Source organism: Jaculus jaculus, chromosome 8, assembly GCF_020740685.1.
Source record: "Jaculus jaculus isolate mJacJac1 chromosome 8, mJacJac1.mat.Y.cur, whole genome shotgun sequence".
Taxonomy (NCBI): Eukaryota; Metazoa; Chordata; class Mammalia; order Rodentia; family Dipodidae; genus Jaculus; species Jaculus jaculus.
Genome location: NC_059109.1, coordinates 111300824 through 111586413, shown reverse-complemented (window position 1 = coordinate 111586413; position 285590 = coordinate 111300824). Strand labels below are relative to the sequence as shown.

Here is a 285590-nt window from a genome sequence, read left to right as displayed (position 1 = left end):
CTGAGACTACATAGCGAATTCCAGGTCAGCCTGGGTTAGATCAAGACCATACCTCGAAAAAACAAAAACAATAACAACAAAAAACCATGTCTTTCACAAACACTGTACCACTGAGCTCCACCCCCAGCCATAGTCCGGGCATCTCAGGTCTCATCATGGAGTTCCAGAACAGAGCACCCTCTGATTGTTTCCAACACATAGGCCAACAGAGCCTAATTTGGGGAGAGAATCATTCAAATGTGAACAGTTGTCTCTAGGTGATAGATTATAGGACTCAGACCAGAGCATGCAGGCACAGGACAAGTGACCCTGCATGTCCCTCTCCAGGCCTAGCAGGAAGCTGCCCATCTGCCCAGAGGAAGCACTGGAAATGAACGGTCAGGGCCTCTACTCATTGATCAGGAGAGACGACAAAGGCAGCTACCCTTGTGGAGAAGCCTGTCCCATCCCCTCCAGGCCTAGTTCCTCTTGCTGCTCTTTCAGGACAGCTGCTCTGTACATAGCTGCCTCCTGGCCTGGGTCTCTGTCCCCCACTACCTCCTGTTTCCTCTCTTTGGTCCTATGCAGCCTCTCTTCCAGGATAGCCTCCTAGGGGTGGGACCTCAGCCATCCTTGGAGTTCGTTTTCTCTTTTTGTTCAAGGTAGGGTCTGGCTCTAGCCCAGGTTGACCTGGAACTCACTATGTTATCTCAGGCTGGCCTCCAACTCACAGTAATTCTCCTGCCTCTGCCTCCTGAGTGCTGGGATTAAAGGCACACACATACACACACACAGGCACACACGCGGTGTTGAGGTCCATTGAACAAATTAAGAGAGAAGACGTGTGAAACAAAGATCATGAAGCTTCAACTTTTGCTGGGAAATGCAGGCTTCATTCATTCATTCAATCAAAACTTGTTCTGCACCTACTACACCAGAAGCCAGAGACTCTGCAACATGCAGATGGGACAGTGAAGAGATAAATAGGGTGGTGAGGGAGTTGGCACAGAGTCATTTGAGATAGGTGACCAGAGAAGGTCCCTTGGAGAAAGTGACATGGAACAAAGATTCATAGGAGGCTACTGTTTATTCATTCATTCATTCATGCCTGCAGCTAATCAGCCAATGTCAACACATATGTCCCTTAGACCTGTGCTGGGGCCTGGCCCTGACAGAGTGTGTGTGTGTGTGGGGGGGGGGGATTCCGGTGCAACATGCCTCACCCTGAGTGGTCCCCAGGCTTCTGTCTCCTTGCAGTGGGACAAACACACCCCGCCCTCCCAGGAAGAGTCAATAGAAGCTAGGGAGACTGATCATCTTGGTTGGTGGGAAACCAGAGGGTTTTAGGATGTAGAACTTTCAGTGCCACATTGAGACAGTCCATGGCAGTCAGGCAGGGTGAGGGGCCCCTGCAGAGGCTGCTCGTGGTGCCTTAGGGGAGAGGAACAGTCATTTCTCTGAGGACGGGGAAGGGAAGGCTGTGTGCTCTCACCAAAGGAGCCCGAGAGCCCGAGGGCAGAGGCATGCTCCACCACACCTGGCTCTATTTTTATTTATTCGAGAAACAGAGACAGAGAGAATGGGCGCACCAGGGCCTCCAGCTGCTGCAAATGAACTCCAGATGCATGCGCCACCTTGTGCATCTGGCTTATATGGGTCCTGGGGAATGAAACCTGGGTCCTTTGACTTTGCAGGCAAGTGCCTTAACCAGTAAGCCGTCCTTCTAGCCCTGTGTTTTTTAAAATATTTATTTAGTTAGTTGAGGAGGAGAGGAGAGAGAGAGAAAGACAGAGGGCTGGAGCAATTGCTTAGTGGTTAAGGTGTTTGCCTATGAAGCCCATGGTGCAGGCCAGTGCTGTCTCGTGGGGCTCTAGTGCAGGCGATGGGCATGTGAGCGGTTGCAGAGCTGGGTCTCCAGGCCGGGAGTGAGGAGACAAGACTTTTGTAAAAGGAGGCTCAGAGCCCTGCATGGTGGCACACACCTTAAACCCCAGCATTTGGGAAGCCCAGGTCGGAAGATCGCTTGTGAGTTTGAGACCAGCCTGGGACTACAGAGTGAAGTTCAGGTCAGCCTGGGCTACAGTGAGATCCTACTTAGGAAAAAAAAAAAACAAAAAAACCCACAAAAGAACAAATAAAGAAAAAGAAAGAGAGAGGCGGTGCTGGGGTCTGAGGAGTGCCGTGCAGTGAGGGAAGGAGGCTGAGCTGGGAAGGCAGAGGCAGGAAGCGCCAGTGAGTACTGCAGACCGTGATGCTGGAGGAGAGGAACTCCCGTTTGCCTCTTTGGGTTCAGATCCTACCTGCCGCTTATGAGCTATGGGAGTCTGAGGCCAGTGACTTAGTTATCTGTGCCTCAGGAGCTAAGTGGTGAATGAATGCTTTTCAGACATGCACAAGGCGTTTGATGCCATCCCTGGTACCAAAAATCAAAACCAAACACAAACCAGGTAACTTTTGCTTTAGGTTTTTTTTTTTTTGTTTGTTTGTTTTTTTATGTTTGAGAGAGAGAGAGAGAGAATTGGCATGCCAGGGCCTCAGCCATTGCAATCGAACTCCAAATGCTTTCACCAGCTAGTGGGCATGTGCAACCTTGCACTTGCCTCACCTTTGTACATCTGGCTTACATGGGATCTGGAGAGTCAAACATGGATCGTTAGGCTTTGCAGGCAAGCACCTTAACCGCTAAACCATCTCTCCAGCCCCTTAGTAACTTCTGGTAATTCACCCACTCATTCATTCATTCATTCACTCACACACTCATTTCCCGTGCCTCAACATTTATTGAACATCTGCTAGTGGGACCAGGAGAGTTTAAGAGAGCCACATAACAAACAGACCCTGTCACTGAGGTAGAACCCAAGATTTCTATTACTAGTCCCTTCTCCCCCCCCCCCCGCCGGTTTTTCAAGGTAGGGTCTCACTCTAGCCCAGGCTGACCTGGAATTCACTATGTAGTCTCAGGGTGGCCTTGAACTCATGGCAGTCCTCCTACTTTTGCCTCCCAAGTGCTGGGATTACAGGCACTAGTCACTTAAACTTTTTCTTTTTATTAGAGAGAGTGAGCAAAGGAGAGAGAGAATTGGGGCACCAGGGCTTCTAGCCACTGCAATCGAACACCAGACTCATGTAACACCTCTGTGCACGTGTGACCTTGTACATATGTGTCACCTTGTGCATCTGGCTTATGTGGGTTCTAGAGAGTTGAACCTGGGTGCTTAGGTTTCTCAGGCAAGCACTTTAACTGCTAAACCATCTATCCAGCCCCCCCTTTTTCTTGAGGTAGGGTCTTGCTCTAGCCCAGACTGACCTGGAATTCGTTATGTAGTCTCTGGATGGCTTTGAACTCACAGTGATTCTTCTACCTCTGCCTCCCAAGTTCTGGAATTAAAGGCATGTGCCATCACCCCGGCTCTTTTCTTTCCTTTTTTATTTTTTTAAAAAATAGTTTATTGGGAGGGGATGTGATGGAGAATGGAATTTCAAAGGGGAAAGTGGGGGGGTATTACCATGGAATATTTTTCATAATCATGAAAAATGTTAATAAAATTGAGAAAATAAATAAATGATTTATTTTTCTTTATTTACTTGAGAGAGAGAGAAAGCATGCCAGGGCCTCTAGCCACTGCTAATGAACTTCAGATGCATACACCCCCTTGTGTTCCTGGCTTACGTGGGTACTGGAGTGTCGAACTTGGGTCCTTTGGTTTTGCAGGCAAGAATCTTAACCACTGAGCCATTTTTCCAGCCCAGATTTTTTTTTTTTTTTTGAGGTAGGGTCTCACTCTAGCCCAGGCTGACCTGGAATTCACTATGGAGTCTCAGGGTGGCCTCGAACTCACGGCATTCCTCCTACCTCTGCCTCCTGAGTGCTGGGATTAAAGGCATGTGCCACCACGTCCGGCTCCAGCCCAATTTAATTTTTTTTTTTTTTTTTTTTTTTACTTATTTATTTGTGATGAGAGAGAGAAAGAGTGAGTATGGGCATGCCAGGACCTCTTGCCACTGCAAATGAACTCCAGACACATAAACTACTTTGTGAAACTAGTTTTACATGGATACTGGGTAATTAAACTGGGTTAGCAGACTTTGCAAGCAATGCCTTTAATCCCTGCATCCTCTCCCCAGCCCCACCAATTCTACTTTTTTTATTTTTTTAAATTTTTATTAACATTTTCCATGATTATAAAATATATCCCATGGTAATTCCCTCCCTCCCCACCCCCACACTTTCCCATTCAATTCTACTTTTGATGCCCTTCTTGTCACTGATGCAACTATTGTCATTGTCCTCAGACAAGAATGTCACCATCAAGGGAATTTCTGTTTCTATCCTGGGCTTGTGCTGACCAACCACGAGGCTTTGGAGAATGTCCTTCTCCACCTCCCACTCCTGAAGCTGGTTTTTTTGTTTGTTTGTTTTTAATTTTTTTTTTTAATTTAAGACAGACAGAGAGAGAAAGAATTGGCACGTGAAGGCCTCAGCCATTGAAATCGAACTCCAGACGCTTTTGCCACCAAGTGGGCATATGCAACCTTGCGCCTGCCTCACCTTTGTGCATCTGGCTTAAGGTGGACCTGGAGAGTTGAACATGGGTCCTTAGGTTTCACAGGCAAGCGCCCTAACCTCTAAGCCATCTCTCCAGCTCTGAGGCTATTTTCTTTAGGTGGGCCAACTTATTCTGGTTTGCCTGGGACAGAGGATTGGTTCCTCTATCTGCTTTATCTGTCACCTGGGTACCGTCTGCCTGCCAGGGCTGTTGGCATACGGGAAAAGCTATGGAACAGAATTCTGAGCTTGGTCACATGAATATTCATTTAATTCTGTTTTCTGGACACTGTGTCTCACTATAGTCCAGGCTGGCCTCATTCTCAAGCTCCTTTCCCTGAGCCCCTCAAGTGCTGGGTTACAGGCCTGAGCCACCATGCCCAGATGGTTATATGAATATTAAAGTCTCTTGTATGCCACAGAAGTCCAGGCAAAAGGACCCATACAGCTCCCATACACTGCAATGGAGGAAGAGAGGAACATACTTTTAGTGAGAAAAGCAAGGCCCAGAGTATGGTGGGACATGCGCATGTGTGTGTGCGCGCACATAAACACACATACACACACATTCACGGGCACACACAGATTATCTGGGAAGGTACTGGGAGGCTGGGGAGAAAGCTCTGGAAGCCCTACTTCTTGCCATCTGCCTCTTGCACGGTTGCCATTATGTTAACCATTTATCTTCAGTGTCTGATAGAACAACCTTTCAAACTTCTGTATGTCAGAAACAAAGAATAATAACAACAGACCCACCTGTACAAAATCACAAGGCCCATTACCATGTAAGACAAGCAGCCGGAAGCCATCAGGAGAGGACCTCTCCTCTCTTGCCCATGACCTTGCTGACCTCTGGGAGATCAGGGGGCACAGAGGTGTCCTCTGGGACAGTGTGGTGAGCTGCGGGGCAAGCCCAGGCTGGAAGGACAGCTGCAGGCTCCACACAGCACCCCACTTCAAGGCCTAGGGATGCCAGAGGCCACAGGCTCACTTTGCTGCTTGTAAGTCCAAGGTCACCCTCTGGCCACCATAGCCTGTTCTGCCTGGAGTGGTAGAGGCGGTCCCTTACAGGGTAACGGAATCAGTTTTCTTAAATCTGCAGTCTGCTGCTGCCACCACGGCAGCTGATTCTCTCTGGCTCTGGGAGAAAGGGCCACAGCTGAGTCAGGAAGAGGCTCCTGGGAAGCCCTAGACACCCAAGACAGCCAACACCTACAGACATGCGTCTCATCCTGCAAGCTGCCAGGCACGTGGCCAGGCCCTATGCGGGGAATATTATTATTGTAAAAATATCAAGCGTTAATAAAAGGTAGCTAACAGGGCTGGAGAGATGGCTTAGCGGTTAAACGCTTGCCTGTGAAGCCTAAGGACCCTGGTTTGAGGCTCCATTCCCCAGGACCCACGTCAGCCAGATGCACAAGGGGGTTCACGCATCTGGAGTTTGTTTGCAGTGGCTGGAGGCCCTGGTGCGCTCTCTCTCTCTCTCTCTCTCTCTCTCTCTCTGTCACTCTCAAATAAATAAAATAAACAAAGTAATTAAAAAAATAAAAGGTAGCACTTCCTGAGCTCTGCTCTCTTCAAACCGTTGTTATTAATTGATGGGAAAAGAAATGTTTTCCTGTGGTTGGGCATACAGTGAACTGGACCTGTGCTTGGACCATCTACTTCCAGGCCTGGGTCTCTGTATTTAGGTGAAAGTGCATGTTGAAGTCTACTTCCCACAGAAATGAAAATATTTGATGCTCTCTCTCTCTCTCTTTTTTTCTTCAAGGCAGGGTCTCATTCCAGCCCAGGCTGACCTAGAGCTCAAGGTTGGTCAGAAACTTACAGTGATCCTCCTACCTCTTTCTCCCAAGTACTGGCATTAAAGGCATGCACTACCACACTTGCCTACTCTTTTATTATTTAAATTTTTTTTTTAAATTTATTTATTTGAGAGCGACAGACACAGAGAGAAAGACAGATAGAGGGAGAGAATGAGAATGGGCGCGCCAGGGCTTCCAGCCTCTGCAAACGAACTCCAGACGCGTGCGCCCCCTTGTGCATCTGGCTAACGTGGGACCTGGGGAACCGAGCCTCGAACCGGGGTCCTTAGGCTTCACAGGCAAGCACTTAACCACTAAGCCATCTCTCCAGCCCTACTTATTTTTTTAAAAAATTTATTGACAGACAGAGAGAAACAGGCAGATAGAGAATTGGCACTCCGGGGCCTCCAACTGCTGCAGGAAGAACGACAGATGCATACACCACCTTGTGCATTTGGCTTATGTGGGTCCTGAGGAATTGAACTTGGGTCCTTTGGCTTTGCAGGCAAATGCCTGAACTGCTGAGCCATCTCCCCAGCCCCTTTAAATACCTGAACTGCTGAGCCATCTCCCCAGCCCCTTTAAAAATATTTTAAGGGGCTGGGGAGATGGCTCAGCAGTTCAGGCATTTGCCTGCAAAGCCAAAGGATCCTGTTTCGATTTTCCGGGACCTACATAAGCCAGATGCACAGGGGGCATGTGTGTCTGGAGTTTGTTTGCAGTGGTTGGAGGTCCTGGAATGCTCATTCTCTCTCTCCCTCTTTCCCTTAAATAAATAAATTAAATTAAAAATAAAAAATATTTTATTTATTTGCAAGCAGAGATAGAAAAGGGCATCTAGTCACTGCAAACAAACTCCAGGTGCATGTGGCACTTTGTGCATCTGGCTTTATGTGGGTACTGGGGATTAAACTCTGGTCATTAGGCTTTGCAGGCAAGTATTTTGACTGCTGAGTCATGGTTGCTTTTTGTTTGTTTGTTTTTTGAGGTAGGGCCTCACTCTAGTCCAGGCTGACCTGGAACTCACTATGTAGTCTCAGGGTGGCCTCAAACTCACGGTGATACACCTACTTCTGCCTCCCAAGTGCTGGGATTAAGGGCGTGTGCCACCACGCCCGGCTTTTCTGTGTGTTTTTTTTTAAATTAATTAATTTATTTCCAAACAGAGAGAGATAGAGAGGAGGCAGATAGAGAGTGAATGGGCACACCAGGGTCTTTGGCCACTGCCCACAAACTCTAGACGCATGTGTCCTTGTGCATCTGGCTTACGTGGGTCCTGGGGAATCAAACCTGGGTTCTTTGGCTTTGCAGGCAAACGCCGTAACCACTAAGCCATCTCTCCAGCCCTGGTTTTTTTTTTTTTTTTTTTTTTTTTTTTTGTTGTTGTTCAAGGTAGAGTTTTGCTCTAGCCCAGGCTGACCTGGAACCTGGAATCCACTATATGTCTCAGGGTGACCTCAAACTCATAACGTTCCTCCTACCTACTCTGGAGTGCTGGGCTTAAAGTTATGTGGCTGCTTTTTTAAAATATAATTTTACTTATTTTTATGTAGAGAGAGAGAGAGAGAGCGCATGGGTTGCCAAGGACTCTTGACACTGCAAATAAATTCCAGATGCATGCACAACTTTGTGCATCTGGCTTCATGGGGGTACTTGGGAATTGAACCTGGACCAGCAGGCTTTGCAAGCAAGTGCCTTTAACCACTGAGCAATCTTTCCAGCTCACATTCTGTGTTCTATGTTCTGTAAAATGCCATTGGAGACATCATGGACATTTTTGCATTCAATATGTTTAGAGCCAGGGCTGGGGAGATGGCTGGCTCAGAGGTTAAAGGCACTTGCTTATGAAGTTTGCTGACCTGAGTTCAATTCCCCACCCACCCATATAAAGTTGGACACAAGTACTGGTGTAAACAACTGACATTGGTATGAAGGGCAAGTGATCCTGGCACACATTTGTAGATACACACAAATAAATAAATAATTAAAAATACATATAGAGTCAGTACTTTTTAGTAGTTTATTAGTGCTCCTCCTCATTTCTTTTGAGGAGGGACCCTATGTTGCTTTGTCTGGTCTCAAATTCCTGGGTTCAAGTCACATTTCTTTTTAAATTTTATTTATTTATTTGAGAGCAACAGACACAGAGAGAAAGACAGATAGAGGAAGAGAGAGAGAATGGGCGCACCAGGGCTTCCAGCCTCTGCAAACAAACTCCAGACGCGTGCGCCCCCTTGTGCATCTTGGCTAACGTGGGACCTGGGGAACCGAGCCTTGAACCAGGGTCCTTAAGCTTCACAGGCAAGCGCTTAACCGCTAAGCCATCTCTCCAGCCCACATTTCTTTTTTTTTTATTTGTTTGTTTGTTTTTGGAGGGAGGGTCTCACTCTAGTCCAGGCTGACCTGGAATTCACTATGGAGTCTCAGGATGGCCTCGAACACACGGAGATGATCCTACCTCTGCCTCCCGAGTGTTGGGATTAAAGGCCACCACACCCGGCTTCAAGTCACATTTCTGCCTTGGCCTCCTGAGTAGCTGGGACTATACGTGCTTACCACCGCACAACCTGTGCACAATGCCACGATTTGAGCTGACCCCTTCTTTCTTTGCTCAGCTCTCTCACTTGATTTGTTTTCCCTGCAGTGGGTGGAGATGGAACCCGGGGCCTCCCATATGCTAACCAAGTGCGCAAGCAGTGAGCTGCATCCCCGCCCGGCCCGGTCCTCTGTTGGTGAACATTTAACCCATCTCCAGTGTTTAAATTCTGCAAGCAGCCTGGTGGCCTCATGGGATGTTCAAGCTATTCTCTGGGAAAGATGTTCCCTAAACCCCTGGCCTACTGAGGCAGACAGGTTCTGAAGGCAAGCTGCCCTCTGACAAATCGGACTTAAGCAGTCCTTATCTCCAATCCCAGTCACTCTGTTGGAATAACTGTCACATCTCCCCAAGTCCCACGTAAGCCAGATGCACATGGTGATGCACGCATCTGGAGTTCGTTTACAGTGGCTAGAGGCCCTGGCACGGTTTACAGTGGCTAGAGGCCCTGGCACACCCATTCTCACTCACTCTCTCTCTCTCTCTCTGTCCTTGTTTCTGTCTTAAATAAATAAATAAATAAGAAAAAAATATTTATTTATTTGAAAGACAGAGACAGCTGGGCCTCTAGCCTCTGCAAACGAACCCAGACACATGTGCCACCTTGTGCATCTGGCTTTATGTGGGTACTGGGGAATCAAATATAGGTCCTTTGGCTTTGCCAGCAAGCACCTTAACTGCTAAGCCATCTTTCCAGTCCTTGGGTTGGCTTTTATTTATTTAGTTTTCTCTTTAGATAGAGAGAATGGACACACCAGGACCTCCAGCCACTGCAAATGAACTGCAGATGCATGTGCCACCTTGTGTCTCTGGCTTATGTGGGTCCTGGGGAATTGGACCTGGGTTCTTTAGCTTTGAAGGCAAGTGCCTTAACCACTAAGCTATCTCTCCAGCCCTAGGTTGACTTTCTCTCTCTCTCTTTCTTTCTTTTCTTTTTTTTTTTTAATTAAGTTTTTCAAGGTAGGGTCTCGCTTTAGCCCAGACTGACCTGGAATATACTATGTAGTCTCAGGGTAGCTTTGAACTCAGGGCAATTCTCCTACCTCTGTTTCCCAAGTGCTGGGATTAAAGGCATGCACTGCCTATGCCCAGCTCCTGGGATGACTTTTAAACCTGAGTTCCCAGCCATCTTGGCCTGCCCTGCTGTTGAGATGTAAGCTTTTTCCTGGGGTGAGTTCATGGGAAGGGGGAGGAACCTTCCTACCTCTATACAGTCTACCTTAATGTCCTCAGTCTTGAAGTCCCTTCACCAAGAATGGGGTTGGGAATAGCTTGCTCCTCTGGGAGTCCTTCCCAGTGCCCTAGGTGCCTGACTTCCTGTCCCAAGGACAGTGGATCAAGGAAGGGGAGAACTTGGGAGGTAGAAAGCAGAAGACACCCAAGTTGGGGGGGGGGATCTATTAAGCTGGTCCGTTCTTCGCAGAGCACCCTGCACACGCGTGGGGGCAGAAGTCATAATCACTCACTTGCAGGCAAGTGGCATGGGCTCACAGGACTGGGTTGAGATCAAGCTCAGCTGTGAGCCACCCCTGCCTGGCAGTCACGCCGCAGTGGGTCTGGTCTCCTGGCATCCAGCAATGACCTTGCAATAAGGTAGACCAGGCTTGGCTCCCACCAACCTTCACAGGATTCAGACCCTAATGGCTCCAGCCCCAGGCCCCGTGGTCATAAGAGCTTGGATGTGTGCTCAGAGTGCCCTCTCGGCCCTGAAAAGTCTCCATAAAGGAAGGCTGGACAAGTGGGGGTGGGTGGGCACCGTCTGCCCCAGAGGGTGGCATTCCAGGTGGCAGGAGCAGCCTGAATAAAAGCTGCGTTGGCGGTGACTCTGGCCTGTGGGAGGGAGCCAAGCCTGTCTAGGTCACTGTGTGATGGCAGAGCTGGATGCCAGGGCGCCAGGCTCATGCTGCGATGCCAATGTCATGTGAGAGTGGCTCTCAGCTGAGCTCCATCCTTGTTTTCCTCTGGGGTCCGCGACAGTGCTAACACTCATCCAGCTGTCACCCCTGGACCCGCAACATCCAGGATATGGACATCACGCTGTCCACCCAGACAACAAGGAAGTCGTTAGACAAGTCCCATAGGGGCAGAGCTCAAAACACCTGTAGCCAGCCCTGAATCTGGGTTTGCCCTCAGGAAGAGCAGGAAAGTGGAAGGGAAGCAGAGGAAGAGACAGAGGCAGGGGTGAGATGGACAGATGTGCAGATGGAAGGATGGGGAGGGAGGGATAGACGGATGGACCAATGATTGGGGACAACGAAGCATAAGGGTCTCTGAGTATGGAGCAGGAAGGACCGGTCAATGCAGGGAGCATGTTTAAAAAAATTTTTAAATATTTAATTAATTTATTTGAGAGCGAGAGGAAGAGAGAGAGAAAGAGAGAGAATGTGAGCGTCAGGGCTCCAAAACCACTGCAAACAAACTCCAGATGCATGGGCCACCTTGTGCATCTGGCTCACGTGGGTCCTGAGGAATTGAACCTGTGTTCTCAGGCTCCACATGCAAGTTCCTTAACTATTAAGCCATCTCTCCAGCCCAGGGAGCTTTGAGGCACTTGACCTAAGCCGAGCCAGGCACCCCAGCATGCCCCAGGCTGCTGGGCACAAGATAGGGCTGGCAGAGGCTGCAGAAACTATGCTGAGGAGAATGGGAAGGCTTTCGATGGACTTTAAAAGACAACGTAGGCCAGGCATGGTGGAGCACGCCTTTAATCCCGGCACCCAGGAGGCAGAGGTAGGAGGATCACCGTGAACAGTTCAAAGCCAGCCTGAGACTATATAGTGAATTCCAGGTCAGCCTGGGCTAGAGCAAGACTCTGCCTGAAAACAACAACAAAAAAAAAAAAAAAAAAAAAAAATTAAAAAAAACCTAAGCTGGACAGAGCATAAGGACCTGGAGCATCAGGCTGGGGAGGGGAAAGAGAGTCTACTAGGCAGGGTCTGTGGAGTGCTTGGGGACATTTATGTCTGGTTAGAGGTAGAGAGTGGGCACAGGAGGTCAGAAGTCAGCAATCATCTGTGCTTTCCACCTCTGTCACTTATAACCTTGGGTAGATGACCGCTTGGTGTCTGGACTTGTTTCTTTTTTTTTTTTTAATTTTTATTTATTTATTTGAGAGTGACAGACAGAGAGAGAAAGAGGCAGAGAGAGGAGAGTGGGCACACCAGGGCTTCTAGCCACTGCAAACGAACTCCAGACGCACGCGCCCCCTTGTGCACCTGGCTAACGTGGGTCCTGGGGAGTCGAGCCTTGAACTGGGGTCCTTAGGCTTCACAGGCAAGTGCTCAACCGCTAAGCCATCTCTCCAGCCCTGGACTTGTTTGTCAATCTCTACAATGAAGGTGACAGTAGAGCCTCCCTCGCAGTCACTCTGTGGATGGAACAAGCACAGCCCAGGTCAGACTCTGCAAGCAGGGGGCCCTGGGTTCCAGCCCCAGCACCGTGGCGCTGTGGCACCGTGGGGTGAGGGGCGTCTTGGCGAGAGCATCTGGAGGCCTCAGGATGTGACAGACACTCTTCATCATTGTCTTCTCGAGGTAGGGTCTCACTGACCTGGAATTCACTGTGTAGTCTCAAGATGGCTCAAACTCACAGCGATCCTCCCACCTCTGCCTCCCGAGTGCTGGGATCAAAAGCGTGCGCCACCACGCCCTGCATGACAGGCACTCTTTGGAGGGCTCCCTGCCTCTTTTTTAGCTACGGTGGCCTGCACACACTGTCGCTGCCACTTGCACAGTCTCGAGCCCTGCGGATGGCTGGTGCTAGCTATGGCACATGCCGCTTCATTGCCCCCAGTCCAGGAGGCCGTCACCGGGGTGGTCTGTGGGTCCCTGAAGCTTGCTGAGCTGGCTCACATCTCTGTTGCACTGGTACCCAGTTCTTCCTCACCCATCTAAGAGACCCTGCTGGCTGCATGACCAGCTGACCCTACAGAGACTGGGGTCAGTAGAACTCGCCCACTTAGTCTGGGCTGTCTCAGATGTGGGAAACAGAAGGAGGTTTGGGACTGGGACTGACCAGAGCCTCAATTTCCCATTTGTAAGATAGAGGGTGTTGCAGTCCGGCTTGCATTGGTGGTAGAAATCACTTAACCAAGAGCAGCTTCTGGGAAAAGGAGATTTATTTTGGCTTACAGGCTCTAGGGGGAAGCTCCACGATGGCAGAGGGTGGACATCACTTCCTGGTCAACATAAGGTGGACAACAGCAACAGGAGAGTGTGCCAAACACTGGCATGGGGAATCTGGCTATAACACCCATAAGCCCGCCCCCAACAATACACTCCCTCCAGGAGGTGTTAATTCCCAAATCTCTATGACCTGGGAACCTAGCATTCAGAACACCTAGGTTTATGGAGGACACCTGAGTCAAACCACCACGGGGGTTTGTAGTACAACTGAACTTATTCCCAAGGACCCGTCTGCTTCAAACTCCTATCCTTGCCTCCTGGCTGAGCTTCCCAGACATGAGTGATGGGTGCTTCGTGCTGAACTCTCTTCCTCTTTCCCACCCGGAAGTGGCACATCAATTCTCCAAGCCTCGGCGTGCCCACCTGTAAAGTGGCAGCTCCCTCCTTCTGCCTAGTGCTGAAGCTGAGGGAGGGTGGAGTTTTCCCTACTGGGAAGATTTAGTGCTGCAATGTTTGCGAGGCCCAAAGGCGATGAGGGGCTGAAGGGTGTAGAGGCTTGGCGGGTCTCCACTGAGCAGACGGCCTCCCAGGGCCCCAACACATGCCGCCCACCAGGCTGGGCTTCCCCTTTCATTTAGCGTGCTGCTCCCCACGCAGGGGGCCTGGTAAGCGCTTAGGTGAACATGGTGGGGGGTGGTCTTACCCTCACATTCAATCAATCTTTCCTCTTTTTTGTTATTTTTAAAAATATATATTTTATTTATTATTATTATGCTTATTTTGGTTTTTCGAGGCAGGGACTCACTCTCGCTCAGGCTGACCTGGAATTTCCTCTGTAGTCTCAAATTGGCCTTGAACACACAGGCGATCATCCCACCTCTGCTTCCTGAGTGCTGGGATCAAAGGTGTGCACCACCATGCCCGGCCTTTAATATTTTATTTATTAATTAATTTATTTGAGAGAGAAAGGGGGAGAGAGAGAGAGAGAGAGAGAGAGAGAGAGAATGGGCTCACCAGGGCCTCCAGCCACTGCAAATGAACTCCAGACGCATGCACCATTTTGTGCATCTGGCTTACTTGGCTCCTGGAGAATCGAACTGGGATCCTTCGGCTTTGCAGGCAAATGCCTTAACCGCTAAGCCATCTCTCCAGCCTTCTATTTCATATCCCCCCCCCCCACTTTCTCTTAGATCCTCTGCTCTTAAGGATCCCACTCTTCCACGTTCCCTACCACCTCTGGACCTGCTGTACATCTGCTCCGTCTCGGGGCACTCCTGGACACCAGGATCCAGGCAGACCTCTTCTTCCAAGTGTTTGCCAAGGTCAGCCTGTGCCAGGGGGAGAGGTCTTCCACTGTGAGAGTGGAATGAGAGTGACCAGGCCACTGCCCCGCAGCCCACAAGAAACTGTCCGAGGGCCTCTGCATTTAGGTCACCCCTGCCTTGACCCTGATGTGTTTGTTTCTTTACCTCCATTGAACCTTCCTCAGGTCCCCTTTTATTTTCTTGCTGCCCCCAGGCTGGGCGAGGGGACCTCTCCTCCGTGTTCCCTCGGAGAGAGCTAGCTCAAGTCATACGTTTGTGTACACAAAGGGACTGTGAACCCTGAAAGTTGAAGCGCCCCCGATTCACAGGGTTGCACGGAAGCCTCGCTGGGTGCCTGGGGCTGCCTTTGCTGGACGCTCCTCCCACGGCCACCCAGGGCAGTTAGGAAGGAGTCTGTGTGACTTCAAGCACAGCCAGGGTGAGCTATATTTAGACACAGGGGCTGGGACAAGCTTCTGGGGCAGAGGAGGTGGCAGAGCCTGCAGCGAGGGGCCCCAGGGGACCTCCTGGTTCCCGGGGACAATCCCTGTGCGAGCAGCCAGAGCCATTCATTCCAGTCTCACAGGCTACCCCTCACCGTGGGACAGGCCGGGACAGCTTCATGCATGCCTGAAGGCTCTCAGACCGGCTTCCTGAACTGCTAGCAACGTGAAGCCTGGCCTGGTTGATCAGCTCCGAGCATGGGGGCCAGGCTGGGGCCAGGGGCGATCGTGGGGGCTCATGCCGTCTGCTCCCACTGCTCTCCTGGCTTCCTTCCCTCTCCTCCTCGGTGGGCGCCCAGCCAGGCCAGCCGGGTGCGGCCAGCGGGTGGTCAAGGAGAGGCTGGCCTGGCCCTGGCAGCCCGCTACCCAGCTCTGGGGCGGGCAGGAGGCAGGATGGATGTTCGCAGTAATTACCCAGCTGCAGCCTCCCCAGAGCTGCCGCCATAGCAACGGGGCTGGCGCCCCAGCCGCGGCCAAGGGCCAGGGTGGGGGGGATGTGGGCACTCTGGGCAGGTTGAGGAGGGGTGGCATGAGCCCCGGGAACAGCCTCCTTCTCTTTGTTGGCACCTTCACCCACCCACCCCCATCCCTAGGGGCGGCGGCGGAGGAGGCTTTGTCGGCACAGGGAGACTGGCACTGCCCAGGGGAGGCTCCCGAGACGCCCCATTCCCTCTGCCAGGGCCCAGGGGGCAGTGGGAGCAGGTGTCAGAGGGTAGAGAGGGGCACAGGGTTCCAGGGCTTATGGCACAACTGGGGCCATGCTGGTTCCCTTCTCCAGCTGCTTACCGCGGGCCCTGGGACACCTGGTCTTGCCACCCATAGCGTCATCTCTTTCCAGGGGTACCACACCCATGTGGGCGCTGGCACCCCCCCTTGGGAGGGGTGTTTATGGCTCACTCATTGAGATCTTCTCAAGACAGGCAGGCACCCAGCAGCCTTGGGTAGAACTGACTCGAGTGGGGGTTTGCCCATGGGGGAGATCTTGAGGGCTTCCCTCACTCTATAGTAGCAGGCCCCGTTTCCCTCCTGTTAACATGGGATCTGATGAAAGCACTGTTCGTGTTCATTTTTTAAAAAGAACATTTATTTATTTATTTAATAGGGGGGCAAAGAGTGGCAGATAGGCAGATAGACAGAGGGAGAGAGAGAATGGGCATGCCAGGTCCTTCGGCCACTGCAAACCAACTTCAGATTCATGTGTCACCTTGTGCATCTGGCTTACATGGATCCTGGGGAATTGAGCTTGGATCCTTTGGCTTTGCAGACAAACGTTTTAACAGCTAATCCATCTCTCCAGATGCCCCCTATTGTTTATTTTTATTTATTTATTTGAGAGCAACACAGAGAGAGAAAGAGGCAGAGAGAGAGAATGGGCACACCAAGGCTTTCAGCCACTGCAAACGAACTCCAGACGCGTGCGCCCCCTTGTGCATCTGGCTAACGTGGGTCCTGGGGAATTGAGCCTCGAACCGGGGTCCTTAGGCTTCATAGGCAAGCGCTTAACCGCTAAGCCATCTCTCCAGCCCCCCTCTTTTTTCAAGGTAAGTTCTCACCCTAGCCCAAGCTGACTTGGAATTTACTATGTAGTCTCAGACTGGCTTTGAACTCACAGAGATCCTCCTACCTCTGCCTCTCAAGTGTTGGGATTAAAGGCCTGCACTGCCGTACCTGGCTTTAGTGTTCATTTTAAAGACAGGAAAGCTGAGACTAGAGAAATGTGGGTGTGACTTATCTAAGGTCACACAGCTACAAAACATGGAGCCTCAGCCGGGCGTGCCTCCCAGCACTTGAGAGGCAGAGGTAGGAGGATCACTGTGAGTTCAAGGCTACCCTGAGACTGTTTGGGCTAGAGCAAGACCCTACCTTGAAAAACCAAAACCAAAACAAAATGAAACAACCCCCCTCCCCACACAAAACAACAATAACAACAAGCAAGACAAAACAAAAGAACAATATCGAGCCTTATAGCCCAGTTTGGTTTAGCTGTCCTTGCCCTGTAATTGTGGAGAAGCCCCTTCCTCTTCTGAAGCCTGCTTGTCCCTCCGAGTCACCTGGCCATGCTGCTCAATGGCTAGCTGAGAGCTCGGGCTCCGTAACCTCAGGCAGCCAAATCAATCTCTCTGATCTTTGGTTTTCTTCTCTGTAGCGGGGCATTTCCTGGTAAACTGTGCAGGGATTAAAGAAAGCAGTGTGGAAAGCAAGGCACCTGGCTCGTGGGAAGTGTGAGCCTGTTGTTATTGTTGGAATGTTGTCTACTTTTTAGGATTGTTGTTACAACAGGGGAGGCGGACCTCCATGCTCACCAAGGCTCCTTTGGCTTTGCTGCCCCCTAAGGCTTTTTGGGTAGGTGCCAGCTGGCTGGGTGCTGGGAAGCAGGAGTTCACAGCCCAGTGAGGAGGTGGCTGCTAATCGCCTAGTCCCAGGAGTCTGGGGTGTGAGCTGGTGAGATGAGAGAAGAAGGAGGTGAGAATGGGACTGAGATGGAGCCCTAGGGTGCAGGATAGGGGTGGGTAGCACAGGGAGGCCCCCCCAGGGGCTGGATTCCTGGGTCTTCATGGACCTGAGCTCTTGGGTGTGATTCTGGACTCTGTGGAAGGCAGCCATGGCTATATGTAGGCAGAGGGTCCTTGTATAAATTCCAAGTCAATGATTTTTTAAAGCACATTTTATTTATTTATTCTTTATTTGAGACACACCGACAGAGAGAGAGGTGGAGGGAAGAGAGAATGGGTGTACCAGGGCCTCTAGCCACTGCCAATGAACTCCAGAAGCATGTACCACCTTGCACAACCCATCCAGCTTTTACTGGAGAATCGGACCTGGGTCCTTTGGCTTTGCAGGCAAAGCTCCTTAAAGGCTAAGCCATCTCTCCAGCCTAGAGTCAATGATTTTTATGATCGGGAGCTGTATTCAGCACGGGTCTGATGCAGACAGCCCCCTCTGTCTTTCCCTCCTCCCTCTCTCTTGCCCCCTGCCCGCCACCTCAGCCCTCTCTGGCTAGCTTGGTTTAGTCATTCGTCAGCCAGTGGCCCGGGAGCCATGGTCATATGGTGGAGGATCAATAGGTAAATGGAAAAATTCCAGTTCAACAAGCTAGTCCATATGGAGGCGTGTTTCAAAGAAGGAAAGCAGACCCTTGGGCCAGCTGGGATATTGCCTGAGAGGGGTGTTGAAGGATCAATAGGAGTTTTCCAGGACACAACACCTGCCTGGGCTGAGAGACAGGCTGCAGCCCCATATGGTGTTTCACAGGGGAGGTGATGAATAAGGACAGAAAAAAAAAAATTTTTTTTTTGAGGTAGGTCTCACTCTAGCTCAGGCTGACCTGGAATTCACTATGTTGTCTCTGGGTGGCCTTGAACTCACAGCGATCCTCCCACCTCTGCGATCCTCCTACCTCTGCCTCCCGAGTGCTGGGATTAAAGGCATGCGCCACCATGCCCGGCAAGAGCAGCATTTATTAAGCTCTGATTGTATGCCTGGTCCAGTGCCATAGACATACACTTGTTAGAGTCACACTGCTTGCTTGTAGCAGAGGCCTTTTTTGTTTTGTTGTTGATTGTGTTTTAACAAAATATTTTATTTATTTATTTATTAGAGAGAGAGAGAGAAAGAATGGGCACTAGCTACTGCAAGCAAACTCCAGACACATGTGCCACCATATGCACCTGGTTTACATAGGTACTAGGGAATGGAACCTGGGTCCTTAGACTTCACTAAGCCATCTCTCCAGCCCAGTTGTTTTGAGATAGGGTCTTGCTATGTAGCTTTGGCTGGCCTGTAGCTCAGGATGGACTCAAACTCATGACTAGGCCAAGGTTGGCCTTGAATTTCTGATGCTCCTCTCCTGCCTCTGCCTCACCAGGATTGATTTCTTTATTCTTTCCTCTTTTATTCTTTTGAGGTAGGGTCTCGCTGTAGCCCAGGCTAACATGGAACTCACTATGTAGTCTCAGAGTGGCCTCCAACTCACAGTGATCCTCCTACCTCTGCCTCCCCAGTGCTGGGATTAAAGGTGTGCGCCACAATGCCCAGTCCAGCTTTTTTTTTTTTTTTCCCTGAGGTATGGTTTTATTCTTGCTCAGGCTGACCTGGAATTCACTATGTAGTCTTAAGGTGGCCTTGAACTCATGGTGATCTTCCTACCTCTGCTTCCCAAGTGCTAGGACTAAAGGTGTGTGCCACCATGCCTGGGATTTTTTTTTTTTTCTATTTTGAGGCATGATCTCAGTATGTAGTCCATGCTAGCTGTGAACATGTGATCCCCCTGCCTCAGCCTCCTTAGTGCTAAGATTGGATTATGGCATGTGCTACACCGCCCAGGATACTTTAATTTTTTTTTGTTGTTTGTTTAAAAAAATTTTATTTTTATTTATTTGACAGAGAAAGAGGGAGAGAGAATGAGAGAATGGGCACGCCAGGGTCTCCAGCTACTGCAAACGAACTGCAAACACGTGTGCCCTCTTGGGCATCTGGCTTACGTGGGTTTTGGGGATTCGAACCTGGGTCCTTTGGCTTTGCAGACAAACACCTTAACCGCTAAGCCATCTCTCCAGCCCAGGATACTTTACTTTTATGGATAAGCAATTGAGGCTTAGATGTTATCTAGCTTGCCCAAGGTTCACACAGCAACCACAGTGCCCATGTTCTCAATTACCCCAGCCTCTAGTTGGGGCTGAAGTTGGAGACGCAGACAGAGCTGGGCTGCAGAGGGCCAGTGTGTCAGGACCTAACTGTGCAAGCCACCAGCGAGCTGTGGCAGGTCTTGAATAGGCGGGGCGGGTGGGACGGCTGATGCCAGCTTGGCGGCAGGTAAACAGTGGTAGAAGGAGATGTTTGGAGGACTAGATGAAGGGCTGTGGGGGGGGGGGGGCGGTTGTGCACAGAAAGGCAAGTTGGTGGCTGTGGGAAGAGGGAAACTCCTGGGTGGAGATGTGAATCACAGCTGAAGTTCAAGTCCAGGGAGTTCTAGCAGGAAACTGATATGCTTTTCTCCTCTCCAGACGGTCATTTGTTTTTTCACTTATACAGTGATGATTTCACATTTTCTTTTTGTGACATTATAGGTATTTTCTTTCCATGACATTATAAGTATAGTAGATATTAAAAAATAATTTAAAAAAAAAGGCTGGAGAGATGGCTTAGCGGTTAAGGCACTTGCCTTTGAAGCCTGAGAACCCAATTTCGATTCCCTAGTACCTATGTAAGCCAGATGCACAAGGTGGCGCATGCATCTGGAGTTCATTTGCAGTGGCCGGAGGCCCTGGTGTGCTCTCTCTCTCTCTCTCTCTCTCTCTCTCTCTATATATATATATATATATATATATATATATATATACCTGCCTTTCTCTTAAATAAATAAAATATTTAAAATAAAATAAAAATGATTTAGAAAGAAATTAAAGAAAACATAAAGCAAAAGCAGGTGGGACATGGCCATCTTTAACCCAAATGATGCTACCTGAAGCCCCTATCTTAGGCTGGTGGTACCACAAATCGTGGGTCTCCCAAAGTCTCAGGGCTTCTAACAAGCCACAGGCAGAAGTTATCACTATGGGTGGTAAATACCCTTGAGTGTGCCTGTAGCAACGGGCATTTATGAGGGTCCGGGCAGGGGTCAAGCTGCCTTGGGTCCATTCCAGATGCTTCTGGGGCTGCAGAAATTGGAGAAGCTTCTAGAAGCCTGGCAGCAGCATTCCTCACCTCTCTCTGGGGTTGCCAGGGCTGGGGCAGTAGACTGAGGCCTCCAATGTGCCCGCTGCTCCAGAAATATTCAGCCTGCAGGACAGGCAGGTGGTGGCTTGAGCTGCAGGTGGCATGTGTCACCTGAGCTGGGGTCATGGCTGCTGCAGTCTGCTCTGCCTGGCAACCCGCCGCTAAGGAGCCATGGCTGGGCCTCCCTTGGCCCAGATTCTGGGACAAGGGTGCTGCTCCGTTAATTCCCACACAAGCCCTGTGCAGCTGCTTGGAGCCAGTGGGAGTTGGGTTTTTGTGGGAGGGGCAAATCTCGAATGCCTGGGCCCTGGGTGGAGAGCTTACCTCTGCTACCTGCACTCAGGTGCCCTTGGCTGAGTCCAGTTTCTCTAAGCATCAGTTACCTTACCTGCTGCCGTCTGGGCTGGGACAGAACAGATTGACCCTGCATGCTGAGGTGGGCGAGAGTAAATTTGTACAGGGGACGTAGGGGGGCGTGGTGGCTTTTAATCTCATCATGGGGGGGGGCAGGGAAGGGTGTGCAGAGGTAGGAGGATCACTGTGAGTTTGAGGCCACCCGGGACGACAGAGTAAATTCCAAGCCAGCCCAGGCTGGAGTGAGACCCTACTTTGGAAAAATAAATTAAAAAAATAAATAAGTGAGTTCTAAGCCAGGTGTGGTGGTGCACGCCTTTAATCCCCTCACTTGGGAGGCAGAGGTAGGAGGATCACCGTGAGCTCAAGGCCACCCTGAGACTACAGAGTGAATTCCAGGTCAGCTTGGGCTAAAGTGAAACGCTTTCTTGAAAAACCAAAAAAAAAGAAAAAAAAAGAAAAAAATGGAAGTTCCCTCCTCCTTCTCTTCCGTGGCAGTGAACTGAGACAGGAATAACCCAACCCAAACCAAGCCTATCTCAACTGAGCCCTGGAGGCCAGTGAACTGAACGGCTGCTTGAGAGATGTGCTGATGTGCGGTAAGCTTGGGGTCCAGATGGGCACCCAGAACACAGCCCCCTGGCCAGTCTCTGTGCACAGATGGCTGAGGCCCAGGAGGCCAGGGCCGGGACTGCAGGACCCGAGACAGCCTGGCTCCCTTGGCCTCCAGGCCCTGCTTCCTCCTGGGGCTCAGCTGCCCCCGGGAGTTTCCACCAAAGGCCGTGGGATTGCTGGTCTGGACGCCAAACCACAGCAGCCTGTGGAAGCCCTCTGCCCACCACGGCGTCCCGCTATGACGAGGCAGACAGCTGAGCCCCAAGCTGGCCAGGCTCGCGCTCCATGCCTGGGGACAGGCAGAGCCAGGTCATGAAAGCCAGACTTCTGTCTACAGGGCCGGACCACTCCAGCCTTCCCCATGGTCCTGTAGTTGCCCACCACCCACGTTTTCATCTCATCCACCTCTTGTCTCACTCCCCCTTTTTATCCTCCCCCCCTTTTTTTTTTGGTTTTTCGAGATAGGGTCTCACTCTAGCTCAGGCTGACCTGGAATTCACTATGGAGTCTCAGGGTGGCCTCGAACTCATGGCAGTCCTCCTACCTCTGCTTCCCAGGTGCTGGGATTAAAGGCGTGTGCCACCATGCCTGGCATCCTTTTTTTCTTTAAATTTTGAAAGTCTTGCTATGGGGCTGGAGAGATGATTTAGTGGTTAAGGCACTTGCCTATGAAGCCTAAGGACTCAGGTTCAACTCCCCAGGACCCATGTAAGCCAGATGCATATGTGTCTGGAGTTCATTTGCAGTGGCTAGAGGCCCTGGTGTCCCATTTATAGTCTCTCTCTCTAAAAGTAAAAAAAAAAAAAAAAAAAAAAAAAAAGCAAGGGCTGAAGGGATGGCTTAGCAGCTGTTAAGGCACTAGCCAACAAAGCTAAAGGACCCAGTTTCGATTCCCCAGAACCCATGTAAGCCAGATGCATATAAGGTGGCATGTGCTTCTGGAGTTTGTTTGCAGCAGCTGAAGGCTCTGGCCCACCCATTTTCTCCCTCTCTCTCTGCCTCTTTCTCTCTCAAATAAAAATGAAAATAAAATATACAAAAAAGATCAAAAGAAAAAAACCAAATTTATATATATATAAAAAAGCAAGTCTTGCTATGTAGTCCGGGCTAACCTAGATGTCCTGATGCCCCTGCCTCCACTTCCTGGGTGCTGGGAATGCAGGTGGCTTCTGCTTTTCCTTTTTGCAGTCACCTAAGCACTCTAAGCATGAGCCACCGCCTATCCCTGCACCTACTGTTCCCTGAGTCTGTGATTCCCTCCTCGGCGTTGACAGGCAGCTGCTCACTCTCCACTCACTTCCCTAGTGATTCCGCCCTCTGAGGAGTCCACAAGAAGTCCTCCTCTTTCCCCATCAATTCTCCTCCACCTTGCTCTTCCTTCCTTCTTTCCTTTCTTTCCTTTGCTTTTTTTTTGGGGGGGGTTGGTTTTTTGAGGTAGGGTCTCGCTCTAGCCCAGCTTGACCTGGAATTCACTCTGTAATCTCAGGGTGGCCTCGAACTCGCAGCAATCCTCATACCTCTCTCTCTCCCTCTGAGTGCTGTATTGAAGGCTGGCGCCACCACACCCGGCTCTGCTTCTTCCTTTCTTCCAGGCATTACCATTGACAAATCGGTTCTCGTTTGTGATCATCTACCTCCCAGCATCTCCGCTCTGAGAACAGGAGCTCGGTGAATGAGGGTGGTGATCTCTTTCACTCAAGGCTGGCACGCTTGTAGAATGGGGCATGGTGGTTCATTCCTTTAGTCCCAGCACTTGGGAGGGCTAAGATCCAAGGATTGGCATGCGTTTGAGGTCAGCCTGGGCTACAGAGTGAGTTTCAGGTCAGCCTAGGCTAGAGAAATCACTACCTCAAAAAATAAAACAAGGGCTGGAGAGATGGCTTAGCAGTTAAGCACTTGCCTGACCCCAGTTCGAGGCTTGATTCCCCAGGACCCACGTTAGCCAGATGCATAAGGGGGCGCACGCGTCTGGAGTTCATTTGCAGTGGCTGGAGGCCTTGGCGCCCCATTCTCTCCTTCTCTCTATCTGCCTCTCTCTCTCGCTGTCATTCTCCAATAAATAAACATTAAAAAAATATTAAAAAAACAAAATCAAAATCAAATAAATCACTCAACCATTTGTGAGCACCTACTCCTGAGGAGGAGGACGTGGGAAAGTGATCCTGGATGTAGCAGAACAGAGAGGGAGGCAGAGGAGACCCTGACAGGCCTGGCTTCTCATCCCAGTCCGCCTCCGTCGCCTAGCTGTGTGGGCTGGGACTTAGCGCTTGTCTTCCCTGGCCCCCACAGTCCTGGTGTAAAAAGCCCACGGGGCTGCCCGAGCCTCCTGCCTATTTCAGAACAGTCGCCTGGACACCTTAAATCCAGTATCCACCAGCAGCCAAAGGGACCTTTCTAGTTCATTTTTCCCCCTTTCTTTTTCCCTTACTGTCCCAAAAAGTATTCATTCTTTTGGAGTCAGACATGCTACCCTTGTGCCATGAGACCTGCTTGGATTCATCCTTTTGTATAGGTCACAAATTTACATGGCTCAAAATACAGAGAGAATGTCTCCATGTGTGAAAGCATGTGTGTAAGCCTGTGTGAGCCTGTGTGTGTTTATCTTTCAGGCCAGATATGATTTTTTTGCACATACAAACCAGTGTATGCTCCGTCTCCTCCTGTTTTGTTTTCTTTCTTTTTTTCTTTTCTTTTTGGTTTTTCGAGGTAGAGTCTCACTCTAACCCAGGCTGACCTAGAATTCACTATGGAGTCTCAGGGTGGCCTTGAACTCAAGGGGATCCTCCTACCTCTGCCTCCCGAGCGCTGAGATCAGAGGTGTGTGCCACCACGCCCGGCTATTTGTGTGCTTCAATTCTATTTATTTTAAAACATTTTAAACTTTTTTATAGACAGTTTCCATAATTATAGGCAATAATCATCATAATTTCCTCTCCTACCTCCATTTCCCTCCCTCAAACCCATCAAATCTCCTCCCCTTTCAATTAGTCTTCTTATTTTGTTTCAAACATTTTATTTATCTATTTTATTTATTTATTTGATACAGAGAGAGAAAAAGAGAGTGAGAATGGGCATGCCAGGGCCTCAATCCATTGCAGGCGAACTCCAGACACATGTACCACCATGTACTTCTGGCTTACGTGGGACCTGGAGAATCGAACCTAGGTCCTTAGGCTTTGCAGGCAAGCACCTTAATCACTAAGCCATCTCTCCAGCCCAGTCTCTCTTTCATTTTGATGTCATCATCTTTCCCTCCTATTATGCAGGTCTTGTGTAGGTAGTGTCAGGCACTGTGACATCATGAATACCAAGGCCATTTTATGTTTGGAAGATTGCATTGTAAGCAGTCCTGCAGTCCTATCTTTCCACCTTTTTTTTTTTTTTTTTTTTTTTTTGGTTTTTCGAGGTAGGGTCTCACTCTAGCCCAGGCTGACCTGGAATTCACCATGTAGTCTTAGGCTGGCTTTGAACTCACAGTGCTCCTCCTGCCTCTGCCTCCTGAGCGCTGGGATTAAAGGTGTGCACCATTACATTAGGCCTGCTCCTTCCTTTGGCTTTTACATTTTTTCTGCCACCTCTTCCACCATGGACCTTGAGCCTCAGAAGCTGTGATAGAGATGTCGCAGTGCTAAACACTCCATTGTCACTTCTTCTCAGCACTATGGTGACTTTTGAGTCATTCCAGTAACCTCCATCTGAAAAGAAAAGCTTCTCTAACCAAAAGTGAGAGTGGTATTAATATATGGGTATAAACCTTAAAAAAAGTATTCACAGGGCAATTTGGTGAGCATAATATATGCATTTAGCCAGACAACAGCAGATGTTACTCACCTAGGGCTCATGGTCTTCCCAGCCATAGGCTTCAGACTAGGTTTTTAGTGCCAGGCATGTATTCCTCCCTGTGGAGCAGGCCACCAGTCCAAGTAGAGAGTGGTTGGTTTCTCCCCTCACAGAGTGCCACTATTGCACCAGTTGGCACACTTGACTTGGCTGGCCAATCTTAAGGCTTGCAATGTCCACTGCTGTTTACCACCACTGATGACTTCTCTCTCCCATAGGGCTGCATGCAGTGTAGCTTTTTCCAGCTTTCTGACAGCTAGTCAATAGGGAAGAGGCTTCCAGCTCAGCTCCAGCTTGATTTCTCAGTGAACTTGCAGCCCAAGCATGTGGAGTCTTCAGCAATAGGGTCTTACTATCTAGTTACGGTAGGAAACTAAGAGACTTGGCAATTGCCTGTAATGTTTGGGGACATTATTTATTTAATTTTTTTAAACTTTAAAAATATACTTATTTTATTAATCTCTCCATCCCCCTGAAAGAGTCTTTTTAAAACACACATGCCTTTAATTCCAGCACTTGGGATGCAGAGGTAGGAGGATCACCATGAGTTCAAGGCCACACTGAGACTATATAGTGAATTCCAGGTCAGCCTGGGCTAGAGTGAGACTCTACCTTGAAACCCTGCCCCCTCCCCCCGCCCACACACACAGAGCATACATCCATCCACCTTTCTGCTTTGTGTTCCTTAGCACCTGCCATGTAGCAGGCCGTGTGGAGACACAGGACCAGAAGGCTCATTGTTTCAGCCAGCTGTCAGTGGGAATCCTGAGGTGCAGTTTCAGCAGGAGGTCTTAGAAATGATTGGAAGAAGCCTTAAGAGATCACTGGATCTATTCCATTGTTCCTGGGACACCGAGACCCAGAGGAGTTCAGAGCTGCATTTGAAGTCACAGGGCCAGGCAGCAGAAAAGATCGGGTCTGGAACCAGACAGACCTGTCTCCCACCTCAGGTTTGGAAACCCTATCTGGGTTCTGCAGATCACCAAGGAGGCTTTGCAGCCTGATAGGGAACAGCTTCTGGGCCCACAGGACCCTCCATGAAGACATCTTTTCCTACCCTTAGCCCTGGGCCCCACAGCTGCCAGAGGGGCTCGCTGGGTATATACTTCTATCATGGATGCCTAAAGGGTCCCTAGCATGCTGGTTCACACCGTCAAATATGTGGAGTTGGGCAGTGACCTAAGCCTGTGCCTTTAAGGGTCTCCCTGAGCAGCTGGCCATTTCTGAGGAACAGGAGCTGGGCAAACTTGGTGGCTGCCCTGGCTTTGGTGAAATAACTCCAACCTGTTAGGGCAGTCTGGGAGTGTCCTGCCATCCTGAGTGGGGCTCAGAGGGGAAGGGAAAGTACCCAGGGCCTACTACTGAGCAGCTTTCTAAACCCTGGGCTTGTGGCTTCTGAGCTGGGGTGGCTAGTGTCCAGTTTGTCAGGCCCTGAGGGGTACATACTGTGACCATCCATCAAGGCCAAAGCCATCCCGTGCCTGGGCCAGGCAGCCTTTCCTGCTGACCCAGCTCTGCAGGGTGCATTGGTCCCAGGCTCCAGAGCCTGCCCCTCATGGGACACAGTTGTGTGAACGTGGGCAGGCCACTAATCCGTGTTCCCATTTCCTCAAATGTTACATGAGGGTGGGGCTACTGCCCAGTCTGTCTCAGGCCAGCAGGAGGCACAGGGAGGTGCTGGCTAGCAGAGGGCCTTTGGATTCATGTTGACTGCTTCAGTCTGTGCACCAGAGGCCTCAGATGTCCCAGAGGCCCAGGGACAGGCCAATTTGGAGGCAGAGCCTCACTGATTCACTCCACACAGGGCCCGGCAGGAAGAACTCAGCCCCTCTGTGGATGAGCATGCAGGTAGTCAACTCCTTTCTGGGCAGAGCTGGGACTCAGAAGAGCCAGGTTCCTCTTGGCTTTTAAGGAGATCATCTTGAAGGGGAGGGAGACAGAAAAGAAGTCCAGAGTGACCCCACTTGGCGCTCCCAGGCTGGATTCCTTGTGTACAGGGGAAGATGAGAAGATCTCTCTGTCCCTGTGTCTCTGTCCCAGGCTTCCCTGCTCCCCACCCTAAAGCATCATGGAGGACTGCCTCTTCCTCACAGGGCCGGAAAGGGAAAAGATAGGCGAAAACTCTCTGGGCGGCTGTGATGATTGTTTCCTGAGGGAGGCAGGTGGGAGGAGAGGAGAGGGTTTGCCAGGAGGAGGGGGTAGTATTGTAGGGAAGAGCCAGGAGCCTTGGGGTGACCTTGGGGCTTCTCAGAGCATCTGGGGCTGCTGGCCTGGGTGTCTGAATAGAGATTTCAGGAGGCTCAGCTCCTGTCTGGGGGTGTGAACCTCCCTGGCATCAGTGCTCTCTGTCTGTCTCGAGCTGGGTCAGGCAAGGGATTGGACCCAAGCATGAATCACGTGATGGGCCACTGAGCCCAGCAGCCTCCAGCTAGGCACGGCTCATACTGCCAATCCCCAGTCACTTGGGGCACACCAGCTGCCCGAGGAGCCAGTTGGGTCACACTTCCTGTCCCAGGCCCTGTCCCACACAGACCTTCATCCTCCTCCTGCAGAGGAGGATGCTGAAGACCGAGGGTCCAGCACATCTGCTTGCTGGGATAGAGGCAGCCAGCATCTGCCGTCCTGAGCCTCACGAGACTGCTGGGGCCAGGGCTAGGCATCAGGGTTTCTCACCAGGGGGAGGATGCGCAGAAGCATGGGCCATTATCAGAGGCCTCCTCCCCCGTGCCAGCAGGCTCACTGCCTGCACTCTGGTGGTGCCCAAGGCCATCAGTGTCTTCCCTGCTCCTGGGCTTCCCCAGGGTCCTGTGGCCAGGCCTGCTCATTATGCAAAGGCCAAGGGGGGATGTGTGTGTGGGGGGTCCTAGCCAATTCTATTCATGGCCCAGGGGAACCAAGCCTGGAGGCAGGATTCCACAGGGAGCTAAGCAGGGCACAGAGCTGAGGCCTGTGGCTCTACGGGGCGGATGAGGGTCCGAGCTACTTCCGGGCACCAGTTCCCTTGCTCGGCAGCATTGCCATAATTATCCAGCCATCCCCTTCAAGTGTACAGCAACCATAGCAACAGACAGATGTTCTGTCCCAGCCACAGTCCACAGCAAGGCAGGAGCCAAGCACAAAACTTAACCCCTTCCAGCTCAGCTTGCAAGGGCAACACTGGACAGAGGGCCCAGAGGTCTAGAGGTGCAGAGGCCCCAGGCCAGCTTCTCAACCTTGCTGGGCTGTTAGGTGTCGCCAGGCGAGTCCCAGGGATCCGTTCATCTCTGACGCTCACGCTTCTCCTCTTGGCAGCTCCATCTTTTCCTACCCATAATTTTTCCTTCTCCCTAGAATGGAGCTAGTGCTTAAGGGTGGAGGTGGTCTCCAAAAGGTGAGTGTGGATGGAGGTCACTGAGCCCCGAGTGTAGGGTAGCGGAGGAGCACGGTCAGGTGAGCTTTGCTAGGTTCTGCCTGTCATTCTCCTGGCTCATGTGACCTTGAGCAAATGACACACCCTCTCCGAACCTCAATGGCTGCCTCTGTACAGGGAGACGGGCCCGACTCAAATTTCACAGATGTATATTGTTTATCTACTGTATGCCAGGCCCTGGGCTAGGCCCTGAGGAAACTCCAGGGAACATGATTGTGGGGCACTTACATCCCAAGGAGGTCAGGACTCTGATAACAGGCAGACCAGCAGCCATGGGATGACTCATTTTCGTTAAAGGCTCCGCGAGACCCAAAAGAGCCTTGTAATGGGGAACAAAGGCCCCAAGGACAGGCCTGCCTGGACAGGTGGACAGGGAAGGCCTCAGAAGAAGCTGTTGCCCAGGGCTGAGGACTGAGTCCCCTGGCAGAAAGAACCACAAAGGCAAAGGCCCCGGGGATGGAAGGGGTGAGCGAGGCTGGGAGGGAGGCCCATGTGGCCACAGGCAGTGGCCCCAAGGAAAGGGAAGGGAAGACAGTTGGGTCCCAGGTATGGCCTGGCCCCTAGGCTGCAGTGTATCCATGCCCTTGGGTGGTAATGTCCCGGCCACAACAGATCATACCTCCTCCCATGTCAACAGGTTCAAGGGGACAGTGGCTCTCTTCCTCCAGCCAGCCCCTGGTGCTTTTTCCTGGAAGCCACTAGGCCCCCCCTAACACAGCAGGGCCCTACCTAGCCCTATGGGGAGAGGAGCCCAGAGCCTACGGTCCCACATCCCAGCAATCCCAAATTTGGTCCCGCCTCTGCCACTTCCTTGTTTTGTGGCATTTAAGTACCCCCGTGCTTCAGTTTACCCTCCTGGAAAAAGGCTCAAAGTTCTGTCCTCCCTGCTATACCCTGGGCGGCTCAACTCCAGCCTGGCAGCATCCAGGCCCGAGCTCTCTAGTGCCTCCTACACCAGAACATTCCTCCCCAGCACGTGCGCCTGGTCCTTGCCATGTCCCCTCCTCGGGAGAGGCCTCTGGGACCACCCAGCTTAACACAGAGCACCTGCCTGCAGTGCTGGGGGGGGGGGGTGACAGGGGATGCTTCACATTGCATCCAGGAAGACTTCCTCTGCCTGGCATTGTCCTTGATGCTGGGGACAGCACAGACGTCCCTGTCTGCTGTTCCTGGAGGCCACATTCTAGTGGGGGAGACAGGGAAAGTAGGGAGGAGTCAGGAAAGGCTGGACAGAGCTCGCTGAGCAAGGGAACTGGCCCTCCGTGGTCACTACAGTGCGCCTGGGGAATGAGGGCCTGCGCCTCTCTTCATCGTTTGCATTCCATGAACCACTGGCCCAAGAGTCCCTGGCGCGGGTCTGCACCCCAATGGCAGCCTGTAACCAAGACGGGCACAAAGCACCTGTTGGAGAAACATGTCCCAGGGGCGGGGGTTTTGGAAGCCGGTGCAAAGAATAGAGTAGATGGCAGGGGGCTGAGCCAGGCAGGAGATAGGGCGAAACTGCAGGAAATGTCCCCAAGCTGGTGCGGGGGATACACTAAGGACCAGATGGGCCCTGCCGTCCTCTCCTCTACGGAATGACCTTGGCCCTTGACCCTCCACCACAAAGAGCTCAGGAGCTTGGAGAAACAGGGCTTGGCCAACAGGCTTCTTCTCTGGAGCTTGGGCAGGGGAGGGGGAGGGGGTGCACCAAGACATCCATATTAGCATGAGGCATTGAAGCCCACCATGGGGGAGGCGGACACAGAAGAACAGGAGGCCCAGATGAGCTCATGGGCCACGCTGGGCAGTGAGCCACACGCCCATCCAGCCCCACTTCACAAACCAGAAATCACAGCGCAGAGAGGCGGGTTCTCCTGCCTGCCAGGCAGAGAGGGTGGCCCCCCAGGTCAGCTGTGCCTGTCCTCAGTCACACGTAGGCTAGTTCTGGGTTTAGCCGGGAAGGCTGGATATTAGTCCATTCACAGAGCATGCTAATGGCACCTTAGGAGGTCAGTGTAGTGTGCTGCGGGTGATGTCAGGTAGCCAGGGCCTCAGGTCCCTTTCGGGGGGCCAGAAACCTGGAGAGGAGATACCTTTGGGAGCTGTGGAGCCTAGTCAGCCATGAGTGAGAGTCACCCCATCTGGGAGATGAGGCTGACCAGACTTGACCTCACAGGAGCTTCGGAAATAACCTGGAAGAATAGGCCCTTTCCAGTGAGTGTCCAGAGGCCACTTGAGGCTGCAGGAGGGATGTGCGTCAACTCTGGTAGGCAGGGGGCATGTGCCAGTACAGTTATGAGGCTGGCAGGCCGGGACATGAAATATGGGTTTCAAAGCTATGTGAGCCTTTGGGGAGCCTTCCAAAGAGCCTCAAGCCTGAGCTGGTTCCTTGGTTTCTCCTAGGGACCCCAGGAGTTCTTAAAGTAACTGATGGTGGGGAATCTCAGAAAGAAGAGCATCCTAGGAGAGACCCTTCCTTCTTGAAGCTTCAAGTTGTTCCCCACAAGAAGGCTCAGTCCTGCTTGTTCGTACAGGATGTGTCTGGGTGTCAAATGCGCTCTGAAGACAACCACCCCTCCCCGCCATCACCACCAGTACCCTTGAGGCAGATGGCATGAGTGAAGCCTGGCACAGGAAGTCAAGAGACCTGGGCACCCTCCCTGCTTGGTCCCAATTTGTTGTGTGACCTTAGGCAAGTGACCTAACCTCTTTGAGGTCTATCTGGACGCCTAGATGCCATTAGCCCTCCCCCCCGAAGACTGTTGGCACCATCCTTACTCTGAGCTTCATGAATTTATAAGTGAAAAGTCCCCAGGTATGTTGGAAAGTTTTCTGCTTCTGTGACCTGCTTCCCACCAGGGCAAGAGCTGAGGAAGGCAGGGCACATGCTGCTGCTGAGGTGGCCTCTCACCTGGGACCGAGAAGCCTTATATCTCATTTCTCAGTGTTTCCATTGTGCAGATGGGTAAACTGAGGCTCAGGGAAAACCTGCCTCCTACCCTCAGAGCCATCTTCTTGTTTCCTCCTCCCCCACCCCAGCAAGGACTGGGCACAGAGACCCGACCCTCGAAGACATCCGTCACCTTCCACCCGTACTTCCCCTTTTTAGCTCCAGTGTGGGGCACCTCGTGTTAGGCCCATAAGCTGGACCCTGAGTCTACCAGAAGGGGCCCTGGCTTCCTCTCACGGAAGATACGTGTGGACAGCAAACAAGGACTGTGGATCCTGGGCGGGAGCAGCTCAGCTTCTGTGTCAGCGCAGGGCTTCCCTGCTCCATGGGGCAGAGCAGCCCTGGTCAGGAAGGCCTGGCCTGCGACAGGGCCCCTGCCGGTTCCTAAGCCCCATCATCCCCAGACCCTAGAGGTGGGACCACCCACATGCCCCAGCCTCTCCCAGAGGCCCAGATCTTCCTCTGCTCAAGCCTTCACAGCACCCACTTTCACTTCCCAAAAAGCAGACCTATTTTGGATCTCGCTGACTTCCTTTGTCATCCCTGGCCGTTCAGGCACCAGAGGCTAGGCAACTGTAGAATGGACTTGGCCTTTCCCAACCTTGCCTTCTTGCACCACTTGGAGCCACAGAGCTGCACCTGCCACCTCCTTCTCCCGACTGGCACTGGTTCGCCAGGGAGGAGACTCCATGGGTGAACTCCAGCTGGGCTGGACAGAATGAGAGGCTTGGCTTAGGGTCCAGGTCCTGCCCTTTTGTGTATTGGCCTTGCGGCCTCATGCAATTGCCTTTCCCTGAACTCCCACTTCCCTTTGTGTGAGAGGAGACTCAGCAGTCCCCCTTCCAGCTGCTAGGAGAAGCCCCGGGATTCAGTGGAGCTGAACAGCAAAGTCACCAACCGCCTGCTTTGCAATAGAGTGGTTTGGGCCAGGGGAGGCTCAAAGCATCTTGTTCTCAGAAAGCTAAAATTCTGATGGGGTGTGTGAGTCGAGAATGACGGAATGTCAACCACATAGGTTTTTTGAAAGTGATGTAAATTTTTCCAGAAGAATGTATGTGTGAAGGGACAATGGCTCTCTGCCTTTTTATTTTCTTTTTCTTTTTATTGATTTTCAAGTGCTAGAGATTGAACTCAGAGCCCGGTACATGCCAGGCAAGTGCTCTAGGCTGAGCCAGCCACTGCCCCCCCGCCCCCGCCCAGGTTTGCCATTGAAACAGGGAGGACTCTTGAGAAGATGGCAGTGGCTGATTTGCAGGTGTGCTGGAGCTGGCCTTGCAGGCAGAGGGTACTGCGGGCACCCACCAGGCAAGTGTGAGGAGCAGGCCGCAGTGGGCAGAGGCTGGAAGACAAAGACCAGCCGGAGCAAGGAGACCAGAGCATGAGAGCCCCAAGGAGTGAGAGGGGACTTTAGTGGGAGAGAGGTGGGGGTCACAGGAGGCTCTGTGATACGGCATGGTATGGCCTGACACTGACTTTAGCCATCTTCTTCTGGCTGCTTTCTTTTTATTTAAAATTCTTCTTTTAAGATTTTTTTTTTGTTTGTTTATTTTTATTTATTTATTTGAGAGTGACAGACAGAGAGAGAGAGAGAGAGAAGGAGGGAGGGAATGGGCATACCAGGGCCTCCAGCCACTGCAAATGAACTCCAGACCTGTGTGCCCCCTTGTGCTTCTGGCTAACATGGGTCCTGGGGAATGGAGCCTCGAACCGGGGTCCTTAGGCTTCACAGGCGAGCGCTTAACCGCTAAGCCATCTCTCCAGCCCTTCTTTTAAGATTTAGTTTTATTTATTTATTAGAGACAGAGAGAGAGAGAGAAGAAGAGAGAATGAGAATGGGTGTGCCAGGACCTCTAACCACTGCAAAGGAACTCCAGAGGCTTGCACCACCATGAACATTTGGCTTACGTGGGACCAGAGAATCTAACCTGGCTCCTTTGGCTTCACAGGCGTGTGCCCCAACCATTAAGACAAACATCTCTCCAGGCCTAATGTTTGTTCTTTTCTTTTTTGAGGTAGGGTCTCGCTGTAACCCAGGCTGACCTGTAATTCACTATGTGGTCTCAGAATGGCCTCGAACTCTTAGCAATCCTTCTACCTCAGCCTCCCAAGTGCTGGGATTAAAGGTATGCATCACCAAAGAATATTTTATTTTTATTTATCCGAGAGAGAGAAAGAGAGAGAGAGAATGGGTGCACCAAGATCTCCAGCCACTGCAGATGAACTCCAGACGCATGCGCCACTTTGCGCATCTGGCTTACGTGGGTCCTGGGGAATGGAACCTGGGCTCTTTGGCTTTGCAGGCAAGTGCCTTAACCACTAAGCCATCTCCCCAGCCCCTTCTGGCTGCTTTGTAGACACACCGTGAGTATGAGGGTGTCTTGGGGGTGGTGGCTGAAGGCCTTGAGAGCTGGGAGGAGTGGAGAGGTCAAAGCCACTGTGCTGATAGTGACTTCAAAAGGAGTAAAACTGAGGTGGAGGGTCGAAGCCAAAGAGGTTTGTGAACGGCTCTGCTGTCAAGTACAGGGTCAAGCATGACTCGGAAGCTCTGGCTGAGTGACAGGTGGCCTCAGCTGTGCTTGCCAAGATGGCAAGGTGCTGGAAGGATGGGCTGAGGGTGGGATCTGGAGTTTAGGTTTGGACATATCCTATCCAGATGTCCAGCAGCCTGTGAGTGGCAACGCTGAGTTCAGCAGAGGACAAGCAGGTCTGGCGGTAAGGCGAGAGGACCAGGCTATGTACCTTCCCAGCTCGCTGCCAGGCCTCTGGACTCCTGTCTCATCCTCTTCGGCAAACAGTATGTGGTAGCACAAGCCTGAAGGGCCATTTTTCTTCCCTTTTCTCTTCTCTTTCCCTTCCTTCCTTCCTCTCTCCCCCTTCTCTTTCTTTCTTTCTCTCTCTCTCCCAACAGTCTTGCTATGCAGTCCTGGCTGGCCTTGAACTTACATCAATCCTGCCTGTGCATCCTGAGTGTTGAGATTACAGCCATGTGCCCCCCCATACCTGGCTTGCCAGAGGCATTTGTTAAATACCCAAGCAGAATGGTGTTGAGACCTTTCCAAACCAATGGCTTCAAACTGGTCTGGCTCAGAGTCCAAACTTCTTCCCTGGCCAGGCCCCTGCCTTCCTCACTCTGGCTTTGGGTTATGACTTGTGCCAACCACAGGGTCTCTTCACTTGCCATGCTGAGTTCTGGTCTGTTCCTCTTCCAATTGGTGTTCTCAGCCAGATCTTTCCCTTGGCTTGTTTTTCCATCTGTGAGAAAGGGGAGCGTATAGTTCCTTTGGTCCCTAAGGAAGGTTCTTAATGTTTCCAAGCTTCAATCCCTGTGATCTTAGATATCTTCTCTGCCTTTCTCTTGCCTTGGTGAAACCTGGGTCTAAGTGCCTCATGTCGACTTGTTTTCTGGGGTCTCTCTCTCTTTTAATATTTATTAAGTTATTTGAGAGAGAGAGAAAGAGGAAGATAGAATGAGTGCACCAGGGCCTCCAGCTGCTGCAGATGAACTCCAGGTGCATGCACCACCTTTTGTATCTGGCTTCACATGAGTCCTGGGGAATCAAACCTGGGTCCTTTGGCTTTGCAGGCAAATGCCTTAACTGCTAAGCCATCTCTCCAGCCCCCGGGGTCTCTTAAAGGCACTTCTTGAAGTAAGAGAAGGTTTCCTACAGTCCTGGGTGGTCTAGGGCAAGTTCCTCCCCTGCTCTGAGCCTCAGTCTGCTCACCTATGATGCCACTCTTAATGACTGGGCCGTCTAGAGTCAGCAGAGCTGGGTGAGCATCTGTCTGGAAGAGGCACACGGTGTGACGGCCAAGCAGAGCCAGCCGAGGTCCAGCCAGGAAGAGGGGCTCTGACTGCATTTTCCCTGGTCCTGGGCCACATCTGACTCCCCATTCCCGGAGCCAACATTTCTGCACTCCACAGCCCCTGGACCCTTCAGAGTCAAGTGACCGCAGGGGGCGCCCGGCGCATGCGTCGTGTTTCTGCCAGTCACCCGTGGGGTGCGGGCTTCCACGTTCATATGCAGGGACAATCGAAGCTCCTGCTCTGCAGAGTGGCGAGGACACCTTAGAGGACTCGCTAAACAGACGCTGCGGCCCAGGCTGGCCTTAAATTTGGGATCATCCTGCCTCAGCATCCCAAGTGCTGAGACTCCAATTACTCAGCATCTGGCCTGGGGCGGGGGGTCTGTGAGTCTTGAAGTGCCTCTCATACTTCTGTCCTGTGGACCCGAGAGTAACTGGGGATTGACAGCCCACATCCTTGGTGAGGAAGCAGGAACCCTCTGCTTCTGGTTTTGGATATGACAGCCTGCAGGCACCATGTGGCTGGTCTCCAGCCACTCCCTGCTCTTAAGAGTCATGTCTTGATCACTTATTGGATCAAATCTGGCCACACCCAGCAGGAGAGTTGCAGGCCTAGGGCTCCACCCTATCCCCTCCCCCCTTAAGGAGCATCCTCCAGCTGCGTGCCTCAGAGGGGTGAGGTCCTGGGGTCATAGGTGAGAATTCTTTCTCTCAGCCTCATAAAGGTCAAGAGGTCAAGTATGACAGACCTACATCCCTAGTGTCAATGCCAATCTCTTCTCCCCATGTCTCAGTTTCCACTATGGTCAACTAGACTGTCCACCCTGGGGCCCTACCATACTTCTGTGAACCTGTTGTGTGGCTTTCCTTCCATTAGCATACCCTCAAACAGAGCTGGCAGAGTGTTGTGAGGGGTGGGGGATATTGAGCCTGTATTGCAAACAGCCTGCCCATCATCAGGGGCTCCACACACTGAAGGGAGGCTGTCCCACCTCAGCTCACTACAGTGTGGGCCTAAGGTGGACCATCAGCAGCCATCTCTCTGTCAGAGGGCCAGGTCTGCGCCATGCTGGTCTGCACAAGTGCCTGAAGTGGCCTGGAGAGCCCCCAGAGACCCTGAGGTCATTCATCCACACAACTCATTAGCTGCCTGCTGAGCATCTGCTCTGTGCCAGGCACTGTGCTGGTCCTGGAGACACAGCAGAGACCAAGCCCTTGCCCTTAAACTTCACAGCAGGTCACTATAGAGCCACATGAATGTAAACGGCATGGTGTGCTACACGGGAAAGGTCCAGGGCTCCGCGGGGGTCCTGAGCTATGGTGTGGGGGGGTCTATGGACAATTGCCCAGGGTATAGTGGCTGAGCTAAGAGCTAAGAGCTAAGAACTAACTAGACGGACCTGTTATGGGAAGAGGGGAGGGCTTGTGAAAAGGCCCTGGGGCAGCAGGGAGTCGAGAAATGAAGAACAGAAGAAGGTCAGCATTTCTGAAACCTCCAGAGACAGCTGAGGAGGTGGACAGGTCAGTCCTCGCCGGGTCAGTGATGGATTTCGCAAAATCAAGATAAGGGGGGTACTTTGCAGACCCTCCAAATTCTCAGGGCATGGATGGAGAAATTGAGACTCAGTCAGGTTAGGGACATGGTCCGGGACAGACCAAGCCGGGAGCAGAGGCAGGGTTAGCCCTCAGGATTCCTGACTGCTGAGGGGAGGGGGGACCAACCAATGTGAGCCGAGGGGAGGTCCTGGGTCCCTGGGCCCAAGATCCAGACCTGGCTCTAAGAGTCCCTTTCACAAAGACAGGCAGGGGAACCTATTTGACAGCCACCCCCCCCCCAGCCCCACCTCCAGCCTCACCCACTGTCTCATTGGAAGCCTTTGTTGGAAGTAGAAAGATGTGCATCTAAGGTGAGAAGGGGAGGGGACCGCAGCTACAGCCCTTACGGCTCCCATTTGAGGGATTTTCCTGGGCCACACTCAGCCCGGGTTGTAGCCATCTGTCGAGGTGATCTTTCTTGCTGTCTAACTGAAGTCTGTCTTGCTGTCTGTCGAGCTTCAGCTTTCCTGGTTTGGTGGGGGGGGGGATGAGACACAGCCCTGTAATCCATCTCATTGCTGCTGCGGACTCTCCTTTGGGCCTGAGCGGGCAACTCAGAGACCTGTCCCAGGTCCTAGTCCCTGGCTGTGGGTGTGCTGAGACTGGATGGGGAGGGCCCGGGGTGGGTTGGGAGGTTCCTCTAAGGCAAGGTTCTAGGAAGCCTGTACAAAGAATTCCCCAGGGAAGATGTCCCTCTAGACCAGCCCAAGGACAAACGCTTCCCTGGGATGCAACTGCCCAGGGCTGAGTAGCAGTGAGAACCTGCAGAGCTTGAGGTCTTCGATCCTCTGTGGCCAGAGGCAGCCTGGCGTCTTCCCCACAATGCTCCGGTGCTGGGAGACCATGTAACAAAATCCAGATCAGAGAGTCTCTAAGAAATGTGGGCAGCCCATGGGAACAGAAGACAGGGTGTGCCTCTTCTCAAATCCTGAGAAGCCACTCAGCTCTGGGCTGCAACAAACTAGGGAGGGAAGCCTGGCCTAGAACTGGGACTGGGGGCCGGGGTTGGGGGGTGGGGAGGGGTTTGAGGATTTTTGTGTATGTGTGTGTGTGTGTGTGTGTGTGTGTGTATGTGTGTGTATTTTGGGGGAGTGCTAGGAACAGAACATAGGGCCTTGTTATATTCCTAGTTCTGAGTCTAGCTTTTTGTTTTGTTTTTCAGAGTAGGATCTCTCTCTCGCCCAAGCTGACCTGGAATTCACTATGTAGTCTCAGGGTGGCCTCAAACTCATGGCGATCCTCCTAGCTCTGCCTCCCGAGTGCTGGGATTAAAGGGGTGTGCTACCACCCCTGACTCTAGCATTTATTTATTTTTCTTTTTTTTTCTTTGTGTGTATATATGTGTTTGCATGTCTGTGGGGCACATCATGTGTGCATATGTGTGTGTGTGTGCATACATGCATGTAGAAGCCAGGGGACAACCCAGCAGTCATCCTCAGTAACATCACCCAACTTTGTTAGGGGCAGGGTCTTAAGAGAGTGCCCTGATTCTACCCCTCACCCCTGTCTCTCTCACATTAAAAAATGTACTTATTTTGGCCTGGAAGGATGGCTCAGCAGTTAAGGCACTTGCCTGCAAAGCCTAGTGGTCAGGGTTTGATTTCCCAGTATGCATGTAAAGTCAGATGCACAGAGTGGCGCATGCATCTTGAGTTTGTTTGCAGCCACTGGAGGCCCTGACATGCCCATTTTTGTCTGTCCCTCTTCTCTATGTCTCTCTCTGCTTGATAATAAATAAAAATATTGAAAAATAAAATTTATTTACTTATTTGTACACCCATGTGTGCACAACAGAACCTCCTGCACTGAAAACACCAGACATTTGTGCCACTCTTTTGTGAGTGGCTTACATGAGTGGCTTGGGAATTGAACCCCAGCCTGCAGACTTTGTAAGCAAGTGACTTTAACCACAGAGAAAGAGGGAGAGGAGGAGAGTAAGAGAGAGAGAGAGTGGGCATGTCAGGGCCTCCAGCCACTACAAACGAACTCCAGACATGTGTGCCTCCTTGTGCATCCTGGGGAATTGAACCTGGGTCCTCTTGGTTTTGCAGGCAAACACCTTAACCGCTAAGCCATCCCTCCAGCACCATCATAACTCTTTTTAAAAAACCGTTTTTATTGACAGCTTTCATAATTATAGACAATAAGCCATGATAATTCCCTCCCTACCTCTATTCACCTCCTCACAAATCCACCCTCCATCATACCCCCTCCCTCTCTCAGTTAGGCTCTTTTTATTTTGATGTCATCCTCTTTTCCCCCTGTTATGAAGCTCTCGTGTTGGTAGTGCCAGGCACCGCAAGGTTGTGAGTATCCAGGCTATTTTGTGTCTGGAAGATTGCATTATAAGCAGTCCTACCCTTCCTTTAGCTCTTACATTCTTTCCACCACCTCTTCTGCAATGGACCCTGAGCCTTGGAAGGTGTGATAGAGATGTTTCAGCGCTGAGCACTCCTCTGTCATTTCTTCTCAGAACTATGGTGATTTTTGAGCCATCCTAGTGATCACTGCCATCTGAAAAGAGAAGTTTCTCTAACCAAAAGTGAGAGTAGCATTAATATATGGGTATAAATATTAAGAAAAGTGCTTATAGGGCAGTTTGGTGAACATAATGTATGCGTTTAGCCTGAACAACAGCAGGCAGTACTCCCCTAGGGCTCATGACCTCTCCAGCCATAGGTTTTTGACTAGGTTTTCAGTACTAGGCATACATTCCCTCCCATGGAGTGGGTCCCAGTCCAATTAGAGAGTGGTTGTTTTCCCCCATAACAGACGTGCCTTTTTTTGTTTGTTTGTTTTTGGTTTTTCAAGGTAGGGTCTCCCTCTAGCCCAGGCTGAGCTGGAATTCACTATGGAGTCTCAGGGTGGCCTCAAACTCATGACAATCTTCCTACCTCTGCCTCCCAAGTGCTATGCTTTTTTTTTTTTTTTTTTTGAGACAGGGTCTCACTCTAGTCCCTGGAACTCATTCTGTGACCTTGAACTCATGGAGATCCTCTTACCTCAGCCTCCTGAATGCTAGATTGATAGGTGTATGCAGTCACTCTTGACTGACTTCTTTCTTTTTTTTTTTTCGAAGTAGGGTCTCACTCTAGCTCAGGCTAATGTGGAACTCACCATGTAGTCTCAGGGTGGCCTCGAACTCACAGTGATCCTTCTACCTCTGCCTCCCAAGTGCTGGGATTTAAAGGTGTACGCCACCATGCCTGGCTCTGACTTCTTCCTTTAGGGAGACCACAGCTCTCCCAAGAAGCTTGGGACCTGTATGCTCAGTATTTCAGGACAAGGTCGAGGTCACAGTGACGCTGATCTGCTGAGGGCCTACTGTGTGCTGGGCATTACACTTTTGTGCATACTTCTTGCCTTGGATTCTGCCAACAGGAAGCGTGGATTTGGTCAACTCCTTTGGGAAAAGGCCACGGAGCCTCAGAGAGGTTAAGGACAAGGTCACAGCTGTTGGGGGGGGGGTCCAGGTGACTGGCCCATGCCTAGCGTTCCTGAGGTAGGGAATGATGAAGGGCAAGCACTGGCTGAGGGGACAGGAAGCCGATCTCTCTGGGCCCTCCTGAAATGGAGAAGCTGGGTCAGATGATCTCAAGCTGGTGGCCAGCCCAGCTTTGGCTTTCTCTCCCTTTCCTTGGATTTGAAGTCCTCATTAAAAGCTCTGAGAAAGGCTGAGGAAATGGCTCAGCAGTTAAGGCATTTGCCTGCGAAGCCTAAGGACCGTGGTTCAATTCCCCGGGACCCACACAAGCCAGATGCTCAAAGGGGCACATGCATCTGGAGTTCATATGCAGTGGTTGGAGGCCCTGATGCACCCATTCTCTCTTTCTCTCTATCTTCCTCTCAAATAGATAAATTATATATATATATATTTAAAGCTCTGAGAAGGCCTGTAGTACTGAAAACCCAGTGTGCGGTTAACTGGGAGAGGCGACCAGCTAACATACCTGACAAGGCCTTTGAGACCGCGGCCTGGACTGAGTGTCCTGTCGGTTGGAAGGCTGTTTGGGAGGCCATCGATTCGCAAGGAACGCGCCTGTCTTTGAGCAGCCGAGCACAAGGCTAACCACACTTTGTGTCTCTTCCTAATGAGGGAGGCCAGCCGGGGGGAGCTTAGTGCTGGAAAGACAGATCCCTCATCCTGGCTTGGAGACCAGGGAAGTATGATAGTCAAACAGGGTCGTGAAGGATAGAGACAAAGGAGTTCTCCAGGAAGAGAACTGGTGGAGGAGGGTCATCCCAGGGCGAGGAACAGTATATATGAATCAAAGGGGAATGTCTGGAACCAGGCAGTGAAAGGCCTCGAATACCAAACCAATGAGCTTGGGCTTGGTTCTGGTATACTGTTGAGAAACAGAGGGAGCTGGAGTGGACAAGAACCCTAGAAGCCAGGAGGCCAGTGAGGAGCCTGGCACAGGTGCTTGGGCCAGTGCCAAGGAGGTAGGGCAGCACTGAACTTGTAGCCTTGGGGTCAGGTGGCAAGAAACCAAGCTCCAAGAGACAGAGGGGAATAAAGACGGCTTCAGGAGTAGCTGAACCCAGGACCCCACAGTGCTGGGGGGATTTGCTCAGGGGTAGGATGCTTTCAGGAGGTGTGGCTCACATCTGCCCTGCTTTAGCCACAACCCCTGAGAAGCTGCAGGAGAAGGAGGCGTTTCTCAAAGGGTTGTGGCACGTTGGGCCAGGAGGCAAAACAGCAGCATAGGTCACCAAACACGGCAGTGTGGGCGGAACACAGCCTTGCCCTGACCGGTCCTGCAGCGCTGACCAAAGGCATATGTGAGGACTGTTGTCAGTGGCCGGTCCCTGAAGGATCCAGGCCTGGGGGGCACAACCTGGGGAGATGGACTGGGTCCTGTGGCAGGAGGTACCTATGGGAGAACGGACGTACGCAGCAGAGAATAAGCCTACCAGACCCATGGCTAATGAAGGGCCGTGGATGGAGGTGAGGCTGGAGCTAGATCCGAACATCCTTGAAGGCCACACCCCAAGGCCACACTAGCTGTTCCCTTAGCATCTATGAACTGGGGGAAACAACAGCTCATTGCTCAACACTTCCTATGGCTCCTCATAGCCCACCCAGGGGCAATGCTGGGCGTATTACCACACTCCAAACACACTGCTGCTTTCCTGTCCTAAACACGTCGTAGCCAGGTGGCTACTCTCTCTCTCTCTCTCTCTTTTTTTCCCGTGGATGGTAGGGGTAGGCGACAGGAAGGCAGGAGACCATCAGCAGAATGGACACTTTCTTACTTTGAGCACCCAGAGCTCTTTTTTTCTTTTCTTATTTTTTTAAAAAATTATTTATTTGAGAGAGAGAGAGAGAGAAAAAAAAAAAAAAAGAGGCAGATAGAGAGTGGGCACACCAGGGCCTCTAGCCACTGCAAACAAGACTCCAGATGCTTGCCCTACCTTGTATATCTGGTGATAAGTGGGTACTGGGGAGCTCCAGTCCTTAGGCTTTGCAGGAAAGTGCCTTGACTGTGGAATCAATTTCTCCAGCCCCTCTTTTCTTATTTTAAAAAATATTTTAGAGTCGGGTGTAGTGGTGCACACCTTTATTTCCAGCCATGAGTTCAAGGCCACCCTGGGAATACATAGTGAGTTCCAGATCAGCTGGGGCTAGAGGGAGACTCTACCTAGAAAAATTAAAAAAAAAATTTTTTTTTTTAAATTTAGCCAGGCATGGTGGTACATGCCTTTAATCCCAGCACTCAGGTGGCAGAGGTAGGAGGATCACTGTGAATTGGAGGCTATATTGTAAATTCCAGGTTAGCCTGGGCTAGAATGAGACCCCACCTCCCCCCCAAATTTATTTATTTGAAAGGAGAGAGAGAGGGAGTGGGGAGAGAGAGGAGAGAGAGGGAAAGGAATTGGGCATGCCAGAGCCTCTTGCTACTACAAAGTCCAGATGCCTGCACCTCTTTGTGCATCTGGTTTTATGTAGGCACTGGGGAATTGAGCCCAGTAGCCTTTACAAGCAAGCCCTTTAACTGTTGAGCAATCTTCCTAACCCTAACCCACCCCTTTTTTTTTTTGGTTTTTAGAGGTAAGGTCTTGTTCTAGCCCATGCTGATCTGCAATGCACTATGCGGTCTCAGGATGGCCTGAAATTCACAGTGATTCTCCTACCTTGATCTCCTGAGTGCTGGGATTAAAGGTGTGTACCACCACACCCAGTGCCCCCCCTTTTTTTCTTTTTGGTTTTTCAAGGTAGGGTATTGCTGTAGTCTAGGCTGACCTGGAACTCACTCTGTAGCCCAGGCTGGCCTTGAACTCATGTGATCCTTCTACTTCAGCCTCCCCAGTGCTGGGAGTAAAGGTGTGAGTTGCAATCCCTGGCTCTTTTCTTTTGTTCTTTCCCCTTCCCTTCTTCTTTTTCCTTTCCTTTTTTAGTTACTTTTTTTTTTTTTTTTTTTTTTTGAGGTAGGGTCTCACTCTAGCCCAGGCTGACCTGAAATTCACTACAAGTATCAGGGTGACCTTGAGGTCAAGGTAATCCTCCTACCTGCCTCCCAAGTGCTGGGATTAAAGGCATGTGCCACCATGCCCAGCTCATCTTTTTTTCTTTTTTGAGGTAGGGTCTCACTCTAGCCCAGGTTGACCTGGAATTCACTATGTAGTCTCAGGGTGGCCTCAAACTCACAGTGATCCTTCTATCTTGGCCTCCTAAGTGCTGGGATGAACAGCATGTGCCACCATGCATTAGAGAGAGAGAGAGAGAGAGAGAGAGAGAGAGGGAGAGAGGGAGCAGGATATGGGGGAGACTGCATCTGGCTCTAGGTACTAGGGAATCAAACTCGGGTAGTTAGGCTTTGCAGACAAGTGCCTTAACTTCTGAGCCACCTCTCCATCCCCTTCAAGCTCATTCTTTAGACCTGCTTTGTTTGGTACCCCTTGGCCAACCACCCCACCCAAGCTTAGGAGCCAGGCAGACCTGGGTTAGAACTCTCCCTCTACAGCTCATGAGCTGTGTGCCACTTGGCACAGCGTTTAGTCTCTCTGCCATGGTACTTCATGCACGGGGCTTCATACCAAGCTTGAGCAGGGCTGCAGGTACGAAGTCCTGAGCACACAACAGGCTCTAGGCAGGCCTCGGTGTTTAAATTACATACATCCCACCCAATGCAAGCTCAGGCAAGGCAGGGACCCACCTCCCCAGTGCCTGGCACACAGCAGGGGTCATGTAGAGGCTGACCGGGCAACTTTCCTACATTGAGTAGACCCGTGCTCCCCACTCTGCCCCTAGCTGGTGAGGCAGGGGAAGCCCCAGGGCTGTACCCTGTTCTGTTGAAGCTGGTTCAAGGCGCTGCTGGGTGTTGGCATCCAGCATCAATAAATTACTGGCGAGTTCAGGTGACGGGGACAGATCCAGTGTCAGCTTCCTTTGTGTCCTGCAGGAAGCCTCAGGTCCCCCTTTCTTAGCCTTCCTCACCAAGGGTTCCATCTGTTACTCTGGTGACATCTACTGCTTGTCAGGCCCCATCTGGGCACTGGGCTGCACATTGGGATGGCACCCCACTAAGATTCTGCCACAACAGGTACTCACTCCATTTTACAGATGAGGAAACTGAGGCTTGGTGAAGAGAAGTGACTTGCCACAGGGAAAATATTTTAATAGAGAGAAAAGACCCTTCCCCTCCACTGCAGCAGAAATCCCCCAGACTTCATAGTTATAAGAATCATACGAGGCACAATGTGTGTACACACAGTTAAAATTTCTTTTCTTGTTTGTTTATTTTTTATTTATTTATTTGAGAGCTACAGACAGACAAAGAAAGAGGCAGAGAGAGAGAGAGAATGGGCATGCCAGGGCTTCCAGCCACTGCAAAGGAACTCCAGATGCACGCGCCCCCTTGTGCATCTGGCTAACGTGGGTCCTGGGGAATCGAGCCTCGAACTGGGGTCCTTAGGCTGCACAGGCAAGCCCTTAACTGCTAAGCCATCTCTCCAGCCCCAGTTAAGATTTCTTAAAATTTTTTTGTTTATTTTAATTTATTTATTTGAGAGTAACAGACACAGAGAAAGAGGCCGATAGAGAGAGAGAGAGAAGGAGAGTGCCAGGGCCTCCAGCCACTGCAAACGAACTCCAGACGCATGCGCCCCCTTGTGCTTCTGGCTACTGGTCCTGGGGAATCGAGCCTTGAACCAGGGTCCTTAGGCTTCACAGGCAAGCACTTAACTGCTAAGCTATCTCTCCATTCCTTTCTAAATATTATTTATTTATTTACTTACTTATTTGAGAGAGAGAGAGAGAGAATGGGTGTGCCAGGGCCTCCAGCCACTGCAAATGAACTCCAGATGCCATGTGCCACCGTGTGCATCTGACTTACGTGGGTCCTAGGAAATCAAATCTGGGTCCTTTGGCTTTGCAGGTAAGTGCCTTAACCACTAAGCTATCTCTCCAACTCCACTCATTCATTCTTTTGGGGGTTGAAGTACTGTATAGCTCAGGCTGGCTTCCAACACGTGATCATTCTCCTACCTCGGCCTCCCAAGTGGTGAGATTACAGGTGTGTGCCCCCACATCAGCTCATCCATCCACCCATCCATCCATCCATCCATCCATCCATCCATCCATCCAACAGCAGCAACTTTGTAGTGAACTCATATGTGTTCTGAATATTGGAGGTATCATAGTGGTATGAGGTCCTTGACCTTTCTGAGCACACATCCCAGTGGGCAAGGCGCCCACAAGCAAGGAAACAGGTGTACAGGTGTCACAATGGAGAGTCACTGAATCTGGGAAGGTGAATGGAGCAGCTCCCTCTGAGAAGGTAAGCTTGGACAGAAATGCTGAGGACATAGTGGGCACAGCAGTAAGAGAGTAAACACTTCATATTTCAGTCTAACACTTCTCTCTCTCTCTCTCTTTTTTTTTTTAGACAAGCCCATTTATTCATTCACTCATTCACTCACTTGATAATTATTAAATAGCAGTGCTGGGCACTGATAGAACCCGGGAATGGGGCACCACACTTGCAATCATGTCAGAGACAACATGGGGAAAGGCCAGGGAGTCTGTGAATGGCCAGAGGACGTCCTGGAGACAACCAAGAAGTCAGGAAGCTCCCTTGCTGGGTGGGATGGACCTTCAGCAGCAGTAGCCAGGTGGCTGGGCAGCCTGCTGTGGGAGACGCTTGACGTGGGGGTGGCAGGCGGCCTTGAGGGCAGTGGCACCAGCTCTGGCACTGGTGACACCTCCCCAGGGCTCTGAATCTGTGGAGGGCAGGCCTTTGTGCCCACCTGAATCTTGGGGCAACCTCACCATTGTGCATGCCCATTCTCTCTTCTTCTCTCTTTCTGTCAAATATGTGTGTGTGTGTGTGTGTGTGTGTGTGTGTGTGTGTATAGTGGTTTTTTGAGATATGGGATTTTTTTGTTTTTGTTTTTTAATTTTTATTTATTTATTTGAGAGTGACAGATACAGAGAGAAAGACAGGTAGAGGGAGAGAGAGAGAATGGGCGTGCCAGGGCTTCCAGCCTCTGCAAACGAACTCCAGACGCGTGCGCCCCCTTGTGCATCTGGCTAACGTGGGACCTGGGGAACCGAGCCTCGAACCGGGGTCCTTAGGCTTCACAGGCAAGCGCTGAACCGCTAAGCCATCTCTCCAGCCCTGAGATATGGTTTTGCTCTAGTTCAGGCTGACCTGGAATTCACTATGTAGTCTTGAACTCACGGTGATCCTCCTATCTCTACCTCTGCCTCCCAAGTGCTGGGATCAAAGGCATGCGCCACACCACGCCTGGCCAAATACATAAAATATCTTTTTAAAGTATCATCAGTGTTCATCTTCCCCCTTCAATACTTTTGGCCCCTATGAAGAAGGCAGTTGTTAGGCACATGTTACATGCCAGATACTCTCAGATCTAGTGTCCCCGTGAATTCTGTGACATGCTGCCTGCTCTACAGAGGATGAAGTTGGGGTACTGATGAAGTGGATTGAGGCTCATTCACAGGGAAACAACCATGTGGAATAGAGGAGTACGGAGCATGCTATGCCAGCTCACAGCGGGGATTCAGTTCCACGTCTGACTGTGGACACAGACACTCTGAATCTCTGCCATCCCTGATTCAGCCCAGGAGCCACAAGCAGGTGTCTAGGCATGATGAGGCCTGGCATGGCGAAGAGGCGGTCTTGTTCAGTAGTTATTCAGGTGGGCTCAGGTGGGCAACTCACCACCTAGGCAACGGGGCACCAGTGCCCATTATCATGACCAGGCAGAACACATTGCTCTTAGGAAGCCATCAGCTGGAGGGAAGGCGTACAGGAGAAAAGTCAGGCGGAAGCCCGGCTACTGCAGGGCAATTCATCTTTGGGTAATGCCTTCTCTTCTCTGGGCCCCAGTGAGTAAAGCTGACCTGAAATTCCACCTGAAGTGGAGACTGGCCTTGAACTCATGGTTCTCCTGCCTCTGCCTCCTGTACTGCCACACCCTGTTCCCCAGTGGCCACTTCTTTAAAGTGGGCATGGCTGCATGGATCCAAAAGGAGCCCTCGGGAAGACGAAGAGGAAAAGACTGTGGCGTTTCAATGTATATAAAGTAACATGGAAATGTAAATTAGCTAAAAATATTTCATGTGACATGCAGAGAGGTTGGAACTTGGAAGACCCCTCAGGTTCTTCCATCATTTATTGGCACCTACTGTGTGCCAGCTGCTGTGCTAAGGGCCCAAAAATTCAAGGATGAGTCAGATATGGGCCCCGAGCGTCTGGGACCCCTGTCAGGGGGCGCTGGGGGAGGGAGCGAAGGGGAGCTCTCTCCCCCCGTGATATGGTAGCAGGTACCGGGCAGAACCAAGCAGAAACCCTCATGACCTTGAGCAGGTCAGGATAGCTCGCTAAGTCCCAGGCCTTCATCTTTAAAATGGGGATGTCATTTCTGCCTCTCAGAGCTGTCTGGGTCTGACACAGTAGTTCAATGTGCTCTGCATTGGGTATCCAGCAGTTCTTAAGCAGAAAATGATCTTGGGTCAACATCTGGGGATCAACTCTTGAGTGGTGACTTGTCTGTAAGAGTCACCTGGGAGCTGACCAGGGGACAGCAGAGAGAGAAGGGCGGCAACCTCTGATGCCCTGTTTAAAAAGGAGGGCAGCCTGGTGTGGTGGTGCACGCCTTTAATCTCAGCACTCAGGAGGCAGAGATAGGAGGATCACTATGAGTTCAAGGCCACCCTGAGAATACATAGTGAATTCCAGGTCAGTCTGGGCTAGAGTGAGACCCTACATCGAAAAACAAAAAAATGAAAAAAAAAAAAAAAAAAGGAGGGCAGAAATGCCGAGGAATTAGCCTGCGCGCCCTTATTTGTTTGTAATTTCATTGGGGGAGGGGAGCAGGGACAACAGCTCTATCCAAGGTCGGGTAGGGTCTGCTCAGGTGGGAGGGGGATGTGAGGTCACCTAAGTTTATACCGCCAGGGCTTCTAGGCCAAGGTGCACCCTGGACGACTGTTTCCCTGATTGGGTCTGTGGGTGTGTCAAGGTCTTCTGAGGCACAGTGGGAGTAACGTCACCGGACAGACTTCTTTGGGGCCTGGGATTGCCCCAGAGCAATGGGGCCCGCACAGGCAAGACCAGATAAACTCGGGGTGGGGGGGACGAATTCGGATGCGGCTGAAGGAGAAGAAGTTTGGGTCTGCCCCAGGCCCAAGGGCAGCCGCTTGGGGTTCCCCAGGGGCACACTACCGTCCTGGCACCCGACTGACAGGAGACAGAGGTCAGGCCAGTTATGGGAGGAAGGGAGCGAGCCTGTGCCCTACCACCGGGCTAAGCTAAATCTGGAAGCCAGGGACGCCGGTAGCTAGGCCAAGGTCTATGCCCTACTGCCCGCGGGACAGCAGGGCACGGGCAGAGCGGATAGAGCGTAGCCTTCTTTCGAGGCTCGGGCTGGCCAGATGGAAGGCGGTCCCTAGCTGGGCACCGCGCGCCTGCGGCTGCTGCCCTCCCGGGCGTTGCGGGTGCGGCGGCCCCTGCTCCCCTTGGGGCCGGGCCGGGCGGGGGTGGGCCCGGCGCGCGGGCGCTGGCGGGAGGGGGGCGGGCGGCGGCGCAGGCTGCGCCGCTCTAACAGGTGGGATCCCGCGGCGTGGTGGAGGCGGGCGCGGGAGGAGGAGGAGGAGGAAGAGCAGCGGCAGCGGGAGCCCGAGCAGGAGCAGGATGAGCCGCGCTAGCTGACAGCCACCGCTGCCGCCCGCCCGCGCCCAGGCTCGGTCTCGCTCCCCGCGCCCGGGGCCGCTCCCCGCCTCTCGCCTCCCCCGGCCGCCCGCGGGGCGGCCCGCCCCCTCTGCACCTCCGGGCCCGGAGCTGCCTCCATCGCTCCTGCATCCCGGCCGGGGGGGAGGAGGAGGCGGAGCAGGAGGCGAGCCGGAGCCGCCGCCGCCAACGCCGCCGCCGCCGCCCGAGCAGGACAGAGCGCGCCGCAGCCCCGCGCGTCCGGCCGCCGCCCGCGCCCATCCAGCAGCCGCTCCGGAGCCACACCGCGGGACAGCCCCGGCCGCGGTGCGCCCCGGCCCGGCTCGGCCCAGCACAGCCCAGTCCTAGTACCCGGGCGGCCCGGTGGCCGGCCCGCCCCCGAGGGCGCCGGGCGCGGCGGGAGGATGCCGAAGCCGACGCTGCTGCTGCGCGGGGGCTGGGAGCGCGAGCGCAGCCCCGGAGACTCCGAGCTGGGCCGCCAGTTCCGGGACTGGTGCTTGCGCACCTACGGCGACTCAGCCAAAACCAAGACGGTGACACGCAGCAAATACCAGCGGATAGCCGAGGTCCTGCAGGGCGGCGGCGGGACCGGCGCGGGCAGCGGCCCGGCGGCCGGCGAGAAAGGCAAGTTCCAGTTCTGGGTGCGCTCCAAGGGCTTCCGCCTGGGCAGCGGCCGGGAACCCAAGATGGGCCAAGTGGTGTATGTGCCGGTCAAGACGGGCTCGGTGAGTGCGCGCGCGGCGGCCGCGGGCCGGTCCCGCGGCGGGGTTCGGGGCGGGTGGGGATGGAGTGGGGTGTGAATGTGTGTCCGAACGGGTGTTCCTGGGGTTGTCCGTGTGTCTGGCCCACCCGAGGCGCACGCATCCCTGCTCATCAGCCCTCACTGGCTAGTCTGGGTAGCGCTTCGGGTTTGGGGTGTCCCAGCCCCCCTCTCTGCGCCTCTGCCCGGGCCGTGGCCGTGACGGGCGGGCTGTCCCGGGCTGTTCACCCCAGCGTGTTCTGTCCTCCCGTCCCCTCCCCCCGCCAGCAGGCGGCTGCTCTGGAGCCCCAGCCTCTCCCCCGCCGCCCCCCGCTCGCCCCGGGGCCGCCTGTCCCGGGCGCCTAGCGCTCCCGCCCCCGGGCCGGCTGGGCGGTGTGTGTGCTTGTGTGTGTGTATGTGTGTGTGTGTGTGTGTGTGTGTGTGTGGAGGGTGGTGCCCCGGGGGTGGGGAGACCGGGGCAGCCGCGGGACGGGGAGTCCTCTGGGCCTCCCAACGTCAGGGGATGGGGCCAGCCGGGGCACTGTCGCCCCGACCCCACCCGGCACTGGCCAGGGGAGGGGCGGCCCGAGCCGCAGCCTGGCGCAGGAGCAGCTTCGGAAGGGTGGGTGGGTGGGGCGACCCCCCCCTCCCCGCGGTCCACCATCTCCGGGACGGGGGCGGCCTGACCTATCCATCCCCTCCCCCGTCCCCCCGGTCCGGGCGGGGTGGCGTGGGGGAGGGGGCGGGGAACCGCAGCCACCCGGAGGGAGGAGACCGGCGGCCAGGGCGGGGGCGTCCCCTCCGGCCCGGGGCGCTCCGGAGAGGGCGTGCGGCGCGGGGCCCCGCGGCTCCCCCGCCGGGACCTCATTGTTCTGCAGAGGGTGGGGGGCTGGCGTGGGGGGGTCAGCCGCTCTCGGGGCGCTGCTGAGCTTTGAACTTTCCATCGCCCGGACCCTCCGTCAGTGCGTCCTACCCCCCCACCCCCCAGGCCCGGCCCGGCTCGGCTCGCCTCGCTCTCTTGCCCGTCCCTCCCGGCCTCGCCCGGCCCGAGCGCGAGAGCCCGGCCGCCCCGCGCCGGCCTCCCTCTTCCCTCGCTCCCCCGCTCTCCCCGCCGCGCTCCTCCCCCGTCCGGCCCGCCCCGCGCTCAGCCCTGTCCCCCCGGCCGGAGCGGGCTCTTCACACACAATTGATTCGGTCGTTACGAAAAGTGCACTTGTCCCCTCCCCCTCCCCCTCCGGCGGCCGCCCGGGCCGGGCCCGCGGGGTGATGGGGCGGCGGGGAGGGAGGCTGGCGGGAGCCGGGGAGCAGAGCTTGGAGGCGCCATCCGTCCCCCCCACCTCCACCTCCACCACCACCACCACCACCACCACTCCCGCGCCCAGGGGACGGGGCTGCAGGCCGCGGCGAGTGGGGAGCCGCGAGCGCGGAGGGCGGGCGGCCCATCTGCGAGGAGCGCAGATAACCGCGCCGCTGCCGCTGCGGCCGCCAGCAGCCCATCTGCGCCGTTGCCGCCTCCGGGCCGGCCGGACGGGGGAGCAGGGGACAGGGCCGAGGGGCGCGTCCGCGGGCTTCCCGGAGCGGGAGGTTGAGTCGAGTCCCCAGACGCGCGCGGCAGAGAGCACCCCTCCCTAGCCGAAATCGGCACTCGTCCCCAAACCCACGGAGTCTGGGTCATTGTCCCCCCCCCCGCCCCCGCCGCTTCCTCCAATGAGTCAAGGACCCTCCCTCTACCGAACCACTTGTCCATATGGGGTGTGTTGGCCATCACCTAGCTCAGCTCCCCCTCCCCACGTTGCCAATTTGGGGAAGCCCCTCGGCTCTCTCCTTCCTTTCCAGTCAGTGTTCATCACGGTGGCTCTTCCCAGGACAGCAACCCACCAGATGGTTGGCCAAAGTCTGTGACTACCATAGATCCATGCCCTTGGCCTTCAGGGGGCTTCCCAGGTCAGTCCTGGCCCCACCTTCCTACTGGTTATTTACCCCTGCATCTGAGAGTCTCATCCCACCTCCTCAGTTTGAAGCAGGAGCCCCAGTCCACCCACCCCTGGAAATGGGGGGGGGAGGAGATGCTGCTCCCACACCTGGCAGCTGGCTTAGTGGCTTTCTGTGTGTGTGTGTGGGGGGGGGGTCACCCTCTCCTAGGGAGTGGGCATCATGAGGCAGCCTGTCCATTTTCCCTTATCCACAAAACTGTCACGCAGAGCATCTCCCCCCCCCCACAGGCTACATGCAGAAACTGGGCATTGGTCCTAGGCTCAGGTCCTGCCAGGCCAGCTAGCCACTTCAGATGGTTTCTGAGGACTTGGACAGGCCTGCCTGCCTGTGGCAGCAGAGACCTCACAAGCCTCCACCTTGACTCTCAGACCAATAATAAACCCTCCCCAGGGGACCACCTGTCTGGGAGGCAGAGAAAAGGGACCCAGGTCTCCCCTCTCAGGCTGTCAGGAGCACAGCAAACACTACAGTGCCCTCCCGTGACAGCTTGCTCCTCCAGCTCCCCACCCTGCCTGCCTGGCCTGCTGGTCCCCAGAGAGCCTGTTAGTTACCTGCCACTTGCCTAGCCGACCGGAGCCAGCCACAGAGATGCCCAGAGCGCTGCCACCCCATCTCCAACTACCTTCCTGGGGCTCCGTTATCATTTTTTTCCCGATTTCCATTTTCCTTTTCACTGATCCAAAGGAGCAAACCCTGCTGGGAATTCTGGGGGCAGCCAGGGCCTCTTCCTGGGAGGGACTGAATGGGACCTTTTATTAAAGATGTAAAGGTCACCCATCCCGTCTTCACTGGCCTACACACACGTGCAGATTCACACACACACACACAATTAAAGTTGTCGTTGCTTCTAGTGTCCATGGGAGAGACCCTGTAGTTTTGTCTTGGGTGGGTTCTTATGAAGGTCATTGGGCCATAAACCTTTGTCCAAGGCATTTGTTTGGTGTTTCCAGGTTTTAGGGTGGACACTGGGTGACTGGGGATGGGTGGAAGTCTACACCTGCTCCTGGGACACCCAAGCTGGTGGGATGGGGGGGGGGAGGCTGAGAGGCCAGGCGAGAGAGAAGCATGCAGCCTGCAGAGGCTCTCTAGAGGGTGGGCAGGTGGGAGACATCAGGGGAGAGGGGCTTGCAGGAGTTGGGCCCAAGAGTGGCCATTGAGTGGCATCTTTCCCTCACTCTCTGGCTGCTCCCGCGCTGGGCCTCCTTTACTCCCCTTAGAACCCATATGCAGAGCTGTGGGGCGGGGGCTGGGGGGGGTGCTTTCCTAGTCCGGGCCTGCCGGCTGTGGGTCGATGGTCTGACACCACTTGTCCTGTCCCATCTGGCCCTGAGCTTTTCTGGGTGTGTGTGACAAAGGCTTAATCTGTCCGGACGGGCCAGGGCGGAGAGGAGGGCGCAGGGAATTACACTCTGCAGGGCCTCCTGCAGCTGGGGCCCACGTGGGGGTGGGGCTGGGCTGGGAGGGAGCCTGGCCGGTCTTCAGTGTGCAGGGTGTCACCGGAAGTCGAAGGTACAAGCAAAAGACTGAGGGAGGAGGGCGGAGTCCTTCATCAGTGCTCGTGGGGGACAAGATCTTTTTATGACAAGAGGCAGCCAGGGCTTCTGCCTGGGCAAAGCTTGGTTGATTAGGAGTTATTATTTCTTGTGTTTGGCCTGTTCTGGCCACTGTAGGATGCTAAGCAGGGGATGCGAACCCCTTGGAGCAAAGACCCTTTGATACCATTGCAGCCACAGGATGAGGCCACCCCTCTCTTTTTCCCCTTAGCTCTTAGAGTGCGACTGCCTTCAGGGCTGCAAGGGCTACAGGTTATGTTGGGGCGAGACCCTGGGCCAGTTGCCAGTTCCTAGGACTTGAGAGTCTCAGTGCTCTTTGGAGAAAGACGGTTTCGGGCCAGTGGAACCATCTTCCCAGTGAACACGTTAGCAGCTGAGCCATCTCTCCAGCCCCATAGTACCATTTTCCAGATGGGCAAGCCGAGGCCCTGAGGGAGGGGCAGTTCCACTGGTGGCCAGGGAAGGGAGCACAAGTTCTCTGTGCTCCACTGTGGCCTTGCAGGTGCCACAGAGCCCACCATGAGCGTCCCATTCCTCCAGGGGACCTTCTGTGATGGCCCACTTGCACTGTCAACACTAGGCCTCTGTGAGCTGGACCCCAGGTGTTCTGCTGGCCAAATTGACTAATGGTGGTCTTTTCCCAGTTTGCAGACGACGTTCATTTAGTGGAAAGCATTTTCACAGTACGGAGTCTTTCTCCCCAGAGCTTTTGTGTAAACCTTTGGCACCTGCGGCCACTGGCCTGGGCAGGAAAGGGCCTCTGACTGCACAGTGTAACAGGCTGTGACCTTCTGGTGGATTCTTCAGTACTTCTGGGTCCCCTCCAACTTGTAACCTCCGCTTCTGTAGCATCCATTTCTGAGTCCCATTGCTGTCAGATTGGTAAACTGAGGCTTGGGGAGCTTGAGAAATCCTCCTGGGTCACACCACTGATGGGGAAAAGCCCTGTGTCTGCATACCACTTTCTACACATTTCCTCCCCCCCCCCCCATGCTCCCTGAGGTAGGGTCTCACTCAGGTCTAGCCCAGGCTGACCTGGAATTCACTATGTAGTCTCAGGGTGGCCTCGTACTCCTGGCGATCCTCCTACCTCTGCCTCCCGAGTGCTGGGATTAAAGACGTGCACCACCATGCCCAGCTACATTTTACTGAAGTGTCTTGCAACCTGATCCAATTTGAATGCCTAAGTCTTTCATGATAAGCTTTCAGTCTCTTACGCTTTAGTCAGAATCAGTTTAGAAGAATCTCTGTGGTCAAGCTGTCTGGAATCACACACTGATGCCCGGGGCCATCTAAGATGTCTGGGGCTAGGATGGTCATGAGGTAGAGGGAGAGCCGGGTGGGAAAGTTTCTGTTTTCCTGGGTGCCAGGGGACTTTGAGGAGAAAGTTGACAGTGATGTCTGAATAAGTGGCAGAAGGAAGCCTTTTCACGAATTAAGCGTCCATAATGTGGGTGACATGGTTCTGGAGACTCAGGCCAGCATTTTTGAGCTGTCTGGATACTGAGTGTCCTGCTTTGCCTTCTTGGAGCCTCCCCTCAAGGTCATGGGTCACTCTTCTAGGTAGGGACAGCAGTCTTTCTCTAAGTCCTTGCCTGCTCTCTCCTTTGGTATCCCCTCCTTGAGGGCTCCCATGGGCTGTTTTCCTGTCCCTTCATGTCAAGAAGGTCTGAGGGTAATCTGGGACTCCGGAAATGTTACCAGGAGGACTGGGGACAGGGGCGCCTGTGGAGGAGCCATTCAGGGACAAAAGCACGCGTGGGCCTCTCCCGTTGAGTCTGTGCCGGTGATTCAGGACTGTGCACAGGTGTGAACTCCTGGGGCAGAACCTGCGTGGAGAGTACGCATGTACAAGTCAGCTATGCAGGCATGAGGGATGCGCTCCTGTCTACGTGCGGGCTGGGAATGCTGGTGTGAATGTGTGCCCGGGCACCGGCATGCGCCCAGGTGGTGCGTGTGGCCGTCAAGGTCTGTGCTGGCAGTGCGGGTGCTGGAAGACCCCAGCGTGACTCCGTGTGAGGCTGTGGCAGGAAGCCCTGTGTGTCTGCTGGTGTGCCGCACATGAAGGTGTCCTTCAAGTGGCCACCCTGGCCCCGGCGTCCCTCTTAGCTGGCTGAAGGCAAGTTTGAGAGAGGGACTGGGCAGAAAAGATGGGGATCTGTCCTCCCCCCCCCACACACGCACACCGGGGCCAAAGCTTATGATCTTTGCTGTGGTTACACAAAGCCCCAGGAGCAGGACCGTGAACTTCATGTAGCAGGTCGGGACCCACGGACAGGGATCGTAGCTCTGCCTGGGTGGCAGAGGGTAGCCTGCCTGACCTTTCTCAGCCTCAGTTTCCTCATCCTTGCAGATTGGAAGAGGCTTTGCTGTTATTGAGGATGGTGGCTAAGGAACATGCTCAAGGTCATGCTGCTGGCGTCAAAGTCAGGCCTGGCCCCTGAGCTCCAAAGCAGGTGAAAGGGCCAAAGGAAGCTGCTGGATGAGGGCCTGCACCCTGACACAGGGTGAGATGACGCTTGAGGGCTTTCCAGCCACAGGGCTGTGTGTTTAAATCCTTGCTCTGACTGTTCTCATGAGCCAGGTGTGATGTTCACTTTTTTTTTTTTAATTTCATTTATTTATTTGAGAGAGAGAGAGAGTGAGTGATGTAGATAGAGAATGAGTGTGCCAGGGCCTTCTGATGCTTCAGACTAACTCCAGGCGCATGTGCCACCTTGATCACCCGCCTTATGTGGGTCCTGGGGAATCAAACCTGTGGGCCCTTTGGCTTTACAGGCAAGTGCCCTAACCCGCTGAGCCACCTCTCCAGCCTGATGTCCATATCCTAATGCCTCAAGAGGCAAGTCTTTGGGAGCGTTAGCTGCTGTGTGATCTTGATAAGCCTCGGTTTTCTCATCCAGAAAATGGGGGCAGTGCTGGAAGCTACCTTAGACACTGGGTGGGACAGTGGAGATGAAGCATCTATGACCCACTCAGTTTCCTAGGGATGGTGTCTGAAAGTCACAGCACCACAGGGGACAGGGGAAGCCTGGGAAATGGGATTAAAAACCAAGTAGAGCCCCCTTTTCTCAAACCCTTCCTGATGTCAGGAAGGTTTCTGGACTATGTGGAGTATTTCCCAGGGCCTAATGAGCAACCCCTCCGCAGACTCTGGTAGGAACCCCGAGTTCTGTGCTCTGGGGGACAAAGAAGCTGATTCCTCCTGGCCAGGGCCCGAGCAGGTCCTCCCCCGAGTTGGCCAAGTGCAGGCCATGTCCTAGTGAATTCATTTAACCCTCCTTGGATTTAGCCAAGTAGATGAGAACCTGGGACCAGGGAGGCCAGAGGGCCTTCCCTTCCCAAGACACCCCCCCCCACCAGCTCCCCAGCAAGCGTCAGGGCTGTATCTGATTAGCTCAGTGCCCAGGGAGAGGCAGCAGGAGGGTGTTCTCAGCCTCCACCCGGCCCTGGCTCACTGAGCCCTTGCCTGAGGGCACTGCTGAAGGCTCCCTGGACTCTGAGCACCCCAGTCCACCTGCCCCGTTTGCTCCTCCCTCCGCCACCCTGCTCCGCTGCAGCTGCAGGCCAGGCCTGGGCTACCGCAGGGGGTGGGGAAGCTGCCTGGCTCTTATGGACAAGGTCACCAACCCCTCAGCCTTCAATTCTCCTGGCCACCGGGGCTCCTCCTCTGTTGCAGATAAGGAAACTGAGGTGGGGGGGATCTCGGGGGGTTACTCTAGGTCTCACTGTGTTGTCCATGCTGTGCTCGAAGCCATGCTCCTGCCTCAGCCTCCCGAATGGTGAGCGCCTCACTACAGCTGTGCCCTCCTGCTTCTAGGACGGAGGTGGGGTCTTGGAGGGCTCTGGGCAAATGACCTGATTTGCTTTTAGCCAGGCTTCCTCCTCTGACTGTGGGGACAAAGAAGGGATCCTGGGGCCAGCGAGGACTTGGGAACAGGTGGGAGGCTGCCACCACCTGTGCGGGCTGGGCTGGGGGCTCAGTGAAGGGAGGCAGTGAGGTAAGGGGTGAGGTGTGGTGGAGCTTGAGGTGTGTTTTGAAGGTAGAACTAGGATTTGAAAATGGCCTGGCTGAGGAGGGAGAAGAGCTGAGAGAAGCGGGGGGGGGGGGGGCGGGGAGAAACAAAACAAGACCCCCACCTCACTTAGAGCGAGAGTAGAGGCTGCAGAACCCCTTCCTGGTCCACCTGTCTGCCTTGCCTGCTGCCCTCACCACCCTCCATTCTTCTTCATGCATCTGATCTGCTATTCTGCAAGCCTGGTCCACCCCAGGGCCCTTGCACTGGCTCCCCCTCACTTTCTGAGTTCTCTGTAGGGCTCACGGATCCCCCCTCCCAGCAGGCTTTGCTCAACCATCACCTCCTCAGAGAGGCCTCCCTGAAGTCTCTTGGATGCTGTCCCCATCTCTCTGTCACTTTTCCTCTGTCCATCCTCATCAGCTCCTGACGCAGTAGGCATTTTGCTGCCTCGGGGTTTAGGATCTGTCTCCTACTAGGCTGTGAGCTCAGCCAGGGCCTCTGTTTTGTTCACTTTCCATCCCAAGGGTCCAGAACAGCCCTGCCCTTAAGGGACTCCCCGCAGGGAAGCAGGTACGGCAGGCAGACACCCTAAACAAGATTCTGAGAACCATGTCAATAGCCCCAGGCACAGACCTAGAGACCCAGCCTTTTGCTGGAGGGTGCCTGGGAAGTCGTCCTCAAGGAAATGACCTTAGATCTGAATCTTGAGGGCCAAAAGCATTTTTGTTGTTGTTGTTGCTGTTGTTGCTTTGTTGAGGCAGGGTCTCGCTCTAGCCCAGGCTGACTTGGAATTCATTATGTAGTCTGAGCGTGGCCTCGAACTCATGGTCATCCCCTCCTGCCTTGCTTTTGGCGCGCGCCACATTAGCAAGAGCAGAAACGAGGACATTCATCCTGGAGGGGGAATGCTGGGTGAGATTTTGTTGCTCGAAACCTGTGGGCAGGGCTTGACTGCCAATGGTCCTGTCTGCTGAGAAGGGCGGTGGGGTCCTCAGAGCTGAGCTCATGAAACTTTGCTGAGACCAGCCAGAGTGGAGGGGAAGCCAGTTGGAGGACAGCAGGGTTGTCTGTGGGAGTGCTTGAGTAGAAGGAATTAAGGTCAGGTTGATTTAGAAAGGAACCTTGGGGTTGGGACCACAGGGGCTGATGGGCTCCAGGGAAAGGGAAAAAGAGATTCAAGAAACTGCCGCCAACCAGGAATGGTGGCGCACGCCTTTAGTCCCAGCGCTTGAGAGACAGAGGTAGGAGGATCACTGTGAGTTCGAGGCCGTCCTGAGACTATATAGTGAATTCCAGGTCAGCCTGAGCTAGAGTGAGACCCTACCATGTAAAACCACCACCCCCACCCCGAAAAAAAATATGCTATGAGAGATTGAAGGCCTGGTAGCTCTCCTGTGGGACAAGGGGACAGCCGGTGGGACTGGGTGACAGATGGCAGTGGAGCAGGAAAGCAGGGAGTTTAGGGAGCTTGGAGGAATAGGGCCCTGGCGGGTCTGGGTGAGGCGCAAGGGTGGGGTACCATGAGCAGAATCTACAAGGTGTCTTCAGGGCCTGTGTTGGCTGTGTGAGCCCAGGAGGGAGGCCTGGTGACTCAGGCCTAGTGGCCCAGCTCAGAGAGCTGCCATGTGCGCAGGCCCCTTGGCCAGCCTGGAACCTTCCTGCGGAGCTGGGATAGTCACAGGCTTCTGGGAGGCCTCTGCTTGGGTGGATGACTCATCGTTTTTCTCAGCATCCCAGGGCTGAGCAAATGTTCAAGGAAACATAGGGCTTTCCCTCAGCGGGTCAGGTCTGTCTGGGTGCAGGGTGAACAAGAACACGGTGGCCATTGGGCCTTGTCTCGGGACGTCTTGTAGGGTGTTGCCAGGAGCCCTAGGTTTCCACAGCCCCACATGGTCCTCAGCCACCCTGAAATGCTGACATGACCCCATTCTGCAGGTTAGCAAGCTAAGGCACAGCCTTTGTGGAGCACCCAGCTAGGTACCCACTCTGAGCTTTCATTTCTTCATCTGAAAAGCGGATCCAGGTTGGAGAGATGCTTAGTGATTAAGATGTTTGCCCAAGAAGCTGAAGGACTCAGATTCAATTCCCCAGAACCCACATAAACCAGATGCATAAAGTGGCGCACACATCTGGAGTTCATTTGCAGTGGCTAGAGGCTCTGGTGTGCCCATTGTCTCTATCTGCTTCTCTCTCTCAAGATAAAAAATAAATAGGCCAGGCGCGGTGGCGCACGCCTTTAATCCCAGCACTCGGGAGGCAGAGGTAGGAGGATAGCCATGAGTTCGAGGCCACCCTGAGACTACATAGTGAATTACAGGTCAGCCTGGGCCAGAGTGAGACACTACCTTGAAAAGCCAATAATAAATAAGTAAATAAATAAATAAATAAATAATGGATCCAGTGGTTGTCCCTGTCCTCTGGGGTTGATGGGAAAACAAAAGGCAAGAATTGAGTGAAACATTTATGGGGTGGAGTTGACATTCTCATGGGGATGTGGAAGGTAGTCTATCCAGGCACTAGGCCTGTGGAGCCACAGGAAAGATCTGAGAGCCACAGGGCAGACCCGCCTTCAGAGCTCTGGCAGGGGCTGTGCGGTCCTGGGCAGATGGCTCACCTGCTCTGAGCACGACCCTCCTGTGCGGATAAGACCTGCCTCACATGAGGTAGCTTGGAAAATGGCATGAAGCCAAGCCCACCAGGCAGGCTGCTGCTCATCTCAGGAGCCTTAGAGGCAGGCAGCTGTCAGCCTCCTGTGAGGCCCTCGGTGGAGTGACAGGGAAAGCTGGATGAAGAGTGAGGATGGGGGTTCTGGGATCTCAGGCTCAGGCAGGCGGCTGGGGGGGGGGGCGCGGTGGGAGGGGCTGGAGGTCTCCTGAGCTCCGTGCTTGGGGCCTGTGAGGTTTAGGAGTTGTTTTGCTTTGATGCTGGGGATGGCACCCAGGACCCAGGGCCTTGTGTGGGGGGAGGGCGGGGCGGGGTGGTGAAGCTTAGGTTGACTCTGAGGCCCCCAGCAGGTGGGCGGCGCAGTGGAGAGTTGGGGGCAGAGGTCGGGGCTCTGAGCAAGGCCAGGCTCTGCCATTTTCTACTGTGCAATCTCTGGCATGTCCCCTTTCTGGCCCGCAGAAAATGGGATGATGGGGCTGGAGTTCAGTGGTACAGCCCTTGCTCAGTACATGCGGGGCCTTGAGCTCCATCCCAGCACCACGAAAGAAGTTTTAAAAATAAGATAAAATGGGAGGCTGGAGGGATGGCTTAGCGGTTAAGGCGTTTGCCTTGCAAAGCTGAAGGACCCAGGTTCGATTCCCCAGTACCCATGTTAGCCAGATGCACAAGGGGGCGCAAGCATCTGGAGTCCGTTTGCAGTGGGTGGAGGCCCTGGCGTGCCCATTCTCTCTCTCTCTCTGTCTTTCGCTCTCAAATAAATAAGTAAAAATAAAAACATTTTTTTTTAAAATAAGATAAAATGGGCTGGATTTTGTGCACCCCCTTGTAGACTCTGAGCTGTGTGTAGACACACATCCACAGGAGGGTGAAGGCGTGGTCCCGCCCTCTACAGCAGGCAGGTGCGGCGAGGATTCCGAGAGGATGGCTGTGTGTCGAGCTACCGAGTCACCAGAGCAGTACTGCCCTGTGACACTTTGAGCTGAGGTGACCTCAGCTTCCAAATGAGCTCTGCAACTAACTGAACCACCTCGAGAAAGTCAGTGGCTCCCTCGGAGCCAGCTTTCTGTTCTGTGGAATGGGGCCGGTGGTGGTGTTACCTGTGGTGTGTTACCTGGGGAGCTATGGGAGGTAAGGGAGACTCCAGGGAATCAGGACTGCCTACCTCGTGGCCCGTGGCAGCTGGAGCGTTGGCAGGAAGTCTGGGTAAGAGACACGGAGCAGAGGGTTGTGCGGCAGTGGGCCGAGGTGGGAGAGAGCGAAAGGGGAGCAGGTGCAGGGATGTGGTGGAGCGGGGTTTCTAGGAGGAGGGAGTGAGCCGTCCATGTCTAGGGTTAACAGGGCCCTGGTTTCTGAATTTGGATATGGAAGGCACTGAGCCCAAAGAAGGCTTGGGTCCTGCTGGTGCAATCGAAAGTTGGCTGTCAGGAGGGGAGAAAGGCATGGGCTTCCAGGAGCTCAGGTTGTACATTAAGAGAGGTGTGCTTCTTGGGGTACTGGGAGCCCTGGGTTCAAATCCTGGATCTCCAACCAGTTTTTTTTCTTCTTCGTTTTAAAAGTGAGGGCAAGGTTCTGTGGAGATGATTAGCGGTTAAAGACACTTGCTTACAGAGCCTGATGGCTTGGGTTCAATTCACAGGTACCACATAAAAATTAGATGCTGGGCTGGAGAGATGGCTCAGCAGTTAAGGTGCTTGCCTGCAAAGCCCAATGACCTGGGTTCAAATCCCCTGTATCCCCATAAAGCCAGATGCATAAAGTGGAGCATGTGTCTGGAGTTCGTTTGCAGTGGCTAGAGGCCCTGGCGTGCACATTCTCTCTTTCTCTTTTGCTCTTTCTGTCTCTCTCATAAGTAAAAAAAAAAGTGAGATACAATGCAGCGCATGCTTCTGGTGCTTGTAGCTGCAAGAGACCCTGATGCTCCCATGTATAACATAGATGCACACAAATAGACAAATTTGAGACAAGGTCTTACATAGTTCAGGCTGGCCTCAAACTCATTTTGTAGCTGAGGGTGAGCTGGAAGTCAAGATCCTCCTATCTCTACCTCTCCAGTGTTGAGATTACAGCCTGTTTATTTGGTGTTGCTGGGGATCAAAGAATCAAATCCAAGGCTTTGTGTATGCTAAGCAAGCACTCTGTCAACTGAGCATACAGACAGCTCCTTCAGGCCTTTATTTTCAATCTGTGAAATGGGGATAGTGATGTCAATAACCTCTTGAAGTCATGGGGATACTTGGGGTATACAAAATACACAGCTGGTGCCCACTGTAGAGTGACCGCAATGGCAGTGTGACACAGCCTACATTGCTGAGCACTTTGAAGGTGCCAGACCCCATGCCAAACCGTTTAGCTGAGCAAACCCACGTGACCGTCCAGACACACTTGCCTTTACCATCCTCTCCTTGCTGACGAGGAGTCGGTCTCAGAGAGGTCGAGAGGCTGCACGGCTGTGAGAGGCAGAGTAGAGCCTGGGGACCATGAAATGAAGAGTCCTCAGCTCCCTGCATCACCCATCCTTTTGATAGCTGAGTCTAGGGTCACCTGGGAGGTTACATGGGCTTGGATGGTGGCTGTTATCAGGATGGACAGGGTGATGCAAGACTGTACTGACTGCGGGCCATGCTGCCACCACACACACCGAGGGACAGGGGGATGGACCTGGTGCCAGATCTGCTGGGACAAGGCTCCAGCAGCTCTCAGCTGGTGGGACCTAAAGGAGATATGGTCCCTCACACAGGCTTGCTGCCTGCCCTCCCAAGAGGACACCATGGCCAGAGTGTGGTCTGGGTGGCACTAGAGCTTGGGGGTAGGGAGAGGGTACCATGGGGGCAGGGATGGAGTGGGTGGAGGCTCTTGGGATCTGGGGACTGGGGAGTTGATGGGATGGGGACAAAAGTACTCCGCAGAAGCTTAAAGAGGCAGTGCTCAGCACCGCAGTATCTCTATCACACCTTCCAAGGCTCAGGGTCCATTGCAGAAGAGGTGGCGGAAAGAATGCAAGAGCCAAAGGAAGGGTAGGACTCCTTACAGCGTGATCCCCCAGACACAAAATGGCCTGGATATCCATGACCTCACAGTGCCCGACACTACCTACACAAGACCATCATAATAGGAGGAAAAGATCATGACATCAAAATAAAAAGGAGACTGATTGAGAGGGGGAGGGGATATGATGGAGAATAGAGTTTCAAAGGGAAAAGTGAGGGGAGGGAGGGAATTACCATGGGATATTGTTTACAATCATGGAAGTTGTTAATTATACATATATATATATATGTAGGGAGAAAGAGAGAGAGAGAGAGAGAGAGAGAATACATAGCTTACCTAGCCTGGTGTGGTGGCGCACACCTTTGATCTCAGCACTTGGGAGGCAGAGGTAGGAGGCTTGCTGTGAGTTCGAGGCCACCCTGAGACTGCATAGTGAATTCCAGGTCAGCCTGAGCTAGAGTGAGGCCCCACCTTGAAAAACAAACAACAAAAAAAGACCACACATAGCTCGGGCTGGAGAGATGGCTTAGCAGTTAAGGCACTGGCCTGCGAAGCCCTTTAAGGACACAGGTTCAATTCTCCAGATCCCACGTTAGCCATATGCACATCATGGCACAAGCATCTGGAATTCATTTGCATTGGCTAGAGACCCGGGTGTGCCCATTCTCTCTCTCCCTCTGTATCTAATAAATAAATAAATGATAAGATAAATGATAAAAATGATTTAAAAAATTTAAAAAAAAACATAGTATACGTAGCTTAAGGCAATAGTAGTGTGGAGGTGTCACCCTCTCTTCCCCTGCCTCAGAGATCAAGTCCCTTGTGTGACCTGCTTGGGGCTCTGGAGTCAGGCTGTCAAGTTTGGGTCCCAAGTCCACCATACTTGCTTAACTTCTGAACCGTGGGAGTTACGGGTTACGTGGGGAGCTCTTGGGGCAACTGAGGGCCCCAAATAGAGCGTGTGGTTGAGGTCTAGTGTCAATTCATTGCTACTGCTACTGGTGTTATTGTATGGGCGTAATAGTGAGAGTTTAAACGTTTGCCCCACTCCCTTCAAAGGTCTTGAAGCTCAGTTTTCATGGTTTCTGTCTCCTGGGGAAAGAGGCAGAGGGGAGAGGTCAGCCTGAGGTCAGCCCGTGCAGAGGAGACTTCTGGTTCCTGGTGGGCCCTAGGACCTACCTAGTACTTCATCGAGGATTTGTGGTTGGGGACTTCCTCCCCTGCCACTGTGCTGGGTACTGAGGGTGGTAGTGGTGGGGAGTAAAAAAGAGAGGAAAACAGGGCGCATGACCTTCCTTGCCTCTCAGCTCAGCTCTGTCCTTTTTTTTCTTTTTGTAATTATTTATTTGAGCTGGGCATGGTGGTGCATGCCTTTAATCCCAGCACTCTGGAGGCAGAGGTAGGAGGATCGCTGTGAGTTTGAGGTCACCTTGAGACTCTGTAGTGAATTCCAGGTCAGCCTGGATCAGAGTGAGACCTTACCGTGAAAACCAAAATAAATAAATAAAATAAATATTTATTTGAGAGAAAGAGATGAGAGAGAGAGAGAGAATGGGCTCACCAGGGCCTTTAGCCACCTTGTGCATCTGGCTAACATGGGTACTGGGGGAATCAAACCTGGGTCCTTTGGCTTTGCAGGCAACTGCCTTAACCACTAAGCCATCTCTCCAGCCCAACTCTTTCCTTCTTGGCAAAGCTCCCCAGCTCAGAGCTTCAGGCTCCTACCAGGGAAGGTGGTTCCAGGCTCTTGTGAGGAGGTGATGGAGGGCTGAAGTTGCTCATCAGGGACTCCATCAGTAGGCCTCTGCCTTTGGGAAGATTTGCAGCCAAGCTGGGAATGATAGTGCCCTTGGTGATCCTAGCTTGGGAAGTATTCAGGTATAGCTTGTAACAGCAGGCGGGGGGAGGGGGTGCTAATGAACCAGTCTGGACCTCAGTCTCCTGCTCTGTAGAATGAACATGGCAGTAGACTCTGACATATATGTGGTGGGCTGTGGGCTGGAGCCTGGCCCGGCAGCCGCTGAAGTTATTTTAAGGAACGCAGACTAACATGGAAACCACCAGCAAGTGGCACGGGACTGCTGGGCATGTGGCCCCCACCCATAAGTCCAACACCCAGGAGGCAAGTAGGAGGACAGCTTGGGCTACGTAGCAAGACCCTATCTCAAAACAGACCAACCAATACAGGCACCAGGCAGACCAGTCCACTCGTTCACCACTGTCTACTAGGCTCTGCTCAGGCACTGCACCTGGGGAGTGGGCACAGGACTTGACCTCTCCCAGAGTGGGGAGGCTAGAGGCTATGGGCAGGCAGCCAGCCCCGTCTTCTTGGTGCCAGTCTTGCTGAATTCCACGGGTCATTTCTGCCAGCAGTTCCTAGTGCAAGGCGGCTACCCCACATCTAGCTGCTCTGAGATCCCTTTCCATAAAAAGTAGAATCTGCAGGGATAAGTTCAAGGCCCTTCTCAGCCCCCCACCCCAGCCTGGCAGAAAGGAAAAGTGCCCCTTTAGAGAACATTAGAACGGCAGAAATTATGGTGTTGAAGCACAGGGAAAGTTTTCCAGTTTGGCCTGGATTATAGAGTTTTCCACTAAAAAAAAAAAAAGAAAAAAAGAAAAACCCTCAACAAACAAGGCAAATGAATTCAAAACCCAGATAATAACAATATAAGGACCCATGTGCTTTTATGGTACACTCCTAAAATAAAAGTATTCTAAGTCTAAAAAGCTGGGCGTGATGGCGCACAGCTTTAATCCCAGCACTTGGGAGGCAGAGGTAGGAAGATTGCTGTGAGTTCGAGGCCACCCTGAGACTACATAGTAAATTCCAGGTGAGTCTGGGCTATAGTGAGACCCTACCTCACAAACCCCCCCCCCAAAAAAAGAAAAGTATTCTAAGTCTACACATGGGTCAATTTATAGGACAACATCTAGAAATAAAGAACTCTAGGTTAAAGTCAACCAATATAGGCAAAGTTCATTTTACAAATACTCATTTAGCAAATATGGTTAGAACCAGAGTTCTAGAGGTGATCCCAATGGACACAGTTCTCATTACCCATGGCAGTTTGAACAACAGTAGAATTCCATTTCAGAAAAAGTCTTGAACCAAGTAGTAGGTGGACAGGGTTGTGGGGGGGGGGCAGCCCCCGTTCTGTCTCCTCTCATAGCGGCAACAACAGCCATTTGCCCTCCTCTGACCTTCCCACCAGCACTTTAGCATAGGCCCCACAGGTGTGGCTTTTGCCCTGGCAGAGTTTAACAGGACCCATTGTCACAGACAGATAGATGCTGCGTGGCTTGTTGGTGGTGGCGATGGAGGTGATGGTGATGATGGGGAGGTGATGAAGATGATGGTGGTGATGAAGAAGGTACTGGACATATAGCAAGGGTGATGGAGGAGTTGCGGTGGTGGTCATCACGACGGGGATTATGGTGGTGGTGATGGAGTAGTGGTGATGGTGATGATGGTACCGGTCATCGCCACGGTGACGGAGGTGGTGGTCTGGATGGTGGCGATTACAGCGACGGTCGTGGTGATCAGGATGAGGTGGCTTATAGCAGTGCTGTGTCAGCTCACGTTTAGTGAGCGCCTCCAGGGCCAGGGTGTCCTACGAGCTTCCTGTGTGTTTGCACATTGGGCTCTTGCACCAACCCAGCAGGGCATGGAGACCTTACACACACTTGCCAAGTTTCCTGGGAGCCCCGAGTGGCACTTGGATGTGAGCAGGCTGGGTGCTCAGCAGCTGTGCCCAGCTGCTTGAAGCCAGTGGTGACCTCCCTCAGTAGCCTAGTGTAGGCCCAGGCCAGAGAAAATGGCCCGAGTATGATTTGCCTGAGCAGGCTGGAGTCCCCCCACCGCCGGCCCGACAGAGCCCCGACGTGTCTGCCCCCAGTGGCATCCCTGTGGGGGCCACTGGCCAGGAACTGCTGGCATTTCAGGGGGAGCTCCTGCTCCCAACACAGGAAGCAGAAAATAAGGTTCTGTCCTTCACCCACCTCTGAGATCCGAAGGGGTGCGGTCTGCAAAGGCCAGGGTCCTCAGAGGACACACTGCTGTACCCACCTTGCCATTTCCCTCATACAGGCCCCGTGGAGGGAGATGCTGCCCTACCCACTGTGACTTCATACCTGTCAGCAAGGGAGAGAGGAGGGACCCAGGCTCTCGCATCCTCTGTTCTTGCAAATCCAAGCCGATCCCCCATGCCAGTGAAGATGGGTGTCAGAACCTGGGCAGCTGGGGGCAGAAGGCCAGGACACAAAGGTGGCGCCCAGCCATTCCCACTCTGGGCTGGGCCTTGGCTGTGTTCACTTTTCCAGGCATTTTCTGAGCATCTCTTCTCTCCTTGCTGGATGCTGTGTTCTGGAAGCTCAAAGAAAACCTCTGTCCTGGGAAAGCTGACGCTGCAGTGGGGCTGACACTGCGCGGCAAACAAGGAAAGCACCCCATTTGTCAGGGGCTGGTAATGCTGCAGGGGGAGGGGGAGAGAAGGCCAAGGGAGGGAATTTTAACTAGGGCTTCGGGGAGGGAGGGCTTCTCTGAGAAGCGATGTCTGAGCAAGGCCCTGAAGGAGACACCGGAAGAAGGCATGCCGGTATCTGGTGGAAAAGCCTTCCAGGTAGGCGGGAGAGCAAGTGCAAAGGCCCTGAGCTAGGTGTGTGTCTGGTGGGTTTGGGGAACGGTGAGGTGGCCAGAGTCCCTAGCTCCTGCTACCCTTTGTATTTGGAAACCAAAAAGACAGCATTTTAACCTTTCCAGGCCTTAGACCTTTAGAATAAAATGATTTATGAGTCCTTATAGCTCTTTCCTGAGTGGAGCCTGGCCTATTTCTTCAACTTATAGAGAGGGTTTTATGACTCATGGTTACTGGCAAGAGAGAACATTGCCATCCTAACTCCTCCCTGGAGTAGTTGTGTCTTAGCAGGCCCTGGGTGTTCAAATCCTGGGTCTGCCACTTTTCAGTGAGATCTCAGGCAAATTGTCCTCTGAATCTCAGTGTCCTCAACTTCCAAAGGGGGACTGGGTGCCTGTAGATCAGAGCGGTGATGGATTGCACACAGGGGGTGCTCAGTAAATGTTTAAAACCAGAGCCTGACCTTCTGGTTCGACTCTGAATCGTGTTCCTGGCCATCAGAAGTTTGTCGCCTCATTTGAGCTGCAGAAGGAGATGGGGTCAAGAAATAGCAGTCCCAGCTCGCAGAGGGGTAAACTGAGGCCCAGAGAAGGGTCCAGAGTCAGAGTGAGGCAGAGCCAATGGAGGCCAAGACTTGGGTCTCCCTGGCTTCAGGAGTCCAGGGGCTTAGAGGGTGTGTGGGAACTGTCCAGTGCTAGCCTGCTGTCATAGGTGTGCAAGTTCCCTCAGCACACCAGGCCAGCTGCACGCACCCATCCACAGTAACAGTGCCTTTCAGATGGTCAGAAGGGCTGTGGCGAGGATGGTGGGAGCTGCCCAGAGCTTGGGGAGCTCAGGCTGCAGGTGGGTGGGGTCATGTGATTGACTACTTGGCCTGTTTGTCCATCTGGTGTCCGGCCTTACTGGGAAGGGAGAGATGCATGGCCACTGTGGAGGTCCATCCCTGCCTAACTCTTTTTTTTTTTTTATTTTTAAAAAATTTTTTTTTGGTTCATTTTTTATTTATTTATTTTGAGAGCGACAGACATAGAGAGAAAGACACACAGAGGGAAAGAGAGAGAATGGGCGCGCCAGGGCTTCCAGCCTCTGCAAACGAACTCCAGACGCGTGCGCCCCCTTGTGCATCTGGCTAACGTGGGACCTGGGGAATCGAGCCTCGAACCGGGGTCCTTAGGCTTCACAGGCAAGCGCTTAACCGCTAAGCCATCTCTCCAGCCCCCTGCCTAACTCTTGAGCCTCAGGAAGGCCCTGAGGGGGGACATCACAGCTGAGGAAGCTGCAGGTGCAGCGGAGCCAGAATCTGGAGTAGGTCTGTCTGACCCCAAGCCCCAGTTGCTGACAGGCAGGCCTTGTGTGCAGGGGACTCTCTTCTCCTGGGGGCCCACCTTCTGCATGAAGACCCAGCCCACCAGCTCATTGGTGGCTACAGCCCAGCCCTCAAATTATGGGGCTCCTGGTTCCCACCCCGCCCTGCATTAGCCTTCTCTGGGACACCAGACCTCTTTGCTCCTAGGAAGGAGGGGCCAGTGAGCCCATGTTGGTTCATACCTTGAAAGACCTACGCATGCTTCCCCAGTACACCACAACTCTGTTGTCTAGGCTCATTTCATACATGAAAACACTAAGGCACAAAGAGGGGAAAAACTGTATCCTGGAGCACACGAGACAGAAACAGAGCTGAGACCCCTAAGTCTATGCCTTTTTTTTCTTGAGACACTCTCACTGTATAACCTAGGCTGACTCGCCATCTTCCTGTCTCAGCCTCCTGAGTGCCAGGGTCACAAGCGTGAGCCACCATACCTGACCAACTCTGTGCTTTCTATATGTGTATATATGTATATGCATATATATATACATATACATATATATGTATATATGTGTGTGTATATATATATATGTATATATATATATATATATATATATATATATATATTTTTTGTTTTTGGAGGTAAGGGTCCACTCTAGTCCAGGCTGAACTGGAATTCACTATGTAGTCTCAGGGTGGCTTTGAACTCATGGCGATCCTCCTACATCTGCCTCCCAAGTGCTGGGATGAAAGGTGTGCTCCACCATGCCCAGCCTTGCTTTCTGTACTTTGCAGCCTCATTCCTTAGTTCCTGTAACTGCATCTGATTGTGGGGGTGTGGGGGGAGTGAGGTTTTTGGGCTGGGTACTCTGGGAGCACAGTTGGAACCTTGTGGATGTGGCATGAGCTAGGTGAATTTTATTTATTTATTTTTATTTTTTATTTTATTTATTTATTTTTTTCAAAGTAGAGTATCACTCTAGCTCAGGCTGACCTAGAATTCATTGTGTCGTCTCAGGGTGGCCTCAAACTCATGGCGATCCTCCTACCTCTGCCTCCCAGAGTGCTGGGATTAAAGGCGTGCGCCACCAAACCCAGTTTAGCTGAATTTCAATCTGGTGCATTCGCTTCCAGCCTAAGCTCTCCACTTCATCCCTCTGTGCCTCAGTTTCTCACCTGACAGCAACAGCCCCTTAGCTGCAGCCCAAGTCCTGGTGCTGACCTTCTGCTGCAGCGAGGTCCGTGAAGCAAGAGGAACAGAACTCCCAGAAAAAGATGGGGTACCGTGGGGAGTAAATACACGCGTAAGGCCTGACCTGCTCCTCAGAGAGGGCAGGACCCTCCCTGCTTCTCCAGAGCCTCTGGAACATGCTGGAGCGGCAGCAGTTCCTGTCAGAAGAGTGGGCGGTGTCATGCCAGGGTCTTCCCCATTGTTTGTTCCTGTTCCTGTCCTGGTAGCTTTTGCCCTTCTAGGGGTGTGGCCGGGTGACCCACACTGAATGGGAGCTGTGTGTGGATGCTGCTGGGGGTACGGGAGCCCGGGAGGGAGTCTGCTGTGGCTCATGGTGCATGGTAAGTCCTTGAGGAGAGGAAACCAACTCAGGGTGCACCTTGCGGCCAAGGGCCTTTCAAGGGCCTTTGTCCTCTTTGTCTCCTCTCCTGCCAATTAGCCATTACCTTTCCTGCTCCTAAGCTCCGCCTTTCCTGGGCGAATTGCTCCAAAGTAGCCTCTGAGGAAGCAGAAGCCACCTGGCTAATTAGTGGGTGGCCACCTGAGACCAGCTCGGCGGGCCTAGTGATCAGAATTGGGGCCACAAATGCCCAAGAGCTGGCATCAGCTCAGGAGAGACACGAGGTGATGTCCTGGGCTCCAGGACAGCATGGCTTTTCTCTTCCAGAGCCCAAGTCCTGGTGCTGACGCTTGTCAGCTGTGTGACCTTAGATAAGTCACTTTGCCTCTCTCGGCAGGTTTCCTTGTTCTTTCACTTGGGACGGTGTGTGCGGTTTGGAAGGTGACGCCTAACCAAATGGCACCCGCAGTCAGATAGTCTCCCCGCTGCTCTTACTGTCAACCACTGTCGTTGCCTTGGGCCTCTTCTGGCGCAGGCTAGGAAACACAAGAAATGCCAAGCCCGGTGACAGCCACTGAACCTGTCGTGCCAGGGTCTCCTTTTGCTCCTCCATGAGATGAAATAATTGAGAGCCATGGCCGCACGCTGTGAACACATGAACCTGACCTGTTTCCTCAGGGAGAGTGGGACCCTCCCTGCTTCTCCAATGCCTCCAGGACATGCTGGAGCAGCAGTGATTCCTGTCAGAAGAGTGGGTGGTGGAAGAGGGGGAATATTCAGGAAAAAGGCCTGGGAAGATGGGTCTTGACCTAGACCTAATGGGACAGATGGGGAACGCTTTGTCCTATGGGAAGGGGTTGGGGTGCAAATAACAACCCGTGTGCAGAGCCACGTGAGTCTGGGGCCCAGGATGGAGGGTACCGGTCTAAAGCTGTAGAGGATGTGGGTGGGCTAAGGCTAGGGGACAGGGACAGCCTGTTGCCTCAGAGGCCAGGCCAGGCTGGCTCTCCCGTTGGCCTGTGGCTGCAGGGAGCCGTCTCAAGTCTTGGAGGGTCACGAAACACAGTTGAGAGTCCCAGGTTGGCCTGGGGAAGGCTGGGTTGGAAAAGATTTTCTGGAAGCGTGACCCATCAGGACTACAGAGCTCAGTAAGGAGCTAAGCAGAAGGTGGGTGTTCCCAAAGGAAGGGAGCTCAGGGCGCCCTGCAGGGCAGGCAAGTGCTCCACCACCGAGCCTCATCCTCAGCTTCCAGACTGCGTTCTGTCTTGGCACTGGAGGACAGTCACAGGTTTGGGGCAGGTGGCGTTGGGGTATAATTTTCAGGGAGGGCAAATGATCCTGACAGGAAAGTAGAGATAGTCCAACCAGAAACCCGAGGGGCTGCCAGCCTCCCTTTCCCTAGTGTGTGACCTGTTCAAACCCATCCTGCAGACACCTCAGTTTCTGAGTGTGGCTAGTGTGTGGGTGTGGGCCTCCTGTCTACCGAACTGTTTTGGGGGGAAGGATAAAAACGATCCTTATGACACACTTGTGGTCATGGACCCTGTGACATTCACTGAGGAGGAAACTGAGGCACAAAGAAATGACCTGCCCAAGAGGCAGAGCTGGAATTTGAGTCCACGCTGTTCTGAGCCCAAGTTCTTTGCTGTTCTCCCTCCCATACTCCTTGTCCCCAAGCCTGGCTGGGGCGTGTCCCAGTCCCCAGGCTTTTCCCCAGGGCCCAGTTAATCCCCTCTCAGGGCCCACCAGCCCAAGAGCCAATTAGTGCCTGTGTGCTCCGGCTGCACCTGTCCCCTGCTTGGGGAGGCCCGGCCCAGTGCAGATCTTTGGGCCCCACCCTCGGCTCCAGAGGTGGCTGCATCCAGAATCTGGAGAAAGAACTAGCTCGGTTTAGGCCTGTTGGCTGGGAGGTAGGGGGCTGGGGGGGGGGGGAATAAAGCCAGAGAAAGCAATGTCCCAGCATCCTGGTTTTCCCTGGCCTGGCTGGACCGCCCACGGAGACCCAGCGCCCCGACTCTCTCTCGCTTTGCAGGCTTCCTTCCCTCCCCTCAGTCTCTCCCTGCGCATGCCTCCCTCTCCCACCTGGGACCATGCCCCCCCCCCCGCCCCCGGTCCCCAGTGACAGGGACTGCTGGTGGCATTGGCATTGGCTGCAGTTTCTCACCTGCGTGCAGGGTCTGGCTCCAGTGAGAAGAGAGGAGGAGGGAAAAAAAAAAAAAGGTCCTTGAGATGGTGACAAAGGTCTGAGTGTGGGCCGGGAGAGCAGTCTGTTTCCAGGCAACTGCTCTACCCTGGGCTCCCCGCAGCGGCGGGCACATCCGTCATGCTGCAGCTCTGCTCAGTGAGGGAGCTCGGGCTGCCCGCCGGCAGCCCAGGCACACGTCCCATGGCCCCCAAGCTCGGTCCTGCTGCAGGCGGGAGGCCCTCGGTCAGGGGTTGTGTAAAACGCAGTGTGTCGCGGGCCACTGCTGGCCAAACACCTACAGGGAGCCAGCCTCGGGCCTGAAGCACCCGGGGCAGAGCTCCCAGTGAATCCCCTCCCACCCGCCCGTGGAGTAGAACAGTGGCTTCGTCTTCAAGGCTTCAGGCCGCTGTACTGGCTGTTTGTCCTTAGCCATGCTTCCCTGCCTTGCTGGTCCTCAGTTTCCTCATCTGTGAAGTGGACATGATCGTTTTTTAGCTTAAAAGGATTGTGGTGGGGATTAGGCGACCTGTAGACAATGCCCCAGGCACAGTGCCCAGCACAGAGAAAGGGCTTCATAAATGAAAGTTGCTTCTTCTGTATTTAACTGCCTGTCAAGAGTTGGCGGGGCTGGGTGTTGTGGTGCACATCTGTAACCCCAGCATTTGGAAGGCTGATGCAGGAGGATCATGAGTTCAAGACCGTTTTAAGAAAGAAAGAAAGAAAAAGAGGAAGGAAGGGTGGAAGGGAGAGATGGGCGGGGGGGGCGGTAGAAGTGGACTGTGGAAAAGCTGGTGAAAACAGCGGGAAATGAGCCATTTATTGCAGTCAGATAGACCTGGGGGAGTCCCGTTTACCCTACCTTGAAGCAGAGGAACTTAAGCAAGTCACTCTGCCTCTGTGAGCCTCAGTTTCCCTATGGTTCAGGTGGGGAGCTAAGTCAGAGGTACCTTGTGCCCTGCCCTCCCGGTGTGTGTTGGAAGTTTTTCCGGAGCTGGTAGGATTAGTGACGGCACAGCTGGGTGGCCAGCCCCGCCCTGGCGGAGCTCAGGAACCAGAATGGTCTTTCTTTCCTCCGCAGATCTCAGCTGGTGCCTACTGGCTGGCCACCTGAGAGCTGCAGGGAGAGGTGTCCACCCTGCCAGGCTGCCCATAGCACCTTTCCCCTTCCCCCCTCCCTCCTCCCTCCCCCGCACACGCCTGTTTCCTGGTGGGACTTGCCCTTCCCCCCCTTGCCCCCTCCCAGTCCTCATTAACCTTCCCAATCATCCCGCCAGTTCCTGCTTCTGCTGTGTGGTTGCCCAGCCCTGGCCCTCACCCTTCCCTCCACCCGCTTTGTGGAAACAGCCCCTGCCAGTGCCCTGGAGAGAGAGGAGGAGGAGGAGGCTGCCCGAGGGCCAGGGGGACCGGGCATGCCGCCGGCCTTTGTCTAGGCTGGGCAGCCAAGGGAGGCTCTGTCCCCTGGGTGAGCCGTGCCGCTGGCCTGCTGGCAGCACAGGGAGGCCGTGTGGGCGGCTGGGCCTGGACAGGCCTGGGCTGGCAGTGGCCCCCTGGGACAGCCTGGTCCACTTGGGCAGGAGGGAAGGCAGAGTTTAGGAGAACAGCGGGGCTGGCTGTTTCCTTCCAGGGCCTGTTACAGACATGTCTAAGTACCTCTTACCTTCTAGGAGTGGGACAGTCTCAGAATTGGGCCATATAGTCTGGTTATGGGGCCTGACAACTGGCTGTATTTGTTGTTGTTGCTAATTATTGGGGTTTTTTTTTTGTGTTTTTTTTTTTGAGATAGTCTTGTAGCTTTGGCTGGCCTTGAACTCTCAATCCTCCTATCTTGGCCTCCTGAGGGCTGGGATGATAGGCCAATGCTACCAGGCCTGGCCTGTTGCTCTACTGTCTGATTCCTGTGACCGAGACATGTTGCCCTGCCTTTCTACCCATTTGCGGGCCTGCAAAACAAACCCAAGCATAGTTCCATCTCAGTGCTGTCAGAGTATGGAGGGGAAGAAACTTCCCAGTGCTGCTGCTGTCCGTCCTTGAAAAGTGGTTGAGTGCCTACTGTGTGTCAGATCTTTGCCCTGACAGAATCCTCCTGAAAAAAAACCCACCTACTGAGCCCCTACTGTGTGCCAGCATTTGAACTGTGCATTGAGGATACCAGAAGAAAGACTTGGAGCAGGGAACATTGGGGCAAGAAGGACACAGAAGGAAACGGGCATGGTGACACCTGCCTGTGACCCAGCACTCAGAGGGCAGAAGAGGACAGACACCATGAGTTCTAGGTCAGCCCAGGCTCAAGAGAGGCCCTGCCTCAAAAGAAAGGGAAGGGGGCAGAGAGATTGCTCAGTGGTTAAGGCACTTGCCTGCAATGCCTAATGACCTGGGTTCAGTTCCCTCGTACTCACATAAAGCCAGATGCACAAAGTGGTGCAGGCATCTGGAGTTTGTCTGCAGTGGCTTGAGGCCTTGGAACAACCATTCTCTCTCTCTCCTTGCAAATATTTTTAAAAAAAGGAAAAAAAAGAAGGGAAAGGAGAAAGGGAAGAGAAGGTAGCATGGGAGGTCCTGTGTGCTAGGCTCTTTGCTGAGCCCGGAATCCACAGGGGAGCAAAGTGACCCCTGCTCTTCTGTGGGGAAAGATATGGAATTCCAGGACTTAATTGTGGCCTATGGGGGAGGTGTAGTGGCGTGCTAACCTAGTTCAAGGGGCTTCTCGGAAGGAATTAACCTGCAATCTTGGCATTGTGGTCCCCACTCATTGAGTCCCCTCTGAAACGGCTCTTCGATGCTGTGGTTGGCCTTCCTTTCCATGGGTTTGGGGACGAGGCACTCGCTGCCCCCAGGAAGTTTCCATTTGCAATCAGCTGAGCTGCCTTGGCTCCACAGACCTGCCCAATTCCAGAGGCAGATTCTTCTGCATCCGCCTGCTGGCTCTCCCTCACGTCTCCAGCCCCTCTTCCAGCAGCCAGAGCAATCTTCTGAAACATAAATCAGACAGCACCAGTGCCTAAGCCTAAAACCCTTCAGTGGCTCTCTGGGGGCTCTTAGGACACAGACCAGACTCCATACCACAGCCTGTGAGGCCCAGCCAGGCCCAGTACTGCTGACCTCCAGTCTGGGTGGCAGAGGAAGGGGATGTGACTGGCTGGAGCTTCCACCTGCCCACGCGGCCTCTTAGGGGCATAAACGGAGCACAGATAGGCTCCACCTCTACCCAGGCTGTGGAGGGACGAGTGGTGCAGGCTGGCCAGCCTTCAGTATCGCTGAGCCTGGCTGCGTGGCCTTGGTTCTTCGTTCCCTTAGCTCTGTGCCTCGGTTTCTCCAGCAGCTAAACAAGAGGCGCCTAGGTAATGCCAAGAGCCACATGCAGAGTGCGGAGCCCCCTGGAGCTTTCACAGACCCTGCAGCGATGTCGCCTCCTATCCCATTCGACCCGCAGCCAGTGGGGGAAGGCTACCCTGGGGACTCTGGGAGCTCTCTTGACCCAGAGGCAAAGACTCTCTTCCTGGATCCACTCTTATCACCAGGCAGCCCCAAATAACAGAAGGCAGGGGCACAGCGGACCCCTACGTGACAGGTCACACAAACTTAGGAGGCTGGGAATTTTCATCCCTCCGCTTGGAATCTAGATTTCTTTTCCACTTTGTGCACCTGTATTATTCGCTCTACTACTCCTTCCCCCAGCCAATTCGTTCCCATTCAGAGGGCGCCACTGTGACCAGCCTGTGGGTTCACCCAGAGATTGCTGATGCCTGTGTAGGCAGATTGGGAGCTAGACCCGGGCAGTGAGCGTCCCCTGGCCACTGGGAAGGGCTCAGAGCCTGGAAGAGGTGGAGCCTCACCATCCCCTCGACCAACCAGCCAGAGCACCAGACAGCCCTGCTGCCCAACGGGACATTCAGAGGGTTTACTGCCCTGATCCATGGTCCCTGCAGGGGACCCAGGGGCCTGTTTCAGAAATATCTCTGTGTAAGTAGTAAGTAGGGACCAAGGACAGGTGGAGGAAGTTCTGGCTGGCTACCCTGGGTGTCTGTAGCACCATTACAGAGCAAGTGGTGGGGACAGTGGGTGCTGACACTCTGCACTGGGATCCAGGGCCACACTGAGGCTTCTAGGAGACCCAGCCATGGCGGGGATGGTGGCAGGAGGGCGGCTGTGCTTTATGGAGCTGACTCAGCGGGTAAGCTTTGCTTTGTGATGTGGCATGCTACGGCCTGGGCTTCATGAACCCTGTTTCATTTAGCGTCACCCTGTCTGCGCCAGGTAGATGCCATTAATTCCATGTTACAGCAGCCGGGAGTGTGTGTGGGGGGGAGGCCTGAGATCACATCATGGCTACACTTGAACTCAGGTCAACTGATTGCTGGGATTTGCACCCTGCTCCAAAGTGTGTGTCTCATGAGGACTGTAGACTCAGTTCCCGTGTGGTTTCTACACCAGATGCCGCAGGGGCCAGGCAAGTAACTGTGGGCAGGAGCTCTGCTCTCTGGGGTCTTCACCTCTGGTTCCATGGCTCACCTGCTGTATGGCCTTGGGTAGGTCACATGCTCTCTGTGCAGCTGGACTGCTGCTGGCCTGAGCTCAGCTCCTGCTAATCCTGCTTCAGTTCGGTATCAGAGCAATCGAGTGAGGTGAATGGGCAGGGAGAGCAGTAATTCCTCGTGGACTCAAGGACATGAGACCAGGCCCGAGCTGAGATTCACAGAGGCACCAGCCTCAGTTTGGCTGTGTGGCTTGGGCCACTCTCTTCCCCTCTCTGAACCTCCACTTCATGTCTCTAGGCTCCCCTGAGGTGAACATTTGTTGGAAACAGGTGCTGAAACTTTATGGCAGATCCTGTGTGAGGAGTAAGAGAGGAAAGGTGTCAACAAGTTTGGCAAACTGTAAAGTGGGGTTCCTCTGCAAATCCCTTGTGTTTTCAGAGCCACCTTTGGCTGAGCCCGGCAAATCATAAACCATGGCCTTGATTTTTATCTCTTTCTCTCTCTTTCTCTGTCTTGTTTTTTTTTGGGGGGGAAGGGGGGTGTTTTGAGGTAGGGTCTCACTTTAGCCCAGGCTGAACGGGAATTCACTATGTAGTCTCAGGGTGGCCTTGAACTCATGAATTCATGACGATCCTCCTACCTCTGCCTCCTGAGTGCTGGGATTAAAGGCATGAGCCACCACACCTGGCACTTTGCTTTTTCAAACTGTAACATTTCAGAGGTAGGAGAATCTCATTCTTTCAAAACCCAATTCCCAATTCATCAGGTACAGGGCCCAAAAAGGCTTCTTCTTGGCATTGGCACCCAGGGCCACAGGAATGTCTCAGGAATCCTTTCAGAGTTGTTTCATGCATGTATACATATGCATGGATATTTCTGGGATTTTATTTCTATTTTTACACAAAATATGTTGTATACTGTTTTGTAGGGTATGTTTTAAAAATATGAAGGCTTAGCCCAGTACAGTGGCTTATGCCTGTGATTCTAACACACAGGAGGCTGAGGTAGGAGGGTGGCTGTGAATTTGAGATCAGCTTGGGTTACATGAGTGAGTTTTAGGTCAGCCTGGGCTAGAGTGAGATCCTGACTCAAAAAACAAACAAACAAATAAACAACAACAACAAAAAAAACCCAATATATAAACTGGGCTTGCTGGCGCATGCCTTTAATCCCAGCACTCAGGAGGCAGAGGTAGGAAGATCGCCAAGAGTTTGAGGCCACCCTGCGATGACATAGTGAATTCCAGGTCAGCCTGTGCTAGAACGAGACCCTACCCTGAAAAACAAAACAAACAAAACAATATTTAGGGTTGGGAAGATGGCTCATGAATTAAAGGCAATTGCTTGCAAAGCCTACTGGCCTAGGTTCAATTCCCCAGATTCACAACATGGCACATGAATCTGGAGTTTGTTTGCAGGGGCAAGAGGACCTGGCACCCATTCTCTCTCTTCCATCTCAAATAAATAAATAACTAAGCCGGGCATGGTGGTGCACACCTATAATCCCAGCACTCGGGAGGCAGAGGTAGGTGGATCACTGTGAGTTCAAGGCCACCCTGAGACTAATTCCAGGTCAGCCTGAGCCAGAGTGAGACTCTTATCTTGAAAAACCAAAAATAAAATAAATAACTAAAATTTAAATAAATAAATAAATAAAATTGAGATATAGGTCCCATGCTATAAGTTGTATTTTAAATACAATTCAAAAAAAATTTTAATATATGCAGAGGGGTACAGCCATCACCACAATTTCAGCACTTCTCATTACTTCAGAAAAAGCCCCCATAACCTTAGGCACCCGCTCCCCAAGTGTGAGCCATCTGCAGATCTGCTTTGCTTTGCTGTAGACTTGCCTTGTTTGGGCATTTATCATGAATGGAATCGTCTGATGTGTGTCCTTGTGACAGACTTCTTTCAGGGGTGATTTCGGGGTTTGTTCATATCCAGCATGCATTGGCACTTCCTCCCTCCCTCCCTCCCTCCCTCCCTCCCTCCCTTCTTCCCTTCCTCCCTTCTTTCTCTTTCTCTCACTCTCTCTTTCTTTCTTTCTTTCTTTGAGGTAGGGTCTCACTCTAGTGCAGGCTGACCTGGAATTCACTATGTAGTCTCAGGCTGGCCTCGAACTCAGTGCTCCTCCCACCTCTGCCTCCCGAGTGCCGAAATCAAACACTTGTGCCTCCATGGTTTGTTTCTTCATCCCATTTTATTGCCAAATAATACTTCATCACATAAACATACCATATATTTATTTTATTAACAGTTGATGTGTATTGTCCTACATTTTGCCTATTAGGAGTAATGCTGCTATGCACAGCTGTGTGCAGGGTTTTTATTTATTTATTTACTTTTGGTTTTTCGAGGTAGGGTCTCACTCTAGCTCAGGCTGACCTGGAATTAATTCACTATGTAGTCTCAGGGTGGCCTCAAACTCATGGTGATTCTCCTACCTCTGTCTCCCAAGTGCTGGGATTAAAGGCATGCACCACCACGCCCAGCTTGCCTGCCTGCCTGCTTGCTTGCTTGCCTTCTTTTCTTTCCTTTTTGAGGCAGGGTTCCATTCTAGCCCAGGTTGACCTGAAACTCACTCTGTAACCCAGGCTGGCCTTAAACTCATAGTGATCTTCCTACCTCAGCCTCCTTAGTGCTGGGATTAAAGGTTTGCATCACCACACTTGGCTTGAAAAACTTAAAAAATATATTATTTATTTATTTATTTGAGAGAGAGAGAGAGAGAGAGAGAGAGAGAGAAAGCATGTATGAGCATGCCAGGGCCTCTTACTGCTGCAAACAAAATCCAGATATATGCACCATTTTGTTTATCTGTCTTTATGTGGATACTGAGGAATCAAACCCAGGCCAGGAGGCTTTACAAGCAAGTGCCTTTAAGTGCTGAGCCATCTCCACAGGCTCCAAGACTTTTTTCAATTTTTTTATTAACAACTTCTATGCTTATAAAAAATATCCCATGGTAATTCCCTTCCTCCCCCCACTTTCCCCTTTGAAACTTCATTCTCCATCATATCTCCTCCCCCTCTCAATCAGTCTCTCTTATTTTGATGTCATGATCTTTTCCTCCTCTTATGATGGTCTTGTGTAGGTAGTGTCAGGCACTGTGAGGTCATGGATGTCCAGGCCATTTTGTGTCTGGGGGGAGCATGTTGTAAGGAGTCCTACCCTTCCTTTGGCTCTTACATTCTTTCCGCCACCTGTTCTGCAATAGACCCTGAGCCTTGGAAGGTGTGATAGAGACATTGCAGTGCTGAGCACTCCGGTCTCTTCTTTCTAGCACCATGATACCTTCTGAGTCATCATGTCACTGCCATCTGAAAAGAGAAGATTCTCTACCAAAAATGAGAGTAGCATTAATATAAGGATATGAACATAAAGAGAAGTGCTTACTGGGCAGTTTGATAAGCATAGTACGCACTTTTAGCCAGACAGCAGCAGACGTTACACCCCTGGGGTTCATGACTACCCCTGTTTTAAGTTTTCAGTATCAGGGATGTATTTCCTCCCATGGAGTGGGCCTCCAGTCCAATTTGAGGGCAGTTGGTTTCCATCAGGACAGATATGCCACTATTGCCCCTGTTGGCTCATTTTGCCTTGCTAGCCAAATATAAGGCTTGCAGTGTCCCCTGTTGAGTATCCAAAAGACTTATTTTTAAAAAAATTATTTGAGCTGGATGGATGGCTTAGTGGTTAAGGTGCTTGCCTGCAAAGCCTAAGGACCCAGGTTCGATTCCCCAGTACCTACATAAGCCAGATGGTGGCACATGTGTCTTGAGTTTGTTTGCAGTGGCTGGAGGCCCTAGCACACCCACTCTCTCTCTCTGTCCTTCCCTCTCTTTCTTTCTCTCTTAATAAATAAATAAGCAAATTTTTATTTTTATTTATTCATTTGCAAGCAGAGAGAGAGAGAAAGACAGACAGAGAGAGAATGGGCATGCCAGGGCCTCTAGCCACTGCAAACGAACTCCAGATGCATGTGCCTCCTCTGGCTTGCATGGGTACTGGGGAATCAAACCTGGGTCCTTTGGTTTCACAGGCAAATGCCTTAACCGCTAGGCCATCTCTCCAGCCCAGTATTTATTTTTTATTGTGTGTATGTGTGCATGTGTGTGTTTGTATGTACACACATATGCTAGGATCTCTTGCCATTGCAAGCACATGCCAGACACATGTACCACTTTTGCATTCAGCTTTACATGGGTGCTGGGGAATCAAACCTGGGCTGACAAAAAGGTTTTGTAAGCAAGTGTCTTTAATTGCTGAGCTATCTCTTCAACAACCCATGTGTAAGTTTAAAATAATTTTAAAAATATTTTTATTTATTTATTTGAGAGAGGGAGCTAGAGACAGAGAGAGAGAGAGAGAAGCATCTAGAGAGAATGGGTGTGCTAGGGCCTCCAGCCACTGCAAATAAACTGCAGATGCATGCACCACCTTGTGCATCTGGCTTATGTGGGTCCCATGGAATCAAACCTGGGTTCTTTGGCTTTGCAGGCAACTGCCTAGCTGCTCAGCCATCCCTTCAGCCCCTAGAATAATTTACATTTTAAAAAATTTATTTGCATCTCTGTGTGAGTATGTGTGAATGGGTATGGCAGGGTCTCTTGCTGTTTCACCAGATGCACCACGTTTAAAAATACTTATTTATAGCCAGGTGTGGTGGCACATGCCTTTAATTCCAGCACTCAGGAGGCAGAGTTAGGAAGAGCGCCGTGAGTTTGAGGCCACCCTGAGATTACATAGTGAATTCCAGGTCAGCCTCGGCTAGAGTGAGACCCTACCTCAAAACAAAGAAACAAAACACTTATTTATTTGTAGAGAGAATATGAATGGGCATGCCAGGATCTCCAGCCACTGCAGTTGAACTCCAGATGCATCTGGCCTTACGTGGGTCCTGGGGAATCCAACTTGGGTCCTTTGGCTTTGCAGGCAAACACCTTAATCACTAAGCCATCTCTCCAGCCCCATTCTCTGTCTTTTTGATTAGAGACACTTGTGGACATGAAGTGGAATCTTACGGTGGTTTTGATGTGCATTTTCCCAAGAGCCAATCTTATTGACCATCTTCTCATGTGCTTATTGGCCATTTGTATAGCTGACTTGGAGAAATATCTGCTCATATCTTTTGATCCTTTTTTAAGTCATGTTGTCATTTTATTATTGAGTTTAAGAGTTCTTTATACATTCTAGATAGAAGTCCCCTCTCAAGACATTACACACACAAATGTTTTCTTTGAGTTTGTGAATTGCCTTTTTAAATTTTCTTTTCATTTATATTCACAAGCAGAGAGGTACAGAGAGGGAAGGAGTGAGAGAAACAGGGCCCCTTGCCACTGCAGATGAGCTCTAGACACATGCACCACCCTATACATCTGGCCTTACGTGGGTACTGGGGAATTGAACCTGGGCTGTCAGGCTTTGTCAAATAGGCACCTTTAACCACAGGGCCATCATCTCTCCAACCCTCTTTTAAAAAAATATCTATTTATTTATTTATTTGAGTGGGGGAGAGAGTGAGTATGGGTGTGTCAGGGCCTCCTGTCATTGCAAACAGACTCCAGATGCATGTGCCATTTTGTGCATCTGGCTTTAAATAGATACTGGGGAATCGAACCCAGGCAGTCAGGTTTTGTAAGCAAGTGCTTTTAACTGCTGAGCCATTTTTCCAGCCCCCTATTTTTTACCCAGTGTTGCAGGTTAAACCCAGGCAGGGCCTGAGCTACAACTATCCCCTCATCCCCAGCCCATTTTTTTAACCTGTTTTTGGAGACAAGAGCTCACTGACTTGCCTAAACTGGCTTTGAATTTATGATCTTCCTGCCTCAGTCTCCAGAGTGGCTGGGATTACAGGCCTATACCACCAGCCCTGGCTTGTTTTTATTTTCCTTTTCTTATCTCTTTCCTTTTTCTTCCTCCTTCCCCACTTCAGAATCTTGATGTGTAACCCAGGCTAGACTTGAACTCATGGATCCTCCTGCCTCACCCTCATGAGTCCTGGGTCTTTGTTTTTTTGACAGTGTTCACTGAAGCACAGTTAAAAAATCTTTTTAGCTGGGTGTGGTGGTGCATGCCTTTAATCCTAGTACTCGGGAGGCAGAGGTAGGAGGATCACTGAGTTCCAGGCCACCCTGAGACTATATAGTGAATTCCAGGTCAGCCTGAGCTAGAGTGAGACTCTGCCTCGAAAAACCAAAATAAAATTACATATATATATATATATATATATATATATATATATATATTTTTTTTTTTTTTTTTTTTTTTTCCTGTAAAGTTGTTTGTCTAGAAGCAGGGTCTCATTCTAGTGTAGGCTGACTTAGAACTCACTCTGTAGTCCCAGGCTGGCCTCACACTCATGGCGATCCTCCTACCTCTGCCTCCCAAGTGCCAAGATTAAAGGCATGCACCACCACCTCTTGCTGTTGCTTATACATTTAGTGTCATATCTAAGAAACAATTGTCTAATCCAAGGTCATTGAGATTTACTCCTGTTTTCTTCTGAGAGTTTTATGGGTTTAGCGCCTACATTCTTCAGGTTGTTTTTGTACTAAACAGTAAATGCATACACTGTCATTGTGTGTGTGACAGAGTATAAAGGAACTTTCTCATTTTCTCTTTTAAAAAATGTTTCATTTTTATTTATGAGACAGAGGGGGGAGGGAGAGAATGGGCACACCAGGGCCTCTAGCCACTGCAAACAAACTCCAGACACATGCGCCACTATGTGCATCTGGTTTACGTGGGTACTGGGGAATTGAATCTGGGTCCTTAAGCTTCGCAGACAAGCACCTTAGCCACTAAGCCATCTCTTCATCCCCTCGTTTTTTCTCTCTCTCTGTCTTTTGTTGTTTGTTTTTCAAGGTAGGGTCTCGCTCTAGTACAGGCTGACCTAGAATTCATTACGTAGCCTCAGGGTGGCTTTGAACTCACAGTGATTCTCCCACCTCTGCCTCCTAAATGCTGGGATTAAAGGCGTGCGCCACCACGCCCAGCTCATTCTCTTTTTTACAGCTGTGTAGTATTCAGTTTTGTAGGTGTACTACAATTCATTTACCCCGTTCTCAGCTGATGGATGTTCAGACTGTGTCCAGTATTTTGCCCTCACAGGACTTCAGTGAACATGTTTGAATGTAGATGTCCATTCCACACGCCAGTGAGTTTGCAGTGAGGAGTAGAATTGCTGGGTCCAAGGGCATTTGCTTTTGGACACGATACCATGCTGTCCTTTCGTCGTGGGAGACCCCTTGCCACACTCACCAACAGTATGTCACTCTCACCTTTGTGGCTGTGGGTTGAGTACTCAATGCAGACCTGCGCTGTGTCCCCACAATGACTCTGAAGGTCAGAATGCAAATGTGCACCTTATAGAGATCTGAGGTCATGTGCTTGGTCCAGATATTGAACCTGTTTGCTCTCCATCACCCCATTCATTCAGCACCCCCTGTCTTCTGAAGGCCTCACCCAGTTCTGAACAAACTCACAGAAGGCTGAAACGGGCAGCAAGTGTGCCAGATCTGCCTTCTGGGGGCTGCAAAGGCATGGTGGTCGCTCAGTTGAGCATCATTGCCTGCCTCCTGCTACTTCTGGGCCTCTGTCTTCTGGCTGCCTCTCCTAGGAAGGGGCAGTAGATCCACAGACAGATGGGGGTGTGGTTAGGTTTCAAGGTTGGGAGGTCTAGATTTTCACTTTGCTTTTTATTTTGGCTGCACTGGGGATTGGGGTATGGAAGTCCTGGAGTGTGGTAGGAGAGTGTCCTAGCACAGAGCTGCACGCTCAGCCTCGAAATGCAGCTTCAGGTCAGACAGGTCCGGGCTTAGTACCGACGCCTGTCTCTAGTCATATTGTCCTGGATGTGCCTGATCTCAGCTCACTCCATCCCCTTTGTCTTTGGGTGGCTCACTCATCCAGCCCTTCAGTTTCCTCAAGTGAGTGGGACCTACTAGTTTATCAAGAGCGTAGGATAAGCCATGTGTGGTGGCGCACGCCTTTAATCCCAGCACTTGGGAAGCAGAGGTAGGAGGATCGCTGTGAGTTCAAGGCCACCCTGAGAAACCTTAGTGAATTCCAGGTCAGCCTGGGCTAGAGTGAGACCCTACTTCAAAAAGAAAAAAGAGCGTAGGATACTGGGCTGGACAGATGTTTCGGTGGATAAACCACTTACAGTTCAAGTTGGAGGACTCAAGTTCCATCTCCAGACCCCATGCAAAACGCCAGAAGCTGGCCGGGTGTGGTGGTGCACACTTTTGATCCCAGCACTCAGGAGGCAGAGGTAGGAAGATTTCTGTGAGTTCAAGGCCACCCTGAGACTACATAATGAATTCCAGGTCAGCCTGAGATAGAGTGAGACCCTACCTTGAAAAACCAAAAAGAAAAAAAAAATCCAGAAGCTGTGGCAGGCTTCTTGTCTGGGGGAGGTGGAGACCAGAGAATTTCCCTGGAAATTCGTGCCAAGAGCAGAACAGCGGAAAGAGGGAATCCGAAAGCCGGGTGTGATGGCGCGTTCCTTTACTCCCAGCACTCGGGAGGCAGAGGTAGGAGGATCACCGTGAGTTCAAGGCCACCCTGAGACTATATAGTGAATCCCAGGTCAGCCTGGGCTAGAGTAAGACACTGCCTTAAAAAAAAAAAAAGAGAGAGAGAGAGAGAGAGAGAGAGAGAGAGAGAATCCAGAGTAAGAAACTCTCCCACAAGTGAGGTGGACAGGCAAAGACTGACCTGAAAGTTGTCTTCTGACCTCCACTCACACAAATAAATAATAATAATAATAAAGAGCGATGAGTGGATATCAGATGTCATTGTCCTTGTTGGCAAAGTGCTGTAGGAAATGAATGGGAGAAAATATGGTTGGGGTTGCAGGGAGAGGTCAGGGAAGGCTTCTCAGGAGAGAAAGGATTAAAGAAAGGGCATTTAGGTGGACCCTGGATTTCTCACAGCAGGTGATATCGTTCTTGAGTGTCCTGGCTCGGGACTGCCCTGAGCTCCTGAGAGACAGCCAGGGAGACAGAAACGTCAGGTTTGTGCTGAGCCTGCAGGGAGGAGCCACCAGAGCTCTGGGTGTGTAGGTGCCATCGGGTGCATGGTCAGGAGCTGTGTGGCTGACAGCTCAGAATCCGTGGAAAGGAAGGAGCTCTTCACACCTCCTTATTTCATCGTCCTTCTCCTCCTCCCGAGGTCAAAATCAATTGTTTTCCTCGATCCCGTTACTTTGGCGTGTGCAGTGTGTGTGTGTGTGTGTGTGTGTGTGTGTGTGTGTGTGTTCATGGGCGCGTGTGTCATGGTGCTCGTATGGGGGTCAGAGGACAACTTTTGGGTCCGTCTTGCCTGCGCGCCTCATTCATGGCAGGGTTTCTTGCTCTGGTTCTTGCACTGAATTCTCGCCCTGCTGTTCTTTGCTGCTCCTGGCTCTCAAGCTTCCAGGGAAATTCTCTTCTCTCCATCCTGCATGGTCAAGAAGCCTACCATAGCTTCCGGATTTAAAAAAAAAAAAAATTATTTATTTATTTGAGAGAGCAAGAGCGGGAAAGATGGGGGGGGGGGAGAATGGGTGCGCCAGGGACTTCAGCCACGCAAATGAACTCCAGATGCGTGTCCTGGGGAATCGAACCTGGGTCCTTTGCAGGCACACGCCTTAACCGCTAAGCCATCTCTCCAACCCCAGCTTCTGGATTTTTACATGAGGGTTGAGAATGGAACCCAGGTACTCCAGCTTGAGCGGCAAGTGCTTTATCTGTTGAGCCATCTCCCCGGTTTTTCCAGGTTGTTCCTCGCCTTTCACCTCATTTGAGGCAGGGTCACTTGTTTATTGTTCACTGTAGTGATCTCAAGGCTAATGGTCCTCAGACTTGCAGTAAATTCTCCTGTTTCCCCCTCCCTTCTTGGCATTGGTATGCTGGGATTATAGAAGGTCCATAGGTTTCTGGCTTCCACAGTGGGGTCTGGTGTTCTGAACTCAGTCAGGTATTCAGAATGTTTTAGCAGCACAGCCATCTCCCTAGTCACCACCTTATTTTTATTTTTGAAGATAAACTCTCATTGAATCCCAGGAACCCTCCTGACTATGCCTCCTCAGCGCTGATATTATAAACCTTGCCCAGTTCTTATGTGGATGCTTGGGATTTGAACTCAGGCATTTTACCAGCTGAAACCATCTCCCTAGCCTCAAACCTGCTGGGCGTGGTAACACATGCCTTTAATCCCAGCACGCGAGAGGCAGAGGTAGGAGGATCGCTGTGAACTCAAGGTCACCCTGAGACTACATAGTGAATTCCAGGTTAGCCTTGGTTAGAGCGAGACCCTACCTCGAAAAGACAAAAAGAATGGCGGTCCTCCCAGGTTTGATTTCCTAGTACCTACATAAGCCAGATGCACAAGGTGACTTGTGCGTCTGGAGTTTATTTGCAGTGGCTGGAGGCCCTGACATGTCCGTTCTCTCTCTCTCTCAAAACAAAACAAAAAAACAATGGTTGTCCTGGGGTCAGGCTGCCTGAGAAGTCCTCTAGCTCTGCCACTCATGAACTATGTGACCTTGGCCATTTTTGTCACTTAACTTCAGCTGCAGTTTCCTCAGTCTTAAGGAAGTTGTTGTTACCCCTGGGGTAGTAGTGAAGAGTGCAAAGCCCTCAGGCCAGTGCTAGGTCAGTACAGAGGAAGGAGGAGTGTGGAGTGCGCTCCCTCCCTTGCTCAGCGGGGTAAGCGAGGCCTTCTGAGAGACAGCGAATGTTCAGGTCCCTCTTGGGGATCAGGAGGGCCTGTCACTTGCTTTTTCAGCAGATGTTTCTGAACACTTGCTCATGCCAGACTCTGACAGGTACTGGGGGTTCCATCCCGGAGAGTTCCTGACCTGACCTAGGGTGATGAAAGTCAGACTCATTGTCTCAGATGCCCATAGTCTTTCTCTCTTTTTAAAAATTTTTTTTCGTTTATTTTTATTTATTTATTTGAGAGAGACAGACAGAGAGAAAGAGGCAGAGAGAGAGAGAGAGAGGGAGAGAGACAGAATGGGCGCGCCAGGGCCTCCAGCCACTGCAAACAAACTCCAGACGCGTGCGCCCCCTTGTGCATCTGACTAACGTGGGTCCTGGGGAATCGAGCCTCAAACCGGGGTCCTTAGGCTTCACAGGCAAGGGCTTAACTGCTAAGCTGTCTCTCCAGCCCAGTCTTTCTCTTTTTAAAAATTGTTTAAGAGAGAGAGCAAGAATATGAGTGTGCTAGGGCCTCCAGCCACTGCAAATGCACTCCAGATGCATGCACCACTTTGTGGACACTGAGGAATTGAACTTGGGACCTTAGGCTTTGCAGACATATGCCTTAACCACTGAACCATCTCTCCAGCCCCATAGTCTCTTTTGCTTCTCACCTGCATTCTGACCAAGTCTCATGCCTGCTAGGTAATTGCTTTACCACTGAGCCATGCCCTTAGCCTAGGAATTAGAATTAGAATATCATTTTATTTTCACATGGATGTGGGGGGGGGGGATAGGTATGATGTGCATGCATGTGTGTATGTGTGTTTGTATGTGCGTGGGTACAAGTATGCAGGCACATGAATGTGGGTTCAGAGGTTGACGGGGTGTCTTTAGTGATCTTCATCTTATTCTTATTTTATTTATTTGAGAGAGAGAGAAAGGAGGAGACAAAAAGAGAGACAGAGAATTGGGGGCCTCCAATTGCTACAAAGGAAATCCAGATGCATGTGTCACTTTGTGCATCTGGCTTATGTGGGTCCTGGGGAATAGAACCTGGGTCCTTTGGCTTTGCCTTAACTGTTAAGCCATCTCTCCAGTCTTTCACCTTATTCTTTGAGATAGAGTCTCTCACTGAACCTAGAACTCACTGATCAGTCAGTAAGCCCTAGGAGTCTGCTGTCTTCCCCTCCTCAGCACTGGGATTACAGGTGTGTGCTCACACTCCTTTATGTGAATGCTGGGAATGTGAACTGGGGTCCTCACGCTTGTATGGTGAGCACTTTACTCACTAAGCATCTCCATGATCCAGGAATTAGAATTTTAACATGGTATCTTGTCACTTATGTTCTTGCCAAGCTGCAAAATCTGTTTGTTTGCTTTTTCCAAGGTAGGGTCTCACTCAGTCCAGGCTGACCTGGAACTCACTCCATAGTCCAGGACTGTCCTCAGACTCTCAGCGATCCTACCTCTGCCTCCCGACTGCTGGGATTAAAGGCGTGTGCCACCACGCCCAGTTCCAAGCTGCGAAGTCTGGATTGAAGGATAACAAGAGTCAGATGACCCGCTCTGTTCCACCCTTCTCATAGACAAGGGCACAGACCCAGAGAAGAGCACAGGAGCTGGGCCCAGACGGTAGACACCTAGCACACACCTCTTCCCAGCCCCTTTCATACCCAGTGCCCCCAGCACCCAGGGCAGGTGTGCAGGAGTGGCGCAGGTGTTAGAATGCCCGGTGCTCAAAGGTGGAGTGGGCAGGATTTGCTAACAGATGGCATATGTGTTACACATAAGAAGAAATGGGGTGTCTGGCCTGAGCAAGGGGTGAGGCACTGGCTCTGAATGTAGGAAGTTGAATGGTAAGGGGTTTGGGTCCCTGCTCATGCACAGTGGAGGGAGGGTCAAGTGCTTGTCAAACTAATGGACGCCTTCCCTGTTCCCCCACTTGCCAGAGGGTCCTTAGACCTGTGCTGGCTTTCAGCGATGTCCAGTTGGCTCTCCGGAGGCAGAGGAGACTCCTGAGCTGGAAGTGTGAACCTGGTGTTACCCTTGTATGGCTAGGAAATGGACAAGACCCTAGTACTGATCCCTGGAGATGCCAATATCAAGAGTTTTCTTCTTCTATGAAATGTCCCAATTTTTTAAAAACATATATTGGTGAGGAGAGAGAGGGGGGAGGGAGATATTGAGAGAACATGGTCATTCTAAGGCTTCCTTCCACTGCAACTGCATGCTTCTATCACTTTGTGTGTCTGGCTTTATGCAGATGCTGGGGAATTGAATCTGGGCCATCAGACTTCGCAAGCAAGGGCCTTTCACCACTGATCCATCTTCCTAGCTCCCAACTTTGTAATATTAGCAATTAATTAAAAATTGTAGGGGCTGGGAGATGGCCCAAATAGGTAAAGTACTTGTGACTCAAGCATGAAGACCTGAGTTCAGATCCCTAGCAACCACATAAAAGCTAGGCACACCTGCACATGCCTGTAATCCCAGCAGATGCTGCAGATCCCTGAGTTCCAGGTCAGTGAAAGACCCTGTCTCAAAATATAAGGTGGAGAGTGACTGAGGAAGATACTTGGCATTGACCTCTGCCTCCACCTACACGCGCACTCATGCATGTGCACCTGCATACACACAAGGGCCCATATACATACGAACACACATATGTACACACACCACATGCATACAACACACAGAGAATTATTTTTATTATAGCAAACCCCTCCTGGTTCCTGCAGCATATCCATGGGCAACTATCTGGTCTGTGGCCTCCTGGCTAAGGCCTCAGTGGTGGGCGAGTTCAGCTGCCTGGATTTTCCCTGTGCCCTTAGGAGAGTGATTTTGCCTCCCAGAGCTCTGCTTCCTGTAAAATAGGGAGGACAGTAGTACCTCCTCCTGGTGCTGGAGTAGTTTCAGTGATGACAATTCAAATGGACTCATGATGGCTTTTGTTAGTGATCAATGAGGATGATGTCAGATGGAAAAGGAGTGCAGGTTTTGAGCCTGGAGTGGGATTTTGTCTCTGCCATTGGCAAGCTGCATGACCTTGGACTGGTTTTAGACCTTTCTGAGAAAGCAGTTGGTTGCTCTTGGAGTTGGGTGGGGTGCATCGTGAAAGCCTGCAGAAGCTTCTCGGTGTCCCCCACAAACCGCCCTCCCTCCCTGTCTCTTCCTCCAGCCTCGCCCATCTGCCACCTCCCACTCTCTGTCCTGTCACCAACATGATCTTTCAAAAGCCACAAATCTCAGCATGGTCTTTTCCTGCCTGGAAAAAGTTGCTGTTGGTGACCCATTGCCTTCAGGAAAAAGCCCAAGAGCCCTGGCCTCCATGGGCAGGACCAGCTGACCCTCACTTATCTTCTACTCTCTTCCTATCCACCCCTGCCTCTGCTCATGTCTCAATGGCTACATGTTCTTTGTTTTGGCACCTTCACCCTCTGCTATAGCCCATACCTGTCTTTCTTGTGCCCACCCAGAAGTCACCCAGTTACCCAGCACCTGCTATTGCTTAGATTTAATACTTTCCTTCTCCCAGTGATCCATTCACTCTCCCAAGGCCTCCCTGTTTTCTTTCTTATCTCTTTCCCTGTAGACCATTCTCCATAAGCAGCCATAGGGATTCTTAAAAATGTAATTGAGGGCTGGAGAGATGGCTCAACAGTTAAATCACTTGCCTGCAAAACCTAAGGACTCAGATTCCATTCCCCAGTACCCACTTAAAAAGCCAGATGCACAAGGTGCTGCATGTGTCTGAAGTTCGTTTGCAGGGGTGGAGGCGCTGGCGTGTCTATTCTCTATCTGCCTCTCTCTCTAATAAATGAATGGATAAACTAAATAATTTAAAATATCCCTTAGTGATAGCAGGACATGGTGGCACATACCTTTAATCCCAGCACTTGAGAGGCCGAGGTAAGAGGATTGCCATGAGTTCAAGGCCAGCCTGAGACTGCACAGGGATTCCAGGTCAGCCCGGGCTACAGTGAGACCCTACCTTGAAAAAAAACAAAATAAATAAATAATAAATAAAAATTCCTTGGCAGCTGCCTGTGCCACTTTGAGTAAAGCCACCACCCTATTCCATGCTTTCAGCCTCATTTGGCACAGCTTCCTTAGCAGCCCACCTTCTGCCACCTTCCCACCTGCAGGCCCTTGCGTGGCCGCTGGCTTTCCAGGGCAACTTGAACACCAGCACTTCCGCAGAACCTCGGGCCACCATTACCACTTTGACAGGAGAAACTGACTCCTCTAAGAGACCAGGCCGCAAGGGCTGCTGGTTAACTCTGTAGCCACCCTTTTGTTGGCAAAAAGGTCTCTGAAGCCTTCTTTCACGCAAGCTCGCGCTCTGCCCTGTTCTGACATCACCGGGGTCATACTTTCCCGTTGCACCTGCCGGCAGCAGAGAGCTCCAAGGTGGTTCCCATCAGCTTGACCCTCTGCTCTCTGTCCCCCGCACTCCTCAGTGCAGTGCTCAGTGGAATGCGGGTTGCCAAGGGAAGAGCTGCTGCTCCATGCTAAGCCAAGTGCTTGTATGCACCCTCACCTTTACCCTTACAACCCCGCGAGGTCAGTTCCCCTAAAATCTTCATTTTAAAGGGAAGCCTACGGAGGTTTAAAGAGGTTTAGTCACGTGCCCGAGGTCACCAGCCAGTCTGCCACCAGAGCTGGAGCCTTTAATGAATAACAGCGAGAACTATATATAGTACCTTTCACTGCCAGGTACTGGGCTCTGCCGTGCACAAGTGTTTCATCCTCACAATCACTTCTGCTTGCACCTTCGCTGCAGGGCTGGGGAAACTGAGGTACAAAGTGCTTAAGAAACTTGCAGATGCTTGGGAAAGCCAGTCCCTAGAGGCTTTGTCCTGTGCTCTCTAGTTTCTTGGTCATGCGCTCACACGCTACGTAGCAGGTAAGCTGGGGGACACAGTCACCCTGAAGTCCTGTGTCCCAAAGAGGCAGCCACCCCTCTTCTAGCCTCGGTGACCCCCCAGCACCCTGTTGTCCAGACGGCCCCAGGAAAGGAGCAGATCCATAAACATGAGGCTCCATGAGGGCCCAGGAGGGGCACCGGGCACTGTACAAGTCCTCAATATTATTGCTTTTTTGTCATTTAAATGGAGCCTGCCTCAAACAGGCCACCCAGTTCTAGCCACCAGCACTGGACAAAACCTCCTTTGAAAAGCCAATTACAATCACTCCATCTAAATTGTCATGGATTTGTATAGAAAAATTACATCTCCATTTAGTCCTGAAGCGACGGCCTGGGCATGGACAGAGGGGAGGCTGGCCCACTTACCCCCGCCTGCTCGGCTCGGTGCTGCTGCTGCACGGGTGCCGCAGGCGGAGAGAAAGCCCAAGCTGCCGGTCTTGGCCGGCCCCGGGAACAAAGGCCAGTTTGTGGGGGCCCAAAGAGAAGCTGGCCTCTGAGGGCGTCTCAGATTCCAGGCCTGGGACGGTGGACCCTGCACCGCCAGCTGGTCTCCCCTGCTGGCGGCACTGGCCAGACGAGCTCCTGACAGCCGGCTTTAGGCAGCCATCAGCCTCAGTACCATCCAGGGGACCTGGAGCTTGGCTCATGTCCATGCTGCCAGGCAATGAAGGTGGTTAGTCCAGAGATCCCTGGACAGGGATCCTGCAAGTTTACGTTCTTCATTCATTCACTCACTCACTTACCAACTGTCATTAAGGGTATAGAAATGAGTACCAGTCGGGCATGGTGGCGCACGCCTTTAATCCCAGCACTCAGGACGCAGAGGTAGGAGGGTCGCCATGAGTTCGAGGCCACCCTGAGACTACATAGTGAATTCCAGGTCAGCCTGGGCCAGAGTGAGACCCTACCTCAAAAAACCAAAATAAATAGATTAAATAAATAAATAAGCTGCAGTCTTAGAGGCTCCCATTTCAGGTGCTTTCCATAGTCATCCTGTCAATTCTGAAATAGTTGTTGCACATCTACTTTGGTGCCAGAGGGCAGAACTTGGCAGAAGCCAGGATGAAATGGCCCTTCTTGGTGGTCAGAGTCTAAGGGGATCTCTGACTTTGTGAGTGACCCATGTTCTGAGGGGAGGCACAGGAGCTGCCTGGACTTTGAGAAGTGGTGTGGGTAGACAGCTGTGTACAGCCCTGGGTGGTACTCCAAAACTAAGGGGGAAGGGCGTTTCAGGCCAAGCGAACAGTTGGGGGAGGGTAGCGAAGCAGGCTTGAGCAGCAGCATGAGACTGTTACCCTGTGGCCTCTACAGGCTACTTCTGTTACCCTCAGTTTCCTCATCTGTGAAGTATGGGCAAGGATTCAGGAAGAGACTGTGTGTGGGATGCTTGGCATCTCTGCAGACGAAGGGCTCTCACATGCATTAGACCTTACTACCCAACAGCCCTTGGACAGGGCTCTTATCACATCTCATAGAAGGGGGAATGGAGGGAACATGCCAGGCCCAACTATTTTTTTATTTTTTATTTTTGGTGTTTCAAAGTAGGGTTTCACTACCTGGAATTCACTCTGTGTTCTCTGGGTGGTCTTGAACTCATGGCAATCCTCCTACCTCTGCCTCCTGAGTGCTGGGATTAAAGGCAAGCGCTACCATGCCCAACTCAACTATTTTTTTTTTAGTATTTTTATTTATTTTTTTTAAATTTATTTATTTGAGAGCGACAAATACAGAGAGAAAGACAGACAGAGGGAGAGAGAGAGAATGGGCGCGCCAGGGCTTCCAGCCACTGCAAACGAACTCCAGACGCGTGCGCCCCCTTGTGCATCTGGCTAACATGGGACCTGGGGAACCGAGCCTTGAACCAGGGTTCTTAGGCTTCACAGGCAAGCGCTTAACCGCTAAGCCATCTCTCCAGCCCTCAACTATTTTTATTAGAAAATATCACGAGGTCTGGTACTGGTAGACCCCCCCCCAGGAGTGTGTGCTCAGTACACACTCATGCTTACGTCGTGCACACATGCACGGAACAGAAAGCTCTGTTACTGTGCACTCAACTGTATCTACGTGTGTAACTGTGTGCAAGACTACATGACTGGCCAGGCTGTGTGATTGTGAGGCCATGAGTCCATGTATGTAACTCCATGACGGCAGCTGAGTGTGAGTCATACACATTGTTTCCTAAGTCTTCACTTAAACACTAGTAGCTTCAGGGCTCCATTGGACTGACTGTGTGTGGTTCGGTCAGACTGTGTGCCACAGCCTAAACATGTCTGCCTGTGTCCAGAGGGACACCTGACACACTTCCTGGGTGGCTGGAGATACCAGAGGCTGTGGTGAGGCAGGACAGGCAGGTGCAGAGGTGAAGAGGCAGAGTCCCCTTCCTCCACCACCAGGTAGACTGGCAAGTGTAAACACACGGACACCATGGCCAGGCCGGGCCAGTCCAGTGGCTGCCCCACCACAGATCACTCTGTACAGAAAACAAGTCCTTCTGGTATCAGCTCAAGTTTGGCAGGAAGTGGCTTTTGGGTGGCAGGAAGCTGGATTCAGCTCATATCAGCCCCCTGCCTAGGGACAAGACAGCAGTTATCTAGGGTTCAACAGTTACTGAAAAGCAGGGCCCCAGCTCCTTGTACCGATAGTGCTGAGGGGCAGCCCCACCCCTCCTGGTCATTTGGGATGTGGATGGTGGAGGAAAGAGCTGCTACCTTCAAGTGCCCACTCTCCATTTCTCTGTACCCTATTTCAGCACGTGTGTGGAGACTGTAAGAGTCGGGCTGTCCAAGGTCACCAAGACAAGCAGGGAGAAAGGGAGGCTAGGGAGAGCGCAAGGAAGGCACAACTGCCTACAGACAAGAAAAACCAGGCCGAGGAGCAGAGAAGAGGAAAGAGGCAGACAGGACCAAGACAGTGGTCACAGCACTGCGGGGCAACGCGACTACCTTAGTTGGGAGAGTTGTGGCATGCTCACTGTGTACGCACGGCTGACCCTGAGGTCCGGAACCCATTTCTCAGATGCAGACCTCAATGGCTGAGCCAACCCAGGAATCTAAGACTGGTTGCAAAGCCCCAGCCAGTTCTTTCAGGTCGTGTCCCTGTGCCCAACTGCTAGGGAAGAGAAATGGCCCTTCTAAAATGAATGCCCGGCCCCACCAGCTGTATGCCTGGGTGCTGTGCTGAGGAGTTCACCCAGTTGTCTTGTGGGGAGCCAGAGTCAAACCTGAGTAGAGTAGCTGCTTTACCACGCGGCAGGGTGTGTCCAGCACTGGCAGAACAGGCAGAGAAGGCCAAGGCCCTTTCCTCCAGCTGAGACCCAGCCACTGGGATGGAGTCCCACAGCTGGCCAGAAACTGAGTCTCAGGGCCCAGCTTTGGATACCCTGTGCCCCCTGCCCCCTACCGGAGCCCCTGACAAAGGGGCGGTTGGTCCTGCTGTCATCCCCAAAACAGCACCAAGCTAAGATGCTGATTTGAAACCCAGTTTGCATGTCGTTTGCACATTACTCAGTGCATGTCAGAAGGTACGAACGAACATCTCCCTTTCCGGGAGAAGGCTGCCTGCTTCGGGGGGGGGGGGGGGCACTGCCCTCCTCCAGACAGCAAAAATGCCAGCCGGCTAGACGGTAGCTACGCCCTGGCCTCTGACAGCACCCGCCTGCTGCCACCTCCCCCATTCCCTCCTCGAGCCAAATTTAGGCTGCTCTGCTACTGAGAGATGGGGAGAGAGGAGGCAGGAAACGGTGAGGTTGAAGGCAACCGAGCAGAGGCCCTGTGGCAGGGTGGGGCTGCCCGAGGGGTACCCCCTGGCCCTAAGGCCCAGGACCCAGTTCCCCCCAACTGGACTGTAGCCCAGTTGGAGAACACTGGGTTCTCTGCTGCAGCCCAGGGTGCTGGCTGCCCTGTCCATGAGGGAGGAGAGAGAGAAGAGAGGGAGGGAGGGGGAGAGAGAGAAAGAGAGAGAGAGAGGTCATGGCTGGGGCAGTAGGGACAGGATCAGATAGCGTCCTTCTGCCCCAGACACCCGCCGCCACTAGCTCTGCTTCTCTACACTTCCTGCCCCTCCTTGGCACAAATCCCCCTCAATTGTGCTGTGGGGGGACTGTGGGCACAACCAGGACTGAGGGGACTGAACTCTGCTCCACAGTCTCCACCAGTCCACCACTCTGTGGGCCAGTTTCTTGTCTTGGTTTGTCCTGGTTTTCCTATTTCGAAAATGGAGAAGTTGACAGAGAGAAAATGATGTTGAAGTGGCTGTCTGCACTGAAAACAAGGGTTTCTGGGAAGCTGGACAAAAATTAGGGATGGGACAATTTAAGGCCTAAGAAGTATCTGAGGTTTGCCAGGTATGACTAAGAGTGGTGGCTTTTAATGATGCTGGGGACAGGACATAGGTGAGCTGAACAGTCACAGGGAGGAAAAGACTAGGCTGGATCGCAATCACGTCGAATCCGGAGGTTCCTTAGCAGAGATGGGCATGGACCCCGGGGTTGGGCAGGCTAGGTTGGGAGGCCAGCATGAGCCCCTTGCTTCTCTTCACTCATCTGTAATATGGGGGTAGTAAACTCCGTAGGACTGGTGGGAACGTGAAATGAGGCAGTGAATGCCTAGCACACAGTAGGTGCACCGCAACGCCAAGCCACCAGTGTGATTTGTCCCCCAGAGTGATAGATCGGCTCCAGGTGGTTGGTACCCGGCTACGGACGCGAAGGAGAGGCATTTGTAGCTCCCCTGGGGGTTAAACAGGCCCCCTCGGGATGCGGGTTCAAGTCTGTGTGACCCTGGGCAAATGGCCACACCCTGCTGAGCCTTAGGCCGGGAGCCCAGAGGCACCTACCGTGGAGGGTCTGTGAGGATTACACGAGATCAGGCTTGGCACAGAGCCTGGCACATAGCGGGCGCTCCCTAAAGGAGAGCTGGCAAGATCGAATGGTAACCGCCCCGCACAAAGGACAGGTGGGCAGCGTCGGGGTGGAAGGCTGAGCTGGGCAGAGCAGGGCAGGTGTGCCAGGAGAGCGGGGAGGCGGGGCGGGAGAGGGAGGGGGAGGCCTAGGAGGGCGCGCGCGCGCGCGCAGCAGGTGCGCATGGAGTGGGCGGGGCCGCGCGTGGGCGGGGTCTCCAGGTGAGCGCGGGCGCGCGCCGGGAAGATCAGAGCGGGAGACGAGGGGTGCGGCGGGTGGGAGGGGGCTGGCCGCGGCCCATTGCAGCAAAGCGTCCCTGTGTCTTTAACGGCCTCCTCCCCGCGTCCCCCCCCCCTTACACACACCCCCTTTGTGCGCGCCCCCCCCTAACGGGGCTGCAGCCGCGGAGCCGACCCCCCTGCACTGACAGCTGGTATCTAATTACTGTGTGAGAATGGAAAGTCAGCCTGTCCCAGCTCCGGGGAGAGGGGATTAACGTCTCCTGCAGAATACACTTCCTCTGGTGGGTTGCCATGGTTACTCTCATTACCTGCCTGCCCGCGAGGAGCCGCGCGAGCCGCTCCAGCAGGCCCTTCCGAACCCGGGCCGGCACGCGCACGCACGCACGCACGCACGCACGCGCGGGCCTCCCCGCCCCCGTCCCCCGCCTTGGCGCACGCGCGTGCGCCGTGGGAAGCGCGTGCAGCCTCGCCCCGCCCCCCGCCCCGCCCCGCCCCGCCCGAGCAGCTGTCAGAGGCGCGCGCGGCCCCGGCCAGCCCCAGCGCGCGCTGTCAACAGTCATTAGCGCGCGGGCCGGGCCCTCCCCCCCCTCCCCTCCCCTCCCCTCCCCTCCCCTCCCGCCCCGGCCCAAGGTGGGGTCCGCACCTGCCCCCCCGCCCCGTCCTGCTCGTTAGCGCACGCGGGCCGGAACCGCCCTCTTCCGCCAAAGCCCGCTTCCTGCGGCGCGGTCGGCTCCGGGAGTCCCGGTCCTGAGCCATGGCTCTCTTGGGAGCCGGCTCCGCCAGAGTCCCGGGGCGAGCGCCCCTCCGCCGCGGTGGTGGCGGACGGCGGTCATCTGTGGGTGTCTCGCGAGCGCGGGCATGTTTCCGTGCTCCACTCGGGTTCCCACAGCCCCTCTGTGAGGTGACGAAAGCCATTGTGCACACGGTGCCGCTTCACACACGAGGTATCTGGAGTCCAGGCAAGCGTTTCCCCCCCACCCCCCACCACCCCCAAACCCGACCCACACCACCAGCCCTTGTCTGAGATGAGCACCCAATTAGAACAGCCAGGCACCCTGTCCTGTCTGGCAAAGGACTGTCCATCCCTGTCCTTGTCACCAGGGTTGGCGTTTCCCCAGCCCCTGTGGCCCAGTGCACCGGTTTCTCTCTTCTCCTCCAATATTCTGTCCGCACACTCCGCCCCCCTCCCAGAGGTAGAATTGAAAGAAAGGAGAAAAGAAAGAGGGACCAAAAAAGAAAGAAAGGAAGGAAGGAAAGGAAAAGAAGAGCTGCTGGGAGCTACTCTTAGGCTATGGCATCTCTCACTGTTGTTTGGGGCCCGATCCCAGGCACCTTTCTGGGATGAGGTGGGGGAGCGTGGTGTGCATTTCGGTCCTCATCGTGATTTAAAAAGAAGATGGAGGTTCGGCGAAGCAGAAAGGAGGTCTTGGGATATGTGAGGCGGTTCCAGATGGCAGGTGCGACTCTGCGGTGGCCTTACTCCGCACTAACAGTTGGAGATTGAGCACAGGGGTGGAGAGCAGGCAGGAGCCCTCGCCGCCTTGTTTATGTATTTGTGTGTGTGTTTATTTATTTATTTGTGGTGTCTCTGCCCCACCCTGGGTCAGTGCAACTGGGGGGGGGCATAACAAGTTAGAACCTTATTTTGAGTCACAGCCAATAGAAATGAAAACACTGTCATTGTCCCATATGAGCAGTGCCCTCCTCAGTTATCTGGAAACCCTTACACATCATTCCCAGTTTATCTTTGGGGGCTGTGAAGAGGCTTCCAGGAGGAGGTTTGGGTGCCGTTCTTCATTCTGCTTTTCTTTTCCTTCTCTGTTTCATGTAACTTTAAATTTCCTCTCCACCTCTTTCGTATCCTCCGAGAGCTCTTTTGCAGGGGGCTGACTCCTCTTCCCCCACGGTCCTCCTTTAGCCCCACACAGGTTTGGAATAAGATTTTGCAGGATCCTCCTTCCCCTATACTTCCAAAATATGAAATCTGGCTAAGATTTTGGTCTCCCCCCCGCCCCCCAGGTAGGGTCTCACTCTGGCTCAGGCTGACCTGGAATTCACTATGTGCTCTCAGGGTGGCCTTGATCTCAAAGCGATCCTCCTACCTCTGCCTCCCAGAGAGCTGGGATTAAAGGCGTGCACCACCACACCCAGCTTTAGCTGAGATTATTAAAGCAGGGTTTAGGGAGCAGGTTGAAGGGTCCCATTTAGATTTTGGGAGGAGCTGGCCCAGAAGCCTGCTCAATGGCTTTTAGTGGCGCCTCAGCTCCGCTGCTGGCTGCCATGGATGGGACAGAGCACATCCTCACATTTGTGCAGCCAACCCCCCGAAAGTCCTGGACTCCCACGCAAGTGGAAGCCAGAGGTCTGTTGCTGGCTGACACCGACCTCCAGCAGCAATCTCGTTGATTTTCATGCCTCATAAGACTTGGACCTGTAATGCACCAAAAGGACATATTCTAAGGACTTTCTCCGTGGTCCCTTCCTCTCTCATAGGAGGAACCCACTTGAGAAATGGCCCCACTATTTAGCGACATCCTCTCAACCATGGCCTCCTTGTGGCTGCAGGCATACTCCCCTATTATAGTGATGGTATTGTACTAAACGGTGCCCTGCGGCCTGAAACGGTATTCCCACCTTGATAAGTACGTAACTTATTACCAGCAAGCGACTTCAAACTTCCAGTGCTCGTGACAGAACTGCCATCCATTAGCAATTGCACTGCACTTGCCATCAAGGGCAGGGGTCCGTTTAATTGGATTCTGTGGGGAGACAGGATTCCATCAGAGGAGCTCACCTCTCAAGGATGGCTCATGAGTTCACCCAGCAGGAACCTAGTGGCCTGCTAAGACAGGCTAGTCCCCCTCACTGGACCGTAGCTCTGGACATATTAGTCTCCTTGTGATGAGCATTCGAAGCATTTGAGGAAACTGAGGGAGCCAGAAAACGCTTGTCAATGGGTGACCTTCCTAATTAAGTTTGCCAGGCAGAAGTAAAAAATCCATGCTGGAGACTCCTGCCCTTCCTTTCATCTATAATCCACGTAAGTCTCTGGGTTGATGTCATGTATTTATGCTAATGTTGCCCAGTAAGACTGTCTGTTGTTCCCACAATTAGGAAAAGTAGCCTTCACTGAAGATGAAAATATTAATATATTAGGCCAGGAAGCACAGAGCTCGGCCATGTTTAATGAGCCAGTGTCAGTTCCTTACTGGTTACCTCCCTGCCTCAATCTAATCAGAGGTTCTCAACATCTCTTACATCAGAACCATCTTGGGGGGGGGTCTGTTAAGACCCCGAGAGCACCAGATTTGTTAGGCTAAAACCTGAAAATACACGTTTTAAACACCTTCCCATACACAACCAACACTGCTCGTCAAGGGCCCACACTTTCTAGGGCCAGTGTTCTAAATATTTTGAAATGTCAGCAACATGTAAGGTTGGCATTTGGTGATTTGCAACCCCACTTTTAGATTAGAACTCAAACAGGCCGGATTTAAGGGTGCTGGCAATGCTCAGCAAAGTTGGTTGCTCTATAAATCTTCAAAACTATTGCCATGTCTGGATTTGTTGGCCTGGTTTTGGTTGGCTGTTTTGGATGGTTCTAAAGGAAGAGCACGTTACCATGGCAATGTTCTCCACAGAGGAAGACCCCAGAGGCCTATCCTGCACAAGTGATGGGGTGTTTCTCATGGCTTTTCCCATAGAATGCTACAGAGCTATTCCTGCTTAGCATTACTGGGAAGCTGGGATAGTTAGGAGACTCCAAGGCCCTCCCCACTCCAATTGTATAAGTCAAACGAACTTCCTTTGTCAGTCCCAGAGCTCAGCTTGTTTAGAGCAATGGATTAGGTGAAGCTAGTTCAGGCACCAGGCAGAAGTGGGTTGGCAGGGACATCCTAAGGATATGAGGAGGACTAGACACACAACTCAGTGGCAGATCACTTGCCTAGCATATATAAGGTTTAATCTCTAGGACAGAGGGGAAGGACAAGGTTCTTAAGGCTATAGGGAGGGTGCCCTCTGCTCCCTTCATAAGCAGCTCTCTCCTCATAACCCCGTGTGCATTCTCAGCTAGGGAGAGCATGCCTCTCCTGCTGTATTTAGCAAAAAGATCATTACGGGCTGGAGAGATGGCTTAGCCGTTAAGGCGCTTGCCTGTGAAGCCTAAGGACCCAGGTTCAATTCCCTAGGACCCATGTAAGCCAGAGGCACAAGGTGGCACATACATCTGGAGTTAGTTTGCAATGGCTGGAGGCCCTGGTGTGTCCATTGTCTCTATCTTCCTCTTTCTCTCTAATAAATAAAAAAATAATAAAGATCATGACTTCTGTGGATGCAGGGCATGGAAGAGATGACCACGACACGTGACTGCTCTCAGGTCCCTTTTTTACCATCTTCCCAGATTCCTCACTGAAGAGCACACAAGCATCCTGGTTTTCTTCCCTTAGGATCTTGCAGGTGCAGTGTCTTCCACAGCATGTCTCTGCAAACTGTGTGGGATCTAGCTCATTACTACACATCCTCTTCTTTCCTGCATTCCACTCTGAGGATGGCAGGACCTAATCATTTTTTTTTCCCAAGGTAGTGTCTTGCACTAGCCCAGGCTGACCTGGAATTAGTCTCAGGCTGGCCTCAAACTCACAGCAGTCCTCCTACCTTAGCATCCTAAGACACAAGGTTTTTCTATTTCCCAGGCTGGCCTAGAACTCACTATGTAGCCCAGGTCAGCCTTAGCCTCAAACTCATGGTAATCCTTCTGTTTCACCCTCCCAAGTGCTGGAATTACAGGTGTATACCACCGTGTCTGGCTAAGCAATCCATTTTTAAAGAGGGAGCTACTGCTAACTACTACTTCCCTGAAGGTTTGCAGGAATTGTTTGTTTATGTACGGGGGGGGGGGGGAGGGAGGGAGGAAATGAGAATGAGAATGGATGCACCAGGGCCTTCAGCCACTGCAAACTCCAGATGCATGTGCCACCTTGTGCATCTGGCTTATGTGGGCACTGGGGAATCAAACCTGGGTCCTTAGGCTTTGCAGACAAGCGCCTTGACGGCTAATGCATCTCTCCAGCCCTACAGGGATGGTTTTATGGTCATGTTGGGTCAGGTGCAAAGCCACTGCTTACCCAACTGTGCCTAAGCGTGGAGTTGGGATTCTGGGACAGAGATGGGTCAAGGACTAGGAAGTATGTATCACTGTTTTATCTGGGTCCATCAAGTATATTTTGAGTTTAGGAAAGCTTATTCCACATTTGTGGACAGCCTTAGCATAATTATTTAAGAATTAAATAAGACTACACACCCCTTCTGACGGTGGGGATTACCTACTCCAGGGTCCTATTTCATAACTGCGTGGGTCAGAAGGGCAGGAAGTAAGAGCAGATTCCTAAAGACAACATGCCCAAATTCAACTAGGTGTACCCGAGGGAAGACTCCAACTTTTACCAAAGCTGTGCTGATGTGCCAGGTGCCTCACACATACTCTTACTTGATCTTTGGATCATCCACTTAGGTCTTTTTAGGTCTTGTTTTTCAGGTGAGAAAACCATTTTGAGACATGAAAAAGTCAAAGTGACCTACCTGCCTCAGGTCCCTGAGCTGATGAGAGGGTACTTTCTATCTCATCTCTCTAACATACGGTCTTTTCAATGGCATTGATTTCCTCGTTCCTTCCCACCGAGTTGTATCTTCCTTTTCCAGAAGGATCTGTGTTGCCTAAGCAGGGAGGTTGAGCTGCCTTTCAGCATCCAGTGTTCCTCTGGGTTCAGATACTCAAAATGTAGAATTTATCCCTTTAGACCTTCCAAGAAATTAACAGGCTTTTTTTTTTTTAATTAAAGTTTAGCCAGGTATGGCAGCTCACACCTTTAATCCCAGCACTTGAGAGGCAGAGGTCATGAGTTCAAGGCTACCCTGAGACTACAGAGTGAATTCCAGATCAGCCTGGGCTAGAGTGAGACCCTACCTCGAAAAACTAAAATCAATAAATCAATTAAAGTATAAATAAGACATACAGAAGAGGACACAGGTTGGGAGTGTTCTGTTTAGTGACTTTTTAAAATAAACTACACACACCTTTATAACCATGCCCAGATTGGGAAGTAGAAATCCAGTTGTAGTCATTGTTAAGATTCATTTGTTTTTGCCAGTGTGAAAGTCTACTTACAAGTGGATTATATGGAGGCCAGGCGTGGTGGCACACGCCTTTAATCCCAGCACTTGGGAGGCAGAGGTAGGAGGATCATCACAAGTTTGAGGCTACCCTGAGACTACATAGTGAATTCCAGGTCAGCCTGGCCTAGAGTGAAACCCTACCTCAAAAAAACAAATCAGCCAGTTGTGGTGGCGCACACCTTTAATCCCAGCACTCAGGAGGCAGAGGTAGGAGGGTTGCTGTGAGTTCAAGGTCACCCTGAGACGACATAGTGAATTCCAGGTCAGCCTGGACTAGTGTGAGACCCTATCTCGAAAAACAAAAACAAAAAAAAAAAAAAAAAAATCAAAAACAAGACAAAAAAAAGTGCAGATTACATTCGGCTGGAGAGAAGGTCTTTGTAAAACCTAAGGTCCCAAGTCCTATTCCCCAGTACCCACATAACCCAGATGCACAAGGGGGTGCATGCATCTGGAGATTGTGTATAGTGGCTAGAGCACCCCCGTCAAATAAATAAAATATATATTTTTTTAATTTTTTGTTTATTTTTATTTATTTTAGAGCAACAGACAGAGAGAGAAAGAGGCAGATATACATAGAGAGAGAATGGGCACACCAGGGTCTCCAGCCACTGCAAATGAACTCCAGATGCATGCACCCCCTTGTGCATGTGGCTAACGTGGTTCCTGGGGAATTGAGCTTCGAACTGGGGTCACAGGCAAGTGCTTAACCACCAAGCCATCTCACCAGCCCAAAAATATATTTTTTAAAGCGAGTTATATGGCTCTATGGTAAAAGTTGCTTGCTTGTAATGCCTGCTATCAATTCCCCAGCACCCATGGAAAGCCAGACACAAAGTCATGCCTGGGTCTTGTATTTATTTGCAGAGGCAAGAGAGTGGCTCAACTCCCTCCCCCACCTCATGAAATAAATAAAATTTCATAAAACGAAGTATATTATACTTGAGATGGGCATGGTGGTACATGCCTATAATCCCAGCTTGATCTGTGGCGACAGAAGAATCAGGAGTTTAAAGCCAGCCTTGGCAAGTTTGAGGCCAGCCTAGGCTACAAGAAACCGTGCTTCAAAAAAAAGTATATTATGGGCTGGAGGGATGGCTTAGTGATTAAGGCACTTGACTGTGATGCCTGGGGATCCAGGTTCGATTCCCCATTACCCACGTAAGCCAGATGCACAAAGCGGTGCGTGCATCTGGAGTTCGTTTGCAGTGGCTGAAGGCCCTGGTGCACCCATTCTTTCTATTTGCCTCTCTCTCCCCCCTCTCAAATGAATGGATAAATAAAAAAATTTAAAGTATAACCAGTAATAATATTCATAGTGTTTCAACTCTGTCATGGCATGTTTGAATATCCTTCAAATGCCTGATCAGCTAACAAACAAGCTGGCCATTGGTGGGCCCTTAAACATGGCTCAAGACCAGAGAGGGTTGGGATGCTCCTGAGAATGAGGTAAAAGTAACTCCCGAGAGAGTTTAAATCTGAAAAGCCACGGAATTTCACAGCTCATTCATAAGTGAAGCTCAGGGAAATTGAGAGGTTTGCTCATGGTCTCAAAGCAAGGATGCCAGGCCAGCAGCCAACTTTCTTGTATGCGTGTACACACACACACACACACACACACACACACACACACACACGAGAATATGCATGTGCTCACACAGAGGCCTGTTATCTGAGAATCCAGTCACCAGTGCAGTGGGTACTGACAAGCAAGAGGGCCTATACAGGGCTGGTCAGGCCCCAGCCCAGGGTCACCATGCAGGCATGATGCCCAGGAATTGTGGGGTTCGGTAGCCTGCACCACAGACACCCAACTGATCTCTGTCCTCAAGCAGGCCAGTGGAAAAGAGATGTTCCTGCTTACCTACCACTGCATGTCTAGAAAGACACGAGATAAAACCAGCGCATGCCTGCCACCAAGGACTCCCAAGTCTGAAGGTCTAAGCCATCTGTGGCAGTCCTCAGACGCCTTCCCCCAGGCAGGCCCTGACTCTGGCTCACGACCTCCTGGAGCTGTGTTGTGCGTCTGCATCCCACCTGGAGAAGTGTGGCCAACCACAAAGCACAGCCTCAGGAGCAGCATTCGCGGAGGCATCTCTGTGTGACAGGCTTGGTACAAAGTGCTGCAACCAAAGCTCATCTATTCCTCATGGACAAAGGGGTACTTTATCCCCATTTTGCATATGAAGGGCCTGAGACTTAGAGAACCAAGATAACTGCTGAGGGTCACACATTACCTAATGGGACTGACTACATCTGAACCACCCTGTTCTGCTTTAACTAACTCCTTGCTAAGCCGTGGTTTATCACGTGCCTACTATGTGCTCAGCATCTGTCTTAGTGTGAGTCAGCAAATGAATCCTGTACCTTCATAGAGGTGCTGTCTTTGGATGGGTTCCTCAGAAGAAGGATTCTTTTGGAGTTGTGTCTTTTGGTAGTTTTACAGAAAACCAAACAAAACAAACAAACAAAAGTGCCTCATTTTCCCAATCACCTTGCTTTCTGCTTAACTCTCGATCTCTGAAGACCCGTAGAGTCCCCTCAGTGTCCTGGTAGGGAGATGATGGCTGAGGGCCTGGTGTCCCTGGGTCCATGTGTACTTGAGCCCTGTGGACCAGAAACTGCATTCACGGAGCAATGACTTCACCCAGGCTCATGCCCTGGAGTTTCCCCTGCAGACTCCCTCCTCTTCCTCCTCCTCCTTCTCAGTGGGGAGGGCACAGCTGCAGCTGTTTGCTCCGAAAGACCCAGTCTCCATCCTGGCACACCTTGTCAGGCCAGCTGACAGCATTCATGCCAGCTTGATAAGAGGCTCAGGGGCCCATGACTGCCCCATTCGCAGCCCTGCCACCTCCACACGGCCCCACTGCTGTTTTTCTGCGTATCTCCCCACACAAAGAGCCCTGGTGCTGTGGCTGGCGCTCAGCTGCTTGAGTGGGGAGGGTGGGCAGTGGCGAAAAGCTTTTCAGAGAGGCTGGGTGGAGGCAGGAGCCACCCAGGTGATGGGAGCCAGTCTCCTGGGACCCTAGCCCAGGCCCATAGTGAAAGGTTACTGCTAATTGGCGAGCTCCTGATGGGGCTGCATCTATTTAGCACTCCCCCCTCCCCAGAGACTTCCAGGATGGTCTTGGCACAGCATGTGATTCGAGCGCTCCCTAAGAGTCTGGCACAATCTGTCTGGAATTGTGAACATGGAGCCTCTTGGTTTTCTAATTTGTACTTGCGTTGTCGTGGTTCTCTGCCTATTGTTGCTGGTGTATTTAGTGGCAGCAGCTACCCTGACTCTGGATACCCTTTCCCTGGACCCCCTGCAAGCTCCCTCCCCTCCCCAGCCCCCAGATGGGCCACTGGAGGCCTTGCTGGGCCAGGGAGCAGCACAGTCCCTGCCCCCGACCTGTGGCCTGGCCCCAGGGCCCAGCTCTCACCCGCCATCAGCCCTGACACTAACATAGCTTGTCCACCCTGTCACAGGGGGCAGATGGCCTGTCGGAGCCCGAGGGCATCTCTCTGAAGCGGGTTGCTGTGGTGGAAGATTTCTTTGACATCATCTACTCGATGCATGTGGAGAGCTCCGCAGAGCCAGGCAAAGCCCCCAAGCACGCTGGGCAGAAGAAAACCTACCGAGCGGTGAGATTTCTGTCTCTGCCTCCGCTGGCAGCCCCGGGCCTTGGCAGGAGGCCACGGGCTCCGCACATGTTGGGCGGGAGGCGGGGCGGGGAGCTGAGGCGTGATGAAGCGGCCTTTGGGGATCCAGGGGGGCACGGGGCAAGGGCATGGCAGCCAGAGATGGCTCACGGGGTGAGGGGCGGGCTCTGCGGTCACAGCACAAAGGAGAAGCAGGTTGAAGGGAGGGAGAGGGAGGGAAGGAGAAGGGCAGGGCTGGGAGGAAGCCCTCCTCTTCCCAGTTTCTGTTTCATTCGTCCCCCAACCCCTTACAGCCTGCTGGGGAGGGGGGGGGGATTGCAGATAATAGGAACAGCAAGAGCCAGTGCTTCCACAGCATGGCATGGACCGCATGCCAGCCTGTGCTAGCTGCTTCCTCTGTGTGAGCTTAGCCAGGTCCCCACAGCCCTGTGCAGTCAGCACTGTGAGTTCCCCAGGGGCTGTGGGGTCCGAGGACCTGCTGCTCTCTACCCTCTTACCCCCGACCTCCCAGAGGGTCACAGTTAGATTTGGGTTGGGGAGGCTGGGGGCAAATCAAGGCATACAAAAGCAGACAGGTCTCCCCAAGACCAGCAGTGATAGAAATGAACCCCGGGACCTGGAGAGCTTTGGATGGATGGAAGATTAGACATGGCAGTCTAGAGAGAGAAATGTCACACGTGGGGGAGGTGGAAGACAAGGGGACTGTGGGCAGAGCAGAGGCCCCAATCCCGCCCTGCAGGAAGGGCTTGCTGTGTGGGGTCTTCCCACCATCCCTCCCTCCCACCCCCTCCCATTCCCATCGGCTTTTCATCTGAGTTTGTCTCTGTGGCTCATGCCCAGCTCTGAGCCCACAAACCAGGTACTTTATTCTCAGCCAAGCCTCAGGGCACTGTGGTCCTATTTCCCCCGTTAAAGAAACAGACCTCAACTAAGGTGGATATGAACACTCCCACCCCCGCAAGCTCTGTGTATAGGCTGTAGCAGAGGTGACCTGTATAAGTATGATGTCACCATGAGGCCTGATTCAAAGCAATCTGGGTGTCCTTGTCCCCAGATGATGGCCTTTGCCCTGACTGGGTCTATCGGATGGGGACCCCATGCTGGGGGGCCTCAGAGAGGTCTGCCCACCCCACCTGCTGCTCAGCATGTGTGTGGTTGCAGAAGGGAGCAGCGAGTGTGAGGGTATTTCCACCCGAGGCAATAGAAGGGAGGGCTGCCAGGCTAGGAGCAGCAGGGGCCCCTTGGGATTGACAAGACCCAGCTTGCTGGCTGAGCATCGAGCCTACCATGGTGCTGGGCATTCAGCATGTGCCGGGCTCTAGACCCAGCACTTGCTGTGCCCACCTCACTGAGACGCGCCTGGGTGAAAGCTGTGGACATGAAGCAGGTGCTTCCTGTTTTAAGATGAGGAGATGAAGGCTCACAGAGCCACAGCCTGCCTGAGGTCACTCGGCTGGTGTAAGCCAGGCAGCTGACCCGCATCCATCCTGACGTTCCCCAAGCCTCCCGCGGCCAACTAGCAAGTTGCCAGGCAAATGGGCTCAGCTGGCTTGGCCTGGTGATTTCCCTGGTCTCTTGGGACCCAGCACCAAGCACCCACAGGCATTTCTCAGCAGGGTCTGCAGCCTCTGCAGTGAATAGGCCCAGGCTAAATTGGGCTGGTCCTGCCAGCCCTTAAATCCCTGGGCCAAGTGGACATCCATCCCTTTGCTCTGCACTTCCTGGCTTCTTGTCCATATGCCCGCCGTGTGCCCCACTTCCCGATACCCAGCCTGGAGCTGGCACATGACTGGCATGGAGCCAGCTGGGCTACACACAGAGCTGGAATTTCAGCAGCAGGGCCAAGGCTGAGCAGAACAGGCCAGGGCCCTCCTGCAGTGGGTGTGAGGCTGAGAGACCGGCACTCCCCCTTCCCTATGTGCCTCCTCCACTTTCCCCTCCTCTTCCCCATCTGTCACCCTTCTCATGCCACCCTTTTCCTTTTGGGGGGGGGTAGGAGTAGTGCCTGGATGCTTTTGTCCCCTCTTTTCATCTGCTTCCATATCCCTCCACCCAGCTCAGCACTGCTCAGCACACACAGCCCCCACTGTACCCTACCTGTAGAAAGAGCCCCCAAGAAAAGTCCATGTTGACGGCTGCAGAGGGGCACAGCCTAGAACCTTGGGGGTTTCATCAGGCCCTTCCATGAGCAGCTTCTGGATCTGTCCCACGTGTTCTGCCAACGCCGAACGCTGGGTCTGCCTCTCAGTCTGTAGAGCACTGGTGCTTTCTGGATTCGTGCACGCCTGGGCGTCTGTCAGGGGTTGAGGAAGCAGTAGGGAGGTGAGTAGCCTTGTCCAAGGCACCAAAGCAGGGCCATTCTTCACCCGTGGAAAGAACTTTCCTTCCACTGTCCTGCCATGGGTCAGAGACAGGGCAGGCAATGAGCTTTTAAAGCCCGAGGGTGCTTGAGCCAGAGGCAGATGGCCATTTACATCAGATAATGCAGGAAAAGTATTGTTTTAAACAAGAAATCCTACCTCTCATGCAGGATGACCCGAGGTTCCAAGGATCCCAGGGGTCTCCTCACAAGCCTGGGGCAGGTTTCCGGTGGCTCCACGAAGTTCCCTGGGCCGCCATAGCAAACTTGTCCTTTTCCAAAGGGGCTTTCTTGCTTTTCTGATCTCTGTCCATCTGGGTTGGAACCCTCTTTCCTCCTCCTCCTCCTTCTTTTTCTTCAGGGGTGCTGGAGGCCATATTAGCTCCCAGAGCCCAGATCTGGCTCTCCAGGCCACTTTGGAGTTTGGGCCAGATGTGGTCAGCAGCTGCTCCAGGCCTACCGCGTGCTAATCCACCACAGGGCAGAAGGAGGATCTTGTAAAGTGGTGTAAATCCCCCCCATTGGCCTCATCTGTCTTTGTCGGCCTCTGAGTTGGGGAGTGAAAACAGGGCCTTGCAAGTCAGCGACTCTGCAAATAGCTCCCACTCTCCCTGCCAGTGAAATCTCATTCTCTCTCTCTCTCTCTCTCTCTCTCTCTCTCTCTCTCTCTCTCTCTCTCTTTTTACCACTAAGAAAAACAGAAAAAGAAATTTACACGGGCCTCAGAGTCCAGGCAGCAGGCAGCCCTGGCACGGAGGAAGGCTGACTGGGGAACAGGGTCCTAGAGCCTCCCCACCTGAAATAGACTGCTCCATCTTTATCTGCTTTGTGCACTGGAGTCTATTTCTAGAACAGGGTCTGCAGCTCTGGAACCGTCATCCTGTCGATGAGAGCATCTTCTGAGGACTGCCCTTTTGGTTTCACTCCATTTTGTGGTCCTGTCGCCTAAGGCATCCGTGCACTCAAATAGAAATAGAGGCCCCATTTCTGGTCCTGGACCAGCCGAAGGGCGAGCAGAAGATGCTGTGGAAGGTCGGTGAGGGCATGTTCGCCTCCACACAGGTCTCTGCGAGAGCACAAAGCTCACACCACAGGGAGCTAGCAGCCAGGCTACAGGCATTCCAGCTGTGCGGCACAGGGCCCTCTCTCCACTCTCCACTTCGCCCCCTGACAGCTCCAAGAACTTCTCACCTCTTCCACCCTTCTGTAGGACTCAGAGCCATAAAATGCATGCCCTGAATGCCTCCACCCGCCCCCCACCTCCCCACTGGCACATCACCAGCCCTGGCCCACTGCTGGGGACCACACCAAGCCCCAGAGATCTTGTCGCCACCACCCCACCCTGGAGAAGAACTCCTTCCTATGCTCTCTGCAGGCCAGATGGCAAGAGAGAGACGCCCATCATCTGCCCAGCCCTCAGCAGAGCAGCCAAGCCAGGAGCCCTCCATGAACCCTTTCAAAAGTGTGTCTCTGCCCGGCGCAGGGGGTGAGCAAGCTTCGGGTCAGACTGTGCCGCCATGCCGCTCACCCTCCTCCTGAATGACTGCAGTCCTTCACCCTACATCAAGCCGGCTTCTATGAGGCTCGACCCAGGGAGTCATGTCCCAGGGAGTACGGGGTGTCATCTGTTGGCCATTCAGCCCCAGGCCTGGCTTTGCCTGGCACACACTCTTCCCTCGTGCCCTCAGGCAGCCGTCATCATCCGCCCAGCCCACCTTCAGACTAGGCATGTTCTGAGAGCTCTAGGCCGAGTCTGCCTCCCCCCCCAGAGAAGATCCCACCCGTCAGTCTTCACATCCCAGGTGGGCCAGCCATGCCCACTCCTGTGGCTTTTTCTTCATAACTCCAGCCAGGGGTGCTGGGACTCGCCCTTGTCCCTGACCTCTAGAGCCATGTGGTCAGGATTAGGAAGGGAGATAACTCTTCAAGGAGACTGCCTGCTAGAGAGAGCATCACATCAGCTGAGATGTTACAACCTTGTCACCAGGATTAACTCACATTTGCAGCCCGAGTGGCCCGAAACTCTGCCAGGAGGGTAGTGGGAAGCAGGCTGAACTAGGACCTCACATAAAGTGGATCCTCAAGGCTGGCTGCAGCCTAGAGTGTCCCAGCCATCTATGTTCTCCTTCCCCTAGCCATCAGAGGTACAGCAGGGTATCCACGCATCCCATTGTCCCCATAGGAGCAGACCACATGTTGTCCACCTGTCAGAAAGGGCCCCTGCCGACCAGAGTGGCCTGCTGCCCTCGGCTGGCTTTCCCAGCTGGGCTGCAGCGAGGACAGGAATGCTTGGGCGATGCTGCCCCTTAGTGGAGAGGAGTGGGAGGACCCAGTCTCTAGGTAGCACAAGAGAAAACTGGTTACCAGGCCACCATGGCTGAAAGATGCTGGGATCAAAGGAACCCTTTGGCCCCTGCAGACAGCCAAATCAGGACCAGGGAGTTTCCCAAAACCCAGAGCAAGGAGGAAGGGATGGACTTCTGGCCCCTAGCCACCTCCTCACTCCTCCTCTCGTGTTCTTTCCACTCTACTGCTGTCTTCCCTCCCTCACAGCCTGTCTCCTCCCTAGCTGTGAGGTGGCATGACCTGGAGCACTGCTTCTCAGGAGCTGTGCCTTCAGGTGAGTCAGCTCGCCTCTCTGGGCTTTAGTCACAAGGAACATGAAGGGCTCCAAGAGACTGTACAGGATGGAAAATCAGGTGCCCCCATGATAGCCTTCCACAGTTTTCTTTGTAAAGATCCTTGACCTGTTATTGGCACTGGAAACTGCTTATAGAAGCCTGAGCTCTGTTCCTGTATCTCGAGCCTCTGAATTTATAAGTGGGCCTCGGTTTATCCATCTATAAGAGGGGAAGCTGTTCACCTGCCCTAGAGCAATGTTTGTGAGCTCACGTTCTGGTGACAAGTGATAACATGTTCTGAGAATGTTAACTTCTTAGAGGTGAAAAACTAGATCATGCTCAAATGCTTCATTTGCTCAGGTTTTAATCACCTTTATTCAACTCTTTCAAACAAAACAGCTCATTTTCACAGCAAAGAGTAGATGACTCCTGCCCCTTGAGTACGGGGACTCAGCGGCCAGGTCACCCCCCCCCCCAGGACTTGCCACACATGACATGCAAACTGTTTTTCCGCAGATCGCGGAGACCTACGCCTTCCTCCCAAGAGAGGCTGTGACCCGCTTCCTCATGAGCTGCACGGAGTGTCAGAAGAGGATGCACTTTAACTCCAGCGGCCCGGAGCCCAAAGGTGGGGGCCACCTATAGGCCAGCATTAGCAGTACAGGACAGCCCAGTCCTGTGGTAGTCACTGGCCCCAGAGGCCAGTGTGGGTGGTGGTACTGCCTGCAGAGCTCTGTTTGGATTTAATTTTGAATCTTTTATTTAATATTTATTTATTTATTTATTGAGACAGGGTTTCTTATGAAGCTCGGGCTGGCCTAAAACTTGCAATCCTCCTGCCTCAGCCTCTCAAGAGCTGAGGTTACATGTGTGTGCCACCACACCAGCTTGGTTAACTGTTTAAAAAAATTTTATTTATTATTTGAAAGAGAAAGAGACAGAGAGACAGAGAGACAGAGACAATGGGTGTGCCAGGGCCTCCAGCCACTGTAAACGAACTCCAGATGCGTGTGCCCCCTTGTGCATCTGGCTAATGTGGGTCCTGGGGAATCAAGCCTTGAACTAGGGTCCTTAGGCTTCATAGGCAAGCACTTAACCGCTAAGCCATCTCTCCAGCCCTTGGTTAACTTTTTAGAAACATATTTAAAATTTTTTTTAATTTATTTTTTTTCATTTTTATTAACATTTTCCATGAATTTTTTTTATTTGAGATAGAAAGAGAAAAAGAGGCAGAGAGAATGGGCATGCCAGGGCCTTCAGCCACTGCAAGTGAACTCCGGATTTATGAGCCACCTTATGCATCTGGCTTATGTGGGTCCTGGGGAATCGAACCTTAATCCTTTGGCTTTGCAGGCAAGCACCTTAACTGCTAAGTCATCCTTCCAGCCCCCCCAAATATTTTTACTTATTTATTTGCAAACAGAAAGAGACAGACACAGAGAGAATTGGCATACCAGGGCCTCTAGCCACTTCCAGTGAATTTCAGATGCATGCACCACTTAGTGCATCTGGCTTTACATGGATCGTTAGGCTTTGCAGGCAAGTGCCTTAACTACTGAGCCATCTGTTTAGCCCCTTGGTTAACTCTTTTGTTTTGTTTTGTGTTTGAGGTAGGGTCTCACTCTAGACCAGGCTGATCTGGAGTTCAGTATGTAGTCTCAGGGTGGTCTCAAACTCTAGGCGATCCTCCTACCTGTACTTCCTGGGATTAAAGGCATGCACTACCATGCCTGGCTTAACTTTTGTTAAATGTTAAGTTTCATGTAAAAGCCAACAACCTATTGGTCCTGCCCTTCAAGGCCCAGGCCAATCTCTCTCTTCCTACCCAGGTTGTGTGGTTATCCTACCCATCCTCCCTGCACCATCCTCCTGGCCACTCAGGCCTTGCCCCCTGACTGATTGTCCACTCTTGTGCCTGTGGGCTTGGCTCTCTGAGGATAGAAACGTGTGTTCCATGACATGTATTCCTCCTGCCTTTTGGCCATAACACCTGCTAGTGATGTGGTCTCCTTAGGGGTTGCTTCTTCCTTGTGCACACCCACATGGGTTTGGTAAGTGGATCCATGGGGATTAGAATTAGAATGTGACCAGCTGAACTTGGTCCATGCTGTGTTCTGCCCAGTGAGATCAGCAAGACCCCCTCTCCCTTCAGTATTCCCTACTATACCATTAGCTTGGACAATTCATCAGAGTCCCTCTACCTGCAGGTGGTTTGGGCTCTGTGACACTGACCACATTTGATCGTGGCTCTGTCCTGAGAAATGATACTCAAGTGAGCCACTGAAAATTTCAGCCACTCTCCCCAGCATGCTGTGCCAGCCCCTGACAGCAGGCCTGCAAACCAAGCTGAACCCCAAGGCAAGGCTTGCAGAGACAGACTGGGAATAAGAGAGGACATGGTGGTTATCCAGGTGGCATCAATTCAAGTGGCATCCATCAACCTGGGGAGGTACACTCAACCGCAGAGCCCCGGCTGACCAGAGCCAGGCATCGGAGCAGACTTATCAGGCAGTGTCTTCCTCTCAGAGTGTCCCTGAGGCATGTGAGCAACTGCTGACACCAGCTGACTCACCAAGTCTAGAGGCTTGGCTGCCTTTGAGCCACCAGGCTGTGGCTACCTCATCAGGCACATTGGACAGCGTCTAAGGTGCAAGGGACAGAAGCTTGTGGATGCTGGGCATAACTCTATGGAATGGGATCCCGCCTCAGAAGACAGATGAGAATATTTTTTCTTTTTCTCCTCAATTTTTATTAACATCTTCCATGATTATAAAAAAAATATTCCATGGTAATAACCTCCCTCCCCCCACTTTCCCCTTTGAAATTCCATTCTCCATCATATCTCCTCCCCCTCTCAGTCAGTCTCTCTTTTATTTTGATGTCATGGTCTTTTCCTCCTCTTATGATGGTCTTGAGTAGGTAGTGTCAGGCACTGTGAGGTCATGGATATCCAGGCCATTTTGTGTCTGGAGGGAGCACGTTGTAAGGAGTCCTGCCCTTCCTTTGGCTCTTACATTCTTTCCACCACCTCTTCCACATTAGACCCTGAGCCTTGGAAGGTGTGATCGAGATATTACTCAGTACTCCAGTCACTTCTTTCCAGCACTATGATACCTTCTGAGTCGTCCCAAGGTCACTGCCATCTGAAAAGAGAAGATTCTCTACCCACAGTGAGAGTAGCATTAATATAAGGGTATGAGAATTAAGAGAAGTGCTTACTGGGCAGTTTGATAAGCACAGTATATACATTTAACGGATAAGATTTTTGAGAGGTCTTCTGTGAACCTGGCATGGGGCTCTAGCCCAGTGATGCAGCCCCGCGTGGCCTGCCCCAAGGGCAAAGGCAGCTTTTCCCTACTCACTCCAAAAGCTGCTGCACTGGAGACCTGGGCCCTGGTGCTGGCTGCTGGATCCTGCCCACTCCTGTGCCTGTCCTTTCCCATTCCTACCCTAATTGTTTCCATAGCAACTGGCGGAGCCAGACAGAGAACTGCTGCCTGAAGGAACAGAGGCAAGGCTGCCCTGGGGGACAGCAGGCCTCACAGCTCCTCTGCTCTGCTTCCAGCCATGGGGAGGGCGTACCTCCCCAAAGGCTGCGAGGTCTTCAGGCTGTGGGCAGCCCAGCAGCAGCCTGCTTCCGCTCCTGGATGGTTTACCACCACAACCTCCCCCTGCCCCTTCCAAGAAGGAGTTGGTAGAAGAGGAGAAGGAGGAGGAGGAGGAGGGAGGAAGGGAGCCCACGGCCATGAGCTGCCTAGAATACAAACCAGCCCAAGGACTGGGTGCTGAGCCACTCTCTTGGGGTCTATCCCGACAAGGCAGAGGACAGGCACCTGCCGGTCCTTCGTCCCAGGTGGCAGCTGACATCACTATGGCAGGAAGAGGACCCCCAAGGGAACCAGGCGGGTCATGGCCCAAGAAAGAGTGTGGGCTCCAGGCCGGCTGGGCCTGGTGTGCAGCCCTGTTCAGGACTGTGCATCCTGTGGCAGGTTGGGGAGCTTTTCTGTCATATGAGCTATCAGTCTAGGCGTATAGCTGAGGAGACAGGAAATGAAGTCCCAGAGAGGTGCTGGGTGAAATCAGTCACTCATCCAGGCGAGGGAAAGAGAGGAGTGGGGGGGGAGTAGTGGGTGGGGGAGGTGTGTGTGTGTGTGTGTGTGTAGGTAGAACTGCCTTCTCATTAGCAAAGTGGAAAAATGACTTCCTATCAGGGCGGTGGAGATGCAGGTTTAAAAAAGAAGGCCACCTGAAGGGCACTTCCACTGTGACGTGGAGAGCAGCCTGGGAGAACTGGCCTGTGGTTGCACCCCAGTGCCGAAGCCCAGGCAGTCCCATCAAGGGTCGGGTCAGTGAAGCCTCCCACCCCAGGCAAGCGTGCTGGGTCTGTAGTGTAGAATGCAAGGTTTCCTTTATGGAAGTCGCCAACGGGGATCTCTTGAGTTTGTATGCGTCTGTCCCTGGGCCCTTCTTGCCAGCTCCCTCCCCAGCAGGATCCTGAGCTAAGCTCTCTGCCCACTCTGCCACCCCCCCCATGCCTCTCAGGATACAGGAGCTGCAGCAGACCCCTGCCTGCCAGCCCTCCCTTCCCACTGGCCAGACGCAGGCCTCTTGTTCCTGTCCCAGGAAGATGGGGAAGGAGGGGGACAGAGGACAGGATGGAGACTCCTCTGAGGCTGCTGGGAGAATGCCCGATTTCCTGGCCTCATGCTAGAAAGAAAAGAAGGAAGCTGAGTGGCCTCCCTACTCAGTGACCTGCCTCCCTCCAGCAGAGTATGAGGCCCACAGCCTCGAGCGGAGCTCCCCACCCCACTAGGAATATAAACAAAGGAAGCTGCAGAGGTCTGGAAGTCCTCGGCTACAAATACCAGGGCCTCCTCACTACACTCCCCTCGCAGCAGCGCCAGAGAACTCAAGCAGAAGAAGGCAGCCCCGCTCTTGCTGGAGAGGAACCTCTGCGGACACATTTCTCTTTTCTCTGGCAGGACACCATATCGTCACATGGTTGCAAATCCTGAGTTGGCAATGGGTAACATTGGTTACAGTTCCTCAGGGTTTTCTCTCAGAGTGGCTCCTCACAGCCAGGGCAGACCTGTCTGCGTAGTTCCCGAGGCCCAATGCCTGGCCCCTCCAGCTGCCTGGGTCCTGGACTTCCGACCACAGCCCCCTTCCAGCCTGTTCCTCTCCCTGGCAGAGCCTCACCTGTCTCACCCCATGGCTGACCTGTCCTCTCCCCCACTGTCACGCTTGCTGTGAGACTGAGAAGTCGCACGGTCTCTCTGTGCAGCCTTATCCACAAACTCTAGCACCCTCCTCCTGCGGTTCACATCAAGCACATCAGGCAAAGATGGCCCGTGTGGAGCACTTAGCAAGTGCTCAGTGGCTCTTAGCCTTCCAGTCCTCTTCACAGAACTTTCCCGAGATGCTCTCGGCCCTTTTAGCTCTAATGCACTTGTGTCCAGCCGGTCCCGCCCTGCTTATCGAACCTCACTCATTTCCCGAGCTTGGGGACTGTGCTAGGCACTTGCCCCTCCTTCCCCCTACCTGCGGTGCGCCGGAAGAAAGTCCTGCTCTGCACTGAGTCCCCCTCTTGACCCTGGGCCTGCTTTGTTTCCCAGTCCGAACCCTGTGAGATGATGGTCTTGTGCCTTTCTGCCCAGCCCTGCCTGGGAGAGCTCTTACACCTCAGCCATTCCCACCCAGAAGCTTCCACCATCTCCAGTCAGAGGGGTTTTGTAGGCAGAGGTCATCAGAAGCTCCACTTTATGTTCCACCCAGAGACCGTGGGGGCCACTTGGCCATTGGAACGTGCCCTGATTAACGGCATCGCTCGAGCCCACAGCAGAGGCTGATGCTTGGCCTAGAGCGGCTTTTGCTGCCCTGGGTGCAGGCACTGTACGACGGCTCCTTGTCAAAGCTGTGGGAACCCGGCCAGAAGCTCGAGTTGGTTTCCGTTCTCCTTTGCAAGCTGATGTTAAAGCCCTTCTTGGGCCACTTCTGCCTGTCTTCCGGAGCAACCTGCTATGACCCTCAACCTCCGCAACTGGAGCTAGCTAGCTCCTAACTCAGCCCTCTCCGTGGTGACAGTGTCCAATGGTGTGGCATCAGGCTTTCTGCAATGGCCTGGGCGTGACCACCACACGTCAGCACAGCAGACTGGCTTCTCCAGTGCAGCCCAGGGAGTCCCCTCCTCCTTTGTGCACCCCACCTTCGCGTGTCCCACCTCGATGTTCACCCACCTGCGACGGTTACTCACCACACCCAGAGCTCGCGACGATCCCCCACTGTCCCAGGCCCTCCTGTCTTTCTCCTCGCTTTGGTGGTCCAGCTCCGACCTCTCGTGCCAACCAACCCCACGGCTCCCTGACTCTCCAGGAGTGTCCCCTGCCTCCCATGGCACTGCCTTCATGACTTTTTTGGACCAAGCACTTGGTAGCACACCAGCAAAGATGTTTGCTGAAGTTTTTCTGTGTTTGGCCCCTCCCCACCACCAGGCATCCTGCCCTGCCCCTTTCTGAGTGCTTCTGCCACCGCCCCCCCCCTTGTGTCCCAGAAAAGGCTTCTGTGCCATCTTGAGGAAGGACAGGCTAAGGAAGACCTACCTCGTACTCCCAAGCATGCCATTCTGGCTACTTACTTTTTTCTCCTAGGCCAAACTTTCAAGGCCTTTATTAGTACTTTCTGATGAGTAGTCATGACATTCAGGTAGAATGTGGGTGACATCAGAGAAAGCACCTATCTCCCTGCCTCCGCGGACAACCAAGGACAGAGAGTCCCTGTACCGTGAGGCCACTAGAGCTGGGTGACACTTCAGAGGGGCCATGGTGTTTAATCACTTCCAACTCTGCTCAACTATCCCTCTGGTGTGTGAACCCAGACGTGAAATATCATGGGTGCACAAAGGCAGGTCAAAGGTTGATAAATATTAAGAAATGAGGTGTGGTGGCACACACCTTTAATCCCAGCACTTGGGGAGGTAGAAGCAGGAGGATCACAGTGAGTTCAAGGCCACCCTGAGACTACATAGTGAATTCCAGGTCATCCTGAGCTAGAGTGAGACCCTACTTCAAAAAACAAAAAAAAAGAAATTACTTGTTTTGGGGTTGGAGAGACTCAGTTGTTAGCAAGTGCTTACAAAGCCTGACAGCCTGGGTTCAATTCCCCACTACCCACATACAGACAGATGTACAAAGTGGTTAACAGTGTAGCAGGAGGCCCTGGCACATCCATATTCATTTTCTCTGTTTCTCCTTCTTTATCTCTCTGTCTCTGTCACACACACAAATATTATTAAAAAAGAAATGAGCTGGGCGTGGTGACACACGCCTTTATTCCCAGCACTCAGGAGGCAGAGGTAGGAGGATCACCATGAGTTCAAGGCCACCCTGAGACTGTATAGTGAATTCCAGGTCAGCCTGAACTATAGTGAGACCCTACCTTGAAAAAAAAAAAATGACTTAAGGCAGGCATGATGCTTCATGCCTTTAGTACCAGGCTGCATAGGAGGATCACCATGATCATGATCATGAGTTTGAGGCCAATCTAGGCTACCAAGTGAGATTCAGGTCAACCTGGGCCAGAGTGGAGCCCTACCTCAAAACAACTAAAAGGAAATTGCTTATTTGCACCAATAATGTTAAATTCATTTTTGATGGGTTCACATGTAAAATCTACCATTAAGTTAAGGCGCTTGCCTACGAAGCCTAAGGACCCATGTTTGACTCTCCAGATCCCACGTAAGCCAGATGCACAAGGTGACACACATGCACAAGGTCGCACATACGCACAAGGCAGCACACGCTTCTGGAGTTCAGTTGCAGTGGCTGGAGGCCCTCGTGTGCCAATTCTCTCTCTCTCTCATAAAAAAAGGCCAGTCTATTGGACTTATTTAAAAAAATGCCATTTTGAATCAGTATCATCAATATGATAATTTAGGATTCAAAAGGTGATAACAAGTAAAATTTCTGTATAGTTTATTTGTAGGCAAGTAAGACTTGAGAGTTTTAGAGAAAAACAGTAAGTTTCTTCCTTCTCACCTGTTTTTAAAGCTTCGGCTGCCCTTGAAACATGTTTTTGCATTAGCTATCCAAACTCATGAAAATATACTCATCATCATTAAAAAAAAAAAAAAAGTAGAAGGGAGGCTGGAAAGATAGCTCCACAGTTAAGACACTGGCCTGCAAAGCCTGAGGACCCAGGTTCAATCTCCCAGTACCCACATAAAGCCAGATGCGCAAGGTGGCACATGCATCTGGAGTTTGTTTGCAGGGGCAACAAGGCAGAAGTCCTGATGTGCTTGCTCTTTCTCTTTCTTTGTTCACTCTCTTTTTCTGTATCCCTATTCTTGCAAACAAGCAAATATTTAAAAAAAAAATAGAAGGAAGATGGGTGTGGAGGCACATGCCTTTAATCACAGCACTCAGGAGGATTGCCATGAGTTCGAGGCCACCCTGAGATGACATAGTGAATTCCAGATCAGACTGGGCTAGAGTAAAACCCTACCTCGAAAAACCACAGGAGAAAAAGATGAAGAAGAAGAAGGAGGAGGAACAGGAGGAAGGAGAAGAAGGAGGAGGAGGAAGAAGAGAGAAGCTGTACATGGTGGCATGCCTGGAACCTCTCAGCATGTGAGAGGCTGTGGCAGGAAGATTGGGAGTTGGAAGCCCAGCCTAGATTACACAGAAAGCAAGGCCAGCCGGGCGTGGTGGCACACGCCTTTTATCCCAGCACTTGGGAGGCAGAGGTAGGTGGATTGCCATGAGTTTGAGGCCACCCTGAGACTACATGGTGAATTCCAGGTCAGCCTGGACTAGAGTGAGACCCGACCTCAAAAAAAAAAAAAAAAAAGGAAGAAAGAAAGAAAAATGAAAAAATGAAAGCAAGGCCAGTCAAAAGAATTGGGGGTAAGGAGGCCTCAGTCCACTTCAAGCCAGTTTCTGAGACATTCTGTTAGAGACATTGACCTCTTCCCTCAGACAACAAAGATGAAGCATTCTCTCTATGGCACATGACTTTAAAAAGACAGGGCTGGAGAGATGGCTTAGCAGTTAAAGCATTTGCCTGCAAAGCCCAAAGGATCTCAGTTTGATTCCCAGGACCCACATAAGCCAGATGCACAAGGGGGTGCATGCGTCTGGAGTTCATTTGCAGTGACTGGAGGCACACCCATTCTTCCCCCCCCACCCCCTGCCTCTTTCTCTCTGCAATAAATAAATTAATTTTTAAAAGACTGGGCTGGAGAAATGGCTTAGGTGTTAAGGCACTTGCTTGCAAAGCCAAAGGATCCAGGTTCGATTCCTCATGACCCATGTAAGCCAGATGCATAAAATGATGCATGCATCTGGAGTTTGTTTATAGTGTCTGAAGGCCCTGATGTGCCCATTCCCTCCCTCTATCTCAAATAAATAAAATAAAAATTAAAAAAAATAAAAAGCAAGACAAGGTTTTTATATGTTTATAAACTTGGTTTAAAAAAAAAAAAAAAGGGCCGGGCGTGGTGGCGCACGCCTTTAATCCCAGCACTCGGGAGGCAGAGGTAGGAGGATCGCCGTGAGATCAAGGCCACCCCGAGACTACATAGTGAATTCCAGGTCAGCCTGAGCGCCAGAGTGAGACCCTGCCTCGAAAAACCAAAAAAAAAAAAAAAAGGGTTGGAGAGATGGCCTAGCAGTTAAGGCATTTGCCTGCAAAGCCAAAGGATTCTAGTTCGATTCTCCAAGACCCACATAAGCCAGATGCACCAGGGGGCGCGTGCATCTGGAATTCGTTTGCAGTGGCTGGAGACCCTGGTGTGCCCATTCTCTTCCTTTCTCTGTCTGCCTCTTTATCTCAAATAAGTAAATAAGATAGTTAGATAGATAGATAGATAGATAGATAGATAGATAGATAGATAGATAGATAGATAGAGATATATTAGATATATATATATTTTTTTAAATGTTTAAGGAAAAACCCAGTAACTTGCTGCTCAGTCAGCTTCATGTAGAACCCCTGGGCCCTGGGGGTCTGGCCTGGTCTGGAGTGTGCTATCTTCAGGGCTGTTCCTACCCTGGCAATACAGGAGCACCCCTTCTTCTCTTTGGGTGTTTGCACCCCCATGTTTATAGAAATCTTTCTATTTTCACTGTAGTAAGATACCTCGAAAATTTACTATTCTAGCAGTGTTTCATTGAACCTCTTTGAAGACTCATTATATTCACAATGCTAGATGTTTCACACAAGGGCAGTGACACTGTACTTGTCCTCTAGTGGCTTCTCTCACTTGGCATAGTGTGCACAGACCTCTCTGATTTGTGCTCTGGCTGTGAAGGGACGAGTGTTAGCAAATTACAACACGGTCCCCTCTACGTCCAACACTACCCCTGCCTCCCCTCCTTCTTTGCTCTGGGCTGGCGTGGTGGTGGGGAGGGCAGGCTTTGGGTAGTGGGAAGTTGTTCCCATTTCTCTTCACTTGACTCATACTCCCACCCCTTTGATGAAGCAGGGATCTCAGGCCTCGGTAAAAAATCAGCTTGGCCCGAAGTCCCCAGAGGCAGTGGAAAGCCAAAAAGTAGGCAATCAGGACAATTTCCCAGGCACCTTAGCCAGAAATCCAGGAATTAATCTCAACCTTCTGATCCATGAATCCCATCCCTTAGAATCAGTTCTGCAAAGGAAAAGACCAGAAATATGGACCAACATTTACATGCAGAGATGGTCCCTGTGGTTTTGTGTATAACAGCCTTTACTGAGCCTCTCATGTGGGGGTAATTTAGAAAAATTACAGTAGCGCTGGAGGATGGCTCAGCAGTTAAAGGTACTTGCTCACAGGACCTATAGGTCTGGGTTCAATTCCCCAGTATGCACATAAAGCCAGATGCACAAAGTGGCACATGCAGCTAGAGTTCATTTGTAACAGCAAGAGGCCCTGGCACACGCATACTCTCTCTCTCTGCTTGAAAATAAATGAAACTATTTCAAGCCAGGTGCAGTGGCACATACCTTTAATCCCAGCACTTGGGAGACTAAGGTAGAGTGAGACTCTATCTCAAGAAGCCAAAAAATTAAAAAAAAATTTTTTTTGTTGTTGTTGTTGGTTTTTTGAAGTAGGGTTTCACTCTAGCTAGGCTGACCTGGAATTCACTCATCTTAAAATAGTTTTTTTAAAGCCAGGTATGGTGGTGCATGCCTTTAATCCCAGCACTCAGGAGGCAGAGGTAGGAGGATCACTGTGAGTTCGAGGCCACCCTGACATAGTGAATTCCAGGTCAGCCTAGCTAGAGTGAAACCCTACCTCAGGAAAAAAAAAAAAGAAAAACAAAAACTATTTTAAAAAAGAAAAAAATATGGCAAAATATTATACAGCTCTAAGATTATATATTAGAGTAAGCTATGATGGTGAAGGAAGATACCCAAGACAAAATGTTAAGGAGAAAAAAATATTTCCAGTACTTAGGAGGCTGAGGCTAGAGGACCATGAGTTCAAGACCAGCTTGGGGGCTGGAGAGATGGCATAGCGGTTAAGCGCTTGCCTGTGAAGCCTAAGGACCCCAGTTCGAGGCTTGGTTCCCCAGGTCCCACGTTAGCCAGATGCACAAGGGGGCGCACGCATCTGGAGTTCATTTGCAGTGGCTGGAAGCCCTGGCGCGCCCATTCTCTCTCTCTCCCTCTATCTGTCTTTCTCTCTGTGCCTGTCGCTCTCAAATAAATAAATAATAAAAAATGAACAAAAAAAAATTTAAAAAGACCAGCTTGGGCTACATGTAAAGGATGATCCTGTCTGACACCCACAAAAGAAAATAAAATGCCTTTTTAGAAAGCAGACTATAAGTCTCTGTGCATCATGATAGCATGTATGCAAAGAAACATCATAGGGAAACACATAAACAGAAGCATATGCCACGCTGCTTGGTGCAATTACAGTTTTTAATTTTTTTTCTTCACATCTTTCTGCACGGCGCAGATTCTCTACAAAAAGAACATGCCTGACTTTGATCTTCAGGACAGCAGAGCAATAAACAGGAGGAAGACGCCTCCTCTGCATGTGATTCCAGAGGAGCCAGGACTGGGGAGGGTGGCAGGCGCTAGACGCCTGGCTCAGATCTGCAAGCCGTATGGTCCCTGAGGGTACTTTAGGGGAGACTCGGCAGGGCTGGGGTGGAGGCAGAGGCAGGTGTTCACCAGGAAGAGAGCTGACTTTAGCCAGGGTTAGAAACTTCCAGGCCTTCAGGGGGCCTGGCAGGTGGCCCAAGTGTGCCACATGGTAAGAAGTGGTGGTAGGGCAGGGCGGCACACATGCCCTGCCTGAGCGAAGCAACTCAGCAGTACTGTTGTCACCATTAGGCCGTGGTCCCCAAAGTGGCCAAACCATCCATGTTCTTCAGTGCAGCAAAGGCTTATTTTTTATTTTTTCTAGCTCAGGCTGACCTGGAAATCACTCTGTAGTCTCAGGGTGTCCTCGAACTCATGGCAATCCTCCTACCTCTGCCTCCCAAGTGCTGGGATTAAAGCCATGCGCCACCACGCCCAGCACATTTTTTAACATGTGAAGTCTCTTGTTAAAAGTCACTGGCGGGGCTGGAGGGATGGCTTAGTGGTTAAGGCGTTTGCCTGCAAAGCCAAAGAACCTTGGTTCGATTTCCCAGGACCCACATTAGCCAGGTGCACAAGGGAGCGCACACTTCTGGAGTTCATCTGCAGTGGCTGGAGGCCCTGGTGTACCCATTCTCTTTCTCTCTCTCCCCCCCCTTTCTATCTGTCAAATAAATAAATAAAATAAAATATTTTTTAAAAAAGTCACTGGCAAACGCTACCAGCACCATTCAGCCTGTGTCTGAACACCAAATATGGTGGACAGTCAGTCAGTCAGTGGCCTTGGCCTGTTTCTTCCCAGAGGAGGCACCCCCCCCCCACACACACACACTCAGTATTCCCCATGTGGGCAGCAGCCCCCAGCACAGACTGAAAGGGGTTTCTCTTTGTTCTTGCAGAAAATGAGCCTCCATCTCCTCTGGTCTCTGGGATTATTGACTACAACATGCCCCTCACCTCCACCTACTTGAAGCAGATGAAGTTACGGGTGATGAACTCCCAGGAGCAGGTAAGGCCCCTTCCCCGGAGGCAGCTGACCTGACCTTGCCTGGCTGTGGCGGAGTCTTTCCAGGACTGGGGCCCTCAACCTGTCTAAACCCTGGGGAAATCACAGAGACCCTTATCTGAACATCGAGTCCCAAAGCCAGCAGAGGGGGAGGAAAGGAAGGAAAGAGCATTGCTCCTAAGAGGGTCTTCAGTGAGACCCTGGAAAGTTGACCTTGTCAGACTTTCCCTGAGGTTCTGCCACAGTGAGCTATGCAAGAGCCTTAGACCTTGAGTCTTAGGTCTCTCTCTGCGTGTGTCTGCTGCGCCACTCATTTCTTTTCCCCAGGGAGGTGAGAGAGAGGCCCTGGCTGCCTGCCTGTGGCCTCTGTCACTCTTGAGTCCCAGATAGACCAAGAGGATGGGCCTTGGAGGGTGGCCCAGGCTCGATAAGGCCCTGGGGCCTGCCAGCTATCCAAGGCTCCCAGCTGTGGTTTGCTAAGGGCTGTCAGGCACCATGGAAACGGGCTATGAAAAGAACCCTCACACACATACATGCCTGTCTCCCCACACGGTCCACCTCCTAACCCCTCGTGAAGCAAGTGGCTTGTCTTTCCAAGAAGACCGGGTGCACGCTGCCCTTTCCCTCTGCCGCTGCCTGGATCCTGGCAATCCTTCCTCATTTTGGCATCGAATATTGCCATCTTCGGTGACATCTGAATATCCCCCTACCCCTACCCTTGGCCCTTAGGTCTCTGAGGTCTGACCTGGGGAATGGGCTCTTGCCTCCCTACGGAAAGTAGGTCCGAACTCTTGAGTGCATGCTGTCTTGCACTGCCGGCCTCCTTGAAGATGTGCGCATGTGTGCAAAGGGAGGGGTGGGGTGGGGGCCTTGTGGCTGGTTCCATGGTGATATAGCAGGGGCGGTCTGCATAGCAGCTGGGCCCATGCTGCCCGGTTTGAGGAGGATTTAGTTGACTGACCAGACACATGGAGCTCTGACCCTACACTCGTGCCATGCCCAGTCCTTCGAGACTGAAGGAAGCCAGCTTCGCTCTGGGAGCCAGCCTCTTGCATCTGTTTGCCTAGAGCCCTCTCCTGACAGTGCCCCTCCTGAGATGAGTGCATCTGAAACCACATTGCTGGCAGAAAGTGGAGTCTGTGTTGTTTCTACTATGGGGACATCAGGAATCAGGTGTTGCTTCTGTTAATAGTTAAGAAATCTCAGCCCCACTGCACGTCTCCGATGACCACAAGGAGGAACTATGGCCTTTCTTTTCCTGTCGCCATCCACGCTCACTTCTCATGCATTCTTGTCACTTCACTCATCGGTCATGCGAAGAGCGAGGCTTGCAGAGAACCACACAGCCCGGAGCTCAGCCCCGTGGTCCCGGTCACTGCTGTGGCCAGTGTGGTGAAGCTGTGATCTCCTCCTTCATGGGTCCTCTTGTATTTGGCTTACTTTTAAAAATCGTACAGTGGATTCCCTTGCATTGGTGGAAGGAGGGGGATTAGCACCCTTGCTTAGGTACCTTGACAAGGGTCCCGTCACTCACACGTGTGTATGCAACCCCATTCCATGTTCCTGCGCTAGGAATGAGCAGACGTCAGCCTTCCTATCGTCTGACTGGTGGGGACAGACAGTATGCCCAGTAGGTATCTGTGAGCACCGAGGAAGCAATCAACCTGGCACTATGGTACTGTCATCAGGATTGTCCTCTGGGGCCTGTGGGAGCATGGGTACTCGGGCTGTCCAGTAGAGGAACCGTGGCAGAGGTTGGGGAAGGCTCGCCGTAGCAAGGGATGCCTTAGTTGAGATGTGGGTATGACAGGAGGAGAGGGTCCAGGCGAAGGGAGGAACTTGCTCGAAGGAGGACGGGAAGGGCCTGTGGGAGACTCAGAGAGGCTACACAATGAGCTCAAGGATGGGCACGCTGCTGCTGAGGGGCACAGGGGAGCCCACAGCAACGCTTGAGCATTTGGTCTGTACGTGAGAGAACCAGCGCTCATGAAAGGAGACCAACAAGGTGTCCTGGCAAGGCTCGAGCCGCTCCCACCCTAAGGGAGGAGCACGAGGGGTGTGGGTTCCACGTGCGCGGCGAGTGTGGCTGGGTGGAGGGCGGGGAGGCCTCCGAGAGCAGCCAGCTTCCCCCTTGTGCTGTGGGCCGTCCAAGGGCACACCCACCTGGCACACCTGGCAGCTGAAGCAGCAGCACAACCCCAGCCTGGGCCTTCCAAATGTCCGTCTCTAGCGCAGCCCCCTTCCAAGCACAGCAAGGAGCTCTCAAGGTCTCAGCCTCTGAGGCAACACCACTGTCCCTCCTTTACAGCTAGCACATGGCAAAACAAGACAGGACACTGCCCACCCAATTGTTGCTTATCCACTGCAGCTAGGAGGGGCCAAGGACCAGACACCCTGGATTCTTCAGTTTGAGATGGGATTAAAAAAAAAAAAAAAGCAGGGCTGGAGAGATGGCTTAGCAGTTAAGCGCTTGCCTGTGAAGCCTAAGGACCCGGGTTCAAGGCTCGGTTCCCCAGGTCCCACGTTAGCCAGATGCACAAGGGGACGCATGCATCTGGAGTGCGTTTGCAATAGCTGGAGGCCCTGGTGTGCCCATTCTCTCTCTCTCTCTCCCCCGTGTGTGTGTGTGTGTGTGTGTGTGTGTGTGCCTCTTTCTGTCTTTGTCACTCTCAAATAAATAAAAAAAAAAATGGACAAAAAAGATTTAAAAAAACATAGCCTTGTAGTAGTAGCCTCCTTACATAGTGAAGGCAGAGTAGGACTCTCCTTGGGGAAGGTAAATGTCCCTCATCCAAAGCCAGCCTTGGCACAGCTTCTGGCTTTGTCACATCCTGTGTCCCAAGACAAAGGCATTTTCAAATAGCTTAATTCCATTACTGTGGCCACAGAATGCCAATAGAGAACACCTGTAGTGTTTGCAGATTGCTAAGACACCCAGGTCTACAGTAACTGGGGACCTGGGTAGATGATGCCAATAGTAAACAGAGCTCTGCCTCCCGGCACTGTGGAGGAGCAATATCCCAGCAGTGCCTTTTGGTTTTTCCAACACTGTGTGTCCAGGAGACAACAGGAATGCAGAGCATGGGTGCCCTCGCCTTACTCTGAACAGACAGCGAATAGGAGGTAGGATTTCCTTTTACTCTGAACAGAGCCGCAGTGCTTGTATTCAGGTTAATATGCTGGGAACTTGGTCCTTGTCCATGGAGGGTGTTAGGAAATATGGAAATCTGATCTCAGGGGCTGGCACCTGGCAGTTTCCCCACCCTAACAGGAAGCTAGAGACAATATTCACACAGAGGAATGAGCTTCTTCTTGAGGTCTGGCTCACTGCAGCAAATACCTTTAATGTCCTTGACGTACAAGCTGGTCCCCCCATGGAGACCTCCTATGAGGTCCAGGACTGTGGGCACTGTCTGTAAAGGGGCCACAAGGATTTGACGTATGCTAAAGGGATTTTTAAAAATTTTTTTAAATATTTTTTAAATTTTTATTTATTAATTAGAGTTGGGGGGGGGAGAGAGAATGGGCACGCCAGAGCCTCTAGCTACTGCCAATGAACTCCAGATGCATGCACCAGCTTGTGCATCTGGCTTATGTGGGACCTGGAGAGTTGAACCTGGGTCCTTAGGCTTCGCAGGCAAGTGCCTTAACCGCTAAGCCATCTCTCCAGCCCATAAGGAATTATTTTTCCCCTGCCAAGTGTGCCGACCTAGTACTCTAAAGCTAGAGTCAGGAAGCTCTGAGTTCAAGGCCAGCCTGGGCTCACAAACAAACAGAAAGAGGATTTTTCTTACTTGTAAACACTCACACAAATGCAGCACAGTTGTCCACATGTCTGTAGTTGTGCAGAGGACAGATTCATTTTCTTGGAGAGGGTAAGGGTAGGGAGATTTTGTGAGATGTGGGGTATCTCAGAGAATGGTCAAGAGCATTCTAGAAGCTAAGGTCCAGGGAGGGGTGCCAGCTGCACTCTGGGCTAGAGTTGGCCAGCAGGTGCATCCCAGACTGCAAAGTCTCCAAGTTCCCGTCCAGGGAGTGGGCACGGCACAACCGCTGTGCTTCCTACCACTCACCTTCACATAGCCACTAGTTTGTCTTTTCATCTCATTTGCCTTTCTTTCATCTGCTTCTATTTTTATTTATTTATTTGAGAGTGAAAAAGAGGCGGGGGGTGGGGAGGGAGAGAATGTGTGCACTAGGGCCTCCAGCCACTGCAAACAAACTTGAGACGCATGCGCCACCTTGTGCGTCTGGCTTACATGGGTCCTGGGGAATTGCACTAAGGTCCTTTGGCTTTGTAGGCAAATGCCTTAACTGGTAAGCCATCTCTCCAGTCCCCTCAACTTAAAAATTTTTTTTTTTTTTTTGTGAAGAGAGAGATAGATGGAGGAAGAGAGAATATAGGTACACCAGGGTCTCTAGCCACTACAAACAGCACTCTAGATACATGTGCCACTTTATGCATTTGGCTTTATGTGGGTACTGAGGAATCAAACCCAGGCTGTCAGGCTTTGCAAGTAAGCGGCTTTAACTGCAGATTATGCAATTAGGCAAACAACGCATGGCCTCAATAGAAAAATCAGTAGCCCAGAAGCAAGAGCACGGTGACAAAGATGGCCATCGTTCCCCACTGAGACCTTGTGAGCACCCCAGTGTCCTCTTTCTCAGACTGCCAAGTGGAAGGAGAGCGGCCCCTCTGCCCCTCTGCCCCTCTGCCCCTCTGTGGCTGCTTCCTCAGTTCTGAGTCTCTTTCCCCTCCTGGGTCAGCCAGTGACACATCCTCCCAGCATTCACTCGTTTGTGCGTTCACATATCCGTCCACCCGTCTGTCCTTTTGTGCTCTGTGAGCCAGGGGCGAGGAGATGGGGGCAAGCACGGTCATGTCCCTGGCCATGTGGCTTTGTTCTATAGCTCAGTAAGAAATATCCAGGGAAGGTGGCACACACCTTTAATCCTAAAACTTGGGAGGCAGGGGTAGGAGGATTGGTGTGAATTCGAGGCCAGCCTGGGACTACAGAATGAGTACCGGGTGAGCCTGGGCTAAAGTGAGACCCTACCTCGAAAAAACAAAACAAACAAAAAAGAAATAGGAAAAGCTTAAAGTTGACTCTGGGACTACAGGAAGATCTCTTAAGAAGAGAAGAGGAGGGTACAGGGTGGGGGTTAGTAGGTAGAGGATTTGTTAATTGGGTGCCTGTTTTATGTCCAGTGCATCACACACTTGAGCCCTTGCCTTCAGACTTCAGGGTTGTGTATAGTCCTCATTCTGCTGAGGCTCAAAAAGGTTCAGCTCTGGCTTAGAGTCACAACCACCAAAATGAATGGAAAAATCCAGGTCCTTTCCATCTCCAAACTTTACATCAATGCACCAACCCCTGTCCTATGCAGAGAGAGCAAGTACAGTTGGTCAGTAGAGAGCTGTACTTGGCCTGAGACCAGGGAGCCACCTTAAAGAGAAGAAAAGGGACTCAGGAAAGAGAGGGGACTAGGGAGCATCACCACCAACTTATGACTGCCTTGTCTGCAGGGGGTCCGTGTGCAGTGTGATGTCCCTGTTGTCCTGAGATGCAGTGTTTGACCTGAGACCCCACCGTAGAAACCCCTCCCACATTTGGACTTCCCTGCTTAGAAGCTGAGGCTGGCTCAGCCCTGCCTGGGGCCCCTTTGGTTCCCACAAGCCAACTCTGTTCTGTCCTGGGGGAAGGTGGTCGTCACCTGTCTCCCTCCCCTCTCCAGTTCCTGGAGCAGTGCTAATGTTCCCTAATGGTTTTACAGTTCTCGCAGCCCCCTGAAGCGGTGTTGGTTCCATTGTTCAAGCCCACTCTTCCTTGCCTCCAGTAACCTCCCGCCTGCCTCTCTTCCCTTCTGTTTTGGTCTAGAGTTTTCTCTGAGTCCTGGGGAATGTACAGTAGGGCAGACCCACCTTCCTGGCATCTGCAGGCTTACTTGAGGCCTCCACATAATTGGCCCTCCTGTCCTGCCCCAAAGCAAGCCAGACTGGCACTGCTTCCTGCCAGAGTTTTAGCCCGCTCACCCACTTTACTTGATTCAGCTCTTCACCCTGAAGGCTCTACCACCTGGAGGCTGTGTGGCTTTGATTAAGGCATTCACCTCTCTGTGCTTCTTTATGTGATTATAAATACACAATCATAATATCATATGCCTCCCTCACAAAGGTATTCTAGGAGCTAAGTGACCAGAAAGACATGGCAGGTGCTAGACTGGGCTCATCAGGAGCATGGAGGAAATTCCCGTGACCCCAACTGTGTTGGCAGGAATAGTGTACAATGCTTGTTTAATAGACATATTGGATGACCTTGTCTGAGAGATCAGGGCCATAAAAACAGAGACGGGGGCTGAGAGATGGTTTAGCAGTTAAGGCATTTGCCTGGGAAGCCTAAGGATCCAGGTTCAATTCCCCAGTACCCATGTAAATCAGATGAATAGATGTGCATGCATCTGAAGTTCATTACAGTGGCTGCAGGTCCTGGCATGCTCTCTTTCCCTCCTTGCAAATTTATATATATATATATATATATATATATATATATATATATATATATATATGTGTGTGTGTGTGTGTGTGTGTGTATATATATATGCATGCATGCACATATACATACATACACACACATACACATGGAAACACAGAGCTATGGGGTTGGGGAGATGGCTCAATGGTGAAAGTGCTTACTGCACAAGCATGAGGACCTGAGTTCAGATCCCCAGGACATACGTAGAAATGCCTGGTATGGTAGCATACACCTGTAATCCTAATGCAAGTGCTGAGGAGGCAAAGACAAGTGGATCCCTAGGGCTTACTATCTAACCAACTGGTCTAGCCAAATTGGTTATCTGTCTCAGATAGAGTGAGAGCCTCTGTGTCAAAATAAAATAAAATAAAATAAAAAGGGCAGATAGTGACTTAGGGAGAAGGCACGTAATGTTGACCTCTGGTCTCCACACACACATGCCACTAACATATAAACACACACACACATATACACCACGCACACCCAAATTGGAATACTGCAGTGTGTTTGCTGTAATGAATCTCTTCTTTCTAAGGAGGGTAAGACAGCAGAAAACAGAGGTAAATATCGTCCAGAGACCTGCCAGGTGGTTCAGAGATACCTGCTCATTTTCACAATGGGGTCTGGGCCAGGCCAGGGGAGGGAAGAGAAGCCAGAGATAACGTTGAAACAGGACCAGGGTCTTGGCTTGGCTAGCCAGCCAGCCTTGGCTAAGCGGGTGGAGGAGACCCAGGCCAAGGGAGAGTTCCTTCTCAGTATGGGACCAGCCAGGAGCCAAGCTATCTTGAAGAACTTTCCACAGTCACTTTTAAAATAAATTATCAGGGGCTAGGGAGATGGCTTAGTGGTTAAGCCACATGCCTGCGAAGCCTAAGGATCCAGGTTTGATTCTCCAGGTCCCATATAAGCCAGCTGCTCATAGTGGCACGTGCATCTGGACTTCATTTGCAGTGGCTAGAAGCCCTGGTGCACCCTATCTCTCTCTCTCTCTCTCTCTCTCTCTCTCTCTCTCTCTCTCTCTCTCTCTCTCTCTGACTGGTGGTGCACACCTTTAATTCCAGCACTTGGGAGGCAGAGGTAGGTGGATAGTTGTGAGTTTGAGGCCACCCTGAGACTACATAGTGAATCCCGAGTCAGCCTGGGCAAGAGAGCAAGACCCTACCTCGAAAAACCATTAATTAGTTAATTATAAGATAAGATAAAATATGATCGTTGTGACCATTGTCGTTATTGTTACTGCAGTTCCACAGGTGGAACCCAGGGACTCATATGCTGGGCAGCAGTTCTCCCACTGAGCCACACCCCCAGCCCTATATTCACTTTTTAAATTTTATTATTTTTTTGTTTATTTTTATTTATTGATTTGAGAGCAATAGACAGAGAGAAAGAGGCAGATGTATAATGGGCGCACCAGGGCCTCCAACCACTGCAAATGAACTCCAGATGCATGCGCCCCCCCCCCCGTGCATCTGGCTTACGTGGGTCCTGGAGAATCGAACTGGGATCCTTTGGCTTTGCCAGCAAACACCTTAGTCGCAAAGCCATCTCTCCCGCTCTCAAACATATCTTTTGAAGCCAGATGTGGTGGCGTACACCTTTAATCAGCACTCAGGTGGCAGAGGTAGGAGGATCACTGTGAGTTTGAGGCCCAGAGACTACATAGTGAATTATAGGTCAGCCTGGGCTAGAGTGAGACCCTACCTCAAAAAACCAAAAACAACCAAACTGTGTGTGTGTGTGTGTGTGTATGTGTGTGTGTGTGTGTGTGTCTTTTGCAGCTAGAGAGATGGCTCAGTGGTTAAGAGACTTGCCTGCAAACACTAATGACCTGCGTTCAATTCCTCAGTACCCCTATAAAGCCAGATACACAAAGTGGTGCTTGCATCTGGAATTTATTTGCAATGGCTGGAGGCCTTGACACACCCACTCTCTCTTTCTCCTTCTCTTCCTCTCACTCCCTTCTCTGTCACTCTCTGCTTGCAAATAAAAAAAAAAAAAAAAAAAATTTAAATATCCTTTAGCTGGATGTGGTGGCACACACCTTTAATCCCAGCATTTGGGAGGCAGAGGTAGGAGTATTGCTGCAAGTTCAAGGCCACCCTGAGACTCCATAGTGGATTCCAGGTGAGCCTAGACTAGAGTGAGAACCTACCTTGAAAAACCAAAAAAGGAAAAAAGAAAAAAAATATATATCCTTTATATGGGAATATCATTTCCTTTATCCATTCATCTGTTGATGGGCATTTGTGTTGTTTTTAACTCTTTGTCAAAACCATATTCACTTGTTTCTTTGTTGAGGTAGGGTCTCACTCTAGCTCAGGCTGACCTGGAATTCACTATGTAGTCTCAGGGCGGCCTCGAACTCACGGCAATCCACCTACCTCTGCCTCCCGAGTACTGGGATTAAAGGCATGAGCCACATTGCCTGGACACATTCACTATTTTTTATTGACAACTTCCATGATTACAGATAATAAACCATAATAATTTCCTCCTCTCCCTCACTTTCCCCTTCACAAGTCCACTGTCCATCATATCCCGTCCTCTTCTCAATTAGTCTCTTTTTTTTTTTTGATGTCATCATCTTTTCCTCCTATTATGAAGGTCTTATGTATGTAGTTCCAAGCATTGCAAGGTCATGGATACCCAGGCCATTTTATGTCTGGAAGATTGCATCGTAAGCACACATTCACTTTTTGTTTAATGTGTGTGTAGGTGCGCATGTGTGTGTAAGTACAAAGGCAGATGACAGACAACCTTGGGTGTGGTTCCTCAGAGCACTGTCCACCTTTTATTGGCCTGGCGCTTACCAATGCGACTAGACTGGCTGGCCGTGAGCTCCAGGGACCTTCCTGTCCCTGCTTCCCCACTAGTGGGATGACAGGGACCACCAGACCCCAGCTTTGTGACATGGATTCTGAGGATCAAACTCAGGTCTCCATTCCTGTGAGACAAGCACTTCACCACCTCCCCAGCTCCAGTGTTTGCTTTTTTTTTTTTTAATGAGAGAGAGAGAGAGAGAGAGAGAGAGGGTGGGGGGAGAACTGGTGTGTTAGAGCCTCCATCCATTGCAACTGAACTCCATACATGTGCGCCACCTTGTGCACATGAGCAACCTTGCGTGCTTTCATCTCTGTGTGTCTGGCTTATGTGGGGCCTGGAGAGTTGAACATGGGTCCTTAGGCTTCACAGGCAAGCACCTTAACTGCTAAGCCATCTCTCCAGCCCGGGCTTGCTTTTAAATTATCTTTCAGATCAGGTTTGGAGCAAGGAGGCATTCAAGCAGTATTCTATTCCTTCTCTCCCTGAGCCCTTCCCCATCCTCCTGTGCTTCATGAACTTTCTCAACCTCCTCTTTGCTTTAGGACCCAAGAAAATGGGCAGCCCCACAGTCCTTGGGTCACAGAGCCGGACAGTGCTTGACTGCTGAGCTCCTCAGCCAGCAGGGGCCGTGGGTGTCGGCCTGTAGCCAGGCTTGGGAGCCTGAGCAGTGCAGCTGCTCTCTGCTGGCATCTGCCTCTGGAGGGCTTGGACGGAATAGCAGCACAGGAAAGTGGCTGTGTCTCCTGCTGAAGCTTGGTGTGTGTGACTTTGGGTGGCCTCGTGAGCAAAGGTTTAATGCGTCTCCTTAGAGACCAGTCTGCAAGAAATAGAAATAGAACAGAACTTCCAGACCCGTTGAGAAAATTAAAGAAACAAAGAAAACTTGATCAATGCAGCAGGAATGGTTCAATGGGAGGACCAGAAGAGATAAAATAAGTGGAAAACATAAAGTAAGTTACCAACAGGAACTGGGATGGGACTGTGACTCAATGGTAGAATGTAGCAAGTACAAGGCCCTGAGTTCAGAAACCCAGCACCAAAAAATAAAAATTAAATTTAAAAAAATGCCGCCTGGGGCTGGAGAAGTGGCTTAGCGGATTAAGCGCTTGCCTGTGAAGCCTAAGGACCCCAATTTGAGGCTCAATTCCCCAGGACCCATGTTAGCCAGATGCACAAGGGGGCGCATGCATCTGGAATTCGTTTGCAGTGGCTGGAGGCCCTGGCACGCCCATTCTCTCTCCCTCTCTCTATCTGCCTCTTTCTCTCTCTGTCACTCTCAAATAAATAAATAAAAATAAAATAAAATGCCGCCAGGAGCAAGACTAAACACTAGAAAATGACAAAAAATATGTGTGGGTTGAAACTTACTACAGAATCAAAAAGGCTCAGATGGGTTATTTTTTTTAATAACAAAATGCAACCATTTGGTATTTACAAAATATGTTTTTGATGGCACAAAAACAAAAATGAAAATTAAATAAAGAGGGGGTGTTAATATTAATGCCAAACAAGGGAACATTGGTGGTAGACAAGTGCTGTGTCGGGCAAAGTGGGCTTTGCCACGATGCCAAGGCAGTTTCCCAGGGAAGCTCAGAGCCACTTCTCCTTAGTGAGTCCTTGGGTGGGGAGGTCAGGGGCCTGACCATCTTTCTTCTGTGGCCCTTGGCGTGGCTTTGACTCCACCAGCCTCTCCCGCCATCTCTGCAAATGCCACCGTCTGCATCACAGCATATACATGAATATGGAGACATCTGTGAGAGTGTGGGGTCTCCAGCCTCCCTCACCCTCTTACCCTGGGCTCACCTGCCAAGGCACACGAGGAACCAGGCCTGCTGCCTTGTCCTCTGCACGACCCCCCCGCCCCCCCCCCCCCGCAGCCTTGCTGGTGACGCTCCATCTCTCGTCTCCTCACAGACACCCTCTGCAGCCTCTGGGCTGACTCCCCCCACCCCCACCACTCCTTGCCATGCAGCTGAGTGAGGGGCTCAGCTTGCTGCCCCAGGAGCACAAGGAGAGGCCCAGACAATCACTGGCCACATTTTCCAGGTCTGACTCTCCTACCTCAGTAAAGCCTCGGCACTGTGGAGGAGGTCACACTGCCGCAAGAAAAGCAGAAAGCCATGGAAACATTGACCTTGGCCAAGGCTGCTGCTTGGATTTCTCCAGGCAAGTGCAATAGTGCAGTCCTTGAAGCATTTCCACCAGGGGAGACAAGCCCACAAGGTCTACCCATGACCCCAGGGCAGCTTGCCCTCAGAAATGTCCTTTCGAGCAGCCTCTTATCTTTCCTGTGTTTTTATTTGTATTCATTTCTATCAGTAAAAAATATTTTTAAAAATTATGTAGAAATGAGGCCGTGTGGGGTAGTGTACGACTTTAGTCCCAGCACTAGGGAGGCAAGGGTAAGAGAATGGCTGTGAGTTCGAGGCCAGCCTAAGACTACACAGTGAATTCCATTTCAGCCTGAGCTAAAGCGAGACCCTACCTTGGGGGAAAAAAAAATTATATAGAACCAGTAGGCCCATCGGGCATGGTGGTTCATGTCTTTAATCCCAGCACTCAGGAGGCAGAGGAAGGAGGATAGCCATGAGTTCAAGGCTGCTCTGAGACTACTTAATGAATTCCAGGTCAGGTAGGGCTAGAGCAAGACCCTACCTTGACACACCAAAAAAAAAGACAAGAAAAGAAAAACAGTAGGCCCTGCCCCAGCCTCCTCACTTCAGTTTTTTTAAAATCTCTTAGCCATCTCTTCTGGCATTTTTCTTCTATTTCTCAATAACATGCTCATATGCTAGCCCTTGATTTTCAGCTGGGGCTTTGCTCATCATTGTTGTTTAATTTCTTTCAGTGGAAGACATTAAGACTCTTACACCCTCTCCAGAGCACTCTTACTGCTTCTCCTTCCTCCATCCTGCAATATACCTTTCTGTGCCCCTTCATTTAGGTAAACACTATTTATTATTTACGTTATTATGACTGAGCAAGTAGTATTTGTAGCGGATCCACTTAGCACACCTGACTATATTTCTTTTCTTTGGATTCCCTAGAGTTAGCCATTGCCTATTTCCCCCATCCTTAGACCTTTATCTTTTGACCTTATTTATGCTGGTACATTTGTCATTCCTTTTATTTATTTGTTTGTTTGTTTGGAGGTAGGGTCTCACTGTAGCCCAGGTTGATCTGGAGTATACTCTGTAGGCCCAGGCTGGCCTTGAACTCACAGGGAGCCTCTTAGCTCAGTCTCATGAGTGCTGAGAATAACAGCATATCCCTGCCATACCTGGATGTCATTTAAATTTTTATTTTGTTTGTTCAAGGTAGGGTCTTACTCTAGCCCAGGCTGACCTACAACTCACTCTGTAGTCCCAGGTTGGCCTCAAACTCACAGCAATCCTCCTGCCTCAGCAGTGAGTGCTGAGTGCTGGGATGAAAGATGTGCACCACCATGCCCAGCCCCATTTTTATTTTTATGGGCTCAGATTTATTACTAGTTTTTCTCTAATGGCTTCTGCATTTGAATGTCAAAAACACTTCCCACTTGTGCTTTCTTATAGGACTTTCATGGTTTCATTTTGTGATAGATTATATTTGAAAACAGTTTTAAATTACAGAAAAATTAAGATGAGACAGTTTCCACATTAACCCCCCCCCACACACACACACTGAGCTAGTTTCCCTAACATGCAGCATTTGTTACAAGCAATATATTTTTTTCTTTTTGTTTTTTATTTTTTCAAGGTAGGGTCTTACGCTAGTCCAGGCTGACCTGGAATTCATTATGTAGTCTCAAGATGGCCTTGAACTTATGGTGATCCTCTTGCCTCTGCCTCCAGAGTGCTGAGATTAAAGGCATGCACCACCACACCTGGCATGGCTTTTTATTTACTTATTTGAGAGAGAGAGAGAGAGACAATATTGGTATGCCAGGACCTTTAGCCACTGCAAACAAACTTCAGACATGTGCACCCCTTGAGCACATTGCAACATTGTGCACTGTGTCACTGTGCATCTGGCTTACATGGGACCTGGAGATTCAAACATGAGTTCTTAGGCTTTGTAGGCAAGTGCCTTAACCGCTAAGCCATCTCTCCAGCCCCTTGGCTTTCTTAAAAAATATTTTATTAATTTGCAAGCAGAGAGATACAGAAGGGAGGAGAATAAATGAGTATGGGGGTGCCCGGCCCTCCAGCCACTGCATATGAACTCCAGATACATGCGGCACTTTGTGCATCTGGCTTTACATGGGTACTAGAGAATCAAGCCCAGCTTGTTAGGCTTTGCAGGCAAGTGCCTTAACTGCTTGGGCATTTTTCCAGCCCTCCTTGGGCTTTTTTTTTTTTTTTAATGCCTGTGTGTAGCATGGTGTGTGTGTGCATACATGTGCCCCACGCATATCACTTTTCTATGTAGTCCTTACTCTGGTTTCTCATCAGATTGTATAGACCGTTCACCCTTTACTCTGTAGTTCTTGCTCTTGGTCCCCTTGGCAGCTGAGATTGGCTAACCAGTCAGCCCCAGCAATTCTTTTGTCTCTGCTCTCCACAGGGTAGAGGTTACAGGGGTGCTTGGCTATGCCTAACTTTTTACGGGGGTCGGTGTTGGGTAGTTGAACTTAGCGTAAATCAGGACCCCGGCCCTTATGCTTGCAAGGCAAGTACTCTTAACTAATGAGCCTTCTCCCCAGCCTCTACATTTCAAGTTTTAACCCGTCGTTTTCTGTCCTGGATTCCTTGCAGAATGTATTTCATTGAGCTGTCCTGTATTTTTAAGACTCCTCTCTGAGCTGTGACAGTTTCTCCTTGGTTTTGATGACCTTGACAGTTTTTTTTTTTTTTCAAATGAGAATGTAATTACACAGGATAGTCACTTTTATTTATTTATTTATTTATTTATTTGAGAGCAACAGACACAGAGAGAAAGACAGATAGAGGGAGAGAGAGAGAATGGGTGCGCCAGGGCCTCCAGCCACTGCAAACAAACTCTAGACACGTGCACCCCCTTGTGCTAATGTGGGACCTGGGGAACCGAGCCTCGAACCGGGGTCCATAGGTTTCACAGGCGAGCACTTAACCACTAAGCCATCTCTCCAGCCCACCTTGACAGTTTTTGAAGGGTGCTGGTCGTCACATATTTTGTGGCATTTCAGAATTTCTCTGGTGTCTTTCTCAATATAAAACATAACACTTCAAGCCAGCAGTGTTAGCACATGCCTTTAATCCCAGCCCTCCGGAGGCAGAGGTAGGAGGATCACTGTGAGTTTGAGGCCACCTTGAGACTACATAGTGAATTCCAGGTCAGTCTGGGCTAGACTGGAACCCTACCTAAAAAACAAAACAAACAAAAGCATAACACTTGGTCATTGTGAGGAAGACCATAGTAAACAGAGGCTGCTTTCCTCACATTGTCGCATGGCTCCAGACTATCAACTATCAATGAGATTTATCCATTGTTGGTCTTGATCGTACTTGGCTGAGGTACTTTTTGTCAGGTCTCTTTCCTCTCAGTTGTTCCCACGTCCCATTTCCTAGCTGGGCATGTGTGAGGAAGTCAGTGTGTGCAGCCTAAGCTGAGGAGCGGGACCTTAGGTTGGATTGTTAAGGATGCCTTGACAGTGAGGCCGCAGCACGAGTTGTCTGGAGCCTTTGTGCTCAGGAGAGTTCGTCCACCCTCTTGCATTTATGGACTTGTTCATTTCTGTCAGCATACACTCACTGTTTTTTACTTCCCAGTACCCCTTCATTTTGTTGGTCAATCCTAACCCAGTTTTGGCCATTGGAGCTCTTTAATCTCCACAGTAACTGGGCGTGGTAGTGAACACCTTTAATCCCAACAATCAGGAGGCAGAGGTGGGAGGATCGCCACGGCGAGTCTGGGACTCTATAGTGAGTTCCAGGTCAGCCTGCGCTACAGTGAGATCCTATCTTCAAATAAATAAATAGCCACAACAGCCTGTCTTATCACACATCTGTCAGTGTTTGGGTTCTTCAGTGGGTTTGTATTGGTGTTTAGTGTGTCTTTACCTTCTGATATTGTAAGATGCTCTAGGCTCATCTCATATATTTCCTGCCTCAGCTCCAGAATCAGCCATGTTTCCAATGAGCTCCAATTCCTCTTCTCAGGGACTCACACTAAACCCCACTGTGGGGTATGGAGTGTGCTTGCTGCTGTGGTGTCCTTTCCTGTAGGCCTTCTCAGCTGAAGCTTATCCTGGTACACTGTAAGGTACAGATCTTGCCTCACCCTTTATAAATTTTATTTATTTATTTGAGAGAGAAAAAGAGAGTCTCACAGAGAAAAAGAGGCAGATAGATGGGGGGGGGGTGGAGAAAGCGAGAGAGAATGGGCACTCCAGGGCCTGTAGCCACTGCAAATAAACCACAGACACATGCAGCACTGGGGAATCAAACCTGTGTCCTTAACCTTCGCAGGCAAGTGCCTTACCTGCTAAGTCATCTCTCCAGCTCTTGCTTAGCCCTTTTGTATCAGCGTCTTCTACTAAATAACCTGTTTGGGGGATGGGATATAGCACAATGGTAGAACACTTGCTCAGTAGATGGGAATCCCTGTGTTTCATCCCAGGACCACATACTAATTAATAATAACAACAATGAAGAGGAGGAAGAAGAAGAGGCAGTGATGGTGGAGAAGGCAGAGGAGGTAGAGGAGAAGGGAATGATGGACGGGGAGGAGGAAGAGCAGAAGGGAATGGTGGAGGGGGAGGAGGTAGAGCAGAAGGGAATGGTGGAGGGGGAGGAAGAAGAGGAGAAGGAATGGGGGAGGCTTAAAGAAGCCTGTGTTTCTTCATAGCCTTGAGGTGCCACCTTTATACCTTTCCACATTTTTATGTGAGTCAGCATGTGTTTGTATTCAGTCCACTGGCTCTGTTCATGTAGGCCACTACCCTGCTAAACATTCATATTTATCTTTTTATGTTCCTTTTTTTTTCCCCCAAGGTAGGGTTTCGCTGTAGCCCAGGCTGACCTGGAATTCACTCTGTAATCTCAAAGTGGCCTTGAGCCCACGCAATCCTCCTACCTCTACCTCCCGAGTGCAGGGATTAAAGGCGTGCGCCACCACACCTGGCCAGACTTTTTCTTTTAGTATCTCACAGGAATGGCTCCCCTCTTGTTAATTTTCATTTTACTTGCTGTGTGTGTTGTGGGGGGGTGGCAGGGGTCGATGGCTTCTTTAATCCCTAAACATTTTTGTGCCTCTTCTTTGTGGAGAAAGCCCACTGGCCTGACCATCTGAGAACTAAGCTGGGCCACAGGCCTCTTGCAGTCCGGGGTTGACAGTGTGGCCTGATTCACCATCACCCCAGAGCCAGAGTCTAGGGGCTATAAACAGGACAGTGACATTTCCACCTTCCTGGATATGGTGGCAGCCCAAGACAAAGTGACTTCTCAGATGCCTGTTGTTTATAGAGGACAAAGAAAAGTGGGAAAGCTCACAGTGTCCTGTAACAGAGCATCATTGTGAAGATGAACCTACCACTGAACATAGGTGTTGTCTAGAAACTTGCTGTGACTTCCAGACTCTCCAAGAAAACAAGTGTTTCTGTGGTTTTATCAGAGCAGCACTGGTTTGCTGAGGCCTGGGTCCACATCTCCTCTGGCTCCCTGAAGCTGTGCAGGAAAGAGACAAAACAGCCAGTGCCATGTTTCCCTCAGCAGGCTAATAGAGCTGCTGAACCCAAGGGCCTGCTGTCCCCACAGCTCCTCAAGGCTCCTTCCCCTCCTAGGCGGCCTTTTAACTTCATTAGCCAGGGGAAAAAAAAATGTCTGTCCGCAGCACCCATAATTTACCAGTGGAGGCAGGGCGGCTGCCTGGGCTAGGAGTAGAAATCCTGTGCGCAGGCCTGGCCCCAGCAGTGCTTATCTCTGTCAAGGGAAAAGCTGGGCTGGAGGTCAGGAGCCATTCCCTGCGCCTCCATAAATGAAGAGAGCAGTTCTTTCCTCTAAGAGATCTGTGAGGCAGCCTGGGTAGCTGATGCCCAGCTCTGTTCTTAAGGATAAGCGCGACCCAACAGGAAAGGAGGTGTCTTTCCTGGGCTGGGCCAGGGAGGAGCTGCTTGCAACGTCCAGATGGTCACTGAACTGAAGGCCGACCTTGTGACCCTGCTCAGGGAGCAGCCTCATGGAGACCTAGGGGGATCTAGGATCTTGTGCTTATGGCTCATGGTTTGTTTTACTTTTTCCATGCTATTTTTGTGCCTTCCTCCTAGTGAGGGACTACTCCTTGTTCCAGTTTTGGGGTGTCTCTTTCATCCAGAGCTAGGGGAATATTTGGGGCAGAGGGATTTCTCCAGCCCTCAGTGGATTTTTTTTTTTTTTTTTTTTTTGCTTTTCAAGGTAGGGTCTCACTCTAGCTCAGGCTGACCTGGAATTCACTATGTAATCTCAGGGTGGCCTCGAACTCACAGCGATCCTCCTACTTCTGCCTCCCAAGTGCTGGGATTAAAGGCGTGCACCACCACGCCCGGCCTCACTGGCTTTTTATTACCTTCACATTTCTTTTTTCTTTCTTTTTTTTCTTTTTTCTTTTTTGAGGGTGAGGTCTGCCTCTCAAGGCACTAAAATGAAGGCAACTTTTCCTGGGCTGTGGCTTTTACACTCTTGACAGTCATTTTCCTTGTGGGGCCCCTAGGCAGGCCGACATGTCCCCCCAGCAAGGAGGGGCTCCCAAGCCTTGACTCCACGTGGTGGGCGGGCGCCTGGGGCTTTGTAACCAGACCTGGAGGGTGCAGGAGGGATTCAGACACTCCAGCAGCTGATGTCTGGAGATCAATTAGAGATAATGGCTTTGCGTGGACTCAGAGAAGCACGGCCAAGCTTTTGCCTGGTTGTGACTGTGTTTACCTCATTAACAGGCTTGCTCTCTTTTGAGGGTGGATTTGCGCTGGCTGCTTTGTTGGGTGCAGGGGGACCAGCGTAGACCTGGAGCGAGCTGGTAGCTCTTCCACCCCATTCAGACGGAGAGACAGAGGCCCCAGACCCTCACCTTCCCATGGCGGGTGCTTCTAGGGAAATTCCTTCCTTAGTTCACTCAGGAGTCCTTTGTTAGGCTCCTACTATGTGTTGGGTACCATTCTGCATGCAGAGGGTATAGCCCTGGAGAAGACAGGTAACACATCCGCCCTGAGGTCCTCGTAGGCCATGGAGATGACAAATAACTCAAGAAGAAAAAAAAAAAATGCAAAAGGGAGGTGTTCTGGGTGGGCTCAAGATGGAGTAAGGCGATAAGGCTGTGAGTGAGGGGCCTCTGGAAAGGCCGTGTGAGCCCAGCCTGGCTGTTGAGCGCTAGCTAGCCTCTGATGGTGACAGCAGGGCAGATGGCAAGGACAAGGGCCCTGAGGTCGGACAGTTGTTGGGGGACTCAGATGAAGAGCATCAGAGAAGAGCGTTTAAGAAAAGGAATCTGTCAGGCGCCCAGGCTCGTGCCGCTGGGCCATGCTGTGTGCCGTGGGAAGCCTTGCAGCACACCTGCTGCTGCCAGAGGAGAGCAGGGCCCGGCTGGGCATGAGGGCAAGTGGAGGCAGCTCGGGGGAGGCTGTCCAGTAGCTCGGGTTCTGGGGGCAGCTGTCTCACTCGCCCTTCTGCGCGCTGCACATCCTCATACCAGGAGGAATGGCAGGTTGGGGTTGCAGCATGTTGCTCAACAGCCAGGCCTCTTCTCCAGGGGGATCCCCTGGGGGGAGGAATCTGGGGCATCCTGGATTGACAGGCATGTCGTTGGCAAAGCCAAGGCAAGGGCCCAGAGCTTGCCCACTTGGCCCTCACCCTAGAGGGGCTCTTCTGTATACCCCTGCTGCCCTCAAGTCCTAGAAGAACCTTGAGCTGGGGAGAAGGGCATAGCTGCCACAGCCCCCCTCAACAGGACAAGTGACATAGCCCTAGCCTTGCCAGCTGTGGCCATTTCAAATGACTGCAGGTATTTTGAATAGCTCAACTGCGACACACTGGCCCTCTTCTTGGTCCAGCTCTGTGCCAAGGAGGTTTCCTCACTCTTCCCTCCTGCAGTGCAGTGCCCATGGATGAAGGGATGGAGGCTCATCTCCCTCACCCCCACCACAAAATACACAGCATGTGCCTGGCCCCAGCATACCCCACACAGGAGTGAACACTCCAGAAAGAAGGCACGTGGAAGTGGGTGTCCTGGCTGCCTGGTCCATCCACAGCCAGGAACCCTGTGAATCAGTAAGGAATGCTTTGAGTGCTAAGTACAAGAACACAGTGGCTAGTGTAGTGACTAGTGTAGCAAACCATGGGTGAGAGGAGCAGAGGAGTTACTGGTTGGGGTTCTAACCTCTGCAGAGTGGAGTCCAGGTCTCAGCAGCTCTGCCGACCTTTGCTTCCAGTTGTAAGGTGGCTACGGTTGCTGCGACCGTTTTCCTCGTTTGCGTTGAGAAGATGGTGGGAAGGGGTGGGGTGAGCCTATTTCAGCAAAGCAAAAGCTTTCCCAGAGAGTCGCGGGCTCTTGTTGCTGTTTCATCGTCCAGAGCTCCTAAGGGACACTGGCAAAGAAAGAATTTCATTTTCTATCTGTGTCATTGAGAAAGACGAGGGAGAATGTGCATTTTGGGTACCAGGTAAGCGACATTCTGCCACGCTGTCTGCATGTTCACCCAGGTTTGTCCTGCTGGAGGTCGATGAGGCTCAGCACCCATGGAGAAGTCTGGCTCGGGGTGTGGGGGTGGTCCTGCCTTAGCACTCCGGAGACACACATCTCACTCCAAACCCGAGCATGGCTCCTGCTTCTAGCTCTGTGACTGCGGCGCACTCCCTGGTCTCTGAACGCCAACTTCTGCACCAATGGGTGACTGAGTCCCCTAGTTTCCTAGAGTCCTCAGCCTTCATGTGGCCCTGGCATATCGCCATTGTTTCTGGCCAACTGAATAAGAAAGCCCGGGTTGGAGGCAGACTGGTCCGCAGGAACCAGTTCCGGGTACTCTGGGGTGCTGGGCATGGTGGCTAGCCTGGCTTACTTCCCTTCTCAAGCTTCCAGTGGACACACGTCGTGTCTGCCAACACATGTGCAGAAGCAAGTGTCACGTAGTCGACAGGTTCTCACGTTTGTAAAGCAAGTACTTGAGCAACTGAGTCATCTCCCCAGCCCAGGCCTAATTTGAATAGCATGGGATTGGCTTGTCTGTCCTAGAACTTCATAGGAGCCCTGATGCACACCGGCCGGTGAGCGGTGAGCGTAGTCTGCTCAGCAGCGAGCAGCGGTGTGGTCATTTGCCGCTCCCCTCCTCTGGCTGTGGCTTCCTGGTGAGGTTCGCTGTGACGGGCACAGCTCTAGGGCGTGTTCTCCGGGGCCATCTGCACTCACTACCCACACCCAGCAGTGGAAGCCCGTGTGCACACACACAGAGTGGCCTTTGCCTCATGATGGAGCCTCTCCGAAGAAAGCCAGGAAAGAAAGGACAAGGGGCCACTTGTGCTCATGTGCTCTGTCAGAGTCCCAGCATGTGACCCGTGTTCACTGTGCGCCCGAGCCAAACTCTGCTGAAGTCACGGATATGGGTTCCTAATGAGGGCATGGCGAGTGTCTGCTATGTATTGAAGGGCCTGCCCTCCCCCTAGGTTTACAGCCCAGCTGCAGAGATAGGATACAGCGCAGGACACCAGCAGCACTACGAGCACATGATGTGATAGAAGACTTAACAGGGACCTACCACCCAATGGGGTGTCACCTCAGAGCCAGCTGGCTGGCCTGTCACCTTGCCACTCAGTGCAGAGAGAGCTGGGTTTGGTGACACTGGACAGGGTCTTTGTTGACCGTCTAGGTACCTTCCTGCCTAGCAACCCCTCCCTCCCCAATGCATCTGTCAACATAGCTTACATGGCATCTCCCTGGAGCCCTCCTGCATCCACCTCTTCCTTGAGAGCAGGCCCCACCACTTTCACAACAAATGGGACACACACCCGTAACCAGCAGCAGATGAAGAAACCACATGGTCATGGTCACCTGCTGGCCTGCAGGCTCCCGTGTGGGGGGGGGGGTTGGACAGCAGGTGACCTGCGTCATCCATGGCTGTGTCGCCTGCACTGGCCAGGGGCCTGCTATGGGGAGAAGACCCTGCAGTGTCTGTGAAAGAAGTACAGGCATGACCAAAGGCGTGGAAGGGTGAGGTGGAGAAGATGGCTGCGTGGCCGCTGAGTTCCCAGAGAGGAGCCGAAGGAGATTAGGAGAGCAGGGCTGCGCCAGGTCTAGAGAAGAGAGAGGGAGGAAGGGAAGAAGGGGGAGAGAGAGAACCTGATTCTGCCAGCAGCTGGGAGCTATTGAAGGTTTTGTAGTGGGAGAGTGACCAGAGAGTAACTGATGACACTTGAAAGCGAGACATTTCAGAAAAGAAGAATAATGGAATTGTAACTCCTACCTTTGGCCGTGGCTGTCAGGGGAGTGCATTTCAATGCCAGGCTCTTTTCATTGTATTCATAATGGGACATCTCTAACTAGAGAGGGAAGGAGCACACAGGACTGGACTGCTGCTCCTAGAGCTCAGCGAAGGTGTCAGAGCTAGCTAGGAGGCCACTGCCAGCTATGCCGAAATCAGCTAACACAAAGAGCTGGTGGGTTAGCTGAGCTCCTGCGAGTCATGCCTTATGATCCCAATGTTGTGTGAAGCCAAGGTGTCCTCTTTGGTTTGGAGGAGAGTCCCCTTTTTCAGGAACCTTCCCAGCTCTTTTCTCCATGGTTGTGCTGTACCTAGAGTGGTCTCCTTCCTCTGACATCAGGCTAAGTGTCCCCACTGTGATGTGGGCAAGGACAGTTCATGGGGACAGAGGCTTGTTGGTAGCCCAACAAGATATTAACAGATTTTTTTTCATTTTTATTTACTTTTTTGCACTTGTGTAGTGGTAGGGGGGGGGAGTCACTGCAAACAGATGCCAGACTCATGTACCACATTTTGCATTTGGCCTTATATGGGTGCTGGGGAATTATACCCAGGCTGACAGGTTTTGCAAGCAAATGCCCTTAACTACTGAGCCATCTGCCCCGCCTGTTAACATATATCTTTTTTGTGTGTGTTGTTTTTCTTTTCGTCTCCCTTCCCCATGGGCGGGGTCTCACTCTAGCTCAGGCTGACCTGGAACTCACTCTGGGGCCCCATGCTGGCCTTGAACTCCTGAAAACCCTCCTACCTCAGCCTCTAGAATGCTGGGACAAAAGTGTGTGCTAGCATGCCAGGCTCCCATTAACATGTATCTTAAAGCTACCATAGCAAGACGAGAAAAGAGAGACCAATATGATAGAATTCCAAAAACAATGGGACATTAGTGTACTACAATGATGTCATGTCCAAGCAGAATTTATTTATTTATTTATTCATTTATTCATTCATTCATTCATTCATTCATTCATTCATTCGCAGCACTGGCCGTCCATGCCAGAGCCTCATGCACACCAGACAAGCACTCCACCACCAAACCATATCCCTTGTGTGTGATGAGAAATTTAAAAAGATAGCATTAGCTGGGTGTGATGGCTTATGCTTATAATCCTGGCACTCAGGAGTCTGAAGCAGGAGGATCACTGTGAGTTCAAGACCAGCCTGGGCTACATAGTAAGTTCCAGGACAACCTGGGCTAGAGTGAGACCTTGTCTAAAAAGAAAGTAGGGCTGGAGAGATGGCTTAGTAGTTAAGCGCTTGCCCGTGAAGCCCAAGGACCCTGGTTTGAGGTTCAGTTCCCCAGGACCCACGTTAGCCAGATGCACAAGGGGGTGCAGGTGTCTGGAGTTTGTTTGCAGTGGCTGGAGGCCCTGGCGCGCCCATTCTCTCTCTATCTGTCTCTTTCTCTCTCTCTCTGTTGCTCTCAAATAAATAAATAAATAAATGAACAACAACAACCAAAAGTAGATAGTGTTCAGGGGGCAGTGGAGATGTCTTAGTGGAAAAAGCACTTGCTGTGCAAGTGTGAGGACCAGTGTTTAGATCCCCAGAACCAGCATACAAGCTGGGCAGGCGTGGTGACCTACCTGTGACCCCAGGGCATGGCAGTAGAAACAAGGGACCCCTGAGGCAAGCTGGCCAGCTGCACTGTCTTTGGGAAGAAACCAACCACTTGGAGGACCTAGCCCTAGAGGTCGGGTGTAAACCACTGTCCCGCCAGTTACTTCCCGCCGTCACTGTGACAGCGCAAGGAGACTGTCTGTGGATTACCAGGGGCCGTCTTGGAAGCTGGCTATCTGGGTTCGTTTGTCAGTTTGCTTTTTTTCTTTTCTTCCCTCCTTTCTTTCCCATATGTATATATGTGTGATGTGCATGCTCATCCCCAGCCCATCTTTTTCTTCTTTTTAAAGACATGGTCCCAAACATTCTGTGGCTAAGGATGCCCTTGAACTTCTGATCCTCCTGCCTCCACTGCTGCAGTGATGGGATTGCAGGTGTGCACCACCATCCCTGGTTCCTGCAGCTCTAGAGACTGAGCGCGGGGCTTCATGTGTGCTGGGAAAACACGGTACCACTTGAACTCCATCCCCAGCCCGGGAGTTTCTTCCCAATTGCAGAGGGGACATTTTGGCGCTTGGTTAAACACAGTCTCACAGAGGCTGAGGAGTGGTGCCCTGTCACTTGTCTGGTGTCAGCGCTAGGACTGACCTGGTCCCATTTGTCTAGAGCCTCTGTAAGATGAATGGTGTTTTAAAAATTATTTGTGAGAGAGCAAGAAAGAGGGAGAGAGACAGAGGGAGGGAGAGAGGGAGGGAGGGAGGGAGAGAATGGGCATGCCAAGGCCTCTAGCTGCTGCAAATGAACTCCAGACACATGCACTACCTTGTATATCTGGCTTATGTGGGTCCTGGGGAATCGAACCTAGGTCCTTTGGCTTTGCAGGCAAGCGCCTTAACTGCAAGCCATCTCTCCAGCCTAACTTTCTCTTTTTCTTATTTTGAACCCCTTCTTGTTTTTAACTAATCTGTCTTCTAGTTTGATGTCCTTTTTTTTCTTTTCTTTTTTTTTTTTTTTTTGAGGTACACTAGCCCAGGCTGACCTGGAACTCACTTTGTAGTCCTAGGCTGGCCTTGAACTCACATCAATCCCGAGTGCTGGGATCAAAGGCGTGCGCCACCACACCCAGCTCTTACATTTTTTTCTGCCCCCTCTTCCACAATGGTCCCTGAGCCTTGGTGTGTGTGATAGGGATGTCTCATTTAGTGCTGAACACTCTACTGTCATTTCTTCTCAGCACTTTGATGAGTTTTGTGCCCCCCCATTTTTTTTACTTTTCTGATTGTCCCCTCATCATCAGAATCAGGCAAGAGTTTTGGGGGGATAATCTAACAAAGGGAGACCCAGCCATGGGCAATGATATCTTCTGCCACATTCCTTCAGAAGGTGAATCTATGACTGGTGGCCCCACTTTTTTTTTTTGAGATAGGGTCTCATTCTAGCAGGCTGACCTAGAATTCATTATGTAGTCTCAGGGTAGCCTTGAACTCTCAGCCATCCTCCTACCTCTGCCTCTCAAATGGTGGGAATAAAGGTGTGTGCCACCACGCCTTGTCTGTTTTGGTTTTTTTCATTTGGTTGGAAGGTGTCTTCACTCTTTTGGGCAGGTATTCTTCCCACTGTCATTAGTAAGTAATTTGCAGTAATAAATGGCTTTTCAAGTGTTTTAATATGCTTGAACAGTGTCCATTCTGGTCATACTAAAATCCTATTATTATTTATTTTAATTTTTATTTATTTATTTATTTGAGAGCGACAGACACAGAGAGAAAGACAGAGGGAGAGAGAGAGAATGGGCGCGCCAGGGCTTCCAGCCTCTGCAAACGAACTCCAGATGCGTGCGCCCCCTTGTGCATCTGGCTAATGTGGGACCTGGGGAACCGAGCCTCGAACCGGGGTCCTTAGGCTTCACAGGCAAGCACTTAACCGCTAAGCCATCTCTCCAGCCCTAAAATCCTATTATTTTTAATAATAGTAAGCCTCTGGGTCCCCTGGCCAGGTCCCCACTTTGGGGACATGGTCATAGAGCCTTGTTTGCTGCTTTTAAGATGCTCTATACATGGACCATGTGCCCCTGGCAGGTTTACAAAAGCACCCAGTGTAGAACCTGGAGGTGACACGGAGGTAGTAATGTCCCCCTTTGATAGGGCCAGCTTTCTCTGCCTTCCCATGGTCTCTTCCACGCCCCCCTCCAAGGCTGGGAGCCTGGGAGAATTCATGGTCAAGAAACTGGGTCACCTAATTCCTTGTGGGGACCCACACTGCGGCCACTTGAAGGCTAGAGGGAGTTGGCCAGAGGAACAAGGACTCTACCAGCTACCAGTACAAGGTTACTGAAGGAGAGGCAGCCCCTGCAGGGAGGGCCTAGGAGGTTCCCTCTCATTCCCAGTAAGGCTGCTCAGCCAAGGCCGCCAAAGTGCTCTCCCCTGAGTTCTTTGAGCTGCAGGGCTTGGGGCCGTTTTATCAGAGATGGTAAGTGAGTGCTGCACATTTCATGCCTGCAGAAGAAAACTGCAGCTGTGCCCCCCCTGGCCGGCATGACTCTCTTTCATAGTTAGAGAAAAGGTGAGTTATCTGGGTTCAATTCCTCTTTTGAACTTCAGCTGGATTAGGCTTTGTATTTCAAGTCCAGATGTCGACCAGAGGTCAAAGGGCTCTAGAAATGTGTTGGAAAGGGACAGGAAATCCTGAGCCCAAATTATCTCATTCAGAGAGAGGAAGGATAGTTTCTATGGTGGAAACGCCCACACTTCCCTGGGTGAACTGAGCAGAGTTGTGGCCATCGCATGTGTGGGTGTGGGGACAGTCAAGCCCCACAGGCTCTCCCACACCCCAGTGGGTGGGAAGAGTGAATTGGTTAGAAAACATATTTAATTTCAGGAATAAAATTCGCTAATAGCACGTTTAAATTCACCTTTAAAAAAGCTTGTGTTTGCTGGGCGTGGTGGCGAACAACCTTTAATCCCATTACTCGGGAGGCCAATGTAAGAGGATCGCCATGAGTTCGAGGCCATCCTGAATCTATATAGTGAATTCCAGGTCAGCCTGAGCTAGAGTGAGACCCTACCTCGAAAAACAAACAAAAAACCCGTAAGTTTCCCATTGACAGTAAAATCCTTAGCATATGCGGAATGAAGTCTGTGTGCTGTTAATTTGAAGTGTCATCTTTTCTAATGGTGAGCCCTGAGCTCCGAACCTGTAGTGGTGCAGTTCCAGGTCTCACCTGTAGAGGGAGTCTTGCCTACCTTAGATTGTTCACAATGCAAAGCTTTCAGAGGAAGAAAGAAAAAGGCTTTTTAGAAGAAAAAAAGTTAGAGGGTTAAAGGCAGGCTGTTTCAAAATTGCAAACAATCGCGGTGGCTGTCTCGTTTTCTCTTCTTCGCTGGTTGCTCTGTGAATGAGTTATGGCGTACAGGAATCTGTAGAAATTGCCCTTCCTCTTCGGACGCGACCGGAGGAACCAGGAGGTGGGATCGTTATTGGATTTCTTTTGGGGGGCGGGGCATCTCCCCACAGAATTGCACGGACATCTCTATCCCTGCCTAAAACACAAGCTTTATCTGAGGCCGCTCGTTGTAACGGCGGCTTTGCACTGTGTGTGTGTGTGTGTGTGTGTGTGTGTGTGTGTGTTGGGGGGTGAGGTGTAATCTACCCGTAACTCGTCTTCTCGGTCGAGGTTCAATTCTACTGTTTTGGGACTAGCCTGTGAGGTCTCAGGCGAGTCTCAGGTTGTCCGTGGGAAGGGTGGTGTGTGTGGGGGGCGTCCAGGGTACCCTACTGGCCACCTCGCGCCGTCCCCATCCGTGTCCTGAAGCCGAGGGCTGTTTGCCCGGAGGGCTGGACCTCCGGTCGGCGTGCGTCTTCCCTCTCCCGCGGCAGTCGGTTCCTGCGGACAGTGCGCGTCCGGGTCTGGGTAGCCTTCTTGATACCGTCCCACGACTTTACAACTGTAGCGGGAGCCGGCCCCGGGTGGGCTGGAGGAACACAATGACCCGCCGAATGGGGACGGCGGAGGGAGCCGGGAGCGAGCCGGCGGCCGAGATGTTTGGGTCGAACAGGTGAGAGCGCTGCCCGGACGCGAGCGCCGGCGGCGGGGCGGGGAGGAGGGGAGCAGGGGCGGGTGTAAACTAAGTGGTGGGAAAGAGACAAAGGAAGAGAGCTTCGCGAGACGGTGCGGAATAGAGGGAAGGCGAGGGGAGGGGGCGGCCCGTGGGTAGCGCGCCGAGGAGCTCAAGCTTGAACTTGATCGGGAAGGGGAGACCCGAGGTGGGGGCGGGGGCCCGACGGCGAGCGGGCCACGTGCCCGGCTTTTCCCAGGCCCGGGGTCTCACTCGGACCTCCTGGGGCTGAGCGCCCCGGTCCTCAGCCGCCCGTCCCCCCCCCCCCCCCGCCAAGACCCGCGTCCTCTGGGAATCTGGAGACGCGTTGGCACTGAGGGCTGTCCGAAGGCCCACCGGGGCACCTAGAGTTCCTGACGATGCCTGAGTCACTTTCTTTGGGTCAAGTCTCCCTCTCATGGCCTGAACGCAGATGGTGTGCAGGCCAAGGGAGGAGAACCCCCCCCACACACAAACACACTCCACCACCCGCCCCGGGATCTGAAGACCGCAGCCCCCGGGAGCTCCAGGCGAGGGCAGATCCCACCGCCCGTTTCCCCCAGCTCAGCCCCTTGCAAGGATCCTACTCGAAGCGCTTCTCCCTTAAGAGCGCTCTCGCCCCGGAGCGCACGGCGGCGCGTCCAGCGAGCCATCATCCCTCATACCTGGCCCAGGGCCCCCTCCTTCCTCCCCTTCTACCCCACCTTCCTTTCTCCTCTCCCCTCTCCCTGGGTGCCTCCTTTTCCTCTCTTCCCCCTCCCCCCGTGCCCACTCCTCCTCGCCCGCCCCTCCACCTCCTCCTGCTGCTCCTCCTACTCCCCCTCTCCCCCTGAGTGCGTCCTCCCTACGCTCCCCTCCCCCAGGCCCCCGCCCCGTGCCCGGTCCCGCCCCCTCCCCCGCCTCCCCGTGCCCGGTGCCCCCTCCCCCTTCCTCCCGGCCGCGGCGCCGCCGCCGCCGCCGCTGCTCGCCTGGGCCCTCCCCTTGGCCACCCCCGCCCCCGGGCCGGGCAGTGACGCGCCGCGGCGGTGCCAGCCCCTCTCCCCGGGCGGCCGCGGCGGCAGCAGCAGCAGCGGCAGCTGGAGCCGCGGGGCTGTCACCGCCGCCCGCCCCGCTCACTCGCGGAGCCCCACCGCCCGTCTCCGCCTCGCTGCTCGCCCAGGTACGGAGTCCGGCGGGACCCGGCGATCGGGCCGTTTCCGGGCCCCTGGCCGCCGCCCCCCTCCTCCTGCCGCCGGCCGTTGAGCTGCGGTTAGGGGGACGTGGGGCTGGGGCGGGGGGTTCCGAGGAGGGGGACTCACGGGGAGCTCCTGCGCCGGGGCCGAGCCGGTGGGGGGGCGGGGGGGCGGGCGAGCAGCGGCGTCCTGGGTGGAGTGGGCTGGGGCGGACGAGTGTGACCGGGAGTGAGGAGGGGGCGACGGCTGCGCTCCGGGGCCTGCGGGGCACTGGGAGGTGTGCGGAGCTCCAAGTGCCTGGGGTGGCCGGGCGCACCCCACTCGGGCCGTGCGCGCCGCCGGTCCTGGGGGGCGGTGATTGTGTGCGCCGCGCCGCGCCGCGGTATTGTGCGGCGGCCACGCCGTTTGCAGCGAGCTGGGCACCGCGTCCCTGGGAGGAAGACGTTCGCGGGCGGCGGGGTGGGGGCCGGGCCGCCGCCGCCGCGGGGAGAAAGGAAGTGGACTGTGTTTGGGGATGTGAGGACGGGAAGCCCAGAGTGGCCGGGAGGGGTGCCCTGCCTGGGCGCGGGGAGTTAGGATTCGGCTGGTGGAGTTGAGGCTACTTTGGCAGGCCCCTGTACCTCCGCCAGAGGGGCGAGTGCCCTTCGGAGGTGCCCTGTCCGAGCGAGCGTAAGCCGCGGGCATCGGCGGCCCCGAGCGGAGGGGCGCTCGGGGAAGGGGTCAGCGGCGGGCTGCGGGGCGCGCGCGAGGGTTAATGTGGATTTACACCTCCGCCTGCTACTCGCCGTCCTCCACCGGCTCCTCCCGGGCCGGGACTTGGGCTGGTGGGGAGGGGGGCGGGGCAGGAGGGAGGAGTGCAACCCACCTTCCTATGCCAGCCGCTTGGTTTCAGAAGTGACCCTACTCCCACTCGGAGCTGCGTTTGCGAGTCTGGCCACCCCTACCAGGCCGAGCTTCCTGGGGGAAGCTCTCATTAAGCTTCACTAATTAGCATTATTTCTGGAGAAAGGTTAAGGTTAGACTGTCCTTTCCTTACCGAGAGACCCCCCCCTTTCTGTCCCTTTCTCCTCCCCTCTCCCTCAGAGCACAAAAGCACAAAAAGAAAGTGTGAAGAGGGGCAGATCAATGGAGAAGCCACAAACCCATTAATTCAAATGGAACCCTTTCCCCCTCTACAACATTGATTTTTCTTTCTGTCTGCTCTGAGAGCAGATGAATAACCTCCTGATCTCACCTGAAATGGTGTTTGGACTCTGTGATTTCCTCTTTCTGAGGATTGTGGCCTGAAATAGCTTCTCCCTTGAGATAAAGCCTTTCTTACTTATTCACAATCAGCTGGAAACGCCCCCACCCCAACACAGATACTCACCAAGTAGGGGTCCAGGGGACTGACTGTTGGGACTCTCCCAACTCTAATGGACAGAGCCTCTAGAGATGGCACCAGGTCCCTTGACCTCTGAAATGTGCCTACTTTCTGTCTTGTAGGTTTGTGTGAGGGAAAGGCCCCAGCGGGTAGCTTAACCCCGAGGTAGTAAATTACCCCTTCATTGGAAAGCCTTTTGAGCCTCGAAGTGTGTTTGAATGAGATCCAGACTCCTCTGCTGGGCTGTGCTATGGAGTGTCTCCTGCTCCCCTGCCCCATTCAGCACCTTCCTACAAAGCAGCGGCCGAAGAGCGAGTGACCTTCCCAGTTGAGAAGGCTGACTGGGAGGAACTTCGCCCCGGGGCCCAGACCCAGGGAGCTGGTCCACCCTGAGTTGCTCAAGAACTTTTTTGTCTCCTCTGGGTCCTTTTCCTGGAAGGACAGTCCTGCAGGGGACTAGCTCAGAGTAGCTCCCCTCTTGCCATCTTTCTGCCTGGAAGAACCTTGCTTGCAGAATTCCAGACCTCTGTTGATGGCAGGAGTCCGTGGTAAGGAATGCTGGGAAAACAGCCCATACAGGAACAAAAGCCCATACATACGAGTGGGAGGATATTGGAAGTGTTCACTCCAGCATCTACGCATCCATCAGGGCAAGGGTCTGTGATCGCGGTTCTGACAGACCGTGGGAGTGAGTGTGTAGGAGAGAGAGGGAGAGACCATCCACAGTGTGGTGGATGGCTACTGGCTAGATCACAGCCCTCCTGGCTTCCCTTCTCCGTGCAGAGCTCGTGCTTGAACGGTAGTAAGCAGAGGAGGTCTTTGAGCAGCAGAGAGTGGAATTGTGTGGGGCGTGTCTCAGAAAGACTCATTTCTCCACCACCATAGCCTGGTGGACTTGGGGTGAAGCATGAAGCAGCACCCTTGGGCACCCCACAGGCCCCGAGGCTGATTCAGAACCCCACCATGTTTCTCTCACGCCTCCTCGGTCACAAACGGGGACACGAACCCTTGCTATGCTGGATGGGTCATGGGGGTTTTCATCTTCCGTACATAGCCAGCTGATAGCTGACGTGGTCAGGTTGGGCTCAGATGTGCTTTGGCACTCCTGGCATACTCACAGGTGGCATGCACGGAGCTCACCCTAAGGAGAGCAGAAGCTGGTGCATTCTGGAGCCTGGCAAGGGCCCACAGGTGCCCCTGAAAGAGGTGCCTAACACTGAGTTGAGAAGCCATCTCTCAGTATGTACCTACTCAGTGTAGAGCCCACACAGGGCAACTGCCCATACTGGTGTTCTTCCTGGCTGCCCAGCAGACCTGGGGGTGGCACAGAGCAGGGTCTGTTTCCGGCCTGGCCCTGCAGCATCCCTTGCACATCCGTCTCCCCCTGCCCCCCTTCTTCTGAAACCCACACCCAGGGCCCTGGGTCAGGCCTGATGGCTTACACTTGCACTGAATTCTCAGCAAATCCTCCTTTTCTTTCTCAAGCAAGTGGTAGAGATAGAGTTACAGCTGTGAGGAAAGGCCTGGAAAATGCTGTGGGAGGCACGCCCCAGGATTCTGACTCCTGGAGGATGCAAATGGCTCCACTTCAGAGGCACCAGGAACCCAGTTCCAGAGAAGTTGACCCCAGTTGTAAAATAATCAGGTTACTGATAGCACCTGCCTGTAGTTACAGCCATGGATACAGGCCCACTTCCACCTTTCCTCCTCTCTCTCCCACATTCCCCTCCTCCAGGCTGTGCAGTGGTTGGTGCTAGCTTGCCTACAGAGGAGGAAGGGCCTCAGAGCTGGATAGGAGGTTGAACCTGCCCCTGAATTTTGGACTGAAGATAAGAGGCTTGAGGGTTTAGTCAGCACCTCTCTGTCTGCCCAGAGTCAGGGCTCCCGGGTTGGGGTGTGTCCTCGATGCTGACTAGGTGCTACTGCCCTCTCTGCCAACCCAAGTTCCCTTTTCAGAAGGGTAGTCAGCCCTGTGACCTGTGGCAGCACACACTCTGGTGTGCCAAATCTGATGAACTTTTATTGCTAGGTGGGCATGGCCTCAGGCTTCAGGGTGACAGGAGCAAAGGCTAGAAGGACCCAGGGTGAGTGACATAGGGGTCTTAGGATAGTGAACTGAAGCATGGAGTGCAGACAGTTTTATTTTCTAATGAACACCCCATTGAAGTTTGTAAATAGAGAGGGGAAAATTAGTGGCCCCAATTCCCTTGTGATTTCCAAAGGGAACTGGAAGAGGTGACCTACGTGTGACCTCTTGAGGTAGTGGGGGAGCGTCTTGAGGCTCTGCACAGGCCCAAGGCTACCATCCTTCCAGTCCTGTGCTGGCTGCCTCCCTCCCTTCCTCCCTCTGGTCCCTCTAGACTTAGGTGATGGGTCTGAACTGTTGTGTTGGTAATTGTCTGTATAACTGGCCTGCCTTGGCTCAGGAGCAAGTAGGTGAGTGAGTTAGAGTCTGCCCCCCTGGCCACTGGCCTTACCCCAGGACCAGCCAGGCGGTGCTGCAGCAGGAGCCACAGAGGGCTCTGGAGAAGTCTCCTTTCCAGGTCAACGCCAGAAATGTGGGGACCCTAAAGGTAGTTATGTCAGTCTGATCACAGCTTACTTGGTTTTGTTTGTTTTCTGAAATGTTAGGTTTCTCCCTTAAAAAACAATACTGTATTTGGGCTGAAGAGATGGCTTAGTAGTTAAGGCAAGCGCTTGCCTATGAAGCCTAAGGATCCATGTTCGATTCCCCAATACCCATGTAAAGTCAGATGCACAAGGTGGTGCATGCTTCTGGAGTTCGTTTGCAGTGGCTGGAGGCCCTCGTGTGCCCATTCTTTCTCCCTCTTTTGCCCTTTTCTCTGCCTCTTTCTCTCACAAGTAAATAAAAATAAAATACTAAAAAAGAGAGCCGGGCATGGTGGTGCATGCCTTTAATCTCAGCACTTGGGATACAGAGGTAGGAGATCATCATGAGTTCGAGGCCACCCTGAGACTACATAGTGAATTCCAGGTCAGCCTGAGCTAGAGTGAGACCCTACCTTGAACCCCCCCAATATATATGTATGTGTGTGTGTGTGTGTGTGTGTGTGTTTTATGCTGTCAGGGTGGCAAAAAAATCTTAGGACCACTTCTGACAAAGCTGGGGTTGGGGTGGTAGAACCCTGAGAGCTTTGGAAAAAGTTTCTGGGGAGAGAGCTGTTGGTGTTCAGTAATTGTGCAGGGGTCCCACAGCCTGCTCCTTACCTGTCTGTGGGTCCAAAGTTGTAGCTGGTTCCTCTCTTAAACACTGTCGGAAGGTAAGGAGCCCCTGGTCCAGGTCCACAGGCACCAGCACAAAGCGGGTGCTTGATAATGTGCGTCAGCTCTCTGAGGAGGTGAGCAGTGTGCGCTCGTCTGTCTGCGCAGCTCAGGCTCCACTGCCCGTGCATTCCTTCGGGTACCATCTTGAGGCACTCTGTCATTTCGCAAGCACGTTCTTTACATGGAGGGTGGAAGCATGCTATGGTGGCTCTGGGTATACTGTCTGGATTCCGATCCCTGCTCTGCCACTGCCTCTGTACCCTGGCAATTGGGGCAAGCCTTAGAGGGGCAGTGGCCAGACCTGGCGATAGGCTGCCCTAGGTGCCTGCCTTGTGTGTTGGGGGGCATTGTAAGGGAATTTCATGGACCCCTTGCCAAGAAGTCCTGGAGCCTCCAAGCATACAGGCCCTGCTTGGTTTCTCTTACCAGGTGATTTCAGTGTCAACGTGAAATAATACAGCCCATCTGTTTGGGCAGAGCAGGGCAGGGTGGAGTCCACTTTGGACAGGCTGGTCATCTGAGCCAAAGCAACCCTAGGCTGTGTGTGGGGTGACCGGTGGCGTGGCTGCAATAGGGGAAGCACGTAGCTGCTGGCCCACCAGCTAGGGCCCCAGTTTTCATATGGCCCCTGTTCAAGGACTGCGCAGTGGGACCTGAGCCCTTAATTGTCAAATTAATGTAGCATCCTCATTAAATACTAGCATCCTGCCAGCCAGTTCAGTCACTTCAACAAGTCTCGCTGGCCTCATGGGGAATTCAGAGAGCACACGGCTCCCATTCTTGGAAGGGCATGGGGCTTTCTGGGGTCTCACAGTAGTTGTGGGCTATGCCTGGGCTAATGATACAGACAGGTGAGTTGTTTAAGAAGAGGAATTGTGGAGAATGAGGTGGGCAGGATGGGCAGAAGTATGAGGGGGTGCCTGGGCCTCTGCAGTGCTACAGAGCTGGCTCTGCCACTTGGTAGCACATGGATTTGGGCATGAGCCTTGGCATTCTCACCCATTGGTGGGCCTGGGGAGGTATAGTAAGGGGAGCTGTCATTAGTGCTGGGGCTGCTTTGTCACCTGCTATTGCTCAAAAAATAAAGTGTGCATGGGCATGCATGTGCCACTGTGTGCAAGTGGAGGTCAAGCTCAGGGTGATAGTGGGTACTTTCTACCTTGTTTAAGACAGGGTCTCTTGTTTGCCACGGTGCACACCATTCTAGCCAGCGCTTGAACTTCAGGGCTCTTCTGACCCTGCTTCCCATTGCCAAAGGCACCGTAGGCTTACCGATGCCTCCATCACCATGTCTGGCTTGAGCTGGTGCTAAGAATCCAAACTAGGGCTGGAGAGATGACTTAGCAGTTAAGGCAGCTAGCTGCCTGTGGAGCTTGAGGACCTACGCTCAACTCCCCAGAACCCACTGCACAACGCATATGGTGATATACGCACCTGGAGTTCATTTGCAGTGGCTAGAGGCTCTAGTGTGCCCATTCTTCCTCCCTCCCTCCATCTTTCCCTCTCTCTCATAAATAAGTAAATAAACTTCCAAAGAAAGAAAGAAAGAACCCAAACTAATTATCAGGCCTGTGCTGCAGCAAGTACTTTTAACCACTGAGTCCCCATCTCCTCAGCCTTTCTGCTCTTACCGATGGGACCTGGCTTGAGCAGCCTTCAGTGCGCTCCTGCCATCCTGGCCTGCCCCTTGGCCAGCCGCTCTGTAGTGAAATGCTCCCCGGCTTTTGTCAAGAAGACAGGCACTGACCTGCCCAGGGCTCTTTGCCCCTTGGGAGGAAACGAGGATGCCCATGTGGCTGTGCTGCCTCATGTGCTCATCTGTTCCCAGGCACAGCAGCATATGCCTGGCATCGTGTTGCCTGTGCTGGAGCAGTGCCCCTACAAAAGCACACAGTCCCCTCCCTTCTTTCCTCAGCCTGCTCAGTGTTGTCCCCTTGACCAGCAAGGTCTTCCTTGACTGTCCTGGTAGACACAGCCCAGCAAGCTGTTCTTCCTGCGCTTAATTTTGCATTGCTGCCATCGTGACCACCAGCATGAGGTACATCTCCTCTGTGGATGGGGAGTGCCAGGCAGGCCAGGACTGTGTCTTCTCCGCAGCTGGATTTGCGGCATTTAGCAGACACTTGGCCCGTAGTTGGTATTCAGGGACTACTTGCCAAATGAGTGGGCTGGATGGAGGGATGAGTGAATGAACACTTTGAGTGGATGGTACTTCCCAGCTAACGAGCCTGGCGAGGGAGTGCGCAACTGATCACAGTAGTCGTGACACTGGGAGACTGAGGCAGGAGGCTCGAGTCAGGGCCAACCTGGACTCCATTGGGAGACTGTCTCAAAAATAAAAGTGGTAGCGGCCGGAGGGATGGCTTAGCAGTTAAAGCGCTTGTCTGCAAAGCCAAAGGACCCAGGATCGATTCCTCAGGACCCACGTAAGCCAGATGCACAAGGGGTCGCATGCGTCTGGAGTTCCTTTGAAGCTGCTGAAGGCCCTGGTGCGCCCGTTCTCTCTCTAACAAAAATAAAGTAAATATTTAAAAAATAAAAGCGGTAAGAGAGAACCAGGTCTTCTAATTCATGTGTTCTAGCAGTACCTAGAGCAGGGCCCCAGCAAGCGCCTACCCCCAGGGCCAGCTGGGAAGGCAGAAAGCCACCAGCCAGTGGCCTTGTCCCATACCTCTAAGGAACCCTCTGCTGCTGTACCCTATGCAGGGAGAGCCTTTTGAGCACACGCACCCCTGCAGCTGTGAGCTAGCATGCTGTCTTGAAGGCAGGCAGGGGGAGGGTGAGCGTGTGCGCATTGAGCAGGCATCTGGGGTGCCTGTGTGCAGGGGCCCAGTGCCTGTATGGCGGGAGCACTGTGGCTCTGTCCCCGAGGCTCTGAGGAGGCGTCCCGACCGCCACGGTGTTGTAGACAAGCTGCTGTGCTCTGGACTCTGCTCAGAGGGTCTACACTGCTGCGCAGAAGCTGTGAATTCCAGCAAGCTCCCTGCCAGCCTTGGGGTCAGGGGAGGGAGGGAGGTCGAGGCTCCTGTTCCCCAGCGCTTAAGAGCAGACGTGTCTGCCCAGGAGCAGCCCCACAAAGTTCTCAAACCAAAGTGTGCTTGCTCACCACAAAAGATGTTTGTGAGGAGGCTGTGGAGGGTAGGTTTGGGGGATACTCTGCCATGAGCTATTGTGTCTTGCTGGCTTGGAGGGGGGCGCTAGTGAGGTCTGGATTTCCCATGTGGCACTGTTGGGCCATCTTCCCATGTATTGTAACCCACACCTAAGCACAGTTGCTTGCTGCTACAGAGAGAGGCTGGGCTAGCAGGAGGTGGGGTCCCTTCCTGCTGGAAGGCTGGATTGAAGGGGCCCCACCCTGGGGGTTCCCGGATGACTAGCCAAGGGCACAGCAAAGCCAGCAGCAGCCCAGGAGAGGAGCAGGCGTGGTCTTCTCCAGCAGGCCATTCAGCTGTTTGGAAGGCTCTAGAGGTTCCCCCCATCCCCAGGCCCTTGAGCAGAACCCCTTCTGATCAGAAACCTGGCCCACCCCACCCCTTCATTCTCTGCACTTTTGGGGCCGGCCTGCTCTGCTCTGGAAGCTGCCCAAGCACAGCTTAGGAGGAGGAAGACAGGAAAGTCCTCTGGGCCGGGGCCGGGGGAGTGGGAGAAAGGAATTCCATGCATGCTCCACAGGAGTTGGCAGCAGGCCTGGTAGGGGACTCCGCCTTGGCCTCCTCTGTGCCCAACATGTCCCTCTGCCCAGTGCTGGCCACAGGGCACTGTGTGGACTGAGCCTTCTTCCCTGGGCTATGGGCGGGGAATGGTGGCCCTTGTTTACAGCGCTCATTTCAACCTTGGCTCACAAGGGTAAGTAAGAGCCAGTCCCTGCTATCCGCCCTACAGGATGTGAGACCTCATAATTGTCTTCAATTACAGAGAGCTCAGGGCCCTCAGCCCCAGCTTCCGCCAGGAACCAGAGCTCAGGCTGCTTCCAGGGGGGCGGGGGGAGGGCCACTGAGCTCTCACTGCAAGGTCCTGGGGGCTCCCCGTGCCCTCTGGGGCCTTTCCAAGCCTGCCCACAAGGCCACTTGAGCCGCAAGTGCGCATGCCCCTGATAAACACCTGCCTTCTTTGTCTCTCCTCAGGATGAGACTTCTGTGAGCAGTGAAGATTTTGATATGAATGACTCCACATGGATGTCAGCTGACCCCCACCTGGCCTCCAGCCTGAGCCCCAGCCAGGAGGAGAGGATGCGGAGCCCACAGAACCTTCATAGCCAAGAGGATGGTGAGTGCCCCTTGGAGGAGCTGGCAGGGGAGGGGCCGCATTTTCTTGTGAGCTCTGGATGGTGAAACCCAGGTGACACTGGGGTGATCTCTGTGGACTTAGAAGCCAGCCTGTTGTGGCCAGCATCTCCACAGGTCCCACTGCCCCTGTCCCTGGTTCCTGAAAAAGCAAGTTGCTCCTTAGGCAGAGCGCCCATCCGCCTGTGAGCTGAGGGAGTGTCATGCCTGTCTGTGCCGATGGGTTTGTGGGATGAAGATCTGTCACCATGGTTCAGGTCTGGGAATGTCAGTGATGTGTGACCCAGAGTAGTACCAACTGCACAGCAGTGAGAAACAGCAAAGCCCCTGTGGTCTGGGTGAGGCTGGCTGTGGGACAGTCGCCTGGCCAGTGGCCAGACAGCACAGGTGTCTAAAAAGCACATTGGGGCTTTGGTGGCTGACCAGGATGGGCCCAACTGCCTCCTCTGGCGTTCTTCTGGTGGTTGGAGAGTCCAGGTCAGAAGTCAGATCCCAGGGGTGCACTCCACAGTTCCTACATGGGGCGTGGGGAGGGGGCTCTTAGGCCGCACGTCTGCTTTGGCTTGGTAAGATTGGGGATGTGGGATGGCATCTCTAGTCAGAACTCCCAGAGAGGCTCGTATTTCCTGGGAGCAGATGACTAGGGGTGAGGGGATGAGCCGAAGCGGGGCCCCAGAGAACTGGGGTGTAGGAGCTGGCAATTAGGAGAGGTCAAAGGTCAAGGCTTGGAATGTGGGAGGGAGGCACAGGGTTAAAAAGGGGTGTAATGTTAACTCTGCAAAATGGGTGAGCCTTAAAGAGTAAATAAGGGGTAGGAGCCTTGCAGTTTGGGTCAAAGTTCGTCTCCATGGCAGAACCCACATGCCTGTCCTCCCAGCCTGAATCCAGCTTTGTCTGGGAGGAGTCCAGCCCAGAGGCAGCTGGAGGTGTCTGGGCCAGGGGCTGGGGAGCCTGAGGGTGGCTGTGTGAGGAGTGGGGTACGAGACTACTAGAAAAGAAAAGGCTTTTGTGCCTTGATGCCTTGTGAGGTCAGCGAGACCCCCTCGTGCCTCCAGCCTCCAGACCTCTACTTTCTTCCAGTGTTCCCACGGGGTGGGGCCTGGTGGGGGCTGCCAGAGGCTCCCAGAGGCTCTGGGGCTGGGACAGCCTAGCAGCTGACCTCCAGCCTCATCTGAACTGATTAAGAGCCACACCCAAAGGCATACCAAGATCTGTGCCAGCAATACTTAGCAAGAACCATCGGCTATACCTTCCCAAGAAAGATACAGAGACTGTATTCTCTGTACTTGTTCCCAAACGCCTTGCTGCACTGTTGCCCCCCCGCCACACCCGCTGGGAGTCTGGCCGCTGTCTGAGATACTTCCAGGGTCACCGAATGGAGCGGAGCCCTCAGGACAGGCAGCAGAGCACAGGGCTTCTGTGAGCACCACGCGTGTCCTCGGCCTCCCTCACCCCCACAGAGGCTGGTGATTCTGCAGAATCTGCGGGGGTCCGTTGTCCTGCAGCCACCCACAGGAGACCAGTATGGGCATCCTGGGTGTGGTCACATGCGTCCCAGGCCCTGCCTGGCCATGGGCTCCTGGCTGAGGACAGCTGGCCTGCTGACAAAACAAGGGTGTTTATGAGGATGGACAGTGGAGTGGGAGACAGGGAGGATGGTGTTGATCATGAACCCACCAATTTAATTATTTAATCAGTGGCTGAGTCTGGAGGCTGATGTACTGGCCAGTGGTTGGCCTAGGTTTGTGGGGTGGGGGCGGTATATCACAGGCTATAAGGAAGCCCAGACAGCTGGTCTTGTCTCATGTGCGCCCCCCCCCCATGTCCTTAGGCCCTGTTGGTGACCACTGTGTCTGCCCAAAGGATTCCTCGGAGGGTATTTGGCTTGGTACGAACACAGCACGGCATCCTGTCCCAGCCCTATGGCTGCTCTCTCATCTACAGTGTAGATGTGGGCTGAAATCTGGCCCCCTTGCGTGAGCCCAGGTGAAACCTTGGGCATTTTCTTGTCTGCTGCACTTCATGAAGGGTAGGGGGCGGGGACAGACCCAGTGCGAGGCTCTGGCGGGCCTGCCTTCCACACTTGGTCATGTGCCTTTATACTAGATGCTTCCTTCAATCTCACAATCTCCCCACAGTGGACTTGGTGGGCCGCCTCTGACCCACAGTCCTCCGAGGCACTCTGGACAGGTACTGTGTGTAGATGCTAGCCTTCTCGCCAGATATGTGCCTGGTCTGTCACAGGGGCCTACTGAATGTTTGTGGTACAGGTGAACAAGCTAGCTGTCATTTATAGAGACCTGCCCCCAGGCATGTTATCAGGGGAAGTAGGGGTCCCTCCTTGTTGGGGACAAACTGGCTTCTTTGTCTGCTGGGGCTACAGGGCTCCTGTGTCCATCCACCCAGCTTATCCACTCTGAGCACTTGGAAGAAACAAGCTTGCCTCCCCTTCTTTAAATTTTTGTTTATTAAAAATTTTTTTGGAATTTTTATTTACATATTTGCAAGCAGAGAGAGAGAAGAGAGACAGAGAGATTGGGCCTACCAGGGTTTCTAGCCACTGCAAACGAACTCCAGATACATGTGCCACTTTGTACATCTAGCTTTACATGGGTACTGGGGAATCGAATCCAGGTCCTTAGGCTTTGCAGGCAAGCACCTTAACCTCTGAGCTGTCTCTCCAGCTTTAAACATGTTCATTTTCTTTCTCCTCTAGTGATAACAAATTGCAAACAAATTCCAGACTCATGCACCGCCTTGTATATCTGCCTTACATGGGTAATGGGAAATCAAACCTGGGTCCTTAGGCTTTGTGGGCAAACACCTTAACCACCAAGCTGCCCTGTTTGTTCATTTTTGAGACGAGTCTCACCACCTAGCCCAGGCTGGCCCTGAACTAGAGGCAGTTCTCTTGCTTTAGACTCCTGAGTGCTGGGATTATGGGTTTGGGCCAGCGTACCCGTCTTTTCCTGTTAAATTTGAAGGAAGGTAGATGTAGGCTGGTTTTGGCAGAACAGGTTCCATGGCTGGGACAACTGAGCCCAGTGAATAGAGAACACACTGGGCTTCGCCCTGGGGGCCTTGTCTTAGAGACCTTGTCAGGCAAGAGGCCCTCTCACCCTGAGCCACAGCTGGGCTTTGTCCTCTCCTGCCCCTGACTCCCAGTCTTCGTCTTCTAGACTTCGTATGGTAACTTCCCCACCCCCACCGCATCATTCCCACAAGTCCCTCCGTCAGGACCGTGGCTACCTGTGAGGACATCACTTAGGAAATTGAGGACTGGGGAGACACTGGGTATCTGACCAGCACCAAGTGGAGAGGGCACTGGTGCTCCCCCACTCTCTACAGTGCAGACATAGTTGTGTGGTGCCAGGTCTCCACACACTCAAGAGCGCTGGCCTCTTGGGCCTCGGGCAGTGCCGGCTGGCTCCCGCGGCCGCCTCCTGCCCACACCACATGGACTAAACCCTGCTAGCCGCTTTGCTCTTTATCCTAGGTCTTTATGCCACGGCTGCTTGTGGCTGTGCAGAGAGGCTGCTGAGGACAGCCAGCTGTTGAGACTTCTTGTAGAGTCCCTGAAATGTCTAGTGTTGCCTTGAAGCTGAAAAGCCCATCAGCCTATCATGCTTTTTCTGTCTGTGGGATTCTCTGCTTGATAGCTGTGTCTTTTTTTAAAACATATATACACACATGCATACAGGGTCTATACTTACAAACAACAAACCATGGTATTTCCTTTCCCCCTCCCCCACTTTCCCTTCACAACTCCGCTCTCCATCATAGCCCCTCCCTCTCTCTGTTAGTCTCTCTCTTATTTTGATGTCACCGTCTTTTCCTCCTGTTATGAAGGTCTTGTGTGGGTATTGCTAGGCATTGTGAGGTCCTGAATATCGAGGCCAAATTCTGTCCAGACAGTAGTATGTTAGGAGTGGTACCCTTCCTTTGGCTCTTACATTCTTTCCGCCGCCTCTTCCTCAAAGGACCCTGAGCCTTGGAGGCTGTGAAATGTTTTAGTGCTGGACACTCCTTTGTCCCTTCTCAGCACTGTGTTGCCTTTTGGGTCATCCCAGTGGTCACCACCATCTGAAAAAGAGAAGCTTCTCTAACCAGAAGTGAGTAGCATTAATATATGAGCATGAACATTAAGTGTCTTGCTTTCAGAGCAGTTTGTTGAAAGTAATATATGCATTTATCCAGACCTATGTCTTTTTTGTTGTTGTTTGCTTATTTGTTTTTCAAGGTAGAGTCTCACTGTAGCACAGGCTGACACATGAAATTCGTTCTGTAGTCTCAGGGTGGCCTTGAACTCATGGTGATCCTCCTATATCTGCCTCCCAAGTCCTGGGATTAAAGGCATGTGCTACCACGCCTGACTTTTTTTTTTTTTTTTTTTTGAAGTTTTCTTTGCAGGTAGGGTCCCACTGTAGCCCATGATGACCTGGGACTCACTCTGTAGTCCCAGGCTATCCGCCAACTCACAGTGATCCTCCTTCCTTGGCCTCCTGAGTGCTGGGCTTACAGGCTGGAACCCAGGGCCTGGCACAGAGCAGTGCCTGGGAAGAGGTTGAGTGAATGAGTGGATGGAAAGGTGAAGGCACGTGCATACCAGCAGGGTGGCAGCCTCCCAGAGACCAGGGTCTCAACTGTGTCTACAGATCCCACCTTCCATTCCCCACAGCCATGGCTCCACCAGTCCCTTCACCCAGCCTCTTCCTGAGTGGAAAACGTGAGGCCTGGCCTCCAGAAGGGATGTTTGGGGGCAGGGAGCGGACATTACTCACCTCCCGGCAGACAGGAAGCTTGTGCCAAGGGACAGTGTAGGGTCTGACTTCCGCCTTCTGCAGTGTAGGCTGTCAGGGGTTGCTGGGCAGGAATTGTGTGGCGCCTGGAGCATTTCAGGGCTCATGTGTGCCCCTCTGAGAAGGTGGCTGAACCTCCTGCAGCGTGCCTCCAGAACCTACTGAGCATGAGCTCTTCCCTCAGTCAGATTGGGCCTGTGGACCAGAGCCTCCCCCTGGGGCCCAGAGTGAGGCTGGACAAAGCCAGGGAGGGCTCTCATCAGTTTGGCCAAGTGGATATTGACTGTGACACACAGGTCAGTAGCCTCGAACTCATGGAGATTCTCCTACCTCTGCCTCCCAAGTGCTGGGATTAAAGGCATGTGCCACCAAGCCCAGCTGTTGTTTTTTTAAATTTTTTTAAAAAATTTAATTTATTAGTTTTCTTTTAAGCAAATACAGGCAGTTTGGTACCATTGTTTAGGCTCATCCATGATCTACCCCCTCCCAATGGACCCTCCTTGTTGATGTAAATGAGTCGTGCATTGTGGAGTTAGCCCACAGTTATTGGTACGATAAATGTCTCTGCATTTTTAAAATTTTTTTTATTTGTTTTTATTTGAGAGAGACAGACAGAGAGAAAGAGGCAGAGAGAGAGAGAGAGACAGAAAATGGGCGCACCAGGGCCTCTAGCCACTGCAAACGAACTCCAGACTCGTGCACCCCCATGTGCATCTGGCTAATGTGGGTCCTGGGGAATCAAGCCTTGAACCCTGGTCCTTAGGCTATCAGGTAAGCGCTTAGTCGCTAAGCCATCTCTCTAGCCCTGTTGTTTTTTTTTTTAATTAATTATTTTTTTAATTTGGAAAGAGAGAGAAAGAACAATAGCAAGAGAGAGACAATGGATGTGCCAGGGCCTCTTGTCATTGCAAATCAACTCCAGACACATGTGCCACTTTGTGCATCTGGCTTTGACATGGACAGTGGAGAGTTGAACATAGAGTGTCCAGCCTTGCAAGCATGAACCTTCACCACTGAGCAGTCTCTCCATCCCACTTCTTTCTTTTTTTCCTCCCCAGTTCTACCACAATTACTTTCTGTCTTCTTTTATTTTATTTATATGAGAGAGAGAGAGAAGAGGTGCACCAGGGCCTCCAGCTCCTGCAAACAAACTCCAGGCACATGCACCACCTTGTGTGTCTGGCTTACGTGGGTCCTGGAGAATTGAACCTGGATGCTTAGGCTTCATAGGCAAGCACCTTAACCACTGCGCCATCTTCCAGCCCCTAATTTCTTTTTGAAACAGGACCTCTCTTGTTTTACCACTGTGAGTGCACCAGTCTAGCTGGCCTACAAGGTTCTGTATTCTTCTGACTGCCACTGTTGCCCCGTCAGTGCCACAGGCACTTTGGGGTCCCAGCCCTGAGCCACTCTGCATCCAGCCTCATGTGGGTGCAGGGTAACTGGGCTTGGTTTGACAGGCTGTTATCACCAGCCGATCTCCCAGCCCATCTGTTGCAGTCTTTTTTTTTTCTTCATATTTTATTTATGTATTTTATTATTTTTTGTTTGTTTTTTGAGGTAGGGTCTCACTCTAGCCCAGGCTGACCTGGAATTCACAGTGTAGTCCTAGGGTGGCCCCAAACTTGGCAGTCCTCCTACTTCTGCCTCCTGAGTGCTGGGATTAAAGGCATGTGCCATCATGCCTGGCTATATTTTATTTATTTAAGAGAAAGGGAGAGAGAGAGGGAGGGAGGGAAGGAAGGAAGAAAGAAGGAAGAATGGCCTCCCCAGGGCCTCTAGCCACTGTAAATGAACTGCATATGCATGTGCACCTTGTGCATCTGGCTTTACATGGGTACTGGGGAATTGAACCTGGGTCTTTAGGCTTTGCAGGCAAACACCTTAGCCACTGAGCCATCTTTCCAGCTCTCTGTTGCATTCTTTTTTTTTCTTGGTTTTTCAGTGTAGGGTCTCACTCTAGCCCAAGCTGACCTGTAATTTACTACATAGTCTCAGGGTGGCCTTGAACTCATGGCAGTCCTTCTACTTCTGCCTCCCGAGTGCTGGGATTAAAGGCATGTGCCACCACGTCTGGCCTCTGTTGCATTCTTAAAGGTCGTCGTCCATTGTATCCAGCCCCAGCTCCATGAGCCCTTCGTTCTATTCCCTTGGAGATATCTCTGACAAGGAATTAATTAGTCCAGGCCACAGGGCGTAGCCAGCTGGAGTCACTTGCCCTGGCTTTTTCCCTAGCCTCTGGCACATGTAGGTGCTCAGCAAGTGACCACTGAGTGGCATAAGTTGATGGGGGACAGGAAGGGTTCTTGGTGGGGTATAGGGTATGGGCAGCAGGGCCTGGGTGGCAGAGTGCTCCAAGAAGGCAAGCACCGAGGCTCCCTGTGATGCCAGGCTCTGACCAGGAGAAGCAGAGCAGGGCGACCACGACCAGCCTGTAGGGCAGACTGCTCGAGGCCCCCTCCACCGGCAGGCTTGAGGACTCCCCTGGGCCTGGCTTTCTTGTACGTGTCCTAAGCCTGCCACTGTCCCGCCTCAGCTCCTGTCTGAGGGGTTGCTAGGTGGCTGTGACCATTGCCTCTGGTGTGTCCCCTCAGGAGCTATCCTGTTGCCTCAGGTGGGGTCCTCTGCCACCCAGTAAGCCATCCGGACAGCTGAACAGCCCCAGCCTGTGTCCTAGCCCAGCAGGAGGCTGAGCAGGGCTTCTATCCAGGGAGGGCATTGGGGCTTCACCCCACCCTTCTTTGAGACAGGGTCTCTCACTGGCCAAGAGCTCATCAAGTAGGCTAGATTGGCTGTAGGCAGTAGGCAGCTCAGCTAGAGCCTTCTGTGCTTGGCCTGTAGCAGACCCAGGAGGACAGTGAGCCCCAGGGATCTGCCTGTCTCCACCTCCCCATTGCTGTGGTGACAGACACACCCCCTGCCTGGCTTTTAAAGGTATGGGTTCTGGGGATCAAACTCAAGTCTTCATTCCTTACACAGTAGACACTTCACCAATGAACTATTTCCCCAGACCCCACAGTTATTTGTTTTTATTTAAAATTTTTTAGGCAGCACTTGGGATTGAGTCCAGTTCCTCACACATGCTCGCCAGCATTCTACCACACACGACATCCCTAGCCCTCCACAATAGCTTTTAAGACAGAGCCTCTCTGCTCCCCCCCAACACACACACACAAGTAGAGCTTGGCCCTGTCCATCGTCTTGATTCTGCTCGTCTCAGGTGAGGCTGGAAGCTGGGTCTGTGTCCCTTCACCTCCTTCTGAAGAGAGAGCAGTGTGCTCCTATTCAAGGCCCCAATCACCTGTCCAAACTGGTAGAGAGACAGTGGCCTCTTCTCCCCCCCCCCCCCCAGGAGCAGAGGGCTGGGGCCCTAATCCTTCTAAGTGATTGGCTGTCTGCATGGCAGTCCCGGGTCACAGGAAAGTGTCCCTCAGCTGGGCTGCAGGCTGCACAGACAATGCTGGGCTGTGCTGGACCCAGTCTGCCTAGGGTAAGAGAAGCTGGGAGACAGCTCCAAGAGGTCCCTTTATCCCAGGAGCAGGCTGGCCTGCACAACCCTGGCCTTGTCCTGGCTACTGAGGCCCTGAGGGGATGAGGATTACCTGCTAAGGAAGGAGGAGGAGACCCTGGCTTCCTCTCCTCCCCCACCTGGAAGATTAGCCTGGGTCCTGGGGCCCATCTGTCCATTCAGAGCCCTGCCCCTGGCAGACTCTCCTCACCCAGTAGTACCCATAGCCATCAGCTGGGTGGCCTTGCTGTGCTGGGGGGTTGGGAGGCACATTTTAGCAAGTACCACCCCACCCTGAGCCTCTGGGGTGACTCTCCCAGGAACCAGGAAGTGACCAAGCCACGAAGGGCATCGTCACCCTGACCTAAGGACTGGGATGCACCGGCCCTCCACTGGCTTCCGGACAGATTGGCTGAAGGCCTGGTACGGGCCCTCCGACTCTACACACAGGCTCCCGGCTAGGGCCCTGCCCCATGAATCATTCACACATGGTGGCCTGAAGTGGCTGTGCTTGCTCTGAGAACACATGATTTGTGGGGGTTGAGGGTGGCAGGCAGAGGCAGCTCCATGAGAACCTTCTGTGCTTGGCCTATAGCAGGCCCAGGAGGAAAGACTAAGGGCTCCATCCTGGAGCAAGTTCCCTTGGGTGTAAGCGGCCAGTGTGTGTTGGGGGGCTGTAGGACCTGGGGCGGGGGGTGGGTGAGCAGGGTCATTCTTTGTGAAGCCATCTGGGCGCTGTTGTTCACTGTGGGGCCAGGCTTGTGATCACGGCTGTGTCTGCTGTGACACCAGGCTCAGCTCAGCACCTGACATTCAGGACCTGGTGTCCACTGCCTAGCAAAGCTGGCATCTGTCCCCAAGGCCCTGCTGTCCAGGCTACTTATTCTAACACCCTCTTATCTGCAGTTTGAATACTTTTCCAGGGGACTGGGCCCCTGTGTCTGTGCATAGAGAAGTGAGGCCAGTTCTAGATGCACAGAGCTGGGCCTGTACGGGCCACACTGTCGAGACGGAGGTCACCAGCAGCTGCTTAGCATTCTGAAGGGTCGGTGGAAATGGAGGTGTGGGGCACATGCAAGACTATTGGTGCCAATGGTCACAGCTTGAAAACGGAAATTAAAACATTTCCACTTTATGGTTTACTTGTTGAAGTGATATTTGGACACATATTTTAAATAAATTCAACTCTTCTTTGAGGTGGAGACTAGCTCTAGCCCAGGCTGGCCTTGAACTTGTTATATAGCCTAGGCTAATTCTCTTGCCTCAGCCTCCTATAATGATGGGATTATATAAGATTGTACCACTACAGCTGGATTTTTAAAAAATACTTTATATTTATTTATTTATTTACTTGGCAGAGAAAGAGGGAGAGAAAGAGAACGAGAGAATGGGCGCACCAGGGCCTCCAACCATTGCAAAGGAACTCCAGACTCATGCACCCCCTTGTGCATTTGGTTAACATGAGTGCTTGGGGAATCGAACCTGGGTCCTTTGACTTTGTAGGCAAATGCCTTAACTGCTAAGCCATTCCTCCAGCTCACAACTGGCTTTAAAATAGGTTGTTAAAGTTAAATTTGGGAGGGCTGCCGATTTGGCTTAGTGGTTAAGGTGCTTGCTTAAAAAGCCTAATAACCCAAGTTCAATTCCTCAGTACCCACATAAAGCCAGATACACAAAGTGGCTCATGCATCTGGAGTTTGTTTGCAGCATGGGAAGCCCTGGCATGCCTATCCCCCCCCCTCACCGAACATAAATAAATATATTTTAAAATACTTTTAAAAACTTTTCTCTTGAGCTGGGCATGGTGGCATACACCTTTAATTCCAGCACTTGGGAGGCAGAGATGGGAGGATTGCTGTGAGTTCGAGGCCGCCCTGAGAAGACATAGCGAATTCCAGGTCAGCCTGGGCTAGAGTGAGACTCTACCTTGAAAAAACAAAAAAACTTTTTATTAATAACTTCCGTAATTATAGACACTAAACCATAATAATTCCCTCTCTCCCCCTACTTTCCCCTTCACAAATTTACTCTCCATCATATCCCTTTCCCCATCTCAATAAAAAAGATGCTTTTTAAAAAATTAAATGTGGAGGGGCCTGGAGAGATGGCTTAGAGGTTAAGCGCTTGCCTGTGAAGCCTAAGGACCCCGGTTTGAGGCTCGGTTCCCCAGGTCCCACGTTAGCCAGATGCACAAGGGGGCGCACGCGTCTGGAGTTCGTTTGCAGAGGCTGGAAGCCCTGGCGCGCCCATTCTCTCTCCCTCCCTCTATCTGTCTTTCTCTCTGTGTCTGTCGCTCTCAAATAAATAAATAAATAAAAATTAAATTAAATTAAATGTGGAGGGGCCTGGAGAGATGGCTTAGTGGTTAAGGTGCTTGCCTACAAAGCCAAAGGACCCAAGTTTGATTCTTCAGGACCCATGTAAGCCAGATGCACAGGGTGGCCAGCCATGGTGTGCCCATTCCCTCCTTCTCTCTTTGCCTCTTTCTCTTTTTCTCTCTCTCTAATAAATAAAAATAAAATATTTTTAAAACTTAAAAATTTGCCTAGCATGCTTCTGTGTGAGAAGGAAAATACTTGGTAGCAGAGGCCAGTAAGTTAAAAAGGAGACATAAAGGGAAGAGAAAGGAAGGGAGGAGGGAACTTAATAGGTTGATATTGTATATATGTAAGTACAATGATTGTAATGGGGAGGTAATATGATGGAGAATGGAATTTCAAAGGGGAAAGTGTGGGGGTGGGGAGGGAGGGAATTACCATGGGATATTTTTTTATAATCATGGAAAATGTTAATAAAAATTTAAAATTAAAAAAAAAATTTGCCTAGCATACATGAGGCTGGCCCTGGTTTTGATTCCCAGCACTACAAAAAAAATGAACAAAATCTTTAATTCCAAGCAAGTACCTATAACCACTGGGCAATCTCCCCATCCCCCAAACTTTAATTTCAATTACTTTTCTTTACTTGAAAAAAAATGTAGCCCCTCCCCCCAAGTATAGTGCCTTGAGAGCTCAGACCCACACATGTGGCTTAAGTGGTGGGCAGCGCTGCTCCTGGCGGAGAGCCTAGGCATCATCACCTGCTAGTCGGAAAGGATTGGCAGGAGCATCAGGGGAGCACACGGGCACCGGGGTGCCAGTGTCATGGCTGTGTGCTAGGAAGCACAGGTGGATGGCATGGGGCATTATCTAGGTGTGATGGAACATACCCATAATTCCAGCACTTGGGAGGTAGAAGCAGGAGGATCAGGAGTTCAAGGCCCCCTGGGCTATATATCAAATTTGAGGTCAGCTTGGGAGATATAAGACCCTATCTTGAAGAAGAAGATAAAGAAAAAAAGAAAGAAGGAAGGAAATAAGAATGGAGCCCAGGAGGGGATCATGGGCTGTACTCCTTGCCTTGGCCTGAAGGCCAAAGGGAGATGGTGGGTCTCATGTGACCGGGCATATGCCCAGTATGATCAGTGGGACCCTGGTGGCCCCTGTTTGAACCCTGGGTCCCTCTGCTTTGCCTTCCAGAGCAAGAGTCCAGTCGGCTGCCAGGAGCTCGGTGCTCCTTGGAACTATGCATTGTGTAAACATGGCCCAGGCCACTGGCCTTTGTCAAAAGCAGGCTTTGGGGGTGGGGGCGTGCCAGCCCTGGTGAGGTGCGCACCCCAAATTCAGAGTGGCGAGTGCCCAGCCTACAGCCCAGAGCCACGCGTCAGGCCTTCAGTGGCTCCCGCCCTGGCACCTTGGCCTCCCTGGTGGCTGTGGGGGCTGCGGGCTCTAGCACTCCACTCCCCTCCCCTCCCCTCCCCCTCCCTGGCTTGTGGCTTTTGTATGTGAATTATTGATGCCCCTGCTCACCCCTGCCTGGCTGCTCTGACCAAAGCTTACTAAGGGGCCCTCACTGCCTCCAGGCCCCCACATCAGCCTGCCTGTGTGCCAAGCATGCGGGCTCTTGTGGCCTGTGCTGCACGATGGCAGTGGGCAGTGGCAGCCCTTGCCACCTTCCTAGTCTGGCCTGAGGGCCGGGTGGGTCACCCACCGGGAAAGGGCGCTGCTGGCTATGGCCCCAGAATACAGCGTGGCGACTGGCGGCTTGCACAGAGCTGGGCCTGTGCGGGCTGCAGGGCGCTGGCGCCCACATAAGGGCATTGTTTGATGAGGTAAAAGGAGTTTTTGTCTCCTTCTGGAGACGGGACAGAGGGAGGAACAATTTCCCCCATTCATCACTAATTCCCCCATTTGAATAGCAGCACATCGCCCCACGTTACAGTAGATGGGCATGGCAGGCCTTCCTTGCCCGCAGGCCCTCCAGGCACAGGTGGTGGGTCCCGGGTGTTCCCAGCTTGAGGAGTTGCCCTTTGCCAAGCTGGGAAGAGGCCTGGTCTTGTGGAAATACACTGAAGGGGGTGCATTCCCACTGCTTCTCAGAGGGCATCTATCTGTGCTATTTGCACATTCATAGGTGGGGCAACCATGTCCTGTTGGCATCAGCATTCTGCGTTTGGATAGGGTGGCTCTACTGGAGGGCCTCCCTGGTACAGTAGCAAAATGAGGACCAGTGGGGACAAGAGGGCCTGGGCACCCTGGGTTTCTAGCTGCAGGTGGCTCTGACCAGAGCCACCAACCTGACCAGAGAACCACTCAGGTGACATGGGGCCTGCTGGTGTTTCCAGAGTCATAAAAAGTTGGAGCCCAAGAGGGCGGCTGCGACAACTCCCTGACTGCAGATAAGATCCCAGGAGGTGGCTGCACCCAAGGTCGTGCAGACAGTAAGGCCCCACAGCCACTCAGCCAAGCCCGCCTTATGCCATCCAGGCAGGGGGTTAGGTACCTGTCAACTCTGTCTTACGTCACATTCTTTGGATGGGGAGAAAGAATTTGGAATGGGTCAGAACTCAGTTGCTAGGTCTCTCTGTCCCCTTTCCCCAAACCATACAGGGGTGTGGGTGTGACCACAGATCACCCAAGGGCAGGTACCATCAGCTTCACAATGGGTGGGACGGGGAGCTGAGCCTGGCCCCTGGTTACTCAGAGACCAAAGCAGGCCCACAGGATTCAAGCTGGCCTCCAGCTAGCTTTGGCAATAAGGAAGTTATTGCTCCCATAACCAAATAGTCCAGGATTGCCTTTGGTTTTAGGCCCAGATAGATTTAGCGGGGCTCTCTGTGCCTGTCTTCCCCTCCCCTCCGCAGCTGCCCCCAGGTGGTTAAACTCAGGACTGACTTTCATGGGTCCAAATTGGTCATGTGCCATTGCCAGTGGCTGTGATGAACATACTGACTGGCCACTTCTGAGGGGCACATGCTTACCCTGGGGAGCCCTGGAAGATCTGGGGCTCTCACTAGAGGAAGGACTGTGGCTTGTGACTTGCCTGTGGGCAAGCAGGAGTGATCTAGGCCTACCCACAGCAACTCTGCCAGGGCTGGGGGCAGCTTATGGATGCACTGGGCCCAGGCCAAAGACATAGTAAGCTAATAGTATTGTGAGAAGATAAGTGTGCTGGAAAAAAAAAATAGGTAAAGGGGTCAGCGACAGTTCTCGGCACAGTGACCTTTAAGCAAAGCTCAGGAAGTGAAAGAGAGCCAGGCCAGTGCAGCAGCAAAGACGTGAGCAACATAGTGTACTGGCGCAGGCCACGTGCCGGCGAGCGGCCGAGATGGACCTGCGTGCTCACGGACGGGAGAGGGGCCGTGGCCAGGGGGACAACCGCCACGGTGGGGCCGGTGACAGATGGAGCCACCCTCCCCTATTGTGCCAGCACTCTGCCCCCTTCCTTAGAAGTGGTTCACCAAAAAAAAAAAAAGCAGTGAGAACTGGTGCAAGGAAAGGGAGGGCTTCACTGAGGAGGCGGCACTCGAGAGAGCCCTGAAGGGCAGGTAGAGTGGGGGCGTGGCTGGAAGGTAAGAGTATTGTCACCCTCCTGGGCCTGGAATCCTGGGCTCCTCATTTACTGCTTGTCCCCAGTGCCCAGCACAGCCTGCCACTGAGCATTGCTGAGAGGGAGGGAGGTCAAGGCGGGCACCACCCCTCAGGATCTCTGACCGGGACGAAGGGGTGCACTGTGCTGGCCCTGGAGGGCTCCAGAAATCCATGTTTTAGCCTGAAAAACATGGATGTAGAAGAGTGTGAAATAAGGGGGTGTGGGGTAGGGAGCCAGCCCTCGCTTCTGGGTGCTATTCCATGCCAGGCAGTGCTGATACCTTAATAAGTCCCACTTTACTGGAAAGTGGGGTGAAAGAAGCGCCTCCTTGAGGCCGCAGAATTGACGTCCACACTGTTCACACTCCTTTGCATGCTGCCAAAACACACTGGCCTCCCTGGTTGCCAGACATGGGCCTCCATCAGGCAGCTCTGAAGCCAGTTGTATACGATGGCAGGTAGCCCGCCAGGTGAGGCCGCCGTAGTGACGCGTCAGAGTGGACAAGACTTTGGAAACTTGCTTGTTCGTCAGATGTGGCTGTGTGTGTGTAGCTGGCTTTTCCTGCCCAGGTGCAGCATGGGTGAAATGAGGGCCTATGGGCCTGCTCAAGGGTGCCCCCTCCCCATTAAGTAGAGAAGTTGCCTTCTTCACCATTTTGAAGTGTCAACAGTAAGTGTCTTTACAGCGCTGTATCAGCACTAGTATTTCCAAAACTTTACACCACCCTAAAGAGAGACAGTGGCCAGTTCTCCTCCCCCTCCCCAGCCCTGGCTGTTCTCTGATACAGTTGGTTACTGTGAATGGTGTGTAAGTGGAGACATTCCCCGTTCATCCTCGTGTGTGTAGCTTCTTTCAGTTACCAAAAAGTTCTGAAGGTTCATCCATGTTGTACCATACAGCCAAATCCATTCACTTTTTATTTATTTGAGAGGTAGCGGGGCAGATAGAATGGGCACACCAGGGCCTCCAGCCTCTGCAAACGAACTCCAAGTGCATGCTCCCCCTTGTGCATCTGGCTTACGTAGATCCTGGGGAATGGAACCTGGGCCCTTAGGCTTCGCAGGCAAGCGCCTTAACCTCTTAAACCATCGCTGCAGCCCCCTCATTCACTTCTAAGGCTGGATCTTCCACTGTGCAAACACACCATTTTGCCTATTCATTTATTTATTTCTGGAAGTTTTTCAAAATGCGAATAATATAAACCAGTCATGATGAATGGTGTGGTGTGGATTTCCAAGTCTTCCACAAACTTGGAATATATGGCTGGAGGTCCAGGCTCTGGTGCCTCATTCACCCAACTGCCTCCCTTGCCAGGTGGAGGTAGCATCTGAGGACAAGGAGGTGTGTATCCCTTCTGTGGCCAGTGTCTGCTGTCCCTAGCCAGGTAGTACAGGTCAGCTGCCCGTCATCACAACTGATCAAGCAGGATGAGGCCCCTGCGCATCCTCAGCAGCTCCAGAGCGAAGTTCCTGTCCTTGCAAGGAGGCTGCGCTCTGCCCCATACTGTGTGAATGCTTTGGGCCCCAAGCCCATGGTGCTTGAGAACAGTTTCTCCTTCTAGAGGAATCTGGGGCCAAGCAGGTGGCCGGGGGTAGTAGCAGGTGGAAGCCACCTCTTTGAAGTGAATTAAGGGAACGTGGCAGCCCTGCAGAGCAAGTGCAGGGTTCAGGGTGGAGGCCGGCAGGAAGGCTGTGAGGTCAAGTCGCTGGAGCTTGGCCATGACCCAGAGGAACCCTCAGATGAGTAGGCCTGGGCTGTGAAAGGGTGGGAGGGGCGCCGTGTGCTTTGACAGTGGCTGGGCAGGTGTCACTCTCTCTGGAAACTCACTTTCCCACTTTCTGGTGGGATTCAGTAAGTGCAACTGGAACCCTCCTTGTCTGTGTCTGGGGTCCGGGCCAGCACACACTAGGTACTCAGTTAAAACTGCTCTGCAGTTTCTTCGTTCCACAAATACCTAGATTGGTTATTGGAAATATTGCCTGAGAAAAATGTGAGTGGAAGGGCTACGCGGTGAGATAGAGCCCAGAGCTGAGCGCTTGGGCTTGGGGCAGAGCCCACAGCAGAACGGAGGGAGGGTGAAGAGACTCAGCCACGATACGGAGGAGGCCAAGAAGCCTGGCCCCAGGGGACCTGCGGCAGCTGAGGGGGAGGGAGATCACTGCACCAGGCTTTCCCCATTCCCCTCCACCCAAGGCCTGGGTTGTTTGATGGGCAGCTTGGTCCCGCCCTCCAGGCAGCATGGAGGCCAGTGATTGGTCGGGGTGCTAAAGCCGCTCCGTCACCATGGGGACACTGGGGAGGCGCGTGCCCAGGGCTCCACATCAGGGACTAAATCTTCATAATCTGCTGGCGGTGGGGGTGGGGTCCAGCACGACCCTGGCCTGGGAGGAGGGGGTGGTCTGGGAGCCCTCCACTCCGGGTGCTCACCTGAGACAGTGATCTGCAGCAACCCACCGACCCACTCTGCATAGTTACAGCTCCGTGGTCTCATTCCTTGTCTGATGAAGCAGGAGATTGGGGCATGTGGGAAGAGGGGCCTGGAATTTATCTGAAAATGTCTGGGGAGTTCAAGTTACCCTCCAGATCCTGCAGTGTGCTGCCTTTCACAGCAGAGGGCTCCCGCCTCTAGGAAGCGGGGAAAGCCATTGAAGGCGCTTGGAAGGCGGACCCAAACCTTGCAGGCCCGGAGCCAGGATGTGGCTAGACTGTGCGCAGGAAGACATGGGTGACTGTGAGGGAGTGGTGTTACAGTGGAGCCATCCTCCTTCCTCAAATAGCTTTAAAGGAGAAATTCAAGAACCTTGCTGTGGGTTGGGGGCCTCTGAGGGTGGGAAGAGGTGAGACAGAGAGGGACCAGCTGGGTTGGAAGGGGCCATCTTGCAGCTCTGGGAGAGTGTCTAGGGAACCTGTGGTGGGCTACTTGAAGCTCAGCCTTGCATTTGTAGGTTTGGAGGGCAGAAGCCTCCTGGTTGCCTGCTACTGTGGCCCTGCTACCTGTCCTTGCCTCAGCCCACATCCCAGGTCATCTGGTGTGGAGCAGAGAGCATACTTCTGCCCTATGAGGATACTCAGAGGGGGCTGCCAAGGCCAGCAGGCCGAGCTGGGCCTCTGGAGACAGTAGATGCTGGGATGGGGTTTCACCACAGGGCTCTTGTTCCAGATGACTCCTCCTCTGAGAGCGGCAGCGGCAATGGCTCCTCCACCCTGAACCCGTCCACCTCCAGCAGCACGCAGGGTGACCCCTCCTTTCCTGAGATGAATGGCAGCGGTGCCGCGGCCCCCATGGACTTCACTGCCACGGCTGAGGATCAGCCCATCAACCTGTGTGACAAGCTCCCACCAGGCACGGCGCTTGGCACACCCTCCTACCCCTCAGATGGCTGCAGTACTGATGGGCTGCGGAGCCGTGTCAAGTACGGGGTGAAGAGCACCTCCGAGGTGTGTAGGCCCTCTGGGTCCTTGGGAGGTTGGAGTTCAGCCCACGTGTGACATCAGGCCAGGGTGGGAGTTGTGGCCATTTCATCACTTTCTAGAGAGGCCCCAGAATGAGGGATGTCTGTGTGCCCCAACCAGGCCCTGCTTCTCCAAGGCTGTGCAGCAGGGCTGACGGCTCCTGTCTTGGTGGAGGTGGCAAGTGAGGTGTGTCCCTTGGGGCTCATCCCCTCCCAGGGAGCAGTCTGATGTGAAGATCAGCAAGGGGCCCACTTGGCCCAGAAGACAAGACCTGGGGAGTCCAGTGGTGCGTGCGCACAGCCTCACCACTCCGAAGGCTGAAGCGGGAGGAGAGCTGGAAATCTGAAGTGAGCCCTGCACTACACAGTGTGTTTAGGCCAGCCTGGGTTACTTAGCCCAGGTTCTATAAAACAAAAGACATCAAAGGTCTCTCTCACTGCCTGGTTACTTACTCTGCCCGGTCTGTTTCATGGATCATAGTACAAAAGGGTGAGGCCCCAGGATGAGGGCTGTGGAGCTCCTCTTGATGTTGATGAGGATACGGGGTGGTCAGAGTAGGCCCTCACGTTCATGCTTCCTACACTCTGTCTGGGCCACTGAAGTTGCTGCCCCCGGAGCCTCGCTGTCCTGGGCCAGGTTCCCTTCTTCAGAGGCTCTCATGGGGATGGTGTCCAGTACAAGCCACAAGAACCAGCCTAGCAGCATGTAGCATGTCCGAGGAGCAGGCAGAGCGGCTCTCATAGTAGGGGCACGGTGTGCTCAGCAGGGAACTCAAGCCACTGTCACTGTGGCTCCAGGGTGGGCCCGGCTGGGGCTCGGGTGCCAGGGAAGTGGAACGTGAGCAGGAAGCCTGCACTCAAGAAGGCACGGGTGACTGCGAGGGGGGTGTCACAGGAAGCCATCCCTCCTTCCTCAGGCAGAGGAAGGAGAAATTTAAGGACCCTGCTCTGGGAAAGGGGACACTGAGGGCGGGAACAGGTGAGGCAAATGGCTTATCTGGCCTTGGCCAAGGAGTTGGGAATCTGACTTGTCCATGGTCAGAGCCAGGTGGTAGCCAGCACCATGCCCCACAAGTCTTTTGTCCCCAAACTATGATTCTGGAGGGTTGTGGTTCTGCCCTGTCAAGTCTTTGCACAGATGAAGAAACTGGGAAGACTGACCCCAGGGGCCATGGCTGGAGCATAGGGCACCAGATGTGTCCTCATGGAGTGTTGCTCAGTGACACATGGGGTCCTTCCATGCCATGCTGGTGCCACATCATGAGTGCAGTGCTGACATGGCAGCTGTGTGTGTCCTGGGTTCAGCTAATCACTGCCAACCTCCTTCGGGGAAGGGATGAAGTCAGGACACACCACAAGTGCACACTTGCTAAAATGCAGATGATAGCAGGCCCTGAGCTAGGTGCTGTGGGACAGGGTCACAAAGGACACCCTGATGATCAGGGACCGAGAAGAAACTGATGACTGGCGAGAGGGAGGACTGGTTAGGGGAGGAAAGTGGGTGGAAGGCCCCAGTCCTTCTCAGCGTTAGGACAGGTGACACCAGGCTAGAGCGGGGTCCCCCTCCCTTCCCGCATACCTATTCTCCCAGCTCACAGTATCTTCCTGGGAGGCAGACCTGAAGCAGCCCAGTGTGGAGCTGGGGAATGCACCCTGCTTGTGGACCTGCCCACTTGGCTGGCTCCCTCTCAGCCCATCTGTTCCTCCTCTCAGACAGACAGCACATTCGCTGCTCTAGTGACAGCTCACTTGTCAACTCAAGGTTGCAGTCCTTTGGGAATCTAGGAGGGAACTCAGAAGCCAAAACAGATCCTGGCACACACACGAGGTTGGCTGGTGGGAATCTTTTTGTGACCCTCCCACAAGGTTGTAGGTCCTGATCTGGGCACCACTCCCCAGGAAGCTGCTGCTACCCTGTGCCCAGTGCCTTGCCCAAGGAGCAAGGTCCCCGCACGCGGCTCCTGTCAGGCCTCCTGACAGCAGCCAAGTGGGAGCAGGACAGATGCCCTGGTTCAGAGCGGGAGGGCCGACTTGCTCAGGGCTGACAACTGAGACTCTGGTGGCAGCTGGATGAACTCTCCAACCTGGTCCCCAAACATACCATGCCCTGTAGGTGATCAAGGGCCACAGGCAGTCACATGACTTGTCCCTCTGCCTCTTACCCTGTTTCAGTCCCCCCCTTATAGCTCTGGGAGCTATGATTCCATCAAGACCGAGGTCAGTGGGTGTCCTGAGGACCTGACGGTGGGCCGGGCCCCCACTGCGGATGATGATGACGACGACCATGATGACCACGAGGACAATGACAAGATGAATGACTCGGAGGGCATGGACCCTGAGCGTCTCAAGGCCTTCAATGTGAGCACCAGGCAGGGTCAGGTGGGATAGGAATGGGTCCAAGGCAGGGCCAGCCCCTCCAATGGCCTGTGTCTCCCCTAGATGTTTGTGCGGCTCTTTGTGGATGAGAACCTGGACCGCATGGTGCCCATCTCCAAGCAGCCCAAGGAGAAGATCCAGGCCATCATCGAGTCCTGCAGCCGGCAGTTCCCCGAGTTCCAGGAGCGGGCCCGCAAGCGCATCCGCACATACCTCAAGTCCTGCCGCCGCATGAAGAAGAATGGCATGGAGATGGTGAGTGCCTCTCGCTGCCCGCCACCCTCTCCCGCAGTGCTACCTCTGCCCTCCAAACCATGCCCTAGCCAGACTCCTTCCCTCCCACCTCCCAGTAACCCTGTTTCACATATGAAGGAACTGAGGAGAGCCCCAACCTCAGCTCTGATATCCCCTGCCCCTGGCCAGGATTTCTGAACAAGCCCAGAGCCCTTCCAGCCCCAACACCAGCTTCATGCCCGTTCTGCCTGCAGACTAGACCCACGCCTCCCCACCTGACCTCAGCCATGGCAGAGAACATTCTAGCAGCTGCCTGCGAGAGCGAGACCAGGAAAGCAGCCAAAAGGATGCGCCTGGAGACCTACCAGTCCTCACAGGTACCTGCCCACAGCTGGCCACGCCCAAGGGGCGGAGGTGGTCGCCATCCCACAGGCAGTGGTGAACCGGGTACAAATGGAGCTGAGGGGGCAGCTATGGGGACAGGCAGGGGATCAGAAAGGTAGGTGGGAAGGTAAGAGGGGTCAGGTCATAAAGGTACTGCACACTTCCCAAAAGGAAGTCCGGGCTGGGCATAATGATATACCCCTGTAATCCCAGCACGCAAGAGGCTGAGGCAAGAGGATCACAGGTTTCAGGCCCATGCATAAAGGATCTTCAGGCTGGGCAGGACAGATATGTCCCACAGGTACATATGCCCAGCCAGCAGAGATCCCTGGGGCAGGGTGACCAGGGAGAGGGACCAGCCAGCGTGTCAGGGTGACACCCCATCATGGGGTGCAGAGCCCCGGCCCCTTAGCTGCGCCAGCACTGCCCTCTCACCTCTGCAGGACGAGCCCATAGCCCTGGACAAACAGCACTCCCGGGACGCCTCTGCCATCGCGCACTCCACCTACTCACTGCCAGCCTCCGCCTACTCCCAGGACCCCGTGTATGTCAACGGCGGCCTCAACTACAGCTACCGCGGCTACGGGGCCTTGAGCAGCAACCTGCAGCCCTCTGCTTCCCTCCAGACAGGAAATCACAGTAATGGTGAGCGGGGTCCTGAGCAGCCCCCTAGCGCTGGCCTTGCGCAGACCGGTCAGGAAGCCCCAGCTCCTCCTCGTCCCCACGGCCCCGCACTTCCACCCAGCGCTGCGCCCTCTTCTGTCTTGCTCCACTCCCTGTGCGTGCGTCCCCTCCCCTCGACATTGTGTGGGGACGGACAGCAGGGTTCAGTGAGGTCACACTGGGTTGGCTGCACAGCCAGGATCTGGCCACGTTTCAGTCTTAGTCAAAAGGCGGAGAAGCAATTACAAAGATCCAGTGTAGCCTCTGCACCCATGAAACCCGTATCTGAGTCATCTGGGGCAGTGGTTAAGCACCAGGTCGTCCTGTTCGTGCCCTAAGTGGAGGGGTTCAGCAAGTGCTTCCCAGGTAGTTCTGCTGTGGATGAGATGCCCTGGAGAGGGAAGCGGGGGGTGGGAAGGGCAGAGAGGAGAGAGACCTCCTTATGGAGACAGACAGACACTGCCTGGTGTGCGGGCAGCAGGGTGAGAGCAGTCACAGGGCCTTGGGTTTGACTGGGTCTGGGGGGCTCATAGGATTGAAGCACCGAAGGGTTGTCACCTGCGCTTAGCCTCTGTCATTCTGTTCTGTCTGCCCTTGTGATGAGAGCGTGTTCAGAGGCCACAGGGAGGGAAGAGTTGAGGTCACCAGGCTGCGGCTTAAGGAACAGGTGGGAGGCAGGGCCACTGGCAGGCTGGGGTGCTCTGGTGCTTGGTCTTGACTGCAGCGTGCCTGGGAATTTCTTAAGCCATCCTTGACTTCAGGAGACCTCTCACTGTACCTGGGCAACAAGGGAGAGAGAGAGACTCTAGCTGTGGCAGAAAGCACATGCCTTCTCCACACAACCCTTGCGGGCCTGGGCCCCAATACTCACTGTGCCCCAGAACTGGTCCCTGGAAGAGCCCTGCCTAGGCTTAGCTTCTCATCCCTTCTAATGCCTCTTAACCTAAAAGAGGCTGCCTGGCCCTAATCCCTGAAGCCAGGCCAGAGTGGCTTGCACAGCCAGGGTGGAGTGGGCGCCTGGGAGCCGCTGCTCTCTCTCTAGGAAGGGCTGTCCCACCCAGTGGGCCTCTTGCTAGAATGTGTGAGGTGGGTTCCAGGATAGAGGGGGTTAGAACCCCCTTTTGAAGGACATATGAGGACACTGGAACTCAGTAGGAGGAGGGATGACCTGGTGCCCAGTCCTGCCTAGGCAGAAATGATGGCCACAAATCTTCACGTGTACTTACTACCCAGCGTGGCCTGTCTTGGGATTTCAGCTGCAGAGGTTTTCCAACCTCTCCTCAGAGTGTGGGTCTGCACTCCAACCCTGTGCACACCTGCTGGAGCATCCAGCACCCATCAGGAGGCAGCTGGGTGCTGCCCTGTGTACCCTGGGGCCTTAAATGTCCCACATCTGAACATGCTGGTACCTCAGAGCTGGGAAGAATCCAGATCTGGCCATTTCCCTCCTTGTCCAGAGAAGCGATGCCTCACATGAAGGACACTGGGGCTGGGTTGAGTCAAGTAGCTGGAGGGAAACGATAAGCGGCTGCAACGCTGTAGAGCCGCCCTGCCTCCTGGCCCTGCCCAACAGCGGTCCTCACTCACTTGACAGCTCAGTCCTGCAGCCTTGCTAGTGGCTCAGAGCTCCTCATTTTGCTCACTACGTTGGCACTTAAATGCAAATCAGCTTAGTCAGGCTCTGCCTGTCTTGCTTGGGATGCTGGGCAGCTTGTGCCCACTCCAGCTCCTCAGTGATCAGCCGCTTGAGCTTGAGCTGTAACCAGAGGCTGCACAGAATGAGTAAAGATCAGATTGGCCATAGGAAACAGGGATCTTCTCCTTTCCAGTCTTCAGTACAGCCTAGGAGAGGAGGAAGGAGAACACTGAGTATAGCAGTGAAATGGTGAACTGGGCAAGACTTGGGGACAGAGAAAGAGGAAAACCCTGGGCTACCACGCATGATTGACTGGCAGGTGGCCTTGGTTATCCCAAGTATTGCTTATGTAGAGATGCCCCAGAGGACCAAACCTCCCCCTTCTTCCCACCTCTCTGGGCCCTGCCCCTGGTACATCCAGAAGCCAGTGGAGGCCATCAACACAGGACTGTGCTTGACTGTGTCCTCAATTTCAAGAACTTATTTTTTCAGTGCTAGGGATTGAACCCAAGGCCTTGCATATACTAGGCAACTGCTTTGCCACTAAGCCACATCACCAGCTACAAGGATACTCTTTAGCAAACCAGCTCCCAGACCTCCTCCTTGACATCCATATTCACCAGTAAGAGGGGAAGTAAGCCCTTGTGGCAAACTTTCCAATCACATATGCCAGCTTCCTTCCCCAATTTGAGGCGGCACCAGCGTACTTTTAACAGCAAGTCAAGTTTCTGTAACTTATCCCAAGATGTTACTATTGGTCTAGATGTTTCCAGTGACAAGGGTATGTCTATCTCTATGGCAGTATAAAACCTGCCAGGGTAGATGCAAGAATGAGTGAGCCTGGCCATCAAAACTCACAGGATGAAAAGGACATGGCTGATGACCCATAGGAGCCTCACATGCACCTGTAAGATAACATCCAGGAGATGGCTGAGGGCGTGGGGACAGGACCTCAAGGGAGAATGGGGAGCAGCAGGAAAGCTGAGGTAGCTGAGCTGGTGAAGGCCTTAGCACAGGTTCTGGATCCCACACTCCCCAGCTCTCTGGTTGTTTTCTCTTGGCATAAAGACCTTTCATAGGCCGGAGAGATGGCTTAGCAGTTAAGGCACTTGCCTGCAAAGCCTAAGGACCCAGGTTCAATTCCCCAAGACCCACGTAAGCCAGATGCACAAGGTGACACATGTGTCTGGAGTCTCAAATAAATAACATATTCAAAATACATACACTACAAAGGTCTTTCAGGCTCCAGGAACTTCCATGTCTACTGGGAGCCCATTTCAGAACCCCAGACTGCTGACCACCACAGCTAGGCTGAGAGCTTGTCTGCAGGGCCCACCTGTCAGGGTTTCCCGAGTCTCACTGAAGCTCCCACATCCCCGAGCCTGCTTGCTCTGTACACAAGAGATCTGAGACTTCGATAAGTTCAGGTATTCCCCATAAAATGACTAACAGAGCAGTATTCTAATCAACTTGCCTTATCCAAAACCAGCAGCTTTCTCCACAGAGCTTGTGAAAGGCTGGGAGAAGGCCTGTGGTCCCCTCTCCACTCTGCATCCCTAGTTTCAGGCTCTCTTTGCTGCCACCATCTGCCAGCAGAGGGCAGACGATTCCCCTAGAAATCTCTGGGCTCTGTTGTAAGCATTCTAGCCTCTCAGGCATCCCACATGCTCTCTTGCCGCAGTGGAAGGTACCAGCCTTCCTCCTCCTCCACCACAGAGGAGCTTCTCCCAGGAAGGGCCCAGGCGCCAGCAGCACCTCTGAGGGTGGGTGCTCACTGCATGTCAAAGCTCATGCCAGTGCCACTGTGGCTGGTCTTTTGTAGTTCTGTTGTAGATGGTGCCTGGCATGTAACACCCACCCCCTTTCTGCCCTTCTAGTGGGAGGCACAGCACATACATCCCTACTGCCCCCAGACACACCAAGAGATTTTTTTTTAAATATTTGAGAGTGAGCCTGTGAACAAGAGAAATGGGTACAGCAGCCTCTAGCCACGGCAAGTGAACAAACTCCAAACGCATGCATCTGTTTGTGCATTTGGCTTACACGGGTACAGGGGAATTGAACTAAGTTTTGCGGGCTCCTTAACTGCTAAACCATCTCTCTAGCCCCAACCAATGGATTTTTTTTTTTGTAGCGTCTCCCCAGTTTCTTCCTGGGACCATTAGTCATATTCTCAAGCTTGCCTGCCACACAGGAGACAGGGCACAAGCATCACCAGGATGGTTTCTTTGCCCTAAGGCCACCTGTTTACCTGGGTACCACAGCAGGGATACCTGGTGGGAGTCCTAAGAAAGTAATGGTGGGCATGGACAGAGGTGGGGAGCGAGGGTAGGACCCCTGCCTGACGCCACTCCCCTCCCCCAAGCTTACTCACCGTGCAGACCTTTCAGCCTCCTTTGCACCTGTCACATGTGGCGGCGGTGTGGTAACTGGTACTGCGAGATCCCTTGGGGTCATCTTAAGCCATGGCCTGTGCAACCCCATTCTAGATGTTAGGGCAGCAACCATCAAGACTCTATGCCCACCCCACAGAGGCACACCTCCCAGATGCCACCCCTTAACCCTCTTTTCTTCTCCACAGGGCCCACGGACCTCAGCATGAAAGGCGGGGCCTCTACTCCCACGCCTCCCACGCCCACGCCTTCCAGCAACAGCACCAGCAGGACCATGCCCACGGCCCAGCTCAGCCCCACGGAGATCAGTGCTGTGCGGCAGCTCATCGCTGGTTACCGAGAATCCGCAGCCTTCCTGCTGCGCTCTGCGGATGAACTGGAGAACCTCATTTTACAGCAGAACTGACCCCACTGGCTCCTGGAGTGCACTACGCCAGGGAAGGTGGCTGACCCAGCCCCGGACCCAGCCTCCTGCCTCACCAGTTGGTACATAGTTGTCTGAAAGAGGTGGGATCCAAAAGAGCTGTTTCTAGCCACACTCCGAGCATCTGAGACTTTGGGCACAAGGACACTTTTTCTGGGAATCTTACCACACGGGTGCTCTGACCTGCTTGGAAGAGGCCAACAGGGCAGCTCTGGAAGGATTGGGGCTCCCCTGACAAGGCAATGGGGCTGCAGCTCTATTTAGAATCACCTTCGTGGACCCTGATGTTAGAATACCACCCCCCCATAATTACCTTTCAAGTCTTAGGTGAGCAGAATTGCATATTTATTGAGAAAAGCAAAGTGGACCCTTTCTTCCTCTCCCCTAGTAATTTATTTTTCTGAAAATGGATTCTTTTGTGTTTGTACAGATTGCCAGTCTGTGTCTGTCTGATCAGAAGGATATCCCTGTACCTAACATTCCATATCACTACACTGACGTGGGCTGGGGACCAGCAGGGTCATGTGGGCTCCAGCTGGCTGTCTCCCAAGTGCCCAGCAAGCACATCCTGGGGAAGGCCACTACCACTGCACCGGGCTGTCTTGTTGCAGATCCCAGTGCTGCCACAGGGACACTGCCAGGCACTGCCAAACAAGAGGACCTCACCCACACCCATTGCAAAGCAAAACAAAAAGGCACTCACCCATTCTACAGAGCCCCAGTCACACGGTCACCTGTATTCTACCTCACACTCCAGCATGGGCTTTTCCAGGATGTGCCCCCAAAGCCCATTCTGAACAGCTGTCTCCCAGCTCCCATGCAATGTGTCTGCCGGGAGGTAAGTCTGACCCAGTGCCCAAGAGCCGGCGCCTAGAAGGGTCTGATGGCCCTCACAGCCAGCAGTTTGCCATTGCCTGGCCCTGGCAGCTGCTTGACAGGATGGAATGCTGGGAACTGGTGGCTGGCCAGCAGGACACTGGTCCTTATCTTGCTGCCAAGGACCCAGGTTTGAACAGTCAGTGGGCGCATAGGACCCCCGTCCCCAGATACCTAAAAGGGCCACCTCCCTGTCAGGCAGCTTTGACCCTTACCTCGTGGTTGGAGTAAAGGGATCATCAGTGGACATGGAGAAGCTACTTGGGCTCTCACAGAACTGCCCTTTTTGTAAAAGGTCCTGTCCTGTAAGAAACCCAGTCCCTGGAGTGTGAAAAGGGGCAGAAAAGGCTGTCCTGGTTTCCTTCCTCCCTTGATAGGCACTTCCTCTTGCTCTGTGCAATACCTACCAGTGCTGCTAAAACCAGGGATTCACCCAGACCTCAGCAGGCCCTGGAGCCTCTCCTCTGCTCAACACTCCGTAGCCATGACAGCAGCATTGTGCTGCCTGTCCCTGCCCAGAGCAGGCAGAAGCCCTGTTGCCTTTTCTCCCCCAGAGCAAAGAGGTCCCAGGGGAGCCAGGGTCGAGTGGACATAGGCCAGATTCAGAGAGCCACCCAAACCCAGAGCAAGTGACCCTTCCCAAAGCAGTTTTGTGGCAGTAACTGCTGTGGCAGTCTGGTAGACCACCCTTCAGCAGGGGTGGGCAGGCAGTGCCAGTGAGGGTGGCCACCTGGTCAGATCCAGGGCTGCAAGGCAGGGTGACACCCATAGACACTTCCACCCCGAGGTTAGGGCTAGTCTCTCCCTTAGTCTCCAGCGCCCACCCAGCCACACCACCTCTGCCTTCCACGTGCCCGCCCACCCGCTCCCCAGGCCTCTGGTCAGGGCCAGGACACCTGAGCCCCCTCATACAGCACAAGCTCCAATGCCCAAGGCCTCTCCCACAGCCGGCCGGCCATGTGCCCAGTTTCCTACCTGCTCAGTAGGACTCCTGGATGTTTGAATTTGTGTAAATATTTATTTTTGTGTGTGAATACTACAAAGTAATCAGTAGATCTTTTGCAAAATGTTACCCCAGGCAATTTGTGAAAATCTTAATGTTAAAACCTGGCAGAGACAATCGCGCCCTAGAAAATCCTGGTATCGGTTGCTTATGTCATCTCTGCCCCCAGAGGCAGCACCCAAAGCAGACACAACCATTTCTTGGCAGGCAGGAGAGAGAGACTAGGCAGGGCTCCTCCTCTGCCCCGTGGGGCACGTAGAAGGATCAGCGTCAGCCGTACCTGAAGCAGCGTTTTCCTGAGCGCAGGCCGTTATTACCAGACATTGGCAGCCTGCCTCTGGGCTGTGGTGTGAGCACAGGCTCCATGTGTTTTCCAGAAAAAGGAAGCGAATGCCAGTGCTGATGGTCCTAGGGGGCCTAAAGGACCATGGGTGCCTTCGTGCAGAGAAACTGTATGAGCCCCCCAGAGATGGCTGAATCAGGAGTCAGCTGTAATGTGTGGAAATGAGATTCCATTAGCTAGGTCAGTCAGGAACAGGTTCTGCTTGCTGGTGTTACAGAAGATGCAGCGTCAAGCCCTCCCCCTTGCTTGTTTGGAGAGTTTCACAGTTGGTTTTGATGGACTCCGCTGGCTACTGCCCCACCCTGGAAGAGGGCTTGCCTTCTCCTGGAGGAAGCTCCCCAGAACCACTTTGGTCTTAGGGAGGGTCTCAGGGCACAAAGTAATCACTGCAGATCCCAAGTTCAGGCAGCGCAAGAGGACACACCAATGTCAGCCTGCAGGGCAGATCCCACAACAAGGCACTTGGTCTTTCTGGTGGATGGTGACCTAGAAGACCAGTGATAGCATGTGTGACCCATCTGAAATCATTTTTGTCACCACTCAACGGTTTAATCCCAAGGATAGTGTTGGGGAGGGGATGGGCAGGGCTAGGGGGACAATAGAGAACTTGCAACAGGTGGAAGTCATCTGTCCTTCCCTATTCTCAAGGGCCACGTACAACTCCACAGGTGGTTATAAGATTAACTACCAATTCATTCTCAAAATGCTGCTTTGAACTCAGAGGGTTGATACTTTTAATTTGTAATTTTTTGTAAAACTTTTTACAAGATAGTAAAGTATTTCACCAGAATACCAGTTTCAATCCGTCCGTGGTCTGATTTTTATATAATTTAGTGGTGCTTTAGACACTTTGTTTTGTTGTTTCTGAGCTCAGTAGCTCGGTCCTTCCTTGCCTGTATCTACCTAAGACCAATGTGAACCTTTGTATTTTGCTCCTAATTTTGGACTCAGTGGAAGTGTGCTGTTTACATGTACAGACGCCCCACCCCTGTGTTCTGCAAGACGCGCTCTTACGGAGGAAGATGCACCTCACTAAGCTCATCTGTTTAGCAAAGCCACAAAACAAAACCTCTCACTTTGTACCTGTTTCCACCTAAAAACAAACAAAAACCTACACCACCCACAACTCCGACTTGCCGACACTCTGCCTGGTAGACGCCTGTGCCTCTACCACGTGTCCACTTAGGCATCAGGATAGCGCCTCCTTTGGCTGGTGGGTAGCACCCGGACGGAGGAGCAAAGGCACCCAGCCCCCAGCTTGGGGAGAGGCAGTTATTCTCCTGACAGCCTGGCAATGGGAAGGTCAAGAGAAATCATGGGCCTTCAGGAGTAAGCCAAGCAGGATTGAGGGACAACTTAAGAGGTCATTAATCCTCTGGCATAATTGAGCCATGTTTTGGAAAAGCATGGGTTGCATGTCAGAGGAGATTGTGACTTTCAGTGCTACAAGTAGTACAAGCACTTCAAGGTTCTTCTAGAAGTGGCCCGATCGGGAGCCACCACCTCTGGGGAGGAGCAGGGGCTCCAGACAGTAAGCATAAGGCACTTACCGCAAGCAATGGATGGCACCAACTTTTAAAGGTGACTTTATTAATCAATGGTTTCACCTCTAAATTATATTTTTACAGATATGCACCTATGCAACTTAATGTGGCTCTTCTAAGCAGGTGAGGACTTCCTCCTCAATGCTCTCTATAAAAAGTATTTGTGTTCTATATAGTGAGTTTTTCAGTAAATGTGGCTTAATATTTTAACTCCTAGACTGTGTCTTTCTACGTGATGCGACTAAATTCTGTTTTGTTTGTGGAATGACTAGCACAGGCCGACTCCCTTTTTCCCTCACTTAACAGAAGACCAATGAGCTGTTAATCGAGCTGTTCAATCTCCATGGTATTACTGCTAAATGCACTGATTTCATAAGTATGTGGAATCCTTTTCCTTTTGAATCTGTATATCATATATAAGACTGAATCTACTTAATAAACACTGAACAAACCCACTGCTGTGCGTCACTGTGTCCTCTCCACAGCAGCACTGCCCACTGGTTCTCACCCTTCCGAACCTAGTTTGGCTAGAAATACCTTTTCTTTTTTCCTAGCCATAGTCTGGATCATTCTCAATAGGTTTTCTTGAGCAAATAAATACACAGTTCTATTTTTAGCACCCAGCCTGTAGGAAAGAAGCCTTTCTGAGGTGCCTATCATGGTTGGTGGCCCTTCCACACAGGTAGACAAGTCTCAAAGTCTACTGCTGCTTAAAGAAACCGTGGCAGAGGCACACTGGATATCGTGCCTTGCTTAGATTCAACCATCAGCCGGGTAAGGGCTGAACTGCACCCTTGTGACTAGAAGCCTTGTACCATTGCCCCACCTGTTACCTCAGTGCCTGGCCAACACACATCCAATCCCCGCAGCACCACTAGGAGCCAGTTCGCAAAAGCAAACAAGTTGCCATCTTGCAAGTTCAGTAACTGATTCATATCTTCTATGCAAAATCTTAAAGCAAAATCTTGAAGCAAAAGACACACTTTTCCCCCAAATCTGTTTGTATACATGTTTTCCCCCTCCTACACATATCACTGAGGTTAAGATTTTAGAAGACATTACTGGTTTTTAGAAAACATTACTGGATTTTAGAAGACATGGCTGGTTATCATGGGTTTAAAAACAACTTTATAAAAGGCAAAGAATTGGCACCCCAGGGGCTTAGCCACTGTAAACGAGCTCTAGATGTGTGTGTTACCTTGTGCATCTGGCTTATGTGGGTTCTAGAGTCAAACTCAGTCCTTAGGGTTCACAAGCAAGTGCCTCAACTGCTAAGCTAAAAAGCATAAATTTTACTGTTCAAAATGTGTATGCAGCTTGGAAGATGGCTCAATGGTTAAAGCCACTTGCTTACAGAATGTCTGCAATACCTATATTAGCCATTATTAAAACACTTTAAAAAATATTTTTTTATATTTTGAGAGAAAGATGGAGATAGAGGGAATGGGTGTGCCAGGACCTCTAGTCACTACAAACTTCAGACGCATATGCCACCTTGTGCATGTGGCTTACGTGGGCACTGGGGAATTGAACCTGGGTCCTTGGGCTTCGTAGGCAAGTGCCTTAACCAGTAAGCCATCCAGCCCTAAAACTTTTTTTTTTTTTTTTGCTTTTGTTTTGCAAGGTAGGGTTTCACTCTAGCCTAGACTGACCTGGAATTCACTATGTAGTCTCAGGCAGGCCTTGAACTCACAGTGATTCTCCTGCCCCTGCCTCCTGAGTGCTGGATTAAAGGCATGTGCCACCACATCCAGCTTAAAACATTTATTTCTTTTTTTCCTTGAGGTAGGGTCTCACTCTAGCCCAGGCTGACCTGGAATTCACTATGTAGTCTTAGGATGACCTTGAACTCACAGTAATCCTTTTACCTCAGCCATCTGAGTGCTGGGATTAAAGGCATATGCCATCACGCCAGGCCAATTTATATTGGCATGACAATCCCTTTCTTAAGAAACCAAACCAAACCAAACCCACACACACATATAAATTCTGTGCAGTAGCCTAATGCCGACCTCAAAGACAAAGGGTCAGCAGTCTACGGCCCTTCAACTGTGTACTTGGGGCTGGGGCACACAGCCAGCCACTATGGTGCAGCCACGATGCTTCACCCTTCCCAGGTATGGGTGGACAGCAGGGCTGGGGCACATAGCAGTGGGCAGTAAACCCTCAGAAAGTCCCTATCCTATCCTGCTGAAACTACAAACCACAAAACTCCAGCACACATCAGCCAAGCACCTCCAGAGCACAGACCTGGCGCCCCAGCTCCACACGACACTTACCTCCTTGGCCACGCTGCCCCTCCTCCGAGCACTGGGTTCTCGAGGACAAAATAAAGCGCTGGCTTGTCCCAAAGCAGCTTCTGTAGGCAGGGCTCCAGACCACTGTTGTTAACAGTGGGATCCACAGGACATCACCAAAATGAAAATGCCACCTTAGAGCACTGACAAATGTCATCAACAATGACTTTACTCAATGAGAAAGAGGAGTTTACATGTTGTCCTTAAATCACTTAAAATTTGTTGGGGTCTGGGGTGGAGCTCGGTTGGTAAAACACTTGCCTAGCCATGTACAAGTCCCTGGGTTTGATGCCATCTAACATAAGCCACATGGTGGCACACACCTGTAATTCCAGCACTAGCCCCAGAACTTAAGGTTATCCTTGGATACGTAATGAGCTCGAGGCCAGCCTGGAATACATGAGACTCTGTCTCAAAGAATAAATAGGGCTGGGATATGCCACAGCAGTTAAAATTTGCTTGCAAAGCCTGCCAACCCAGATTCACTTCCCAAGTCACCTACACAAGCCAGGTGCAAAAAGGAGGTGCAAGTGTCTGCTGCCGTTTGACTGCAGAGGCAAAAGGCCCTGGCATAAACTTACAACACGTGCACACACGAACACATGCGCAAGTACGTATTTTGAAAAATAACATATACTAGGGAAACCTAGTAGTTACAGGAAATCTACAAAAGAAAACCTTGTAGAGGTAGAGGTCTGTTGGTTTTTTGTTGTTTTTTGAGGTAGAGTGAAAGCACTCTAGCCCAAGCTGACTTCACTATGTAGTCTCAGGATGACCTCAAACTCACAGCTATCCTCCTACCTCAACCTCTCAAGCAGTGGGATTAAAGGCGTGTGCCTCCATGCCCGGCTCTCTGTTTAAGATCTTTAGATTAAAAACATAGTTAATTTACAGAGGGGAGAGGAGAGTGAATGCACCACTTTATAGGTACTGAGGAATTGATCTTATGTTGTCAGGTTTTGCAGGCAAGCACCTTAACCACTGAACCACTTCTCCAGCCCTCCCTTCAGAGTTTTGTAGTTTTACCAGCTAGGCCTTTTCCACGAGGAGCTCCAATTGCCTGTGCACCCTGTGAAACACTATGCAAGGCTTTGTGCACTGTCAGGGACCTTCCCTAGAGAAGCGAAGACCCACCCAATAAGGCACCAAGAGCCAATCTATAGAGTGCTACATTGTGGGGGAAACATTCAGCATTCAAATTGATGTTCACAGACAGGAAACATGAAGACTCTAGGTTTCAAGTAGCCATCTCCAAAGTGACAATCCCACCCTCTCTATGGCTCTTGACACTTATTCACGAGGGCAACCCAATCTGGGTACTCACCTTGGATCAACCCAGTGCAACAGTCCATCAAGGCCCTTGACACAAGCCACTGTCCAGCATGTACACATGCCCCATACCTCTCAAGTAGGGTCCTGTTTCCTCAGGAGTAAGTTGGAAACGAGCGCTTTTAACCATTGAGCCATCTCTCCAGTCCCAAGAGCAGGCTGGGTATCAAATTAATGACAGCATGCCAGGTTGGTTAAGATAGTGTCTTCTCATATTCCAAAACAGCTGCTTTCTTTGTTCTTCCTATTCAGAGTAGAGTACGCTTACCACCTCAACACTTGGTCTTTAACCTTAGTACCACCATAGTCAGTCCACCACAAACGCCTGCAGCCCGAGTTCACAACTAGGGCAAGCTGATGGAGCTATTAGGCTTGATCTGGCAAGCACCAACCTCCCGTGGAAATGGAACTACCATCAGTGTCCAGACGAGTCATGTGCCCAAGTCCACAGAGCTGCCATGTGGCAGAGCCTGTCCCCAAACACTGCTTCATTTGGCCTCTTGGACGAGCGACAGCTGATAAGGTGTAGTCCCCAGCTAGGTAGGGTTCTAAAGTTCCTGCAAACATAGGGGCAAACAGGTACGGTAACACTGAGTCACAAGGAGAAATCACCACCATTCACACTTGCCAGGAATCTTCAAATAGCACTGCAAAATGGCCACTGAACTTCTACAGGAGGGTTCCACTGCCCAAGAGAGCTTCTCACAACTCACCACAGAAGTTAATGGAGCTATACTTGAATTCACATCCTTCATTTTTTTCCCACTTCTAGATTATTCACGCCCTAATACGATCCTCCAAAGAAATTTGAGCACTTTTGAGAAGTGATCTTTGCAGCAAGCACCTGGCACCCAGCCAGGACCTGCTTCAGCAGTAGTGGACCAGCCCTTGCCCCATGCATGGCAAGGCCAGAGTTGGCCATCTGAACAAGCAACGAAACCCTAACTCAAGGGGGTGGGAGGCAGGCAGCGAGCTGGAAGGAGGTAGGCTCACCTTTCCAGCTGCCGCCCGCAGGGGAAAGCACCACGCTCTCTGGCACAGTGGCCAAGTTCGCCAAGTCACTGATGATGGATCCAGTGAAGCCGCCAGTTCAAAGGTGCCCCACAGGTGACAGGAGCCGGCGTCGGCTTCTCCAACTCTGCATGGAACCCCACCTTTCCAGTACGCATGAACAGCCACAGAAGATGATGGGGAGACCACAAGTGCAGGTTGTACAGGTTTATTTTTCCAATACCAAAGAGACATACAAGAGCAGTGCTTTTCTCCGGGCAGCGCACAGACCAGACCGGCGTCGAGTTGCGTGTCTGAGGCGCCAGAAGCCCCAGGAGGAAGAGGACTGGACATGCTTGGGACCCTGCTCGTGGCCTTTGGTAAACTGACTCTTGAGCTGTGAATTTGGACTCGGCCAATACTGAATTCAAATCACATCATTGCCAACTTCTCACCCATGCTTCAGATGAGCCCCACCCCCACAAAAGCTACCTCAGAATAAATTGGGAGGGGAGAAACTTTCAGATGAGACTTGCCCAAGGCATACAGATCTTATACTTCACACAGAAGCCCTCGCACAGGGACACAGATCTAATTTAAACAAGGACTCTCCACTCTGCATTAAGCACAGATACAAAATGGGATGAGGTCAAATACAGGAGTGCCTAATGCTGGGAATGGTGGGAGAGGCAGGTAGCAGGCAGGCATGGCTTGTTTCTTCCTAACCCTACTGTCAAAAGTAAGTCAAAAGGAGTCCAGTGGTCCCCAGTATTGCTTTGACAGGTGATAACCCTGGAGCCAGATCCAGTAGGCCTGCCTGGGGGCTGCCCAAGGAACTCACCCATGAATCGAGAAGCACTTAACACTGTTGGTGGTTTGTCACATATGGCAGCCAACAGCCATTAAAAACTGCAAGAGGGAATAGAAACAAGGAGCAAAAGTGTTCGCTCAGTGGTGTGTGAGCAGGTTGTCCGCGGTGCTGGAGGCCGTGGTAGATCCCCTGGTGACAGGTGACAAGGCACAGGCCAACTATAGATCACGAGTCAGTCACTTCCCTCTTGCATCAGGTAGCACAGCACTCAGTGGCTCTGACAATCGGTGTACAGAAGTAAACTACACCGCTTTAATGCAATGATGCCCAAGACGTAAAATAAGGAAGAGACATTCATGTTCTCTGTACAATACATCCATTTACAGAATTGGCCAGTACTGTGTACAACATATAAATACAGGATAAAACATTAGAGGTGCATAGAGCATACTTACAGAAGCCAAAAAGTTCACTTTATACATCCAAGAATAAAGAGTTAAAAATATAAAAATAAGAAACACACTGCTTGGAAATGTAAAATGACTTTCACGTACACAAGTGCATGGAGACCTACTCCCATAGATCTGATGTGATGGGGTGGGCGGTGACAAGCAGAGGAATCACCTGCATACGTCTGTACAGTTGACTCACAAGGTCTACAGACAGCATTTCCATAGGAGATGGCCCTAGTTTCAGACCCTGCTGTCCACGCAGGGCAATTCAAGCTTCTGAAGAATCTGTGGATCTGTGGTAGGCGAGAGACGACACAGTTCCACACTGGGCGCAGCACCAGAAGCAAAGGTCAGGTCGGCTCCGGTAAGTGTGATTGATGCTGAGGTCAGCAATGTTTGATCCCCATGACGGGAGCTACTTTAACCTGTGTGGCTCCCCCAACCATCAACTCCCCAAAGTAGCAGAAGAAAGGATGGCAGCAAGGGCAGTGGAAGACTGACGTTCGTGCCGAGTTCAGGCAGCGTGTTCCAGGGCGGAGACCCAACCTTCTGCTTCAGTTTCAAGTCCATCTGGATGTCAGACAGCTCCCTGCCACATCAAGCTCTGTCTGCCAAGGGGGTTCGGTCTGGCTAGTCTTGGGCAACCCCACAGGATGCCCCCCAGAAAGCCCCTCTAGCAAGACCAAGAAGATTGACAAGTGACAGAGGGTTTTAGCACTATAAACTTTAGGGGGAGGCAAGATTATCTTACCTAGAGAGGCAAAGTCCATTATATCAATGATATTCTGTATACAGATTTAAGATCAATCATTATCAAAATACACACACTAAATATACATTTTTTTCAATGGCCATAATTTATTATCTCACCACAAGGCACAATACACAGAGCTTTGAGGGTCCGATACAGTCATCATGACAGAATGCTCCACAGCCTTGGCACATGATCATGGCTTTCAGGCTGCACGCGCACTGCAGAGAGATGCTTTCCACTGTGCTGCTGTCGGTGAACATCTGCAGGGAGAGGGATGCACTGTGGCTCGCACCGAAGTTTGCTTTGTGGCTCAGCTGCACCACGCTGCCAGCAAGGCCTTTGGGGAAGGTGGGAGAGCTGGAGGAGTAATTAAAGCTGGTGGAACTCAGCTGGAGTTTAGAAAACTTCCCATAAAAAGCCTGCTTGATGTTTAGTTGGGAGGGGATGGAAGAAGGCTCAAGGGGCTGACTGAGCCCTTTCCCTGGCTCTCGGGGTAATTTCCATAAAGGCAGGTCCACGACAAAGGGCATCCCTTGTAGGTGACCCACCACTTCCAGAGGACTGCGCCCACCGGTTTTTCTGTTCTCTGCATCTGCCTTAAGGGGACCCCTTGAGAAGGTCTTCTCAGTCTTTACACTGCCAGCAGAGGCAGGTGGTGGCTTTGGAGCCCAGTCTTCCCTTGCAGTCTGTGCTCCATCAGACACACAGTTTTTACTTGGCCCTAATTTCCTACTAGGAAAGACTGGAGGGACCTCGGCCGGCAGGGGTGTTGGGTCAGCAGGTCTGGGGCAATGAAGGGTGGCAGCCATGTTCCTAGGGCCAAAGAGCTTCTTCTCTGGGCCTTGAGCACTGCTGTGGTCACCCAGGGCCTCCGCTGTCTGCTCAGGACCAGAGAGCACATCTGGGGAAGAGCGAGATGACAATCTCAAGGCTGTGGGGTCCTGAGGTCGCTGGCCTGGAGCAGCACCTGGGTCACTGCTCTGGGACAGAACCCGGGCTTCCTTCTTCTCTGCACAAGGAAAGGAAGAGAAATGCTCTTTGGAGTCCACTTTGTCCAGATTTCCAGAGGAGGGCATCAGAGCTGTCATTGGATGCAAGGAGTCTAAACTTGGGTCCTTCTTGGAAGTCTTGGGTGTTCCAGGAGTTGGAGTGGCCTCTGCCCTACCAAGACCAGTGCTTGGCGCACAGCCCTGGCCCAGTAGAGGCGGCTCCTTCAGTGCTTCTACAGAACCGGGGCTGCTTCTGTCACCCGGGTGACGGGTCTCCCCAGGACCATGCCGCGTTCCCTCATCCATGGGGGCCCGGCCTTGCTCTCTCAGGAGCGGCAGTCGTGGAGGTTCTGCTGGGCTGCCCCTGCGGCTTGGAGGAAGGACCTTGTCAAGGGTCAAGTTACCCTGCGGCAACTGCATCGCCAGTGGGTTGGTGGCCTCCACTGAAGACCCAGGCCCAGGCAGGCCCACTGGTCTCAGCTGGTGCTCAGTACTAGACAACAAGGAGTCTGGGGCTTTGGGGGGGATTGCACACACTCTAGAGACCCAGCTCTGAGCAGCAGTCATGCCCTCTGTCCTTGTAACCAGATTCAAGTCACCGCTCAATGTGGATGCCGAGGTGGAGCGGCTGCGGCCAGGCTTTTTATCCTCGTCCACCAAAGATCCCTTTGCTGCCGTGGTTTCAACAGTGTCAGCCTCACTGCTGTCCTCAGTAAGGTTGCCTTCGAAGTCAGATGCTGTGTCTGTGGACTCACTGTGAGGACTCGGTGTTTCAGAGCTGCCATTAACTCTCACCTCTTCCATGTCTGCCCGTTCGCTGTTGCTGCCAGGGATGGGCATGCCTCCTCTAGGTGGTGCTGCCCAGAGTGAAGCACAGCTTTCAGGGGGAGCCCTACCTTCCTTGGCTACTGACACCTCAGATGTGACATCACTGAGGGGAGCAGCTCTCTCCCACTCTACTCCAACCTGGGGCTGCACAGATGGTGCATTTTGCCTGGATTCTGGCTCAGACTGCTTCACTACCTCGTAAGTTGACAGTGTGTGCCCCCAGGGAGCAGTGTTGTTCAGTGTTAGAGCCTCGAGCTTCAAAGCTTCTTGCCTACTGTCACTTCCCCTAGTGAGTGGACCCGAGTCACCAAGTCCAACTTCATTGTCAGCAGACCTGTCCTGCTGGCAGCCAGCCAGTGACAACTCAGGGACAGAAGCAGCAATCACATTTACAGGATCTTTCGTAGTGGGACTGTTATCAAAAGCCTGATCAGTTCCTTCTTCGAATGTACTACTGCCCACTCTAGACAGTACAGGCCCACTCTCTGGGGGAGAGCTACCTCCTTGCTCCCCATCACCCCTTTTGCAGGAAGCGGAACCAGACTCACACTCAGTTCTGCTGCCTAGATGCAACTCAGGCAGCTCCACTAACCTCCCAATCACTGGGGTTTGAGAAGACAGTGGGGGTAAAGCTTGGAATGGCTGGTCCCCAGTGGGAGCAACGGGGGGCTGGGAGGCATCTTCTAGCTCACTCGTGAATACACCGGGGACCCTCTGCAGTGGACAGCTCTCCTCCTTTCTGACAGAACCCGGATCCTCTCTCCTGGCTGTGGACATGGCAGGTCCAGTCTGAGTGCACTCCCCGTTCAGAGGACAAGGCGGCAGTAGTTGTGTTCGCTGTAGATCTGACGCACTCTCTCCAGGGGTGCTTGGGACTCCCCTGGGTTCAGAGTGGCCACGGGCCTCACCACCATCACCACTGCCTCTACCACCTCCCTCATCGGTGGCCCCGCCGCCACCTCCACCCGGGCCACCCCCCCCTCCGATGGCAGTGGTGGCTGCCTCTCTATGGCAGTGGTGGCCTCTTGCCCCTCGGGCCTGCAGAGCACGGGCTTTAATGTCTGCGAGGGTCCTGGTACCAGTCCAGCCCCGGCAGGAGGACTCCGTGATGGGGACAATCCGGGGACATATCTGGTAAGTGGGCTGACCTTTAACCACCCAGGGTGGTTTGATACGTGAAAGTTGAATCTGCAAGAAAAGCACAAGAAGGCAGTTTTAACTGAGTGATCTGATCTAAACAATACAAACTTCAAAGCAGATCTGGAACATGAGTATCCTAAGTCATGACGTAGAGAAATTTAAAGAATAAAATAATCATAATCAGATTAAAATGGCTGCCCATGACACGGCTTCATTGTGAGCAAATTCTAAAGGACTGTTTATGCTGCATTTCAAATTTAATTCCTTCCTTCCTACACTTCAAAGTCCCTCTTTTCTTTTTCTCCCTTTCTTTTTGATGTAGGGTCTTGCTCTAGCCCAGGCTGACCTAGAATTCACTATATAGTCTCAGGCTAGCCTCAAACTCATAGTGATCCTCCTACCTCAGCCTCCCGTGTGTTGGGATTAAAGGTGCGCACCACCACACCTGGCCCTTTCTCCTTTTGATACAAGGTCTCACACTGTAGCTGAGGCTGGCCTCAGGTTTGTGGCAATCCTCCTGCCTCAGCTTCCCAAGTGCTGTGATTTTCAAGCTTAAGTCACCACACCCAGCTTTCAAATTTAACTTCTGATGGGAATGAGCCATAAAGCAAAGAACCTACCACCACCTAATAGAAGATTTAAAGACCCAAAGGATTTTGACCTGAAAACAATTTTAACAGAATAAAATACAGAGGAAAAAACAAGTGACTCCCTGGAAATAGTTTAAGTCCATCAAGAAAAGTTCACTCGGGCTAGAGAGATAGCTTAGTAGTTAAGGTGCTTGCCTGTGAAGCCTAAGGACCTGGGTTTTATTCTCCAGTACCCTTGTAAGCCAGATGCACAAGCGTCTACAGTTTGTTTGCAGTGGCTGGAGTGCCTGTTCTCTCTCTCTCTCTTTCTCTCTCTCTCTCTCTCTCCCTCCTCTCAAATAAATAAATAAATATTAGAACAATGTTCTAATGAAAAAATGTTCTCTTGTAGGAACTTCTACATTCCACATCATTCATGTCAGGACTAAATAGTCTCTGTCCCATCCCTGGCCCTGCCAAGGGGCCCTACAATCTCATGACCCCCGAAATCTGGTGCCAGGACTACTAGGAATCAACTGGTCTCCTACCCGGATGGGCGGGACTTTGGGCTCCTCTTTAGTGGGCTGTGGCTTTTCGGTGTGAACACTTTCAATTGTGTTACGAAAGGACTGACGATCTTCAAGCCGGGGCTTCTTTTCGGGAAAGGACGCAGAGGCTGCCTGCTCAAAGGATTTCCTCTTCTGATCTTTTGGCTCCTGATCCACAGTGTCCTGAAGTAAGCTGGGAATTCTGTCTGGAGATACAGAGGTGCGTGCCAAGTTGTCCGGTTCTGCTTGGATCCGGGAAGACACAGGTTCGCCTGGGCACTTGTGACTTTCTGGGTTGGGTGCTGCAGAGGACACACCTGGCCCAGGGGCACAGCTCATCCCTGCTGAGTTGGTCTTAGATTCCTCGTCATTAGGCGGTGCAACATCTGGAGCTACAGATTTTGATTCCTTCACAACCCCTGCTTGTTCTGGTTCCTGTTTTTTGTATAGATTCCTTCTGGCTCTGGTTCGGAGATCTGGGCGAGAGCGTTTCTTAAAATGCCCGTCCCGTTGGCGGGCAGATGGACCACGCTGTGGCCGTGCTGATTCTCTTGCGACACACAAGCTGCTCTTGATTTTGGCCTCCTCCTGGCCCATGTTCTGCTGCATTGACTCTTCTTTGGTCAAACCCAATCTGCAAATCAAGCTCATACCATCAGTTATAGGTACAAACAGAGCTTACCTTTTTATTTTTATCTTTTTATTTCTCAGTAATGTGCCCTCAGATACACAGAATGAAATTAATGAGTATGGTGCACAATACCAATCATAGACACAACAAAATAGCTTCACTGCAAGCAGCATTAAGGTAAGTCACTATGATTATTATTCGTATCCATCACAGAAGTACATATTATTGCCCCCTGGTATCCAGGACATCCTGCAGAATGCAAAACCCATGGATGCTCAAGTCCCTTAGATAAAAATGGCACATGACTACACAGCCAATGCTCATGCTCTTGTAGCTGCTTTGGTCAGGTGTTTTGTCCCAGCAATAAGAAGGTAATTGTTATCGTTCGTGTGCATGTGAAGTCATGTATGGAGGCCAGAGTATGTCTTCCTCAATGACTTTCTACCTGATTTATGTATTTTTGTCTACCTTATTTTTAAGACAGTGTCTCACAAGGAACCTAGAGCTCACTCTTAGATTTGTTTCTCTCTTCTTTGAGCTAAGGCTTCATTATATTGCCCAGGCTAGTCTGAACTCTTGGGCTCATGGGATCCTCCCACTTTAGCCTTGAGTAGCCCAGACTCCGCACCATCTCCAGCTAACTTCTAATACCTACTATAATATGAGTGAAAGTTACATAATGCTGCTTTAGAGATGATAAGGAAAAAAATCTACACATGCTTAGTACACGTGAAATTTCTTTTCCCCTAATACTTAATGTTACAGTTAGTTGAATCTATCCCTACAGAACCTATAGATATGGAGGAGGGCCAACTGTATTTGGACACCAACTGCCTGTATCCCTTCAAAAGCCCAGACCAAGACTCACAGCACCTAGGAACTTACTTCTGTCCATAGTAGTCTTCAAAGAACTTTTCTTTCCATTGTTCCACCTTCTTTTCTTTCTCCATTTCCTGTCGTATCCTAACTTGCATCTCATGAGTGAATTCACCTATATAGAAATACAAACTTTCTGCTTAATGGATTTGGGATATTGATGTTTGTCCAACTGACAGCCAAGTCCTCTAGTTCTCGATCATTACAAACCTTAAAAGGACCTGGGCATGTGGCACATACCTTTAATCCCAGCACTCGGGAGGCAGAGGTAGGAGGATCGCCATGAGTTCAAGGCCACCTTGAGACTACAGAGTGAATTCTAGGTCATCCTAGACTAGATTGAGACCCTACCTCACAAAAACAAAAACATACATACAAACAACAACAAAAATTAAAAGGGGCCGACCTGGTGGCTCACGCTTTTAATCCCAACACTTGGGAGGCAGAAGTAGGAGGACTGCTGTGAGTTCAAGGCCACCCTGAAACTACAGAGCAAATTCCAGGTTAGCCTGGGCTAGAGTGAGCTTCTATGTAAAAAAAAAAAAAAAAGAAAGAAAAGAAATTAATAATAGTAATTAATTAAATAAATAAAGGGGGCTGGAAAAACGGCTTAGCAGTTAAGGCACTTGCCAGCAAAGCCAAGGGACTCAGGTTCAATTCCCCAATACCCATGTAAGCCAGATGCATATGTATCTGGAGTTAATTGGCTAGAAGGCCTAGAGCACCCATTCTCTCTTTCTCGCTCTCTCTCTCTCAAATATTTCTTTTAAAAAAGACTAATAGTCATAAAACCATTCTTATTCCTTATGTAGGAAAAAGTTAACACAGCAGGTTTGACTAGTTATCATTGGAAGGTGTACGTATGAGGATGGCCATTTGCTGACCTGGGAATTGGATTTCAAGTATGCCCACCACTCTAACTGACATGAGTACTCATGTACCTCAACTATCTGTGCCAACAATACTATTCATACAAAAATATACCCATTTTGTTGTTAGGAACCAATACCTTAATGTTTCCAGATATAAAAGATGAAAAATGAGTGCTTGGGTGTGGTGACACACACCTGTAATCTCAGCATTAAGGGGACAGAGGTAAGAGGATCAGCCTGTGACTACATAATGAATTTCAGGTCAGCCTGGGCTTGAAAAACAAACAAGTGTTTGGCTTCCTTTTAGGCATAGCAATGACTACTAACAAGATCAGCTTCTAGTAAACATTCTGGGCATCAACTCTTTAGCAAGCTTTCCTGGTAGATACTTCGTATACATGGTCCTGACTTGCTTCTGGAATTACTATATGTACGTGCTGTGTGACTCCAGAGGACCTCAGAAACTTGTACCTGGCAGGCCCATCCCATGTGCCTTCTCCCACTACTGATTCTACTGTGTATTTTTTTTTTTTTTTTTTTTTTGTGGGGGATTGAGGTAGGGTCTCAGTCTAGCCCAGGTTGACCTGGAATTCACTATGTAGTCTCAGGGTGGCCTTGAACACATGGTGATCCTCCTACCTCTTGTGTGCTGGGATTACAGGCATACGACAAACCATGCCTGACAAGCCTGTATTCTTTTGCTATAATAAATCACAGTCCTCTAATACAGTCAGCATTCAATAAACCTAGGGGCAATCTTGGGATCTTTTCCACACAATCCTCATGAAGCTTCCACAGGAAATTAACTTAAGGAAAGTCTGCGTTTCCTCTACGTGACTATGCCCAGAAAGACAGCACGGTGGAGCCGGGTGTCGTCCTCATGGTGCACTTTTCTCCATGCAGCCAGACGACTCCATGACTACCGGAAGGAACAGGCATGTATAGTTTAGTGACAAAACGGACAAGACAATGAGAAATTAAAATATCCTGTTATATTTTCAGAGTTGTGTCCCATTAATATCCACCATGCTTATTACTGTGAGCAAAGTCTGCCTTATAATACTATCTCTTGAGAAAGAAAGAATAGTCAAAGATTAGTGTTTCTTTTTTTTTTTCTTCTTTATTTTAAATACCAGGACACACACAAGACCACATAAAGTATACATCTCAAGCTATGTGGGATGCAGTCTACTTACCATCAGCAAGGCGTTCTCGCCAGCTCTGAGCGGCATGGGTGAAGAACTCATTATTCAGTGCAGTGCTGCTGAGGCGCAAAAGGCCATCTGTCCCCACCTAACAGGATCAAGGGAAAAATGAAAATAAATAAACTTGAAAAAATAGGAGCCCACCTACACAAAGACCAAGAGAAGCTGTGCACCAGCACCGACCTGCCTGTCCACCTCAGGCAGGAGGAAGAGGAGCTGCTGCTGGAAGTGTGATGGCAGGGCATGAAAGGTCCGTGAGTTTATCAGAGCACGGAGGTTGGTGTTGACAAGAATGGACCCAGGTGTTTCAAAATCTACCTCTTCCCCTCTGTTGCGCTTCATTTGACCTGTGGTTTTTGGAAGCAAGAAGATGTATGTATGGGTTTCCAGCTTAAAGTAAAAAAAAAAACCAAACAAGTGCTAATTAGTGGGAAAACTTAGAAGGCAGCTCCAATCAACCCAGATCTTTGCTCTGTACAATCTCCTCAACCATCTAGTCCATCCCAACCTGTCTGTTCTCTCCTTCCAGCTGTTGTCATCGCTACTGAGCCTAAGCGAACACTCAGGCTCCCCTCCCTGGACAACATTCTCCCCACAGAAACCAGGTTCAGTGGACAGGTTCTAAGCTTTGCTCTGGGGCTGAAGAACAGACTTCTCAAAGCTCAACTGACAAAAGCTTGGAAGATGTCTAAAAGCAAATTAGTGTACTGAAAAAAAATTTACAGAAGTGTTCACCATGCATAAACAAGCTAAGGGCTTTTCAAAGCCAAATGAAATGTTATACTTCTCTGAAGCCTAAAAAAATGGTTTTTGTTTCTTGAGGGAGAGTCTCACAGTATCCCAGGCTAGCCTCCAACTCACAGTGACTCTCTTATCTCAGCCTGCAAAATGCTGGGATTAAAGATGTGCACTACCATGCCCAACTCTGGAAACGTTACTTTTATTTGAAAAAGATCATTATAAACAGAATCTTTGAGACCTTAAACATTGCTGATGAGCTGGAAAAGTAATAAACCTCACTGCCATTGGACACTGATTTATTCTGTTTTAGAATCCAAACTAGTGTTATTAATAGTTTTCAAAAAAAAGCAAACAACCAAAAATGTGGGCTGGCAAGATAACTCAATGGTTAAAAGTACTTGCTTACAAAAGCCTGATGATCCAGGTTTGATTCCCCAGGACACCCAGATAAAGCCAGATGTACAAAGTGACTCATGAATCTGGACTTTACTGGCAGTAGCAATAAGGCCCAACATTCCCATACTTTCTTTTTCCTCTAACAAATAAATAAAATAAATATATATAAAAGAGAGGGAGGAAAGAAGGGAGGGAGGAAGGAAAGGAATCCTTACATAGCAAACAACACACTAGCAATGCAGATAACTGTACTGAGGATAGAAGATACAAGAATTCAGTACTACTGAATTTGTTTTTACTCCCCAAATTCAAAGCATGCTTCAAATCAACACACTGCCCAGGTTATATAAAAAGCATCTGACAGGCTAATGATGATAAGAGCAAAGATAGCAGGATGCTACCAAGAAAACAAAGTGAAATGGGAGGATCCTTCACTGAGAAGTTCAGAGTAATTCTCACTTCCTCAAGCACAAAGCAATACTGAGGCAGGTTCAGGCCAGACCCTATGAGGACAGACAAAGAACAATATGGCACCATGTCTGCCCACAAAGAGCTTGCTCAGATCCAACATTAAATAACCAAAATACAAGGTAAAAACAAACAAACAAACAAAAAAGAGGGTCACCCAAGAAGTAAAAATAAACTGGAAAAGACACTGGAACAGACGACACTATCTCCTCACAGGCCTGCAGGGGCCCCCTTTACAGGCAGAGAAATGAGTGCCAAGCCACTCACCTGTGGCTGGCTTCCGGAAGCCTCTCAGGAGTGGGGCAGGGTCCCGGGCGACCTCAGCCTGGCCACGAATAGCAGTGCTGCCCAGGGCCAGAGAGCCGCTGCTGCCGCTGGATGGGCTACGGCTCTCGCCATCGGCTTGGCGGCCCGAGAACCCTGAAGGCACAGCATTCCACTGGTCAAAAGCATTACACGGCTGTACCCATGGCTCTCAAGACAAGATTACTTCTCCCAGTTTTCCCTAATACACTGCTTCTGACTCATAGTCCAGTGCTGGCCGACCACGACTTCATGGCCTGGTTTTAAATATCACCTTAAGAATATCAAAACATGGCTTTTGTTTGTACAGCACTACTTTTTGAAAGCACTGGACAATCTACCACCTGATGCTCATGGCCCCCTTTAGAGGTCAAGAGAAGGGGCCAGATAGCCAAATATAAGACCCTAGGGTAGCCTCACCATATGCTGCCTTCCAGACAGGGTGGGTCTTTTGCTCCGGCCCAACAGCTCTACTGACATCATACTGTTAGGTCAGCAGCTGCTAATGGAGGGAGCCAAGTTCCTAAGACCTCAGGAAAAAGCACCACAAGCACAAGTCTCCACGTACCTGATGTAGATTCCACGTGGGCCCCATTTACCTTCAGAGGAGTCAGGACAACTCGTGGCAGCATGACCCCAGTCTTTTTCTTTTGTTTGTTTGCCTGTGTTCCCGGAAGGGATTAAAAAACAAAAATCAAAACAAAACAAAAACCACAAATACAGCCATAGTCATATGCAGGGCCTTCTTGTTCCTATTCACTCTCCTGCAAGAGATCATGTGCAAATGGATCTGCTAGGCAATGTTAGCAACAGCACCGAGCAATGTCACTGAAAGAAGCATCACCCCAGCTGAAAAGCATGCATTCTACAGATGAAAATGGGCAGGAGGGTTGGAGAAATGGCTTAGTGGTTAAGGTGCTTGCCTGGAAAGCCTAAGAACCCAAGCTTGAATCTCCAGTTCCCAAGTAGCCAGCCACACTGACACAAGCACGCAATGTCACACATTCGCCACAAGGGGGCGCACACATCGAGTTCATTCACAGCAGCTGAAAGGCCCTGGCGTGCCCATTGCACGCTCTTGCAAGCTCTTTTTCAAAAATGATGATAATTCTAAAAAAAAAAAAAAAAAAAAAAAAAAAAAAAAAGGGCTGGAGAGATGGCTTAGTGGTTAAGCGCTTGCCTGTGAAGCCTAAGGACCCCGGTTCAAGGCTCGGTTCCCCAGGTCCCACGTTAGCCAGATGCACAAGGGGGCGCACGCGTCTGGAGTTCGTTTGCAGAGGCTGGAAGCCCTGGCGCGCCCATTCTCTCTCTCTCCCTCTATCTGTCTTTCTCTCTATGTCTGTCGCTCTCAAATAAATAAAATAAAATAAAAAAAAATGAACAACAAAAAAAAATAGACTGGAAGCAGGGCATGGTGGTGCATGCCTTTAATCATAGCACTGGGGAGGCAGAGGTCGTAGGATTGGTGTGAGTTCAAGGCCACCCTGAGACTACTACTAAAAAAATAAAAATAAAAATAGACTGGATAGATGGCTTAACAGTTAGGATGCTTGCCTCTGAAGCCATAGGATCCAGGTTTGATTCCCCAGGACCTACATAAGCCAGATGCACAGGGTGGCACATGCGCCTAGAGTTTGTTTGCAGTGGCTAGAGGTCCTGGTGTGCACATTCTCTATTTGCCTCTTTCTCTTGTTCTACCTCTCTCTAATAAATGAATGAATGAATGAACAAATAAGTAAAAGCAGGCTGGAGAGATGGCTTAGCAGGTAAGGTACTTTTGCATGTGAAGCCTAAGGACCCAGGTTCTTTTTTCCAGTACCCATAAGCCAGATGCACAAGGTGGCATGTGCAATATGGAGTTCATCTGCAGTGCCTGGAGGCCCTGGTGTACCCATTCTCTATCTGACTCTCTCTCTCTCTCTCCAATAAATAAATGTTTTGTTTTTAAAGTAAGAAGCTGGGTGTGGTGCTGTACACCTTTAATCCCAACAGTAGGCAGGCAGAGGTAGGAGAACTGTTGTGAATTCAGGGCTAGGAGAAGGCTACCCGGAGAATTCAGAGTGAATTCCAGGTCAGCCTGTGCTAGAATGAGATCCTATCTTGAAAAACAAGAGAGGGAGGGAGGAAAAACAACAAAAAGAAAAAGACTGTGATATTTACGGTCATCTATTTAAAAAACAACAACAACAACAACAACAACTCTTGCCACAGAAACCGGGCATGGTGGCACACACCTTTAATCCCAACGCTAAGGAGGAGGCAGAGGTAGGAGTATGGCTTAGCTGGAGACCTTACAGTGAATTCTAGGGCAGCGTGGGCTAGGTAGGGCAGGTAGAAGTGGCAGGGTGTGGAGTGTAGGGGGCATGGGCTGAGGACACAGCTCAGTGGTACAGTATTTGTCCTAAACTCAACCCCAAGGACTTCAAAAAAAACCACAGGGCCGTCATTAAGACTGCTGCCTCCCAGGCTTATGTTGTATCACATGCCCTTCTGATGTTTACATGCTGTAAGAATGGACAGAATTAGCCAGCCGTGGTGGCGTGATACTGAAATCTTAGCACGCAGGAAGCAGAGGAAGGAGCGTTAGAAAAATCAGAAGTTGAGGTAGGCTAGGTTGGATTACATAAAACCCTGCATCAAAAAAAGGGGGGGAAGGGCTAGAGAGATGGTTCACCAGTTAAGACGCTTGCCTATAAAGCCTAACGACTGGGGTTCAGTTTCCCAGTACCCATGTAAAGCAAGATGCTCAAAGTGGCGCATGCATCTGGAGTTCATCTGCAGTGGTTGGAGGCCATGGCATGCCCATTTTGTCTGTCTCTCTTAAATAAATAAATAAAAATATTTAAATTGGGTTGGAGAGATGCCTTAGCAGTTAATGTGCTTGCCTTAGAAGCCTAAGGACCCAGGTTCAATTCCCCAGGACCCATGTAAGCCAGATGTTCAAGGCAGCACATGCACCTGGAATTCATCTGTAGTGGCTAGAGGCTTTGGCTTGCTTGCTCATGCTGTGTGCTTCTTTTCTCTTACATTAAAAAAAAAAAAGTTATTTAAATATTTTTGTCTATTATTTATTTGAGAGTGACAGAGAGAGAGAGAGAAAGAGGCAAATAGAGACAGAATGGGTGCACCAGGGCCTCTAGCCACTGCAAACGAACTCCAGATGCATGTTCTACCTTGTACATCTGGCTTACGTGGATCCTGGGGAATACAAGCCTTGAACCAGGGTCCTTAGGCTTCACAGGCAAGCGCTTAACCGCTAAACTATCTCTCCAGCCCCCCAAATTATTTAAGTTTAAAAAAATACTTAAATTTAAAAAAAAAGTGCAGGGGATAGTCTCTTCTGCTCTGTTACATATATACCTAATACACAGTTTCTCCTCAAACATGTTCCTAAACCAATAGCTAAAGAAGAAAACCTTACCCTACTGTCCTGGTCACCAGTGTTCCTCCTTACCTGTGAGGGAGCTCTGTAGCTATCCTTAGGGTTGGAGATGGGCCGACTCTGAGATTCTGTAGAACAGGATGCATTTGAAGACGTTTCATCAAGAGACACTAGACAGAACACAGGGAAACCAAAGGCTCAGTCCCTCGGAACTACTTCCAACGCTTCCCCTGTCTAATTCTGGAACTTACCATCATTTTCACCACTCACAGTGCTGGTTTCATTGGACCCACAGCTCTCCACATCAGCCGAGTCCTCTGGCTCTTCTCCATCCACTGCAGCCACATTTCGAGACCACTGCAGGGCATCCTTCTGTGACAGAAAGTTAAGACTCAGGTGAATAAAATCTTTCAAATTCCTACAAAAGCATAGTTGTCATTCCTAAATATGAATGCTTTTGGAAAGTAAGTAGGAAAAAAATTTCCGGGTGCTGGGGGCTGGAGAGATGGCTTAACGGTGAAGGAGCATGCCTGTGAAGCCTAAGGACCTAGGTTCAATTCTCCAGGTCCCATGCAAACCAGATGCATATGGTGGCACATGCATCTAGAGTTTGTTTGTAGTGGCTAGTGGCATACCCATTTTCCTTCCCTCTCTCTCTGTCTCAAATAATAAAAAAAAAAAAATTCAGGAGCATGCCTTTAATCTCAGAACTTGGGAGACAGAGGTAGGAGGATCATGATGAACTCAAGACCAACCTGAGTGAGTTCCAGGGCTAGAATGAGACCCTATCTCAAAAAAGCCGACCCCCCCCCAAAAAAAAAAAAAACTGCAGGAGCTCAGCAGTTAAAGGCATTTGTTTGCAAAGCCTGCCAGCCTGGGTTCAATTCCCCAGTACCCATGCCAAGCCAGATGCAGAAAGTGGCACATGCATCTGGAGCCCATTTGCAGCGGTAAAAGGCCCTGGTATGCCCATTCTCTTGCTTTTAAATAAGTATTTTAAAAAATAAATTATTGGGGCTGGAGATATGGGTCAGGGTTAAAAGCACTTGTTGGCAAAGCCTGATTTCCTGGGTTCAATTTCCCAGTCCCCCCACAAAGCCAGATGCACTAAGTGGTATATGCATCCGGAGTTCACTTGCAGTGGCAAAAGGCCCTGTGTTCCCATTCTCTTTCTCTCTCCTTGCAAGTAAATATTTTTGAAAAACAAAATCACATTTTTTTTAAATTTTGTTTTTATTTTTATGTATTTGAAAGTGACAGAGAGACAGAAAGAGAGAGAGAGACCAGGGCCTCCAGCCACTGCAAACAAACTCCAGACGCGTGCGCCCCCTTGTGCATCTGGCTAACGTGGGTCCTGGGGAATCGAGCCTCGAACCGGGGTCCTTAGGCTTCACAGGCAAGCGCTTAACCGCTAAGCCATCTCTCCAGCCCAAAATCACATTTTTTAATTTGTACATTCATTAAACACTTACAGGGTACCTCCATGTTAGTTCCTGAGAGACGAGTGGGAATCGGGGACCCACCCTTAAGAACCTCCCCTAAGCAGGATTACAACACAGAAGGAGGTGAGCTGACAGAGGTGGAGCGAGCTGCGGCAGCACAGAAGAGGGGCGTGCATGGGCTGGAGGTCAGGGGAAGGGAGGACAGACCACGAGTAAGGATCAGGGAGGCCAGGCCTTGAAGGGCAGGGCTTTAGCAGAGGCTTCTTAAAAGCCAGCTACAGGCACATGAGCTGGTCATAGGGATTGCAGGCAGATAAGTTCAAGGAATGGGATGAGCAAATATGAGAAAACGTGCCCACCCAAACTCAGGAAACTAGAGCAAATAACAGGAGGGCAGATGATACAGTGAGCTGTAGGCACTTCACCGTGTTAAGCCTAAGAGTCTGGATGCAAGAAGAGGAGACAGGCCACAGTACAGTCCAGGGAACTACAGACAAGATGGCAGTGACTGCTGGGGAGGCTCAAAGCCCGTGACGGCACTGAGACTGCGGGACTGCCGGACACTCGGTGCCCCTGAGATGTCTCTAACACCCCCTTCAAGGGGTAGAGGACACTGAGGAAAAGAGGGTGGAAACTGTAAGAACCCGACGATGGAGGGCAGTGCTGTGGAGGGCTAGTGCTGGCGTCTGGGCGTGAAGTGGCCCCGCGCTCATGTTTTCACAGCGGCTCGCTCCTTGTACAACACTGGGCCCATCAACAGTGCATCACGGATGGTGGAGGAAGGGGAAAAAGAGACAAGGTGGAAGAGGGACTAGTTGGGAAAAAGGAGTTCTTCAGTGAAGGGGGAAGGGATTAAAAAAAAAGGTGGAGATTATGATCAAAATACATTATGTACCTACATGAAAAAAGTTAGGAAACTAATGAAGGGAAGGAGTGTTGTAGAATGCTGTCTTCCAGCCAGGAAGTGGCCACTGCATTCATAACCTCACAGTGGCTGACACTATGTACACAAGACCTGCACCGTATGATGACAGTAAAATAGAAGAGGGACTGGATGGTAAGAAGTGGGGGAGGGGTGAGGTCAAAAGGGAGGTGGAAGTGAAACGGTATTATGATCAGGGTTCATTGTGCGTAGGAATGGAGGCTGTCAATAAAAAGTTAAAAATGCCAGGTGTGGTGGCGCACGCCTTTAATCCCAGCGCTCAGGAGGCAGAGGCAGGAGGATCACCATGAGTTCGAGGCCACCCTGAGCTAGAGTGAAACCCTACCTTGAAAAACCAAACAAACAAAAGTTAAAAATATAAGCTAAAGCAAGCTCAGTGACACACTGGAGCATAGAGGAAAGCCTCACCCCAAGTTGTCTCCAATGAGCTTTGTACATAGTCTCAAAACTGAATCCATGGGGCTGGAGACAGGGGGGCTTAGCCATTAAGGTGTTTGCCTGCGAAACCAAAGGACCCAGGTTCGATTTCCCAGGATCCATGTAAGCCAAATGCTCAAGGGGCACATGCATCTGAAGTTCATGTGCAGCGGCTAGAGGACCTGGCGTGCCCATTCTCTATCGGTCTGTCTTCTCTCTCTCTGCTTGCAAATAAATAAATACAAGTATGTGTTGGGGGTGGGGGGACTGAATTCATTGGTTCCCAAGGAAAGCTCAGTAGCTTCCTCACCCTTAAAATCTTGGAAAGAATGGTAGGATCCAGTTTAGTGACACAGCATATAACTACTATATGCGAGATTCTGGATTCCATTCTATGAAATGTTAAGTCTCAACATGATTTTTTTTTTTGTACATCTTTATTCCACATAGAAAAGCAAAGGACCACAATAACAGGATGAGGAGACATGCTCCTTGAAGGAAACTTTAACAATAATGGGTGGTTGCTAGGGAATGGAAGAAGGAAGGGAAGTGAACAATTCTGCCTAAGGGCATTTACTCCTTTGGAGGGAGGGGCCATTAAAATGTTTTGAAAAACAGACATCAAAACTTTTAAGAAAATGAAAGCAAATTTGATTCTGCGTTTTAAAAAGATTGTTGACCTTTCCACACAAACTCTAGAAGCTTGACATCAACTTCCATGTATTAACTCTTGTTATTTCTTCAAAGAAAATGGTCTACTGGGTTTGGAGACATGGCTTAGTGGTTAAAGTACTTGCCCATGAAGCTGAAGGACACAGGTTTGATTCCCCAATACGCACATAAAGCCAGATGCACAGGGTGTTACATGGGTCTGAAATTCATTTTCAGTGGCTATAGGCCCTGGTGCTCCCATCCCTCCCTCTTTTCTCACTTTCATAAATAAATAAACTATTTTTAAAAAGAAAATGGCTGGGCATGGTGGCACACACCTTTAGTCCTAGCACTCAGGAGGCAGAGGTAGGAGGATCACCATCTCTCTCTTTCCCTCTTTGTCTCTAATAAATAAATAAAAATCTTTAAACATTTATAGGGGCTGGAGAGATTACTCAGCAGTTAAAGGCACTTGCTTACAAAGCCTGAAGGCCTGGGTTCAATTCTCCAATAACCACGCAAAGCCAGATGCACAAAGTAGCACATGTGTCTAGAGTTCATTTGCTGTTGTCCTACACCCTGGTACATCCATTCTCATTCTCTCCTTGCAAATAAATGAATACACTTATTAATAAAACATTTATTGATCCTTGCCGGGCATGGTGGCGCACGCCTTTAATCCCAGCGCTTGGGAGGCAGAGGTAGGAGGATTGCCGTGAGTTCGAGGCCACCCTGAGACTCCGTAGTGAATTCCAGGTCAGCCTGGGCTAGAGTGAGACCCTACCTCAAAAAAACAAAAACAAACAAACAAACAAAACATTTATTGATCCAAAGTAAAAATTCAACCTTGGAAAATTGAGGCTAAAGTTCTATTAACTATGTTTTAATTTTGTTATATAAATTGTAAAGAATTAAAACTAGTAAAGCAACCTTCATGTGAAGACTTCATTGTTTTTTTAAGTACTTGATATAAAAAGTTCTACTGAATTTGAAATTCATTTGCATTCTCAAAAGCTATTTCAACATTGTAACTGTCAAAGAAAGAAAGGAAAGCGCTATTATTTTAAAGTGAACCATATACTCTTGGAATTCAGTTTAAGAGAAGACATTATGTGAGCTCTCATTAATGACAAGAAAGGAGTTTCTATCAACCAGAAATAAAACAAATTCTTCATCTGTGATTTGCCACCCACACCTGCAAGCAAAGTCTGTCATGGCCTGCAATTCCTCACCTGAAGCCCTGATGTTTAAATGTGTTTTATTTTGTTACTATTTATTTATTTTGGTTTTTCGAGGCACGGGTCTTGCTATAGACAAGGCTGACCTGATATTCACTCCGTAGTCTCAGGGGGCCTCAAATGCAAAGCAATCTGCCTACTGCCTCCCCAGTGCTGTGATTAAAGGCATGTGCCACTACCCCCAGCAAGAATCCATAATTTCTTGAATTTTAGAATGGCAACATTGAAAATATATAAACATAACCAGCAAGATATAATCAAACACATTAGTATTTTAAAATATTTTACTTATCTGACAGAGAAGGAGGGAGAAAGAGAGAGAATGGGTGTGTCAGGGCCTCTAGCCACGGCAAACCACCTCCAGTCACATGCACCCCTTTGTGCATCTGGCTAACATGGGTCCTGGGGAATCAAACCTGGGTCCTTTGGCTTTGCAGGCATATGCCTTAACCGCTAAGCCATCCCTCCAGCCCCACATTAGTATTTTTAAAATGCAATGTATATACAGAGCAATTGAAATAAGACTAAAAATAACTTGTCAGTTTAGAGAGAGTTTGCTACCAAATGAATTTAGACAGATTTTACTGCAAAATGAATGGTGGGAGGAGTTCTCCAAAAACAGACGATGGATATACATCATGAATTTGAAGGGCCCATCATTGACATATCTTCTTTAAGCTTTTATTTATTTATTTATTTGCTTATTTATTTGAAGGGGGATGAATATGGGCACGCTAGGGCCTCCACCAGCTACAAACTCACTCCAGATGCATGGGCCATTTTGTGCATCTGGCTTACGTGGGTCCTAGAACTTGAATCTGGGTCCTCTGGCTTTGCAGGCAAGTGCCTTAACCACTAACCCATCTCTCTAGCACAGGGTCTATCATTTACAAGACAAGGAATTGCACACAGATCTTTTTTCAGCATAAAATCTGAAAGGATCCTCAAAACATAACAGGCCATTGTCAAGGGTCTTGGCTGCTCACCACAACTACATGGTAAGAGCCTACTGCTGAAGACTCCACATGCTTGGGCTGCAGATCACTGAGAAATCAAGCTGGAGCTGAGCTGGAAACCTCCCTGTTGACTAGTTGAGTGAATGCTGGAAAAAGCTATGCAACATACAGCCTTTTGGGAGATAGAAGTCATCAGCAGTGCCAACCCAGACCAAATGTTCCAACTGGTGCAATAGTGGCATGTTCGTTATGGGGGAAGCTAACCACTTTCTGATTGGACTGAAGGCTTGCTCCATAGAACAGAATTCTTGCCTAGTTGTGAAAACCTGGTCAAAAGCCTATTGCTGGGGAGGTCATAAACTCCAGGGGAGTAATGACTACGACTGTTCTCTGGCTAAATGCATACATTATGCCCACCAAATACCCTTTAAGCACTTTTAAAAAATGTTCATACCCATATAATATTAATGCTACTCTCACTTTTGGTTAAAGAAGCTTCTCTTTTCAGAAGGAGGTGACCACTGAGGTGTTATAAAAATCACCATAGTACTGAGAAGTGACAGTGTAGTATTCAGCATTGAAAGATCCCTGTCACACCTTCCAAGGCTTAGGTCCATGGTGAAAGAGGTGGCAGAAAGAATTTAAGAGCCAAAGGAAGAATAGGACTGCTTACAATGCTGCTTGTGTTCTAGACACAAAACGGCCTTGACATTCATGATCTCATAGTGCCTGACAAGACCTATGCAAGACCTTCATACAAGAAAATGATGACATCAACACAGAGGAGAGACTGATTGGAAATAAGGGATTCAGTGGAGGGTGGATTTGGAAGGGGGAACATTGAGTGGTGGGTGAGAATTATCATGGTTTATTGTCTCTATTTATGAAATCTGTCAATAATTTTTTTTTAATCTGATAGGGGGCTGGAGGGATGGTTTAGCAGTTAAGGCATTTGCCTGTAAAGCCAAAGGACCCAGGTTTGATTTCCCATGACCCACGTTAGCCAGATGCAGAAGGGAGCGCACGTGTCTGGAGTTCGTTTGCAGTGTCTGGAGGCCCTGGTGCACCCATTCTCTGTGTGTGTCTGTCTGTCTTTCTCTCCCTCCCTCCCTCGGTGACTTCCTCTTTCTCTGTCAAATAAATAAATAAGTAAAAATAAAATATATATATATATTTTTTAATTATTTATTTATTTATTTGAGAGCAACGGACACAGAGAGAAAGACAGAGAGAGAGAGAGCGAATGGGCGCGCCAGGGCTTCCAGCCTCTGCAAACGAACTCCAGACGCGTGCGCCCCCTTGTGCATCTGGCTAACGTGGGACCTGGGGAACCGAGCCTCGAACCGGGGTCCTTAGGCTTCACAGGCAAGCGCTTAACCGCTAAGCCATCTCTCCAGCCCTAAAATATGTATTTTAAAAAATCTGATAGGATCCTAAGAAAATGCATGTTACTCAATAAAAGTTTTCAAAGGAGTCAGACATGATGTTGCGTTCCTATAATTACAGCACTTGGAAGGCTGAAGGAGGACTACTGCAAGTTCATAGCCAGCCTGAGCTATGGAGCAAGACCCTGTCTCAACAACATTTTAAAAGAATTTTAAGGTCTTATAATCCCCCTTTTCTCATTTATAGACTGAAAGGACAATGCAATGGACTGCTTTCATCAATCCCCTGAGTTTGCAAGCACTTCGCATGCTATGATATGAAAAGCAAAGATTTCACTCGAGAAACTCGCAGATGAAGGCTGTAAGCACACAGGTAACATCTGGGAAAGAACAAGGGCCATTGGCTTGTTGGTATCCTCCTGACGCTTCCCTAGAATGGCTACAAGGGAACAATAAAGGTATACACACACAAAGAGAAAGCGGGGAACAAAAGACAGCAAATGAGGGATATGAACAGAATCCTGAAAGATGACTAACAGGAAGGGAAGTAACTGGCTCAGCCAAGGAAGAAAAGCTGCAGTCTAAGGTTACAGAGGGAAAACCACTAAAAGCAAGCCAGTTAGAACTGCACACAATGAGAAAGGACAGAGCCTGGGAGGCACCAAAAAACAATGCGGACAGAGGTGAAAGAAGCATTGGGCTGTTGAGAACAGGCTGCAAGACTATACAGATTCCTTGGGTCACCTTCTGCCCCAAAAGGTCAAACAACGAATGCCCTTTCCTCAGCTCCATGTTCTAGTTGGGCTGAGCCAATGCCGTGCTAGACTATTAAGACAGCAGGCACAATAAGGAGGCCCCACAAGAGCAGCAAGTCAAAGCCATATCAAGTGACAATGTGACCAGCCCCCCCCCCCCCCCAGCATGGCTCCCAAAGCTCCCACTAACAACCTCTGCCTGTTCTTAGCTGGTTGGCAAGAAAGCCAAGGAACACAAAGCCTGGTGACCCAAATCTACTGAGGTAAACCCAAAGCTATCAGGGAGACTAGAGCAGGAAGATCCCAAGTCTAAGGCCAGCCTGGGCAAATTAACAAGATTCTCTCAAAATTTTATTAAAAAGTAAAAAAACCAAAAGGATAAAAAGAGGCTGAGTATGAAGCACCATGATACAGTGCTATGCCTAAAACATGGCAAGAACCTAGGTTCATGCTAGGTAAGTGGGCAGGCAATGAAGACTGGCTAACCCTCTCTCTCAGGACTTCTACTCAAAGAAAGTGATCACATAACAGAAAATATTTTCAGATATCTAGGGAGTCCCCCAAATTATGTGGGTTTCCATATCCCTCCTGGCCACATAGAAGTGCCCAGGGCACAGAATCTGCCAATTCTCTCGATGTGAAAGAGCCACACCGATGACTGCAGATGCTTGAGCACAGCTGCTACATCAGTTACCAAAAATAAACAAACCAAAGTAAGGACTGAAAAGGAAGTAAATGTCATACTAAACATCCTCTAAGAGCCCCAAATAAGCACAGGGGGGCTATATTTCAAAAAAAATTAAAATAAAATAAAGGCACTAAGCAAACATATACAATCTGTTGGAAAATAAAAAGAACATAAAAAAACCTCTCCCCAAAAATTGACTAAAGTGAAATATAGAAGGCCAAAAAGAAAAACATTAGCATAAAACAGAAACACAAGAAATTTCCCCAAACATGAAAAAAAACTCATGAGTCCAGGTTTCATATATATATGCTATAAAGCTCAGTACTATAAACAGAAAGAGACCCATCCCATAAAAGTTCAAAATGAAAGTGAGGACACATCACACACAAACTAAGCAGGATGATAAACTTCTCAAAAGCAGTTGTGGAGAATGGAACACAGGAAAATCTGAAATTCTTAGCCAATCCACTCATACTGTGAAATACAGAATTAAAAAAAAAAAAAAAGCAAGCAACTCTAGAGGCTGGAGTGACTTAGCAGTTAAGGCTTGCCTGTGAAGCTTAAGGACTCAGGTTCGATTCCCCAGAACCCATGTAAGCCAAATGCACATGATGGTGCATGTGTCTGGTGTACCTTTGTAGTGGCTGTAGGCCCTGGCATGCCCGTTCTCTCCCACCCCCAATAAATAAATGTGTTTGCATAAACAGATTATATAGAGAATATGCACATAAATGAGGGATTACAATAAAATGAGTCTTGGGGGGACAAGACAGAACAAAAGAAAAAGGTGGAAACAACCCCACACATATCAACAAGGTTAAAATATCTTTACTTATTTGCAGGAAGGGGGATGGGGAGGGTGAGGGAGGACACAGGCATGCCAAGGCCTCTAGCTGTTGCAAACAAACTCCAGATGCAAGCGCACTTCGTGCATCTGGCTTTATGTGGCTACTGGGGAATCAAACCCAGGTCAACAGCCTTTGCTAAGGGCATAGCCATCTCCCCAGCCCCAACTGGCGCCAATTTTCCTGGGACTTTCTCTGAAAGTCGTCCCCTCCCCAGGGAACTCCCTCAGTCTGGGTAAACAAGGTCCACACCAGAAATAACAATCTTCACTAAGAAAAAGGAAATCAATGTGATGGCTCCATCAAGAGACCTATTTTGGTTTTGATTTCCCACCTTTGATAGTTATAAGGATCAAAGCCAGGGCTGGAGAGATGGTTTAGCAGCTAAGGTGCTTGCCTACAAAGCCTATGGACCCATGTTTGATTCCCCAGAACCCATGTAAATCCAGAAGCACAAGGTGGCATATGCATCTGGAGTTTGCTTGCAGTGGCTGGAGGTCCTGGTATGCCCATTGTAGCTGCCTCACTCTCTCAAATAAATACCATAGGTTTAAAATAAGAGTGAAGCCAAGCATGGTGGTGCATGCCTTTAATCCCTGCACTCAGGAGGCAGAGGTAGGAGGATCGCTGTGAGTTCCAGGCCAACTGGAGACTACATAGTGTACTCCAGGCCAGCCTGGACCAAAGTGATCCTACCTCAAAAAAAAAAAAAGTTAAAACCATAATAAACTCATAATTAGGAAAGTGACACTGCAGAGTTGGGTGTGGTGATGCACACCTTTAATCTCAGCACATAGTGAATTCCAGGTCAGCCTGGGCTAGAGTGAGACCCTACCTCAAAAAACCAAAAAAAAAAAAAAAAAAAGAAAAGAAAAGGGACACTGACCCTCTTTGCAGCCTTCACTACTACCTGCTTCCAGTTCTTCATCCCGCTTTGTTCCCTATCAAGAAGCCAACCCCATTAATTTCTGGTTTCTTTTTCTTGTGTTTCTTGGTGTACAAATGATAATATACACATCCAATTTATTAATTTTCCCTTCAGTCTTAGTCCAAAAAACAAAACAAAACAAAAAAAAAAAAACAACCCTGCCTGCCATAGACAGTATTCTGCACTTTGCTTTTTGAATTATATTCTGGGGGCTGGAGAGATGGCTTAGCAGTTAAGCCTGCGAAGCCTAAGGACCCAGGTTCAATTCCCTCAGGCTCCATACACAGGCCAGATGCACATGGTGGTACCTGCATCTGGAGTTCGTTTGCAACAGCTGGATGCCCTGGCGCACCCATTCTCTCTTTTTCTAGTAAGTAAATAACTTTAAAAAAATATATATATATATTCTGGGACCAAGATTACCATTCCATATATTGCTTCCTCATTCTTTCTCAGTCTTTTTTTTTAACTTTAATTTTTACTTGAGATGGAAAGAAACAGAGAGAAAGAGTGAGAGCGAGCAAGCTCACACAAATAGGTGTACCAGGGCCTCTAGCCACTGTAAACAAACTCCAGATGCAGGCACCCCCTTGTGCATCTGGCTTATGTGGGACCTGGGGAATCGAGCCTTGAACTGGGGTCCTTAGGCAATCACCTATCTCCGCCTCCCAAGTGCTGGGATTAAAGGCATGCGCCATCACGCCCAGCTTTGATACTTTTTTAAAAACTTATGTTATCTGAGAGAGTGAGGCAGATAGAGAGAATGGTCTGCAGAGATGTCACAACAGTTAAGGTGCTTGCCTGCAAAGCCTAATGACCTGGGTTACCCAGTACCCACGTAAGCCAGATGCACATGGTGTATGCATCTTAAGTTTGTATGCACTGGCTAGAGGCCCTGGTGGGTCATTGTCATTCATTCTCTCTCTCACACTGCAAATAAATATTTTTAAAAATGGGTCAAAAGGGCTGGAGAGATGGCTTAGTGGTTAAGGCATTTGCCTGCAAAGCCAAAGGATCCCAATTCAACTCTCCAGGACCCACGTAAACCAGACAGATGCACAAGGGGATGCATATATCTGAAGTTTGTTTGCAGTGGCTGGAGGCCCTAGAGTGCCCATTCTCTTTCTCTCTGACCCCCTCTCTCTCTCAAATAAATAAAATATATATATATATATTTTTTAAATGGGCCAAAAGGTAGATTCAGGTTAGGGAAATGGCTCAGTAGGCAAAATGCTCATCACACAAGCATAAGAACTTGAGTTTGGATCTCCAGAATCTACATAAAATGTTGGTATTCTGGTGTGTGCCTATAATCCCAACTGAGGAAGCAGAGATGGAAGCCCTGGGGCTCACTGGCCAGCTAGTCTAACCAAATCTGTGAGCTCTAGTTTCAGCAGTTAAGGTGCCTGCCCATAAAGCCTAAGGACCATAATCTGATTCCCCAGTACCCACACCAAGTAGGATGCACAAAGTGGCACATGCCTCTGGAGTTCATTGCAGCAGCGTACCCATTCTCATACTCGCTGTCATTCATTCATTCATTCAATCACTCACTCACACTGATCCTCCTACCTCTGCCTGCCAAGTGCTGGGATTAAAGGCGTGCACCGCCACGCCCACCTTTGTCCTACTGTTTTTAAAGCCTTCTGCTATCATCCCACTGCTTTACCACCAAATCCCTAACTACCACCACAGGAACGGGTAAGGTCTTTCTACCAAAACTGCTCCCTTTCATGGGTCCATAATTTGAATACTGTTGTTCACTTCAATTTCCAAAATCATTAGAATTCCAACCACTACTATACCTACCACTTTAGTTTACATGTCACTACTGCCTTCTTTAATGCTATAACCAGGACCATTATTACACCAAAGATGCTACCATAACCTTCAAATCCACTATTCACTATTTGTTCCACCACCATAGCCTCCTATTCCACTTGAGTTTCTCCCACAGCCAAAATTACCTACATCATTTCAAAAGCTCAGACATAACCCATAAAGTTGCCATATCCACGTTTTTGTTTGTTTGTTTTTATTTTTTGACATAGGGTCTTGCCCCAGCCCAGGCTGACCTGGAATTAGTCTCAGGGTGGACTCACCTCATTTGGGACCATGAAGAAGAGAGAGAGGCAGGGCTAGTCAAGTATACTAAACATAGTATATACTTAACATATTCTAAAATTATTTTGCAAAAAAAATGCATTCTTTACTGGAGGCAGGGTCTCCATATAGCTAGGCTATACTTAACATGTGATCTTCCTGCCTTCTGAGTGTTGGAATTAGAAAACACAACACGTGTTATTGATGAAAATAAAATGTTCCAATATTTATGTAAAAAAAAATACATTTTTTAGTGTCTTCCTACTGAGAAGCATCACCATCACTAATCTAAATTCTAGATGTGTTTGCTCTTAAGTATCATCCTAGGGTCTCCATGAAAGGGCAAAAAAGTTCTGTGAACAGACATACATTTTTGTCAGGTAGAAGATAGAACTCCAAGTATGATGGCAATGTGTCAAAGGGACCAACAAAATTCCCACTGGGTAGCTGGGTCTGGTCCCAACACATGGGAGGCAGAGGAAGGAGGTAAATTCAAGGCCAACTTCAGGTACCTAGTGAGTCTGCAGGTACCCTGGGTTACTTGGGACTCTGTTTCAAGAAACCAAAAGAGGGCTGGAGAGATGGCCTAGCGGTTAAGTGCTTGCCTGTGAAGCCTAAGGACCCCGGTTCGAGGCTCGGTTCCCCAGGTCCCACGTTAGCCAGATGCACAAGGGGGCGCATGCGTCTGGAGTTTGTTGGCAGAGGCTGGAAGCCCTGGCGCGCCCATTCGCTCTCTCTCCCTCTATCTGTCTTTCTCTCTGTGTCTGTCGCTCTCAAATAAATAAATTAAAAAATTTAAAAAAAAAGAGTGGCAAAAAAAAAAAAAAAAAAAAACCAAAAGATTTCCTACTAGCCAAGTATGGGATAATTGGAACATCTATATAAGTCATAATGATAGATGAAACAAGGCTAAGGGTATAACTGGTAGAACATGTGTTTGTAGCACGCTTTGGGCTCAAGGTCCAATCTTTCACACCAGAAAAGATTACAACCTCCACTTCTCCCAGCCCAACAAACCCACCATGGACAGCCATGATTGATTTCACACAAAAACTGAGAGAAGGGAAAATGTGATATCAAAGAGCTCCAAAGTTCCTGGCCACAAAACAGTTATTTAAATCACCAAGGAGCTTTACAGTGATGAAGCCTGGCAGATGCTACCTACTCAACTCATAAAAGTGAACTATCTGCTAGGTATGACAGCATACACCTACAATGTCATCCTCAGAAGGCTGAGGCTACACAGACAGCTCCAAGGTTAGCCTCGGCTACACAGACCTCTGTCTCACAAGAAGAAAAAATAAGAGGTAAGCTGGGCATGGTGGTATATGCCTTTGATAGGAGGATTGCCCTTAGTTTGAGGCTACCTGAGACTACATAGTGAATTCCAGATCAACCTGGGCTAGAGCAAGACTCTACCTCAAAAACCCAGACAGACAGACAAAACAAGTGAGCATCATTAAAATAGGACAAATTGAATTAACCTGACAAAATGCACTAAGAACCCAGCACCACTTCGCTCACAGACCTGATAAAATATAAAGAAGTAACTGTAAGAAATCACAAATTGAGAAACATTCTACAAAATAACTGGTCTATAGTCTCAGCATTCAGGAGGCTGAAACAGGATCATTTGGACTACAGAATAAATTCCAGGTCAGTCGGGGCAGGAGTGAGACCCTATGTGGTAGTACAAATGGAGACTATTTCCCATATAACCTCCTATGTTTTAAATACGCAATCCCCAGCTGGCGGCAATTTGGGGGAGGAGGGTGGAGCTTTGCTGGAGGAAGTGTGTTGCTAGGGGCAGGCTAACGGGTTTTATCACCCAGTTCTCCTTGCCAGTAGTAGCTCAACTCATTCCTGCTGCTTTCTGTCAGCTACAGTGGCAAGACATGATGCCTAGCCTATGCTTGTGCCATGCTTTGGTCTACCATCATAAAACTTCCCCTCAAGACTGTAAACTGAAATAAACCCTTCCTCTCATTAGCTGCTGATGGCCGAGTGTTTTGTCCTAGCAATGAGAAGGTAACTATAAAACTCTATCTTTAAAAAAGAAAAAGTCTTTAATCTTTAAAAGAGCCAAAGTCAAGAAAGATAAAACAGGGGCTGGAGAGATGGCTTAGTAGTTAAGCGCTTACCTGTGAAGCCTAAGGACCCTGGTTTGAGGCTCAATTCCCCAGGACCCACGTTAGCCAGATGCACAAGGGGGCGCATGCATCTGGAGTTCGTTTGCAGTGGCTGGAGGCCCTGGCATGACCCCCACCCTCTCTGTTGCTCTCAAATAAAGAAAGAAAGAAAGATAAGACAAATGGCCTAAAGGAGATCAAAGACATAAAACTACAGGCAACAATTATGAAAATGTTTATAAAGTTATAATGTAATTTTCTAAATTTAATGGCTATATTGTGGACATGTTGTATACATATATTGTCAGCTTTCAGTTAACACCATGAAAGACCTAAGATGGGCTACTTTTAGAAAAGAGGGGTTTCAGCTATAGCACTCCTAGGCATATATCCAAAGGACTCATCTCATTTCCTTAGAAGTATGTGCTCAACCATGTTTATTCCTGCTCAATTTATAATAGCTGGGAAATGGAACCAGCCTAGATGTCCCTCAACTGATGAGTGGATAATGAAGATGTGGCACATTTATACAATGGAGTTCTACTCAGCAGTAAAGAAAAATGAAGTTATGAAATTTGCAGAAAAATGGATGGACCTGAAAAGGATTATACTAAGTGAGGTAACCCAGGCCCAGAAAGCCAAGCGCCACATGTTCTCTCTCATATGTGGATCCTAGCTACAGATGATTGGGCTTCTGCGTGAGAATGAAAATACTTAGTAGCAGAGGCCAGTAAGTTAAAAAGGAGACATAAAGGGTAGAGAAAGGAAGGGAGGAGGATACTTAATAGGTTGATATTGTATATATGTAATTACAATGATTGTAATGGGGAGGTAATATGATGGAGAATGGACTTTCAAATGGGAAAGTGTGGGGGTGGGGAGGGAGGGAATTACCATGGGATATATTTTATAATCATGGAAAATGTTAATAAAAAATTTTAATTTAACAAAGTAAAAATAAAAATAAAAATAAATTTTTTAAAAAAGCCTGATAAAGTGACTTTTAGACCTCAGAAAACCAAAGCAAAACAAAGACTTGATATACCAAATATTAACAGGAACAACTAAATAAAAATATACAAATTTATATAGTAGCTTTATCTGAAATAGCTCCAAATTGGGAATATCTCAAATGTTCTTCAATGGAAGAATGGATAAATGAACTATGGCATGCTCAAGAATGGAATTACCAGATCAGCAATAAAAATGAGCAGCATTACTATATACAATTTAGACCAGACATAAAGCTATTATGCTAAGCGAAAAACGTTAATGTCAATAGGTAACAGATGGTAATAATTATATAAAATTCTTTTTAAAAAATATACTTATTACTTAATTTTATTTATTTACAAGCAGAGAGAGAAGAGAGACACAGAGAGAACAGGCATGCCAGGGCTTCCAGCCACTGCAAATGAACTCCAGACTCATGTGCCCCTTGTGCATTTGCTTTATATGGGTCCTGGGGAATTGAACCTGGTCCTTTGGCTTTGCAGGCAAATGCCTTAACCGCTAAGCCATCTATCCAGCCCATAACATTCTTTTAAAATTTTTTTATATTTATTTTTATTTATTTAAGAGAGCAAGACAGACAGAAAGAATGGGCACGCCAGGCCTTCTAGGCACTGCAAATGAACTCCAGATCTATAAGCCACTTTGTTCAGCTGGCTTACGTGAGTACTGAGGAATCAAACCTGAGTCCTTAGGCTTCACAGGCAAGCACATTAATGGCTAAGCCATCTCTCCAGCCCTTATATAACATTCTGAAAATGACAAAATTATACTAAATGTGATTGAATTCAGGCTATCAGTGGTTACTAGAGATTGGGATTGGAGGAAAAAAACCACAAAGGCATTTCACCAAGATGATAAAACAGATTTATATCCTGATCCAGGCAATATTTAAACCAATGAATACACATGATTGAAGTTTCACCAAGCTGGGCATGGCGGCACACACCTTTAATCCTAACACTTGGGAAGAGAAGCAGAGGTAGGAGGAGGATCACTGTGAGTTCGAGGCCACCCTGAGACTACATAGTGAAGACCAGGTTTGTCTGGGCTACAGTGAGACCCTACCTGGGAAAACCAGAAAAGCCATAACCATATATGGCTTCCTCCAATGTGAAAATGTGAAGTAAGTCACAGAGTTTAGTCCATGGATTGCATCAGTGTCAACTCCCTAGTTTTATAACTTCACTACAGTTCAGTAAGTAGTAGTAGTTACAGGAGAAGCGGAGTGCAAGTTAAAGGAACTAAACAATAGTCTTTCAATACTTAGTCAACCTAAAATTATTCCTCAATAATAAAACACAACAGAGCTGGGCTAAATGATGCATGCCTGTAATCCCAGAGGCAGAGGCTACATACTGACTTCTAGGTCAGTCAGGAATAAACTATGGGGGGAGGGGGGACCTTATTATTCATCACCCCCCATACACATATACTTCAAACAACCCAAAATAAGAAAGCATGAAATTAAGTTTTCAAGAGAGTACACATCACACAATATTCAACAGTGATCACCAAGGGAGAACAAATCAATAGTTGCATGGTGATGAGAGTAAATAAATAAATAAATAAAAATAGACTGCAAAAAAGCACAAGGAAATATTGGGGGGTGATGGAAATGCATCCTGACTTGCCTGAAGTGGCCATTACATGGGAGAAAGGTAAAAAGACGCTTGCTGTCACCTGATGTTTACCATACTATTAGACATTTAGGAATACAAACATAGGTAGCGCCTCAAAAAAGGTCTCGATAGATAACTCTAGTTGGTCTAGACTAGCTTCAAACTTCCAGTGAGCTTCTTCCTTTAGTTTCTAGAGTGCATATGCCAACATGCCAATTTCATCAATTTTGTTTGTTTGTTTGTTTTCAAGGTAGGGTCTTACTCTAGCCCAGACTGACCTGGAATTCACTAAGTAGTCTCAGGCTGGCTTCAAACTCACAGTGATCCTCCTACATGAGAGAAGAAGGCATATGTTTGGCTGGCTCCTGATTATGATGTTTTGGATGTTGCCAACAAAACTGGGATCATCTAACCTGGATCTGGCTGGTTAATTCTAAATGCTGGGTTTTTTTGTTTGTTTTTTGTTTTTTTACACTAAAAAATGGAAGGAAAGCCAAGTGTGGTAGCACACACCTTTAGTCCCAGCACTTGGGAGGCAGAGGTAGGAGGATCATTTAATAATTTTACCCAAATGTTTATTCTTTTAAAATATAGTATACTTTCATAATACTTTAAATTTTGTTTCAGGGCATATTTAACAATGGACATATAATGGAATATATTCTAACTTATATTAGTAGCTACATGTTATAAAACATAAACAGAGACTGACGATGTAAGCTCAAATTTTATTGTTATTGCCTAATATTAGGGAGTAATTTTTCTAAAATGTGAGTCCCACTGCTACAAGCTCTACAAAGCAATGCAGTGACATTATATTATCAGAATTGACAGCAATTTATTATTTGTATGTTTTTTTTTCAAAAATCAGTTTTTTTGTGGGGGGGAGCTTTTCAACTTTTTTTTTAGGGTTTTTTCTTTTTTAGAAAACAAATGCAGTAGTTTAACAATTCATTTAATGACAAATGACAATCACAAAATTTCCCTGCAGTTACTATAGTCTTCAGACAAGAGAGCAGACTGCCAAAGATCATTTGTAAATGATCACAGTAGCTGCATTGTCACTTCTTTCAAGGTCAGTAAGAGATAACCCAGAATTTTAGCCAACACAGGATCACACAGAGTGACCTATAAGCAGTCAGACCAGATTTATCACCAATATTTATAAATCCAGATCTAGAGAAAGAAAAGACCTAGGTCTGGGGACAACGTGCATGGTCAAAATATTTTTTAAAAGTTCACCCACACAAAGCCAAACAGGCCTTCGACTGCAGCCATACACACTCACACACATAAACACATAGTTTAAGAAAATAAATAAAACTTAAATATAAATCCAGGTTAACAGCAAAAGGGAGAAAAACTGCCACCGTAAACATCATTATGACAGTTGGATTGGCTGTTAACAATCCCCAGATAGATTTCCAAATAATGACATTGCTAAGAAAAGCAAAATTTTACTAAAAACAAAAAGATTTGGGCTAGAGAAATGGCTCAGCAGTTAGGGCACTACCCTGCAAAGCCTAACCACCAGGATTCAATTCCCTGGAGCCCACGTAAGGTAAATGAACAGTGGCGCTGGCATGTAGTTTGTCTGCAGAGGCTAGAGGCCCTGCTGTGCCATTCTCAATCCCTTTCTCTCACTCTCAAACAAACAAATAAATGTTTAAAAGTAGAAAGATTCAAGATGATGAAGCTATTTCTTTAAAAGCTCAACAGAGGGCTGGAGAGATGGCTTAGCGGTTAAGCGCTTGCCTGTGAAGCCTAAGGACCCCGGTTCGAGGCTCGGTTCCCCAGGTCCCACGTTAGCCAGATGCACAAGGGGGCGCACGTGTCTGGAGTTCGTTTGCAGAGGCTGGAAGCCCTGGCGCGCCCATTCTCTCTCTCTCTCCCTCGATCTGTCCTTCTCTCTGTATCTGTCACTCTCAAAAAAAAAAAAAAAAAAAAAAAAAAAAGTTCAACAGAGGCTGGTCGTGGTGGTGAACACCTTTTAATCCCAGCACTCCCAGGGAGGCAGAGGTAGAAGGATCACTGAGAGTTTAAGGCCATGCTGGGACTGCAGAGTCAACTCCAGGTCTGCCTGGGCTAGAGAGAGAGAGCCCCTACCTAGAAAAACCAAAAATAAATAAATAAAATAAAAACAAATTAAAGTATGGTGCTTACATATCTGCACATTCTACACTGAGAGGGTCACTGTAATAAGTTTCAAGGGAGAAGTACAAGCAGGCAGCATCAACATTTACTCCAGCAGTTGCACTCAAGTCACAGCATACATAAGTTGCACTAAAATGCCATCTAAAATGTCAAATAAATCTAAACTAAAATCATACAAACTTTTGAAAACCTCAGAACTGAAGCTGGCTGTGGTTGCACACACCTTTAACCTCAACAGTTGGGAGGATTGCCGTGAGTTCAAAGCCACTCTTAGACTATACAGTGAAATTTCCAGGTCAGCCTGGGCTAAAGTGAGACCTGACCTTGAAAAAAACCAAAAACCTCAGAACTATATATTTATACATTTAAAAGGATAAATCTTACTAACTATAACATAAAACCTGAGGGGGAGGGCTGGAGAGATAGCTCAGTGGTTAAGGCACTTGCCAGCAAAGCCTAACTACTTAGGTTTGATTCCCTAGTACCCACATAAAGCCAGATGTACAAAGTGGCACATGCAACTGAAGTTCGTTTGCAGCCACTAGCCCTTTCTCTCTTCTTTCTCTCATCTCTCTTCCTGCTTGAAAACAAACAAATATTTAAAAATTAAAATTAAAAATTAAGGGGGAAGAAAGACAATACTCAAGCTATAGAATAACAGAAATTATGATATACTGCTAAGAGTATAAACTCGTTGTCACTTTAAAAACCAACTGGACTACCTAGCAGTGACAACTGAGTATAAATGCCAATATTTGGTACCATTCCCAGCAATACACACATCCTAGAAAAACAAATGTACATCTACATCAACGGTTTGCCAAAGCAAGAACTAGAAACCACCAGGAATAAATGTAGAACCAGCCAGCCATGAAAACACACTAGTAGCCTACACTAAAAGGATACTGTATCTCAAATGTACCAACACAGATTCAAAGTCAAAATGATAAGCAAAAGCCGCAAGTCAGGAAAAAAAAATTAATAAACGCATTATCATTCTATTCACATAACTGTTTTTTAAGACATATGAACAACATTTTAAAACTTTAATTATACACACATATAGGTAAAACTATAAATAAAATAAAGGGAACTGTTAATGTGAAAATCTGAGGGCTGAAGTTAAGTCACTTGCCTGCAAAGTCAAAGGACCCAGATTTGACTCCCCAGGACCCACATAAGCACAAGGTGGCACATGCATCTGGAGTTCATTTCTAGTGGCTAGAGCTCTGGCACAACCACACCCTTCCTTTCTCAAATAAATAAACTTTTCTTAAAGTGCAAGTGCCACTGTTCTTAAGAAAGAAAAGAAAGTCTGAAGGCTAAGGAGGTAGCTCAGTTGGAAGAGTGCTTATCTAGACTGCATAAAGCCCTAGATTTGATTCCCAGCACCACATAAACCAGGTATGGTGGTACACACTTGTAATCCCAGCACGCAGAAGGCTTAGGCTAAACACGAGAAGTTTGAGATTATCCTCAGGTACTTACTTTGTGAGTTCAAGGTCAGGCTAGGTTGCATGAGACTTTGCCTCAATAAACATCAAAGGCCAGGCACAGTAGTGCATGCCTTTAATCCCTGCATATGGGAGGCAGAGGAAGGTGAATCGCCTTGAATTCAAAGCCACCCTGAATTCACTATATACTTTCAAGCTGGCCTCAAACTTAACAGTGATCTCGATCTCCCTACCTCTACCTCCTGAGTGCTGGGGATAAAGGCATGTGCCACCACAACTGACTATTTTGCCATTCCTTTTATTTTATTTACTTTTTTTTTTTTTTTGGGAGAGACAGAAAGGGGTGGGGGGGGGAGAACAGGCATGCCAGGGCCTTTCAGCTGCTGTGAATGAATTCCAGACGTGTGTGCCCCCTTGCGTAGCATTGCACACTTAGGTTTGGCTACGTGAGATCTGCAGATTTGAACAGGCATTCTTAGGCTTCTCAGACAAACACCTTAACTGCTAAGCAATCTCTCTGGCCCTATTTTGCCATTATTAAATAAGTTTTATTTTAGGGTTAACTTTAGACACTTTTGGTATTTTTTCATTTATAGGACCTTTTTTCTTCTTTCTCTCTTGGGGACAAGGTCTCACTCTGACCCACGCTGAACTGGAACATTGCAGCCCAGAATTGCAACACAGACTACTACATCTAGCAAAGCTATATATTATAACTGAAGGGGAAACAAGAACTTTTCATGATTAAAAACAGACTTAAAAAATACATTAGCACTAAGTCAGCTCTACAAAAAATACTTGATGACTTCCTCAGTCTGAAGAGAAGGAAGTGCACATATATGAAACCACAGGAAGGAATAAACCATGCTAAAATAATGGTTAGTGCAAGAGAGAAAGAAAAGCAGAAAGTGCTACAAGCTTACAAAGAATGACAGGAAGGAAGATGCACTGAATCTCAACAGTCTCAATGCCCCAACCCAAAGACACACACTTGCAGACTAGATTAAAAAGCAGGATCTTTCTGTCTGTTGTCTCCAAGGAACTCACCTCTGCATGAAAGACAGACACTACCTTAGAGTGAAAGCTGCTATCCTGCTCTCTGACAGGACAGACTTCAAATCAACATTCGTTAGAACAGGCCGGCAGTCACTTTACACAGTTGATGCACACAATTTAACAAAAGGACATCACAGTCCTAAACATATATGCACCAAGCACGGGTGTACCCAATTTCATTAAACAAAAACTACTGGATGTACAGTCACAGATAACCCCAAGCACAATTGTGGTAGGTGACTTCAATCCCACACTCTCACCAATTGACAGACCACAGCAAAAAATAAACAGAGAAGCAACTACGTTAAATGACCTCACAAGAATAAAGGGACCTAATACAGAATATTCATCCAAATGCTGCAGAATACACACTCTTTTCAGGAGCACATGGAAACTTCTCTAAAACAGACCATATATTAGGGACACGAAGCAAATCTTAAATACTGGAAAATTGAAGTAATTCATTGTACCCTATGTGATCAAAATGGATTAAACTACATATCAACAATGAAAGACTATAGAACATATACAAACTATTGAAATTAAACAGAACACTACTGAATGCTAAATGGATCATTCAAATCAAGAAGGAAATAAAAAATTTCCTCAAATTAGCCGGGAATGGTGGGGCACACCTTTAATTCCAGCACTTGGGAGGCAGAGGTAGGAGGATCACTGAGTTCGAGACCAGCCTGAGATTACATAGTGAAATCCAGGTCAGCTCGGGCTAGACTGAGACCCTACCTTGAAAAGTCAAAATAATAAAAAGAAACTAGAGCAGGGCACGGTGGTGCACACCTCTGATCCCTGCACTAGGGAAGCTGAGGTAGGACTGTTGTGAGGGCAGCCTGAAAACTACGTAGTGAATTTCAGGTCAGTCTACATTAAAAAAAAAAAAAGGAAGGAAAGAAATCATAAAAGTCATAAGTATTAAACAACTTAATGCTACACCTTAAGGCCTTGGACAAAGAACAATAACCCAAATAAAAAATCAGTAGACAAAAAGAAATAATAAAGACCAAGGAAAAAATTATATAAATAGAAAACAAAACACGATACAAAGAGTCAGTGAGAGCTAGAGGAATGGCTTAATGGTTAAGGTGCTTGTCTGCAAAGTCAATGGATTCAGGTTTGATTCCCCAGGACCCACATAAGCCAGATACACAAGGTGACACATGTGTCTGGAGTTTGTTTGCAGCAGCTGGAGTCCCTAAGCATGCCCATTCTCTCTCTCTCTCTGCCTCTTTCTCTCCGTCAAATAAATAAATTATTTTTTAAAAAAAGAATCAATGAGTCCAGACATGGTGGTACAAGCCTTTAATGCCAGCACTGGGGAGGCAAAGGAAGGACTGCTGTGAATTCAAGGACACCCTGAGACTAAATAGTGAATTCCAGGTCACCCTGGGCTACAGCGACCCCCTACCTTGAAAAACAAATAAACAATCAAAAAGAATTAACGAAATAAACAGTTGGTTGTTTGAAAGAATAAAAAATACTGATAAACCCTTAGTGAAACTTACCAAAAGAAAGAAAAGAGACCCAAATCAATACATTTAGAGGGCTAGAGAGATGGCATAATGGTTAAGGTGCTTGCCTGAATAGCCTAGGGACCTAGGTTTGGCTCCCTAGCCTCCATGTAAGCCAAATGCACACGGTGGCACATGTGTTTGCAGTTCATCTGCAATGGCTAAATCAGGGACACATTCTCATTCACATCTGCTTCAAAATAAATAACGAATGAAACAACCATGGAATAAACCTAAGCAAAGAAGTAAAGGATCTCTACAATGAAAACTTTAAACCACTCAAAGAGAAAAACTGAAGACACTAGGAAATAAAAAGTCATCCCCTGCTCATGGACTGGAAAAAAACCAATATTGTAAAAATATCCATCTTACCAAAAGTAATCTACAGGTTTAAGATAATTCCCATCAAAATTCTAAAGGCATTCTTTACTAAGATACAAAAAAAATCCTAAAATTCATTTGGAAGCCCAAAAAACTTCCAATAGCCAAGACAATTCTGAGCAACAAAAACAAGGCTGGCACTATCACCATACCTGATTTAAAAATACATAACACCTATGTAGACCAGCTGACAGAAAGCTGGAAGAAGCCATTCTACATGTAGTTCAATGAAAGAAAGAGATACCATCAGTGAAGATACTCAACAGTGGACACTGCAAGCCTTATAATTGGCCAGCCAGGCCAAATGAGCCAATAGATGCAATAGTGGCACGTCTATCATGCCCTCCAACTGCCCTCCAATTGGACTGGAGGCCCGCTCCATGGTAGGGAATACATCCCTGATACTGAAAACTTAAAACAGGGGTAGTCATGAGCCCCAGGGGTGTAACATCTACTGATGTCTGGATAAATGTATATACTATGTTTATCAAACTGCCCACTAAATACTTCTCTTAATATTCATACCCTTGGGAGGGAATTACCATGGGATTTTTTTTATAATCATGGAAAATGCTAATAAAAATTTTAAAAAAATATTCATACCCTTATATTAATGCTACTCTCACTTTGGGTAGAAAATCTTCTCTTTACAGATGGCAGTGACCTTGGGACAACTCAGAAGGTATCATAGTGCTGGAAAGAAGTGACTGGAGTACTGAGTAACATCTCGATCACACCTTCCAAGGCTCAAGGTCTAATGCCGAAGAGGTGGCGGAAAGACTGTAAGAGCCAAAGGAAGGGTAGGACTCCTTACAACGTGCTCCCTCCAGACACAAAATGGCCTGGATATACATGACCTCATAGTGCCTGACACTACCTATTCAAGACCATCATAAGAGGAGGAAAATATCATGACATCAAAATAAGAGACTGATTGAAAGGGGAGGGGATATGATGGAGAATGGAATTTCAAAGGGGAAAGTAGTGGGGAGGGAGGGTATTACCATGGGATATTTTTTATAATCATGGAAAATTTTAATAAAAATTGAGAAAAAAAATAAAAAGAGACTGATTGAGAGGGGGAGAAGATATGTAGAATGGAGTTTCAAAGGGAGAAGTGGGAGTGGGGAGGGCATTACCATGGAATGTTTCTTATAATCATGGAAGTTGTTAATAAAAATAATTTGAAGGAAAAAAAAATAAAATACATAACACCTGAGACAACATAGTAAACTCCAGGTCAGCATGGGCTAGATAGAGTGAGACCCTACCTCAAAAAACCAAAAATAAGTAAATAAAAGTAAAATAAGATATATTAGAGTCATAGTAACAAAAACAGCATGGTACCGACACAAAAATAGACATGTAGGGCTGGGGAAATGGCTTAGCAGTTAAGGTGTTTGCCTGTGAAGCCTTAGGACTCCAATTCAATTCCCCAGGACCCAAGTAAGACAAATGCACAAGGGGGTGCCTGCATCTGGAGTTCATTTGCAATGGCTGGAGGCCCTGGCATGCCCATTCTCTCTTTCTCTCTGCCTCTTCTCTGACTCCCTCTCTCAAGTAAATAAATAAAATATTTTAAAAATACAGACATGTAGATTGATGGAACAGAATAGAGGACCCATATATAAATCCAGGCAACTACAGCCATTTGATTTTAGACAAACATGCCAAAAATATTTACTGGAGAAAAGACAGCCTCTTTAACAAATGGTGCCAGAAAAACTGGTCATCTATATGTAGTCGAATGAAAATAGATCATTATCTTTCTTTTGTTTTAAAGTTTAAAAAATATTTTTATTTTTTTATTTGAGAGAGGGAAAGGGGCAGAGTGAAGGGGGGGGAGAGGGAGGGAGGGAGGGAGCTAGAGAGAGAGAGAGAGAGAGAGAGAGAGAGAGAGAGAGAGAGAGAGAGGGGGGGGGGAGGGAGGGAGAGAATGGGCACTCCATGGCTTCCAGCCACTGCAAACAAACTCCAGATGCAGGCGCCACCTTGTTCATCTAGCTTATGTGGGTACGAGGGAATTGAAGAAAATGGGCTACAAAACTGAATAGAGTTCTCAAAGAAATACAACCAACCAATAAAGTCTAAAAACAGGGGCCAGAGAGATGGCTTAGCAGTTAAGGTGTTTGCCTACAAAGCCAAAGGAACCCGGATGGACTCTCCAGGACAAATGTAAGCCAGATGCACAAAGTGGCACATGCATCTACAGTTCACTTGCAGCAGCTAGAGGCCCTGATGCAACCATTCTCTGTCTCTCTCTCTCTGCTTGAAAACAAATAAAAAGATTAGGCAAAAATAACTAAAACCATGTTCTACATCCTTAGCTATCAGGGAAATGCAAATTAAAACCAGGGATTCCTTTTCACTCCTGTCAGAATGGCTATCATCAAGAAATCCAATCAGCCAGGCATGGTGGCACATTCCTTTACTCTCAGCACTCAGGAGGCAGAGGTAGGAGGATTACTGTGAGTTCGAGGCCACCCTGAGACTACATAGTGAATTCCAGGTCAGAGTGAGACCCTACCTCGGGGAGAAAAAAAAAAAAAAAAAAAATCAAATGAAAGTCAGGCGTGGTGGTGCGCGCCTTTAATCCCAGCACTTGGGAGGCAGAAGTAAGAGAATCACCATGAGTTTGAGGCCACCATGAGACTACATAATGAATTCTAGGTCATCCTAGACCAGAATGAAACACCACCTTGGAAAATTTAAAAAAAAAAAAAATCAAATGAATAAATGCTGGTGAGGTTGTGGGAACCCTTCTCTAATGCTGGTGGCAATGTAAACTGATAATGACCATTGTGGCAATCAAGGTGGAGGTTCCTGAAACACCTAAAAATAGATTCACCATATGACTCAGCTATATCGCTCCTTGGCAAATACGCTAAGGATTCTACTCATTACTACACCAGTATTTGCTCATCATGTTTACTGCTGCTCTATTCACAATAGCTTGGTAATGGAATCATCCTAGATGTTCTTCAACAGATAACACAGGCGCAAGTACGTTTACACAATGGAATTTTATTCAGTTGTAAAGAAAAATTATGAAATTTTCAGAGAAATTGATGGATCTGCAAAAGATACTAATGAGGTATCTCAAGCTCAGAAAGTCAAAAGCCACATGATCTCTTTCATATATGGATCTTAGCTTCAAATGCAAAATATAATCTAAAAATAAAAACAAAACATATACCATGCCCAGGAGGTCCTGCAAATATGTCCAACCAAAAAGAACAGTATCATAAAGATACTACAAACAATCAAGGGAAAATAATATAACTTTTCACCCCAGAACTGGACAAGTACAGATACAAAAATCTTAAGTAAATTATTTATAATCTAACACAGTAATTATGAAGGGTTAAGGAACCACTGGTCTTAGACCACTGATCTCAGTGGACCATAAAACTTTCCAGGACCAAAGCCTGCGAAAAAGCAAGCTCTCAGAGATCCAGAGCTATCAAGCCACTTGGACAGGAGACTAGTAAGGAAAAGAAAAGCCCTTACCTTCACCCCATTCTTCTGTCCCCACGACCACCCCCATCCCTAGCCCTGTACATCTCTACTCCCACGTTCAAGCACAGCAGCTTGATCTAGTGTGGGCCTGCTGCCAGCCCGGAACAGATTCCCCAGTGCCCACATAAAGCCAGACACGCAACGTGACACAAGCTAGAGCTCATCTGCAGCATGCAGCAGGTCCTGGCACACCCATGCACACACCATCTTTTTCTCTCAAATAATTTTTTATTATTTTTTTTAATTTTTATTTATTTACTTGAGAGATATACAGAAATAGGCAGGTAGAGAGAGAGAGAGACAGAGAGAGAGAATGGGTATGCCAGGGCCTCCAGCCACTGTAAACAAAGATGCATGCGCCCCCTTGTGCATCTGGCTTGTGGGTGCTGGAGAGTCGAACCTGGGTCCTTTGGCTATGCAGGCAAGTGCCTTAACCACTAAGCCATCTCTCCAGCCCTCAAATGAATTTTAAAAAGATTCTCTTCCTCCCACTCCTCTCTCCTTCTACTTTCTGTCATGGGATTCCACAGAAGAAAACAGACTAAGACACTTAGGATATTACAATAATCCCATTCAAGCCTCAAATCTTCTGGTCTTCATCCATGGTCACAGTTTCACAGTGAGTTAAGTGAATCAATAGCTTAAAGATAAAATTCCCTTAATTTACATAGGCCAGACAAGAATGAAACAAGTGTGGGTAAAACCACCAAACATTAATTTTGTTCATACTAATTCTGAGATGTTACTATATATTCAAAAGGATATTCATAGTAACTATACAAGTATAATGACCAGGGAGAAATATTCAAGGTGGTAATATGACATTAAGTCTTGAATGACAGAGAACCAGATGGAGAAGCAAAGGAGGAAAGTTAACACAGCAAATGGAGACATCTAAGTACTAGAGCTGGAAACACTACGCCAAGCCAAGTAGATTCATCACCTGAACTCTAGACAGGCCCGGAACCTAAACCAGGACTGTGACAAACAAGGATGAGGGATGGAGTTTAGAAAATGGAGGGTTAGTAACAGTCTGCATTAGGAGGAGATACATACCCTTATTTTAGGCACTGTTCATTCAAGAACAGCCTCTTCCCCACTTCTACAAGTGAAATACAAAAACAATGCACTAAAGTTCCCATCAGTATCTATCAGCCTGACCTCTAAGTATTCACCTCAACCAAGGATCACTGACATTTGAAGAAGATTGTAATATAAAAGAAACGACAAAAGAATCAGAAAAAGCACAGATAAAATTTTTCTAAAATAAAGTTCTAAACCGGGCATGGTGGCACACACCTTTAATCCCAGCACTCAGGAGGCAGAGGTAGGAGGATTGCTGTGAGTTCGAGGCCACCCTGAGACTACATAGTTAATTCCAGGTCAGCCTGGGCTAGTGTGAGACCCTACCTGGGAAAAAAAAAAAAGAGAAAAGAAAGTAAAGTAAACTAATTTCACAGAGCTGGAAGTCCCTAGCCCCAACTGCAAAGGAGTAAAGAAATATTCCTACAAATGTATACAATCACAGAAAATATCCTAAATGTTTTCTGGGAGAACAATAGGCAAGGGGGAGGGGAGAATACACAATAAGGAATCAATATGACATTTTACAAAAGCAGCAATGACCATAAATGACTTTTTGAGATTAAAAGAAATATAGCCAGGCTGGAAAGATGGCTTGGCGGTTAAGGCACTTGCCTGCAAAGCCCAAAGGACCCAGGTGTGATTCCCCAAGACCTATGTAAGCCAGATGCACAAGATGGCACATGCATCTGGAATTTCACCCCAGCACTTGGGAGGCAGAGGCAGGAGAATCATAGTGAGTTTAAGGTCAACCTGAGACTACACAGTGAATTCCAGGTCAGTCTGGGCTAGTCCAAGACCTTACCTCAAAGAAACAAATAAAATAAAATGAATAAAATAAACAGCCCAAAGTCACAAAACCTGAAGAAAAAAAAAGCCCTCTTTATTCTAACTTGGCATAATGAAAAGAACTCAAACTCAAAGATAGGGACCTGGACTCCGACCCCAACTCAACAATTCTGTACTGTCACACTGGTAAATCACTTAATCTGCCAGAAGCTCCAATTCTATCTGTAAAATGAAAATAGACTGGGTAATTTAACATTCCCTCCTTCACTAAAATTCTAGGATTTCAAGAGTTAAAGACTTTATCTAGGCATGGTAGTACATGCCTTTAATCCCTGCACTCAGGAGGCAGAGATAGGAGAAGTGTCTTGAGTTCAAAGCCAGCCTGGGACTACACAGTGAGTGGCAAGTCAGCCTGGGTTAGAGTGAGACCTTACCTCAAAAAAAACCAACCAAGGGCTGGAGGGATGGCTTAGCGGTTAAGGCATTTGCCTGCAAAGCCAAAGGACCCAGGTTCAATTCCCCAGGACCCATGTAACTCAGATGAACAAGGGGGCGCAAGCATCTGAAGTTTGTTTACAGTGGCTGGAATCCCTGGCACACCCATTCTCTCTCTCCTTTCTCTGTCAAATAAGTATTTTAAAATGTTAAAAAAGCTTTTTTTTTTTTTTTTTTTTAAAGTTTTTCAAGGTAGGGTCTCTCACTAGCTGAGGCTGACCTGGAATTCACTATGTAGTCTCAGGGTGGCCTCGAACTCACAGTGATCCACCTACCTCTGCCTCTTGAGTGCTAGGATTAAAGGCGTGCGCCACCACGCCCAGCAAAAAACATTTTTTAAAAATTTTTTTGTCTGTTTTTATTTATTAGAGAGAGACAGAGAGAGAGAGAGAGAGAGAGAGGGAGGGAGGGAGAGAGGGAGAGAGGGAGAGAAGAGAGAGAATGGGCACGCCAAGGTCACCAGCCACTGCAAAGGAACTCCAGAAGCATGCAGCCCCTTGTGCATCTGGCTAATGAGGGTCCTGGGGAATCAAGTCTTGAACAGGGGTCCTTAGGCTTCACAGACAAGTGCTTAACTGCTAAGCCATCTCTCAAGCCCTCTCCCCTTTTTTTGAGGTAGGGTTTCACTCTAGCTCAGGCTGACCTTGAATTCATGGTGCTCCTCCTACCTCTACCTCCCAAGTGCTAGAATTAAAGGCATGTGCCATCATGCCCAGCCAAGACTGTTTATTTTTATTTTTATTGAGGCAGACAGACAGAAAGAACGATAGAGGAAGAGAGTGAGAATGCATGGGTATGCCAGGGCCTCTTGCCACTACAAACAAACTCCAAATACATGCACTACTTTGTGCATCTGGATTTTCATGGGTAGTTGGCAAGTGAACATGGGCCATCAAGCTTTGCAAGCAAGTGCCTTTAAGTGCTAAACCATCTCCCTAGACCCATTTAAAGGTTTTGTTTTGTGTTAGGGGCGAGGGGGTTTCTAGTTGTTTTTGTTAATTTTCCTTTTCTTACATTTAAACTTTTTAATGGTTGTTCTCACCTTCAGCAATGAAAAAGAGCCAGATATGACCACAGCCTGGGAAAGAAAGATTACTAAGATTCAGCAGATTCTTTCACAGATTTAAGCAGAACTGCTCCAAAGGAAGGGGGAAAAATATTCTTTTTTTTTTTTCCTGGCTTGAAAAATATTTTTATTTGTTTATTATTTACAAAGAGAGAGGGGAGAGAATGGGTGTGCCAGGTCCTGCCACTGCAAGCAAACAAACAAACAAACAAACTCCAGGTACATGTACCACTTTATGCATTTGGCTTTATGTAGACATTGGGGAATCAAACCCAGGCCATTAGGCTTTGCAAGCAAGTGCTTTTAACCACTGGGCAATCTCTCCAGACTTTTCTCTGCATTTTAAAGTTTTTATTTGTTTATTTTTATTTGATACAGAGAGGGAGGAAGAGAGAGGTGTGCCAGGTCCTCCAGCCACTGCAAACGAACTCATGTGCCACCTTGTGCATCTGGCTTATGTGGGACCTGAATACTTGAACCTGGGTCCTTAGGCTTGGCAGGTAAGTGCCTTAACTGCTAAACCATCTCTCCAGCCCTTGTTTACATTTTAAATGGTAATTCATCCCCCTAGGGAAAAATATTCTTAGAAGTAACTTGCTGAATGAGAATTAAAAAAAAAAAAAAACTCAAAATACACATAGGAGCTGAAACAGAAGCAAAATGAAATAAAGAACAATTAGCTGGGTTCAAGATTATGGCGACACCATACTTTTCTTTCAGTTAAAAGACACTACTAGACTGAACAATAAGATGTGGCCAGAGCACTCCAGCCAGTGGGGCTGGTAAGTGCAACGGTTATGAAACCTACCCAGGGTTTTTTTTTTTTTTTTTTTTGGTTTCTCCAGGTAGGGTCTCACTCTAGCGCAGGCTGACGTTGATTTCATAATGTAATCTTAGGATGGCCTCAAATTCATCACGAACCTATTTCCTCCACCTCCCGAGTGCTGGGATCAAAGGAGGACACCCACCACGCCCTGCCATACCCAAGTCTAAGGTGTTTCAGAAATAGACATTATGTGTCTGGAGGATAAAGAATGACCAAGAAAAAAAGCTAAGACAGCAGTACAGAGAAGCAGACAAGAGACATGCAGGAATGGGATATGATACAGTTTGCATTTTAAAGAGAGAACACTGTTGGGCTGGATAGATGGCAAAGAGGGTAAGGCCGTTGTCTGCAAAACCAAAGGGTCCTGGTTCGATTCTCCAGGACCTACATAAGCCAGATGTACAAGGGGGCACATGCATCTGGAATTCATTTGCAATGGCTGGAGACCCTGGCACGCCCAATCTCTCTCAAATAAATAAATTAAATATATTAAAAAAAAAAAGATTGAACACTTCTGGGTACTCGGGAGGCAGAAGTAGGAGGATCACTATGAGGCCACCCAGGGACTAAAGAGTGAATTCCAGGTCAGCCAGGGCTAGAGCAAAACCCTCTCTCAAAAAACCAAAAAAATAAAAATTGAAAAAAGAGAATACTGTATGTAACTACCAAAAATCAAAATGGACTGCTATTGCCTTTAAAATGACAGACTCTATGCTTTTATCCTATCAAAATCTGACCTTACTCTAGTCTTTCTTTCCTTCGCATTTAATGGTAAGTAACCCTGAAAATGCTGGTGTGAAGATGTACATAAAGACTGAATTTAAGTGGGATGTGGTGGCACACACCTTTAATCCAGGCAGAGGAAGGAAGATGGCTATGAGTTTGAGGCCATCCTGAGACTACAGACCAGGTCAGCCTGGGCTAAAGCAAGACCCTACCTCAAAAAAAATTGTATTTAAGTAACACTGTAAGAATGTAGTAATCATCACCTTCAGTTTCATCTTTGCTTTTCCTGTAATGGGAAAGCTTGCTGACTTTTGTTTTGTGTTTTGTGGTACTGAAGACTGAACCTAGGTCCCCACATATTCTAGGTAAGCACTCTCACCACTGAGTTGTATCTCCAGTGCAATTGCTATTTTTTTTAAATGGAAGGACCCTTAAAATGCAATCTTCTATTTTCTTTACCTAATTTTTTTTTCAAATTTTAAATGCTCTAGTATAGGGCATGGTGAAACAGGCCTATAATCCTAGCAATTAGGAAACTGAAGCAAGAGGACCATGTGTTTGAGGACAGCTAGGGATATATATAGGGAGCTCAAGGCCAGTCCGTGCTATAAAAAGAAATCTCAAAAAAAAAAAACCATTAATAATTTTCCCTCCTGCTTAAATGTAGAACTATGCCACTAATAGGGATACCTGTAATATATAGAATATTTTTTTGTTTGTTTTTTTGGGGTAGTGTTTTACTCTAGCCCAAACTGACCTGGAATTCACTATGTAGTCTCAAGGTGGCCTCGAACTCAGGGCAATCCTCCTACCTCTGCCTCCCAAGGACTGGGATTAAAGGCAAGTCCCACCAGGCCCAGCTACAATATGATTACATGCAATTACATAACACTACCTATTAATAGAAAAATGCCATTAGCAGTCAACTAAGGGTGAAGAACTTAAGATTATAAAAACTTCTGGTTGCTAAAAACTGGCTCAGTGCTAGAAATTCAAGCGTCACAAAGTGCAGTCAAATTCATTCCAGGTTCCAATGCTAGGACGTGAAGGATTAAGGCTGACTAGAAGTAAAGCTTCAGCAGAGTGGGTGTCAGCATTCACCTGTAGTCCCACTTACTCTGGAAGCTGAGGCAGACCACTTCCAGAAGTTCATGACCAGTCTAAACCACACAACAAACTGTCTAATGTACTTTTTGTGAGTGTGCTTGTATGTGCATGTACACCTGCTAGGGATCAAACCTAGAACCTTGGGTATGCAAGGTACGTATCATACCTCTAAGCTATATCCCTAATGAGATCACATCTTAAAAAAATGAAAGAGCCTGGTATGGCGATTCACTCCTGTAATCCCAGTACATATAAAGCTAAAACAGAAGGATAACCATGACTTCAAGGCCAACAGAATGAGACTATCTAAATAAAAATAACAAAGGGCTGAAGAGATGGCTCAGCAGTTAAGGTACTTGTTTGCAAAGCCTGTTAGCCTGGGCTCAAATTCCCCAGTATCCACATAAAACCAGATTTACAACATGTCATTTCTAGTCACAAGAAGCCTAGCACTCCTGTACACACTCCCTCAAACCCTCTCTCAAATAAAATATTAGAAAGGAGGAGGGCTGGAGAGATGGCACTCATCTGCAAAGTCAAAGGACCCAGGTTCGATTCCCAGGACTCACATGAGCCAAAGGCACAAGGTGGCGCATATGTTTGGAGAATGATTGAAGCGGCTGAAGGCCCTAGCATACCCATCCCACCTCCTCCCCTTTCTCTGCCTCTTTCTCAAATAAATAAATTAAAAAAAAAGAAATTGAGCATGATGGTGCATGCCTTTAATCCCATCACTCAGGAGGAGGTAGAGGTAGGAGAATCACAGAGAATTCCAGCCTTTAATCCCAGCACTTGGGAGGCAGAAGTAGGAGGATCACCATGAGTTCGAGGCCACCCTGAATTCCAGGTCAGCCTGAGCTAGAGTGAAACCCTACCTCAAAAAGCCAAAAAGAAAGAAAAGAAAAAGGTTAGAAAACAGTATAAAAATCTAAACATGAAATTAGGGACTATGTCTATACATCCTGGTTACAAAGCACGTACCTATCATATCCTGGGTTCAATCCTCATAGCAACAAAAGCAAAACACAACAAAAATTTCCCTTGTTACTTGAGAAGCTAAATAAGGACCATTCAGGCCTGTAAGTTTGAGACCAACTGAGCACATAGCAAAACTTTGTTTCATTAAATAATAAAACTGTAAAAGGGCTGGAGAGATGGCTCAGTGGTTAAGGCACTTGCCCATAAAGTCTAATGACCTGAATTCAATTTCCTAGTATACACATAAAGCCAGATGTACAAAGTGGTGCTTGAATCTGGAATTCAATCACAGAGGCCCTAATGCACCCAGTCTCTCTGTGCTAGGCATGGTGGCACATGCCTTTAATCCCACCATTCAGAAAGCAGAGGTGTAGAGATTGCAGACCTGTGAGTTCAAGGCCAGCCTGAGACTACACAGTGTCAGCCTGGGCTAGAGCAAGAACCTACCTCAAAAAATTAGTAATAATAGTAGTAGTAGTAGTAATAATAATGGCTAGAGAGATGGCATAGTAGTTAAGGCACTTGCCTACAAAGCAAAAAGACCCCGATTCTATTCCCCAGAACCCACATAAGCCTGATGCACAAAGGGGCGCATGCATCTGGAGTTTGTTTGCAGTGGCTAGAGGCCTTAGCATACCCATTCTCTCTCCCTCCCTCAAATAAGTAAGAAAAATAAAATACTTTAAAAAAGAAAATAGCACCAAATGATTAACATTCCCTAGTTTAACAAGTCTAAATCAAGATCCAGCCAAACTAAATCCCAGGTCAAATTTGGCCCAGACTCTATTTTTTTTAATCAATTAGAACCTAGCATATAGCAAATCATAAATATTACTGATGTTCTAGGCACTAACTGGTCATCATTATTATTTTATTTTTATTTATTTATTTGAGAGAGAGAAGGAGGCAGATAGAAAAAGAGGCAGACAGAAAGAGAAAGAATGAGCATGCCAGGGCCTTCAGCCATCACAAATGAACTCCAGACACATGAGCCACCTTGTGCATCTGGTTTATGTGGGTTTTGGGGAGTTGAACCTGGGTCCTTTAGCTTTATAGGCAAGTGCCTTAACCACTAAGCCATCATCTCTCCAGACCCAGCATCTATTTTTGTAGCTAAAGCAAACATTTACAATAAACACTTGTTTAATGGGACACAGCTTCATCCATTTGTTTGTATAGGGTGTAGATTGCTTTCCTGCTACAGTGGCAGAGCTGAAAAGTTATGATAGAGACAATAGGCCAACAAAACACAAAATATCAGCCAAGCGTGGAGGCATACGCCTTTAATCCCAGCACACAGGAGGCAGAGATAGGAAGATAGTTGAGTCTGAGGCCACCCTGAGACTACATAGTGAATTCCAGGCAGCCTAGGCTAGAGCAAGATCCTACCACCAAAAAAACCCACAAAAAACCCATAACCACAAAATATCAACTTTCTGACTTTTTACCAAAGTTTTCAGACTATGGTCCCAATGATAACCAAATATATAATCAGAAAGAGAATAACTGGACTATTAATTTCACCCCAATAATTTATTTAATGTTTATGAGCTCTACCTCATCCTTTGTAATTGTCACTTAGCAAATGCTAATGTTGACATTTCAGTTATTTTCCATACAGTAAATATTACTTTAGCTGCCCAATAATTTAACCTTCACAGTATTGTTACAAACAAAATCCTGAAGCAAATTTGCAATTATCCCTACATACACTAATTTCTCAGTTGCGTGCAATTGACAAAGATATAAACAAGCAAAGCTGAACAGAAATACTGGTGGATGAAACTTAACAAATGCTAATACACGTTTCACACCAGTGTTTCTCAGAGTGCCGCTCAGGACCGAAACCGCCACTGCTGCCACACTGCGTACTGCAAGACCGCATTCACGGGCGCCAGGTTAGGTTTGAGAACTACTACAATAAAACAGAATTCATTGAACTTACCTTCAGAGTGAAAAGGCTGATTCGGCCAGGCAATTTATAAAACAAACCCTCTCCTCCTCTTGAGTTGGAATGTAGCATAGCATTGAGGCAAGCGAGAGGGGATGTCCCACTGTAAAACACAAAAGGAAGGAAAAGAGTCATACAAATCCACACGCTTTACTTACCAAACACCCAATCCCTCCAATTCATTTCAAATATATCATTGCCAATATTACATCAGTGAAAGCACAACCAACTCTAAATTGTATACAATCATATTCGGATAGGTCTGTGGGCTGGGGAAATGGCTCAGTGGTTAAAGGCACTTGCTTGCAAAACCTGATGGCCTGGGTTCAATTCCCCAGTACCCATGAAAAGCCAGATGCACAGAGTGGCACATGCATCTGGAGCTTGCTTCCAGTGACTAGAGGCCCTGACATGCAAATACCCTCTCTCTGCCAGGAGTGGTGGTGAACACCTTTAATATCAGCACGAAGAAGGCAGAGGTGGGAAAATTGTGGTGAGTTCGAGACCAGCCAGAAACTACATAATGAATTCCAAGTCAGCCTGGGCTAGAGTGAGACTCTACCTCCAAACAACAACAAATTTTCTAAGTATTTACTTATTTATTTTTGGTGTTTTAAGGTAGGGCCTCACTAGCCCAGGCTGACCTGGAATTCACTATGTAGTCTCAGACTGGCCTTGAACTCACCACAATTTTCCCACCTCTGCCTCCCAAGTTTTGGGATTAAAGGCATGCACCACCATGCCCAACTTTTCTAAGTATCTAAAAACATACATCGGGGGCTGGAGATGGTTTAGCAAGGTGCTTGCTTGCAAAGCCTAAGGATCCATGTTCAACTCTCCAGATCCCACGTAAGCCAGATGCACAAAGGTGAGGCAAGCATAAGGTCACACATGCCCACTAGGTAGCACAAGCGTGTGGAGTTTGAATTCACTGGCTGAGGCCCTGGAACACCAATTTTTTTCTCTCTCTCTCTAAATGATATTAAGAAAAATAAAACAAGCCAGGCATGGTGATACATGCCTTTAATTCCATCACATAGGAGGATCATTGTGAGTCTGAGGCCAGCCTGAGACTACACAGTAAATTCCAAGTTAGCCTGGGCTAGAGAGAGATCCTTCCTTGGGGGGGGGGGAACTAGAAGAGAATGAAGGTATACACCTTTAATCCCAGCACTCAGGAGGCAAAGGTAAGAGAAGCATTGTAGTTCAAGGCCAGTTTCAGAGTACAGATTGAATTCCAGGTCAACCTGGACTAGAGCAGAGACTACTTAAAAAAAAAAAAAAAAAAGCCAGGTATGGTGGCGCACACCTTTAATCCCAGTGCTGGGAGGCAGACGTAGGATTGCCAGAGGCCTCCCTGAGACTACATAGTGAATTGCAGGTCAGCCTGGGCTACAGTGAAACCCTACTACAAAAACCAAAAAACAAACAAACAAACAGACAACAACAACAAAAAACAGCAGAGGCAGAGGTAAGAGGATCATGGGTTTGAGGCCATACTGAGAATACATAGTGAATTCCAGGTCAGCCTCGGGTAGAGTAAGACCCTACCTCAAGGAAAAAAAACAAGGCTGGAGAGATGGCTTAGCAGTTACGTGCCTGCAAACCCAAGTGTGATTCCCTATGACCCACATAAACCAAATGCATAAGTGGCGCATGCATCTGAAGTTCATTTGCAGAGTCTGGAAGCCTTGCTGTGCCCATTCTACCTACCTGCCTCTTTCTCTCTCTCAAATAAATAAATAATAAATATTTAGCCAGGTGTGGCGGTGCCCAACTTTAATCCCAGTTCAAGGCCACCATGAGATTACACAGTGAATTCTACGTCAGTCTGGGATAAAGTGAGATGCTACCTTGAAAAAAAAAAAAGAAACCAAAACCCCCCAAAATTTCATATACATGTATATATGTGTATAAATATATTTATTTATCCTATATATATATTAGCCAAGGACACTGGCTCATGCCTGTAATCTCAGAATTCAAGGGGCTGAATCAGAAGGACTGTCATACATTTTAAGCCAGCCTTAGCTACAGGAGTTCCAGGCCATTCTGAGTTACAGCAGGAAATTCTGTCTCAAAAACAGAAATGACGACAACAACAACAAAAAATAAACTTAATAAAAGTTCTGCCGGGCGTGGTGGCGCACGCCTTTAATCCCAGCACTCGGGAGGCAGAGGTAGGAGGATCGCCATGAGTTCAAGGCCACCCTGAGATGACAGAGTTAATTCCAGGTCAGCCTGGACCAGAGTGAGACCTTACCTTGAAAAACCAAAAAAAAAAAAAAAAAAAAAGTTTTATAGTCTTTACATTTCAACCTGTATTATGCTTAGAAATTGACAAACGTTAGCAAGATGAAGACCACAGACTCAATGGTGTTCTCAGCAAGCACACTTTATTTTTACAGTTAAAAAAATTCTAGTAAACACACACAAGAAACAGTATTTCATTTGGTTATTCTTTGTTGTGAAAGTGACTGGTTGAGTTTTACCATGTATCAATACTCATGTAAATTTAAGCACCAAGAAAAAAAAAATCCATCAAATGGATTTAGTACCTAGAAATGCTTAAACATTAAACTAAAGATGACAGAGAATTAGGAGTTTCATGGTCTCTGCAACAACAGTGGATCACAAAATGAGAACTTGGTGAAACAGAGGATACTTACTGATTTTTAAAACAGAAAAGATGTCAAAACCAGACAAACGCTGGCCTGGAGTGATGAATTACCAGTGGGGCACTTGTCTGCAGAGCCAAAGGATCCAGGTTCAATTCCCCAGGACCCATGTAAGTCAGATGCATAAAGTGGTGCATGCATCTGGAGTTCGTTTGCAGCAGCTGAAGGTCCTGGCATGTCCATTCTCTCTCTCTCTCTTCTCTATCTGCTTCTCTCTCTCCCAAATAAATAAAATTTATTTTAAAAAAATTTAAAGATGTCTTTAAAAAAATAGACATTTAAATGTTTATTATTAACTGCCAGTAGAATATTGGTGTTAGGGGTTGGAGAAATGGCTTAGTGGTTAAGGTATATGCCTGCAAAACATAAGGACCCAGGTTCAATTCTCCAGGTCCCATGTAAATATGATGCACTGGGCAGCACATGCATCTGGAGTTTGTTTGCAGTGGCTAGAGGCCCTGGCATGCCCATTCTCACTCACTCTCTCTTCCCCTCTCACTGTAATAAGTAAATAAAAATAAAATCTTTAAAAAAAGGAATATTGGTATTAGGAGTCACCTACACCATCTCTTCTGTCTCCTTAGCATGTTAAAAAAATGTATATGGGCTTAAGAGGTGGCTTAGCACCTAAGGTGTTTACCTGCAAAGTCAAAGCGCCCTGGTTCAATTCCCCAGGACCCATGTAAGTCAGATACACAAGGAGGCGCATGCATCTGGAATTCATTTACAGTGGCTAAAGGCCCTGGCATGCCCATTCGTTCTCTCTGTCTCTCATGCTCTCTCTCACTCTGCATGCAAATAAATAAAATATTTTACGGGTTAATTAATGTTGCTGCTTCTAATATTAAGAGTATTTCTGTTTGGGGGCTAGAGATGGCTTAGCGGTTAAGGTGCTTGCCTGCAAAGGCAAAGGATCCTGGTTCAATTCTCCAGGACCCACATAAGCCAGAGAGGCACAAGGGGGCACATGCATCTGGATTTGCAGTGGCTAGAGGCTCTGGCACACCCATTTTCTCTCTCTCTCTCTCTCAAATAAATAAAATATATTTTTAAAAATATTTTTTAAAACATGTATATATCTTAAGCCTCTATTTTTAAAAATAAGAGGCCCTGGGCTGGAGGGTGGCTTGGCGGTTTAGGCATTTGCCTGCAAAGCCAAAAGATCCAGTTAGATTCTCCAAGACCCACGTTATCCAGATGTACAAGGGGGTGCATGCACCTGGGCGTCTGGAGTTGTCTGCAGTGGCTGGAGGCCCTGGCATGCTTATTCTCACTCTCTCCCTCTTTCTCTAGCAAATAAATAAATAAAAATAAAATATTTAAGCTGGGTGTGGTGGTGCACACCTTTAATACCAGCTCTCGGTAGGCAGAGGTAGGAGGATCACTGTGAGCTTGAGGTCACCCTGAGACTATATAGTGATTTTCACAACAGTTTATTTGAAAAACCAAATAAATAAAATATGAGTCCCTAATTTGCAATGTTAAGTTCTAAGTGCTTATTTTGGGGGGGGGGGTATTTTATTTTATTTTTTAATTTTTAAATTTTTATTAACATTTTCCATGATTATAAAAAAAAAATCCATGGTAATTCTCTCCCTCCCCACCCCCACACTTTCCCCTTTGAAATTCCATTCTCCATCATTACCTCCCCATTACAATCATTGTACTAACATATATACAATATCAACCTATTAAGTGCTTATTTTTTAAAGCCAGGCATGGTGGCATACCTTTAATCCCAGCACTTGGGAGGCAGAAGGAAAAGGGGTCATCATGAATTCAAGGTCACCCTAAGACTACATAGTGAATTTCAGGTCAGCCTGGGCTAACGTAAGACCGTACCTCAAAAAAAAAAAAAAAAACCCACACAAAAAAATCCTGAGGAGCCAGGCGTAGTGGTGCACATCTTTATCCCAGCACGCGGGAAGCAGAAGTAGGAGGATCACCGTGAGTTCGAGGCCACCCTGAGACTCCATAGTGAATTCTAGGTCAGCCTGGACTAGAGTGAGACCCTACCTCGAGGGGAAAAAAAAAAACAACAACTAAGGGACTAGAGAAATGGCTCAGCAGTTAAGGCTCTTGCTTGCAAAGCCTGACGGCCTAGGTTTAATTCCCCAATATCCACATAAACCTAGATGCACGAAGTGGTAAATGGATCTGGAGTTCCTGGGCAGTGATAAGAAGCCCTGGTGTCCTCATTCTCTTTCACACTCCCTCCTTGCAAACAAACAAATAAAATTGTCTGTTAAAAAACTATTTAAAAAACTATGAAAAGCCAGACATGATGGCACATGTCTTTAATCCCAGCACTCACAGGAGGCAGAGGCAGGAGGATCACTGTGAGTTCCAGGTCAGCCTGAGCTAGAGTGAGACCCTACCTCGGGGAAAAAAATAAAATGAAATAAAATAATAAAGAAAGAAAGAAAAGAAAAACCTGGGGCTAGAGAGATGGCTTAGCGGTTAAGGAAGGCATTTGCCTGCAACGCCAAAGGACCTTGGTTTGATTCCCCAGGACCTACGTAAGCCAGACGCACAAGGTAGCACATGCGTCTGGAGTTGGTTTGCAGTAGCTAGAGGCCCTGGCACAGCTATTTTCTCTCTCTGCCTCTTTCTCTCTCACTCTCTCAAAAAAAACAAAAAAACAAAACAAACAAAAAAAAAAAAAACACAACCTTAGGCTGGAGAGATGACTTAGCGGTTAAGGCTCATGCCTGTGAAGCCTAAGGACCCAAGCTCAATCCTCCAGGTCCCACATAAGCCAGATGCACATGGTGGCACATGCTTCTGGAGTTCATTTGCAGTGGCTGGAGGCTGGCTGGCACACCCATATTCATTTTTTTTCTCTCTCTCTCTGCCTCAAATAAAAAATAAAATTAAATTAAAAAAAAACACTCAACTATCATTGTCTGCATTCAGACATACTGAATGCAAGAAAAAAACCTTTGCCAAAAACAAACCACTAGGGCTGGAGGGATAGCTTAGCAATTAAGGTGCTTGCCCACAAAGCCAAAGGACCTAGGTTCAATTCCCCAGGACCCACGTGAGGCAGATTCACAAGGTGGCACATGTGTCTGGAGTTTGATTGCAGTGGTTCGAGGCCCTGGTGTACCAATTTGTTCTCTCTCTCTGATAATTTTTTTTTTAATTAAAAATAGCTAAAACCTAGTGCACATCTTAGCAACAAATAGGTATGCTGGCATCTCTGCTACAAGGGAACTACCAGCTAGCAGAGCCCTTCTATGACTCCCACACACTGTACCCTGTAGAGAACTGCTCACACAGCATAAGCCACCATGACAGCTTCATAATTCCTGTAATAGCAAGAAGCAGAAATAAGTTAAGGTTCTCAATTCCATCTGTCCCGAAGGAATTAATTTACCTTCTATAGGCATAATGGTCCAACAGCAGTGCAGAGTCGCATGATGGGAAAGAGCCCATGAAAACAAAAACAAAGCACAATTGTAAGAACCACACAATGCACAGGTTCAAGTCAAGCACATCTGATGTAGGCCATCCTAACCTTCCCTTCCCCAAAATATCAGCTCAACAATATCTGATCTGAAAGTAAAAAGTTAGCAACTTTTGTCAATTCAAGTGACTAGCTTGACAACGAAAACATGCACTGCTCTTGTACATCAGGAAGGGACTGTGAGGGCTGGGAAGATGGTCTGCTCAGCAGTTAAAGGCACTTGCTGGCAAAGCCTGCTGGCCCAGGTTAAACTTCTCAGTACCCACATAAAACCAGATGTAAAAAGTGAATCTGCATGACTCTGGAGTTCATTTGCGGTGGCAAGAGGTCCTGGAGCACCCGTACATAGGCGTGTACAAGCACACACTGATGCACACAGTAAAAAAATATTTTTTTAATTGTAACAAAAGCAAGGTCACTCCAAAATTCAGTATATTTGTATCATGAATGGCTAAACCAATGGTGAGGCAGCCATTGGGTTTTATGGCATTGAGGCCACTTTTCTTTGATCCTAAAGGAATGGACTATGGTGGTATGGCACAGAAAGAAAGGGTAGTTTTAGATCCAGGAGAATCTCTGGGGCTGCCCTTCTCTATTACTGAAGTAAGTACAAGAGAAAATTGTACCCGGACTCAAAACACACACACAGCTCTAGAGCAAGGTTAGGTACTATGAAAGGTATTATCCCTCTGGTGAAAACAGATATTCACCCAATCATACCCTCCACTCAGAACACACAACCTGGGCATGAACAGTTCAACACTACCACCACATACACAAATACAGATATAAAAACAGGTGTACTTAATACTCCATTAACTACAAAAAGACGTATTCCTGAGAGGCCTCCTATGAAGCAGTAAGAGCGATACAAACCTCATTTCCTTTAGTCCTTCTGCCTCTATGACCTGCAGAATCTGTTTTGGTGTCATTGGAGCATCCGAGTAGTTTTCTAATACCTGAAGAGACATAAATGCCCTAATTTCAGTGGAAAACTTCCATCAATATCACAATCTATGTACACCACGGGCTACAATTCTGCTCTGATGGACTGACAGTTGGTGTTTAGAACAGTTAAGATTACTTGGGGGCTGGGATGCTGGTCCATGGTACAGTACTTGCCTAGCAAATGCAAGGCCTTGAGTTGGAACGTCATCATGAAAAAAATAAAATAAAATTACTCAGAAACCAAATCACACATATAGCCAATCTATATGCTGACTTACTGCAATTAGGTGAAATGTTCTAATTCTAATTCTTTAATTCTGGGCATGCGCACATGCACATGTTTATGTTGGGGAGAGCAAGGGCACACGGGCCAGTGCACACATGTGGAGGTCACAGGACAACTCAAGCTGGTCCCTGCCAGTGCACCTCATTGAAGAAGGGTTTCTTGCTCAGGGTTCTCCTGCTTTCTTTGCTGGGCTTGCCTTGAGCTTCAGAAAAACTCTCCAATCCACTCTTGTCACCAGCGTCAGCATGCTGGGATTATAGAAACCTGCCAGATGTGGGGTCTGAGGACTGAACTCAGGTCCTCAAGTTTGAGCAGTGAGCACTTAACCACTCAGCCATCTTTCCTGCCCAAAAGATTGATCTCTTAACACATGTATAATGGTAGAGAAGATCCTAGCAACTCTAGGGATGGCTTAATTTGATAGTGTTGCATTCTAGAATACATGCCGCTGCACATTAAGTACAACAGAAATGCACTCAGATGTCCTTGCCCAAGAAAGTCTGACGCATGTATAGTTTTGTTTTGCTGTGTTTTGTTGAGATGATGTCTAGTATAGCCCAGGCTGGCTTCAAATTCACCATGCAACCAAGGATAACCTTGAACTTCTGATTCTCCTGTCTTTACATCTATCTACATCCCATGTACTTACATTACGGGCATGCACCTCCAAGTGCTATCAGTATGTGCCACACCCAGCTTTAGTACAACACTTCTGTGTGTGTGTATGTGTGTGCGTGTATGTAGATAACATCTCAGTAGCACAAGCTGGCCTCAAACTCTCCACGTCACTGACAATGTCCTTGAACTTTTGATCCCCCAGTGTCCATCTCCCAAGTTCTAGGATTATAGGTATAAACCACACCTGGCTTTATTTGAGAGAGAAAGGCAGAGAGAGGGAGAGAGAGAGAGAAGGGGCATGCCAGGGCCTCCAGCCACTGCAAACGACCTCCAGATGCGCGTCCCCCCTTGTGTATCTGGCTAATGTGGGTCCTGGGGAATTGAACAGAGGTCTTTTGGCTTTGCAGGGAAACACTTTAATGGGTAAGCCATCCCTCCAGCTTTGAACCTGTATTTTTAATGGTGTTTTTCATCACTGTACTGTAAGATTCCACAGTACATTTTGACTTGATGATATTATGCTATGATTGTGTATGACTATTATAACCAAAACAAAGAGAAACATTAATCTATTAACTGTTAATCTATTTATTACCAAGGTCATCATTATTTTCTTAGCAGGCAGCTACAATTCTCTCACTTTAAGGTGCTTCAGAAATGTTATTTTTCAGGCTACAGATATGGCTTAGTGCTTAAGGCGCTTGGCCTCCATGTTCAATCAGATAACACAGAAGCCAGGAGCACAAAGTTGAGGAATACACAAGGTCCCACCTGCAAACTAGGTGGCACAAGTATCTGAAGTTCGATTTCAGTGGCTGAGGCTCTAGCACACCAATTCTCTCTCTAGCCCTCTCTGAAAAATAATAAAATATGGGCTGGAAACCAGGCATGCCTTTAATCCCAGTAGTCGGGAGGCAGAGGTAGGAGGATCACCATGAGTTTGAGGCCACCCTGAGACTACATAGTGAATTCCAGGTCAGCCTGAGCTACAGTGAGACCCTACTTCAAAACAAACAAACATCAAAGGGGAAAGTGGGGGGGGGGGAGGGAATTACCACAGGATTTTTTTTATAATCATGGAAAATGCTAATAAAAATTAAAACAAACAAACAAAAAGTTGAAAACAAATGCTGTAGACAGCACTTGTAAAAGAACGTAAGTCCTCTGGCACTAAAAGAAACCAAAGTTTGGAGAAGTGGTAAAATCAACTTCTACTATCCATATCCCATCTATAGCCTTGCTCTTCTCAATTTTTTTATACTGTCATTGAATAACCTTTCAGTGTCAACTACTGCTAATACTGACAAACTCTTGACACTAATCTCTACCTCTAGCCCCTACTTCTCCCCAGTCTTCTGATTCAAGGTGCTCCATGTAAGACACAACCCCTTCTTTTCTTTTTCTTTTTTTTCCTTCTTTTTTTGGTTTTCTAAAGTAGGGTTTCACTCTAGCCCAGGCTGACCTGGAATTCACTATGTAGTCTCAGGGTGGCCTCGAACTCACGGCAATCCTATCTCTGCCTCCCGAGTGCTGGGATTAAAAACGTGCACCACCATGCCTGGCCTTTGTTTCATTTCATTTTAATTCATCTTATCTGTAACTCTAGTTCATCTACCCTCCAAACCCACTCTCTCTATATTCCCTACCTTGCTTGGCACTGGTAGCCTTTCAAATCCCCTAATTCAGCAAAACAGGCATAGCATATTGTTACCTGCCTCTCCCATCACCAAAGCCAGTCTCTTACATGACCCCACATTAATATCCTGAAGTCCATTCCTGCTTTCCTCAAATCCATTTGTACTTCATGATCAAACTCCATTATTCCATCCAACCAACATATACACCTGCTTTGTGTCAGACACAATTCTAGGAACTTAGCATCCATCTTCATTGTACTCTTGCTTTAAAAACCCTTCAAAGCTCCCAAACCACATGTAGCAAAAACTGAAGTTTGGGACTGGAGAAATGGCTCAGCAGTTAAAAGTAAAATGCCAGGCATGGTGGCACACACCTTTAATCTCAGCACTCTGGAGGCAGAGGTAGGAAGATCGCCTTGAGTTCCAGGCCACCCTGACACTACACGGGGAATTCCAGGTCAGCCTGGGCTAGAGTGAGACCCTACCTTGAACCCCCCCCCCACACGACCACTAACACTTCCAGAGCCCACCCATTCACTAAAGCACAAACTTTACAACCAGATAGGCCAAGATTGAAATTCTAGCCTTCTAAATAGAGGTAAGTATCTACCCAATATAAGCCAAAGTCTTTCACTTTTTAAAACAATTTTTATTTGTATGTGTGTGTACATGAACACCAGTCTCTTGCCACTACCATGAAATGCCAGTCTGGCTTTATGTGGATGACTATGGAACTGAACCCTGGCCACAGGCTATACAAGAACCTTTAACCACTGAGCCATCTCCCCAGGCCCAAGTTTCTAGACACACTTGAACTAATCCTCGTGGGTGTGTTGTATGTGTGTGTCTATGTGTATACATGTGCACACACACACATTTGCAGGAAGGTGCACTATGTGTGTACATAGCAGCACAATACGTATCTGTGCAAAGGCATGTGGAAACCAGAGAACAAAGTCTTTCCTCAAAGGACTGGAGAGATGGCTCACCAGTTAATGTGCTTGCCTGCAAAGCCCAAGGACCCAGGTTTGATTTCCTAGCACCCATGTAAAGCCAGATGCACAAAGTGGTGCAGGCATCTGGAGTTTTTTGCAGTAGCAGGAGACCCTGGCATGTCCATTCTCTCTCTCTTTCTCTATCAAATACATAAATTAGTAAAATATTTGCTTGGCATGGCAGCACATACCTTTAATCCCAGCACTTGGAAGGCAGAGGTTAGGAGGATTACTGTGAGTTCAAAGCCAGGTTGAGACTAGATAGTGAATTCCTGGTCAGCCTGGACTAGAGCAAGACCCTGCCTAGAGTAACAACAAAAGTCTTTCCTTATCAACATCATCTACCCTTCCCTCCTTTGTTTAGACAGGGTTTCTCACTGGTCCTGGAGTTCACCAATTAAGCTAGACTGACTAGAGCCACTACACCCAGCTTTAAGGATTCTAGGAATGGAACTAGGGCCCTCATGTTTGCAAGGCAAGCTATCTATCACCCCAGCCCTCAGTGTCGATTTACAGATTAGAGAACATCAGCAAATGTCTACAGTGCCTCGTACACAGCAGGTGCTCCGAAGCCTGGCATAGGAAGACCTCCCAATCTACTCTCAGTCCATCTCTCCCCACAGGACTGCCACACTGACACACCCCAAGCTTCATCTCTCACAAGTTAATCACACATAGTTCTTTCTACCCTATTTCCACACTTTGAAAATCATATTCACATTCATATATTTTCATTCCCTTCCTTACTCTTTCGTCTAGTCAGCTCTCATATTTATGCCCTCCTCAGTGACAAGCCTACCCTTTACTCTTCAAAGTTTAGCTCTGCCTCTTGGAAGCTTTCCCTCATCTGTGCAAGGCACAGTCAAATAACTTTGTCAGTGTTCCCACCGTTGATTACCTTGCAAACTAGGATACTTGAAAGTAAAAGGTGAAGCTCACACTTACACCTAGGCAACAGGCAACGACCAAGATATCTGCTTACATTTATCCTCCCACGACACCACCATTTCCGCAGTTCTGTTCATGTGTCTAAAACTCCTCCTTTCCATCCCCAGAAGACCATCTTGCTTCACCTTGGAATTCTAAGAACCTAAGTGCCAAGTCCAACAGTGCTAACAGACCTACAGTTAAACCTTAGTACATACTTCTAATGTTCACTATCACAAGACACTACAACTAATTGTGAGCTAAGCTAGCAAATAGTCTGGAATAATGTTTTTTAAAGAGTGACTGAAAAATCGCTGCCAATTATTTAAATAATAGTCAGGAAAAACCTTAGACTCTAAAGAGGAAACAAAATCTCTCAAGGGATGCTACATCAAAAGATCCGGAGTAGTCACTTTCATTTAAGCCGTATATACCTTCAGCTTTCAGTGTAAGAACAATTCAATAGTGTTCTGTTCCTAGTCTTTCTAGACTGCACAATTTCTTTAAAAGTATCTCTTCTACTTCAAAGGAAACAACTGTGTTTGATGTAAGAGGGTCAGTCACCAATCAAAGTGAAAGACAAAGCAGGCACTGTCCTGTTTCTCACAGCCAGGGTGAAGCCATTTAATGTAGTACTCAATTTAAAGAGAAATTCCCTTGGGTATTTCTCCCAAACAAACTATTCCTAACAAGCAGGAGGATTTACAACTATCTACAGTCCAGTCCTTACAGCTTGAAAAGGCAGTATTGTACTTAGTGGTAGTTTGAATAGATGGCCCCCAATATATTCAGCTTTATTAGTTTGTAGTTTGGATCTACAAGCACCTGGCTAAAGGAGGTGTCACTGCAGATCTTAAGGTGTGGTGGTGGGTTTGAAATTCCAATCTAAAGATATGCAAAATGCCTAGTTGCACCTGGAGTTCCTGAGGTGCGGCTTTTGGCTTAGGGCTTCTCTCTCTCTCTCTCTCTCCTCGGACCTGTGAAAGCAGGTCCAGCTTCTGCCATTATGGAACTTCCCCTGGATCTGTAAGCTTTAATAAATATCCCCTCCTCCATAACTGTGCCAGGTTTGGAAGTTCATCTCAGCCAACCTAAAACTGTCTGTTACATACTCCAAGACATTTCAAAGAGTATCCACTTCTCAAAGTTAACACACCCAAAAACCAATGTGTTAATTTATGCTACTCTGCTGAAATTCTCCAGAATTCTTTCTTCTGCACCAAAATAGCTCTTTGTTTTGTTTTAAGATAGGGTCTTGCTCTAGCCCAGGTTAACCTGGAATTCACCATGTAGTTATAAAAAGCTCAAAATAGTTTTTTAAAGGGTTCCTAGCTCCTCTTTAGTCACTAGTCTAGGTGAGATCCTGACTTCTGAATCTGAAACTGTCACTTGACACGTGTATATTGTCACCACTGCAAGCATTCCAAATTCATCTGTCCCAAAATGCAAAGTAGTAAACATGCTCAGGTGACTGAATCAATCAACTGCCCCATAGTGCACTGTGGCTCACTCCTCTGCAGGTGTCCCTCTGACCAGCATAAACTGATAAAACTTTCACCACTCAGTGTTGACAGTTTTGTTTCAATGGAAGAGGACTCAAGTTCCTCCACCTACCAAGATCCATTCAAAGGCACAGATAATTCTACAACAAAACCACACAAAAGATATGCAAAACTGCCCATCACATTCCCACAAGTCCTCTTCCAAACATGTAACTGTATTCCAAAGAAATTCCAATTCCATTTTCTATTTTTAATGAAGAGCCATACAAGAAAAAGTAAAATAAAGAGAACTAACTGAAGATAACTTGGCTTGAAAGTGAGCCAATGATAAAATAGAAACAGCAACCTCAACACTGGACTAAGACCACAGTACATTTACGAACCTAAGGAGGCTTAAGCAGAATAGTGGACTCCTAACTCCTGGAGCCTCTCAACTAAGAGTCAGCAGAGCTTTAAGACAAGGAAACTTCAGAATTCTGTCAGGACATAAATAACATAGGATTTAAAAGTACTTTCACCTACCTCTGACAAGTACATTTCTGGCAAGCAAATTTCCTTTGCGTGCCCAGAGTCATAAACACCTGTACACAAGAACTCTGAGGAGAATTTCAGTGAACACTCCAGACTCCACCTCCAAGAAGCTCACATCTTTACAGCTTTCCCAGGCCCATTCAGGCCTAAATTTGTTTCCAGGTGAACAAAAAGAAATCCTGAAATTCCAAGATCCTAAAAACTAGTCATAGCTTCCAATTCTGAGTGGATTAGTTAAGAAAACACTGCCCCACCTAAGAGCGTCAAAAACTTCAACTATCACATGCCAAGCAAAAATAAATAAGGTGCACCTTCACACAATTCTTGTTTCTGTTCCTAGGCCAATAAATACCCAGGGAAGACCACCAGTGAAAATTCTCTGGTAGCTCAAACAGCCTATTCTTGTAAATCAACAGCTCAGTTTTGCAGACTCCAACAAAGAAAAAGGTGTAATCTAGATTTTTATCAACTCCCAACACCTTTAAGGCAGAAAACTACTTCCCAGTAAGAGGACAAATTAGAAGGTTGCACTTCAATCAGTAAAAACTAATTATAGCAATTACATATAGCCTACAGAGACACATATATGATGCCCCATAACCCTGCTCTGTAGCAAGCCTGAGGAAGTGACATCTGTGGGAGAAGTACAAGCCGTTAATGGTGTCATCCGCAGCAGTTTATAAGTACATGTCTCAAAGTGTTCTGCCTTTGCACTGCAAATCCAAAGAGAGGCTCACAATCCTCCAAGGTTTTGAAAACCGAAAATTCACATCCGTTTTCAGCAGGCAGATTAAGCACTCAAATCACTCACTTTTCTAAACCCTTGGACGGTAGCTTCAAACAGAGACATTCTGTCCAGCACACATTCTTCGCAAAGTGTTTTCAGTTCTGCAAAGCGCCTACCTCCAGGGGTGGCCGAAGCGTTTCTCAAAGTGCGTTCCGTGGGGCAAGTGGTTCAAGTACTGTTTCTCAGCAGAATGTGGGGCTCGGTGGGTGTTAAAGAGCAGCCCTAGAGCAAGCGTTTTCACTAAACTCCCTAGGTGTTACGGGGCACCGAACTTTTAAGAACCACTAACTCAGGGTTCAAAGTTGGGAGTAAACACTTGCTTTCCACCACACACCTGGTTTAAATTGCAAAAGCTCCAAAGGTTCCTGGTGTCCTTGAAAACTGGGGGCGCTTTCCCACCCATCACCCACCCACAAGCGACCGAGGCACTTCCGACCCTTCCCGGAAACTCAACTCCCCGCGGCGGGGGAGCGCACGGAGCTTCCCGGGACCCCCGCACGCAGCCCGCGGTGGGGGAGGGGAGGCCGGGGCCCCGCCGCCCGGAGGGGGAGGAGCCGCCCGCCAGCTCGCCCCTCCGCAGGAATGCAGGACTGGGGGGGCTGGCAAGCTGCAAAAGGCGCCACAGCCTGTCCTGGCAGGGGGGTGTGGGGGATCGGACTTCGCGGTACCGAGCCTGGGGGCGGCGGGGAGAGCTGGGGGGAGGGAAGGGGGGGGCCCTTTCCAAGCCCGAAGCTGGCCCCGCCCCCTCTGCGGTGGGCAGGGCTCGCACCTCCCCCTCCCGGTGAGGGTGAGCTGCGCGCCCACCCCCCCCCCCGCCTGGCCCCCGCGGAGGCTCGCCCCCACCCCCACCCCCACGCCGGGCAGTCCGCCTCACCAGGCGCGCGGCCTCGGCCCACGTGCGCTCCTTCTTCCTCTTCTGTTTGTCCTTCATCCTCCTCCTCCTCCTCCTCCTCCCCAGCGGCAGCAGCTCCACGCGGGACCTCCGGGCGGGGCGGGCTGGGGCGGCGGCGGCGCGGGGCTGGGGCGGAGGCGGCGGCGGCGGGGGGCGCGTGGCGGCGGCGGCGGCGGCGCGCACGAGGGCTCGGGTGCGGCCGGAGAGGGCGGGCGCGCGGGGACCGGCGGGCGCGAGGGAGGGCGGCGGTGGGGGAGGGGCGGCGGCTCCACGCGCCCGCGCTGCGTCAGGCGTCCACGGCGGCGGCGGCCCCGCGATCGCTAAGGAATGCGGCGGCGGCGGCTCCGCATAACCACGGGGTCAGAGGTCACGGCTCCGGGATCCGGGCTCCGAGCGCCTCCGCTTGCCCGGCGCTCACGAGGAACCCGCACGGCGACTGGCGACCGGCGGGGATGGGGAGACGCGGCTTGCCTTTCGACGACGTCCGGGTGCGTGCGTGTCTGCCGTGGGTGTGTGTGTGTGTGACTATGTGTGTGTATGTGTGTGTGTGTGTGAGAGAAGAGTGAGGGGGGAGTGTGGGGTTTTTTTTTTTTTGAACAAAAACAAACCGAAAGGGTGGCTGGGACTCGTAGTCCTGACTGGGTTCCTGTCCTCCCCCGCTCCGGAAGAAAATGGCTGCTGGCAGCACCTGGACCACACTTCCCGGCGTGCCCTGCGGCCGTGGGCCCCGCCCCCCCTCTTCCGGACCCCGCTTCGTCCAGAGCCCTGGAGTAGGGCGGGCGGGCGGTAGTTGAGGGAAAGGGACTGGGCGGAGTCTCGCGATGTGCGGGAAGTGGCCAAGGCCTGGCGGGGGGTGCTGGGAGGTGGTGCTGGGAAGGGGCGGTGGCTGGACTCCGCGGGCTGCGGTTAACCCCTTCGTCCCTTCTTAAGTCCCTGCTGCGGGTTCCGGAAGGGTGGGGACTGGGAGTTGGTAAATCGATCCCCTGCCCCCACTTTGTGCCTCTTTTTTTATCCATATGCTTCTCGTAGGTGACAAGAAGCAGGTCTTTCTCCTTTGATCCGCCCCTAAATGACTCACTGCCGCATAAGAGTCATACCAGTAAAAACGGTTATTGCTTGATTGACCGCCCAGACGGATCCTCATTTCCTCTTGTGCTTTCAAGCCGCGGTGTATATTTGCAAAGGCTGCACCTGCAGCCTGCAGCAAAATTACCAACTGGTGAACTTGGTGCTAGATAGTACGGTAGGTAAAGAATTTGAACTTTGGGGCCAGTGCAGATCAGAATGCACCTGAGTGTATTTTTAGAGGTAGTACCCTGGAGAGAGGTCAGGCCCTAGACTAGGCTAGAATCTTTGCTTTGTCACCTCCTGTCCCAGCACCTCTGCCTCAATTTTCTGTTCTGGTGGACTAATATTTCAAGAAATAGGAGTCGAAATTAACATAAAATATGACATCTTTAGGTCCATGTAATTTGGCTCCTGGTATAGAACAATGATACTGTTCTTATCAGCTGACAGTGAACAGTGTAGTCTCTCAAAGCCTTGGTTGTAGTATTTAGTGAAGTTTGAAGCACATAATGCATTTTTGTTGAATCAGAGTCCAGAAACATTTCTACAGTGTTTTGAGTTGGATCGATGCCCCTTGCTTGGTAACGATAAAAGCAGGGTCAGTGGCCACATTTGAAAGACTTCCCTAGGTGAGGAAACAGAGCCAGTACTACATTATGCGAGTACACAAGAGAGCCAGCGCAGGGACAAGACAACCACGTAGGCCAACCCCTAACACCAGGAGTTCAGCAATCCTGCTTTCGATATTGGTTACTCAAGACAAATCAAGGAAGCAAAATGCTACAAAGTGAATAGATTGTAGAAAGTGAACTAGGACACATTTTAAAACTGCTTCCATTCTGATTTCACCCCAACTGGGACAGGAGGAGAAACTTTGCCTTCAAATTTAAACATTTTTCTTTTAAGGCATGGTTGCATTCTAGCCCAGGCTGAACTCAAACTAACGGCAATACTATACAGCTTCCCTGGCGCTGGGATTAAAGATATGAGCCATCACACCTGGCCCAAATTTGATCTTTTAATGTTATTACTTATTTGACCTTTTTATTTTATAGGCTTTTAAAGATATTTTTTTTGTTGGAACTGGAGAGCTGTCTCAGTGGCTAAAGGCGCTTGTTTGTGCCTGACAAATAGCAGCACAAGGGGCTGGCAGGAGACCCTGGCGCCCCATACATGGTTTTTAAAAACCTAAACTTTTTCACACAGGATGTGGTGGTGTACACCATAGTGCTTGGGACCATACAGGACAGAGGATGAGGAGTTCAAGGTCCTCTGGATCTACATAAAACCCTGTCTCAAAAAAAAATTTTTTTTTGTCAACCTACAGCTGCAATAGTAACCTCTAACAAAATAATCAATTTGGTTCGTTTTTTTGTTTGTTTTGTTTTGTATTTTGAGGTAGGGTCTTGCTGTAGCCCAGGCTGACCTGGAATTCACTATGTAGTCCCAGGATGGCCTTGAATTCATGGCTATCCTCGTACCTCTGCCTCCAGAGTGCTAGGATTATAGGCATGTGCCACCATGCTCATCTTGGTTCACATGTTTTGAGAGCTGATTTCCAACACAGATACACTTAAAACTTGCAAAGATTGCTGGGCGTGGTGGTGCACGCCTTTAATCCCAGCACTTGGGAGGCAGAGGTAGGAAGATAGCCATGATTTCAAGGCCACCTGGGACTATATAGTGAATTCCAGGTCAGCCTGGGCTAGAGTGAGACCCTACCTCAAAAAAACAAAAACAGAACAAAACTTGCAAAGATTAAATAGGAAAGATTCATTCTGAAATACATGTGGATTTAATTTTTTGTTGCTGTTGTTGGCCAGGCATAGTGGCACATGCCTTTAACCCCAGGCAGTAGGAGGAGGATTACTGTGAGTTCAAGACCAGCCTGAAACTACATAGTGAATTCCAGGTCAGTCTGGGCTAGAGTGAGACCCTACCTCAAAATCCCTTGGAAAAATAAAAATGTTTTTATTTACTTATTTGCAAGCAGAGAGAGAAAAGAGGCAAACAGAAAATGGACACCCTAGAGCTTCCAGCCACTACAAACTAACTCCAGACACATATGTGCTACTTTGTACATCTGGCTTTACGTGGCTCCTGGAGAACTGAATCCTGGTTGTTAGGCTTTGCAGGCATGAGCCTTAACCACTGAGCAATCTCTCTACCCCACATGTGGGTGTTTTTTGTCCCCTGTATGTGTGGAGCTGCTGTCCATCCTCATTTACAGACATGTATGTAGCCAAACCCAACATTTTGTTTGATTGTTTTTGTTTTTCAAAGTAGGGTCTTGCTCTAGCTCAGGCTGACCTGGAATTAGTCTCAGGCTGGCCTAGAACTCACAGAGATCCTTTTACCTCAGCCTCCCAAATTCAGGGATTAAAGGTGTGTGGCACTATGCCCAGCTGGTTTTGTTATTCTGGGTTTTTTGTTTGTTTGTTTTTGTTGGTGGTGGTGGTGTTTTTGGTACCTCTGCCTCCCCAGTGCTGGGATTAAAGGCATGGGCCACCACACCTGGCTTTTATTTATTACTATTATTTTTTTTTTTAATGACAGAGTTGTTGTGCCAGGGCCTTAGCCAACGCACACAAACTCCAGACACATGTACTACCTTGTACATCTGGCTCATATGTGGGTTCAGGGGAGTTGAACTTGGGTCCTTAGGCTTCGCAGGCAAGCACCTTAACTGATAAGCCATCTCTGCAGCCCCTGACTAGTTGGTTGGTTGGTTGATTTGTGTTTTTTGTGTGTGTGGTTTTTCAAGGTAAGGTCTTGCTCTAGCTCAGACTGACCTGGAATTCATTATGTAGTCTCAGGGTGACCTCAAATTCATGCCAATCCTCCTACCTCTGGGTTTAAAGTCATGTACCACCACACCCAGCATTTTTATTTTATTTTATTTTTTTGTAACATAGATTCTGGAGAGTCAAACTCAGTAGTCTCTGCCCCTACAGGCCCTCATACATTAGTGACAAGAAAGCTCTTAACCTTTGAATCCAAATGCATAGCTTTTGTTTGTGATACGGACACATACCTGTGGCAAGTCTCAACTGTTCAGAAGGCTTAGGCAGGATTGCTGGAGTCCAGGAGTTCTTGCCTATAGTGTGCTATACTGATCTGGTAGCCACACTAAGTTGGCCATCAATATGGGATCTCCTGAGAGTAGGGATCCACCAGATGCCTGAAGAGGAGTGACCCAGTGAACCAACCCAGCTTGGAAAGTTAACATCATGAAGCTGTAAGTAGTTGTGAGTTTTTATTACCAGAAGTACTAAAACACAAACATATATATTTTTATTGTGCTTTCTGTGGTTTTTTTTTACATATTTAAATGAAATTTTCAAAAAATATTGTCAGAGATCAGAGAATTAGAAAGTTCGTTAGTTAGATCTCTTTGAAAACATTGGTGTCAGAGCCGGGTGTTGTGGCACATGCCTTTAATCCCAGAACTCGGGAGGCAAAGGTAGGAGGATTGCCGTAAATTAAGAGGCCACCCTGAGACTACAGAGTGAATTCCAGGTCAGCCTGGGATAGGGTGATACCCTACCTCAAAAAAAAAAAAAATAGGTGTCATTTCTGATTAATATTTTGGCTCTGCTAAATTGCTAGCTTGTAACCACGGTCACTGAACCTCTAGAACTTAGCCTGGGGTATGGTCACACAAGGCAAGTGTTCAACCTTACTCTGTAGTCAGGCAAACTGCTATGATGGCCATGTTGTTTTCTGGTTTTATCTCAGTGCTATTATTACAAATTATCTTCAGAAGTTAACACAGGTGCAATGGGTGGTGTAAGATAAACAGATGTGACATTTGGTCATGCCCAGTCTGGTGATGAGTCACTGTTTCCAAACCTAAAAGAAAAGCACACATGCAGGAAAGCAACAAGCATACCACCAGAGGACACACACATGCCCTAAACCTCACACATTACCACTGCCTTGGACTCCAGCAGGCCTGAATTTGAAACTCTACAGTCTTTCTCTTTCTCCAAGAGTGTGTCTTTGACAAGTTATGAAACTTCATCAACTCAGTGCCATAATGTGGACCACAAGGTACACAACAAGTTTGAAGGGTGACCTGGACACTGATATATGCCTACTTGGGAGGCTGAGGCAAGAGGATCATTTGAGCCCAGAAGTTCAAGACCAGTCTGGATAACATAGTTAAGACCTCCATTTCAAAAGTTAAATAAATGAAGAGCTGAGTATGGTGGCACACGCCTTTAATCCCAGCACTCAGGAGGCAGAGGTAGGATTACCATGAATTCAAGGCCACCCTGAGACTACAGAGTAAATTCCAGGTCAGCCTGGGTTAGAGTGAAACCCTACCTTGGAAAACCAAAATAGATAGATAAATGAGAGATGGAGAAATGGCTTAGTGGCCATTTATTTGCCTTCGAAGCCTAAGGACCTAGGTCCAATTGCCCAGGACTCACATAAGCCAGTTGAACATGGTGATGTGTCTAGAGTTATAAATCAATAAAAAAAAATGAGTATTTCAACTTGAGCATAGCAAATGTGGAGTTCCCCAAGTCTCTCCCACATTTCATTCTTCATGCTATTTTTGGTTTTGTGACTACTCATGCTAGAATCTGCTTGAATTCAGACACAGTCTTTGGCACATGGTAGGTATCCAAACTGCTGAATGTAACACTATCTCAGTAACTTCACTGCAGAAGATCTGGGGAATGATTCTCCACTGAATGAGCCCTAAGCAGTATCTGGAACCTAATCAGGCAGAATGGAAAGACAGGATTGTACACAACAGACCTATACACGCCATAAAATTGGTCTCAATCCTTTCATTAAGTTGTAGAACCTGCCCACAATGGATGATGTAACTCACAACTTACTTGCCACTGACCATCATTTAAATTTTGTTCTTAAGTCTCCCATAAGTCTGGAAAAGGTCATCAAGATGTTTATGATAGAGGGTTGGAGAGATGGCTTAGCTGTTAAGGTGTTTGCCTGTAAAGTGAAGGGACCTTGGTTCAATTCCCCAGGACCCACATAAGCCAGATGCACAAGGTGGCACTTGCATCTGGAGTTCGTTTGCAGTGGCTGGTGCCCTGTAATGCCCATTCTACCTATCTCTCTCTCACTCTCTCCCCCTTTCCCTCTCTTCCTCTCGCAAATAAAATGCTTAAAAAATGTATATGATGGGCGGTGCACGGTGGCGCCTTTAATCCCAGCACTCAGGAGGCAGAGGTAGGAGGATCACTGTGAGTTCAATGAGTTCAAAGCCAGCCTGGAACTATAAAGTGAATTCCCCGTAAATCTGGGCTAGAGTGAGACCCTGTCTCAAAAAAAAAAAAAAAAAAAAAGCGTTTAATGGTAATCTCTGTCTTGTAAGACTAGATAGATTGGGAGGTGTGGAGATTTTTTTTTCCCTTAAAAAGTATTGCGTTATTTTAATTAAAAAATTTTGTCAACTGACAAAGAATTTAGATTAAGTTGGCATATAAGGTAATATTTTCTTATTCACAATTGTCTCTTTTCCAAATCTAAAATGAGTCTGTGCTACTTTTGTGATGGAAAAAATAAATTTTTGATTAATATGGGTCAATACTGGGAGAACATCTGTAATAATAAATTCCTCCTAGTTTTGCTTAGGATTGTTGGACCCCCTAGAATTCCTCAAAGGATGACTTGAGCTATTCTTTTTTTTGGGGGGGTGGTTTTGAAGTTGGATCTTAGGGTCTCACTCTGGTCCAGGATGACCTGGAATTAACTGTGTAGTCTCAGGTTGGCCTCGAAATCTCAGCAATCTTCCTACCTCTGCCTCCCAAGTGCTGGGATTAAAGGCGTGCGCCTCCACGTCCAGCTTGACTTGAGCTATTCTTAATTAGTCATGACAGTTCTCTGCCTAAGGTTTTCTGGTGACAGTTTTGTTTTTAGCTTTTTATTAACAATCACTGTACATATAGATAATTGTACATGATCATAATAATTCCCTCCTAATCACCATGAGTTCAAGGCTACCCTGAGACTACATAGTGAATTCCAGGTCAGCCTGGGCTACAGCAAGACCCTACTTTGAAAAAATAAAAAATAAATTAAAATCACTTCCTACCACTCTCCCCTTTGGTAGACATTTCTTGACTTCACTAAGGTCTCACCCCAATTTTAAAATAATATTTTATTTATTATTGTTAGCTGTGGTGGTTTGATTGAGGTATCCTCCATGAATTTAGGTGTTCTGAATGCTAGGTTCCCAGCTGATGGAGATTTGGGAATTAACACCCCCAGAAGGCAGTGTATTGTTGGGGGCGGGTTTATGGATGTTATAGCCAGTTTCCGCATACCAGTGTTTGGCACACTCCCGTTGCTATTGCCCACCTTATGTTGGCCAAGGGGTGATGTCCACCCTCAGCTTATGCCTCTTTTTCCCTGCTATTGTGGAGCTTCCGCTCAAGTCTGTAAGCCAAAATAAGCCCTTTATTCCCAAAAGTCGCTCTTGGTCAGGTGACTTCTGCCAGCAACGGCAACCCAACTGCAACATTAGCAGAGAGAGATTGAGAGAATGAGAGCACCAGGTCCTCCTTCCTGCCACTGCAAATGAACTGTACCTGCATGTGCCACCCTGTGCCCCTGGCTTTACATGGGTACTGCAAAACTAAACCCAGCCCTTCAGGCTTTGCAAGTAAATGCCTTTTAACTTCTGTGCCATCTCTCCACCAGCGCTTATTCCAGGTTTTGTTTTGTTTTGGTGGGGGATAGAGTCTTAATCTAGCCCACGCTGACCTGGAAGTTGTTTGGGAGGTAGGCCCCTGGGGCCACCAAAATACTACACTCAACTCCTTTCCAGCCAGGCTGGAAATTGCCAAGGCTCTTAGTTGTCCACCAGAACTAGATGGTAAGACCCTATTGCTGACAACACCACATGCTTTAGTTGTTGGACAGTGTTAAATCAATACAGAACTGAGCTGGAAGCCTCCTCTCTAGTGACTACCTGTTGTACTGCTAGAACGTGTTGTGCAGGCTGCTTGGGGAGAAGTCATGAACAGTCTTAACCAGCAGTGGACCCTGCAGGCTACATGACTGGCTATCCAGGCAAGATGTGTCCACTGGTCTAACAGGCATGTCTATATGGAGCTGCTATTGATTGGATTTGAGGCCCATTTCACAGAAGGCAGTTCATGCCTGGCACTGAAGCCTATGGCTGGGAAGGTCATAAGCCCCAGAAGGGAAGCTACTATAGTTGTTTGGCTAAATGGATATTTTGTCCCCATCAAGTTGTCCTCTAAGTATGTATGCTTATGTGCACAAATTAGTTCTGCTCTCAGTTGGTTAGAGAAGCTTCTCTTTGCAGATGGCAATAGAGAACCTCACAACTCATCAGTGCACTGAGAAGTGACAGTGGAGCATTCGGCACTAAGTGATCCATCTCTGTCACACCCTCCCAGGCTCAGGGATCACTGCAGAAGAGGTAGTGGATTTGTAAGAGCCAAAAGACAGGGAAGAGTGCTTTAGAAAGCTGTCTTCCAGACACAGAGTGGCATTTGCAGTCACGGCCTCACACAGACTATCATTACTCACATAAGACCTGCAATAGGTCCATCAGTATGTGGTCGTCACGGGGCGTGGTGGTAAACACCTCTAATCCCAGCACACAGTAATCCTACCTCGAGGACAGTCTGGACTACAGAGTGCGTTCCATGTTAGACTGGGCTACAGCAAGACCTGCCTGGAGGGAAAAAGAAAAAAAAAAAAAAAAAAAAACAGAAAAACTGGGCTGAAGAGGTTGCTCAGTGGTTAAGGCATTTGCCTGAGTCTAATGACCTGGGTTCAATTCCCTAGTACCCACATAAAGCCAGATGCACAAGGTGGAGTCCACAAGGCCCTGGGGCACCTATTCTCTCCTCTCTCCCTCCCTCCCTCTCTCTCTCTCTGTCTCTCTCTCTCTCTCTGGTTGCAAATAATAATTTCTTAAGCATGTGTCATGAAGAAGAGCAAAGAGGGACTGGCTGGAAAGGAGTTGAGTGGAAAGAGGATGGGGCAGTGGAAAAAGAAAGTAATGGGGCTGGGCATGGTAGTGCACACCTTTAATCCCAGAACTTGTGAGGTAGAGTTAGGAGAATCACTGTAATCTTGAAGCCAGACTGAGAGTACAGTGAATTCCAGGTCAGCCTGAGATAGAGTAAAACCCTTCCTCGAAAGACAACAGATAAGGCCTTGAGTTCAGAGCCACATAAGGCCAGATGCCTGATATTCTCAGTAGCAAACAAGACCCTTCTTCAAATGAGTGAACGGTGAAGACCTATACCTGTTGTCCTCTGACCTATACGTACACATGTACACACCTGCATTCATATATGAATAATGCGTGCATATACAAATGCACACACCCAAAGAACACTCAGATTAACTGGATTCTAAACCTACAGAAACTGAAATTGCTGCTTTCAAAGGCCACTTAAATTTTGAGGTAATATATTACATACCAACTGAAACCTAATAAAGTTACAACACCTTTCTGAGTGCTTGTTAAGCAAATGACCCTCTTTGCAAAAACTTTTGGAAAGGTGTTTGTTTTTTGTTTGTTTTGTTTTTGTTTTTGAGAAAGAGTCTCACACTAGCCCAGGCAGACCTGGAATTCACTCGAGTCTCAGACTCAAACTCACGGTGATCCTCCTACCTCTGCCTCCCAAGTGCTGGGATTAAAGGCATATACCACCATGCCCAGCCAAAAACCTGTTTTGTTTGCTTGCTCCCTTGCTTGTTTTGTTACACATGAGGTCTCATGAAGCTGAGGATGACCCAGGACTCCTGATCTTATTGCTTCTGCCTCCTGTGTGCTGGGATTATAGGCCTACATCACCACATCTGGCTCCAAAAAAACATTTTTTAAAATCTTGTTTGAGAGAGGGAAAGAGGCATACACACAGAGATAGAGAGAATGGGCGCACCAGGACCTCCAGCCACTTAAAATGAAGTCCAGGCACATGCACCACCTTGTGCATCTGGCTTACATGGATCCTGGGGAATCGAACCAAGATCCTTTGGATTTGCAGGCAAAAGCCTTAACCACTATGCCACCTCTCCATTCCCCCCCCCCCCAAAAAAAACCTCTTATACAAAATTCTGCACAAGAGCTAAGGGTGTTCCCAACCCCTCATGCCCATTTGCTGAAAGCACGTTGACAGCGCAGTAAGTGCAGCTGCAATGCTCCCTTGTATCCCAAGGTTCAGAGAAGGAAAACCAGCTGTCTAGCGCTGTACAAGTAACTCAGAGGTAGAGCCTTAACGTGACATGTGCAAGGCGCTGGGGTCAAAGAGACAGCCCACTTGACCCAGCTCCTAGAGCTACTAGACACCAGAGTCAGGGATCAAAATAGCTTTGCACATAGTGTGTGTGCCACCACCTTCCTGTTCTGCTTGCTTCAAGCCCCACAGTCCAAACCATTGGAGCAGAGCCAACAATGTGGTACTGGAACTAAATCTCACATACAATGCAGACAGGGCTGTACTGCTGAGCCACACTCCCAGGTCAGCCAAGGAGCCATGATCACCACCTGTAACAACCAGAAGTCAATAGGGATCTGACTAGTTCGATACCAGCTCTTTCGCAGCGCTGAGCCCAAATGCCTTATCACAGGGCCTGACACAGAACAGTTGATCAGTATCTGCTGAACGGATTCATAGAAGCGGATCTAGTGCTAAGGCTGGTCTCCAGCAGGGAATGAAAAGCAAGATGAAGCTGCAGTCGTCCATGATGCATCCTGGAATATCACTTCTCCATCAAGGTTCTCCGTGGTGCCTGTGCTCACTAAAGCCCCCATCTCCCATTCAAGAAAAAAAATTCACTACTGGGCTGGAGAGAGGGCTTAGTGGTTAAGGCACTTGCCTGCAAAGCCTAATGACCCAAGTTCAATTCCATAATATCCATGTAAGCCAGATGCACAAGGTGGTGCATGCGTCTGGAGTTTGTTTGCAATGGCTGGTGCGCCCATTCTCTCAAATAAAAATAGGGCTTTATTTGCCTCTAGATTAGAGCTGTATGTGAGATAGCACAGACTGAATGAGTGCGTTGTTTTGTTTGTTGTTTTTTACATTTTCCCCCCACTGTTTGCAAAATCAAGAGGGCCAGAAAAATTTGGGTCCAGGCAAACCAACAAAGATAAAATAGAGGGATGCTGGTAGTTTCTATAAGGAATCCCCTCCCTCCACCTACAGTAAGACTTTAAGAGAAAAAAAAATTCCGTCATGCTTAAAATTATTGGACACCCAAACATTGAGGTTTTTTGACCCTTTTCACTGACCAGAAATATAGAAAACTTTGTTCAGTTTAAGGATAAGAAGGGAGGGTGGGCCATAATGGAACTGTGTTTTTTAACCCAAAAGGCAAATGCAATGAATTATTTAGTTCATTTAAAATACCGCTGGAACTGACAGATTCAAAGTATAGATTAAAAACATAAAAAGTCTTTTCCAAATAAAACATTTATTTTACTTTTAGAAAATAATTCTTCCCCCATATGTTTATTTTCATGAGGAAAAATATTGTGCCTTCATTTTTATTATCAATTTTAGTTTGGCCCTTGCTAATATTAAAACAGGTTTAGGGCTGGAGAGATGGCTTAGCGGTTAAGCTCTTGCCTGTGAAGCCTAAGGACCCCAGTTCGAGGCTCAGTTCCCCAGGTCCCACGTTAGCCAGATGCACAAGGGGGCGCACGCGTCTGGAGTTCATTTGCAGAGGCTGGAAGCCCTGGTGCACCCATTCTCTCTCTCTCCCTCTATCTGTCTTTCTCTCTGTGTCTGTCACTCTCAAAAAATATATATATATTAAAAAAAGAACTTAGGTTTATAAAAAAAATAGGGCTAGAGAGATGCTTAGTGGTTAAGACACTTGAGTACAAAGCCAAGGGACCCAGGTTTGATTCCCCAGGACCGATGTAGGCCAGCTGCATGTGTCTGGAGTTTGTTTGCAGTGCCTAGAGGCCCTGGCATGCCCATTAAAAAAGTCCGGGGACTGGAGAGATAGTTTAGTGGTTAAGGCACCTGCCTGCATCATATCACTTGCATGTCTAGTAGACATTTGAAGGAGGTTTGTCAGTCGTTTCAGCAACTCTGCCGAGTCACTGTGCCCCTCAGAGGTGTGGCGGCTCGCTGCAGGCGGGGAGTGCTAGCCCAGAGCTCTCTGGCTTCACCACCTTCCTACTCCACGGCACCTGCAGCCGCTCCTGCTAATCTACTGGCATACTTGTTTGCCCTGAGGCCTTTGCTCCTTTAACGTGTGTTGACTTCTCTTCAGCTGTTTGGTTTGATTGTGGTGCTTAAATATAGATTATGCATGTAACCATACTAGCAATGCTTACTTTTACCACATAGCAACTAAATGAGAATATTATGAAGTCTTAATTATCTGCCAACTTTTTCACCCAGCTGACACCTTCAGGTTGCCTCTGGCAGAATGAAAACAAAACCTGGCAGGCATGTATTTTCAGTCTGGCTCTCATAAACCTGGCTGTGAGGCGCCCTGGGGCCCTCCATTAAGCCACTGATCACATGACTCCCGGACTGTGCAACTCAACAGGACCAAGTCACAGGGCCACAGCAGAGCCCAGAAATGCTGCCTGTGGGGAGGAGTGAAGGCACTGTGAGAGCCAACTCTTTCAGCCAGCCAACAGGAAACAGCTTTAGGGGCCAAGTGCAATTTAATTTACTGTTAACATCAAACTCAGAGATATTCCAGAATAGAGACAAAGTAAAGCTGAAGTGAAGGTGGAAGGCCAGTCGTTACCTTGAGGTCTACCTCTATGCAGTCAGGCCCAGCCTCACAAAACACCTTGACACCACTGTCCTGATGGTTGCCATGCATAGGGAACACACCACATGCAGGAACTGTTTACACATCTACTTCTGTATCTATGGCTTGCTTTGCAGTGCTGGGTACTGAACCAAAGAGCATGTGTTCTAGTAGTGACCTATATCCCTGGCCCTATACATTGTTTTTTACTTATGATTATGATTACTACAAATATTTCTCTTTCTACTAGCTCAACACAAGCTCCTGGAGGGAAGGTTTCACTGGTGCATTCAAAACAGTAACTTGCATGTTGTAGGTACTAAACAGGACACTAAAGGAGTCTAATACTTCTGTGTTTAGGAATACAATACATCTGTATATTTTTCTTCCTGTTTGAAAAAATAATATCCAGGCTTGGTGGCATACACCTTTAATCCCAGCACTTGGAAGGCAGAGGTAGGTGGACCACCATGAGTCCAAGGCCACCCTGAGACTACATAGTGAATTCCAGGACAGCGTGGGCTAGAGCAAGACACTACCTCATAATAATAATAATAATAATAATAATAATAGAGCCAGACGTGGTGCCACACGCCTTTAATTCTAGCACTCAGAGACAGAGGTAGGAGGATCGCCATGAGTTAAAAGGCCAGCCTAGGATTACGGAGTGAATTCCAGGTCAGCGTGGGTTAGAGTGAGACGCTACCTCTAAAAAATAAAATAGAACAGGGCATAGTGGCCCACATCTTTAATCCCAGCATTTGGGAGGCTGAGGTAAGAGGATCTCAGAGTGAGTTCCAGGTCAGCCTGGGTAAGACCCTAGAGTAAGACCCTGCTTCAAAAAACCAAGATTATGTTGATGATGTCTGATGTGGTGGCACATACAAGTAACTGGCACATCCCAGTTACTTGGTAGGCTGACGTAGAAGGATCACTTCAGTGCAGTTTGAGACCAGTCAAGACAGCACAGCAAGACTGTGCCCTAAACATAGTTTGCTAAATTATCGATCGAACCCTATGAAGTAAGAATGATCTTACCTTCAGCTTGATGTTAGTGGAATATGTGGCAGATACAGTTCCAACAAAAGGTAACCGAGGCTAAATAGCTTACCCTTGCAACTATTTGGATTCAGGAATATCCGGTCTGGCTTTGAAGCTGGGAGCTGCCACCTGTGTAAAGCCTCCTTAATTGATTAATAATGAGCACATTATCACACCAGGTAACATTTAAGGAGCACTTGCTATATACCAGGCACTGCGCCCAGTGCTTCCCATTTTGATTCACAACCAAGTACACACTTGCTATCATCCATTTTTGATGGTTGAGGAATCTGAGGCTCTAAGGAGGCTAAGCAATGAAACCAAAATTGCAAAGACAGTGAATGGCATGTTCAGAATTCACAGTCCAGTGATCTGGACCCAGCACCCACACTCATCACCATCACCCATACTGCTTAACATGCGATAGCCATCCTATTCCAGAATAGCAATCCAACAGGCAGACCAGTAGGAGGGGTGGCATTTTCTTTCTTTAAAAAAAAAAAATATATATATATATATATATGTATATATATATATATATTGATTTATTTGCACATATGTGGGTGTGAAGGGAGGCAGGGTTTATTGTTGCTGCAAATAACTGCCAGATGCAGGAGCCATGTTTTTTGCAGCTGGTTTTACATGGGTGCTGGGGAATTGAACCTGGGCCAACAGGCTCTGCAAGCAAGTGCCTTTAACAGCTGAGCCATCTCTCCAGTCTAAGGACTAGCATTTTCAATGCCCTCCTGCTTGCTTTTCCTGTTACCTCTTAAAACCTCAACATCACTGTGAGGCTGCAGAAGAGCAAATGGGCTGTGAGACACTAATAGATAGGGCCAGAAGTAGACAGAAAGACTAGTGGTTAGGACTGCAGGCTTAAGGGGGAAAGGAGAATGACTGAATGGCCACTCTTTGGGATAATGAAAATCTTTTGATGGTGGTGATGGTTACACAACTGAATATACTATTAAGTCAGTGACTTGGCCTCAACCAGTCCCAGCAGCATAACAGGGTCTCCTTGGCAGCTGCATCTGGAAGCCGAATGTTGCTCTGTAAAGACATTTAATAAAATCTTGCAACAAAGAAAAAAACTAAGAAGTGAATTGCACACTTCAAGTGGGTGAGCTGTAAGTGCATTCTATCTCAGTAAAGATGTGTGGAGAATGTTTATTTTGAGTCAGGGTCTCATGAATCCCAGGCTGATCTCAAACAGCTGATGATGATCTTGAACTTCTAATTCTCCAGCCTTTTACCTCTTGAGTGCTAGGATTAAAAAGCTGTGCCACAATGCACAGTTTATGCAGTGCTAAGGTTCAAATCCAGGCGTTTGGGCACGCTAGGCAGTCTACCAACTGAGCTACATTCCTAGTCCTTTTTTAAAATAAATAAATAAAAGGTGGCCAGAGCTGGGTGTGTGATGGCATACTTGTAATCCCCACATTTAGGTGGTAGGGGCAGGAGAAACAATTTAAGGTCATCCTCCCCTACCCAATAAGGTCAAGGCCATCCTGGGATACATAAGACTGTCTTTAAAACAAAAGCAGGAGGGATAGCTTAGTGGTTAAGGTGCTTGTCTGCAAGCCAAAGGACCTAGGTTTTATTCTCCAGAACCCACATAAAGCCAGATGCACAAGCTGGTGCATATGTCTGGAGTTCGCTTGCAGTGGGTAGACGCCCTGCATACCACCCATTCTCTCTCATTTCTTTCATTCTCCTCTTCTCTTACATAAATAAATAAATGCAAAATAAAACAAGGGGCCAAGGAAATGGTTCAGTGCTTAAAGGTACTTGTTTCCAAAGACAGACTGGGTTCAATTCTCCAGTACCCACATAAAGCCAGATGCACGAAGTGGTGGGCACATGCATCTGGTGTTCATTTGCAGTGGCAAGAGACTTGTGTGCCTACATACTTTCTGTCAAATAAATATTTTAAAAATAAATAAAGTGGGTAGCTACATAGAATAAGATAGCAAGAGAGAGAAACCATGGAATTGTGGTTGCATTTTCTTCTCCCACTTCTCATATCCAATTATTGACAAAGGAAATGTATCCTTAGGGACATTCCCACTTCTCTCCCAAGGCTGTCACCCTCTCTTACTTCTTGCTTTCCACCTTGTGCACTGTGGTTTATCTCCACACAAGGGCCAGTAGGAGCCTTGCAAAGCATTCCTTTCCTGACATTTGTTTCCCTCCAGCTCAAAGTCTCCAATGGCTTAAAAGCAGAATTCCCTAACGACTTGGGTCTGGCCCCATTCACACTCAGCCAACTCACCACTGCTCCCACAAGCTTCTGCTTCCAGGCCTTCGCAACTCAGCCTCCAGGTAGCAGATACTGGACCCAGCTTGCTTCCTCCTTTCACTCAGAACTTTGTTCCAGGGAAACCTTCCCTATCTCCCAGTCTAGCCTAGTCACTCCCCAGCTTGGCTCTAACCCCTCACCTGCCTTCTCTTCAGAGCACTTCTGACCACATGGCACTGTACTGCATATGACTTTGTTAAACATCTGTTCCCACCACAAATGTGACATTCTCTGGACAGGGCTTCCTCCTGTATCCCTAGGCCAAGAACTATACCTACTTCACATAAATGCTCAACTGAATAAATGAACCTGCCACCAAACCCTGGCTGCTATCACGACCACTGGGATAAACTTGTAAAGAGAGTAATCTCTGTGTTTAACATAGCCTATAGAGCCCTCCAATCCCAGCCCTTGGAGACTGAGGCAAAAGGATCACCTCCAAAACCTGCATGGGATACACAGCAAATTCAAGACCAGCTTTGTCTATATAGTATGTTCCAGGCCATCCAGGGTTACATAGCAAGATTTGGTCTCAAAATATATACACACACACAAGAAACAAACATGCTGCCCTTTATCAAGATCTGAAAACTTCTCTATAACATATTATTGCCACTACTCATCTGAATTTTTATTTGTGAATCATAATTCTTTACCAGACCAGGAGCTCTGGGAAGGGCATGGTCCACAGATGCAGCCCATGACATACAAACATGAACAGTATATGGAAATCTTTTGTTCCCCTGGACAAGGAAGATAAATTTCAAACCCAATGGCAGTTTGCCTCTCTCAATCATAGCAAAGGAGCCACCACCCTTGGAATTCCTTGAAGAATACGCTGTGGCACAGAAAGCTCCTGGAGGAATAGAATTTGCCAACCGAGTCCAAGAAACCTGTATGAACAACCAGCAGACTTAAAGCAGGCACTTAGCAAAATTACTTTCTGTCATTTCCAAGGGAAACAACAGCATGTGAGGATTGCTTAGGAGAAAATGTTGGAGTGGCCAGGCATGATGGCTCATACCTATAATCTAATACTCAGCAGGCAGAAGCAACCAGGCTGTTTCATAGTGAGTTCTAGGACACACAGCCTGAGCTAGAATGAGACCTTGTCTCAGAAAGGAAAGAAGGGAGGGAGGGAGGGAAGGAAGAAAGAGAAAGGGTGGGGAGGGAGGAGGCAGAGGTAGGTGGATCACCTTGATTTCAAGGCCTGCCTGAGACTACAGAGTGAATTCCAGGTCAGCCTGAGCTAGAATGAGATCCTACCTTGAAAAAAGCAAAAGAAAAGCAAGCAAGCCAGCCAACCAGGTGTGGTAGCTTATGCTTTTAATTATGCCTTTAATTCCAGCACTCCAGAAGCTGAGGGAGGACTGCCCTGAGTTTGAAGCCAGCCTCGACTAGAGCGAGACCCTGTCTCACAACAACAGAGGGCTGGTGAGTTGGCTCAGCAGTTAAGTGTGTTTCCTGTGCAAGCTTAAGGTTTGAGAGGATCCGAGACCACCAGAATTTGAATCTCCAGACTCCATATAAACAGCTGAGTGTGGCCACACACGCCTATAACCCCAGTCCTATGGGGAGAAAAGACCAGAAACTTGCTGGAGCTCAGGAATGGCGAGCTCTGGAATCAGTAAGAAGTTCTATCACAAGAAAAAAGAGGTGGGTAAGTGATGAGAGGGACACGCACTATTCTCTGGTTGCTCAGCCAAGTTCACACAGCACTACACGTAAATACACAGGGGACCACATCAGTACACACATACATGTGCACACACTACACACTATGCACACACACACAAAGAAAGGGAAAAAAAGGGAGAGGGAGAGAGAAGGGAAGAACAGTGGAAAGTGCTGGAGTGTAAAGAGGGCTGCACTTTACTCAAGTAATGTATATGATATATTCTTGTGCCCGTCAAAGATTCTTCTTTTTTTTTACTTGAACTCACAGTGATCCTCCTATCTCTGCTTCCCAAGTGCTGGGACTAAAGGTGTGTGCCACCACACCTGGCAAGGGCTCTTCTTACATCTACAAAATATGCCAAAGACTTGAGCCTCTTCCCATCCAGTTGCCCTCCACCCCACCACCTCAGACCTCACAGGAATGTCCCATGTTCCTGTAATTCCTCTTGTCTGGAATGCTCTTCCCTCCTTCCTCTGTGAGTAAAAACTACTCACTCTTTTTGTTGTTGTTTTGTTTTTGAGGCAAGCCCAACATAATGGCCTTTTTACAAGAGAGCAAGAGACAGAGAGAGAATTGGCACATCAGGGCTTCCAGCCACTGCAATCGAACTCCAGACACGTGTGCCCTCTTGTGCACAGGTACAACCTCGTGCGCTTGAGTCACTTTATGCATCTGGCTTACGTGGGACCTGGAGAGTTGAACATTGAGTCCTTAGGCTCTGCAGGCAAATGCCTTAACCACTAAGCCATCTCTCCAGCTCTCTACTCATTCTTTGTTTCTTCTTCTGCAAAGCTTCCCTGCACCCCACAAGGCATGTCACTCCTTCCTCGGAGAGGTGACACCTGTGTCAGCACTCATCCAACTCCTCTAAATGCCAATCCCAGAGAAGAATGACAAGTCATCTCCTCAGGCAATTTGGCCGAGAAATACATAATTGCAAGGTGGAGAAAAGGCTAAGAAAGAAAGAAAAAATATGATGTGAGCTCCTACAGCCAGGTGGCAATGAGGGTAAAGGGGAGGACAGAGCAGATGGCTGGAGAAGGCATCTCTGTGGAGGTGACATTAAGGCAGCACCTGAGAGATAGGCATGCTTTGTTCATGCCTGTCATCCCAGCAATCAGGCTGAGGCAAGAGGATCTCAAGCCTAAAGCCAGTTCAGGCCACATGGAAGGCTCTGTCTCAAAAACAGAAAACCTACCTGCCCCTCCCCCGCCCCAAGAAAACCCAACTGGGATCTAAGACTTAAATGGGAATTAGTCCAGCAGAGTGGGAAGAAAGGTCTTCAGGCAGAGGCACAGCACAGCCCAGCACACATGAAGTTGCTTGGCAGGAAGGCAGCCAAATGCAGGCCATGTGGCTCTAGCCTCGGAGGGCAGTGTAAGGAGCGGGGAGGGCCTTCTCAAGGGTACTAAGCACTCAGAATTACAGGCCTGTTTTTGCCTCTCCACCCCTCAGAAGTGTTATACTGCTTCTTACTTCCTCTCTATGTCCTGGGCAAGAACATGACTCCTGGTACACAGTAGGCACACACTAGGTGCTACGGGCTACATGGTCCCCAGAGCTGCAGCCAAAAGCTCTTTCCGCTTGGCACACACCCGCCTACCAGCAAGTCCCCAGCTGTCTTGCCTAACTGAAGCACCCAGGGGATACCCAGTCAACCACAAGACTGGCAGTTGAGAGAAGAGCAGCTGCAAGAGCGACAAATGTCACCGACAACCCTGTGGGTGGATGGGACTGCCACATGGTTTTTCGAGGCCAGATACTCAGGGTAAACTTCAATCAGATGGCAACTCTAGGCTGAAAGGACCTTCCAACTCCAGGGTCCCCAAGATCACTTAGGAGTTTGGCCTGGCTGCCCTTGGCACTTGCTGGTGTGTGTTGCTATCTACCTGGCTGCCACTAACCTGACAGTGGAACCCAGCTTCATCAGCCTCCAACGTGGACTAGAGACCAGCCGCTTTCTGGGAATCCTCCAGGCCTGCACTGCCAGACTGGGATTGCAGAAGCATCCGGCCTGGTGGACTGAGCAGTTAGCCACTGAGTTCTCAGCTCTCCAACATGAAGATAGCAACTGTTGGACTGCCCAGCTATATCCTGTGAGCTAACCAATAAATGCCCTTTGTAATACATAAATGATCAGTTTGCAATTCAAAATATAGTTTCCAAAATTAGTAGCTTCTCATTCCTTTAAAAATGTAATGCCAGCCAGGCATAGTGGCGCACACCTTTAACCCCAGCACTCAGGAGGCAGAGGTAGGAGGATTGCCGTGAATTCAAGGCCACCCTGAGACTACTTAGTGAGTTCCAGATCAGCCTAGGATACAGTGAGACCCTACCTCAAAAAAACCAAAAAAATAAAAATAAAAATAAAAAAAGTAATGCCAAAGAAACAATATAACTGAGTTGGCAGGAATGTCCACGTCACTTGAGTCTTAGATCTAGCTCACTGATAGCTGATGAAATTGGCCCAACCCAGAATTCTGACATTTTTAAAGAAAATCCAGTTCTTCAAATTGCCATTTAAGCTCTTGCTTTCTGACTGATGAATTCGGATCTGGGCTAACCCAGCTGTGGGGTTTTCTTTGGAACAGAGGAGGAGTACACATAGCACATAGACAAATACTAAGACAGCTCTGCATATGTCACACAGGCCACTGCCCTTGTTTTGCTGTGTAAAGTTCTCAGTATTTTTGTGAAGTCCTCTACTTTGACACTCTCTCCATACTTCCATGTAATGAGGGTAAAAGAGAACTTCAAGAGACTGGAGGGGCTCGGTAGAGGAGCACTTGCCCAAAGACTTGAGCCTGTCTGGTACTTGGTACCAGCAAATCTGCAATTTTAGTTCTCAGTCCTCCAAGGCCTGGTCCTGGTCTCTTCACAAATTCCTTTCTGCCTCTCTTGCCAGGCCTACTTCTGTAATCTTGCTGTCACCAAAATGCCATTTCTTTAGGAGCCCTACCTGTCTAAATTAGGCCCCCACTATTATCTTACAATATCTTATAATGTTACTTCATAGAATTTATCAAAATTCATAATTACATATTAATGTGCATCTAACATCTCCTCCTTCTTTCCCTTCAAGTGCAAGAACTCCCAGTTTGCCATATGGGCAGGAACCACACTCGTCCTGGGCCTTGGCACATGGCAGGTACTCAATACTTAACTGGTTAGCAACACGTTGATCAAAACACAGAAGAGGGACTATGGAGAAAGCTCAGCAGTCTAAGTGGCTTGCTTGCAAAGCCAGTTGGCCCGGCACACGCATAAAGCCAGATACAAAATGGCCCAGGCTTCTGTGATCCCAATGTTCCTCTAACAATGGGAGTCAAAGCCAGGAAAATCCTAAACTCACAGGTCAGCTAGTCACATGCTCTGGCAGTTCATCTTCAGCAACAAAAGACCCTGATCAAGGAAGGTGGAACAGACACCCCGAAATTGTTCTCTGACCTCCACGTGTGCGCAGTGGCATGTGTGCACATGCATGTGCACACACATACACATGAATTAAAAAAGAAGTTTAAGGTGGTGGGCTTGGTAGCACTTGGGAGGCT

General features: G+C 49.8%; 2 protein-coding genes, 1 long non-coding RNA gene and 1 pseudogene across 10 annotated transcripts; 2 read left to right on the top strand and 2 right to left on the bottom strand.

Moving 5' to 3' along the window:
* Positions 1-49720: 49720 nt before the first annotated feature.
* Positions 49721-193585, top strand: Nol4l (nucleolar protein 4 like). Of its 6 annotated transcripts, XR_006638502.1 has the most exons (12): positions 49721-50041; positions 107850-108005; positions 113520-113631; positions 125969-126078; positions 163427-163568; positions 180963-181240; positions 183427-183612; positions 183694-183885; positions 184119-184241; positions 184692-184893; positions 189129-189691; positions 189795-193585. XR_006638502.1 is itself a non-coding variant. In XM_004668080.2 (11 exons), exons 1-11 carry the CDS (start codon positions 49721-49723, stop codon positions 189344-189346), a joined length of 2040 nt encoding a protein of 679 aa, XP_004668137.1. In that variant the 3' UTR covers positions 189347-193585. The 6 variants fall into 6 exon arrangements, 5 of the variants coding, with proteins under 5 accessions (XP_004668137.1, XP_045011957.1, XP_045011959.1 ...); XM_004668080.2 differs by having other exon boundaries at positions 189129-193585; XM_045156022.1 differs by lacking the exons at positions 49721-50041; positions 107850-108005; positions 113520-113631; positions 125969-126078 and adding an exon at positions 152657-152852 and having other exon boundaries at positions 189129-193585.
* A 4374-nt stretch (positions 193586-197959) lies between these two features.
* Asxl1 (ASXL transcriptional regulator 1) lies at positions 197960-264307 on the bottom strand. Of its 3 annotated transcripts, XM_045155967.1 has the most exons (13): positions 264188-264307; positions 255959-256041; positions 254993-254995; positions 248930-249038; positions 212963-213083; positions 212784-212881; positions 209898-209991; positions 209294-209446; positions 207605-207768; positions 207413-207509; positions 205354-205459; positions 203838-204471; positions 197960-202768 (listed from the first exon to the last, which is right to left on the bottom strand). In XM_045155967.1, exons 1-13 carry the CDS (start codon positions 264242-264244, stop codon positions 199871-199873), a joined length of 4617 nt encoding a protein of 1538 aa, XP_045011902.1. In that variant the 5' UTR covers positions 264245-264307; the 3' UTR covers positions 197960-199870. The 3 variants fall into 3 exon arrangements, with proteins under 3 accessions (XP_045011902.1, XP_045011904.1, XP_045011903.1); XM_045155969.1 differs by lacking the exon at positions 209294-209446; XM_045155968.1 differs by lacking the exon at positions 254993-254995.
* On the bottom strand, positions 230972-231061 carry LOC123463195 (annotated as a pseudogene).
* A 218-nt stretch (positions 264308-264525) lies between the features above and the next one.
* Positions 264526-282616, top strand: LOC123462991. The gene is made up of 3 exons (XR_006638619.1): positions 264526-264693; positions 265235-265448; positions 281710-282616. It is a non-coding gene; the product is annotated as an uncharacterized LOC123462991 (long non-coding RNA).
* The last annotated feature ends 2974 nt before the right edge of the window (positions 282617-285590 follow it).

Excerpts from the sequence above, each read along its gene's own strand:
- Asxl1 (XM_045155967.1), bottom strand. The coding sequence starts at position 264,244 with ATGAAGGACAAACAGAAGAGGAAGAAGGAGCGCACGTGGGCCGAGGCC. Across the intron at positions 256,042-264,187 it reads GGGCCGAGGCCGCGCGCCTG|GTATTAGAAAACTACTCGGA; the intron begins GTGAGGCGGACT and ends ATGTCTCTTCAG. Across the intron at positions 212,882-212,962 it reads TGTGAGTGGTGAAAATGATG|TGTCTCTTGATGAAACGTCT; the intron begins GTAAGTTCCAGA and ends TGTTCTGTCTAG.
- Nol4l (XM_004668080.2), top strand. The coding sequence starts at position 49,721 with ATGCCGAAGCCGACGCTGCTGCTGCGCGGGGGCTGGGAGCGCGAGCGC. Across the intron at positions 126,079-163,426 it reads TGATGAACTCCCAGGAGCAG|GATGAGACTTCTGTGAGCAG; the intron begins GTAAGGCCCCTT and ends GTCTCTCCTCAG. Across the intron at positions 184,242-184,691 it reads AGACCTACCAGTCCTCACAG|GACGAGCCCATAGCCCTGGA; the intron begins GTACCTGCCCAC and ends TCACCTCTGCAG.